Source organism: Nuphar pumila, chromosome 11 (assembly GCF_984573655.1).
Source record: "Nuphar pumila chromosome 11, dmNupPumi1.hap1.1, whole genome shotgun sequence".
NCBI classification, from domain to species: domain Eukaryota; kingdom Viridiplantae; phylum Streptophyta; class Magnoliopsida; order Nymphaeales; family Nymphaeaceae; genus Nuphar; species Nuphar pumila.
The window spans coordinates 7,786,565-8,037,696 of NC_143259.1; the positions used below are offsets into that span (position 1 = coordinate 7,786,565).

The 251,132-nt window shown below is 38.1% G+C and overlaps 7 protein-coding genes, 1 long non-coding RNA gene and 2 pseudogenes across 11 annotated transcripts; 5 read left to right on the forward strand and 5 right to left on the reverse strand.

The window, feature by feature from the left end:
- Nucleotides 1-365: 365 nt before the first annotated feature.
- On the reverse strand, nucleotides 366-19,842 carry LOC149821817 (DNA mismatch repair protein MSH1, mitochondrial-like; annotated as a pseudogene).
- A 13,640-nt stretch (nucleotides 19,843-33,482) lies between these two features.
- LOC149821818 (monothiol glutaredoxin-S10-like) lies at nucleotides 33,483-40,507 on the forward strand. 2 transcript variants are annotated; one of them, XM_089980630.1, is made up of 5 exons: nucleotides 33,483-33,851; nucleotides 34,098-34,171; nucleotides 36,002-36,076; nucleotides 39,840-39,866; nucleotides 40,182-40,507. In XM_089980630.1, the coding sequence occupies exons 1-5, from the start codon at nucleotides 33,538-33,540 to the stop codon at nucleotides 40,265-40,267; spliced, it is 576 nt and encodes a 191-aa protein (XP_089836756.1). In that variant the 5' UTR covers nucleotides 33,483-33,537; the 3' UTR covers nucleotides 40,268-40,507. The 2 variants fall into 2 exon arrangements, with proteins under 2 accessions (XP_089836756.1, XP_089836757.1); XM_089980631.1 differs by lacking the exon at nucleotides 39,840-39,866.
- Nucleotides 40,508-42,189: 1,682 nt separating this feature from the next.
- LOC149821819 (protein LOW PSII ACCUMULATION 1, chloroplastic-like) lies at nucleotides 42,190-46,003 on the forward strand. Of its 2 annotated transcripts, none has more exons than XM_089979974.1 (5): nucleotides 42,190-42,486; nucleotides 43,296-43,862; nucleotides 43,951-44,001; nucleotides 44,409-44,559; nucleotides 45,746-46,003. In XM_089979974.1, exons 1-4 carry the CDS (start codon nucleotides 42,227-42,229, stop codon nucleotides 44,545-44,547), a joined length of 1,017 nt encoding a protein of 338 aa, XP_089836100.1. In that variant the 5' UTR covers nucleotides 42,190-42,226; the 3' UTR covers nucleotides 44,548-44,559; nucleotides 45,746-46,003. The 2 variants fall into 2 exon arrangements, with proteins under 2 accessions (XP_089836100.1, XP_089836099.1); XM_089979973.1 differs by having other exon boundaries at nucleotides 42,191-42,486; nucleotides 45,741-46,003.
- A 1,622-nt stretch (nucleotides 46,004-47,625) lies between these two features.
- LOC149821820 (photosystem I reaction center subunit IV, chloroplastic-like) lies at nucleotides 47,626-50,102 on the reverse strand. The gene is made up of 3 exons (XM_089979975.1): nucleotides 49,718-50,102; nucleotides 48,649-48,714; nucleotides 47,626-47,865 (listed from the first exon to the last, which is right to left on the reverse strand). Exons 1-3 carry the CDS (start codon nucleotides 49,961-49,963, stop codon nucleotides 47,761-47,763), a joined length of 417 nt encoding a protein of 138 aa, XP_089836101.1. The 5' UTR covers nucleotides 49,964-50,102; the 3' UTR covers nucleotides 47,626-47,760.
- A 32,026-nt stretch (nucleotides 50,103-82,128) lies between these two features.
- LOC149821821 (uncharacterized) lies at nucleotides 82,129-85,422 on the forward strand. Its single transcript, XR_016425712.1, has 2 exons — nucleotides 82,129-82,694; nucleotides 85,130-85,422. It is a non-coding gene; the product is annotated as an uncharacterized LOC149821821 (long non-coding RNA).
- Nucleotides 85,423-97,930: 12,508 nt separating this feature from the next.
- PTAC3 (plastid transcriptionally active 3) lies at nucleotides 97,931-145,806 on the forward strand. 2 transcript variants are annotated; one of them, XR_016425713.1, is made up of 13 exons: nucleotides 97,931-98,367; nucleotides 99,478-99,649; nucleotides 99,762-99,979; nucleotides 101,855-101,915; nucleotides 108,877-108,949; nucleotides 111,573-111,650; nucleotides 112,077-112,234; nucleotides 118,132-118,300; nucleotides 120,686-121,151; nucleotides 123,839-124,239; nucleotides 144,775-144,978; nucleotides 145,046-145,179; nucleotides 145,282-145,806. XR_016425713.1 is itself a non-coding variant. In XM_089979976.1 (13 exons), the coding sequence occupies exons 1-13, from the start codon at nucleotides 97,987-97,989 to the stop codon at nucleotides 145,463-145,465; spliced, it is 2,676 nt and encodes an 891-aa protein (XP_089836102.1). In that variant the 5' UTR covers nucleotides 97,931-97,986; the 3' UTR covers nucleotides 145,466-145,806. The 2 variants fall into 2 exon arrangements, 1 of the variants encoding a protein (XP_089836102.1); XM_089979976.1 differs by having other exon boundaries at nucleotides 123,839-124,216.
- A 1,163-nt stretch (nucleotides 145,807-146,969) lies between these two features.
- LOC149821823 (chaperonin CPN60-2, mitochondrial-like) lies at nucleotides 146,970-154,116 on the reverse strand. Its single transcript, XM_089981511.1, has 18 exons — nucleotides 153,946-154,116; nucleotides 153,834-153,858; nucleotides 153,588-153,719; nucleotides 153,331-153,490; nucleotides 151,500-151,675; nucleotides 151,151-151,246; nucleotides 150,959-151,063; nucleotides 150,766-150,852; nucleotides 150,601-150,690; nucleotides 150,382-150,462; nucleotides 150,185-150,253; nucleotides 149,883-149,960; nucleotides 149,651-149,746; nucleotides 149,346-149,445; nucleotides 148,632-148,735; nucleotides 148,435-148,540; nucleotides 148,269-148,347; nucleotides 146,970-147,311 (listed from the first exon to the last, which is right to left on the reverse strand). Exons 1-18 carry the CDS (start codon nucleotides 153,981-153,983, stop codon nucleotides 147,203-147,205), a joined length of 1,731 nt encoding a protein of 576 aa, XP_089837637.1. The 5' UTR covers nucleotides 153,984-154,116; the 3' UTR covers nucleotides 146,970-147,202.
- A 9,020-nt stretch (nucleotides 154,117-163,136) lies between these two features.
- Nucleotides 163,137-180,792, reverse strand: LOC149821824 (CLIP-associated protein-like). Its single transcript, XM_089979977.1, has 21 exons — nucleotides 180,296-180,792; nucleotides 179,853-180,008; nucleotides 179,654-179,716; nucleotides 178,750-178,818; nucleotides 178,300-178,474; nucleotides 177,673-177,834; nucleotides 176,002-176,099; nucleotides 173,861-173,935; nucleotides 173,621-173,689; nucleotides 173,456-173,541; nucleotides 173,248-173,365; nucleotides 170,912-171,010; nucleotides 170,448-170,808; nucleotides 168,458-170,277; nucleotides 168,258-168,359; nucleotides 167,198-167,302; nucleotides 167,045-167,119; nucleotides 166,900-166,968; nucleotides 166,723-166,791; nucleotides 164,791-164,892; nucleotides 163,137-163,549 (listed from the first exon to the last, which is right to left on the reverse strand). The coding sequence occupies exons 1-21, from the start codon at nucleotides 180,626-180,628 to the stop codon at nucleotides 163,388-163,390; spliced, it is 4,368 nt and encodes a 1,455-aa protein (XP_089836103.1). The 5' UTR covers nucleotides 180,629-180,792; the 3' UTR covers nucleotides 163,137-163,387.
- A 13,183-nt stretch (nucleotides 180,793-193,975) lies between these two features.
- LOC149821825 (putative pentatricopeptide repeat-containing protein At1g17630 pseudogene) lies at nucleotides 193,976-195,963 on the reverse strand (annotated as a pseudogene).
- Nucleotides 195,964-203,017: 7,054 nt separating this feature from the next.
- Nucleotides 203,018-206,154, forward strand: LOC149821826 (GDSL esterase/lipase At5g33370-like). Its single transcript, XM_089981446.1, has 5 exons — nucleotides 203,018-203,255; nucleotides 203,426-203,553; nucleotides 203,753-203,995; nucleotides 204,669-204,921; nucleotides 205,931-206,154. The coding sequence occupies exons 1-5, from the start codon at nucleotides 203,018-203,020 to the stop codon at nucleotides 206,152-206,154; spliced, it is 1,086 nt and encodes a 361-aa protein (XP_089837572.1).
- The last annotated feature ends 44,978 nt before the right edge of the window (nucleotides 206,155-251,132 follow it).

Sequence of the window (251,132 nt, forward strand, 5' to 3'; positions counted from 1 at the left end):
AGCAAATAGTTTGATTTGTCCATATGAAATATATTTTTATTAATAATTGTAGCCATTTTTTATTTTATCTCAAAAAAAAAATTTGGGGGCCGCTGCCCCCGAACCCCTGACTATCGCACAAATAAAAAAATTTTTTGCTACACCCCTGTTTGCCTCCCCCCCCCCCCCCCTCACATGAATCCTAGCTACGCCCCTGCACAGAATATTCCAATGAATCTACAAAATTGGTGCTCCTTAGTACACCCAGCAAAAAGAGTGACTCGCTTGTACGTAATTTACACAGCATTACATCATGTTACTAACTACAAAACTGCCTCCAAGACAAAAGTGAGGAACCGCTAGAAGAACTGGAACTCCTCGATGATCTACTCACTGGCACTTGGTAATGTCTCTAAACCAAGATTAGCAGTGCCAAAGTTCCTATGCTTACCATCAGCTTTGTTGGTGAGCTGAAATCCCTGAAGTGGAAGTTGGTTGATGAGAAGAGTTTCAAGTTGGCTAGCCAAGCTCTTCCATGGGACTACAACATAAAGAATTGGTGCACTTCGCAAGCCTTCCTCTGAAAGGTGAGCACGAACTCGACCTGCGAGATCATCTCTGAAAAGCCATTCAAATTATGCAGTTTTAGTAACTCATGTATTATTAGAATGATTATTACTCTACACAACTGATGTAATTGTTTTAGAAATTTACCTGTCCAACATAGATCTTCTCATCAGGCCTGATTACTGCATATACGCTTGAAGTGCCTACTGTTGAAGGTGGGGGGAGTTCCTTAGCACCAATTGGAATGCAATCAACCTCCACAAGCTTCGACGAGCTCTTTTGCTTGTAAAGCTCAATCAACTTCTTTTGACAGATCATGTTTATTCCATACTTAACATGCTGTATTAGCCTCTTGGATTTTGCTGCAAAACAAGAAAACTTTAAAGAAGGAATACCACAGATGAAACAGCTACATTTGGAATTGGTGATCAAACAGGTAGAGGCATGGCCATCTTATCCCATCAAACTTGCCAATCAATAAAACCAAAAGCCAAAAAAGGAAAAAAATCATATATGCAAAGCATCCCAGGTAAGCTGCCTGAACTTGAAATCTCAAAGCATCCCAGGTAAGCTGCCTGAACTTGAAATCTCATCCCAAGTTCCAGAGTCCTGAGCACCGCAAGCAAGCAAGGACTTGCTGGAAAGCATCCAACAAGCAAGAGTTCCACGCCTGGGAAGGCTTATTCACCGAATTCACCCAAAAGAATTTGCTATTAAAGTAAAGAATCCAAGTTTGTAACAGCACCAATTATGGGGCTACCTATGTTATCGAAAGTGAGAAAAACAAGTGCCAGGCAAACTAGGCAAGGCAATATAGGTTTGCTACTGCGTCAGCTTAGTTAAAGTTGTGCCAGGGCCTAAATTGAGCATTTGCCTTCCTCCCCTTTACGGGTTATTTGGTTATTTTACATCTTTTTTATTTTTAGAATGTTCTGGGCACCCAGGTGTGCTGCCATTTGCTCTCCACTTTTCACTTTGGTAATACAGACAGCTATAAATAAATAAAAACAAGCAAGTTGATACAAGTGGAAATAAAACAGCATTTAGAAAACTTATGGATTTTTTTACCTGTAACACGTCTGTCAGTTATTGAAGAGAATGCTTCTTCAGTAGTACCCATGTCCATGTCTGAGAATTCTGATCTTGAAGTTGTACTGGCATCTGTTTCATAAGCAATTAATGAAGAATTTGCACCACTGTCCTCACCTCTAACTGTTGTTTTAGGTTTCCTTTTTGACAGTTCAACTGTTGCTTTGGATGACAAAGATTCAGAAGAAATGAAGGCATGATTGATGCCTGCAGACAATCTTTGAGTTTGATCAGAATTGATGCAAGAACATGAATGAAGAACAGTTTCTTCATCAACCTCAACCCTTTCTCTCCACACACACAGATAAATTTACTCAGCTCTGCTGACAATGTTGTCAGCAATCTCTTCATTTCTGGCTATCTCGAAAGCAAGTCTCTCTCTACAAATCCCATCCAACAGTTCCCATGTTGGTTTCAGCTGTCCATCCACAATCTCTGTTCCCATGGCTTTGTATGCAGTATACTTTGGACTCAAGGGCAGATCAAATAATCCATGTAAATGAGTAGAAATGATTCGAAGCAACCAACCCTGTCAAGCATCTCTACAATGCTAGCAGCAATACAAGTCCCTTTTGCAATTTCTGTTCCCCTACATATTTCATCCACAAGCACGAGGCTTCTTGAGGTTGCTGCATACAGTATGGACTGCAACTCTGACATCTCCATCTGAATTATTTGTGGCATTAGATTAAGATGAAAAAAAAAGGACACATTCTCAAAAACCTACAAAGATACAGAGAGGTTTTCAATTTTAAATCAATATACTTCCAAAAATTAAAATGTTAACTGCTTCCTAGGTATGTTTATAGATGCACAAGTGCCGGCTTACAAATTTTATTCAATACTGACAATCAGTTAAAGATGTAAGTGATGTTTATGAGCAATCCCAGGAACAGCATATGCCTCAGAACAGGGTTACCGGAAACACTATTAGCAATGGGGAAGTGCGCTTCCCCGAAACATGCTTTCAAAGCACGAAACACGGTGCTTCCGAAACGCTCTGGGAAGCACGCCTTTTAAATGCAAAGCTCGCTTCCACCTTCCACATTTATTGGGGAAGCGAGCTTCCCATCTAAGGGAAACGTGATATTTTGAGGCTTGGAGAGTTTTACCACTTAATAAACTACTTTTTACTAAAAAAAAAAGAAACAGTGTTTTTAAAAAGGCAAAATAGTCATTATAAAACTTTTGTGAAAAAAAACCTAAATCGAGAAAGGTTTGTAGTTTTCATTCCCAAATCCCAAATCCCAACTCTCTCTCTCTCTCTCTCTCTCTCTCTCTCTCTTTGTTTTTAGTTTACATTTAATTGTATGTTTTTAGTTTTTACTATTCTAAGTTTTTTGTGACAATTATCAAGATAATCTTGCGATATTATTAACAACATATTGTGAAACGTTCAAACTAGATACTTTGAAATTGTTGGGTTCTATACTTCTATTCAAGAAAATCTTAATTATTAAATGCTTGCAACAAGATGCATTTGTTAAATTATTGCACTTGCATATATGATTCAATTTTGAGATTAATAGATCAACTTTAATGTTATCTACTCATGTTTTATTTTGTCAATGATAACATAAATTTTATATTTTGGTAAATTAAGAAAAATATAATTACATTTTTGTTTCTTATTTGATTCTTATTCATTTTTCTTTTGCTTCCCACTCAAATCCAAGGTCGTTTACCTCTTCATTTCTCCTTCCAATCCTGGTTCACTTCTGGTTCAATTCCTAGGTTGATTCTGGTTCGCTTCACTTCTCGCTTACGAGATGATTCTCGATTCGCTTCTAAGTCATTTTGAGCTTCCCGCTTTCTAAAATTTTAGAAGTGTCTTGCTTCCCACTTGTCGCTTCCGCTTTCCAAATCACTTCTCGTTCCCGCTTCCTCAACTAGCAATTCTGTCCCTGAATGATGATACTTCATTATTTAAATAGGCATATCGAGTTATTGAAACAAAGGAGTAAAAGACAGTATGTCCATCATAATACTAATGGAAGCTAGTCAAATACCTTTTAGTGATATTTGTTTTGCTAATGTCCATAAAATGTGATACTAATAAAACACTTAGTTATAAAATAGCAGTGAGACCATGAAAATTACATCTTAAAAGCAAGATGGGTTTTCTGGTGTTGGCAAGGTCTTAATCCAAGATTAAAGATTACCAAGAAACAATTTAAATTATCAGATACTCATAATCTCAGATCCCGATAAATAAATAACCACAAGAAGGAACTAAAGTTTGTTTACCTGAAAGGAGCTTGTCCCATCGGCAGGACTATCATAAGATTTCATGTGAAGCATAATAGAATCAAAATGAGGGATAACATCTGATTCGGCTGGCACCATCAAGCCACATACAGCAAGTAAAGCTGCTGCACAAATTGACCAAAGCATGCTTGATTTACCACCACCATTTGGCCCAGTCAAAAGAAACATTGATGGCATTTTTATAGAGTTTTTTATGTCATTGCCTTGTGCAATGTTGAACCAAAATGGTGATAAACCAACTAGTTCCATTTTCACTGGATCACTTTCTTATTTTTTTTCCTGTTTCACATAGATGCATGAAAGTATAAGAATCATCATGATAATGGGTTCACAAAAAGTGTGAAAATAAAACAGATTATTTGTCTGCAATAAGAGTTATTAACCAAACATAAGCTGATGAGCTTACCCTAAGCTAAGATGGATACTTTTCTCGGTAGCAGAACAAAAGAAAAATAGAGTTTTCATGGATTTAATATCATTCTCAGTCAAGAGGGGAGAAAATTTTTACTTGATTATTATTTTAGGGTTGGGAGTAGTAGCACATCATTACCGTAGGGCTGCAGAACTCTGTAAGAGTTGGAAAGACCCAATTCTTCCTTCTACCTTCACTGTGAAACAGTAAATGATCAAGTCAATAAGCAGAATATACAATATATACACGCTCCAGAAGTACACTATTTTACAAAAGCTGGATAAATCTGATACATTCTGCTCTAATTTGTCCAAACAAAAAATCAATGATTATGTAGTTAAACTAAGCACTTATTTTATTCTTGTTCAAGAAGAGAAGAGATGTCCCGAACCCTAGGTAGAGAGAGAGAGAGAGAGAGAAAGGGAGAGAGAGAGAAAAGAGAGAGAGAGAGACGGCTGCAAAGAATAGAACTCGTTAACTAGGTATTAGGGCTTCTCTCTATATTAAATAGAGAGAGGCTAAAAAGAATAATTACATTTAAGCCTACTATAAAATCAAAAATTCAAATAGCCTCTAATATAAAAAGACTTAACTTAAAACCACCTATTCTCAACACACTCCCCCTCAAGCTGGAGCATAGATATCAATCATGCTCAGCTTGTCACAACATTTTGAGAAATTTGGTCTAGCAAGAGGTTTTGTAAACATATTTGCAACTTGGTCTTCAAACTTTAGGTATTTGGTAGTGATATGACCAGCTTGAACCATATCTCTTATATAGTGGCAATCAACCTCAATGTGCTTTGTTCAATCATGAAATACAAGATTGTTCACTATATATGTTGCCGCTTTATTATCGCACATCATGGTCATGGGAGAGGAAACTTTCACCTGAAGATCATTAAGAATAATACGAACCCATATCAATTCAGCAGTTGTTTGGGCCATAGCCCGATATTCTGATTCTGCACTCGACCTAGAAACAACATTTTGTTTCTTACTTCTCCAAGAAATCAAGTTGTCTCCCAGAAACACACAGAATCCTGTGGTAGATTTTCTATCCACTACAGATCCTGCATAGTCAGCATCAGAATAGGCCACTATCTCAAGAGTTCCACCTTTTCTGAACAATAACCCCTTTCCAGGAGAAGATTTTAGGTATCTGAGAATCATAATAGCTGCATTCTAGTGTACCTCAGTTGGTTTATCCATAAACTGACTAACTTTGCTTACTGCTAAAGCAATATCTGGCCTGGTCACAGTTACATACAGTAGCTTTCCTACTAGGGAGCGATAGCTTTTGCTATCAACCGGTTTTGACCCTTCTTCAAACAACTGAACTTTATGGTCCATGGGAATATTTGTTGGTTTAGCTCCCAACATTCTCGTTTCCTTTAATAAGTCAAGAACATACTTCCGTTGAGACAAAACCATCCCTACATGGCTCCTGGCAACTTCTATACCCAGAAAATACCTGAGTGAACCAAGGTCTTTTGTAACAAAGTGTTTTTGAAGATGAGCCTTTGTGGCTTCAATAGCTTTCACATCATCTCCTGTAAGAATGATGTCATCCACATGTACCACCATAACAACTATGCCAGAGCTAGTTTTCTTGATAAATAGTGTATGATCTGTTGCTGACCTGTTAAAGCCAAAGCATGACATTACTTCAAACAACTTGTGAAACCATGCTCGAGGACTCTGTTTCAAGTCATAAATCGCCTTTCTCAATCTACACACCTTCTGACACTCCCCCTCAACCTCGAAACCAGGAGGTTGGTGCATGTAAACGGTCTCAGATAGATCCCCATATAGAAAGGCATTTTTCACATCTAACTGACACAAGTTCCAACCATGTTGAACAACTACTGAGAGAACAAGACGAATGGTACCCATCCGTGCAACAGGAGAAAAAGTTTCAAAGAAATCAATACCATATGTCTGAGTATACCCTTTCGCGACTAATCTGGCCTTGTACCTTTCAATAGAACCATCAGATTTGTACTTTATTGTACATACCCATTTACATCCAACAATGTCGGCATCTGCTGGGGAATCAACTAGATCCCATGTATGCTGAGATACTATAGCATCCATTTCTTCTTGCATAGCCAGCTTCCAGCAATTATCAAGCGATGCCTGTTGATAGTTCAGAGGAATGGTTTCAGCAGATAAGGCTGAAATAAAAGACTTCATCTGATTTCCAATTCTGGCATCGGAGACAAAATGAGATATGGGATATAAGGTACATTGTCTTGTCCCCTTTCGTAGAGCAATAGGCATGTTATCATCATCCTGAAGATCACGAGTGTCAGTAGAACTGTAAAAACCCCCTCCGGCGAAGTCGTCGGAGGGGATTAACTTAAAAAAAAAACGGTTTCCCCAAAGGGGAAACCGCGTAACGAGTGGGGGTGAGGATAAACCTCACCCCCCATAATCCGCGGAAAGGGGGGGCGAGGTTATCCTCACCCCCTCACCCTGCGTGAGGGTTATAAAAACCCCCACGCAGGCCCTCCTTCCGCACCTTGCACAAAGAGAAAGAGAGTGAGAGAGAGAGAAGAAGACTTACCGGCGGCGGCGGCAGCGGCAGAGAGGTAAGCCACCCCTCTGTCTTCTTCTTCGTTCTTCTTTGTTCTTCTCTTTTAAATCTGAACTCGGGGGGGGGGGCAGCCATTGTTGCCGGCGAGTTGCAGTTATTGAAAAAAAAAATCATAAACAGAGAGTGGGGGAAAGAGAGAGTGAGGGGATCGGCCAGCCGGCCGACGCCGGTGGCCGATCTCCCTGCATTGGGGGCGGCCGGAACCGGCCACCGGCCGATGCCCTCCTGGGTACAGTGGAGAGGGTCGGCAGGTGGCCGCCCCCTCCCTGTAAACGAAAGGGGCTTTGCCCCTTTCGGTCCTTTTTAAGCAGACCGGGTCGGTCTGGGATGACCCAAACCGAACTGGGTCGGTCTGGGTCGCGCCCAGACCGAATACCTTGGAAAAAAAAATAATCTAGTTCGGCCTGGGTGCGACCCAGACCGAACCGGGTCGGTCCGGGTCGCACCCAGACCGAACCGGGTCTTGTGAGATGGGTGAACCGGTTCGGGTCGAACCGGTTCGAGTCGAACCGGTTCATATCGAACCGGTTCAAGCCAAACCGATTCGGTTATTTGTGGGTTCAGGTAGAACCGGTTCAGACCGGATCGGATCTGTACCGATCCGGTTGAACCAAGGTCCAAACAGAATCATTCGGGTCTGGACCTGGGTTTTCAGTTCAGACCCAGTTCAATCTGGACATGTCTTAGATCCAGATTAACCAAGTCCAGATCTGACTGGATCAGTCTCGGATCTGGACCCAGTCAGACAGGTCTGGACCCAGTCAGATGATCCTGGATCCAGTCAGGCAGATCTGGATCCAATCAGACTGTCCATGATCCAGTCCAGCAGGCCCCAGATCCAATCAATCTGTCCTGGATCCAGTCAGGCTATTTTGGAGATAGAACTCATCATGAAGGAAACTTCAGATCCACGCGTCCAATCCCTAATACCTTTGCAGTCATTGAGTTGTCTATAGTCACGAATCTGCCTGCAACAGCTTGGTATGAGATAAAGACAGACTTATCAGCACAAACATGCACATTAGCCCCAGTGTCAACCAGACACTCAGTCGGCTTATAAACATGATAGATTTGCGGGTTAACAGAAACATACCCAGTACTGGTCCCAACGACATCAGTCACCATATTGACTTGAGGCATTCTATCTATGGTCCCATGAGCCTTGGCCTTCTTGGAAGGACATTCCTTAGCCAAGTGCCCAACCTGTCCACAGTTCCCGCACGGTTTGTTCTTTGGCTTCTTCTGGATTTTGGCCTTAGGTTTAAATTGGTTTTTCATTGCAGATTTCAGTTTTTGTCCTTTGCCTTTAAAAGATTTGGTCATCATATTCACTTTAGGTTGTTCAGTTGGCATCACAACTTGTTTCTGACTCCTATGCTCTTCCTCGATGGTTATGGCTACCATAAGATCATCCAGGGAGATCTTTCCTCTACGGTGCTTGAGAGACATACCAAAGTCTACCCAAAACTTAGAAAATTTTTCCACGATGGTCATAACTTGAAACTTCTCCGAAAGTTTCATATCAGCCTCAGCCAAACTGAGAAGCAACAGCAGAAACTCATGTGCCTGTTCAGCGACCGACTTGCCCTCTACCATCTGATATTTCAAAAACTTGGCAACCGAGTACTTCTCAAGACCTTGGTCTTCGATATTATACTTTTATCCCATAAGGCTTTAGCAGTGGTAGACGAATAACAGTATAAATCGAACAAGGTGTTGGACAGAGCCAACAGAATGCAACCACGATATATACTGTCATTCTCTTTTCACTCTACAGTCGCATTAACCGCAGCAGGATCAGAGTCAGTCTCAGAAATCGAAAGGCATTCGAGTTCTAGAACAGATAACAGACCTATAGTCGTGAACGAGATTTTCATGCGTTGTTGCCAACGCTTGAAATTCTGACCGACAAATTTTTCAGGCATACCGAACATGTCCACTTTTGGTACAAAACTAGATGAAGTTGACATGCTTAAAATCTTCTCTAAGACTGTTGAACCAAATTTCAGATCAAATTGTTTCACAATCAACATCATGATAGAATTCAAAATGGGTATCAATACGATAATCATGATTAACAGTCGATCGAAACATAAACAGAGAACAAACATGTCAATTTCCATATTATACCAAAATCCAAACAAATGCAAATGACCAAACAGATGCATAGAACATAATAAAAACAACAGTAACATGTTAGTATTATATAACAGGCTAAGGCGTATGAAAGTACTCCCCTTAGAGAAGATTCGCCCCCACATACGATGCAAATAGGGTCTGGCGTCCTTCCCCCAGGATACAATAGCCTCGACGATCTGGATTGATGCACTCTGACGGTAGATCGTCCTTCGAAGACAACCTCTCTGAACCGTTGTTGCAGAAAACCCCTTTCTGAGAAACGTAGGAGAGCGAGAGAGAGAGATAACAGTAGGGAGAGAGAAAACGAAGTTCACGAGAGCCAGGAGACTTCGTGTATCTGTAACCCCAGCCCTAACCACGTTTTATAACCCACAAACGGTTACAAAACGTGAAAGAGACCCGTTACAGAATACGAGGGGTCATGACCCGATAACGGATCGATCTGTTATCCATTTCTCTTAACCCATTATTTAATCCAAATAAAAAACAGTAATCTGGGACAAAAAGATCATTGGACTTAGAATGGATATGGCCCTAAAGGGCCAATTACCCGAGCCCGACTCGGCTCAGCTCGACATGGCACGGCGCGCGCGTGGTAGTCATCCCACTCCCTTGTTCTTTGGAACAAGTGTAAGAATCTCGTTGTAGGTAATAAAGCCCACAACTATTTTGAAATCCTTCAATATGGACTATTCCACATCATCAAAGTCCAAACACACTCCATAAAGAAGTGGTTCCCATTGTTTTTCTTTATTTGAATTCCCTCTTCTCCTCTTCCTACACCCAACAGTGTTATGTCCATCCCATACATGCTAAGTGAAGCATCCGTGTGACTGAACTTATAGAAGACCTTTGACAAAGGTTAACACCTTCCCTTGATTATATGCATGGCAATGATCACTATGAGAACATCATGTGTAAAAACAACATACTGACAATAAAGAAATGAAATTTTACAACAAAACTATTTGATTTAATGCATGTTTCCTAGTAAATAAAACATGGCAAACACATCAACAGGGTTTGCTTGTAACTTGGACTTTCTACTAGATAGTATGGAACTGTCAATAATACCATTGGTAAGCACATACATATAGTAACACACATACGGACTTGTGATTACACACACTGGAACATCCATACCATGCAAACACCCAGTTTCTTTTTTTTCTCTCTTTTCATTCTTCGTTTTTCTTGAATTTTTTAATCTGACCATATTACAGATGTGACCCACATGTTTGGTTTTGTGGGAACAACTCTTGGATCATCCAATTACAATGTGTAAAAAATGAAAAATCACTGGCCCAGAATTTTTCTTATCTTCAAGGGTCAAAAAAGCATGTTTTCTTGGCAAAAAACACAATCCAGGTGTTAGTTCTTAGCAAATGGACCATGTCAAACACAGATATGGGTATGATCCGGCATAATTTGCATGGTACAAACATCTCTCTCTCTCTCTCTCTCTCTCTCTCTCTCTCTCTCTCTCTCTCTCTCTCTCTCTCTCTCTCGGGCATGAGTTATTTCTTTCTCTTACTTCGTGTTGATGTTTGATTTTAATAAAGCATATGATTCTGTGTACTGGCCTTTTCTTTTGTAAGTGATGAATCACATGGGATTCGGTAGTCGTTTTTTCATATGGGTGTCAAAGCTCCTTACCAATGCACAAGCCATGGTGTCCATTAATAGGGTAAAGGGTGAGCAGTTTTCATTGTGGCGCGGCCTACGGCAGGGATGTCCATTATCTTCGCTTTTGTTTAATACAGTGGCAGAAGGACTTACGGTGGTTCTTAGACGCGCGCAGATAATGAGCTTCGTACAGTCGTTGGATATCCAAGGTTTTTCTGGGCATATTATACAATATACAGATGATATGCTAGTCTTTGGAAGGGCTTCACTACGGCAGATGCTTCGCGTAAGGCTTATTCTCATATTTTTTCAGCTTTGTCTGGGTTGAGGCTCAATGAAAATAAGTGTTCGATCACGCTTCTGAATGGCGATCCGACCAGTCAAAACACGGTGGAAAAAATTTTCAATTGTGCTTTAGGGTTGTTGTCGATCAAGTACTTGGGGCTCCCCCTACAAGTCAAGTCAACCTCTAAAATTGTTGACAAGGTGTGTCTTAAGCTTCAGTCTTGGCGTGCCAGATATTTGTCTCTTGCACGCAGAATTACTTTGATCAGGCATGTTTTGTCAGCGATTCCAGAATTTTTCATGTCGGTTTGTGTCATGCCTGTCAACGTTGAGCAACAGCTTAAGCGCGTCCTGTCAAAGTTTTTGTGGTGTGGTGTAAATGGACCTTATAAGAGGCACTTGGTGGGATGGGACCCCATCGTTATGCCAAGGACTATGGCTGGCTTAGGAATTTTTGCTTTGCGTAAAAGGAAATATGGTATAATCGATTTGTTTGTTGTTCGTCGGGGGGCTCGTGGACCATACACATCACATTTGAGGAAAATGTGGTTTAGGGCATTGCGTTTGTTTCTTGATAGGAATTTGGACGTGGGGGTAGAGAGATCTTAGCTTCAATGGGTAGTCTCGAATGCAGGAGTTTTCCAAGTCCACAAGGTCTACCGTTCTCTTTTACCTCCAGGTCCGAGCTGGATCCCCAAAAATGCTTTATGGGGGAAGGGACCATCTCCGAGGACCAAGGTATTGGCTTGGTTGATTCTTCGTGACCGGATACAAACCCATAACAATATCAAGAGGATGGGGTTTCAGTTTCTCAGTTGGTGTGTGCTTTGTCAACAAGTTGAAGAAACTACACAACATCTTTTTTGGTCGTGTGAAGTGTTTCGAGAATTGATTTCTAAAACTTGGAGGGCTCCATCAGTTGTTATGCGGGAGGGCTGCTTTGTGTTAGATCTTATCCTCGGCCCTGCTATAATTAGACGTGAAAAGAAGTGGAGGACTATTTGGAGAGTTTGGTTATTTACAATGTGGTGGTTCATATGGATGGTCAGAAATGATGGTACTTTTCGGGATGTCCCGTACAACCTTAACCATTTGACTCATAGGGTCTTGGCTGATGTGTATGCTATCTTCCGCATATATCTCAAAGACCTGCCTCTGCCACCAACCGATCCCCATCTAGATGTCGATGGTCCTTGATAAGTTTTCTGTTTTGTGTTCGGGTTTTTTCAGTCTTTTGTGTAAATGGTGTTTTCATGTTTTGCTGTTGTGTTTGTGCTTGTGGGACTCAACGCTTTGTTGAGTTTCACTTTTAAGTAATGTTGATCGCTTTTCGACTCTCTCTCTCTCTCTCTCTCTCTCTCTCTCTCTCTCTCTCTCTCTCTCTCTCTCAGAAAGTGGATTTTTTCGGCATCATCTGCACAGTACAAACGTTTGTATCCTTCTCTCTCTCACATGTGCGTGCACACACACATATATGCATGTACTCTCTCACAACAACTTGGTTGGTAGACCAAGAGGTTGGGTCTCTCTCTCTCTCTCTCTCTCTCTCTCTCTCTCTCTCTCTCTCTCTCTCTCTCTCTCTCTCTCTCAGTTTTATATATATATATATATATATATATGTGCTACTGCTATTTATTTATTTGTTTCAATGATCCACATCCAAGTTTTATACACATTTACAAACTCAATATGCAAGATAATAACATAGACAAAATGAATGATGCAATCTAATGCAGCAAACAAACAGATAAACTTTAAGAAAGCACCTTTTGGACATTGAATATGTGCAAAGAGGCTCTAGCATGGAAGTTAGAGAATCAGATGCAACTTATGAGAAACAGTAACAAAATATATGCAAGAATGGAAGCTTCCCAAAAGAGCAATGACAAACAATTCATTAAACCTGACAAAGATTCCCATTAAATATAATGAAAGAGAATACTCTCATCTGATGTGATCGGGCAGACATGACATGACAAAATAATGCCTTTGCTATTACCAGCAGAGTGGATGAGTACATCAGGATGTTAATTTCCGCTTGTAGTTCACTAGAAAGACCTCTTAAAATATCCATGACCATTGACTTTGCCTCGCTGCATGGTACCTACATATCCATTTCACTTGTAAATTATTACATACACAGACTATGACACGATCTCCATTTGAAAAGGATCAAAGAAAAAGGAACTATTCTGAGTCAAATGTCGACCTTTTATCTTAGTCAAATAACAAATACCTGCATAATGCTTCTTCAACCTTTCTAGTGGTAAACCATTCCTCCCCAACCTTTTTCCCCTTTGAATCAGTAGCAGGTATAAGCCGCTTGATCTGTTCTTCACCTATGTCACAGGGATTCGGCTAGCAGGGTGCTGCACCCGCGTCGACGCGACTCGACGCGGGTGCGGGTGCGGGTGTGGCACCGGGTGCGGTCAACCCGATCCTAGGTGCGTTGACCGCACCCAGGATCATTTAGGTCCATTTTTTTTGGATTTTTTTTTTTAAATTGCCCTATGAAATGGGCTGCGGAATTTTTAAAAAAAAAATCTGCTGACAGCTGCTGCTGCTGCTGCTGCTGCTGCTCCTGCCTTTTCAATCCTGATCCTTCTTTTTCGTAAAGGATTTTCTCTTTTTCGTAAAGGATTTTCTTCTTTTTCGTTGACGCGGGTGCGGCACCCTGCTAGCCGAATCCCTGTGACATAGGTTATAGCACAAAAACCAACCATATGGATATCCTGGTGGTAAAATAGACTTCAGATTCTCAGAAGCCTCTAAAATCTTTGGAATCTGCTCAGCAATAAGTCAACTAAGACATATCATAGGCAACACATTCAGAATGCAAGGTAAAAAACCTTTAAAAATATCTACAAATATAAATAAATAGTAGAAATGCTTTATTGATAAAGTAACAATTAATAAGAAACAGAAAATTGCAAATAAATAGCAAAGCTAACATTTTTTCTTCTTCTACAGAAAATTGCAAATATAAATAGTTTTTTTTCTTTTTTCTTTTTTCTTTTTTCTTTTTTCTTTTTTCTTTTTTCTTTTTTCTTTTTTTCTTTTTCTTTGTTTCTTTCTTAATTTCTTTTTCTTTCTTCCTTTCTTCCTTCCTTTTCTTTTTTTCTTTCTTTCTTTCCTTCCTTCCATTTCTTTCTTTCTTTCTTTCTTTCTTTATTTCTTTCTTTCTTTATTTCTTTCTTTCTTTCCTTTCTTTTCTTTTCTTTCTTTCTTTCTTTCTTTTCTTTTCTTTTCTGTTTTTCCTTTTTTTTCTTTGTTGCGCTATTTACTGCACCTCAAGGGGCAGAACGCCTCACCTTGAGTGTGTTTTTGATAACTATGATTGCATAGTAACTTGGGAACTATTACTATTTACCTAATTAGTTAAATTATCTTTATGAAAACTAAAAAGATAATTAATTGGGTGCATGGGATGTTGAGAACTTGTTAATTATTACTATTTACAAATGGATTTGGGTTGAGTTGGACTAAACCCGACCCGACCCGCTTCACATTGGCCTGTTGGGCCGAGCCATGGGTTGCTCTTCAAACCCGTGTCCGTAAGGACCGGACTAAAACCTGGCCCATTAGTAAACGGGCCGGGTCATCTCCGGGTCGAGCTGTACTTGAATCCCTGTGGCCAGTCGGCCCGATGCCCACCCCTAGCTACGGGTGAGAGAGAGAAAGGAGGCCGAAGGGAGGTGGCCGGAAGTGATGGTGGTCCCGACGGTGGCGTGTGGTGGGTTCGGTGGTGGTGGTCGGCAAAGAAAAACCGAGAGGGATGAGAGGCGGTGAGAGAAAGGGGGGGCAGTGTCGACTAAAGGGGAGAGAGAAGAGGGAGAAAGGGGAGGAGGGAGGGATGTAAAGGGGAGAGAGAGAGAGAGAGAGAGGAGCTGCCACACGGTAGCACCCTATGGGGTGAGGGGTCCCTTCCTTGGGAAAGGACCCTTTTCCCCACATCTACTACTTTATTTCCTCCTTTTCATTTCTTGTTTCACAGAATACCCCTGCCCTTTGCTTTTTCTTCTTGGAATGCCCTTTTGGGCTCTGGGTTATTTGGATCTCGATCCAACCCACTACGTATCTGACCCGCTTGTCGTTAAATGGGTTTTCTGGAGTCCCGGATGATCTGAATCCAGTTTGGATCGATTCTCTGAAGTCTACACTGCTCTATCTCTAGTTTAGACCAGATTTCCTGAGTTTGGATCGCTCCCAGATCCAAAATTACGTAATCTTACGTAAATATTTTCGATTATTCACATTAAAAATTTATAGTTATTACAATAATAATTAAGTTTCTAAAGTTTTCAAAAAAGAGACAAGTGAAAAAACATTTACAAAAAGATAACACACTAAATCTTAAATCACTTTGGCAAACTTCACTTGAACAACCGACTACAGCTAATTAGAAATAAGACCAGATATCTGATGCATCCAACAGACAACAGTCATCAGTAATAAGCAACCTGTCACTTGACTGAATAATTTAAATTAACCAAAAGCAAAAAAATAATAGATGCTTCAGCTCCTAGTTTAGAATTCATAGGATGTATATTACCTACAAATGAACCAAAACAAAAAGTTTCTAGAAGATGAGCAAGAAATTGAAGTCATTAAGGCCATGTCTCCTCTAGAATGATAGTCAGTCTTCAACAAAATAAGGCAAAGAAGAAACTTAGAGATAGTAGCTAGAAACGACTGACTTAAAAAAAAAATTGGAAATAAAGAGAAAGAAGTCTTTGCTGCACACTTACGCCACAAGAAGGCCAACACAACCAGTAGGGAACAATGCATTCAATAAGCTAGGTATTCCCTCTGTAGGTAATACACCTAAAATCAAACCGAAAAAAAGTCAAGAAAGGAAGTTTGTAATTTGTACATCAACATTTTTCAATGTTGGTTTAATCAAATACACAGAAACGAAGCAGGGTAGGAACATAGTGAGAACAAACCAATTTGAGTTGCTGCTCCGAAGTATAAAGGTCTTGGGCGGTTTTCCAAAGTAATTGTAACATTCCGAAAACTTTCCTCAGTATCAAGACCATACAGTTCCCTTACCTTGGGAAAAACATGAAAACAAACAATGTTAAAAAATGTCTAACAAGTTAGACCATAAAACAAGTAAAAATAAGTTAACAATTATTCAATCTTTAATCTGAAAAGGTATTGTAAGCACTAAATCTTACATAAATTTGATATATTAATACACTATTTGAAGCATTCAGAGATAGGGGTGCAAGTGGTTCACGTAAACCATATCCAAACCAAGGAACTTCACCAATTAGGGTGCATTTGATTGCCTAAGGTTGTTAAATATATGTATATGTTTATACATATACATATATCGCGCTTTGTACATTTATATATATACCTTTAAGTAAAGAAACTGGAATATGTTTACCAACCAAATATGTTTATTGGTATGAATCAAGATTTTCATAGGTTTTTTTGCAAATTTAACCCTGCATATGCATTTGGCACGGTAAATTTGCTAGGAATCGATTGTTGGATCATCGTAATCGGATCAAAAAATGTGATTTTTTATGCTTGAATATTTATGAAAATTCTAAGCCATTGATTTTCAACCCTTAAAAGGTCCTTATACATCAAAATTGGATGAACCAAGAGTGTTTATATAAAACCAAGTGTCTAGATCACAGCCGTACGGTGAAATTTTTGAAAAAAAAACAAAAAAACATATGAAAATCTTAAATCTTGGTTCATACTAGTAAACATACTTGGTTGGTAGACATATTTCAGTTACCCCCTTTATGTATATATATTTACATGATTTTTTTATAGTTTGTATTTAGGTATTTATTGTATTAATTTTTCTGTATTTTTCAGGCCCTTTAAGTACACTTTTGTCCATTGGGAGCTAGCCATTGGGCTAGGTCTAACGGCTAGTTAACTAGCCGTTGGATAATGACAATGGCTAGTTTAGCTAGTTGTTAGAGCTAGCTGAGCTAGCAGCTAGCTCTCCCTCTCTTTTTTATGTATATATAGGGGTTCTTAACAAGTTTGGGTTTTCATTCTCCATCATTCATTTCCACATCCTTTAAATGAGGCACTTGCAGACCAAGAGGAGATGCGTCTTGGCATGACCAAGGACGGAAATGGAGTTCTTGCAGTGTATGTCGGGAACAACATGAAGACCTACAAGCCTTCACAATTTGGGAGGAAAAATTATAGAGGACCAAGAAAGATCATATGTCATTTTTGTAATGAGTCGGGGCATATCAAACCCGAGTGTCCAAAATTAAAGAAAAAAGTGGCTTCTGTTGGAGAAAAATCTATCAAAATGAGTGATGAAGAAAGCAATAAAGGTGGTGAACTTAAAGATATTTCAATCACTCAATTGGTGGAAACACTTCAACAATTTTTGAAGTCAAATACCTCAACCTCAGGTGTTGCGGTCTCATCTTCCTCTCCTTTGAGTATGTCTTCGTGGATTTTTACTCGGTTGCTTCTTTTCACATGACGCCTAATGTCATAGTTGGCAAACCCGGTGATTTGACTCGAGAATCATCCACGTCGAATCGAATCGCTCAGTAACTGGGCCACCCATCTAGCCCAAACCTGTTTTAGCCAAGTTCGAGCGTAAATCAGCTAGGAATCACCCGACTTGGCAACTCGTCGAGTCAGTCCTGAATCAGACGATTCATGACTGATACATGACCAACCGGTTCTGACCTGATTCACTAGGTTGAACCAATATTTGTACTGGTTCATTCCGAGATTAATTGCTTTTAATGTATAAAAGGAGGTCAACTAAGTTGACTCTTCTCCTCCTTCCACCACCAACCACCGATGACCACCAACGCTACTGACAACCAAGCTCTCTCTCTCTCTCTCTCTCTCTCTCTCTCTCTCTCTCTCTCTCTCTCTCTCTCTCTCTCTCTCTCTCTCTCTCTCTCTCTCTCTCTCTCTGCAATGCGAGCCAATGCTCTCTCTATCTATCTACAAGGCGAGCCTCTCAGAGGCAATGCACGATGCACATTTTTTTCCATAATGTTGGGGGAAAAGAATGGCACCATGTATACAGAGGTGCAATATGTCTGATCTAAAAAGAATAGCACCATGTAAATAAGTTAGTCCTAGCACTGAAAAATGGATGTATTAGTTGAACGACATGATCATTTATATACGGTTTTGTTAGTAGAAAATCCATTGGTAGGCCTAGTGCAAAAATGTGAACTTATTGCATCCCATGCATAATAGAATGATTAAAATGAAAATTATTATTGAATTGCAGATGTCATTTTGATAAAAAAATGATAAGAGTGCATTGTAAGCTTTTGAGCTGGTGTCTTGGCTATATGTAATTGCTACTACTTATTTTAATGTCTTTTTGTGCATTATGTTCTACAATCAACATGCAATCTATCATCTGGTCATCCCTACTTATATATAAGAATAACTATTTATGACATTTATGAGATTTCTACAGCATTTTCACTTTTTTGTGTGCAAACAGAGAGATATAAGACAAAGAATCTCCACATAAAATAAAAACAATAAAGCATGAAAAAAAGCCGACACGATTGGAAAACCGTCAAGTCCATTTTGTCCACCACATTGCCCTCACAGCCACTCACTTTGATACCAACATGAATAACTGCAATTCCCAAACATTACACACACTAGAATATAAGAACTGGAGTATGAACTAGGCATTTTCAACACTTTTTCTTTTTTTGAAAATCTGACCTTGAAGAAGTGTTAGGCACGCTCCATTTGCTAGAAATCAGCTATTGGACCATGCTTTTCGAAGAAAAAATATGATTTTAAATGCTTGAATATTTATGAAAATTTTGAAACATCGATTTTCAAGCCTTAAAATATCTGATTATGCATTATAATAAAATGATCCAAGAGCCGGTCCTAATAAAACCAAGCATACAGAACACCTGTACAATCAGATTTATGAAAAAAAAATAAAAAATAAATAAAAAACCATGAAAAATATTGCTTTAGCACTCAGTTCTCATATTCTAAGGCTACCATATATATATATATATATATATATATATATATATCAGTTCCTCCTAAGGTTCATAACTTCATATGGTGTGGACAGTATTGATTTTCAATGTTTCAAACCATGTTTGTCAAATCTGACCATACAGATGTGTTCAGCGTGTTACATTTGCTAGGAATTGAGAATTGAATCATAATTCTCGGTTAAAATGTGATTTTTATAAATGTTTCAATTTAGGAAATTTCTGAGCCGTCCATTTTTTAAGCCTTATAAAAACCTCCTCACATATCATAATCAGATTATCCAAAAGCATATTTCTACTAATCATACCATGTAGATCATGCCTACAAGACTAGATTCCAACAAAAAAAAACACAAAGTTGAAAATTAAGACTGTCTGCACCCTCCTAACGTTAGGAGGAACCACACACTCACATATATATATATATATATATATATATATATATATATATATATATATATATATATATAATTTATCTATTTATTTATTTATATAAGTGAGTCATGACAAAGTGCAACAGATGTGCCATCGCACACCACGGCTGTGACCAAAACACTTGTATGAAGTTGTATAATCACACACCATACACTCGTCCGTTCGATGACAAGGGTGTAGCGATGTTCCTCTCTCTCTCGCATATATATATATATATATATATATATATAGAGAGAGAGAGAGAGAGAGAGAGAGACACGTACTGAAACCACGAAGAATAATTGTAAATAACAACAATAATAGAGATGGAGCTTCAAATAACGTAACCATGTATCTGGCACAAAAAAATCGATAGTCTAGGCATCTGACCTCTCGTTCTTGAGAGCACTATCCAACCCAAGCAAATTGATCAATTGGCAAGAAGAAGGTTTCTTGCACTTCTCCATCCTCTGTTACACAAAAAAAACAGTCGGTGACAATAAACGAGTTTGGAAGGCCACGACCAACGGTCAGGACACAGAAAATTAAATCCCTGACGCCAGAAACAAAACGCAAATTGTTGAAAGGAAATCTCGAGTTCTTAGGAAAACACGGGTGTCTTACCTATTCACGCTTATCCATTGCTTTGGCTTATCCTTGGTATATCTTCCCTATATCATTTGGATAGAGTTACCCTCTTTATCAAGGATATCGTTGGAGACCTGTTATGATTATCTTCTTATGCCTATATAAGGCCCTGACTATGTTGTTTAGAAAGATAAGAAAATAAGTGTGTTGAATAAGAATAGCTCCCTTTGTTTTCCTGTGGATGTAGACCTTCATGGTTGAACCACGTTAATCATTGTCTTTCTTATCTTCTTGCTGTGCAAAATTCATCATGGTATCAGAGCCTCTATACATTTAAGCTTGCTGGGACCGTGAGAATCAATTAGGTTGCTTTATGGCGTCTGAAGATTCTGTGGTGCAACAAAGGATCATAGTGGAATCAGGTAATCCCAATACCAGAGTCACAAATGTTCTTTTAAATGGACTGAATTACTTGACATGGTCCAAGGCAGCCACCTTGTTCCTTAGCGGAAAATTGAAACTTGGGTATGTGTCAATGGAAGAAAACCCAAACCTGCAGTTGATGATCCAAAGTTCGAGAAGTGGGAGTCCGGGAATCACATGGTGATGTCCTGGCTCCTGAACTCTATGGAGACTAAGATTTCTGACGGCTTCATGTTTCTAGAAACTGCTGAAGAAATCTGGAATGCTGCTAGGGAACTCTACAGTGAGAAATATAGTATTGCTCGTCTATATCAGATTTCTCACAAAATTCGTGATCTCAAGAAAGGGAATATGCTATTAAGTGAATATATTGGTATTCTTAAAGGGAAATGGGATGAGATGGACTCCTATTGTCCTCTCACCACAGATTTGATTTGTATACAAAAGCAAAGAGAACAAGAACACATATTTCAAGTTTTGGCTGGTTTGGGAACAGATTATGAGCAAGCTAGAAGTCAGATTCTTATGATGTCCGATCTTCCCTCACTTGGCATCGTGTGCTCTATGCTTATGCGGGAGGAAAGTCGTAGAAAGGCTATGAATCCTGATGAATTTTTAGGTGACAAAAATACTGCTGCAACCTCAGAGAAAACTGTATTTATTGCCAATAGGGATCATGGGTCTGATCGCCCCAATCAGGGCCGATATACCAAAAACTCTTCTCGGCCATTTAAATGTACCCATTGCAAGAAAACTGGCCATACTCGTGATGGTTGTTGGCTGCTGAACGGTAAACCCAATAGAGACAATCGTAGCCGAGATGAAAATCTTAATCAACGTGAGGAGAATAACAGCAAATATGATGAATCTTCAACACAAGTTAATCTCACTAATCGTCAAGATACGGCTGCAGCCTTAGAAAAAATCACTGAGCTTCTCCAGAGTCTTCAAAGATCTACAGAAGTGGCTGCGCACACTGCTACTGTCTTAGAGCATACAAAGTCAGGTATGAAAACTGTTTCAAATATTTTGCCTTGGGTAATAGATTCAGGCGCTACCGATCATATGGTCAATCGACCTGATTATTTCTATAAGTTTCATCCCAATGATAATTTGGGACCTGTTTCAGCGGCAAATGGATCTCACATTCCATTAAAAGGATCGGGTAAAATTACCCTGCTTGACTCAAGCCGTCAGCATCATGCTCTCTATTTACCTACTTTGAGTTCAAATCTTCTTTCAGTTGCTAAGATCACTAAGGAAATGAATTGTCAAGTGGTTTTTTCTCCTACTAATGTCGTTATTCAGGATCTGAACACGAAGAAGAAGATTGGTGAAGGCTCTCTGATCAATGGCCTTTACAGGATCAATAAAAAATATAAGGCGTTGCTGGTGACTGAAGAGAAAAGTACTCAATGGCACTATCGGTTAGGCCATCCGGGAAGACGTACTTTGAATCTAATTTTTCCTCATCTACATTTTGATAATAAAGAGTGTGATATATGTCAGTTTGCTAGGTTAAGTAGACCTAAGTTTGATGAGTCTGAACATGCCTCCAATAAACGGTTTGCTCTTGTTCATACATATGTGTGGGGCCCTGCTCCTATTGAATCTAAGTCTGGTTTTCGCTATTACGTACTTTTGTGGATGATTATTCCAAGGTAACTTGGGTCTATTTCTTGAAGCATAAATATGAAGTCTTCAATAATTTTAAGATGTTTCACTCCATGATTCAAACTCAATTTAATTCTAAGATCCAAGTGTTAAGATCTGATAATGGCACCGAATATGTAAATACCTGCTTTAAAGAGTATATTGAAAAGCATGGCATTATACATCAAATCTCGTGTGTTAATACTCCTCAACAGAATGGGTCAGTTGAGCGTAAAAATCGTCACTTACTCGAGGTCGCTCGAGCTCTAATGTTCCAATCTAACGTTCCAAAATTTTTCTGGAATGAGGCCATAGCTTCAACGTGTCACTTGATCAATCGTATACCTAGTCGAAGGTTAGAAAATCTGGCACCATTGAAAATTCTTCATGGGAGAAAATTCAGTCTTGAGCACCTGCGTGTATTTGGTTGCATTGTACATGTTTGGGTTGCGCCCTTCAAGCGTGATAAACTAAGCCCAAGAGCACTCAGGTGTGTGTTTCTTGGGTACAACACTAAGAGCAAAGGATATCGTTGTTATCATCCTGAAACTGATAAATTTTATGTTTCTCGTGATGTTAATTTTAATGAAAAGACATATTTTTACAGTGAAATGTAGGGACGTGCAGGTCAGGGGGAGAATGCTCAATCAACTGCCGATATTCTTGACACATTCTTTCAAATCCGAATACATGATGATCAGTTGATCAATGACAGAATAGAAAATTTGAGATATGTTGACTTGATGATTGAGAATGAAGCCCAAGAAAATCGTGAACCTCAACCAATTCAGAATGAAGAGATCCCGGTAAGAAAATCAGGGAGAGTCCTTCATCCACCTGTTCGACTACAGAACTATGTTACTTATAATACTTTGGTCTATCCCATAGAAAAATATGTTAACTACTTACAGGTTTATCCCAAGCATGCACTCTTTGTTAAAAGTATTGATAAACATCATGAGCCAACCTCTTATAAAGAAGCCAAAGAGCTGACTCAGTGAAAAGAAGCCATGCGTGAGGAACTGGAGGCCTTGAGAAGAAATCATACGTGTGAAGTTGTTTCGCTTCCTAAGGGGCAGTGTGCAGTAGGGTGTAAATGGCACTATAAAATAAAGTTCAAAAGTAATGGTGACGTTGAGAGATACAAAGCTCGGCTGGTCGCTAAAGGATTTACGCAGACACATGGAGTGGACTATTATGAAACCTTTGCCCCTGTGGCAAAGATGAATACCTTAAGAATTGTCCTGTCTATGGCATGTAATTTCAAGTAGCCTCTCCATCAACTTGATGTCAAAAATGCTTTCTTACAAGGAGAATTGAATGAGGAGGTGTGCATGGAATTGCCTCCTGGTCATCCTGATGAAGGAAAAGGAAGTGTTTGTAGACTTAATAAGGCTATTTATGGGCTTAAGCAATCTCCAAGAGCCCGGTATGCCAAACTAAGTCAAGCTCTTGAAAGATGGTACTTCATAAGGTGCAAGTCTGACAATACTCTGTTTGTAAAGAAAAATGGTAAAGATATTACCCTTGTGCTTGTCTATGTGGATGACTTAGTTATTACAGGCAATAGTTCACATGAAACTGATAGGTTAAAAAGGCATTTACATGCCACCTTTGCTATAAAAGATCTTGGTCGTCTGAAATACTTTTTAGGTATAGAGATTGCTCAATCCAATAAAGGTCTCTACTTAAGCCAAAGGAAGTATGCTCTCGATTTGTTAAAAGAGACCGAAAAGTTGGCATCTAAACCTGTTGAAACTCCTCTTGAAGACAACTACAAAACCAATGCATCAGAAGAAAATCCTGAGGTTGACAAGGGCAGATTTCAAAGGTTAGTAGGAAAACTCATATATCTTACTGTCACTCGTCCTGACATTGCTTTTGCTATTAGCTTGGTAAACAGATACATGAATGAACCCAGGGAATCTCATTTAAGGATGGTGGATCGAATTCTCAGATATACTAAAGGTCATCCCGATCAAGGTATATGGTTTAAAAGCCATGAAAATATCAAAATTGAAGGATATTGTGATGCTGATTGGGCTGGGGATATTAGTGACAGAAGATTTATATCGGGATATTGTATATTTGTAGGAGGTAATCTTGTGGCTTGAAAAAGTAAGAAGCAGGAAGTTGTGGCTCGATCCAGTGCTGAGGCAGAGTATAGAGCAATGGCGTCTGCAGTCAGCGAATTAGTATGGACAAGGAGTGTGCTTTGCGAGTTGGGCTTTGAGACTCAAAATGCTATTAATCTTCACTACTACTTTCACGAGAGGACAAAACATATAGAGATTGATCTTCATTATGTCCGAGAAAAAGTCGCTGCTGGTGAAATCTGCACTCCTTACATCAAGAGTGATAATCAAATAGCTGATGGATTTACAAAGGGTATCTCCAGATCACAGCTTCAATCATCTCTATCCAAGTGGGGATGTCTTGATCTGTATACCCCACTTGAGGGGGAGTGTTGAAAGGAAATCTCGAGTTTTTAGGAAAACACGGGTGTCTTACCTATTCACGCTTATCCATTGCTCTGGCTTATCCTTGGTATATCTTCCCTATATCTTTTGGATAGAGTTACCCTCTTTATCAAGGATATCGTTGGAGACCTATTATGATTATCTCCTTATGCCTATATAAGGCCCTGTTGTTTAGAAAGATAAGAAAATATGTGTGCTGAATAAGAATAGCTCCCTTTGTTTTCCCGTGGATGTAGATCTTCATGGATGAACCACGTTAATCACTGTCTTTCTTATCTTCTTGTTGTGCAAAATTCATCACAAATACACAAACGACCTTAAATCCAAATACAAATAATAATAAAAACAAAAACAGAAGAAGAAGAGATGAATCCGTCGCACCTGTTGCCACCAGGTTAAGTGCGCGTGGTCGTCTCCACGCAGATGAGATCCTGAATCCTTGCTTCTCTTCGTCGTCTTGTGGACTTAATTCCCTGGCGATTTTCTGAGTCCCGATCGCATCCGCAACGCGCAGGCGCCGTCTGCACCGCCAACGGCCAAGTAACACGAAAAAAACAAAAAAAAAAAAGGACGTGAATCGACCGACGGTTAGGGTTTTCTAAGCAGCGAATGCGAAACAAATGTGGGAAAAGGTTTGCCGGAAAAAAAAACGATCAGTTTATGGTTCCCGTGACCCTCCAAGAAAGCAAAAAAGAAGAGGAAGCATCGAGCGGAAGGAAGGACGATCACCGAGGGGAGGGAGGAACGTGAAGGCGGCGCCGCGGGAAGAAGAAGAGAGGGAGCGATCTGAGACGAGGCAGAGAGAGAAGGGCTGGCTCGGACGAGGCTAGCCATTGCATGCTGGCTGGGCGCGAGGGAGGAAGACGCCATCTCTTTTTTAGCGTCTCTTCTCCCGCCGAGGGCTTGGGGGCGTTGCATGGAAGTCGTAGAATTCGTTGAATAGGGGAATGTGTTGTTTTGTTTTGTTTTCGGAGGAGATGGTAAAAGAGGCGGGATTTTGTGGGGGCAGGGTACCGTTATATTTCGGAAGGTGTCTGGAACGGAACGGAACGGAACGGACTCTGCCTGAGCCTAGGCTTCCGCAGGTGAACGTCCAACTACGCATGCGTGAATATAACGCCATATTAACGTTTATTATTAGCGCCGGACGGATTAGTCCGGATCAGGTGCAATTACATGGCACAAAATTTGTGCATTAAGCAGCTGATTGCCCTCCATCAGGCCGGGCCCCACAATTGACAGGCCCTATCTTCAAGATGGAGGGTGATCAGGTGCTTAATGCACAAATATTTGTGCAATCATATTGTACCGATCTTTTCAAACGACGGATGGTGTCGCCTTCTTCTAAAAGGGTATGATATGGAAAAAAAAAATCATACTTTCCTGAAAAAGGAAGTGGACGTCCGTGAGAAAGTGTTTTCTAGCTTTATCTAAGCTTTGCCTAAGGGGTGTGAAAGCCTTAGCCTCTCCGTCGCAAAGGATTCTATCTAGCCACAGGTTTTCTTAGGAGTAAAATGACCCCTGAGAGTCATTTTCTCATTTACATGAGAATCATAATCACAAGGGCGTCCAGCAAACTGAACGTAGTATGCTTTTGAATCTCATAGCATTTTCTCACGTTTGCTTACATGTGAGAAACGAGGCAAACGAAAGTCATGTTCTCAAGATCGAAATAATTGATGAGTAATAGGGGAAATTTATACAAAAAGACTGATAGCACTGCACTTCATATGCAGTGTTTTTTTTTTTTTTTTTGTTTAATCATGAGAAACTCTCGTCCAAGACCATGTAAACCCCAATTGGGGTCTACACTTGTGGCAAGAGAGTTTTTTTTTTTTTTAAAGGCAAGCTGGGGTTAGGCAAACCCCACTGTTTATTATTAAACATACCACTGGGGTTTGAACTTGTACCGTCCAGTGGCGGAGCCAGAAGTTTTTCGTTGGGTGGGCAGACTTCGGGTCTCGGGGACAATGCTATGGTCTTGAAGGATGATCCTGTAAAGAGTATGCACAAGTAGCAATGACAGTGGAATTAAATGTATAAAATTCTCAAACTATTTAACATGACTAGGGACTGGTTCAAGTAGTGAATTATGGAACAAAACAATTCAGCAAATTGTCTCCTAAAAGATGCCTAAACCCTGTTTAAAATGTGTGAACACTGTAGGAACTCGACCCTTAGAAAAAGACAATGGGTGGCCAAAAAAATCTGAACCAAACTGGTTCAGCTGAGTCAGTGAGCCATTTCACCAAAGAGTTGGTGTGTGTCACACACCCATACTACTAACAGCGCTTTTAGCTTAAAATCCAAGACGAAAAAAATCGTGAAACACAAACCCTGTCCTAAACCAAATTACTAACAATTCAAGCAAGCAAAAATAGAAATCAGATTTAACTCAAAAACTACATATAACAGTTGGAGTTGGTTAACACGGATAAATAGGAATAGCTAACTGCCCGACAAACGGTATTCAAATTGAATTGAATAGCGTCAAGTAGATAGGAAGATTAACAGCTAAATGCAAACAAAATAACCCACTGAAAATACGCATTCAACAGGGATGTTGGGACGTTTCACCCAGTGGCGGAGCCAGGGGTGGGCATGGCTGGGCGTCGTGTTGCAGTCGTCGTCGGCAGGTCTTTCGGTCGGCGACATGGGTCGTCTGATGCTTTGCGGTTTCTGAGAAACCGAAGGCTTCAGTTTCTTAGAAACCGCAAACAGGGTTATCGTGTTTGCCGATCGACAAGAAAAGCAAGAGAGAGGGGGTAGGGACTAGGGAGGTTACCTGAGACAGTGCGACGACCGACTGCTAGCGATGGTCGCCAGAGATTGGCGAAGGTCCGACTGACTGCGACACCGGTGCCTCGCATCGCCAGAGATTGCAGTAGAGAGGGAGAAGCTCGAAGGGGGGCACCGCCACCGCGGGTTCACCGAAGGGAGGCCGACGGCACTGCAGAGCACAGGGGTTGCCAGCGAATGGGGTTGCCGCCTTGCCTGTGACAGAAGGGGAACGCTGGAACGGAGGGGCAGAGCACGGACGATAAAGGAAAACTGGCGAGGGTTTTACCCCTCGCCTCTTTTGGCAGGCTCTAGACTCATCGAGAGCCTGGGTCCCGGTCGACTCGGCTTCACGAGTCCCAATTTGATTCGGTTTTCCGAGTCATGAGTCGACTCGGTTTCAAATTTTAGGGTGGGCGGCCGCCCACCCATGCCCACCCCTGGCTCCGCCACTGGTACCGTCTAACCACAAGGAGACTTGCACCGACAGCTCCTACCAACCACACGGAGCCCCCATTGGTTTGGCATCATGAGAGTATTGCCACAAGTCATATAATCATATTTACCTGCATTTGCACATATAGTTATTTGCAGAAGTCATTCGAGCATACACTTGCACTCACATACCAATCCATGTATATAGTTAAACATCTATTTTATTTAAGCATGCAATCATGCTCACTTGTACCACATGCATACAATTATATAGGTATCACATTTAATCCTACAAACATCTCCTAGACAAATCATATATACAATTATGCAAACATGTCATGACTTACTTAATACATAAGTATTTTTTCTTTGTTTTCATTTAACTTTCTAATTCATGTTATGCTTGCAAACATTGAATCTAAAATTTCATCGTGTTATCCTGGGGCATCACGCCTGGCCAACTACGGGTAGTCAGGTTTTCTTGTGAATGTTCATTCACATAATTTGTATTTTTTATATTTGAATTCACAAGAGAATAAGAGACTAGCATCAGAGTTCGTGACATATCATCCCTCGAACAAGAACATCGTATGTGCACTACTATTGGTGTATAATTGTAACTCAAATCCGCCACATGTATTAGAGCACAAAGTCCCTTTAAATCGACATGGTAGAACACATTTGACCTGACGGAACTGTCATTGTACACATTCGATGGGACCACAATTCTCACAGAATTGTAGACGCAAGTTCACATTTGACTCATTTGCTTGACCTCAATAGTACAAGTCAATGTTACCCCATCTTTTAAAGTGACACGTAGTGCAACTTTATTAATTTTCGATAACTTATTCTCAATGCATGTCATTTTATACAATAAATGTACATGCTAAGCAATATCCCCCTCAACAATATGAATAACAAAATTTCAATACATTAAGCAATAAGTTGGGTCAACACCTATAAATTGATGTCTTTCATCCATGCACTTCATACATCACATCATATTTAACACACTGATATCTTTCAACTTGAATGATATAAATTTTAACATACGAACAAACACTCAGGTCAATACCCATCAAACTCATGTTATTCGACCACACACCTCATACATAAATTATACTTGTTGTACTCGAAAAATTTAAAGCATAAGTCGCAGTTTCAACATACGAAACAAATATTGGGGTCAATACCTAATGCAAAACAAGTCATTTGAACATGCATTGCATTTATAACCCACCATTTGCCACATTCGCAAATATCAAATACACATCATAAGGTTTCATATTTGAAACCATTGTAAGAGGTTGATGCTCATTACGTACATGAGAATTTCAAACCATTATAGATATGTCATTCACAAATGTATATAATATATACTCTAAGCATATTCCTTATAATACATATAAACAACCCTATGCAGTTAATTTATAATGCATACATTCATGCATTTCGTCTCATTTCATATATCACCCAACGCATTATGTATAATCATAAACATGTATCATATTTATTTGTCCACATACCGATGGCATGCACACACCTCACATTACGTAAGCATTTGCATATATACCTCAACTGTGTACACACAATCATAACATAACTACATTCGTACGTATACCTCAACTGCATACATATATATCACATCGCAAGTATATTCGTATTTGCAAACCACCTCAATCGCATGTACCTCACGAATATCCCCATTCACTGAATTTTTCTTGATGGTATGAGCCTTATCCAGGATGATGCACCAACCGAACTAAGCATTATGAGCCCCACCTTAGTGCAAGCGTGAATGAATATTGGCCCACTAAGACATAATTCACGAAGGGAATGAGTCGCAGCAAAAGTTGAACATAAAAAAATGTGTTCAACAAAGATATACACCCAAGGTACAAGCACACAAACAAACATTGTCATACGTATGTCGTAATTGCATATGTATCAATTCACATCACACACATTCAATGTGTATTCTTCGAGGGCACACACTCGCACAACATACCCTTAAGGTTTAATGTTACCTATAGCCAATTAACAATATATGGTTATTTTGTCTTTCTTATATTAAGAGTTCAACTTGCAAAACAAAACACTTAAAAACGTTTTGGATCTACCATTATACATCTCATCCGCCAAATCCGATTTTAGTTACTTTAATAAAATATTCTAACAAATATACGAACCAAAAAATGATTGTCTTTAATTTTTAAAAGTATGAACAAGTAACTACTTACATACCCCTTATATAATAAAGAACCCGATAAACATAGCTACCTTGAGCCTCAATAAGGATTTAAGAATTATACCTCTAGAGACGTGTCATTCGTTTAGGGATTTCTTGAACTTCTCTAATACACACATATTTTGTTTGCAGATCGACAATGCAAGAGCATGGCACACGACAACAAAGGCAACTACGATGCAGACCATGAGGCAACATAAGCTTAGGGCGGCAATAGTGTGGTTCTTGGAGCAGCATGCAAGATTTTAAGGCATTGTGCAATGCAAATTTTGAGACAATGTGCAATTCATAAGGCAACAGCGGTACATTAGCGATAAGTCTATTGCCTAGCATTAGCAGGGCCCACGTAGCTCGATGGTGGCAATGGTGCACCCGAACATAGGGAGAGAGAAATACAAGAAAGTGGGTGGCAACCGACTGCCCCTTCCTCTTGTTTTTCTTTTCCTTTTTCCTCTCATTTTTCTTATTTTTTATCTTTTTCCTCTTTTCCTTCCTCTCTTGTTTCCCTGTTCTTCCTCTCCTTTCCCCTTCTACTCTCGTGACATAATAGAGGAGAGAGAGAGAGAGAGAGAGAGAGAGAGAGAGAGAGAGGTGTAGGCTGCTGTTAGAGGGAGAGATGGGGGGAGAGAGAGAGAGAGAGAGAGAGGTAGGCTGCTGTTAGAGGGAGAGATGGCTAGAGGTGTCAGTGATGGTCTGACGACAGGGTGGTTATGGCAGTGGTGGTGACAGTGGCTGGAAGGGTGTGGTTCGGCGGTGGTCCTCGTGCGAGAAGAGTGGGGGCCCTCGTGTGGGGCATCCTCGTAAAATTACCCCCATGCCCCTTACTTTCTTTAAACCCCTTCTCTTTTTCATTTTTTCCCAAAATGCTCATGACCTCTTTATTTCCCTCGTAAATGTCCTTTTGGGCACATATTGTTTGAATTTTGATCCAAACCACATAGTACCCAACCCACTTACCGCTAAAAGGGCTTTCTTAATTTTTGGTCGATCTAAATCTCGTACGGATCAATCCTCTGGAGTATATACCACTCCATATTTGGTTGAGACCGGATATCTCGGGTTCGGTTAGTTTCAACCCGCATATAACCCGAACTCGACGGGCTTAGGTCGCTCTAAGATCCAAACTTACATAATCTTACGTAAAAATTTTGAATTTATGTATTTAATTTTTTTTGGGTATTACAATTACGATGTTAGATGACTAACAAAGAAGGAGCTAGGTTTTTTTAGAAAACCTGAGTTACCTCTCCCTGTCTTTCCATTTCTTGTGCTTTCTTTTCTATATTTCTTGATTTTCTTGGGAATCTTTTGCTTGGGTGAGTCCACCATCCAAGCTTACTTCACAAATGCTATAAAAGAGTTTTAAGAAGTTAAAGAAAATATTTTTTCGGGTAAATATCTCAACCTTGATCATGTTATTCTCTGACATTTGGGAGTGAAGGGCATGATCTCGTACCGTTTGGGCAGATCCTGTCACCTTTTAAAGGGAAGCAAGTTTTATAACATCTTTTCTAAAACTCATTTATAAAAATATTTTACACCCTTGTTGGTGATTTTTGGCGACCATAATGAAACCCATTCTCCTTTATTGTTGAGTTGTTTTCAAGAAAGTATTTTCTTAAAAATTATTGATTCCTAAGCACCTTTCTCATACACCCTCATTGTTGGGGATCAACTTGACTCTAGATTCTATTAATTAAATTTCTCAACCCTGACAATTTCACAAATCTGTGTAAAAAACAATGTATGCTATGCGTGCTCTCTCTCTCTCTCTTGTCCGTTTTCTCTTCATGATTAGGGGCACTGTGATTTTTTTGTACAAAAGTTTTCAAACTCTCCTGTCCTAGTTTATCTCAATATCACCCTGTCACGTACTAAAAACCTTTAACTTGAGTATATCAGTAGGTGATCACGGATTGCTAGTATCCTTGATCGCACATACCATAAGCCCTTTGCTTGGGCACATCGATCACAGGAGACTTGTAAGAGAACCCTAACCCTAAAATCCTAAAGAGACTTGTTGGAATAACCCTTGATTATGACAACATGTTTGCCAAAATTGTGTGTAAGTTAATATTGTGTGACACCTTTATTGTGTCATAAGCCATGGGTAGATTTAAGAAATAGATGTGTGGCATGGATATGAAGTATGTGTTGGAATAAGAAGTTCAAGATCAAAACCCATCTGATGAGTCCTCATCACAACCCACCCAAATCTCCCTACCAACTACATCCATCAAGCCATCTGATCAATTTCTTACACTTAGTGCATACACCCTATGACCACTCGATCCCGGGTAGGTATCTTCAAACCAAAACTATACCTCTCCACTAAATACAATATACCCACAACTATTCTCATCGAGGTCTTGCAAGACAATGAGTCAACCTCTTTTGCTCAAGCAAACAAAAACAAAAGATGGTGAGCTGCCATGGAGGATGAAACCAGGGCTCTCTAAAAACATCAAACATGGGTTTTGGTGCAATGTTGAATAAAACACAAAGTGGAAGGCAATTTAGAACACTAAAAGGTTAATCTTTTAGCCACTTGGGTTTCACCAATAAGGTGTTAACTTTGACACATTCACCCTGGTAACAACCCGAGTTGTCCTCTTTGTTGCCACCACCCAAGGATAGATCCCTCACATGTATGCAAACTTCATAAAACCTTATACCTCTTCAAACAAGCATCGAGGACATGGTTCCAATAGCTTAGTTTGGCTTTGATCTCTTATGGCTTTGTTGGTTCCAAAACCGACACCTCATTGTTCATGGAGAGTACAAAAAGGGACACCATGTACGTTATTGTCCAGGTGCAATTATGACAGACATATCTCTTCTCATTTTTCACCTTAGCAGAGCATTCACTCTCAAGGATATTAGCCCTCTACATTTTTTATTGGAATAGAAGCCGCCGATCTTTCAAAAACTCTTCTTATTGCAGTGCAAAGATATAATTGATATTCTCGTGAAGACCAATATGCTTACTTCCAAGCCAATACCCTATGGCTGCACCCACAAGATTGTCTGTCCATCGTCTGATGTGATAACTTTCCGGCTGCATATCTTGTTGCAAACCCTGTTCTGCATCAACGTAGCAAGCACATCGACATTGATGTACACTTCGTCAACCTACTTGTTGTCAAGCACGTTTCCTTAAAAGATCATATTGCAGATATTCTAACTAAACCACTAATGATCAGTTTCTGTTACTTCGATACAGGCTCAACGTCAGACTTAACAGGATTTGACATAATTGGAGTTGGATTTAACTTTAGAATCAGATGTGATCACATAAAACTGAATTCAGATCCGACTAGCTCAAAATCCAATATTCACACAGATTCGTTTTTTGACGGAATCGGATTCAGACTCTGATGCAATACTCAATACTGAATCCCGATCGGAATTTGCTTACGAATCATACTAATTCGATTCGGATTCGGATGTAAAATTACATCCGACCCGTTGGCATCCTTTATATTGCGACGCTTCTGCAGAGAGAATAAGAGGGGAGCAGAGAAAAGATAGAAACGCGCACAGGACTCCTGCAGATGGCAGAGATCTCTCTTCTCCATCGTCCTCCTTTCAAGGTGATCAATACCACCTTGAGAAGCCCAATACCCATCTCGGTTTCTTCCTTCTTTCTTCCCAACAAACCTGTCTGGCACTCATCTGCTGCTGCTTCTTATTCCTCTTATTGTTCCCGTTGCTGTTTAACGGGATTAAAGAGGCACGCTGGAATCCGAACGTTTAGAGCGTCGGCCGAGTCAACGTCGTCCTCATCCTTCGGTTCTCGACTCGAAGAGACCGTCAAGAAGACCATTGCAGAGAACCCCGTCGTCATTTACTCCAAGACTTGGTGCTCGTGAGTATGGAGGGATACCCACATTGTTTTTATATCAATTTACCATTTTCCATCCGTCCTTAAATTGTATTCAGATGTGTTTCTTTTCTTTTTGGTAGTTTACCTATCGTTTTACAAGGAAAACCCATATTGGGTATCTGGAATTTATGCGTATTTAGGATTATTTGATCTAGTATTCACCTGCATAGCCACTTTATCTGATTTATGATTGCATTCCCCCCTTTTTTTTGGGTGTTTTAATCTTAGTTATTCGATGGAGGTGAAGGCCATGTTTAAGCGGCTCGCAGTGGAACCACTTGTAATCGAATTGGATGAGTTGGGTACGCCTTTTTCTTCTTATTTGCCTTCTAATTCAATTGAAGAGATGATGGGGAAACATTTCGATGAAATTTCAGACCATCTTTCATTGTATACACGTTCTGTATTCTCCTCTGATCATAATTATGCATGTGGGAGCGTTGAGATATCTCCAGAGCATTCGTGTTTCTTTGTTGCTACAGAGAAATACTCACTTTGCCAACTGCTGGTACTGAAACACTCACTAGGGGTTGGATCCACCGGACTCCAGCTTGTTTCTTGTTGCACGTCGTGTTTGAAATAGTGTTCTGGACTTAGAGAGTATGAGTGTTGCTTAGGTACCAGCCAATATATCCACTTATTTATCTATTATTGGTATGAATACTTTTGATAAAGATACATTCTCAAGACTCATGGTTCTGATCCATCAATGTCGTGGAAATACAGCAAAACATTGTCTCATAAATAAATAAATGGATGTGTATTTATAGCTATCGAAAATAGATGGCTCATATTGCACCAAAACTTGGTGAAATAGAAATCAAGTTTTCTCATCGAATCAATTCAATCCAAAGCATGATTTTTAGTGAATAAACAATGATGAACAAATGTTTAATCTTTTTAATATTTACACAGAGAACCCACCCCTAGGATCGGAGACCTAATGCTCTCCATGCCATAATTACAATCACTGTCCTGGCAGCATAAAACTCCATGGGCTTACCCCTTGCTCCCAGGGAGTCACCACGCTTCGGCTTGAGCAAGGGTTGACGCCCATTGGATTTGAACCTAGACCGCTTGCCTAGCTGCGTAGGCCCCGTCCCACTATGCCAAACCCCTTTGGGGCGAATGCTGAACACATCTGCAAGTTAGAATTAAGCAAAAAACACATACAACTATGTATTTTAGAAGCATTTAGGACATAAACTGTTTAGGAGCTACTCATCATTATATATCATAGTCACCAATATCACTGATATTTTGAAAATATCGTGATACCGTCGGCATTTTCAGCTTGGCCAATAATACCTGCAAAATATCTTGATATTGTTGCAGTATTATCCTGATATTTTGAGAATTAAAAAATTCTTATCTTTGTATATTTTAAGTGCAGTTTTTCTATTTTTGGTTTCTTTTGTATTTAAAAAACTCTAAAACTTGTTTCTTTACATTTGTTGCAAGAAAAATAATAGAAAACCTAATATTTTTCTATTTTCTTAATATTATTTATATTTTAATTTTTTTTAAAGCTTCTGAGATTTTCCCGAGAACAATCACTTTTTGAAAATATCTCCGACAAAAACCCTCGCCGAGAAATTACCTTGAGCAATACAGGTGACTATGCTATATATATTCCCTTATTTAAAGTTTAATATTGAAGTTTTCTATAATAAAATAAATCAATTTCTTGTACTTGTTGGAACCAAAGGGTAGGTTTTTTACTGGAATGATAGCTTGGCTATTCATCCTGATTTGACAGTGAATCCAAGCGTCTACATCCAGAATAATATTAACTGCTTGATTGGCTGCATTGCTGACTTGGTCTGGGAACAAGAAAATAAAACCGTCAGATTCCTAGATCAAGTTATTTTCAGTTGCATAATGACTCAACTATGTCATTCAACGCTGGGTCATTTTCTCCAGTTTGAAGCAAATCATTCAGGTTGATCTTTTCAACTCTAGAAGTCCTTGAACTAAGCAATTGGCAAATTTTCACACTAGAAGTTGACGTGGTGCTTTTGGAGCCCAAGCAAAGGGACAAACAATATTTAGCATGTCCTGCAAAACAAAAAATGTGGCATATATGTGGAATAATATTGACATTTTGTTGTTTATGAATTCTATTTCTATAGGTCCACAAGGGCCCCAGCTGCAGAAAATATTAGAACGGCTTACTGGACAGCATACAGTTCCAAATGTTTTCATCGGTAAGTGATACTTTTGAAATACGTGGATATATCATGCTCAAGAGAGTTTTATTCAAAATAATGGTTTCTTGTGCTCAACTTTCAACCCCATGAAGGCTTTCATTGTGTATGTTTTAGGTCATTTGCTATCTCTTTTTCTGGTTCAATGGAAGCACTTATGAACCTCATAGACAACCATTAGATATGACTTAGAATAGCAGAAAAAAGAAAGACAAAGATATGCGTGATAATTTCTGGTGTGTCTAACCAGCAATAGTTGAATTCTCTGAAAATGATACCATGCAAGACAGTAGTCAACAAAGGGATTTTTTGTTATGTGCATTGTTTATAAACCATAGAGTCAACAGAAATGCCTAATTGTCTCACTAAATCCAGTTCGGAACAGGTCCAACTCATTGACTTTATCTTTGTATAGTTTCTTATCTTCAAAATTGGACTGACAAAAAGGTCGAACAGGAATTCTGAGGGAATTCAATTTAAAATTCCCTATTACACACAATGTGCAGGTGAATAATTACCATTATAGACAAATGTGTAGCTGTTCGGCAGAGAATAAGGCAGAAGTGTCTCCATTAGAGGAATAGGCCACCACTAGTCCATACTTCTGGTCTTTGGGAAGTGAAAAAAAGGTGGAACTGAGCCCCTATCAAGTCATAAAGTGAGTGACTGTTTGGTCCTTCATAATGTGTACTTTCTTTGGTGAAGCTCCTCCCGAAACTTTTCTTTCTCTCCATTTGGTGTCAAGAGGGCTTACTGGAAAAGAGCACTAATCATTTTCCTTCTGGCTGGTTAAGAAGTTCTTGAGCAAGCTGGATGGAGGGTGTTGTAGGACCTGTGTTCAAATGCAGGTGATTCTGCTGTTTCTACTCTCGATTGACAGGGCCTTTTTTTGTTTTGTTTTTTGAAGAAAGTTGACAAGATCTTGCTTTTCTTGAAAGGAAGTTGACAAAATCTTGTGGATTGTATCAGATGTCACCCTTGGTCTGTACTTATGGGAAAGACCAACTGGAGTCATTTCCTTCTCTAAAAGCATACTACTGCTCCACTGGACAAAGAAACATGGTGTCCTATTCTGCTAGGGGAATGGTAGTACATTATTGCTACAATTATTTGTGTAATTGCACAATAAAGGATGAGATAAGTTCATCCATAGACAAATAAAGCGCGACTTATTCATGTAGGACCCTAATATCTAAATCGAGTAACAGTCAGCTTCTGTGTTTTTTCTTCTTCCTGGCATGGAACATTGGGAGTCTTGTGCAGTTACACTTAATAATGAAAATGGTTCTGTCCTAGTGGAGGAAGGAAGGCCTCCCTGAAAGTTCTTATCCGACCTTGTTTTGCACATCCTGTAAAGACCTCAACATGGTTAAGCATTTGAAAGATGCCCTTGTGGCTAAGCATGTGGATCTTTTATGATCATATGAGGTAGCACGAAGGCTGTCAATAGGTTGGATCTCCAGCCCCTTAGAGCCCAATCAAAACCGAACCCACCAAAATAACATGTAGTAAGGTTTGAAATATGTCGAATTGAGGAAATGGAAGCCTATACCTGAACCATATACTTTAAGTAGGGGTGACCGTCAGGCACCCAGCTCGTAACAGGTTAGGCTGGGCCTGGCCTGATTAGACAATCGGGCCTCAATTGGGGTGGGCCCTTATGTAGTTTACACAGGGCCCAACAGGACTGGCTCAAACCCGAGTATAACTGAATCTGCCTGAGCTCGAGCCAAGATATGAGTTGGGCCTGTTGGGCCCCAATCAGGCCAGGTCAGGGCCACCCCTAACTTTAAGGAGTGCTTATAACACATGGTTTTCACTAAAAAATGCTTATAAAATACTCGAGATTGGTTGGGTCGGGTTAGATATTTAGCAAAAATCATAAGTTGAACCCGACCTATATGTCATTTGGGATAGGTTGACTCAAATAACACTCGAGTTAGCATTTTTTATGCCGACACCCACACCAAAATTTTGGATTCGGGCCAGATACCTGGCACAGGTCCAACCCATTGACAGCCCTAGGTAGTGTGGTGGAAAACATAAGTTCTAGAAGCCATGCATTTAGAGATGATTGGATGTCTCTTTCTCTGTCCTTTTTATGGGACTTCAAAACTGTTTTTCTTCTTAACTGAGCTATACTTTGGTGATGTAGTTGAATTTACCATTTTACATTTGATTTGTGGCACACAGTGGAAGAACCTAAGCCATATGAATTGAATGATGATCTACCATAAATCGGCTGAGAATCTGACTTGATAATGTTTCAACATGTTACTACCGTTAAATTATCAGTTGGCTTCAGAATATAGGTCAGAATTAGGGAAACCAAGAAGAAAAACTAAGGGTGTAAGAGGAAGAAAAATGTTCCTTAGGGGCAACAGAATTTGTATAAAGTTACCTTCTCCAACAGTCGCATACAAGAGCTTGAGAGTGAAATCAAATTAGACTGTTGTCCCTCAATAAAACAAAGAAGACCTGATCCCCATGCATGCATAAGTTTTTAGCAATAGTACGATGAACCAAGCTACTGATCAGCTGCCTATGCATTGTAGAATCGTGTAATTGGTTGTCATCAGTATATGCAAGTTGCATATTAAGATCTATGCAAGCTCTTTTAGTGTCACTGGCAGGAAATATTTTAACAAAGCAATCCATTGAGATACTCATAGTCTTGACCACAATTACATAGCTATGTGAAGCTTATGTATCTAGCTTAAAGATATTTTAAAAGGTTCTGTGGTCTTTCATTTCTAGAATGATTGAAACCGCTGGGAATGAAGGATTTAGATATTGTTGTTTTCTTACTGTTGCTACAGCTGTTTCTTCTTAGGGCACCTTTTATCACAAGTGTGCTATCTTCCTCACTTAATTTAGGACACTAAAAGAACTGATGCTTCAAAGATATCACACGTGTGCTATCTTTGATTCACTGGTACAGTCTCTTTTAGGCCCCAGTATGCATAGTCAGCACCTTTTGAGTTTTATTTACTTGATAATCTCCACTTGGGTGTTGCATGTTATGTGAGCAACAGCTTTCTCAGTGCAATGGATTGCAACTTTCTGTTTGTTCGATATGTTTAAAGCACCATCAAATATATGCTCTCTCTCTCTCTCTCTCTCTCTCTCTATCTCTCTCTCTCTCTCTGCCCCCACACTTGCATGTTGCATATATTATAAAATTATGACAGCACTTATGATAGTGGTATCCAAGGCAAAGCAGTAGTGAGGTTACTAAAAATTGGACTTGTTAATGTTTAGTATATACTGTGTACATGCTACACGCACATACAATGGTGTCAAGCATTTATGCCAAACAACTAGTCCTTGCTCTGAACTCCGTGTTGAAAGCTTATTTCGCTGTTCAATAGTAGCCCAAAGAAACAAGTGAATGTAGTGAGAAAATAACAAAGTAATGTGTAAAAAGCATGGGGAGTTGCATCTGTTATTGATCCATGAATGGAAAATTAACAATACAAGGACCTATATGTAAAAGTAGTATCTATTTACACGTGAGTGATCCATTCTCATAACAGTATGTGAGTGTACATAACCCTATTTGGTTAACATGGAATAAGCTTCTAATCTGGTGGCAACAAATGCTAGGCTTTGTGTCCAGCATGTTTTCCTCTCTCTTGGGACTAACGCAATTCTTGTTCTGTTGCAAACTTTTGTGACCATCAAGCTTCCTATGTGTAGCACTTTAATATTTGCTGAAGGGAATTTTTGTGCACTCATATAATACCTGCTTTTGTGTGACCAGGTGGAAGGCACATTGGTGGCTGCACTGGTATCTTTCCGTTTGCTTTTGAAGCTACTAAATGATTGAAGAGAATTCCGGGCATCTTATATATTTTTGTTTCACGATTGAAGGGGCCTTGAATTGAGAGAATGTGACAATTAGCCTTTTTCTTGAATGTCTTAAATGTTTGCTGTTGTGGTTATTGGTCACAAATTTCTAAGACTAACAAGGGAACAAGCTTATTGGGAATTTGTGCAATTTCAGAGAAGGCTCATATCACTTTTCTCAAAATTCATGTTTTTTTCCGTTTAATCATTCTTGTTGCATAAAACTGTTAAATTTCTGATTTATTTTTCTGTGCAGATACTGTAAAGCTACACCGAAAAGGAGAACTTGCATCTTTACTGGCAGAAGCTGGCGCTGAAAGCACCCAAAGCTTGCAACCTTGAGTGGAAGTGGATAAAAACTAGTAATGGTAAAGAAGGTGAAACTAAAGGGCCAACATTTCTGGTACCTCCATTGGTCGATTCTTTGGTTCGTTCCACCCTACTCATGACCTGCTGTTGTTATATGCCTTTATTGCCAATTACTCGGTTGTTTTGAAGAGACATAATCTCTTTGATTTTCAAACTTAATATTGAAATGTTCCATACACAAAGAACTATAATGCATTAAAGTTTTCAAGAAAATTTGATCTTGTTTATGTTGATCTTATGAGAGGTACTTTTAGTACCCTCCTATCCAGGACTGCATTGTGGAATTTTTTGGATGAACAGCAGCCAACAACTCCCATAAATTTCCAATAAATTTGTATGTAATGTCCCAATGTGCATGTATGTTTGTAGGACTGAGCTATTTGGTAAATGGGAATTTGCCAACGGATTTTTGTGTTCAAATTCTGCACTAGCAGAAGAAATTTCTCTTCGAAGTTCATCCTTGACATGAAATCAACAGTGTAATGGTCTTTAAAGTCAAGCTGAGGGATGGTTCTTTGGGAATTGAAACCGAGAAGACTGTTGTTTGGTAGAAACTCCTTATCTTTTTCTCCATTGAATGGCCCATGTGTTCATTTTTTGGATAATCCAAGGGAAACCACCCTTGAGGTCCCCCCCTGCCACCGGGGGGGGGGGGGGGGGGGAGTACACCCAGCTTCGGCCATGCAGCAAGGGACGCCACCTGTGGGTTTCGAATTTGTGATGTCCCTTCAACTTGGTGACATTCAGAAGTCCCCCTACCAGATGAATAGAGCCCTTGTGGGTTGGTCCATGTGTTCATGCAGATGGAGTCTAGCATGGTCCAGGTTAGGTGGGCTGGGTTCAAGACCAACTTCTACGGTCAATGAGCAGGCTGGGCTCTAACAATTTGGCTTGTTTAGCTAATGCAGTGTGCCTGGTCAAACGTGAATCCGATGAGTTCTGTTGCAATTTCATGACTGGGCATGAGCAGACCAGACCTCAAAGATTGGCCTGACCATCCTAATTGGTAAAGCAGCCGAATGATACAGCTGGATGGTAAAGCCTCACGTTCATAACCAACAGGTCTCGGGTTTGAATTCCATAGATGCTGCCAAGTGGTTTGCAAACTTGAATCCTGTTGAAACTTGGCATCGCAGCACCAAAGTAAAACAGGCTTAAATGCGAGGGTTTTGAATCGCAAAGAATAAAAGAAGAAAGAAAGTGACTCGGATCTGATCCATGCAATCTGAATCCAATTGAATATGCCAACCCGAATCTAAATCCAGATCCACATGGCCCATGGATGATCTCAGTGGATCCCTAAAAAGAACAACACCATGCAATATGAAAGACACCTCGGAACCAAGGAACTTGAACTACAAAATATGAGGCTCTGTTTGGGGGAGTAGCTTGAGCTCGGCTCGAGACGCACACGAGCGAGCTGGCTCATATAAAAACTTTATATATATATATATATATATATATATATATATATATATATATATATATATATATATATATATATATATATATATATATATATATATATATGAGCTCCCTCCGAGCACAACACCTTGTGTTTAGGCTCGACTCGTTTAAGTAACACGAGCAACTCGTGGCTCGGCTCGGCAGCTATACGAACCGATTACAAACTTGACTCGACTCGTTTAAGTAACACGAGCAACTCGTGGCTCGGGTCGGTAGCTATATACGAGAATCACGAACGAGTTCGTTCTTTGCTTCGGCGCAAGAGTGGGTCGGGCTTTGTGGTGCAAATGGCTAGTCTTGACCTTAGAATTTAACAGCGGGTTACTCTCCCTGTTCTGTGTTGTCATGGGAGGAAAGGGCCCCACAAATCCCAATTTGAGCGGGCTTCGTTTGCCCGCGTCTCCACCGGCACCGCCTCCAAAGTCCAATCCCACCACAAGAAATTAGTCGAGGCGAGGGAAGCAGATGCAAGGTGCATCGGTCACCATGGCTACGGTACACGCTCTCTGGTTGGGGAACCCCAAAACCCACCAGAGAAACCACGCCCAACCTTCCAGTTTTCATCCATTGGCGACACCCCAGCTCGGTTTTATCAAATCGACGGCACCCCATTTCGGATTTTCTCCTATCAACGGTGGCCTTTCTCTATTCAAGAAGGGCAAGGTGGGTCTCGCCTCAAGCGTCCGTTGCTCTGCTAGCAACAGGCCGTCTTCCACTGAGATCAGGTAGAGAGAGGTTTCGTCTGTTTCCCATCCTTTTTGCTCTCTTATTTGATGTTTGTTGTTTGTTCTTCGCTCAATTGCTGCCAAGTCGTTGCACAACCGTTCATTAACTCATGCTGATATTCCAAAGAAAAATAGAACTTTTTAATCAATCATGAGATTTTTCCTCACTGAAATTTTCCCGATATTGAGATTGGTGGCATTGGTTTAAGTGCCTCAGAGTATTGAATTCGTTTTACAAGTGATGGTTTTAGATTGAATGCCGATTAATAAATCATGATAATGCTCCTCTGACCACAGTTTGCTGGTTCTGCTTTCCTGGATATGAGTCTATTTGAAGTCTATAATGCTATCCAAATGTCCAGTGAAGTAAACCACCCACGAATGTAGCATGATAACTATTACGAGCCCAACTAGACATGGTTGGATCTAAACAGACGAGCTTCATGTGGCATGTTCAAGGTGAATATTGAACATGGGTTTTGTGAATTCTGTAAAAGAAGCTTGAATGCGAGATTTATGGGTCTAAAAGGTGCAAACTCTAGTCTTTTACATGGGATCCATTGGTGTGTTACGGTTTGATGCCTGTGTTTGTTTGAGAAAAAGAGGTTTATGTCGGTTGGTTCTTTATAGAAGTGATGCAATTATGTCCTTGTTAGTTCCACATTTGACACAGAATCGAGAGCTCTCACGTTTTCAGTTTATGCATATAGCATTGCTTTATCTGTACTTAGCAAAGTTCAAATTTTTTTTCATGCTGTTGTATCGGTTACATAAGCTATTCTTTAATGGCAAATGTATTAGCATTTCAGCTCTGAAGCCAGGATCCGAAGTGAAGTCCTTTCTCCTTTTCGTTCCGTTCGGATGTTCTTCTATCTTGCTTTCATTGCAAGTGGTGCTCTTGGAGGATTGATAGCAACCACCCAACTGATTGCTGCTCTTACAAACCCATTAAGATCTGCTGAATTTCAGGACACCCTGAATGGCCTTGCTATTGACCTGGGAGCTGTCGCTCTCTTTGCATTTCTTTACTCGAGGGAGGTTAAAGCTAAAAATTTGCAGTTAGCAAGGCTTTCAAGAGAGGAGAGTCTTGCAAACCTTAAACTGCGTGGAGATGGGAAGGTAGTTCCTGTAAGTGCTCTGAGAGGAATTGCACGGCTAGTCATACTTGCAGGCCCTGCTTCATTTATCTCAGAGTCCTTCAGACTTAGTGAGCCATACACTGAGAGCCTTCTGGAGAGAGGAGTGCGGGTTGTCCCCTTGGCCACTGATGGAGTCACGCCTGAGTTTGAAATGAAAGAGGATGATGAATTAGCTCTTGTTCAGAAAAGGAAGAAGCTCTGGCAGTTACTCCCTGCAGGCACTTCCGAATGGGCAAAGTAACGCTGAACACGCTGTTAAAGCTTGCAGATTTTTTTTTGTTTCATTCATTTATTCATGTTTGGTGGTTCTTTTATGTGCCTGCAGATGGCTGGATGAACAGAAGGACCTAGCTAATGTCTCAAGAGAGTCCCCTGTGTAAGTACATGCCAACTTCAGTTCATGCACTTCGCTTTACAATTTCAGACTTTTCAATACACATCTTTTTTTAACTACAAATAGATCTTTGGTCTCTTTCACATCGCCTGTATGTGACATGTGACCTTCTCATAGGTTGTTACTTAGAAAGGGCTGCTACTGTATTCCGATAAGCTTCCAGTTTTCCAGCTTCTTTTGACATGCCTCTCATGCTATGCACATGTTTCAAAGAGAAAGTTTTACTTAGATTCATGTTAGCATTTGATCTTCACTTGTGTTCCATTAAAGGAAATGACAGGGTTTTAACAATGGAGTGTCCTTTAAGGTTCTATTACAGACATTCGTTTACTCCCCCTCCCAATCTGATGTTAGTCATCTTACAGATGTTTGATATTTTTTATCTGAAGGTATGTATCTCTACGCATGGATGGTCGTGTCCGTGGTAGTGGTGTTGGATACCCTCCTTGGAATGCTTTTGTAGCTCAGCTCCCACAAGTTAAGGGAATCTGGTCTGGTCTTCTTGATGGAATGGATGGTAGAGTCTAGCTCCTCATTAAGGTCCGTTACATATACTCAGTTTTAGATCTTTACATCTTTATTTCAGACTACATTTCTTGACTTGGTTACTTGAAGCTTTCTGAAGATCTGTCCCTTATCACCTGTTTGTCAGTCTTTATTGATCTAACTGTGAATACACTACTAGCTATGTCACATAGGTGTGGGTGCGGATGCAGCGATGCAGCACTTTAAAAAAACTTGGGTGCGGGGGTGCGGGGAGGGTATATATATATAATCTTGATCAGTTTTAAGTTAACACTACGTGTATGTGTGTGCATTTATGTATTTATATATATAATATAGATAAAACTGAACTGGGTTAGGGTTAACTGAATCTACTTTTAGATAGAAATGGACCTCAGTGTGGTTGACTTCACCTAACACAAAGGAAGCCGTGTCCAAGTATCGCACCCTCATGGGTGCGTGTGCAACGCGGGTGCAGTGCCCTGTTAGAAGAGTCCGTGTTACATAGACTACTAGGTATTATTTGTTAATTGTAGCATAGTGGTTATGAAACATTCAATAGAAATAGAAAATTGGCCTTCTAGCTATGTGGTCATGTACCTAAGAAGTTAATGAAAAAGCACGGAATTAGTATGTTATTTCTCTCTTTTGGAATGTTTTATTACTGGGATTAAATTAGAAATTGGAAAACTATATTTTTTCATAGGCACTAGCAGCTTTCATTACAACTTTGTATTGTCCTTTAAAGCCATGGTCTCCAATGATTTTCTTAAGAATTTCAGGCTTAAGATGTGTTATTTAAGCTGATTATTTATTAGTTTTTTATCTTGATTATAATTACCACTACAGTTTGTTTTTACCAACTATCCGAAAACTGCATTTTGAATTGCAGCAACAGCGTTTGGCAATAATTTGTAGTGTTGGTTCAAGGCATGGTCTTTGATGCCTTTCATGAGAATCCAGGTTTAAGATGACTTGTTTAGTTGGTTTCGTTACTTTGTAATCTTTGTTATAATTTACCACACAACTGGGCGGGTCACCAGAATGCGTAGCCTTATTCCCTATGATAACCATTGTTGGAAGTATTTCTTTTTTCTTTTCTTTGGGGGGTTCTTTACCAGATACCCAAAAAGCTCTCTCTCTCTCTCTCCCTCATTTATTTATTTAGTTGTGCCCTTTGATTTAATCATCTCATCTATATTTTTTTCATTCTTTAGCTCAGCCGTTAATGAGATCCTTCAATCAGAATTGCACTAATTCGTTGGGACAGTAGACTTCTTTTCTTGGATCCGACCAGATTTTCTCTTATTGGCATAATTGCTGTTGATATCTTTCTAACCAATTATAGTGTTCACTGTTCAGTCATTTGCTCCACTGGGAATGCGTTATTGTAGCATATTTCTTTCATTTTTTGGGGGTGTAAATTATTTCCTGCACGTTAGACATTATGAATTAAATATAGCTGCATTTTTTTCATGTATCCCAGATTCCAACTCAGATACCTACCGATAGTAACAATTTTTAAATGTCCATCGTTTGTGATCCATGTAACTTCTTGAACAACTTGGAGTTGTATATCCATGAGGATCAAAGAGTGCAAAAGATGGAAGATCTTACGAATACATGCCATGGCTGTTGAGGCTGGATCAGGTGCAATCACATTGCACTTTTTTTATGTACTGCTGCACCTGACCGCCCTTCATCTTTCCCATACGGCCTGTTAGCTGTGGGTTCCAAGTTCCAACCGCAGATGGCGGGTGTTCAAGTGCAGCAGCACATTTGAAATGTGCAACGTGATTGCACCTGATCTTTTTCAGTGGTTGTTTCTTCAGATAAAATGGCATAGAGGGGCTGTTGGAAGCAATTATTTTGATTTTTGACTACTACAAAGTTTCCCTGGCACTGAGATATGATCTAGTTCGGGATTTATCATATTAATTTGCTTTATTTAGAAATGTTTAACTTGAATAAAAAGATACCTCCTGATGATCTTAGTGCATACGAATGTTCACATATTTTCAGTGAACATGATATATACATACACTAATATTTTTTTTTGTGTGTGTGTTCATGGCCATAAGTAATAGGAATTAAACTTTAGACCTATTAAGCCAAGCTTAAGCTGATTCATTTATAAAAAAGAATACATTGTTACAAAGCTGGAAACAATGGGATTTGAATTCTAAGCTTATTGCTTGCAAGTCAAACACTTCGACTATTTGCTATTCTCTATATTATAAGATATAAGATATTTTGAAATATATCTATTATTACTTAATGAGTCTATACGAGCTGAGTTGAAACAAGCCAAGCAAAACACCTGTTCTTCTTTCTTAGTCAAGAAGTTCGAATGAGCTCTTTACAAGCCTGGCACGATCGGCGCATCCCATTTCCCCAGCTTTACATGGGAAGAATTGCTAATCAAAGTCATTCGACCCAATATGATGTTTAAAGTTTTGGGATCGGTTTTACATCTACATCGGGCAGAGAGAGAGAGAGAGAGAGAGAGAGAGAGAGAGAGAGAGAGAGAGAGAGAGAGAGAGAGAGAGTCATTCAGTGACCAAGAGTGGCTGCACTAGGGTTATTAAAAACTCCACCTACATGTGGGAAACTAGTTTCTTGAGAAACCGTTTTTGAAACCAGAAACCATATGTTTTCAAAACTTGTGGGAAACTTTTAAAATAGTATGAAAATCACGTTTTCCATTGAGTGAAACCCATTTCACATCACATGGGAAACTTACTTTATGTGGGAAACTCGTTTCCCTTGTTTGGGAAGCATGTTTCCATACATTTTTTTGCAAGATTTTCTTAAACACTTTTTTTTAATGAAAAGTTGAAATATATGAGTTATTCAGAAATTTAATTATTTATTTTAATTGTAATCAGTATAATCATATAATTTATAAAATTTTTTTATTAATTCTTACTATTATCCTAATAAAATTAAAAAGTAAAGTTTATGTAAACCTATAATATTTTTTGTCCATATTATTGACATTTGCATTTTTGACGTTTCCGTTTTCCTTCTTGGCAACTTTGGATTGTACCAAGCCACCAAGGGCCCTGCTTAGTGAAGCATTTAGCATCAGTGCACGCTTAATTGAAGATTAATAGAGGTTGTGAGAAATGAATGAGATTACAGTGCAGAGAAAACCCATATGATACAAATGAGTCACATTTGTTTCTTAGCTATTCTTGGCAACGAGGAAGGCCTCGCTTATCTCATCGAGGGGCTTCACTTGACCTCTTTAATCTCATCCAATGCGTAGTTGTTGGTCGACACGTTCGCGTAGTTGACCTTGTTGAACCGCACCACAACCGGGTAACGAGAAGCCGGGTCCTGAGATCCAAAAACTTTTGTTATTGACCCAATTTCTTGTGGCTATTTTGGTGAAAGCAATTCATCAAACTAACTAATACTAATCTGTTGAAGCAATAGTGAGTTGTGGTTGTGCTATGTTCTTCAGGTACGTGATTTATGTGTTGAATATTTTACTAATTAATTAGTTATATATGTTGTGGATATTTGGTCTTATTGGATCCGATCCACATAAGCAAAAGAGCGCAGAAGCTCTGCCGGATTTTCATGGCACGTGGGATCCACCACGTCCAACAAGTGGGACAGTGGGTATTAAAAAGCTGGGCCCAAACTCAACATAATCCAAATCCAATTGGGCAGTGCAATATATGATACATCTAATCTACTACGTACTCCCACATGCTACAAATCATGGTTGTAGGTTGTATCTTCTCAATTAAACCTTATGGATGTACTCAACATAGTTTATTTGATAGGGATCATGTTCTTTTGACATAAAAATAGAAATTTTTAAGTTATGAAATTTTGATACACTGTGAGCAGTTGATTTTGAAATGTCTTAAAAAATATGTATGTATGTTATAATCACATGATCCAAAACTTGTTTTCTACTGAATAATGCTTATAGATCATCCCTATAGGGTCTAATAAAAAAAAACTTAAGAAATTTGAAAATCTAAAGTTTTTATTAGGTGGGAGTAGGTACTCAGGGAGCACCTTATCATTACCAATAATAGCATCCCATCTCTCACAAGTACTATAAAGTTTAAGAGAAGGTTGAGAGAGAGAGAACAAAAATCAAACCTGATCTACAGCAACCACGGATCCGATGCCGTTATACCAATAGGATTCTCTTCTAAGAATCTTCACCTGTAGATATCACGAATTACGTGCATGGTCATTGGTGGTACTTTTAATAAAGTTCACGTCTGCTAGTGTAACAATTACTAGTGCCACTAAATTTTGTCCTTCAACAGTAAGCCATGACCCTACATCTCAATTTAGATCAAGATGGTGATGCCCATTCTCTGTTATAGCGACGGTATTTGGTAGGAATGATCATGAACTAAGAGCACTTTTTTTTTGTAGTTGGCTAAGGAAAAAATAAAAACTCATCCACAACACACTAACAGGACTCCGGTTGATAAAAGTCTAACTGCATTGGTACTTAGATAGTTACACCCTTAGTGTATCCTTAATCAGGCGTCCCAATACCAGATACCAATATGAAACTCATCTCATAAACCATAAAAAAAAGTATCAAACGTTTAAGAAGCTTGTCCCAATTGCTTGAGAAATGCATACCAATCTTTTATAGAAACATGTTTTTCTACATTTTAATCGAGTATCAAGCTCATTTATATTAACAATTTTGCGTATGAACAACAATTTTATTTTATAATGTAATTGTTTTATTAAGCTTTTTAAATATTATAATTTATAGAAAAATTATTATGAAACAATGATTGATTACATGTGTATTTTTAACTATTTTAATTTATAGGTATCTTTATGAAAACATATACATCGCATCAACTTTTTAGAAGCCGTATCAATGATTATTTGAAATTCGTTTCGATATTTCTCGAAATCGTATCAATATGTATTTCAAATAAAAAAACGTAACTGAAACTTTTTAAGTTAGTCTTTTGGGGCAACTATGGATAAAACCCTTTAAGTCTGCCATGGCCACTAGAGACTATATGCAGTTTCTATGTACTTTGTGGCAAGGGGATGTCCTCAGCGTGTTTTGAACCGTGGTCGTCCCATGTCAAGTGACAAACTATTGTCGCTCCTAACCCAGTAGACAAAGCCCTGCTAGGCTAAGACCAATTGATCTAGAAATTCTGTGACAGTGGTGGGGAGTTCTTACCTTTGTACCACGCTTGGGGCCTATGGGTGGTGGTGGGGGTGGCTTGGCAGCGGGTACCTCCGCTGCAGGAGGTGCAGTTGCAGGTGGGGCATCCCCCACTTCTTGAGCTCTGACCACTAGCCTTCCATGGTTGGGGTACTTCCTGGTGATCATGAGCATGGAGGGTCGAGATGAGGACGAGGGGGCGATGAGGCTCGAGCCCAGGGCGAACCCAGTGGCTGCTGATGCCATGTTGCACGTAGCCATCTAGGACCCCCTTTCTTCCCTATGCCTTACAATGGACTGCAGAAGATAACACAACTAAGCTTCAACCAGGAAGATAGAGAGGGAGTGCAAGGGGATTGGTTGATTTTCTATAATTCCATAACCTTTTTTCTCTTTTTGTGTTTATCTTGGTCTCAATGGACTGATTATCTTCTCCTCTGATTCTGGGGGAAGGGCTTTGGTCCAATGGAATTGAGCCACGTCATCACCCTATCCAATCCCTCTAGATAACGCTGCTGTACCCATAGTTTAATTAATTAGCAAAAAAATTTCAAACAAGAGCCAAACTTTTCGTCCTAATTTGTATCCCCGAAATAGTTTTCTTATTTTTCAGGTACGCTCATACTTTTTGAATTCAATCCCATTAGACTTAATTTACATATAGAAACCATAGTGACAAATATCGCAAGATTTATGAAAATCTTGGGATAATATCGCGAGAAATTGCCTGAAAGTTTAAAACGGCAATTTCTTGTCAGATTTTCAAAATATCGCAAGATTTATGAAAAAACATAAATACCGCATTTTAAATGCAATATTTGAGTTTTAAACGGCTATTTATCATGAAAAAAACATGTATTTTTATTTTTAAATATTTTTTATTAATATTTTCTTATAAAAAATATTTTTTATACTTTTAAATTTACTTTTTATTGTCGAGATTTTGCCAAAAAAATACAAGATTTATGAAAAAAATTCAAATTCTTGCGAGTTTTGAAAATTGAGATTTTGCCGTTTTTAACGTTTGTCACTATGATAGCGACTGTTTTACTCTCACATAAGTATCTTTACCATTTTATTCCAACCTTTTAACCAACCAATGTTGTTGGTATCGGTCTGCCTGATACATATTGTATAGTAGGGATGGCAGTGGACAGGGGAAAGCGAGGCCCCGCCCCACCTCGCCCTGTTTGGACCGGGGATGAAGGGTATGAAACAGGGATGGAGGCAGGGACGAAGGTTAAAATCCATCCCCGTCTGGGGGTGGAGGCGGGGATGGACGTGCACTTTTCCCCACCCTGCCCCACCCCCGTCCCCGCCACGATCCCCGCCCCGACCACTTTTTCCCGCAATATCCCTGCCCCGCCTCATCCCCGTTTGAATCGGGGATGGAGTACATGAAACGGGGATGAAGGCGGGGGTGGAGAATAAAATCCATCCCCGCCAGGGAGGCAGGGCGGGGGTGGAGGATAAAATTTTGAGGCGAGGCGGGGGTGGAGACCTTGTCCCCCGCCCCGCCCCACTGCCATCCCTATTGTATAGTAGCATGAATCGGCTAATTTTCAAAATAAATAAGAAAATAGTTGTTAATATTTTAATATTTTAATATTTTCTGACACGTGTTATTCTTTGATTAAAATTGGCTGATTCAGATGGATTCAGCTCTGAATCCATGTCTTGGGAGTAGTGGGATGGGACTTAGGCTGCTAAGCCGGTAATATAGGTTCAAATCCCATGGGCATCATTTACTTGCGCAAGCCGAAGCATGATGACTTTCTGAGGGCAAGGGTTAAGCTCATGGAGTTTTACACTGTTAAGACAACAGCGTAAGCATGGCAGACAAAGCCAGCACGCAACTTTTTGTGGATATGAACATGGTTCATAAAAATAATAGCGAACCTAAACGTTAGTCCAAAATACAACCATAACCAACTCACATTGTCTATATGTAGTATTTGCATATAATTTTTTTTTAAAGGCAAGATGGGGTTAGGCGGACCCCCCACCAGTTACTATTCAACGTACCACTGAGGTTTTGAACCTGCAACGTCCCACAAGGAGACGTGCACTGGCAGTTCCTACCAACCATGAGGAGCCCGTTATCCACCTCGTGTTTGATGGACGCGTATTAGGATCGATGAAACTCAAATTGTTTTCAGCCTAAAACCAAACGCCCATCAATGGGTTGCAACTAACCGGGTCTGATGTCTTTTATAGCGAGTCTGATGTATGTGGGTCAGATATGAACCCAACAAGGTCAGGCTGATTGGGCTAACAAGATTCAAACCTAGTCCTAATAGGACATATTTACATAGACCTTGATTAAACAGCTTTTTTTCATATAGCTGTTGGCATTTATCTCGATTCTGGACCAATTTTAAGTACATTTGGTTTTGCATATTGATCCAATTTCGGTTCAAAAATGGATATTTTTCCAAGATATAGGCCTTGGTTTAGTTCATATGTTTGATCCAAATTCTAAACTAACCTAACCATCCAAATTCAATCTTAAATATGTGGTGTTAAATTCGAGGAATTGATGTTTAGAGTCTCTCTCTCTCCTTGAATCAAACACCGGGAAGGGTCATGTCGGTGCCCGACGGGCCGACGAGGAGGCATCCCTTTGTTCGGGGGATCTCCAACAACGCACAACAAAAAGCAGAGGAAAGGCGTACCTGAGGCGACCATCGGAGAACCAGATGATGGCTGGTGGTCGGCGATGGTGGCTGTAATGGGATGAGCTTCGCTCCTCAACCGAACTGCAGTCCTCCAATGAGCGAAGACTCCTTCAGCAGTCGGTGAACAAGATCCCTCTTTCTCTCTTCAGTCGAAAAACTCAGAAATAGGTAAATTTTCGTTCTTTCTGTTTTTCTCTTGATGCTTGCTTATGCAGGGTTGCTCATGAATACCCTCTATATAGCTGCAGCAAGAGAACGGTTAGCGTAATTGTTCCCTTCCCTGTATGTTTATCGAAAGAAACATCAAAAAAGAAAGTTACCAAAACATGGGTAACTGCCACAAATAGTGGTTTATCCCAACATTCTCTCACTTGTTCCGACGATAAACCCTTAACCAAAAAACTTTATGGGAATGACTTGATGAATAGATTAGACTTTACAAATCTATTCTACAGATCCTAAGTTGAATCTCTAATCCTTATGAGATTAACAACAAACAACCATAAAGAGAATCAATAAGCTGAATGTGATTACTTTATTCATATGCATATGTCAAAAAGAGTTTAACAAGTTCATCCTTAATACATGTTCAGAATATAATTCTGGTGCTAGCCCTTTAGTAAGAGGATCAGCAAACATTTCTTTGGTACCAATATTAACAATATGCACTAGATGATTTTGTCATTTCTTTAACAACAAAATAATTTACCTTCATATGCTTACATGACGTAATACTTTTATTGTTATTCAAAAATGACACCGCAGCTTCATTATCATAGTAGACCTTCAGTGGCTTCTCAATGGAATCGACTACCTTTAATTGTGATATGAAGTTCTTCAACCATATGACCTGCAAAGTATTCCCGTACAATGTTATAAACTCTACCTCCATGGTGTGAGCAGCAGTCGTCGTCTGCTTTCCACTCCTCCAAGAAATCGCGCCCTCAGCAAGTAAGAAGACATACCCGGTAGTAGACTTTCTACTATCAAGGCATCCTACTAAGTCCGCATCTGAGTAGTGAGTGACCTCGAGATGATCAACTTTATGATACGTCAACATATAGTCTTTCGTCCCTTGCAAATACAACAACACTTTCTTAGCAGTCTTCCAATGGGATAAGACTGGATTAGACTAGAATCTACCAAGCATCCCTACTGCGAATGAAATATCTGAACATGAACAAGTCTGTGTGAATCGCAAGCTGCCAACAACTGATGCATGTGGATAAGCACTCATCTGTGCTTTGTCAATTTCGTTCTGTGGACAATCATTTATGCTCAAATTATCACCTTTTGATATAGGTGATGCACCAGGAGAACAATTATCCATCCCATATCGCTTTAATACCTTATATATGTAGGATCTTTGAGAGAGGCCTAGAAAACCTTTTGCTCTGTCTCGACAGATCTCAATGCCAAGCACATAAGCAACCTCACCCATATCTTTCATATCAAAATATGATGCAATAAATTGTTTTGTCTTTAAAAGTAACTTTATATCATTTGTTGCCAGCAAAATGTCATCCACGTACAACATCAATATAATGAACTTACTCCCACTGTCCGTAAAGTATATACATTGATCAATAATATTTTCTGTAAACCCGAAAGTCACAATGACTTGAGAAAAATTAATATACCATTGTCGGGATGCCTATTTAAGTTCATATATTGATTTGTTAAGCTTGCAAACCAAAGGCGTAGCTAGGGGGCAGGACTGGGTTGTAGCTCAGTCCTGCCATCCGAAACAGTTAAAAAAAAAATTAAAAGCCCAGTCCTAGCCCAGCCCTGATTCCATATGAAATAGATTCTTATCCATTTTTGTAGCCCAACCCTGACTGCAGCAAATAGTTTGATTCATCCATATGAAACAGATTTTTATTAATAATTATAGCCATTTTTTATTTTATCTCAAAAAAAAAATTGGGGGGGCGCTGCCCCCAAACCCCCGACTATCACACAAAAAATTTGTTTTTGCTACACCTCTGTTTGCCCCCCCCTCCCCTCACATGAATCCTAGCTACGCCACTGTTGCAAACCAAACGATCATCTTCAAAGAAACCAAAAGGTTGTTCTATGTATACCTCTTCATTCAGATCCTTGTTGAGGAACGTTGTTTTCGCATCCATTCAATGTAGCTCTAAGTCATAATGAGCTACGAGAGCCAAAATTATCCTCATTGACTCCTTAGTTGAGACAAGAGAAAATATTTCATTATAGTCAATGCCCTCCATCTAAGTGAATCATTTAGCAACCAATATTGCCTTATGTCTCTCTTTGTTACCTTTGGAGTCTTTTTTGGTCTTAAAGACTCGTTTACACCCAACGAGTTTTACTCCTTTAGGTAACTCAACAAGATTTCATACTTGATTCTTAGCCAAAGTCCAAGTCTTCTTTCATGGCTTTTATCCAATGCGAAGATTGTTTGTTTTCAATAACTTTCATAAAAGTCAACGAGTCATCATCTATATCTATGAAATCATCAGGCTCCTGAAGGTACATCACATAATCAGGATGCATGGCAGATTTCTTAACTCTTGTGGATCTCCAAATAGGTCATTATTCAAGCTCAGATTAAACCTAGTCATCCTGTTTGTGCTTTTCTGTATTGTCCACAATAGGTTCACTTTGGATTTGTGCATCAACAACCGAGTGATCAACCACATCATCATTAGAGATAATAATGTGGTATCTTTTGGTGCTTTCTTTAACAGGTAATGAGATTGGATCCTGTATTTCCTTAAAATCAAAGTTTTGAAGTGTACTTAATCCTGTTGAACCATCTTCAAAGAATTTTGCCTTATCCGTTTCAACAATCTATGGTGAATGAGATGGACAGTAAAACCTGTAATTTGTTGATCTCTCTAGATAACCAATGAAATATTCGTTGGTTGTTCTTGGATCAAAGGCTTTAATGTGAGGGTTATACAATTTAGCCTTTGCAGAACATCCCCATATGTGCATATAAGACAGTGATGGTTTCCTACATGTCCACAACTCATAGGGAGTTTTAGGCACAGATTTCATAGAAACCTTATCCAAAATATGCATAGCAGTCCTAAAGGCTTCACCCTACAACTTTATGGGAAATGTTGAATAATTCAACATGGCCCTAACCATTTCTTTAAGCGTATGATTTCTCCTTTCAACTACATCATTCTAGTAGGCACTACCAAACATGATATATTGAGGCACAATGTCTTTCTCTTTGAGAAATCGCGCTAATGGTCCCCATCTCAATTAACTTACCATAATATTTGTCACATCTATTAGACCTGACTATTTTAATAACTTTATCAGTTTGTTTCTCTACTTCTTTCTTCAATTCTTTAAACATCTGAAAAATATCAGATTTTTCGTAAATCAAGTAGAAATACATATACCGTGAATAGTCATCAATAAATGTGACAAAATATTGTTTGCCTATATAACAGAGGTAAAAGGTTCACATATATCCGTATGGACTATCTCAAATATCTCACTACTACATTTGGTACCCTTTTTATATGTGTTTGTATGCTTAGCCATTATGTAATCAACACACGGGTCATTCTCAGTAAAATCTAGAGATTTCAATATCCTTTTATTCACAAGTCTTTTTATTATCTTTTCAGACATATGACCCAACCTTCGATGCCAAAGCATGTAGGATTTATCATTAATCATGCTACATTTATTGTCAACCAATGCATATTCAAAAGTTAAAGACTCTTGAGATTGGATCTTCACATTCAATTTGTATAAACCACCATAAACTAATGCATAACCAATTTCAATAGAATTTCTGTAAATGAATAACTTGAAATTTTCAAATTTAAAGCAATATCCAAATTTATGCACTCTTGAAATTGAAATTAAGTTTCTACTATATGATAGAATATAAAAGACACCATGAAAATCCAAATCTACGCTTGTATCTAAAGTGATCCTGCAGGTCCCAACACCCTTCACACGTAAACATATCTTGTTCTTGAATAGATGTTCTTCTCATGTATTGTTAGTTTCTTTTTGTTCAGGAACGATTGTAGACAGTTGAAAATATGAACAGTAACACCAGAATCAATCAACCAGCTATTTTCAAAAATTTGTAATAAATTACATTCATGAGAAACAAATGACAAATTGTCTTTCTTTTTCAACCACTTCTTGTACTTTATGCAATTTGTCTTCTTGTGTCTCTTCTTCTTGCAAAATAAGCACTTTATGGAAGCAGAGTCGGATTGCTTGCCTTGGGATGCCTTATCCTCAGCTGACTTCTTCCTATTATTTTTCTTGAATGCATATACCCTAATGTAAATAGAACAATTTCTTTCCAATTACTAAAATTAGATCCATCAAAAAAAGGTATAAAACTTGAGTCATCTAAAATCACAGAACTAGAAACTGTATGACAAAAGACATGTATCAAAAGAAAACATAGACGAGACAAGCTTGATGAAAAAACAATAAATAAAAAGCCCTGAATATGCTTATTTTTTGACGAGTATAGAGGGTCATCGGAGTCCTACTTTGGTAAGAGCTCTGACACGCGTAATCACTATGCTTACCAACCATAGTTGATAAAACTGAGGCTCATGTGAAGCTAGACCATCAACACATGATACCTTTGGATACACATGTGCGATGTATCTTAACAAATTTGTCTCATTTTACCCTACCTAAATTCTAAATACGATAAAACTATATTTAGGTCATTTATCATTTTATGAATCTAAGTACAACAGTAATATTGGTTAAATCTATATGATAATATAAAAATTTGACAATATACATGTATTCAGTCACTTTGGTGACACGCATTCACTAAGTCATCTAGTTATCCTTGATGTCAATGTTATACATTCATTTATGCATGCATAATTATAAATAAATGCATGAACAATAACAAAATTAAAGCTTAAATGGGTAAAATCCAGGGTCCTCAAGCAGAAACTGGTCTAAAACAGCCTTAAACCGATCATTCAAGGGTTCGAATCACTTTTGAACCTTATGAATCGGTGCTAAGTATGAATACAAGTTCATAAAACCCCATAATTATATGCCAAAATTCATATATCTTCTTATATTTACTAAAACAAGGTCTTAGCATCTAACCGATGAAAAACTGGAAAGAACCGGTCAAAAACGACTCTGAACCGGTCTCAAAAAAGGGTTGAATCAGTTCTTGATTCGGTTCAGGACAAACAGTGCCTGGAACCGGATCCGGGTCGGCCTGGTATAAACATAACTCAGGTCAGACCCAATCTTTCTGGACCAGACCCATACCCAAACCCGATCCAGTTCAGTTTCACCGATAAAAAAACAAAAAATAGGGTTTCTGTTTAAAATCAGTGAAACTCAAAAGGGGGGTTTTTCCCATCCGAACTACCGACGACCGATGTCACCTGCCGATGACCCACATCACCTGTCGGTGACCCTCATGGAGCCCAACCAATGATGCTCCACCAACAATGTTTGTCTCCCAACATAGCCCCACGACTGAAAGGAACAACGCAGCGGAGTGCCTCGGATGTCGTACATCGTCGGATGGCCCATGACACTGACGAATCGATCGTTGAAGGTCGCTATTTCCCGATAACACACCCTCGTGACAACCCCCACTGCCCGACGATAGAGGAAAGTAGTAGAAAAGAGGGGGGGGACCCCTTTTCGGAGGCTAGCAAAAGATGTCGGCGTTGAAACGCGGTGACCCCGGCGACGGTTAATCACAGGTAAATTTGTATCGTACATAGGTTTTTTTTTTTACTCTATCGCCCCATGACGACAGTCACCATCTATCGACGACATCATGTTGCCCCACGATGACCTGCTGTCGACTGCCAGCAACGTCAACCCACAAGGACTCCGCTCTGTTGAAAAACATTGTTGCCCCATGACGACAATCGCCAGAAAACGTCATCTAGCCCTCACAGCCAAAGCATGGTGTGGCGCCATAACCCAATGTTGGGGGATCTCCAGCAACGCCCAACAAAAAACAAAAGAAAGGCATACCTAAGGCTATCATCGAAGAACTGAATGCTGACTGGTGGTCGGCATTGGTAGCTAAAAAGGGATCAGCTTTGCTCCTCAGTCGAACTGCAGCCTTCCAACGAGCGCAGGCTCCTTCAGCAGTAGTGAGTGAGCAGGATTCTTATTTCTCTCTATAGTAGAAAAACTCATACATAAGTAAATTTTTGTTCTCTCTTTTTGTTTTTTTATGCTCGCTTACGTAGGGTTGCTCATGAATAATCGTTCTTTCTCTGTATGTTTATACGAAGGAACACCTAGAAGGAAAGTTACCAAAATGTGGGGAACTGCCACAAACAGTGGCTTATCCCAACACCCTTTTCTCTAGGTCGCCCTGTGCTCGTCGGGGCAATCCCGAGGGCCTTCCTTTGCTGCTATTCCCCCCCGCCCCCGTCGTTCTTCACTGCCGACAGGACACCACCATTGTTCTTTCGGCTGCCTATTCTTCATCGGCAACCGGATCCCGCCGCTGCCTTCCTCAGCCGTCCTGTGATCGCCGAGCGCCCTCTTGATCATGCTTGTGGGCACCACCCTCCCGCCGGCGGCCCCAATTTCGACCCTTCCCGCAAGCCGATGTACATGGGCGCCATCGAGCACGCCGGGGCCTGCCTGTGCTGGCCGGAAGAGCAGGAAGGTCGGGACTTGTCCTTGCTTTCTTCACGACGTTGAGGAATGCCATTAACCCTTAACCCTGAACGATGCTCACCACATGGCGATCATCGTCAGTTCAGATCGACACATGACGTCGACCTGATCTGTGTCCCACCCTAATGAGTCGGATACCTGACCCGTTGATAGCCCTATGAGGGTCGGTTCATCCTGCGATGGACATCATGGAAGGTATTTGAAAGTACTGAGCCTATCATTTGACATAAGATAGTTTCCATCTTACACTCAATCCTAACCATCCAACCAATATCTGAGTTGGTTCACATTAGGAATGGCAGTGGATTCACCAAGTTTGGACCAGGGATGGAGGGCATGAAACGAGAATAAAGGTAGGCATTGAGGTTAAAATCAAAACCCATGTCAAGATGGACTTACATTTTCCTCCGCCTTGCCTCGTCCCGTCCCGTCCTCCCCCTATCCTTCATTAGGAATGTTAGGAGAAACGGAGCCCTGCCCTGTCTCGCCCAGTTTGAACCGGGGATGAAGGACATAAAACGGGAATGAAAGCAAGAATGGAGGTTAAAATAAAAACCTGTCCTGGATTGAGAGCAGGATTTTGAGACAGGGCAGGGATGGAGACCTTGTCTCCCACCCCAGTCCACTGCCATCCCTAGTTCACGAGAGGGTGGTGTATGTTCCCCCCCGATGATTCACTGAATCCCACGTCTGTGTTCGGGGTTTTGAATGAGCACCATGTATACAAGCACATGGGGCTCGTATTCCCTTGTATGTTGACATAACTTTGCATCAGACTCTGGTGTTGTTGCAAAGAATTAAGTACCATTTCTTGCTATTCTTCTCATAAAGTGATGGTTTGAGAAAATGACAAAAATGCCCTCCATCCAGAAAGTCGAAGATGATGTTGACTCTTCAAAGACTTCTTCTTCTTTCTCCGTAAAACACTATAAAACCCTCTCTCTCTAGAGAAGAAATCAAGGGAGGATTCTTGAAAAGACTTAAGTGCCCCAAAGATGATTATTTAAGACCCAGTCTTTGCACTGCAGGATTATCCGAGAAAGAAATCTCTCCTGGAGGAGGCCATGAACATCAACCCTCTGACTCTCTTCTCTTTCTGCTTCTATGCACATCCAGCAGAAGATCCTGTTACGACAATGAAGACATACATGATACTTCAAGTACAAGGTTTTGATGATGAGCAAGTGGAATCAACTGCATTTCAGCTAAGGCTATGAAGAAATTGAAGAATTCAGTGAAGAATCCTTGAAGACTAGTGTGCAAATGTTTAATTCATTAAAAGTCTTAGATTCTTGTAAGAGCCTTACTTAGAGTGCATATTTAGGTTGCATTTCATCTTAAAAGTCTTTAGAAAAACTTTTCTAAAAGAAACTCTTGAAAATCTTTCTAGAAAACTCTTTTCTTAAATTTTCATGTTTATTAGTCGACCAATAGACTTATCAGTCGACTAATCCTTTCGCGCCATATTTTCTAAAAAGTCATTCTTGTCAAATTAGTCGACCAAAGGTTTTATCAATCGACTGGACAGAATGTCTGTTTTCTGGAAAATTAGCAGCAGTCGACTAATGATTTTTCAGTCGACTGAACAGAACATGTGTTTTCTGTAAAATTTAGCAGCAGTCGACCAATGATTTTTATCAGTCGATCGAACAGAATGTTTGTTTTTTCAGAAGTTTTTAGCAGCAGTCGACTAAAAGGTTTTTCAGTCTACTGATAATATTATCAGTCGACTAACTTTTCTCCAGTCGACTAAGTTTCAAAACTTCAGATTTTCAAACGGCTCGATTAACAGATCAGTCGACCGACGATAACTGTCAGTCTACTAATAACTAACTATTAGTCGACTAACTGATGTTTCAGTCGACTAATTTTGCCGTTTTCCTGAAACTTCAAAAAGGTGTGTCTTTTCATTTTTCAAACGTTTCGATCGTTCAAAATGGACAGTTTTGACACCCTTTCATACTCTCAACGTATGGAATCTTTTAACTATAAATATGTGTGCATTTTACACTCAAAAACAACAATTCAATCGATTTGAATCTTGCTTTTCACTCTTATTCAGTCAAGTATTTGTTTTCTCACTCACGTGATATTTTTACTTCAGTTTTTGACTCAAATCACTTTGAGAGATAGTGAATTCGTGAGTAGAATGTTTCAACAACCTCAAAAGCCAATTGCATCTCATTTGCATTCAAAAGGAAGGCTCATAGGTTGTATTGTAAGTTCTTATTTCTTTTCTATAAAAAGGACTCCTTGGTGTAAAGGAGTTGTTTGCTTTCAGTTGGGTTGTCACTGAAAGTGGGACCGGTTATGGTCTGTGTGATCTTGTAGTTTACAAGGTTGATAGTGGAAAATCTCAAGCGGGTTTTGCTTGGGGACTAGATGTAGGTCGGGTTTGACCGAACCAGGATAAAATCTTGTGTTCTTTGTGTGTTTGCTTTGAGATTTGCAAAATCCTTCAATATTCCTCAAAAAGTTTTTAAAAGCACTATTCACCCCCCCTCTAGTGCTCGTTGCCTCGATCCTAGTGCACTTTCATTTGGTATCAGAGCACAGGTTTGCTATTACTTTGATTTGACCATCATCTAGCATGACAACTACAACATCTCAGCACAAAGAAGGAAGCTCCTCTGTTCGTCCTCCTCTCTTCGATGGAACAAACTATGGATACTGGAAAGTAAGAATGACAATATTCTTGCAATCCATGGATCTCGATATCTGGAGAGTTGTTTCAGAAAAGTACCAAACTCCATCAACTGATTTCAGCCGATGGACCGATGATGAAAAGAAGACGGCTTCACTGAATGCCAAAGCTATGAATGCACTGTATTATGACGTTGACAAGGTAGAGTTCAATCTCATCTCTCAATGCTCTACAGCTAATGAAATCTGGCATACTCTTCTCGTAACACACGAAGGTACGTCTAAAGTAAAGGAATCTAAAATTGCTTCTTTAGTTCATAAATTTGAATTGTTCAAAATGAAGCAAAATGAATCTATATCGGACATGGTAACTAGAATGACCGATATAACTAACACTTTGAAATCCCTTGGAAAAGAATACTCACAAGTGGATTTAGTCAGAAAAATTCTAAGATGTTTAACTCCTGAATGAGAGAGAAAAACCACTGCTATTGAAGAAGCAAATGATCTCAATACTCTCACTCTTGAAGACTTAGTTGGTAACCTAATGGCATATGAGGTCCAACTTCAAGACAGACAAGAAGAAGAGCCTAAAAAGAAATCTCTTGGTTTTAAGGCTACTTCTGACTCAGAAGATTCTGAAGAAGATGAAGATGAAGATATTGCCCTCATCACAAGGCAATTCAGAAGATTCATCAAAAAGGGAAGATTTCAAAGAAAGGCAAAGAAAGTAGATTCTTCCATTCCCAATGAAGTAAAGTGCTTTAACTGCAAAAAGGCAGGACATATCAAGAAAGATTGTCCTCTTCTCAAATCCAAGCCCAAGGACCAATTCAAGAAGAAAAAGGCATTTCAAGCCTGTTGGGATGATAGTGACTCCTCCTCCGATGAAGAATCAAATGAAGAAGTTGCCAACATGTGTTTTGTAGCACAAGAGAATTCGGTAAGTCAATTTGACTATGATGAGTTATTTGAAGCATTTAATGATTTATATGCTAAATTTAAGAGTCTTAGTTCTAAAAATAAAGAGTTAAAAACTGAAAATTTAACTCTTGACTCTCAAAATAAAGTGTTACTTCAAAAAATAGAAGATCTCAAGAAGAAAAATTCTTGCCAAGCACTTGAGATAAAAGAAATTGAAGTTAGAACCAATCTCTTACAAAAGGAAATATCTAGTCTTAAAGAAAAGTCAAATGATCTTCTTTCTATAGTGACCAAATTCACAAATGGTTAAGAGAATCTAGAAAAACTTCTTGGTTCTCAAAGATGCTCGGTTAATAAAACCGGATTGGGATATAGCTTCTTTGATACTCAAAATAGACCAAACTATGTGGTGAAAAATCAAAGACATTATTCTCAATCTTTTGTTCATAAAACTAAATTTTCTAGTTCTAATATAAATGCATCTAGAAATGATTATTCTAGAAATGATTATAGAAAGAATATTTATTATCAAAGGAAACCAAAATCCAAATGGATATGGGTTCCTAAGACTAACTCTCATGGACCCAAAAATAGAAAGGGGTCAAATGCTCTATTTTCTGATTTTATTGTAGGTACACAACATAAGGAGCAAATGGATATTGGACAGCGGTTGTTCCAAACATATGACTGGAAGGCCGAAGTTATTTTTCACCCTCCAAAATAAGGATGGAGGAACCGTCACCTTTGGTGACAATAACAAGGGAAAAGTGATAGGTATTGGTAATATTGGTAATCCAAAATTTCCCTTGATAGAAAATGTTCTTTTAGTAGATGGTTTAATGCATAATTTAATATCTATTAGTCAATTATGTGATAAAGGTTTTCATGTTTCTTTTGAAAATGATTTATGCTTAATTTCTGATTTTCAATCTAAAAAGATCATTTTTAAAGGTAAAATAAGAAACAATGTCTATGAACTATATCTAGATGAATTACCCTCTTTTAATGAAAAATGTCTTATTGTTTCAAATGAAATTCAATGGTTATGGCACAAGAGACTTGGACATGTTAATTTTAAAATTATTTCAAAATTATCCAAGAATGATCTTGTAAGAGGCCTACCTAGAATACCATATAAAAAGGATCACTTATGTGATGCTTGTCAAAGGGGTAAACAAATTAAGAGTTCTTTTAAAGCTAAAGATATAGTTTCAACAAAACGTCCTCTTGAACTTTTACATTTAGATCTTTTTGGACCATCTAGAATTCAAAGTTTGAATGGTAGCAAGTATGCTTTTGTTATAGTAGATGATTATTCTCGGTTTACATGGGTGATTTTTCTAAAAAGCAAAAATGATGCTTTTTCAGAATTTTCTAAACTTTGTAGAAGAATTACAAATGAAAAATCTACATCTATTATTAAAATTCGTAGTGATTATGGTGGTGAATTTGAAAATGAATCTTTTCTAAAGTTTTGTGATTTACATGGTGTATCTCACAACTTTGCTTTTCTTAGAGCAGCTCTACAAAATGGAGTTGTTGAAAGAAAGAATAGAACCTTGCAAGAATGTGCTAGAACCATGCTTCAAGATAAAAATTTACCAAAATATTTTTGGGCTGAAGCAATTAATACAGCATGTTATGTCTTAAATCGTATTCTTATTCGACCAATTTTACATAAAACATGTTTTGAATTGTATTATGATCGTATACCAAAGATCTCATATTTAAAATTTTTTGGTAGTAAATGTTTCTTGTTAAATACCAAAGATAATCTTGATAAGTTTGATTCAAAATCAGATGAATCAATATTTCTTGGATATTCTTCTAGAAGTAAAGCATATCGTATTTTCAATAAAAGAACAACTTGTATTGAAGAATCTTTACATGTTGCATTTGATGAGAATTGTGAGCAGGTTATACCTCTAAGCGAAGAAGGAGAAGCAATACTTCAAGAAGAACCCTTGATAGAGAGTACTTCTCAAGAAAATATTCCCCTTCAACCGGTTTGGAAAGAAATTCTTAATCATCCACATGAACAAGTTATTGGTGAAATAAAGAGTGGTGTCCAAACTAGAAGGCAGTTAGAAAAATATATTGCAAATGTTGCTTTCATATCTAAATTAGAACCAAAGAATATCAATGAGGCATGTGATGATGAATTTTGGCTTTTAGCCATGTCTGAAGAACTTAACCAATTTACTAGGAATGATGTTTGGGATCTACTTGATAGACCAAAGGATCATCCAGTAATTGGAACAAGATGGGTCTTCCGAAATAAGCTGGATGAAAATGGTGAAGTCATTCGTAACAAAGCAAGGCTAGTGGCACAAGGCTATAATCAAGAAGAAGGCATAGATTTTGATGAAACCTATGCACCAGTGGCTCGATTAGAGTCAATTCGTATGATGCTTGCTTTTGCTAGTTACATGAACTTCAAGTTATATCAAATTGATGTTAAGAGTGTATTCTTAAATGGACACATCAATGAAGAAGTTTATGTAGAGCAACCTCCAGACTTTGAAAATGAGAAATATCCAGAAAAGGTCTACAAATTGAAAAGAGCTCTGTATGGACTCAAACAAGCACCAAGAGCGTGGTATGAAAGACTACGAAATTTTCTAGAACAATCTGGTTTTTCCATTGGTCGGGTAGACTCCACTTTATTTATTAAAAATCTTAATTCAGATATTCTTATTGTGCAAATTTATGTTGATGACATAATATTTGGTTCTACTAATGATTCTCTTTGTAAAGAATTTGCTAAAGCTATGCAGGAAGAATTTGAAATGAGCTTGATGGGCGAATTAAACTACTTCCTTGGACTTCAAATAAAGCAAACTGAAGAAGGAATCTTCATCAATCAGGGTAAGTATACAAAAGAACTTCTCAAGAGATTTGGGATGGACTCATCAAAATCAAGAAGGAATCCTATGAGTACAACTACTTCTCTTGATAAAGATGAAAATGGTAAAAGTGTAGATACTAAGCTCTACAGAGGTATGATCGGATCTCTATTATACTTAACTGCTAGTCGACCTGATATTATGTTTAGTGTTTGTATGTGTGCAAGATTTCAAGCTTATCCAAAGGAATCTCATTTAACTGCAGTAAAACAAATTCTTTTATATTTGAAAGATACTTCAGATTTCGGTTTGTTTTACCCAAAATCATCTTCCTTTGATTTAGTTTCATATAGTGATGCAGATTTTGCAGAAAGTAAATCTGATCGCAAGAGTACTAGTGGAACTTGTCATTTCTTGGGAAATTCCTTAGTCTCTTGGTTTAGTAAAAAGCAAAATTCAGTATCACTCTCAACAACTGAAGTTGAATATATAGCGGCTAGTTTAGCATGTTCACAAGTACTTTGGATGAAATAGACCTTAAAAGATTTTGGTTTGAATTACTCCACAACAACTATTTATTGTGATAACACTAGTGCTATAAATCTTTCGAAAAATCCTATTCAGCACTCAAGAACTAAGCATATTGAAGTTAGACATCATTTTTTAAGAGATCATGTGTTAAAAGGAGATATTTCGTTAAATTTTATTTTCACTAAAGAACAACATGCTGATATCTTCACTAAACCTCTTAAAAATGAAGATTTTATGAGAATTAGGAGAGAACTAGGTATTTGCTCGTTTTTGGATTTATAAAAATGCTGATTTTTGAACAAAATCTCAAAATCGCAGTATATTAGTCGACCGATAAAATTCTAGTCGACTGGTGTTTTTATATTTTGGAATGTATCGCATCATATTAGTCGACCGATATAGTTCTAGTCGATTGCTGATATTTTTAGAATAAGTCGCACTTTTTTAGTCGACCGATAAAGTTTTAGTCGACTAAATTTTTTTTTTAAAAAAAAAAACTTAAATGAAGGGACCCGACACCCCTTGGATTTGTTTTAAAACCCATTTTTTTTTTTTAAAAAACAAAAGAGGCATCGTTTCACTTTGTACCTTTTCATTTTTTTTTTTTAAAAACGAAACCCTTAAACCAAAAACCCCTCTTTCTCTTTTGCCTCTCTCTCTCTCTTCCGAAAAACTCTCGGAGTGTCGTTCGACTCCATCATCGCCGGGATTTTCTTACCGTAACAGGGAGACGCCGGAATCTTGTGGCTGTAATCTTCAAACGTCGGAATCCTCTTGTAGTGACTGACGCATCTTCAAAAACACGCCGGAACTCTCTTGCCGTGACAGTGCATTGCCGGAATCCCCTTTTTTGGCCGACCTCTCCTCACTGTCAGCCACTGCATCGTCCTTTGTTTTTGAACGCCGGAAAGCTCTTTCCCCTTGCCGGGCGTTATTTGGAAGCCGACATTTTGGTAACCATGCCTCGCACGAAGTCTGCATCTGCAAAAGGTTTAGGTTCTCCTCCTCTTACACCTATTTCAAGACATGGTTTTTCACTAAGATTACTTCGCAACCCTCTTCTCTATGACACTTTTGGATCAATTTCTGCACTACCTATTTTACCAGGCCGAAATGTTCTATTTCACTTGTTTTCTCGTTACAAAATAAGAGAATTATTTCCTGGTATTTCACATCTTTTTGATGCTTGTGCAGATACACTTCACTATCCTTTTCTCATTCACTTTTTTACACAAATTTACAAATGAATCATGAAACTGGAATTTTATCTTCTCTTGTTCATGATGTTGAAATCGAGTTTGATTCGAAATTACTTGGAGAAATTCTTGCAATTCCATCTTCAGACACTCTTTTCAACACTATTAAAATGAATGATGAAAGAGTTTTTGAACAAATTCTTCTTCCAGAAGCACCTCACTGCCCTCCTTTCAAAAATACTAATCTTCAAACTCGTGCACGCATTGCTGGACGAATCCTTGCCCACAATGTTCTACCCAAAACTGGTTCTTTTGATTATTATTCCACATATCTATCTACGGCTCTTTATGTTTTATTTGGAAATATTTCTGTCAACTAGGCCAATGTGTATTTTACAAACTTGTGGAAACAAAAACCATTTCTTCCTTATGGTTGTCTTTTAACCCGTATTTTTAGACATTTTAAAGTTTCTTTAACAAATGAAAAGTACATTGAGCAAAAAGAGTTCTTTGATCAAACAATTTTTAAAAGAATGAAAATTAAATATCTGCCTCCCTTAAATGTTGATCAAACTGAACCATCTGATCCTAATGAACCATCTATTTCTGAACCTTTACCTTCTGCGACACCTTCATCTCATGCAAAAAGAAAGAAATCTTCGACAAATCAAGACCATGATGAAGTTATGCAGAGACTGAAAGCGTTGGAGCTGCATCAACACACCTTTCGTGAAGATGTGACTCAACAACTTGCTTCAATTCAGAAGGATGTAACTGCCATTAAGGATTTGCTAAACTCTCTTTTCTGATCTTTGATCTTTGAAAAACACACTTTATGGGTTGTAATATTTTAAACTTATCTCTATTTCTGCTTATGCTATTTTTGCCCTTACTCTTTTTGATTCTGACAAAGGGGGAGAAAAAGATAAAGATAGCATTACTTTTAAATTGCAAGGAGATCTTGAGAAAAAGATGATAGCAATTACATTACAAGAGATCTTGCATGAGAAATGCAAAATTGAGAGAAAAAGAAAGCTTTGAATAAATGTATTTCTAAATACATGAATACATGATGAATGGAAATGCAAACCAATCAATATGTGATATATGTGCTTTAAATGTGCTAACTTTTAATGTTTTGCAGCATATTGATAGGGGGAGTAAAATCTCCATCTATGCATCTAAATGCTTCATCTTTGATTAAGTTTGTTATCATCAAAAAGGGGGAGATTGTTACGACAATGAAGCCATAAATGATACTTCAAGTACAAGGTTTTAATGATGAGCAAGTGGAATCAACTGCATTTCAGCTAAGGCTATGAAGAAATTGAAGAATTCAGTGAAGAATCCTTGAAGACTAGTGTGCAAATGTTTAATTCATTAAAAGTCTTAGATTCTTGTAAGAGCCTTACTTAGAGTGCATATTTATGTTGCATTTCATCTTAAAAGTCTTTAGAAAAACTTTTCTAAAAGAAACTCTTTTGAAAATCTTTTTAGAAAACTCCTTTCTTAAATTTTCATGTTTATTAGTCGACCAATAGACTTATCAGTCGACAAATCCTTTCGCGCCATATTTTCTAAAAAGTCATTCTTGTCAAATTAGTCGACCGAAGGTTTTATCAGTCAACTGGACAGAATGTCTGTTTTCTGGAAAATTAGCAGCAGTCGACTAATGATTTTTCAGTCGACTGAACAGAACATGTGTTTTCTGTAAAATTTAACAGCAGTCGACTAATGCTTTTTATCAGTCGACCGAACAGAATGTTTGTTTTTTCAGAAGTTTTTAGCAGCAGTCGACTAAAAGGTTTTTCAGTCTACTGATAATATTATCAGTCGACTAACTTTTCTCCAGTCGACTAAGTTTCAAAAGTTCAGATTTTCAAACGGCTCGATTAACCGATCAGTCGACCGACAATAACTGTCAGTCTACTAATAACTAACTATTAGTCGACTAACTGATGTTTCAGTCGACTAATTTTGCCGTTTTCCTGAAACTTCAAAAAGGTGTGTCTTTTCATTTTTCAAACGTTTTGATCGTTCAAAATGGACAGTTTTGACACCCTTTCATACTCTCAACGTATGGAATCTTTTAACTATAAATATGTGTGCATTTTACACTCAAAAACAACAATTCAATCGATTTGAATCTTGCTTTTCACTCTTATTCAGTCAAGTATTTGTTTTCTCACTCACGTGATATTTTTACTTCAGTTTTTGACTCAAATCACTTTGAGAGATAGTGAATTCGTGAGTAGAATGTTTCAACAACCTCAAAAGTCAATTGCATCTCATTTGCATTCAAAAGGAGGGCTCATAGGTTGTATTGTAAGTTCTTATTTCTTTTCTGTAAAAAGGACTCCTTGGTGTAAAGGAGTTGTTTGCTTTCAGTTGGGTTGTCACTGAAAGTGGGACCGGTTATGGTCTGTGTGATCTTGTAGTTTACAAGGTTGATAGTGGAAAATCTCAAGCGGGTTTTGCTTGGGGACTGGATGTAGGTCGGGTTTGACCGAACCAGGATAAAATCTTGTGTTCTTTGTGTGTTTGCTTTAAGATTTACAAAATCCTTCAATATTCCGCAGAAAGTTTTTAAAAGCACTATTCACCCCCCCTCTAGTGCTCGTTGCCTCGATCCTAGTGGACTTTCAGATCCTACATTGCTCCATCAAGCACCGACTGACCTGCACATTGACTCTTGTGGAGCCTGATTCAGAGTTTTTACCCTTACAGGAGGAGGGTTTGGGGGCTCCTCTCAGCGTGGGTATCATCATTCAACTAAATGAGTTGTAGATCCTGATTCAGAGTTTTTACCCTTACAAGAGAGGGGTAAAACCTCATCTCACTCTCTCTCCCTTCTCTCTCTACTTCTGTGCACATCCAACAAACGATCCAACATTTCTCTATCAAACACCGACTGACCTGCAAACTAACTGTAGCATCGTTCAACTTGATGAGTTATGGAGCCTGATTTAGAGTTTTTGCCCTTACAGGAGGGGGGTTTGGGGGCTCCTCCCAGCGTGGGTAGCATCATTCAACTTGAAGAGTTGTAGAGTCCGATTCAAAGTTTTTACCCATTCATATTTTAAGGCATTAGATCTCATGTTTGAACATTCACGCATGTGCAGTTTGCTTTCATCATGTTCAGTTTCTTTCTAGATTATACTTTGAATTCTCGTGCATTTTAGATCTATCGATTTGTATATAACCATAACTCATTTTAATCTGAATTTTTTACTGCAACTTCATGCATATGTCTTCATGCTCTCCATCAAAAATCAGATCATTCTGAGTTTGTTTGACCCACTTTAAAAATCGAGATTCAAAACCTGTTATTTTGCACCGTCAGGATTTTAGCAGAATCAGGACCAACTTGCGGGAGTGATTTCTTCTTAACCAGAGATGATATTTTCGATCCGTAAAAAAGGTTGTTTTTTAAATTGAATTTAATTTGTTCATATTAAATTTCAGCGATTTCTATGGTGTTTTCATAGCAGTTTTAGGTCGAAAACCATAACCCTGTCACCCTGTGTCATTTTAATGGCTCAGATTTTGATCCATTTTGTTTGAATTTTATTTCCCTAATGGAAGATTATTTTTTCAATTCTGTAAAATGGGTTCTCTTTGTTTATGTGTCTAGTTTATCCCTGTAAATTTTCAGAATTTTTCATGGTCAATTACTATTTTATTTTGATTAAATACCAGAACCTTGTATCCAGATTTTATAAATATTTTGATTTTGGCCCCCATATCATGACTGTTGTAGTACTTCTTCAACAAATCGTTATTTGATTGACAATAATATTATTCAGCAAATTGTTGTTATGATTTTTGGGGGTCTTTAATGAATCTCTACTATGATTTATAGTATTTTTGGGTCTCCAACGAGCCTTACAATGATTTATAGTGTTGTTCGGTCTTTTAACTATGATTTATAATGCTTTGAGATCTCCAACGAGCCCCACAGCGATTTGTAGTGTTTTTCGGTCTTTTAACTATGATTTATAGTATTTTTGGGTCTCTAACGTGACCCACTGCGATTTATAGTGTTGCTTGACCTCGCTATAGCGATTTGTAGTGTTTCTCGCTAAACACTACAGCGATTTGTGATACAAATCGCTATCCGAATCAGGACCAACTTGTCAGGGTCATATCTCCGTAACTAGAGATCGGATTTCAAATCCGTAAAAAGTGGTGTCTTTGTTATGAAGTCTAGTTTATTCCTGTAAATTTTCAGTGATTTCTATGGTCATTTGATACCCCATTTGGATCTAAAACCAAACCCCTATCAGTCTGCCTTATTTGAGTGACATAGGTTTTTATTTCATTTTGTAATAGTCATATCTCCCCAACGGAAGATCATTTTCCAAATCCGTAAAAAGCGTTTTTTTACTATATGTGTCTAGTTTATCTCTGAAAAGTTTTATAATTTTTATGCTCATTTGATATTTCAAACCTGTTAAAAACCGAGAAGGGTTATAATTAACTTTCATCCACTCACTTAAAACGAAATAATAACATGTCTCGGTTATAATTTAGAAAACAATCATCAACATGATTTTAGTTAAGATCATAAATATGATCAAACTTGTTTAAATAACCCAGTATGCCAAAACACAAACCATTTAATTGTCACGCAATTTGGGACAATAAAAAAGAATTTACTTTTGTATTAAAAATATATAACTTAGATAGCTGAATAAGGTTTCCAACACATCAAAATCACTGAATTCTGATATACGGTTGCAAAGTTATGAATTCTGCAAAATGAATATATCAAATGTTATGTGATTTCAAGTATGATTTGACCCAAATATATGTAGAGGATCCAAGCATGATTTTGAATAATTAATATACATAAATTAATAAGAACATAAAAAATAGATAAAGAGAAAACACATCTTTCACCAACGAAAGCTTCCAAATTCATTTTGATTAAAAAAAAAAGGCACAAGACTAGATCAAGTTACTTTATCCTAAACCACCATCAAAATCTAATCGATCTCAAGCTTTTGTGTCCATCTTTGATTTAGGAGTACAATGAGACTTGTAATTGCTTCTTGGTTACATGGCATAAGGTTAAAAAAATTGATTTATCCATTACTCTTCCCTACGGTAAGACCCTCTATTTATAGAGCATGAAAACTCTAGTTTCCCATTAAGAAAAAAAGTCTTAGTTGATGCCAACCTCCAACCATACTTTCTTAATTAATAAAGTCATTATTTATTAGGTAATACTTGTAATTAAAATAAAACTTCAAAGTTATAAAGATTTTAAGAATATCAAAACCAAAATTAACAAACATAGTAATTATAAACATGTCTAAAAAATAAGATTTATAACAAACTTATTTGATAAATCATGAATGTGACTCGATATATCCATATTTATTAATATACATTTTCTGGGATCACATTGAAAGATGTAACAGAGGCATGACATTAATATAATGCACTCACACTAGTTACTGTTACGAGTATAAAAAAACTTTGCTCACTCAATATATAGACATATAGTACCAATATAGAACATTATGATTGTTTAAGACCAAAGTTCACGTAACCAATTTTATCTCAAAAGCTTCTAATGAGTGTGATTATTAGCCATTACCTCTCAATTTGGCAACCTGTTCTCATGCATATCAAACTGCCTAACTAACAGAGAGATAATGTTGGGTATATTGCAAGCATATGTATCGATTGCTCTACAGTTTCTACTAGGTCATTGAGTGATTTCTTTGTACTGGTGTCATGAATATATATATTGCTTGAAGGCATCATCTTCAAGAGACCGTACCACACAAAATAATAATATACATTGTATGACTACAACTCACTTAGGCTTATAACCGTGACCTGGTCTGTGAGACATAAAAGACAATGTATCCAAAGTTTTTAGGTTGTTTTTTTTTTCTTTAAATTAACATAACTTGTACAAGTTTTCAAATGAGTTCATCCTGCAACCAAAATTGGTAAAACCATTATAATATCATGCATAAGTTATACTTGCATGCAATACTAGAACAATTATTAATGAACATATATATTCACGACCATATTTGAATATCCATGGATTTCATCAAAAGTTATGCAAGGCTATATAAAATTTTCAACGGTAAATAGCTTTACACGATAATTGATGGGGATATGTATATCACAACTCTCTCGTCTTATTGTGTTTAGCATGAGCTACAAAATGCTTGCTTGTAATTTCATTTTGAGTTTGTGGGTGCAAAAATTATTCCTAAGTAATGAAATTAAATGCAAACCAACTATTTTAATTACTAAGGCGCTATTTAAAAAATATATGTCAAAAAAAGACATAGTTTAGAAGCCTTGAATCTAAGGTATGTTGTTGCTGCTTCTAGTGATCCCATGCTCTCAGTTGTTTATCAGCCCCCAACATCTTATTTCAACACCATTCGCAAGTAGATGTTTTTGGTAACTTCATACTCAACAATATATTTGGGAAAAAACTACATTTTGACAACATACAGAAATGGTATTTCCATCTCAATGCAAGGCTCCCAAGTAGAACCTAAATGTTTTTATAAAAAGAGCATATTAGGAAAATGTTTTTACTAATTGGTATGAACATTTTTTTATAATCCAAAAGGAAAACCCCTCATCACTGACCAATGAACGCACATTGACTAGCCTCCGGTTGGTAAAACCCTTGAGATCTCCAATTCCTATCAGGGAGTACACCTAACTTCAACCTTGCAATAATGGATGCCATATGTGGGTTTCAAAAGTTCACGATAACTTTTAGATATCACCAACATGTCTTTTTTAGTGAAACATTATCCAAAAAAAAACTGGCATCAAATATTTGTGTCAATATCCCTTTGCCCATATCAGTACTAGTGCATGTCTCTTACAACCATGGTTTAATGTTCAAGCAGAGACAACCTATTAGGTATCAGGTTATGTCATTTTTTTCATGAAGGATAGAGAAACTACCATTCAAATCGGAGACCTAGTGGTGCTGACTGTGTCTGTCGTACTTATAATCATCGTCTCAACGATGTAAACACGTAGTGCACCCCTCGATCCCATGGCGTCACCTTGCTTTGGCATGAGCAAGGGGGCATGATGCCCTTACCCTTTACAATGCAAGGGGATGATGCCCCTTAGGATGAAACCTTGACCACCCACCTAGCAACCAAGCTCCCTTCCACTACACCAAACCCTATTTTATTATAAATAAGTATGAAGAAGGCTTCACATTTAAAGGGGTATAAATAGTGCATACTTATTTAATCTCATTATTTGCAGCATATTTATCATGTAATGAAATGTATCACACTAACACAAACAATGCCACAAGTTTAGCATCTCAAGTTATGATTCAATGGACTATACCACAAAAACACAAATAATACCATAAAAATTTGAAAATATTGCATAGGTTTGTTTAATTTCAATTTTTGAGATAGATCGATCAGGTCAACCACTGTGTTATGGGCCAAGTTAGAATTTTGTTGTGTTTTTTTTTCTTTTTTGTTATTTCCACCCAATTGACCCAACTCCAAATCCAATTGCACAAAAAGCTTTGAATTTCAAATACAACAAGGTTGTGTTTGTGAGTCCACATGTAGGAGGCAATTAGGGGAGGAAAGAGGATCAAGTGCAATGTAATTGCACATTAGAAAGAGTTCAATTACATTGATTACCCTCCCTTGTTGCATGGGGCCCATAGTTGACAGGCAACATTCTTAGGATGCAGAGTGGGTGCAGCAGTACACAAAAAATGTGCAATCACATTGCAGCTGATCCTCCCTCCAACTAGAGCGGTTTTAGGGAATATCCATCATCATTTTTGTTTGAGAGTGAAGGAAACATAAGAAATGAGGGAAAAGGGACGACATCTCTGGTTCCTTGTTTCAGCTACTGTCTTAATGAAGTTCAGCTTCAAAATGGCATTCCAAATGGGCATAAAAGTGGAAGTGGTAGTAGGGGTGCAAACGGGTCAGATTTGGGCCAGATCTTGCTATATCCAAATCTGAAATACCAACAATAGATCTTAATCTGGTTCCAAATCTGAATTAGTTCAGAGGAGATTAGATTGAATTTGAATCTGAGATCCATTTGGTAATACTAATAGAACAAAACAAGTTGTTTACATGTAAAAAATATATTTGGGTCGGATTGTGATTTGGATCAACTCCATATCCAACTTAAAATGCTGATTCAAATTCGAAAGCAATCCAATTGAACAGATTTGAATCTAATCTGAATCCACATTCAAATTTTACTTAAAGAACCCATATCCAAAAAATTATGTCAAACTCAGATTGGATATCCTTCCATATCTGATTTGTTTGCAGCCCCAATGTGGAGCTCTACCTATGCCCCCAAATATGCACATTTGAGGATTCTATGTTTGTGTCACTAATTAGTCTATATATTTTTTTTTAAAAGGCAAGGAGAGGTTAGGCAAACCCATACCAGTTAGTTATTCTACATACCACTAGGTTTTGAACTTGCAATGTCCCACCACAAGGAGACCTGCACTGACAACTCCCACCTACCACATGGAGCCCCCGTTACACTTTGGCAAGCAATGAAAAAGTTAATTTTATACAATTATAAAAATATTGTAAGAAAAATAATCATATGATTCCTTAAAAACTTTATGATTTTTTATATTCTTTCGATATCCAAAATCGCAAATATCTTACATTGTTATGACACTTTTACCCTTCACAACTGTGAATTTATGCATTTTTTTTATAAATTTGTATAGCTTATTGAATATATCCAGCACCCACTTAAATCCAGAATTGCGGGTTTTTTATGTGAATTTAGACCTCACGAACTCACATAAATTTATTTGTGAAATCTTGATGAAACTGGCACAACCATAATCACAAATATCATACTCTTTTGTATATAATGAATATTTTTGCATTAAAATATTTGTGAAACATCACTCGCAAATAACATACTTTCGTGTATATCCTTAAATAACATAAATTAATGTGTGAAACTTTTCTTAAAGGGAACCAACAAAGTCACAAATATGTTACTTACATATTTGCAAATTTTTTATTATATGCAGATTTTCTTAATAGTTTCAATTCTGTCGAATCATATATACACTCATTTTTGTTACAGGGTTTCTTCTTCTCATTTAGTTTGCAAAGAACTTCTCTATAAAATCCTTATGATAATTCTTGCATTCCAAGGAAGTTGTGGTATCATCATTGTGATTGGCTTTCCCATCTACAGTTTCAAAAGGTGAGTTCCATACAATTATACATGTGTATATCCATGCATATTTTTTAGGAGGTTACGGTATCATCCTTGTGATCGATTTTCGTTTAGGGTTAACTATATTTATGATCTTTTTCTTACAAATATTTATTATTGTAGATGATTAATGATTGTTTGTTTGTCCTTTAATTAATATTTATTGTTCTTGTGTTGGTGTAATGGGGCTAAGGTTCACTGTGCGTAATCATTAAAATAGCTAAAGTACATTATCATTATTGTAAGTAATCAATGATGGTGTATAAAAGGATTAAAGTGCACTATTGTATGTCAAATCACTCCAAAGGAAATGAAAACACATGTGCAAACTAGTGCCAATAATCTTTATCGTAGTAATCTAAATGACATGCAACCTTATTAAGAATATGACAATGTTAGATACAAGTTATAATTTTGATGTAATTTATATTTGAGATGTATGTGTGATGATGAATGTGATATTTTGAAGGTTAGTCTTGAATGTTGAAAAATGCAAGAATGATGCATGCATGAAAGCAAATGAAGTGATGAATACAATGAATTTTGATGTAGTTGGTAAAACCAAACAATCTATTAGTGATAGCAGTGATAATGTTGACAATGCATAATGAGATAATATCGATGATGATGAGTATGCTATGTCAATAGGAGAGGGTAAAAGTGATGCACCAATGACATTGGAGAATGTGAACCCTTGGTTATCGTTCAATGGGTTCTCGTATAATAAAGATGGTTTGAAAATCATTGAAACAAAGACATCTAATTTGTATGAACAATTGCGTAATAAAATGCCTAATGATTGTGAACAATTTCAATGGCTATCAACACCCTCGAATGATCGAGAAATTTCTTTGGGCAAAAGGTTTAACGATCTCAACAAATATCATTTTTTAAATATCGTGTAATGAGGAATAAGTATAAAACAAATTTCTTAAATAGTTGCAATAACATAGTCATTGTCATATGCACGAGGAATAACATCCATATGACAGTTGATTGCCCCTAGAAGATCTATTGAAGAAAGGTACACAAAATGAGTTTTTTTTCAAGTGAAGAGGTATGATAGTGAGCATATATATGGTGGATCACTGGACAACCTTGTAGTGGATTTCAAGTGTTATTTGCAAATGCATGTACAATAACCTGAAAATAACTCAAAGAAAAATCATGAATGACATCAATCGCGAGAAATATGTAGAAGTTACTTACAAATAAACATAGCGTAGATGAGAACGCACTAAGGTTACATTATATAATTCATTCAAATAGTCCTTCAAAATATTTTCTACCCATTTGGATAATCTGATGAATGCTAAATGATGATCGTTAGGGTTTATTCGAACTGATTAGAGTGTTTGATTTAAGTACATGTGTTTATCCTTCTAGCAAAGCATTAATGAGTTTTTGAAAGAATGCGCTCCAGTTTTTATTGTAGAAGACGCATTCCTAAAAGAAAGATACACAAATATATTGTTGTCGGTCCATAGTATTGATCATTGTGGTGAGATATTTCTAGTAGCATTTGCAGTTGTTGATAAGGAGTGCAAAGATTTATTCTCATGGTTTTTAGAGGTATTAAAACACGAATTCATACACTTCGATGAGTTTATAAATAAAGGAGTATTGTCAGTTATCTCATATAGGTAACCAGGTTTAAAGTATATTGTCCTCCACACATGGCCTATATGTTATGTTAGTTTTTGCATGAACCATTTGACGAATATCTTTTTGAAAATTTTGGGTTACCACTCAGTGCACTTTGATGGAGTGTAGCTTATGCAACCACGAAACAATAATGCAATTATGTTATTGACAAAGTTAACAAACAAAGTACAGACACATACAACTATATTCTCACTTAATTGAATCTGAAACATTGAGCTGACTATCACTTTTAAGCAAAAATATATGGTTGCTTAATATATAATATAGCAAAGAGCTTCAATTTATGAATTTGTGTCATACGTAAAAAACTCTTGATTTCACTTAATGAAAAGCTTTGTCTCGTGATGATGAAGCTTTTTGAAAAAAGAGAGATTGTGAGGTGGCATATGACGGGCGTTGTGGTACCGAAGATCAAAGAAAAGCTAGAGAAACTTAAAAAAAGATACAACAAATACGTGTGCAAGTAGTGTATTGGCTCTGACAACGATATAAATCCTGAGACTGATCTTATGGTTATCATGTTGATGTTCAGAGGTACTTGTGCCTGTGTGAAGAGTGGTAACTTAGTAAGATTTCTTGTAAGCATGTGGTCACATGCATTTTGTACGAGGGTAACTTGTCAAATGATTGCTACGATAAGTGGTTCAAAGTTAAATCGTATTGAGCTGCATATAATTAATATATATTCTTTTCGATAACGAATAATATCTCACACATCGCTCCACCTACTCTTACAGTTGTTTATCCAACAAAAGTAGTTCACAAAGCTGGATCACCTAAGGTTAATAGACAGAAAACAAAGCATATGAATATTGTGCTATACAAGTGCAGTGTATATGGTGAAGTTGGCCACAACAGGCGGCACTACGAATAATAGTATGTACATATATCAATCTTGTTTAATGAATTGCTTATTTGTGTGCATAACCAATGTTTTTAAATTAATTTCTTATTTGTGTGCATATCTAGTATTTTTTAAATTAATTTCTTCTTTATGTATATATCTAGTATTTCTTAATTAATTGCATTTTATGTGTATATCCAATGTTTTTCAATTAGGTGTTTTTTTATGTGTATATCTAGGTAGTTTGAGATGTATGGTTGTAAACGTTATTACAAAAGAAATGGATTCATAGAGCTCTGTGTTTTGAAAAGAAAGGAACAACCAGTTGTAAACGAGGTATAAGCAATATTCATGTGCTTATATTTGATATTAATCATATATAATTTATTTTGTTGTTAAGAACATGCTCATGAGAAAGGAAAAACTATAGAAGAGAACACCCAAGCTGAAAAAGCACGAGTTTGACAACAGAACTCTCTTGACAAGTGACGTAAGTGTTAGTTTTGCATGTTAATTTTTTTTTTTTACGGATTTGGAAAATGATCTTCCGTTGCGTAGATATGACTCTTACAAAATGAAATAAAAACCTATCTCACTCAAATAAGGCAGACTGATACGGGTTTAGTTTTAGATCCAAATGGGTTATCAAATGACCATAGAAATCGCTAAAAATTTACAGGAGTAAACTAGACATCATAATGAAGACACCACTTTTTACGGACTTGAAATCCGATCTTTGGTTAGGGAGCTATGGCCCTGACAAGTTGGTCCTGATTCAGATAGCGATTTGTATCACAAATCGTTGTAGTGTTTAGCGAGAAACACTACAAATCGTTATAGCGAGGTCCAGCAACACTATAAATTGTTGTGGATCTCGTTAGAGACCCAAAAACACTATAAATCATAGTTAAAAGACTGAAAAACACTACAAATCGCTGTGGGGCTCGTTGGAGACCCCAAAGCACTATAAATCATAGTTAAAAGACTGAACAACATTATAAATCATTGTGAGGCTCGTTGGTGACCCAAAAATACTACAAATCATAGTAGAGACTCATTAAAGACCCAAAAAAATCATAACAATAATTTGCTGAATAATGTTGTCAATCAAATAACGATTTGTTGAAGAAGTGCTACAACAGTCATGATATGGGGGCCAAAATTAGAATATTTATAAAATCTAGATACAAGGTTCTGGTATTTAATCAAAACAAAATAGTAATTGACCATGAAAAATTTTGAAAATTTAGAGGGATGAACTAGACACATAAACGAAGAGAACCCGTTTTACAGAATTGAAAAATGATCTTCCATTAGGGAAACAAAATTCAAACAAAATGGATCAAAATCTGAGCCGTTAAAATGACACAGGGTGATAGGGTTATGGTTTTTGACCCAAAACTGGTATAAAAACACCATAGAAATCACTGAAATTTGGTATGAACAAATTAGATTCAATTTAGAAAACAACCCTTTTTACGGATCGGAAAGATCATCTCTGGTTAGGTAGAAATCACTCTCGCAAGTTGGTCCTGATTCTGCTAAAATCCTGACGGTGCAAAATAACAGGTTTTGAATCTCGATTTTTAAAGTGGGTCAAACAAACTCAGAATGATCTGATTTTTGGTGGAGAGCATGAAGACATATGCATTAAGTTGCAGTAAAAAATTCAAGTTAAAATGAGCTCTAGTTATATACAAATCGATAGATCTAAAATGCACCAGAATTCAAAGTATAATTTAGAAAGCAACTGAACATGATGAAAGCAAACTGCACATGTGTGGATGTTCAAACATGAGATCTAATGCCTTAAAATATGAATGGGTAAAAACTTTGAATCAGACTCCACAAGTCTTCAAGTTGAATGATGCTACCAACGCTGGGAGGAGCCCCCAAACCCCCCTCCTGTAAGGGCAAAAACTCTAAATCAGGCTCCACAACTCATCAAGTTTAACGATGCTACCCACGCTGGGAGGAGCCCTCAGACCCCCCTTTTCTGTAATGGTAAAAACTTTGAATCAGACTCCACAACTCTTCAAGTTGAATGATGCTACCCACGTTGGGAGGAGCCCCCAGACCCCTCTCATATAAGGGTAAAAACTCTGAATCAGGATCTACAACTCATTTAGTTGAATGATGCTACCCACGTTGGGATGAACCCCCAAACCCTCCTCCTGTAAGGGTAAAAACTCTGAATCAGACTCCACAACAGTCAATGTGCAGGTCAGCCGGTGCTTGATGGAGCAATGTAAGATCTTCTGTTGGATGTGCATAGAAGCAGAAATAGAAGGGAGAGAGTGTGTGAGAGGGTTGATGTTCATGGCCTCCTCCAGGGGAGATTTCTTTCTCAGATAATCCTGCAGTGCAGAGACTGGATCTTAAATAATCATCTTCGGGGCACTTAAGTCTTTACAACCACTCTTTTTCAAGAATCGTCATTTTTTTTGGCACCAATGGAGGAGAGGGTACTTAAGTCTTTGCAATCGCATCAAACTCCAACGCTAATTAATGCTGACAAACATGAGGATACGAGACACACATGCTTACATACGTGGTGCTCTTTAGGACCCCCGAGCATGAGATGTAGCTAACTGCCCTATTGGAGGGGGAACATATAACCTGCTTTGCTAGTTCACATTATCAGGGCCTAGCTGTCAGCTGGATGTCCAGGATCGTCGTAGGATCCTTTTTAATTATTTGAAAGGTTCTTTCCGAGCCGTTCAAGCCACATCACTCTTGCCGTCCACGTTACAAGGTGAACGGCAACAGAAAGGGCATCCCATCTATGAGTTTCTGTATGTCGTTCATCTCCGGATGATCGGTATATGGGGTCTGACCTAATGCGCCAGATATTGGTTTGCCGCCAACGACTTTTCAAAAATCTGAAGCCACCCAAATGCCGTTGATCTACACCGACCAGAGGGAATCGCTTCAATGCGTTGCCCAATCCATTCCTGCAGATGGTTGGTGGGCAGCACCCATGGGAAGAGCCAGAACCCACCCTTCGGAGGCCTTCCCTTGCACCGCTTGTGGAGCAACGATTCGATAGAAGTCGGCCTCTACGACCGTCTTTTGCTAGCCTTTAGCGACGTCGGATCCTCTTCGGGCGTCAAGCGCATTCATGGTCGGATGATTACGAGCAGTTTCATGTCCAAGTCCCTTCTAACATGCCGTCTCATCGATGGTTACTTTGCGTTCGGCGAGAATTATGATGCAGATAAACTGTTTGAACAATTGCAGAAACGAAGTCTTTACTGTTACAATTATATGCTGAAAGGTTACATGGATAGGAAAATGTATGCAGACTGTTTCAGGTTATGGGCAAGAATGATTTCGGAAGAAATCTTCCCCGACCCGCATTCTCTGAGTTTGATACTGACGGGGTGTGTAGGTTTGAAAGAAGACCAACGAGGGGAAATCATCCATGGCCATGCCATATCGCGTGGGTTTGGAGCTGATTGCTTTGTGGTCACTGCTCTTGTCGATTTGTACTTTAAATGCTGTCGTGTTAAGGATGCCCGGCTAGTGTTCGATGAAATGCCTCAAAGAGATGTGTTTGTGTGGACTGTGATGATTGATGGGTACTTGGGGGTTGGAAAGTGCAGGGAGGCTTTGGCTTTGTTTCTGACGATGGAAGATGCGGGGATAGATGCCAATGTTGTTACGTGGAATGCTTTGATTGGTGGGTTTGTTAGACAGGGGCTCATTCTGGATGCGATATTCCATTTTCGGCGGATGCAAATAGCAGGTGTCATGCCTGACAAGGTGAGCATGTGTTTAATTTTATCTGGGTGTGTTCACTCTGCAGTGTTGAAGTTGGGTAGGGAATCACATGCTTTTGTACTTAGAAAGGGGTTCAAGACTGATCAGTTTCTTGTCTCCACGTTAGTTGACATGTATGCAAAATGTGGAAGTTTGGATTTGGCGTATTACTTGTTTGATCAAGCTGAGGTGAAAGACGTGGGTTTATGGAATGCAATCCTTGCAGCTTATGGAACCCATGGGAAGTGTGAGGAAGCTCTGAGATTATTTACTCAAATGCTGAAGTCTAAAGTTAGACCAAATGAAATTACTTTCACTTCACTCTTCTATGCTTGTAGCCATGCAGGAATGGTGAATGAAGGCCTCAGATGCTTTAATATCATGATTGATGATTATCAAATCATTCCACGTGTGGAACATTATGTTTGTATGGTTGATATGTTTGGTCGATCTGGGCTTTTAGAAGCTCGTCAGTTTATTAATAACATGCCAGTTGAGCCAAGTAAATATGTTTGGGGAGCTTTGCTGAGTGCTTGCAGGGTACATCACAATGGCGAGCTTGCAGAGGTTTCAGCCCACCAAAGTTTTTCATGTAAGGATGTTGAAGATGCTCGGTATCATGTCATGATGTCAAACATTTGTGCAGAAATAGGTCGACATGGGCAAGCTGAGAACATGGATAAGAGATAAGGGGTTGAGGAAGAAGATAGGTCTCAGTTGGATTGAGGTTGAGAATTATGTCCATACTTTCTACACAGGAGATACAAAACACCCACAGTCAGGCCATGTCTATGCTGTATTATGGGCCTTAGAATCTGTAGATTCTTCAGAATCATGCATAAGTCTGCATAAAATAACTTGTTTCAGAACCCAGATGCATATCTATTTGCTATTGACAGGTGAATTTCAGAATGCTTAAGAGTACAGATAATGATGCTTGAGGTAAGTGAAATGGGTTTGGATGATAGTTGATTTTGAGCCATATAGCTGACATGGGAGAGTTTGTTACTGACTCTTTGGCCCGGGAAAATTTGAGATGATTCATCCAAGTCGGAGGCTTCATTTGCTGTCCCTGCCCAAATACCTATGATTGAACACAAACATGACTTTGATAGAATGCTGTGAATTGATAGTTACTGAGCTTCAGATAATTTTTATTTTTTAGTGAGAGGCATTGTTGTTTAGGATGATCTACAAAAGTTGTATTCTATTCTCAAATATTTTGCAGATCCCTTTTCCATCTGTAACAAGCAGTAAAATGTGAATTCATTTGTAAATTATCATTTTTTATCAAAATGAGTTGAAACTAAGAAAAGTGGAAAACCTTTACCATGTATGCTACTTATTATAGATATTTACTCTCTCTCTCTCTCTCTCTCTCTCTCTCTCTCTCTCTCTCTCTCTCTCTGCACATGCACACAAAAATAACCGTCTTTCAAGCATATTGGTATTCATGAATATGATATGGTTGTAACTTCTCGAAGCTCCTATATTAACGTGCCTGAAATTTCATTGCCATTTGCCAGAAGCTCCGTCACATGGTTGCAACTGTGGTTACAGGGATACAATCAGTTTTATGTTTTCAAAATGACTAATGTACTGGGGGCTCCGCTTGTCTGGTGGGAGCAGCTAGTGAACGTCACCTTCTGTTGGGACGTTGCAGGTTCAAAACCCAATGGTATAATTGTATAACTGGTAGGGGCCTGCCTAACCCCAGCTTGCCTTTCAAAAAAAAAAAACCGACTAGTGTACCATAAAATCCCCGACGGTAGTCAAAATAAAGTCAGTGTCACATAAACTAGAAGTATACAGAAATTAATTATTCTGTGATACCTAAAAATGTTAAATGGTACATAAACTAATAATCTTACACTTAATAAAGTTAATGCAGGGGGTAATCTGGTGCAAAATTTGCTTGCATGTTTGAAATTAAAAAGATATAAAACTTTTTGGGTTACTGCATCAGGAATATCTTGTATTAAAACAAGTTTCCAAAGGAACCTAAAAAACAACGGTTTATATTAAACCAAGACTTTTGATTAAAACAATCAAGCTATTTAATGGAAACAATTCAATACAAACCATACTTTTAGCAAATATACGATGATGAGCGCATCTACCACATAAGATTAAGCAAAAAACTCCTACAAGGCTCACTTTCGTTGATTCTGACAAAATTACATGGAACTCAGAATATGAGTTTGACTCGTGAGTTGCATGAGATTTTGTTAGAAAGAGAGGTGCAGATTTTGCCCATCATAATCCCATTTGGGTGAAAAAACATAGTCCAAGAGTTGCACTTACTCTCATATTTGCGTTGGAGAATGTTATTGTCACCCAGTAAAAGCTGCAGCAGGTGAGATTTCATGTAGCGAGTATATGTTACCTTTGTTGCAATGCGGTGGAGACTTCAGGCCAACTTTGTTTTGAAATTTCAGGTTACTGGCCTGCAGTGGCTCGGTTGTTTAGAGTGTGGTGGAGATCATGATCCAACATACAGGACGTGTTGAGAAGATGGAGTTGCATGAAGTTGCCGTGTAAAACTCTGAAGCTCAGATGCACTGTTGCTTTCCAACTAGTAGTGCAGAAATTATGTGAAATCATAAACATCATTTTTTAAGGAAAAAGCATCACGGTTAATGGAGTTGTTTCATAGACCCTCTCGAAAGATCGTGGAAGTAATATGGATATTCTGCAGATCCGAGATCACTCAATTAAGTTAAATTGACTCTGTTGGCAATCCTACTGGTTGTATTGTTATCTCAATCTGCGGTCGCTGCTCTACGAGATAGGCAGTTATAAGGTAAGCATTGAGAGATAAGTATTGGGTTTTCATCAAAACAGGATGTTTAGTGAGACAAAGGAATTCTCAAGTTAGGGAATAGGAATGTTGGATAGAGATCGTGAACAATGTTGAAGTTGCCAAGATAAAGATTGAATCATCAAGGAAGGATGTGGTTTGTGAGGTTTTGGGAGTTATGGAAGGTAGAGATGCATGTGGAGGGGTGGCAAAACCTGACACGACCCGCCAACCTGCCTCTTAGGCGGGTTCAGGTTGGGCTTAAGCCAACCCGTTTAATAAACAGATCGACCCGTGTAACCCATTTATTAAACGGGTCGGTTCGGGTTGGGGGTATGCCAACCCGCCAACCATGCTGACCCGTTTAATAAACGGGTTAGGCGGGTGGGTCAATCCGCCAACCCGTCAACCCCCCAACCCGACCTGCCAACCCGACCCGGCAACCTGACCCGCCAACCTGAGAGCCCGTTTACCCGACCCAACCCATTTATTAAATGGGTTGGCGGGTCGTGTCGGGTTACCCGTTTATTAAACGGGTCGGGTTCGTGTTTGCCACAGCTGACCCGTTTAATAAACGGGTCGGTTCGGGTTGAGGTATGCTGACCCGCCAACCCGACACGATTGCCACCCCTACATGTGGTCATGTTCCTGAGTTTGTTTGTGAAGGATTGTCTTCTTTGAAGAGATTCAAATGTGCATGGGTCCCTAAAGAATGTAATCACATTCCTATATTAGGGACCCTGACTCTGATCTACGTTGGAAGGATAACCTACCTAACTGGTGTCCTTCCAAATTATTGACTTCTTAATTGCAATATCATTGTAATTTGGTCTGGGTTTGCTTAACCTAGCTTGCTAATAAAAAATAAATAAAAAAATTCTTACACCTATAACGGTACCCATACTGAAGTAGTCTATACTCCAATTAGGGAATGGTAAACCAATCTCTCACCCTCTCTCTTTGTATGTGTTATAGGGTTCATATTTGCTACAGTCGTTTGTATGTGCAAATGACCAAGCAAATTGGGTGAGACGTGCTTGTTTCCTTTTTTCCTCACATCTAACAACATAGATGTGATCTACATGTTATGTTTTGTGAGCTTTTGGATCGCCAGAATCAATGGCTATAAAGGCATTTATTTTTTTCGTCTCATAAAAAACATGTTTTTTGTCAAAAAAAACATGACCCAAGACTTGATTCCTACTAAATAGATCATGTTGAAAACATCTTTGTGCATGGTTAGATTGTGTCAAAACAACTCTGGTTGCGAGATTCAATCTAGATTGTAGGTACAATCGATTGTACCAAGTATAAACTCATATATATAGAGAGAAAGAGACTAGTGTATCGTCAAATAGACAAAGCGTCTGATAAAAATTGGATGTTTTTCCACAGCTGATCGTGCAAGATCAGTGAATGTTGTTTTTCACTCAGACCTTTAGTGGCGGTCGTGACCACAGTTAATGGTGGTCAACACAAAAATAGTTAAATAAACAGACTTGTCAGGTGCGTCCGACGTACTTTGAATGAGAAGGGCGTTCAATGTTGCACCTCTCTCTCTCTCTCTCTCTCTCTCTCTCTCTCTCTCTATATATATATATATATATATATATATATATATATATATATAATCCAATGCAACAGTTTTGGTAAACAAACAATGATGAATGCACCTTTTGGTTTAAAATGTGCAACAAATTAAATGACTACAACTATTCATTTCAAACTAGCCCATTCCAATTCATTCATAACCAGGTTAGGATGAACAAATTATCAGTGCAATCATACGTGCATAACTCTGCTTGCCCATATAAAAGTAACTAGCCCTGGCATTGTCTCTCTCACTCATATTTGGTAATGGGAAGCTCCACTATTGTCACTCATATGCATTCTTTCTTACGTTATCGTGGACGTAACTTGTGTAATTTGTAAACGAAGTGTCCATGTAAAACTGTGCAAGAGACGGCAGTTAGAGTAGGAATTGCAAGTTTGGGTCGAAGTTTCATCAGGACTCCTTTGACAAAGGTTGTTTGGGAGAAAGGCATTAACGAGGTACTTGACAAGATAGAGGGGGCAATAGGGTTAGGAAATAGAGGCATTGGCACCTGCCACCCGATCCATCCAATTCAATAATGGCTTTCACTTCAATCTCTAATCACGTGTGTCTCCACTAGAAAACAGTGAATGTTGGAAAGCGTGATAGACATATCTACATATGTTTGCAATTAAATATAAAATTTTATCATTTTATTTTATGAAAAATAATTATTCTTTTTTATTTAAAATAATCATATTAATGCCACTAGTTATGCACTTCTATATTATCCATAAGTTAGGTCAACTTAAATATGCAAATGAAATATACATGACCAAATCAATGTTCTAAATTAGTATATTTGATCATAAATAAACAATTAAAATATCTAAGAATGTATAGATGAATTAAATTATAAATAATCTATACTTACACTTATAAACAAATATGTAATCATAATCAACAATCATCAACATGATTTTAGTTAAGATCATAAATATGATCAAACTTGTTTAAATAACCCAGTATGCCAAAACACAAACCATTTAATTGTCACGCAATTTGGGACAATAAAAAAGAATTTACTTTTGTATTAAAAATATATAACTTAGATAGCTGAATAAGGTTTCCAACACATCAAAATCACTGAATTCTGATATACGGTTGCAAAGTTATGAATTCTGCAAAATGAATATATCAAATGTTATGTGATTTCAAGTATGATTTGACCCAAATATATGTAGAGGATCCAAGCATGATTTTGAATAATTAATATACATAAATTAATAAGAACATAAAAAATAGATAAAGAGAAAACACATCTTTCACCAACGAAAGCTTCCAAATTCATTTTGATTAAAAAAAAAAGGCACAAGACTAGATCAAGTTACTTTATCCTAAACCACCATCAAAATCTAATCGAGCTCAAGCTTTTGTGTCCATCTTTGATTTAGGAGTACAATGAGACTTGTAATTGCTTCTTGGTTACATGGCATAAGGTTAAAAAAATTGATTTATCCATTACTCTTCCCTATGGTAAGACCCTCTATTTATAGAGCATGAAAACTCTAGTTTCCCATTAAGAAAAAAAGTCTTAGTTGATGCCAACCTCCAACCATACTTTCTTAATTAATAAAGTCATTATTTATTAGGTAATACTTGTAATTAAAATAAAACTTCAAAGTTATAAAGATTTTAAGAATATCAAAACCAAAATTAACAAACATAGTAATTATAAACATGTCTAAAAAATAAGATTTATAACAAACTTATTTGATAAATCATGAATGTGACTCGATATATCCATATTTATTAATATACATTTTCTGGGATCACGTTGAAAGATGTAACAGAGACATGACATTAATATAATGCACTCACACTAGTTACTGTTACGAGTATAAAAAAACTTTGCTCACTCAATATATAGACATATAGTACCAATATAGAACATTATGATTGTTTAAGACCAAAGTTCACGTAACCAATTTTATCTCAAAAGCTTCTAATGAGTGTGATTATTAGCCATTACCTCTCAATTTGGCAACCTGTTCTCATGCATATCAAACTGCCTAACTAACAGAGAGATAATGTTGGGTATATTGCAAGCATATGTATCGATTGCTCTACAGTTTCTACTAGGTCATCGAGTGATTTCTTTGTACTGGTGTCATGAATATATATATTGCTTGAAGGCATCATCTTCAAGAGACCGTACCACACAAAATAATAATATACATTGTATGACTACAACTCACTTAGGCTTATAACCGTGACCTGGTCTGTGAGACATAAAAGACAATGTATCCAAAGTTTTTAGGTTGTTTTTTTTTTCTTTAAATTAACATAACTTGTACAAGTTTTCAAATGACTTCATCCTGCAACCAAAATTGGTAAAACCATTATAATATCATGCATAAGTTATACTTGCATGCAATACTAGAACAATTATTCATGAACATATATATTCACGACCATATTTGAATATCCATGGATTTCATCAAAAGTTATGCAAGGCTATATAAAATTTTCAACAGTAAATAGATTTACACGATAATTGATGGGGATATGTATATCACAACTCTCTCGTCTTATTGTGTTTAGCATGAGCTACAAAATGCTTGCTTGTAATTTCATTTTGAGTTTGTGGGTGCAAAAATTATTCCTAAGTAATGAAATTAAATGCAATCCAACTATTTTAATTACTAAGGTGCTATTTAAAAAATATATGCCAAAAAAAGGCATAGTTTAAAAGCCTTGAATCTAAGGTATGTTGTTGTTGCTTCTTGTGATCCCATGCTCTCAGTTGTTTATCAACCCCCAACATCTTATTTTAACACCATCCGCAAGCAGATGTTTTTGGTAACTTCATACTCAACAATATATTTGGGAAAAAACTACATTTTGACAACATACAAAAATGGTATTTCCATCTCAATGCAAGGCTCCCAAGTAGAACCTAAATGTTTTTATAAAGAGAGCATATTAGGAAAATGTTTTTACTAATTGGTATGAACATTTTTTTATAATCCAAAAGGAAAACCCCTCATCACTGACCAATGAACGCACATTGACTAGCCTCCGGTTGGTAAAACCCTTGAGATCTCCAATTCCTATCAGGGAGTACACCTAACTTCAACCTTGCAATAATGGATGCCATATGTGGGTTTCAAAAGTTCACGATAACTTTTAGATATCACCGACATGTCTTTTTTAGTGAAACATTATCCAAAAAAAAACTGGCGTCAAATATTTGTGTCAATATCCCTTTGCCCATATTAGTACTAGTGCATGTCTCTTACAACCATGGTTTAATGTTCAAGCAGAGACAACCTATTAGGTATTAGGTTATGTCATTTTTTTTCATGAAGGATAGAGAAACTACCATTCGAATCGGAGACCTAGTGGTGTTGACTATGTCTGTCGTACTTACAATCATCGTCTCAACGATGTAAACCCGTAGTGCACCCCTCGATCCCATGGCGTCACCTTGCTTTGGCATGAGCAAGGGGGCATGATGCCCTTACCCTTTACAATGCAAGGGGTTGACGCCCCTTAGGATGAAACCTTGACCACCCACCTAGCAACCAAGCTCCCTTCCACTACACCAAACCCTATTTTGTTATAAATAAGTATGAAGAAGGCTTCACATTTAAAGGGGTATAAATAGTGCATACTTATTTAATCTCATTATTTGCAGCATATTTATCAACATGTAATGAAATGTATCACACTAACACAAACAATGCCACGAGTTTAGCATCTCAAGTTATGATTCAATGGACTATACCACAAAAACACAAATAATACCACAAAAATTTGTAAATATTGCATAGGTTTGTTTAATTTCAATTTTCAAGATAGATCAGTCAGGTCAACCACTGTGTTATGGGCCAAGTTAGAATTTTGTTGTGTGTTTTTTTCTTTTTTGTTATTTCCACCCAATTGACCCAACTCCAAATCCAATTGCACAAAAAGCTTTGAATTTCAAATACAACAAGGTTGTGTTTGTGAGTCCACATGTAGGAGGCAATTAGGGGAGGAAAGAGGATCAAGTGCAATGTAATTGCACATTAGAAAGAGTTCAATTACATTGATTATCCTCCCTTCTTGCATGGGGCCCATAGCTGACAGGCAACATTTTTAGGATGCAGAGTGGGTGCAGCAGTACACTAAAAATGTGCAATCACATTGCAGCTGATCCTCCCTCCAACTAGAGCGGTTTTAGGGAATATCCAACATCATTTTTGTTTGAGAGTGAAGGAAACATAAGAAATGAGGGAAAAGGGACGACATCTCTGGTTCCTTGTTTCAGATAGTGTCTTAATGGAGTTCAGCTTCAAAATGGCATTCCAAATGGGCATAAAAGTGGAAGTGGTAGAAGGGGTGCAAACGGGTCAGATTTGGGCCAGATCTTGCTATATCCAAATCTGAAATACCAATAATAGATCTTAATCTGGTTCCAAATCTGAATTAGTTCAGAGGAGATTAGATTGAATCTGAATCTAAAATCCATTTGGTAATACTAATAGAACAAAACAAGTTGTTTACATGTAAAAAATACATTTGGGTCAGATTGTGATTTGGATCAACTCCATATCCAACTTAAAATGCTGATTCAAATTCGAAAGTGATCCAATTGAACAGATTTGAATCTAATCTGAATCCACATTCAAATTTTACTTAAAGAACCCATATCCAAAAAATTATGTCAAACTTAGATTGGATATCCTTCCATATCTGATCTGTTTGCAGCCCCAATGTGGAGCTCTACCTATGCCCCCAAATTTGCACATTTGAGGATTCTATGTTTGTGTCACCAATTGGTCTATATTTTTTTTTAAAGGCAAAGAGAGGTTGGGCAAACCCATACCAGTTAGTTATTCTACATACCACTAGGTTTTGAACTTGCAATGTCCCACCACAAGGAGACCTGCACTGACAACTCCCACCTACCACATGGAGCCCCTGTTACACTTTGGCAAGCAATGAAAAATTTAATTTTATACAATTATGAAAATATTGTAAGAAAAATAATCATATGATTCCTTAAAAATTTACAATTTTTTATATTCTTTCGATATCCAAAATCGCAAATATCTTACATTGTTATGACACTTTTACCCTTCACAACTGTGAATTTATGCATTTTTTTTTTATAAATTTGCATAGCTTATTGAATATATCCAGCACCCACTTAAATCCAGAATTGCGGGTTTTTTATGTGAATTTAGACCTCACGAACTCACATAAATTTATTTGTGAAATCTTGATGAAACTGACACAACCATAATCACAAATAACATACTCTTTTGTATATAATGAATATTTTTGCATTAAAATATTTGTGAAACATCACTCGCAAATAACATACTTCCGTGTATATCCTTAAATAACATAAATTAATGTGTGAAACTCCTCTTAAAGGGAACCAACAAAGTCACAAATATGTTACTTACATATTTGCAATTTTTTTATTATATGCAATTTTTCTTAATAGTTGCAATTTTGTCGAATCATATATACACTCATTTTTGTTACAGGGTTTCTTCTTCTCATTTAGTTTGCAAAGAACTTCTCTATAAAATCCTTACGATAATTCCTGCATTCCAAGAAAGTTGTGGTATCATCATTCCAAGGAAGTTGTGGTATCATCACAGTTTCAAAAGGTGAGTTTCATACAATTATACATGTGTATATCCATGCATATTTTTTAGGAGGTTACGACATCATCCTTGTGATCGATTTTCGTTTAGGGTTAACTATATTTATGATCTTTTTTCATACAAATATTTATTATTGTAGACGATTAATGATTGTTTGTTTGTCCTTTAGTTAATATTTATTGTTCTTGTGTTGGTGTAATGGAGCTAGGGTTCATTGTGCGTAATCATTAAAATAGTTAAAGTACATTATCATTGTTGTAAGTAATCAATGATGGTGTATAAAAGGGTTAAAGTGCACTATTGTATGTCAAATCACTCCAAAGGATATGAAAACACATGTGCAAACTAGTGCCAATAATCTTTATCATAGTAATCTAAATGGCATGCAACCTTATTAAGCATATGACAATGTTAGATACAAGTTATAATTTTGATGTAATTTATAGTTGAGATGTATGTGTGATGATGAATGTGATATTTTAAAGGTTAGTCTTTAATGTTGAAAAATGCAAGAATGATGCATGCATGAAAGCAAATGAAGTGATGAATACAATAAATTTTGATGTAGTTGGTAAAACCAAGCAATCTATTAGTGATAGCAGTGATAATGTTGACAGTGCATAATGAGATAATATCGATGATGATGAGTATGATATGTCGATAGGAGAGGGTAAAAGTGATGCACCAATGACATTGGAGAATGTGAACCCTTGGTTATCGTTCAATGGGTTCTCGTATAATAAAGATGATTTGAAAATCATTGAAACAAAGACATCTAATTTGTATGAACAATTGCGTAATAAAATGCTTAATGATTATGAAAAATTTCAATGGCTATCAACACCCTCGAATGAGCGAGAAATTTCTTTGGGCAAAAGGTTTAAGGATCTCAACAAATGTCATTTTTTTAATATCGTGTAATGAGGAATAAGTATAAAACAAATTTCTTAAATAGTTGCAATAACATAGTCATTGTCATATGCACGAGGAATAACATCCATATGACAGTTGACTGCCCCTGGAAGATCTATTGAAGAAAGGGTACACAAAATGAGTTTGTTTTCAAGTGAAGAGGTATGATAGTGAGCATATATATGGTGGATCACTGAACAACCTTGTAGTGGATTTCAAGTGTTATTTACAAATGCATGTACGATAACCTGAAAATAACTCAAAGAAAAATCATGAATGACATCAATCGCGAGAAATGTGTAGAAGTTACTTACAAATAAACATAGCGTAGATGAGAACACACTAAGGTTACATTATATAATTCATTCAAATAGTCCTTTAAAATATTTTCTACCTATTTGGATAATCTGATAAATGCTAAATGATGATCGTTAGGGTATATTCGAACTGATTAGAATGATTGATTTAAGTACATGTGTTTATCCTTCTAGCAAAGCATTAATGAGTTTTTGAAAGAATGCACTCCAGTTTTTATTATAGAAGACGTATTCCTAAAAGAAAGATACACAAATATATTGTTGTCGGTCCATAGTATTGATCATTGTGGTGAGATGTTTCTAGTAGCATTTGCAGTTGTTGATAAGGAGTGCAAAGATTTATTCTCATGGTTTTTAGAGGTATTAAAACACGAATTCATACACTTCGATGAGTTTATAAATAGAGGAGTATTGTCAGTTATCTCATATAGGTAACCAGGTTTAAAGTACATTGTCCTCCACACATGGCCTATATGTTATGTTAGTTTTTGCATGAACCATTTGACGAATAACTTTTTGAAAATTTTGGGTTACCACTCAGTGCACTTTGATGGAGTGTAGCTTATGCAACCACGAAACAATAATGCAATTATGTTCTTGGCAAAGTTAACAAACAAAGTACATACACATACAACTGTATTCTCACTTAATTGAATCTGAAACATTGGGCTGACTATCACTTTTAAGCAAAAATATATGGTTGCTTAATATATAATATAGCAGAGAGCTTCGATTTATGAATTTGTGTCATACGTGAAAAGCTCTTGATTTCACTTAATGAAAAGCTTTGTCTCGTGATGATGAAGCTTTTTGAAAAAAGAAAGATTGTGAGGTGGCATATGACGGGCGTTGTGGTACCGAAGATCAAAGAAAAGCTAGAGAAACTTAAAAAAAGACACAACAAATACGTGTGCAAGTAGTGTATTGGCTCTGACAACGATATAAAGCCTGAGACTAATCTCATGGTTATCATGTTGATGTTCAGAGGTACTTGTGCCTGTGTGAAGAGTGGTAACTTAGTAAGATTTCTTGTAAGCATGTGGTCACATGCATTTTGTACGAGGGTAACTTGTCAAATGATTGCTACAATAAGTGGTTCAAAGTTAAATCGTATTGAGCTGCATATAATTAATATATATTCTTTTCAATAACAAATAATATCTCACACATCGCTCCACCTACTCTTACAGTTGTCTATCCAACAAAAGTAGTTCACAAAGCTGAATCACCTAAGGTTAATAGACAGAAAACAAAGCATATGAATGTTGTGCTATACAAGTGCAGTGTATATGGTGAAGTTGGCCATAACAGGCGGCACTACGAATAATAGTATGTACATATATCAATCTTGTTTAATAAATTGCTTATTTGTGTGCATAACCAATGTTTTAAAATTAATTTCTTATTTGTGTGCATATCTAGTATTTTTAAAATTAATTTCTTCTTTATGTATATATCTAGTATTTTTTAATTAATTGCATTTTTATGTGTATATCCAATGTTTTTCAATTTGGTGTTTCTTTATGTGTATATCTTGGTAGTTTGAGATGTATGGTTGTAAACGTTATTACAAAAGTAATGGATTCATAGAGCTTTGTGTTTTGAAAAGAAAGGAACAACCAGTTGTAAACGAGGTATAAGCAATATTCATGTGCATATATTTGATATTAATCATATATAATTTATTTTGTTGTTAAAAATATGCTCATGAGAAAGGAAAAACTATAGAAGAGAACACCCAAGCTGAAAAAACATGAGCTTGACAACGGAACTCTCTTGACAAGTGACATAAGTGTTAGTTTTGCATGTTAATTTGTTTATTTTTTTTGTTATATTTGCATATAATTTTGTTTGTTCTTTTGTCACCACACTAGATTTACTATGTAGCAGCTAATAAGATTCGTAGAAAAAATTCAAGTGGCTCACAACGAGGACAAGAAAATAGACAACTTGTTGAAGACCCTTTACCTTACATCATATTTTTTTGAGTTATAAAAATGATATTTATATTGTTTTACTATTGATTAATAAAAGCTAAGTGGTAAACCTTTTTTGTTCACAACAAATGGTGGCAACGAAAGGGCAACAAGGTGGGGCAACTGTTTGCTTAGAGAGTAACGACTTGCCGTATCATTTCCTTTATGCTGACAAAGTATGTTTTTACACAACTTTGTGTACTTACAAATAAATTTTCTTGTGCACAATGATGTTACACATAGATTTATGTTGTAACTTTTAATTCTTTTCAATTGGGGAATGAGCATTGTGTTCTTTAGAAAATAAACATGAAGGAAAAGAACTCCAGGTTGTACAATTTAATGTCGAATACATATTTAGCATGTAAAAACCTAAAACAAATGGCATACTAACATAACATACTCAATAATGCATTCGTTTTTTTGTGTATGTTTGTTATCTCGTTTTTGTACATATGTGTTGCATGTTCATATTTTTTAGCGCAATTTGGGTTTGACTGTTATAAATATTAGACGACGCAGAGTATGGAGGGTATTCCTCAACAAAAAAACAAATAATTACTTTGTATTTGTTGTTAATTTTTTCGTATATGTATATATTTTTCACTTGATATTTTCTCATTTTACAAGTACAACTGTGGTATATTTGTCATATGGTATATGCAGTGTTTGACTAAAAAATGGAGATTGAACTTCACACAAATATGCATTTATATGTCAGTTGTTCACTGGTTTGAAATGCTCGCTATAGTTAGTTATTCACCAATAAAATGTTGTTTTCAGCAAGATGTCATAAATATAAGCAATCATATGATCAAGTTAAGTATATGAAGGTAAGGGTTTTAAAGGATGTAAAATATAATAAAAAGGAAGCGACATCGGTTAGATAGGTGTTGAAAGCATTTGTCTAGCTAATTGAGTTGTAAACAATTACGTACCTTTGTAATATATCAAGTTATACTTACATTTGTAATTGGATGAATCAAGTTAAACTTTGTAATTAAATGAATCAAATTAAACTTTGACTATAACTTTTGATGAAGTTCATGTATTGAATGTTACTTTGTAATTAATAAATTTCAACTTATCTTATTTTGTGCAAACTAAGTATATTTAGTTTTATGTAATTCATATTGATTGTCTGATTATTGCAATTGTTAATGGAGAAATAGTTTTGCAAAACAGTTTGATTGTTGCTAATCAGTAGGATTTTCGCAAATATACTTCACGAGATTTCAGAACATATATGTAAATAAGTATGATATAAACAAATGAGTTAGGTTCGGTACCACTTGTTGGGAAGTAAAGACAAAAAAAACCCATAGATTATGCAAAAATATGCAGGTTGGGGATTACAACAGGTTTCTATACGATTTGAGAAATTCATAAAAAATAAGAAATATCATATATTTGTCATAGTTTCATAAATATTTAAGTATGATATTTACGATACATGAAGATTTACAAATAACTTCATGTGAGAGTGTGTAATATATGCAAAAATCTAAGCTATTTGTGAAATTTGTGGTAAGTGTTTCACATAAATTTATGTGATTCCAGAATATATGCGAAAGTATGTTATTTGTGAGAGATGATTTGCAAATATTTTTATGTAAAAACATTTATTACATGCGAAAAAATTACAAATTTATTGCAAAAAAGTATAAATTCACAGTTGTGAAGGGTAAAAATGTCCTAACTATGTTAGATATTTGCTATTTTGGTTATTGAAAGAATATTTAAAATTATAAAGTTTTTTGAAAATTGCATCAAATTAGCTGTACAGTACTATCATTTTTCGAAGATAGTAAGCGTTGTAAGGAGCTGTCCGCAAAAGCATACCCAATTAGAACCAAGCCCGAGCCATGCCCGAACCACTCGAAGCCAAACGGACCGAGTTGGGTTCGTATCTCCGAGCCATCTCTTCTTGATATTTTCTTCTTACAAATTTCCCGCTTCCTTGTCGCGCAAGATTTACGAAGAAATTACCCGTATTTATACCTTCTTGCCACTCTTCTCCCCCTCCTTATCCATTCTCGCTTCACACTCTGTTCTCTCAGAGAGAGAGAGAGAGAGAGAGAGAGAGAGAGATGTCTTCCTCTCTCCGCCCACTCAAACCTCCCCCTCACCAGTTCGCCCTCTTAGCCACCCCAAGAACGAATCCCAGCCGCTCGTTTTGCCCTCCGTCGACGGTCGTCCGCGCGACGGCGGCCTTGGAGACGAGCACGAAGAAGAAGGGGAGGAAGAAGAAGGAGGGCGCCGCGAAGGGCGACGGCGCGTCCGCCGCTTCCGACGAGCGCAGGATCAGGTTCGTCTTTATGGAGGAGCTGATGCAGCGCTCGCGAAACGCCGACACGGCTGGGGCGAACGCCGTGCTCTACGATATGATCGCGGCGGGGTTGTCTCCCGGGCCGCACTCGTTCCACGGGCTGGTGGTTTCTCAGGTTCTCTCTGGAGATGAATATGGAGCGGTAAAATTTTTTTTCAGTTGTTCTTGGTCGGAATTTTTCTTCGCTCGTTGCTTTTGTCGATGCATTGTTTTTCAGTTTCTTCCTGAAGTTAGATATTCTTTCCGGGGGATTGATCACGAATCGAACTTTAAGTTGTCGAATGATCGTCCGATTGTTGCAATTACCCCTTTTATTTCCCAATGTTCATGAGTTGTGTTGATATGGAACTGGCGTTACTGATCGATATTTTCCGACTTACACACTCACAGGCACGTACACGGAAATTAGGTTTCCGATAGAAAGGAATTGTCAGGTTGGATCATGAATTGGGGTGGTAACCTTAGCATAGGCAATTATAAATGGATTCTTTTAAAATCAAGATTATTCAGCCGCTCTTGTGCAGATTTTTTGTTTAGCTTTGTAATTGGCTTCCTTTGGAAGTATATGGTAAAAACCGTGCGATGAGAAAGACAAACCTCGACCAAGGAAAAGGAGAGCACCGTTGTTTCTTTGAGCATTCTCTAAGTAATAAACATGTTTAAATTGACGCGGTGAATCATTTTCCTGCATGTTCTCGTGGGTCTGTTTGATTTTGTTTTGGATTCTGTAGTCTGTATAGTGGATCCCATATCTCACATGCGCCTAAGACACCTGAGTCTTTTTTCTAGAAAAGATGAACTCATGTGAAGTCGGGAATGATATTTTGAATTGGTATTTTTGTGAATAGGTAGAAACTGGTGTGAATTATGTTAGGTCCTCTTTTCAAATTAAGAGCTTAATGCTTTTGTTATTGTTTTTTAAAAATTCCCTCTGGTAGAAAGGCTATTTGTTTTGAACCGCTATTTGTATTATTTTGCATCTTTTTTTTCTGTTGTGGTTTCTTTCTTCATTCAACAAAATAAAGGGTTATTTCTGTATGCTTTATTGTCTTTGTTTATGAGAGGATACAGTTTTATGAAATTTTTATAGGTGCATTGAATGGAGCTTGTTTTAGTCCTCTATATACCGTTTTCTTTCTCAGAAGGGCTTGTGCGTATTTGTTGACATTTATATGGCTTTTAACTATCAGTGTGTAATACGTGAAAGTATAAATTTTGCGTTCATGTTTTGAGAAGTAGCTTATTTCTGCAGATGCAATCGTTGAGAAGGGAGCTGAGTGCTGGCATTCGTCCTCTAAATCAAACATTTGTTGCATTGATACGCTTATTTGGTTCGAGAGGCCATGCTATCAGGGGCCAGGAAATCCTTGCTGCCATGGAGAAGTTGAACTTTGATATTTGTCAACCGTGGCTAGTTCTTGTGGGTATGAACTGTTTTTGAAGCTACTCTTGTTTGAATTTACTGGCCATTCAACTTTATGCGTTTAGAGGGGGTGCATTGACTGCAGTCTAATTGATGTTACTGTTCGAGGGCAGAGGAGCTAGTAAAAAATGGTTATCTTGAAGATGCCAACAAGGTCTTTCTGAAGGGTGCTCAAGGAGGTTTAAGATCCACAGATGAATTATATGACCTCTTAATTGAAGAGGACTGTAAAGCTGGGGACCATTCTAATGCTTTGACTATTGCCTATGAAATGGAAGCTGCAGGAAGGATGGCTACGACATTTCATTTTAATTGTCTTCTTAGTGTACAGGTATGGTGTAGTTTTTGGTCGGTGCGCTTCACTTTTGATCCATTTTTGCTTATATGCTGAAAGAATAATGCATTCGACAATTAATTAACTTTAATGTTGTTTGTTTTGGTTAATTGATCTATGGGACCTTCGTCAATTACTAAGAACTTAAAATGATGCTTATATTGGAATGCATCAGAGGCTAAGTCATTTGTGCATCTCTTATTAGCAAATGCATAGATTATGAAGTGTGGTCTGCATAGAATGTAGACACATTGAACTGCCTACTGATGTATGTGTGGAGCTGTTTTTTTCTCTTTTCTTTTTTCTCTGGAGTTTGTGGAATTGTTTTGTAATATAAAAATGTATTTGTACTTTTGTAGGCTGAGCGGTTACATCTTAAAAGCAATTTTCTCTATTTGTAGGCTGTGTTAGTAACTTAGTACATGTTAAAGCATTTTAGCTCTCATTGGATAATAAACATGTGTGCACTGAAGATCATGAAGACTTGCACAATAACCGGTCATCAGCTTATCATTAATGGACTACACTCAACTCTTCTTAGATAAAGAATTTAAGCATAACCCTTATGGTTTTATCTGATGGAAAAGATCAAGGATGGCCTTCAGTGAATACAGACTTGAGATCCCGGGTTAAGATACTGAAGCTGTTCTTAGTCCAGCGCTCGGATTTCAACCTGATGTCATTTTATCCTCAAAGTATATGCATACAGTTATTGATATTGATTTCTGTATTTTTCTCAATGAGGAAGGGGAGTTTAAGATTAGTTTTCTTTTTCTCTTCTTCCCCTTGAAAAGATCTCATTAACTTTGAGAAAAAGAAAATATTTAGAAGTGGAGAGTCTCAAGTGAATGACTTTATTAATGTTTACCACCATAATGTAGAGAACTAGAATCATTAGAAAACCAGTCTCTTATTCTAGGCCTCTGGCCTGGTAATAAAGGCAAAAACTGGTTTCAAATGTGGTGGGCCATTTAGCTGAACACAATTCCAGAAATTACACATGAATAGTGTCTGTACACTTAATATATTCAGAAGGGTGTACTGGTCTATGCAAGCATTGTGTGCCTTGATGGTAGTATTTTCCTTCTTGGTTATTTTCATGATAATAGTGCAATCTATTGAAAATGATAGAAATTTCTCAAAATGTTGCAATAAATTACATTTAGATTTAGTATTTGTTGAATTATGCAAGGGAAAATATACCACTATCGCAAGCTTAGCCACTTCCTCGTGATTAGTTAGGATTATGGTTATGGGGTAGCTCAAATCTGAGGATTGCTGTACTGCTTGATAATGCATTTTTTCAAGTAAAAGTGAAGCCTTTGGTTAAGGATGCCATGTGTATGAATTTGGGTTGTCCAACTGTAGATATCTGGATGTCCAGTGATAACTACATATGGTCAGATATAATAGACTTGCATGACTTATGCTTGGTGTAACAAGTTCACCAACCTTTATTACCCTGTCAAAGTTCAGAATGCCGTGCAATGCATTGTCTTGGATATAATTCATGAGAGACTTGTAGTTTTATGTTAAGTGTGCATGCATTTATTGAGTTGTTCATTTTGTTTAACCAAAGTGGAGTGTTCACAAGGCCATATAATTTCTTCTTTCTTTGTAATATTGCCTTAATATCTTCACTTAGAAAACAATATCATGATATTTGATTGAGTCTGCAATGGTTTTCTCTTGAGTAGTCCTTATTGTGAGCTTTATTTGAACCCTGTACTTGTTATATTTGTTGTACATATAATTTTATCTTAATTCTTTTATCAGAATGTAGTATCTGTCTATAGAGTCTTTTTCTTTTTTACCTTAATGCCCTTGTGGAAAGCATATGCTAGCTTTTCTTCCATTTGATTTATTGTGTAGGCAACTTGTGGCATTCCTGAAATAGCGTATGCAACATTTGAAAACATGGAATATGGTGAAGGTTTGGATTTCTCTCTTTATCTAGTGAAAATTGGGTTTGATATTGTGCTTGTAGCAGTTAAATAAGGGATGCTTATGATTAAATCATTCTTTACTTGCTTGCTGAAATAATTGAAGTTAAAGTTAATACAAATTTCCAAAATAAAATTCCATATGTCCAACCCTTGCTCTGCCCCCTACACCTACTGCTCGCTTGAGATTCACTCAGGTGAATAGAAATTGGAACATATAAAATCTGATTTAGTAAAAGATTTCCCCATGGCTGAAATGGTTGGATATGACAAGGATGCTAAAGATTGAGAAAGATGAGAGGAAACCATGATTGACATACTTGACTGGGCAGTAAATGCAGAAATCTTTCTAATTTGAAGAATTTTTTATCTGATATGAGAGTCAATGATTCAGCAGACCCTAGTGCTTCCAGTGTAAATGAGAAAATGCCTTAGTTGTGCTATTTTCCATATCTGATATGAAGTGAATATATAAAACATGGTAGGGCCATACACATATTATTCTATTTGAATTCTGTAAAGAAGGCAGTTAATGCTTATAGACTTTGATTAATGTGAGAAGGTGCTTATTTACCTATAACCATAGAATCATTTGAAATTTGAGGTTCATGGTTTAGATTTTAGAATCGTTAATCCTGATTTGACTTCTACTAGCAGAGTATATTCTGAACAGTGTATCTATCTTATCATTTATGTGTGCATGTTTTGGTATACTAAACATTATGTGCTTATGCACTGTATTGTTACCATTGTGTATTATAATATGTGAAATCTGGTGCGAACTTATTAATGTCCACTAAAATAGGTGGGTATCAACAAGTCCTTATATGTGTCTAATGCATATGTACCTCCACACAGACAAACACATAAATGTATTCATGTATTGTTCGTGTCCACTGGCCTTTACTAGATGTTATCAATCTCACAAAGTCCTTTTGTCCGTGATATAATTTGAAATTCCATAGTGGTGCATTATGTTACTTGTCACAATACAATGCAGCATTGAACACTCCTTATATTCCTGAAGTATAGCTAGTAACTGGAGTACTGGACTATAGATTTTGTCAAATTACTTAATTTCCCTACTGGTGGCATTTTTTGGATTAAGTTATATTGGAAATTAAATTATGGAAAGGATGATGAGAAATCACTCAAAAGAAAAGAAAATTTCCAGCTTAAGAGCGGTGGGGAAACAAATATGATGGTCACAATTGAAAGTGCAGTAGGATCGAGGCAACGAGCACTAGAGGGGGGGGGGGGGGTGAATAGTGCTTTTAAAAATTGTCTGCGGAATATAAACGTATTTTTCAATTTGAAAAGCAATCACACAAAGGAACACAAGATTTTATCCTGGTTCGGTCTTTCCCGACCTACATCCAGTCCCCAAGCAAAACTCGCTTGAGATTTCCACTATCAACCTTGTGTAATTACAAGATCATACAGACCAAATCCGGTCCTACTTCCAGTAACACTCCTACTGAAAGCAAACAACTCCTTTAAACCAATGAGTCCTTCCTTTTACAGAAAATAAGTAACAACTTACAATACAACCTATGAGCATTTCTTTTGAATGCAAATAAGATGCAATTGGCTTTTGAGGTTGTTGAAATACTCTACTCACGAATTCACTATCTCTCAAAGGAATTTGAGTGAAAAACTGAAGTGAAAATATCACGTGAGTGAGAAAATGAATATGAGTGAAAAACAAAGAGTAATTGATTCAAATTGATTGAATTGAAGTGCTTTTGAGTGTAAAATGCACTCATATTTATAGTTGAAAGTTTTCATACGTTGAGGGTATGAAAGGGTGTCAAAACAGTCCATTTTGAACGATCAAAACGTTTAAAAAACGAAAAGACACGCCTTTTTGAAGTTTCAGGAAAAACGACAAAATTAGTCGACTGGAACAGTAGTTAATCGACTAATAGTTAGTTATTGGTATACTGACAGTTATCGTCGGTCGACTGATCTGTTAATTGAGCCGTTTGAAAATCTGAACTTTTAAAACTTAGTCGACTAGAGATAAAATTAGTCGACTGATAATATCATCAGTAGACTGAAAAACCTTTCAGTCGACTGCTGCTAAAATCTTCTGAAAACATACATTCTGTCCGGTCGACTGATAAAAGCATTAGTCGACTGCTGCTAATTTTTCAGAAAACACATGTTCTGTTCAGTCGCCTGATAAAACCATTAGTCGACTGCTGCTAATTTTCCAGAAAACAGACATTCTGTCCAATCGACTGATAAAAACTTCGGTCGACTAACTTGACAAAAATGACTTTTTAGAAAATATGGCGCGAAAGTATTAGTTGACTGGTAAGTCTATTGGTCGACTAATAAACACGAAAATTTAAGAAAAGAGTTTTCTAAAAAGATTTTCAAGAGGGGTTTTTTTAGAAAAGTTTTTCTAAAGACTTTTTAGGTAAAATGCAAACTAAATATGCACTCTAAGTAAGGCTCTTACAAGAATCTAAGACTTTTAATGAATTTAACATTTGCACACTAGTCTTCAAAGATTCTTCATTGAATTCTTCATCGAATTCTTCAATGTCTTCATTGCCTTAGCTGAAATGCAGTTGATTTCACTTGCTCATCATCAAAACCTTGTACTTGAAGTATCATGTATGACTTTATTGTCGTAACAATCTCCCATTTTTTGATGATGACAAACTTAATTAAAGATGAAACATTTAGATGCATAGATGGAGATTTTACTCCCCCTATCAATATGCTGCAAAACATTAAAAGTTAGCACATTTAAAACACATATATCACATATTGATTGGTTTGCATTTCCATTCATCATTACTTCATGCATTTAAAAACTTTTTCATAAATGCAATTTCAATGCTTTCTTTTTCTCTTAATTTCGCAATTCTAATGCAAGAATAAGGGCAGAAATGCTATCTTTTATCTTTTTCTTCAAGAGTGAGAGTGTTAAGATCATTTGCCTCTTCAATAGCAGTGGTTTTTCTCTCCCATTCAGAAGTTAAACACCTTAGGATCTTTCTGACTAAATCCACTTGTGAATATTCTTTTCCAAGGGATTTCAGAGTGTTCGTTATATCGGTCATTCTTGTTACCATGTCCGATATAGATTCATTTTGCTTCATTTCAAACAATTCAAATTTATGAACTAAAGAAGCAATTTTGGATTTCTTTACCTTTGACGTACCTTCGTGAGTCACGAGAAGAGTATGCCAGATTTCATTTGCTGTAGAGCATTGAGAAATGCGATTGAACTCTACCTTGTCAACGCCACAATATAATGCATTCATCGCCTTGGCATTCAGTGAAGCGGTTTTCTTTTCTTCATCGGTCCATTGGCTGAAATCAGTTGATGGAGTTTGGTATTTCTCTGAAACAACTCTCCAAATATCGAGATCCATGGATTGCAAGAATATTGTCATTTTCACTTTCCAGTATCCATAGTTTGTTCTGTCGAAGAGAGGAGGACGAACAAAGGAGCTTCCTTCTTTGTGCTGAGATGTTGTAGTTGCCATGCTAGATGATGATCAAATAAAAAAATAGCAAACCTGCTCTGATACCAAATGAAAGTGCAGTAGGATCGAGGCAACGAGCACTAGAGGGGGGGGTGAATAGTGCTTTTAAAAATTGTCTACAACAACAACAACAACAACTACGCCTTCTTCCCAAAACAATTGGGGTCAGCGATATGAACCAAAAAGAAATTCATTTTGGGTCTTCCACATGAATCCTTTTTCTCCAATCATTTCTATCCAACGCCATGTCCTCGGTGAGGTTCAAAGCATTCATATCCTTTCCTATCATCTCCATCCAAGTCTTCCTAGGCCTACCCCGACCTCTTTTAACTAATATATTTTCCCATTTCTCCAACCTTCTAACTGGAGCATCATTAGGCCTTCGCCGAATATGTCCAAACCACCGTAAACGATTCTCTCGCATCTTATTTTCAATGGGTGCAACACTTACCTTCTTACGTATCTCTTCGTTCCGAATCTTATCTTTTATTGTATTTCCACACATCCATCTAAGCATCCGCATCTCAGCTACACTCATTTTTTGAATATGATGTCTCTTGGCAGCCCAACATTCCGTACCATATAGTAAAGCGGGTCTAATAGTCGTCCTATAAAACTTTCCCTTCAACCGCAATGGCATTCTACGATCGCACAGCACTCCAGTAGCACTTTTCCATTTCATCCACCCAACCTTTATCCTATGATTTACATCTCCATCAATTTCTCCATACTTTTGAATGATGGATCCCAAATATTTGAAATAATCATTCACCGGTATATCTTGCTCACCAAGCTTCACTACACTCCCATCACTACTTCGTTGCTTACTAAACCGACATTCCATATATTCAGTCTTACTCTTACTCAACTTAAAACCTCTAGCTTCCAATGTCTGTCTCCATAATTCTAACTTAGCATTAACCCCAGCTCTAGACTCATCAATCAAAACAATATCATCAGCAAACAATATACACCACGGTACATTTTCTTGAATTGATCTCGTAAGTTCATCCATCACTATCGCAAATAGGAAAGGGCTTAAAGCAGATCCTTGATGTAACCCAACCGTTATCGGAAAAGTCTGCGGAATATAAACGTATTTTTCAATTTGAAAAACAATCACACAAAGGAACACAAGATTTTATCCTGGTTCGGTCTTTCCCGACCTACATCCAGTCCCCAAGCAAAACCCGCTTGAGATTTCCACTATCAACCTTGTGTAACTACAAGATCATACAGACCAAATCCGGTCCTACTTCCAGTAACACTCCTACTGAAAGCAAACAACTCCTTTAAACCAATGAGTCCTTCCTTTTACAGAAAATAAGTAACAACTTACAATACAACCTATGAGCATTTCTTTTGAATGCAAATAACATGCAATTGACTTTTGCGGTTGTTGAAATACTCTACTCACGAATTCACTATCTCTCAAAGGAATTTGAGTGAAAAACTGAAGTGAAAATATCACGTGAGTGAGAAAATGAATATGAGTGAAAAACAAAGAGTAATTGATTCAAATTGATTGAATTGAAGTGCTTTTGAGTGTAAAATGCACTCATATTTATAGTTGAAAGTTTTCATACGTTGAGGGTATGAAAGGGTGTCAAAACAGTCCATTTTGAACGATCAAAACGTTTGAAAAACGAAAAGACGCGCCTTTTTGAAGTTTCAGGAAAAACGACAAAATTAGTCGACTGGAACAGTAGTTAATCGACTAATAGTTAGTTATTAGTATACTGACAGTTATCGTCGGTCGACTGAACTGTTAATCGAGCCGTTTGAAAATCTAAACTTTTGAAACTTAGTCGACTAGAGATAAAATTAGTCGACTGATAATATCATCAGTAGACTGAAAAACCTTTCAGTCGACTGCTGCTAAAATCTTCTGAAAAACATACATTCTGTCCGGTCGACTGATAAAAGCATTAGTCGACTGCTGCTAATTTTTCAGAAAACACATGTTCTGTTCAGTCGACTGATAAAACCATTAGTCGACTGCTGCTAATTTTCCAGAAAACAGACATTCTGTCCAGTCGACTGATAAAAACTTCGGTCGACTAACTTGACAAAAACGACTTTTTAAAAAATATGGCGGAAAGGATTAGTCGACTGGTGAGTCTATTGATCGACTAATAAACACGAAAATTTAAGAAAAGAGTTTTCTAAAAAGATTTTCAAGACGGGTTCTTTTAGAAAAGTTTTTTTAAAGACTTTTTATGTAAAATGTAACCTAAATATGCACTCTAAGTAACACTCTTACAAGAATCTAAGACTTTTAATGAATTTAACATTTGCACACTAGTTTTCAAAGATTCTTCATCGAATTCTTCAATGTCTTCATTGCCTTAGCTGAAATGCAGTTGATTTCACTTATCATCAAAACCTTGTACTTGAAGTATCATGCATGACTTCATTGTCGTAACAACAATTAGACAAAATGTGGTGAGAATCTTGTTCCAAGCTGGCATTATCCTACCCAGGAAAGGTCTACACTAGTCCATCTTGTGACAGCTCAAGTGTGTATCTCTTTTTGGGTACAATCATGCAAAGATAAGCAGTGATGTGACATTTATTCAGGGGGCATTAGAGTTCTCTCTCCGATCTTCCATTGAGTGGCAAGTACCAACAACTGTGAAACTTAAAGGTTAAAACATTTACATTAATTTTAAATGCCATAATCAAATCCATGACATTTCTTTGCCTCTTGACAAGTTTTACAATGCCACTTTGGCTCTTCACATTAATTTTTGATGCTATTAGTAATTTTATATAATCGACAGTAAACTACTCATGTACTAACATTCCAAAAATCTTGGATTATGCTACCCACACCTGTGTTTTGCCACACGACTATAATCATGTGATGATAATTCTTTGCCTTTAATAGTACCACCACAGATAATTAACTAACACTGCAATCTCTAAGCCTGCTGACGGTGGATTGGTTTGTAGATTCTCTATGCAGTATGTGTGCTTCAAAATACCTCATGTAGCCATGTTGATTCTGGTACTTGGTCATATATACATGTATTAATACTAATAATATATGTTGTGGAATTATCCATATTTTTATTTTTATGTTATTTTTTTAAATCTCAGTGAAGCTAATCTCCCTCTCTCATTATCTGTATGCGTCTATCTGTGTGTGTATTAGATAAATGTAATATATACGCACATTTGTATGTATATACACATGTTGCTGTACACCTGAACCCTTCACCATATCTGCATCGTGACACACTATCCAACTTACATATTCTGTAAAGGGATGTCTCCCTTTTTCTGTAAGAACCATGCATTCAATTTCATGAGTCTTCCGGAGTTGCGTATAAAGATCTAAAGTTCTCTCTTTCTTTCTCTCTCTCTCTCTATATATATATCCCACCACTACATGTGTATCTATGTTTGTATTTACATCTTAACTTCTCTTTTGATTTAGCAGACTACATGAAACCTGATACAGAGACTTACAATTTGGTAATTCAGGCATATACTAGAGCTGAGTCCTATGATAGGTATTTTTTTCTTTTCTGCTTTGTGTTATATGATACATGCTGTAGTTTCATTGCTTTTGATGCTCCTCCTTATGGAGATCGTTAAGGAGAATTGGACACATTCATTCTAGATATTGCATTTGTTATTTTTGAAGCACCTATTCTGACTACAAAATGTGCTTCTATTACTCATGGTAGCGTTCCTTAACTAATCAGTTTCATAGATAGGTATTATCTTTAAATCATAATTGCCAATGTCTGTGTTAGAACTTAGGACAATATTCACTGTGCAGTTTTTTGGGAGATTTTATAAGTAAATATTTTGGGAAAAATATCGTGAATAAAAATTTAAAAGAAAAAGAGATTATTTTGATAAATTGGAGAAAAATTAAAAGCAAAATGTACTTTCACCGAAATATAGTGAAAATATGCGACATCACCAGAATTTCAAACTGTTGATAAGTCAACTTACTAAAGATTTCCTATAAGTGAAGCTATTTCGGATTTGGTATCACAAGAAATTCAATGCATTGGTGGCTAAACTCCTAAAATGTGTATTCATATTTACAACAACAACAACTACGCCTTCATCCCAAAACAATTGGGGTCGGCGATATGAACCAACAAAGAAAATCATTCTGGGTCTTCCACATGAATCCTTCTCCTCCAATCATTTCTATCCACTGCCATGTCCTCGGTGATGTTCAAAGCATTCATATCCTTTCCTATCATCTCCATCCAAGTCTTCTTAGGCCTACTCCGACCTCTTTTAACTAATATATTTTCCCATTTCTCCATCCTTCTAACTGGAGCATCATTAGGCCTTCGCCGAATATGTCCAAACCACCGTAAACGATTCTCTCTCATCTTATTTTCAATGAGTGCAACGCCTACCTTCTTACGTATCTCCTTGTTCCGAATCTTATCTTTTATTGTATTTCCACACATCCATCTAAGCATACACATCTCAACTACACTCATTTTTTGAATATGATGTCTCTTGGCAGCCCAACATTCCGTACCATATAGTAAAGCGGGCCTAATAGTTGTCCTATAAAACTTTTCCTTTAACCGCAATGGCATTCTACGATCGCACAACACTCCAGTTGCACTTTTCCATTTCATCCACCCAACCTTTATCCTATGATTTGCATCTCTATCAATTTCTCCATACTTTTGAATGATAGATCCCAAATATTTGAAACAATCATCCACCGGTATTTCTTGCTCACCAAGCTTCACTACACTCCCATCACTACTTCGTTGCTTACTAAACCGACATTCCATTTATTCTGTCTTACTCTTACTCAACTTAAAACCTCTTGCTTCCAATGTCTGTCTCCATAATTCTAACTTAGCATTAACCCCAACTCTAGACTCATCAATCAAAACAATATCATCAGCAAACAACATACACCACGACACATTTTCTTGAATTGATCTCGTAAGTTCATCTATCACTATAGCAAATAGGAAAGGGCTTAAAGCAGATCCTTTATGTAACCCAACCGTTATAGTAAAATTGGTTGTCACCCCTCCACAAATGCCTCCTTCATACATATCTTTAATTATACTAATGTACTTGAGAGAAACACCTTTCTTCATCATTGTCCACCAGAGAACGTCCCTAGGTACTCTATCATATGCCCTCTCCAAATCAATAAAAACCATATGCAAATCTTTGTTCCTCTCTCTATTTCTCTCAATAAGTTGTCTAAGAAGATGTATAGCTTTCATAGTTGATCTTCCATGCATAAAACCAAATTGATTCTCCGATATCATGACAACCTTCCTCAACCTAGACTCAATCACCTTCTCCCAAAGTTTCATAATATGACTCATGAGTTTTATATCACGATAGTTTGTGCAATCTTGTATATCACCCTTATTCTTATATAAAGGCACCAAAGTACTCTTCCTCCACTCATTAGGCATCTTATTTGTCCTCCAAATCTTGTTAAAAAGATTTGTCAACCATTCTAAACCTTTCTCTCCCAAGCATTTCCAAGCCTCGATAAGTATACCATCTGGGCCAACTTCCCTTCTTGATTTCGTTTTCTTCAAAGCCTCTGCAATTTCTTTTTTTTGAATCTTGCGCATGAAGTCACGATTCATCTCATGAAAAGGAATGGAGAAGTCTCCGGGAATGTGTATTCATATTTATTTTATCAAATTCATTAACTGGCAACCTTTAATATGAATTTTGGATTTGATGCTCATTGTTCTTTTGCAATCTTTGTCGTCAATATAGAGAGAAGTTGGTCCAAAAATCCATTATTTGCGACACATCACCCAACATTGATTTATCATGGTGTTTTCCCAGAATTAAAAGCCTTTATCGATATTTGTTTCCCTTTTTGTGACATTCATAGAGATTTGTCAAGATTTATTTGAGTAAAATTTAGATACTACTTGATAAAGTCCCAAAGGATGATGACAAGGTTGCTATCAGGAAAACACTGGTTTTTTATCCTCCATAGACATATTCTGTTGATTCTAGGTTGCTATAGATTTATAAACAATCCATTCTGCATATGGCTAATTTAAGTTGATATGAGATTGTGTTCTTTTGCTTTGCCTTGGGATGTAAGGAATCATTGAATTTTTTGTCCTGGGAACTTAATAAATGACTGGGGATGTGTAGGGTTCAGGATGTGGCAGAGCTTCTTGGGATGATGGTTGAGGACCATAAGCGTTTGCAGCCAAATGTGAGGACATATGCGTAAGAACAGTTTCATTCCTTCGTTAATTTAATCTACTTGTTAGCCTCTTGTAATGCTCCTGAAACTTGACACCAACATTTAGTGATCTTATTGCTTTTTCTTTTTTGGGGTTGTGAGGTGGGGATTGGAATGCTTTTGTGTTTCTGTTATACTTTTATTGTATATGATTCTAGTTTTGTTATATATCATCTTTGTGCTAAATGTTGGTTGAAGTGTTCTAATTCATTCCCAGAGTATCAGTCTATGGTTTTGGTCTGATGCAAGAATAAATGAAAATTTCATGGTTTTATTGCAGAAGTGAATAATTTTATTGAAGTCTTTAAATATTTCTCTTTTCTATCAAAGAGTTAAGTTGGTTAATTAGAATTAAATCCTAAGCTTTTTCATTCAGGATCTCTTCCTTTTTCCCATAACTTTTCATTCAGGATCTTGGTGGAGTGTTTTACCAAGTATTGTGTCATAAAGGAAGCTATTCGACATTTTCGTGCACTGAAGACATTTCCTGGAGGGACAAAAGTGTTGTACAATGAAGGGAACTTTGGTGATCCACTTTCTCTTTACCTGCGAGCTTTATGCAGGGAAGGTATATTTTATTGTTATGGTTGTGCTTCTGTATAAACAAGCATTTTTAACATTCTTTTATATGATGCTGACATGCTTTCCCATGTTCCTGGTTCTTTTGGTTGTGTTATGTAAGCTGGAGTTTGGCAAAGGGCTGGGAAATGAACTGAGCAGTTCATGGTTCGGCTCAGTTTGGCTCATTCCAAGCTCATTTGTGCTTGGTTCATTTAGATGGCGAGCCGAGCAGGAGTTCGTTTGTTACAAGTAGCGGAGCTGATCACAAACAAGGGGTGTTTGTCTCAGCTCAGCTCCTATACTCTTGTTCAAGTAGCTTATACAGCATTTTATTTATCATAAGTCTTAGAAGAAGCATGATAGCTCAGCTGGTTGGATGGATGTACATGTAACCTCTCTCTCTCTCTATATATATATACCCGGTATATATATACCCGGTGTGTATATATATATATATATATATATATACCCGGATATATATATATATATATATATATATAGAGAGAGAGAGAGAGAGAGAGAGAGAGCTGGAAATATGAGAACTATTGTGTGAAAGGTGATTTTCATGGATTTTTTGTTCTTTTCTCTTGAATCTAACCGTACGGATGTGATCTACATGCTTGATTTTATAAGAACCCGCTCTTGAATCTGTTAAATTGTATCTCTATTTTTTGTATATATATATATATATATACTTTTCACATCAAGTAACCCCCAAGGGTATTTTGGTATTTTCCTCTTTTTGCGCATATTCACATTAGTGAATATGTTGTACATTTTTTTTTCTTTTTTTCTCTTCTTTTTACTTTTTCTTTTTTTTCTTTCTTTTTCCTTTTCTTCTTGTTGATTTAGTCAACTCTTGGAGGGGGTCCAACACTAGACGTTGGACCCCTCCAATGGTTAGATTTCTAAGCGTTGGAGGGGTTCCAATGTCTAGTGGGAGCCCCTCCAATGGTCCCTCTTTAGTGTAAATAAGGGTGAACCCCCCAAATAAATGTATTCAATGCTTGGAGCATTGTTCTCTAATTTGTTCAATAAAATTATTTATATTTTGGCATTTGTGTTCTTCATTTGTGCCTTGGGTACATTTTCTTCTAAGTGTTCTTGTGCTTTTGTGCACATTTTTTCGTGAAGGTGGTGCTTGTTTTTGCACATTATCTCTTTTGAGATATTTTTACATGGTATCAGAGCGAGGTTGAAGATTGAAGATCGTGTGGTTCTTCGTATTTGCAAGTAGAGTTCTAGTAGTTTCAATCATGTGACAATGCTTTCTTTCGAAAATACCATTTTGTTGAGGGGTCTTAGGACAAAATCGTTGGTGTACAATACCATGAGTTTTTAAATATGATTGAAATTCTTTTGAAAGAAACTCTCCCCCTGAGTCAGAGCGAAAGACTAAAATATTTGTTTTAAATTGGTTTTTAACAAGATTATGAAAATTTTTAAAATACAAAAGGACTTCAAATTTAAGTTTGAGGAAGTAAATTTAAGTATGTCTACTAAAATCATCTATGAATGTAACATAATATGAATATCTTCCTTTTGACATAATGGGAGTGAGACCCCATACATCCAAATGCACTAATTCAAAATTTTCATTAGATAAAGGAGGTTTTAAATACAAAACTGGTCATTTGCATTTTTTCAAGTATACACTCTTCACATACAAAATCTTTATCTTTATAAAAAAATTTAAAAAATAGAAAATGAGATAATTTGGATATACTTGGGTGTCCTCATCTTTTATACCAAAGATCTAAATTAATGTCCGAGTCGACACGCCCCGACACGGGTGTGGCTTAGGACACGACCCATACTCGGTCAACGAATCGAGGCCGAATCCGTTCTCGTTTTGGACTCGGTCAATGTTGACAGAGTCTGTATTTGTCTATTTTAGGGTGAAAAAACTAAAAGAAATGTTTTTTTTTTTTTATATTTTTTAATATATATATATATATATATATATAGAGAGAGAGAGAGAGAGAGAGAGAGACTGATGTGCACAGTCACAGTGACTGTGCTGTGCATAGTCACAGTGATTGTGCTGTGCACAGACTGTGCTGTATGCACAGTCATGATTTTTTATATATATATATATATATATATATATATATATATATATATATATATATATATATATATATATATATATATATATATATATATATATATATATATATATATATATATATATATATATATATATATATATATAGCCGAGTCCCCGTGTCCAAATTTTTTAAAATTGCGCCGCACCCGCACCCATGTGACATAGCTTTGACATTATTATAAAATGAGTTTTTGAGTAAACATAAAAAATTCATATAGTAAAGATCTCTTCTTCTATTGCCTTGCCCAATCAGCTTCCCTGACTGGAGATCCTGCACCCAACAAGCCTTAGATGAGAAGAATTCTTTACACCCATAATCGAAAATTTGAGAAATTGAAAAAAAATTTAAGTCTAATTTTGGAATAACCCTTACATTTGGAACAAAAAAGTTTTTTTAAATATTATTGAGGTTTCCTATACTTTTGACTTTTAAAGAAGTACCATCGGCGGTTAATACACATGAAAAGTATGAATTAGTGCAATCAGATAATAGATACTCATTATAAGTCATGTGAAAAGAAGCTTCCGAATCCAAAATCCAAAGAAGACTTACCCGGAGGAGAAGAGGTGGAAATGGCGGCGTCGGATGTAGAAGGAGTGACTTTAAAATCTGTGAGACGACCTCCGCTATTTGGGCAATTGTAAAATAATTGAAGTTGCCCCCTTTTTTGGTTTCTTGAGGTTCTTAACTTAAGGCGGCTACCTTTTTAAATTGTGACAATCCGGTCTTATATGTCCCGGTTTATTACAATGATGACAAATGATTTTTCCTTTGTATCCTTCTTTGTATTATCTTCCATTATGTCTTTCTCCATTGAATTTCCTCTTAAAGTGAGGTGGTTTATATGTTTTTGCAAAATTTTCAGGTCTTGCCATAGCAAGAACATCATCATTATACTTGTGCATTCCATATCTTGTTTTCTCTTGGCAAATTTGAACATGGGCCTCACTTATAGAAGGAGTTGAAGTCATATAAAGTAAAGATGACCTAACTTGCTCAATTTTCAGCTGGAGACCATAAAGGAAAGAAAAAAAATTCTTTTTTTATTTGAGATCTTCTCATTTCAATAGTCGAACCTTCCCATTTTGGTTCTAACATGACTAGTTCATCCCAAATAAGAGATAAAATACCGTAAAAGTCTCTTACACTTTTATCTCCTTGTTTTGCATTATGTACTTTATCTTGAAGATAATATAGCCTAACCATATCTTTTTTGATGAAGGTATTCTTTAAAAAGATTCATGTATCGCATGCCTTCTTCAACTTGATGATGTTGGTGGCGATTTTGAATTCCATAGTATTCATAAACCATGAGAGAATTTGAGCATTGCTCGCTTCCCAATCTTTCAATTTGTTTTGATATTCTTGCAAAGCTTTTTTTTTTCTTCTTCGGACAAAACTTTGTCTTGATCTCTTTCTTTTCTAGTCAATTTGAGTTGCGGTTCATTAGTGGTGCAACTAACGAAGCCCATAGTTTTTTTTCCTTGATATGATTCTCCCATGCCGTCGCCTACATCAAATAATTGTTCTCATTGAGCTTGTAGAAGATGACGGAGGCGGAATCTCTTTCTCCCATAATGGTTATAAATTTTTTTGAGTAGAGGAGTTGAAGGATGACCACGAGTGTGAAGAGCACCACCACAAGTAGGATCCCAAGAAAGCTTCTACTTTTCAAGAGCCTAGCTTTGATGCTATGTAATGAAATGATAGAGCACAATTACATTGCCAATGAGAGGCTACACAAGTGCACAAATATAAAAATGGTCTCTAACGGACCAACAACAATCTCACAAAAGAGACAAAAAATATCACTTTTACAATAGAACAAGGGGCACAAAGCCTAAAAGAATAAAAGGATTTATATTCTCACAAGATGCTTTAGAAAAGCATAAGATTACATATGGGGTGAGGCTCTATTTATAGGGCCTCACAAGGCATTAAGGGAGGCAGTCCAAGAGTCGTTGGACTGCCTCCAATCGAGTGCACTCCAACAACTAGTTGGACTGACACTCCAACAGTCAAAAGAGTTTACATTTAAAAAACATAAAATAAATAAACAAAAAAACAACAACAAAAAGGTTATTTCAGTCCCTAATGGACTGTACTAAAAAAACATACAAAGAAATGTCTAAAACCCCCCTGATTTATACGCAGTATTTTAACAAACTTATGGTGTTCCAGAAGATAGCCGAAGAAGAAGAGTAGACAATGAAGATTGAGGCTGTAGCTCCTTCTTGTATAATGATTCCCAATGAGGGGAAGTTGGGTAGGTCTATTCTATTATATAGAAAACATTACAAGGCTTTCCATATTTTCCTATAACACAAACTCTACAACAATGAAACCCAGCAACAATAGGAAACCTATCATAACAAGAAACCAACACCAATAGGAAACATCAGCTGTATTGGATCTGGGTTTGGATCCAGATCCATTGTTGTTATCTCTTAATATGAAGAACTGGCTTTTATATCATATGGACATGAAAAATGCATTCTTTCATGGGTGGCCCACAAGAATCATCCCCAGATCTTCGAGTCACTGGAGATTTTCTTTGTCATCCCTAATACCATAAAAGTTGGAAGAAAAATGGGAATGTGATGGATAATAGAATAGAAGAATAAGTTTAGTCACAGTTGCTTTAATAATAATGGTATATGTAATTGAACAATATGCAAATATGAGTGTCTTATATATAATGAAGAAGAACCTGTTATTCATTGTTCATAAAGAAAAATGTGTGACAATGAGAGGCAAGGGCAATATGCAATCACCGATGTCCTCATGATCTCAAATTTGAAGACAAAAGGCACAAAATTGCCATTACATGCAAAATTTTGTTAAAAGATAAGATTTACATTTTGATAGCCATAGAAGAGGTTATATCAAATTATTCTTTCAGTAAAAGTATAATTATATCATTATCATGGCAATATGTGATGACAGCTATAGATCATGTGCCGAGGCTTGTTTATTTTGTTAATACCTTTAGTTATAGTTGTATTTTCTTTTTCCATGTTTGATAATGGAATAAATAATCTGGGTGCTGGTAAAAAAATATGATTTGAAGCATGTTTGGTTTATAGTTAGACACAGTTTGACAGCCGCTATTGCAGAAATATGTCTAACTTGTTGGTGTCCATTGTGATTAAATGCTGAAATTGTAAAAATTATGCTATATGTATGTAATGACTTTCTGTGTCAAGTGTTAGTTTTGCCTTGGTTCTGGAGTTTAAGGGTTTTTGCTATGTCATAGGGACACACACTTTGGGGTCCCATGTCTAAGTGACATAAAATGAGACATGAGCATGCCACTAAACACATTATGACGCATTTTTAGTGTATTCTAATGATTTTTGCAAATTTATTTTTATTATTAATAAGGATATTTTTATATATTGTGTCCTCGTATCCTTTTTCATAAAAGTTGCGTATTTGCTCAAACCTGAATTGTATCTTTGTCCATAACTGTATCCATGTGGCTTGAGTAGAGACTTGGAAGATGCAACGATCTTTTCCTCTTTGCTTCAAAATATTTTATCAATGGACTAACCATGTCATAGGATTTTTTCAATTTTGGTTTTACTTTTTAATTTATCAGCAAATGATTTAGGTGATTATGTGAGTACTCTTATTGAAAATGGATTTCATCATATTATGGGCTATTCTGTTGAGTTTTCATTTTGTTGAGTGCTTTTTTACCTTACAATATTAAACTTATCACTTGAGTTTGTTGAATTGCTTTCTTTCGATGTTGATCTGACTTATCTCTAACTGTTTAATTTGGATTCAGGAAGGATTGTAGAGCTGCTTGAAGCTTTAGAAGCTATGGCAAAAGATGATCAACCCATTCCACCTAGAGCAATGATCTTGAGCCGAAAATATCGTACTCTAGTGAGCTCTTGGATTGAGCCACTAAATGAAGAAGCTGAACTAGGTTTTGAAGTTGATTACATTGCAAGGTCTGCCTTAATGAGCGGAGGTTTATCATCAAAGAATTCATATTCATGTGTAGCAAAATTTGTAAATTTTTGTATTCTTCATTTGTCTATTCTTACATCTGATGGATATTGATTTTTTCTGACTTTATTATTATTATTATTCAGTTTTTTATGATTTTCACATATGATTCTTATTTGATAGGTAAGTTGCTTATTTTTCCCTTTATTCATTTTGCAAATATTGGGTTGGTAAATGTTAAAAATGTATTTAATTGTTGGAAATGGGAATCACAACTGAAAAATAATTGGATAGTGATGGAAAAAACAAATATGACAAGAAAGAGAAAATTCCTTCGTACTATAATTTAAGAATATTGAAATAAAGAACAAGAACAAATGATATAGGGACCTTGCAAAAATACTGTGGCAGGGGTTGATCAGTCATGGCAAAAATGAGAAGCAAAATCAAATAGATGAACTGGATTCAAAATGATCTACCATTTATGGACACATTATGATGTTTAGTATGTGTAGGGTCTCTTCAATGAAATTATGAACAAATTCATTTCTTGTACATAACCAGCCAACTGGCAACAGGATCAAAACTACAAAATTCGCCGAGATTTGAACATTGTGGTTGGAAGTGCAGCTATGAAACACAGAATGATGATGCTGATGATCCAATGAGATGGGTGCTTTGCATCATGAGAAACTTATTGTAAACTTTAGCGTTTAGGGAAGAAGTTAGAGATGGTAAAAATTGTAGATTGGCTATATTTTGGAAATAGTTGGAAACTTCTACTTCTTGTTGCTAGTCTGTGAATATGTATAGTTTAGTTTTTCTTTTTGGTCATTCTATACTCATATTAGGGCTATTTCACTCACTGTTTATCTTTTGCCTTGTAACCCCATAAAGACGGCTTTGTGTAATATATACTCACTGTTAAAAAGGAACATTGGAGTTTGCAGTTTAACATGTTTGAAATCAAGATTGATGATGAAAAACTAAAAGTGCATTCTTTGCAGTTTTTGCTACTTGGTGTAGTATATTGTGCTTTATATGGGGTCTCCACTTATCTTTGATATTCAAAGTATGAGGTATTGCTGATGACAAGCCATCAATATCACGATAAAGCAATTGCTTGCTTCACATATAAGGGTCTCCTTGGCTCTTTGCCACTCATGGTGGGAGGTCTTGTTGACATTCTCAAGCTGGCTTTGCAATACTAATTCTTCTAGACAAAATAAAGATTAAAGAGCTTTTGGCTGTTTGCCAGGAAGTTTATTGTGCAGCGAGGTCAGTCCAGTTTTACAATGCTGGGTTTTTAAGATAAAACAAGAAACTCACTGACTGCTCACTGCAATTGTGCAAGCATTTTTGAAATATTATATTTAGGATGTTATCTGGAGACTTGAGTTCCCACGTGTGACTTGCAAAATTGAATCAAGTATCCAAGTATTTATTCTTTTGAGTTGTCTAGTTTTTTCTAAATAAATAACATTAAGTGAAGAAAAGAACAAACCAGTTAGCATTGGAAAGTAGGCTGTCACAACTTGATAAAGAATTGAACTTATTTCAGTGTTCTTGCTTCAAAGGGGGTATAAAATTTGAAGTGCCAAGCAATACAATAGTGGTCACTTTTATTCTTTCATGTGTCGCAGTCCAATTGCTGATATTCTTTTCTTCTGATATTGGTTATGCCTTGAATGTTCTTAGCTGCTGCAATAAACTATTCTGCCATTTTCTGTTTTAACTACCGATTTTATGAAACATCAGGGCTGCTAAACTTTAGTAGGAACTTATCTATTTATATTCTGGTTCATATTTCATGAATGTAGTTTTGGACTTTTTGAGGCTGGATTGCTTTATGTGCATGGAAAATTTACTAAGTTTCAAGTATGCAAAATGTGATTGTTACTTGTCTTTATTATTTGTGGATCTACTGAAACTTAGTTGTTAGTGTTCTTAAAGTTCTCGATTTTTGTAAAAGTTCACTTCTCAGACTTATCTAAAAGATTAACAATGATATGAGAAAGCTTTTATCTGGAAGTTAAGTTGCTTATTATGCATTATTGTGTATATAATTATGCCCTAAGGTTAAAGCACTCATATATGAGATATTAGGTAACACATATATGACTTGGTTAAGACATTTCATTCATTTCCATATTGGAGTTCATTAAGCACTTATTTATTGCATGCACTCTCTCTTAGTTGTGGAGAATGTGCTAAGCTACTGCCAAAACATGTGCAGAGGTAACCCTTGCATATTCAAGTGAAATTCTGTGTTTTGCTGTGTGTTAGCTAGTGGAATATTGCTTTTAGATTTTCATGAATCCACTGAACTTATGTTGGTTCTAGATGACTTGGAAAGTCTAATGTGTGATGATTGCTTCATGCCCCAGGTATATAGAAGAAGGGGGTTTGACAGGTGAACGCAAGCGGTGGGTACCACGCCGAGGAAAAACACCGTTGGATCCTGATGCTGTTGGATTTATCTATTCAAATCCAATGGAAACATCATTTAAGCAATGTTGTCTGGAAGATTGGAGGGCATACCATCGTAAGATTTTGAAGAAGTTGAGGTTTGAAGGACCTGCAGCATTGGGTGGTGATGTATCTGAGTCAGATTTGTTAAGAGTAGAAGAGAGACTAAAAAAATTCATCAAGGGTCCTGACCAAAATGCCCTAAAGCCAAAGGCTGCTAGTAAGATGATAGTCTCAGAGTTAAGAGAGGAACTAGAAGCGCAAGGTCTGCCTACTGATGGCACCAGACAAGTGCTCTACCAACGGGTGCAGAAAGCAAGGAGAATAAATCGTTCACGTGGCCGGCCTTTATGGGTACCTCCAGTGGAGGAGGAAGAAGAAGTGGTAATTGTATCAGCTTAAATTCATAATTTGAACTTCATTATGTTTACATCTTTCCATTGAATAACACCTGAAAGTTTGTTATTCTTAAACCATCTGTGGAACAACTTATATATATATATATATATATATATATTGTTAGGATTCCTATGTATTTTTCTTTTATTCTGTTTTTGTAATAGGTCATGCCCATTAGGGGCATTTTAGTATATTTTTTTAATTTTTATTTTTGTAATCCTTTCTAGCTGTTGGGCTAGTCCAACGGCTAGTTGGACCATTCCTTTTGTTCCCTTTGTTCCCTATGTATATGGGATGTCTCCCATATATTTGTTATGCTTTTCTTAAGCTTTTTAACAGTGAATAAAATATTGTTTTTATATTGTTTGTGCTGTTTTGTGTGCTATTGTGAGTAGTGTGTGTTGCCCTAGTGGTTTTGTATTTGCCCTTTGGTGGCTTGATTTTTGCATTTGTGACCTTGTGCTCAAGTACTTTCTTGTATGCTCTTAGTAGCATTGTGATTGCATTTTTGTATGTGATCTCATTACACAGCTTACCAGCGTTTTGGAATTTTCATCATCCATTTTGAGGGACTGCACCAAAATTTCTTAAAATTAACTTCCGAGTTCTACCATACAATCTCAAAATAGAAGTCTAGACCCATATCAATATTTAGGGCTGGTATGGGCAAGATTGTTTAATGCAGCAACCTATGTCACATGGGTGCGGGTGCGGGGGTGCGGCACTTTCAAAAAATTTGGGTGCGGCAAAATTTTATATATATATATATATATAAAGTCCAAAATTTGGACAGAAATGACCCTGGGTGCGTTGACTGCACCCAGGGTCAGGTTGACCGCATCGGGTGCGGGTGCGACGCGGGTGCAACGCGGGTGCGGCACCTAGTTGGAGAGTCCCTGTGACATAGGCAGCAACCCATTATTTTCTTTTTGTTGATGGTCACATGGTTTTCCTATAAAATAATAAACAACCATCCTATTTCAAAACAGCTTTGGAATTACATAATTGGTAAAGTTGACAATATAATTTGATTCTTAACTGGTGTATGTGAATCTCTCTCTCTCTCTCTCATACACACAAACATACGACACAAGATGCACTATACCACACAATACATCATCCAGCCAAATTACGTGATCCAATCTGAATTTCTCTACAAAGCCACTTAAACAGGTTTTGGTCAGTCAAATGTCTGACCCAAACCCATTTGGTTGACATTCTATTCCATAATCACCATTGTAATGAAGTAGGGAAAGATCCCACACCTCACAAGAGGCACAAATACACGCCACTAAGGGCCAAAGAAAGCACAAGAACACACTTAAAAAATAATAATTTATTAATAGTTCAAATGCACAAAGAATTCATACTTACAAAGTGGCATAGGCCACATATATATACAACCAAAGAACTAGCTGTTAGAGAGTTCTGTCAGCTAGTTCTATCCAACTAGCTAGTAGAGCTAGCCAAAAGAACATTTAAAAAATAAGTAGTACCAATGTTGTGAAAAGCGTTGAAGCATAGTGAGGCGCTCCACCAAAAACCAAAGCGAGGCGTAAGCTTCAAGGCATAAAGTGTAAGCCTCAATTTAAAAAAAAAAACTTAAAAAAAATAAAAAAGGCTAACATAAAAAAAGAATGCAAAAAAAAAAAAAAACTAGAACCAAGAGACAAGAGAGAGAGGGAGAGATAAGTCTTCTTCTTCTTACTCCTTGTGTTGGCAGAAATAAAAAAAAATGGCTAACATAAAAAAAGAATGAAAAAAAAAAAACTAGAACCAAGAGACAAGAGGGAGAGGGAGAGGGAGAGGGAGAGGGAGAGGGAGAGGGAGAGATAAGTCTTCTTCTTACTCCTTGTGTTGGCAGAAATAAAAAAAAAGTGGCTAACATAAAAAAATGCAAAACAAACAAACAAACAAAAAGATAGAGAGTACCTATGAGAGAGAGAGAGAGAGAGAGAGAGAGAGAGAGAGAGAGAGAGAGAGAGAGAGAGAGAGAGAGAGAGAACAACCTTCTTTTTGTTGTTGTTCTTCTTCCTTTCAACAGAGGGAGAGAGAGGCCCTAATTAGGGAGGGCCTCTCCCTCATACGGGTCAAATGGGGGCTTGGATCTCTTTTTACGCAATATTGATGCGCCTCGTGGCTCAAAGGGCTTCACCATAAGGTGAGGTGCGCCTTTTGTGCCGTGAGGCGTGTTTTTAATAAACATTGAGTAGTATCCTCTTGGACATAAAGAAACAAAAAAATACGGCTCATTTAAACGTCGAGTAGTACCCTCCATTTTTAATAAACATTTAGTACCCTCTAATGTTTAACAGTCATAGACACAAAGAAACACAAAAAAAAGGGAAAAACACACAAAGAACAAAAAAAAGAGGGGAAAACACACAAAGAAGAAATGCACTCTAGGGTGCATATTACCTATGCCGACATATGACATGCCTATGACACAACCAACATGGCACCTAGAGTGCACATTGTCTATGGCATAATAAACACTATGCCAGCCTATACAATAACACCAAATACAAAATTTTAACACTAACATTTTACACTCCATATATATTCCTTTTTATAATTGTGAATTTTAATTTTAAAGGTCAAACATTCACTATAATTTCCTTCACTGTTATGGTGATGTTTTCTGTAATCTAACTTAATTATCTTTGCTGAAGGTTGACATAGAAGTGGATGAACTTATTTCTCGAATCAAACTAGAAGAAGGTAACACCGAATTCTGGAAGAGGCGTTTCCTTGGAGAAGGGTTGAACCAGATTCATGGTGAAGAGAGTAACACAGAGGTTTCAGATTCATTAGATGTGTTGGATGATGTTGATGCTGCAGAAGATGGCATGAAAGAGGGGGAGGATGATGAAGCGGAGGAAGAAGAAGAGGAACCACCTGAAAACCAATTAGTAGATAGGGTGAAGGACAAGGAAGTGGAATCAAAGAAACCTCCTGCAATGATTGGAGTCCAGCTGCTGAAGGATTCTGAACAAACATCTCTTGCAACAAGCAAAACTATCAAGAAAAAGTCACAAGTACCTACAGAGGTTTGGATCAGTATTTCCTTTGTGTGAGTTTTTTTATCTTGGATGAGCTATTGTTATATATATATATATATATATATATATATATATGCTTTCTGATTCTTTCAATTGCCTTTTAAAATATAATGCTGATGATTTTGTTTTTCTTTTGCATAATGTTTGTTGCTTAAATTCGGTGTACTGCTCCACATCTTCTATCAGTCAAGCTTGGCATATTTATCACTAGCCTGTATGATATTAACTTGTTAATCACTGTGTACTACAGAAAAGAAAAGTTGATATCTAGGATTCTTCCTTGTGATTCAAATTTATGTTATTCACTGGTATATATTCCGATTGAGTCCTCTGCATCTTTGAATATGATGCTTTCTGTGTCCTCTAATGTTATTCACTCGAAATTCCTTTTTCATCCTCATAGAGTGCAAGATCTCATATATAAGAATTGTAAAGTCATGCCATATTGATGGGGCACCAGGTTTGTTCAAGAAGGAAACTTTGTTGGAAATAAATGGTTCTGTGAAGAAAAAAGAAAAGGCGGGAGAAAGACAAGTCAGATCTCTCTACTATATGATGATTTATTGGCAGAAAAGTTAGGGTTTGTCTGACTCTATTTGAAGTTGTTGAACAAATTTTCTATGTATATAAGGTGAGAGGGAAAGTTTTTGAACATTTCCATATTTCCTGAACTACCACAACTGACCCATGTGCTATCTATTAGGGGTTTACTGCCCCTTTCTATTGCTGCATGTAGAGTCAATTGTTTGGCAATTGGTTGGAGGTTGAATTGCTTTAGAAGTCAGATATGGAACGATCTTGAGCAAGTGTGATACATTTACATAAGAACTTCCTAGTTGTATGAATGAAGATTTATTTTCCAGCAGTTTGTGTTTGTGAATATTAAGGTATATATGGTCAACTTGCTAGGATCCAGTACCCTTTTAGTGATAGAGATAGGGCACATTATTGGTGCAGCCTTCACGTGTTCTTGCTGATGGCGGTGAAGGCACGACCACCTTGACGCAGTCTTCAGCCCTCACGTATCCTTGATGGTGGCTGTGAAAGGCACGAACCCACGGTCGTGCGCTAAACAGAATGGAATAACAATGCCCACCACGATGGTGAGGCTTAATTTTATTTCAATCTCAATGTCAATGAACAATGTGCTGAATATAAATGAAAAAAGACAAACACTGAACAATAATAAGAAAATGAAAAAAACGACCGGGAAAGGGAACAATGCTGAAAAGAAAAGGCTGCTGTTATTCTTCCAAAAAGTGCCTTCACGCAACCCTAGATGGATCTTTTAAAGATGACCACCGGATCCGGGTCTCGGGTCCGGATCCGGACCCGAGACAACTTCAATTTGGAACCGGATCGGTGGCGAGCCAGGCCTTCCCTCTTCTAGAGTAGGTGCGCATTACATCCCTGCATCGGGTCACCTCACCTGTGATCGGATCCTGCTGCTGGATCCGATCGTCCATTCATTGTGGTGGGTCGGGTTCCCTGGCCGTGCCAGGGTCACGCGGTACAATCTGCTCTGCATCATTCTCCCCTGGTTGGGAAGAAGTCGACTCTGACGACTTGTTGTCCCCACAGTAAGCATATAGATCAGACACATTGAAAATTGGAGAAATGTTCTAATCTTCGAGCAGTTGTAGGAGGTAGGTATTCAGACCTAGTGTTTTAAAACTCGCCGAGTCAACTCGTTGACTCGGCTGACTCGGCTCGGCTTGCCCCTCCAGCGAGTCAACCCGGCAAGGCAAACTCGGGCTTGACTCGGGCTGACTCAGCTTGACTCGGCCTGACTCGGGCGAGTTTTGTGATGTTTGAAATTTGTTTTTTGAGTTCCAAATTACAGTTTTTTGAGTTTTGGATGCCTATGGGAAGTCACATTTAGGTTTCATCATCCATTTGTTATGTGAACAAGCATTGTACATATTCAAATATTAGTAGTCTTTTTATAGTTGTGCCATTAATATATTTCGTGCACAGTTTTATACATGAGAAAATTGCTTATTTATGTTGATATTGGGCATTTTGTAAACTTTCAATATGCACATATATCCCTGTTTTACATTTATGGATTTGTTAAAGAGGGAATCAAAAACTTTTAAAACAAGCTAGCATATATGATTGGCCATTTTAGGAACCTTAGGTAGTAGCAAACTGAACTCATGGTGACCAAATCCTCTAATTCAAGTCATGAATTAGTCAAAGTGCTTATATAGATATCAAATTCAATTATTCAAGCAAACCTCTATAGCTCTTTGCAGTTGTTTTTATATTCTTATAGACATTTGGAGACTATGTTTACTCAAAAACATGGTTTTAGACAAATTATATATTGTTTTTCTTTTAAAATCAAAAGTTAACAAAACCCGGTCTGAGTCACCGAGTTGACCCGCCGAGTCACGAGTCAATAAAGAACGAGTCGAGTTCCGAGTCACGGGTTTTAAAACCTTGTTCAGACCCAATCGCCGAAGGACCTTGAATGAGCCATATTTCTTAGGGCTCAGTTTACTATAAGTACCCACTAGGAAACGCTCATGACGTAGGTAAACCCAAACTAACTTACCAACTTGAAACTGAATGTCGCGACGACCTTGGTCAACGAAAGCTTTATACGCTTCGTAACTCTCAACGAGTTTGGCTCGAACTTGCCTATGTATATCATGCATGTATTCAATGACATCAAAGGCGTCTGGGGCTGGGTCGGGGAGACTGGACATTGGAGCTAGATCTACGACATGAGTGGGCGACCGACCATAAACCCCTTGAAAAGGAGACTTGCCCGTGGACTTGTTGATGGAACCGTTATATGCAAACTCGACTTGAGGCAAGACTAGGTCCCAGGTTTTGACATTTTCCCCTACTAGACTCCATAACAAGTTCCCTAAGGTGCGGTTCACAACTTCGATTTGGCCATCGGTTTGGGGGTGGTATGCACTACTGAACTGAAGCTTGGTTTTCAATAAGGCCCATAACGATTTCCAAAAATGGCTCATAAAACGCGTGTCACGATCGAAGGTGATCGTGTGGGGGTAAACCATGGAAGTGGGTGATGTCTTTGAAGTAATAGGAAGCTACTAATGAGGCGTCGGTGGTTCGCTTACACGGGACAAAAATAGCCATTTTGGAGAATCGGTCAACAACGACTAAAATTGAATCAAAACGACGTGGGGTTTTGGGAAGACCCACGATAAAATCCATGGACACGTGCTCCCACGATCGCTCAGGGATGGGTAACAGAGTATACATACCAATATTCTGACGATGACCCTTAGACACTTGACACACATGACAACCTTGAACAAACTTGACAACATCTTTGCACATTTTGGGCCAAAAGTATCGTTCATCTAACAAAGCGAACGTCTTATCATGTCCAAAATGCTCAGCTAACTCTCCCTCATGTAATTCAAAAATCAACTGAAGCCTAAGAGAGAAATCAGGCACACATAACTTGTTCCCACGAAAGAGGTAACCATTATGAATACTAAAACGGTGATCGACGGTGCGATCTGAAGAGAGGCACCCTTCCCAGTCTTGTTGGAAATCAGGGTCAGTCGGGTATAACTCCTTGCATTGCTCGAACCCAATGACCTGCACTGACATAGTCATAAGAAGGTTGTTCTTCCTACTAAGAGCGTCAGCCACCTTGTTCAGAGTACCAGATTGATGGCGAATCGTGAAGGTGTACTCTTGCAAGAAGTTGACTCACTTGGCATGACAAGCACTTAGCTTCTTTTGACTATTCAGGTACTTCAATGTCTCATGGTCCGTGTACAAGACAAACTCCTTATAAATGAGATAATGCCTCCAATAACGAAGGGCTTGTACAACGGCATAAAACTCAACGTCATAAGTGGAATACTGGCACTGGGTTTGAGTCAGCTTCTCACTATAAAAAGCAATAGGTCGGCGGTTCTGACTCAAGATGACGCCAATTCCCACTTTAGAGGCGTCACACTCAACCTCAAAGACTGCACTGAAATCAGGAAGTGCTAAGATAGGAGCACTAGTTATTCTTTCTTTGATGATCGTAAAGGCTTTTCCTGCGGGAGGCGTTTAATGGAAACTAGTACCCTTTAGGCATTCTGTGATAGGGGCCATGAGGGTACTAAAATTTTGCACAAAACAACGACAGAAAGTGGCTAACCCGTGGAAACTACAAATCTTTCTGATAGTCTTTGGGGTAGGCTAATCTACGATCGCACGGACTTTCGCAGGATTTGCCTTAACTCCATCGAAAGACACAATAAAACCTAAGAACACGACACTGGACGTCATAAATTCACACTTTTTGGCATTGACGTACAACTTTTCGTTCCTTAAGATCTCTAGGACCTGACGCATGTGACTCAAATGGTCAGACAAAGACGAGCTATAAATTAAGATATCATCAAAATACACAACAACATACTTTCCTATAAAGGGACACAACACTTGGGTCATCATATTCATGAAAGTACTTGGGATATTAGATAACCCAAATGGCATGGCTAACCACTCATACAACCCATCACGTGTCTTGAATGCCGTCTTTCACTCATCCCCCTCTCGGATACGAATCTGGTGATACCCGCTTTTTAAATCTATTTTGGAGAAAATGGAGACACCATACAACATATCAAACATATCGTCCAAGCGAGGGATGGGAAAACAATATTTGACCGTGATGCTATTGATCGCATGACTATCAACATACATGCGCATGAACCCATCTTTCTTAGGAGTGAGCAGGGCAGGTACCGCGCAAGGGCTCACACTCTCACGAATAAAGCCCTTTTGCAGTAACTCCTGAACCTGCCTCAACAACTCGGCATGCTCGGATGAGTTCATGTGATATGTGGGGAGGTTAGGGAGACTCGATCCCGGCACAAAATCAATGGCGTGCTGGACTACCCTCATCGAAGGCAACCCATTAGGCAAGTCATCTGGCATAATGTCGCGAAACTCCTCAATAAGAGGGGCAACGTTCGCGGGAAATGACAAAGACGTACTCATCAACGCTTAGCCACCAAGGCATAACAATAACCATCTTCCTGACAATGGCTTAAGAAGGACCGATATGAGAGGCCCGCGAGCCTGGGGACTAGCTCAGGCTTATCCACAGTGGGAAAACCGGTCTCCTTGATAGGGAGAATGACTATTTTATGACCCTTAAAAAGAAAAGAATATGTGTTCTTGCGCCCATTGTGAATTGTTTTGCGATCAAACTGCCAGGGACGACCCAAAAGAATGTGACACGCTCTCATGGGGGCTATATCACACCACACCTCGTCGTGGTAATGCTCCCCCATGAAGAACCGAACTAAACAACGTTGGGTAATGGGAACTTCGTTTCCTTTCTTGAACCACACCATCTTGTATGGTTGGGACAATTTCTCGGTTTTTAGGTTCAAGGTAGATACGACACTCTCGGACACCATATTCTTATACGCACCAGTGTCGATAATAACATCACATGCATGACCCTCACAGTTGCACCGGGTTCTAAAAATATTATTCTGCAACCATTTTGCAGGGGTCGACTCACGGGGTGCGGTCAAAACATGACGGATGAACAATAAATTTTCTATGTTGTCGAACTCTACGACTTTCCTCTCATCCTCGTCCCAAACCAATGACTCACTGTCACTGTCGGATGCTGACTCCACAATACCCTCGACAAGGTGTGTGTTTTTGCTCACAGTGGGACACTTAGACGCGACATGTCCTAACTCCTGACACCTAAAACAACGGATAGTCGACTCACTAGGTTTGGCTTTGGACCTGGTATTGTATGCGGGTCCGGACGGATCAAGTTTGCTAGGGTCTGCTCGAAGGGTGGATTTTGAGTTCTCCTTCCTAGGGGTGCTTGCTCCCCTGGTTGGGAAACTCGACGTAGGACGACTGTACTGTTCACTACGGGAGGTCCTAAATTCCTGCTTCCTTTTCAACTTTTCCTCAACGTTCATGGCGCAACTGCTTGCGTGATCTAATGTCTCAACTGTGACACAACTGAAATCTTCAGAGATAGCCGGACGGAGACTAGAGATGTACCTCGTGACCTGCTGGCGACCGGTCTCCTCGATTTGCACTCGTAGAGAAAGACGATGGAACTCAGCAGCGTACTCCGCCACAGTTCGGGTTCTTTGACGCATGGTCAAGTACTCCTTGTAGGCTCGCTTGGCGTGGTCTGAAGGCACGAATTTTGACTGCATCAACCTCTGCCTCTCCTCCCACGACTGTACGCGCTCTAGTTTCTGCCGCTCTCTCGACCTCTGCAGCTCAACCCACCATGTCTGTGCTAGGACTCTCAGTCGAGTAGACGCTAGAGAGACACGACGGTGCTCAACGACAGTGTGATAGTCGAAGAAAAACTGTACGGCATAAGATCAGTCGAAGAACTGCTCCGCATTGAACCGTCCCGCGAACTCCGGAAGGTCCAGCTTCACCTCGTAGGTGGAGTGCTCTGGTGCTCTCTGTTGATGGATTTCCACTACTCCTGCAGGATACTCGTTTTAAAATGCATTTATCATCCATCATTGCTTCATCGCCCTCTTCTCGGTATTGCTCGCCTGGATGCTGATGTTGGCGAACTCCAATGGTGCGTGGTCGGTGCTCAGGTCGCGCCGGTCCCTCCTGGTTCTGTCTCGGTCTGGCTTGCCCGTGGGCGGGAGCCATCTGTGGTCGGCGTTGTGGCATCAGTATGATAGGAGGTCCTACAAAAGGTGGATGGAATTAACGGGTATCAGGCTCTAGGTGGGTAGGAATAGGACAACGTGGGTCTAGGTTATGGGTTGGATTAGGGTAGAGGTAGTGGTTCAGGTTTGATACGGGGTTCTGGATCGGGAATGGGTTAATTGGTTGGTTCAAGTGTGGGTTTTGATAAGGGTTTTGGGTCTGGTTTGGGTAGTAGTCGGTTGATTCACCCGATTGGATCTGGATCGGGGCAAGTCCTAAACTACTCGTCGGACCCAGAGTGGGATAGGTAGGATCATGGATCGAGTGGTGATGTAAGGAGGCCTGGTTCGAACTTGATCCTTGATCCATGACAGGATGAGTTTGGTTTTGACCCGGCTCAAATTCAAACTGGAGCTCCGTTCGGGTCCGATATGGGTTTGGGTCAAAATGAGATCCATTGTAGGGTTCAAAAGTAGCGGGTTGGGTCGTATTCGGAGCGAACTGCGAACCGAACCCAGTTGGGTAGGCCAGGTATTGGGCTGCTACGCCCGGACCCGCTCTCGGGAACCCAAAGGGTGGTCCTCGGTAGCCGGGTCTGGGCCCGATTAATGTGGGTTCTTGACCGGACCCCAAGGGATCAAGCCCGATCCACAGGGGATCAGTCCCCCTAGCTTGCGAGTGGGCTGCGACAGAGCTCCCGTGCACATGCGCTGGGAAGGTCGACAAACCCACCCTAGCCCGGGCTGGTGCTGGCGTGCCTGTTGCCTGATCCAGCATCACGGTCAGGCCACGCAGGCCGTGCCCGACCTGTAACCCCTGCTGCGTGGGTCGGTGTCAAGCCTGCACACCCAGGCTGCCGCTGGGAAGTCCTTCCCCCACCCGAGTGGCAGTAGCGCCAAGGGTCAACGTCGGTACTCCCTGCTGGAGCATCACGTGGCTGGCTTCCCTGCGCAGATCCCTTCCAGTGTTTTCCGGTGGCACGGTAGGCTGATGGGCTTTTTGGGCTGGGTCGAAGTCGCAGCTTCGACGAGGACGACAACATTGTCGCCCACTCCCATATCCATTCGATGTGTAGATGTCTTGTGTGGCTACGCCGGCGACTCGATCATCGCAACCTGATTTTCGACCCCATCTAGTCTTCTTGATATGCTCGCCACGTCCCGACTGATACGCAACATGTTTTCTTGCATTTTTGTCATCATTTCCATTATCCGCAACATCAGATCTTCGTTGCCAGTTTATTCCTGTTCTTTTCCAATCGCCGGATCGCTCCTCGCCTCTTGAACCATGTCGTTGACGAAAGAGAACACGCTGGGCTCTGACACCACTTTGATGCAACATTCACGTGTTGTTGATGGCGGTGAAGGCACGACCACCTTGACGCAGTCTTCAGCCCTCACGTATCCTTGATGGTGGATGTGAAAGTGACGCAGTGGTGATGCTGGCAGCGAACACCAACCGACTGATTGCACTGATCTGATTTGGGTGGTCGAACGATGTTCAGAAAGGGAGAGAAATGCCCACTGGAAATCAGTGGGCCTGCTTCTTTTTATTGAAAATAATGGATTCAATAGATAAAAGACATTAGACTGAATGAAAAAAAAGTACGTGAACTAATGCAATAAAGAATAAACAATGATAAAGAAAACAAAGACAAGGAACTGCTGAAGAATAAGGCTGCTGTCAGGGAAAACTGTAATCTGTCCCTTCGTGAAACCCTAGGAGAGGGTTTTAACCATTCAGCTGGCGGATCCGGGTCTCGGATCCAGTCATGGACCCGAGACGAGATCCGGGTCTTCTTCTTGATGGATCTGGATTCGGGTCACAGGTCTTGGACTAGGGCATGGGTCCATCCCGCCCTGCATCATTCTCCCCTGGTGGGAAAGAAGTCGGCTCTGACGACTTGTTGTCTCCACAGTAAGCATATAGATCAGACATCTTAAATGTAGGAGAAAAGTGCCAAGTTGCGGGCATCCCAAGGAGGGAAGATCGGTCAAATAGGCCCGCTAGCCGGGGCAACCTGGTCTCCTTGGTGGGAAGGAGAACTATCCTATGACCCTGAAAGACAAATGTGTACGTATTCCTACGGCCATCATGGATGGTCTTACGGTCAAACTGCCAGGGACGCCCCAATAGGATGTGACACGCACTCATGGGCGCCACATCACACCACACTTCATCGAGGTAATGCTTCCCCATAGAGAACCGAACTAGACAACGCAGGGTGATGGGCACCTCGTTGCCTTTCTTGAACCATGCCATTTTATAAGGTTGGGACAATTTTTCTGTTTTTAGGTTCAAGGTGGGCACGACACTCTCGGACACCATATTCTCGCACGCTCCAGTATCAATGATAACATCACACGCACGCCCCTCACAGTTACACCAGGTTCTAAAAATATTATTTCGTAACCATTTTGTGGGGGCCGACTCTCGGGATGTGGTCAACACATGACGGATGGTTAACAAATTTTCGATGCTGCCATCGAACTCTACGACTTTCACCTCGTCATTCCCCTCAACAAGCGACTCACCCTCGCTCTCACTATCGGACGCAGACTCAACAATGCCCTCTGCTAGGTGAGTGTTCTTATTCATGGTGGGACACTTGGACGCAATATGACCTAACTCTTGACACCTAAAACAACGAACAATGGACTCATTGGGCTTACTCTTGGATCTGGTGTGGTACGCGGGTCCAGACTGATCGGGTTTGCTAGGGTCGACTCCTTGGGTGGACTTTGAGTCTTCTTTCCTAGGGGAGCTCGCTCCCTTGGTTGGGAAAATCAACTTGGGTTGACTGGACTGATCACTACGGGATGTCCTATGTTCCTGCCTCCTTTTCAATTTCTCCTCTACATTCATAGCATAACTACTTGCCTGATCCAGTGACTCGACTGTGATACAACTGAAGTCGTCAGAAATAGCAGGATGGAGACCAGAAATATACCTTGTGACCTGCTGGCGGGCTGTCTCCTCGATCTGCACTCGTAGGGAAAGACGATGGAACTCCGCAGTGTAATCCGCCACGGTATTGGTGCCTTGACGCAGGGTCAGGTACTCCTTGTAGGCTCTCTCGACATGATCTGACGGCACGAACTTAGACTGCATCAACCGCTGCATCTCTTCCCAAGTCTGTACACGCTCCAATCCCTGTCGCTCCCTTGACCGCTGCATCTCAACCCACCATGTCTGCGCTAGGCCTCTCAATCGAGTAGAGGCTAGGGAGACACGACGGTGCTCGGCTACATCGTGGTAGTCGAAGAAGAATTGGACGACATATGACCAATCAAAGAACTGCTCTGCATCGAACCGGCCTGCGAACTCTGGAAGCTCTAACTTCACCCCATACGTGGAGGGGCGCTCTGGTGCTCTCTGCTGACGGGCCCCCACCATGCCTGCAGGGTATTCATCCCAAAAAGTATCGTCCCACACTGCTCTATCATCGCGGTTCTGCTCGCCTGGCTGCTGGTGCTGTGCGACTCCAATGACGTGTGGACGGCGCTCAGGTCGCGCCGGTCCCTGCTGAATCTGCCTCGGTCTGGCTGGCCCATGAACGGGAGCCATCTGTGTCCCACATTTGGGGACCGGTATGACAGGTGGTCCCGCGATAGGTGGAAGGGTCGGTCGGGTCTCGGGCCCTAGGTGGGTAGGAATTGGATAGTATGGGTTTGGGTTATAGGTCGGGGTAGGATAATGGTATTGGGTAGGGTATGGTATTGGGTTTTGGATATGGGTTGTGTTACCGGGTTGGTTCTGATTCGGGTATTTGGTTGGGTTGGTATTGGACTGAGATGACTCGCCCGACTGGATATGGATCGGGCCTAATCCTAGACTATTCGTCGGACCCAGATTTGGATAGGTTGGGTCAGGAATTGAGTTGTGGGGGTAAGAGGCGTGGTTTGAACTCAATCCCCGATCCATACGATTATGGGTCTGGTTTTGATCCGGCTCAAAATCAAACTGGAGCTTCGCCCGGGTCCGATACAAGTTTTGGTCGGTATAGGATCGATTTTGGGGTTCAAAAGTAACGGGTGAATCGGATTTATAGGAAATTGCGAACCGAACCCAACTGGGTAGGCTGGATAGGAGGGTGTGAGACCCGGACCCGCTCCCGAGAACCCAAAGGGTGGTCCTCGATAACCGGGTCTAGACCCAATTAACATAGGATCCAGACCGGACCCTGAGAGGTCATGCCCAGTCCAAGCAAAATCAGGCCCCCGAACCTGCGGTTGGGTTGCGACATTTCCCCCGCGCGCAGGTGCTGGGAAAGTCGACAGACCCTCCCCCGCCCGGGGTACGTCTGGTGCGATGGCTGCCTGACTGGGTAGCACAGCCGGGCCACGCGGGCCGTGCTCGCCCTGCAACCCCTGCTGCGTGGGTCCCTGCCAGGACGGCGCACCCAAACTGCGGTTGGGGAGCCCCTCTTCAATCTGGTCCGACCTTATGTTCGGGCCACGCATGCCGTGCCCGACCTGCAGCCCCTGCTGCGTGGGTCGGTGCCAGGCAGGCGCACCCACATGGCCACTGGGACCCCCCTTTTCCCCCAACCGAGTGGTTACCCCACCACAGGGCATCAGTGGTACCTTGGGGTGGGGCGACGTGAGGTCGGCGTACCTGTGCAGCCCCCTTCCTGCATTTTCTGGTGGTGCGGCAGCCTGAATAGCTGGTTGGGTTGGATCGTCAGCCACCGCTTCCACGAGGACGACCGTGCTGCCGCCCCTAACCAGATCCATTTGCTGTGTAGAAGGTGTGGGAGTCGCTGCCGGTGATTCAATCCTTGCAACCCTATCTTCGACCCCATCAAGTCGGCGTGATATTCCGGCCACGTCACGGCTGATACGCAACACGTTCTCTTGCATCTTCGTCATCACATCCATCATCCGCAGCATCGGATCTGCGTTGCCGGCATCTTCCTGCTCGATTGTCGTCGCCGGATCGCCCCTCACCTCCGAAGCCATCTTGCGTACGAGGGGAAAGGCGCTGGCTTTGATACCACTTTGACGCAGTGGTGATGCTGGCAGCGAACACCAACCGACTGATTGCACTGATCTGATTTGGGTGGTCGAACGATGTTCAGAAAGGGAGAGAAATGCCCACTGGAAATCAGTGGGCCTGCTTCTTTTTATTGAAAATAATGGATTCAATAGATAAAAGACATTAGACTGAATGAGAAAAAAGTACGTGAACTAATGCAATAAAGAATAAACAATGATAAAGAAAACAAAGACAAGGAACTGCTGAAGAATAAGGCTGCTGTCAGGGAAAACTGTAATCTGTCCCTTCGTGAAACCCTAGGAGAGGGTTTTAACCATTCAGCTGGCGGATCCGGGTCTCGGATCCAGTCATGGACCCGAGACGAGATCCGGGTCTTCTTCTTGATGGATCTGGATCCGGGTCACAGGTCTTGGAGTAGGGCCTGGGTCCATCCCGCCCTGCATCAGAAAGGCATGACCCCATGGTCGTGTAATGAAAAGAGGCAGAAGCACCAATAGAGCAAAAGCACTCTTTAAGAGTGACCACAAGAGCCAAGAACACAAACACTAAAGGTGTACACACAAAACTCACAAAAGTAGAAAATGACTTAAAGTCATAAGTTGAATATTATTGAAGAAAGAAAGAGAAGGGTGAAAACCCCATACCATTACAAGTGAGAGCCTCCTCTATTTATAGAGGAGAGCTAAAAAGGTGACCATAAAGGGGGGCTCCCTTCTAGTCGTTGGGAGCCCCAACGGTCATAAATATGATCGTTGGGGCCCCAACGACTAGATGGGTGGGGCCCCTTATGGTCCTAAAAAAAGAAAAATAAGAAAATAAAAAAGGAAAAGAAAAAAGGGAAAAAGAAAGAAAAAGGAAAAATACAAAAAGGAAAAATACATGGTAAATTACCAAAACACCCCTATCGGGTTTTTGGTTGTACAGAAAAATAAAATAAATTATGTATATATACATATATGTATATATATACTTATATATATACGAATGTATATATATAAGTATATGTATATATATATATATATATTAATATATACATACTTTAACACACCCCCTCAAACTTTACGGGGAGAAGACCGAAAGTTTGCTAAGAAGGAACATAAATCGTGGAGTTGGGAGCGCCTTAGTGAAGAAGTCAGCCAGTTGATATTCTGAAATAACATATGGTAATGTGATAGTTCCTCTGAGATATTCGTCTCGAACATAATGACAATACATTTCGATATGCTTGGTCCGCTCATGAAAAGTATGATTGCTTGCAATGTATATCGCACTTTTGTTATCACAGCAGAGCTTGGTGAGAGCGAAAATGAGGACGCCCATGTCACCAAGGAGACTTCTGAGCCATACAATTTCCATAGTTGTCATTGCCATGACCCGATATTCAGCTTCAGTGGATGATAGTGAGACCTTCTGCTGCTTCTTGCATCTCCACGAAATGAGAGATTCACCTAAAAAAATACAAAGACCCGTAATTGAGATACGATCATTGGGATTTCCTCCCCAGTCAGCATCAGTAAAAGCAGTTAACTCAAGAGATGAGGAAGATGATAAGAAGAGTCCCTTGGAGATGGTATTTTTGATGTATCGCACAATTCTCATTACGGCCGCCATATGAACCGAAGTAGGTGCATGCTGAAACTGACTTGCTGCATGAACCGCATGAGCTATATCTGGACGTGTGATGGATAGATAGGTGAGGGATCCAATTAATTGACGGAAGGGGGTTGGATCCTCAAGAAGAACACCATCCTCAAGTCTCAGTTTTGCATTGATAACTTCAGGAGTCTCAACTTTCTTTTCATCAGATATTCCTGATTTGGTGCAAATTTCTGCAGCTAATTTCATTTGAGATAGGATGTATCCTCGCGCGGAATAAGCCACTTCAATTCCTAAAAAATATCTCAAGTATCCAAGATCAGACATATCAAAAGTTTCTTTTAACATAGACTTTACATCATTTACCCTCTTTTTGTCATTCCCAGTGATGATCATATCATCAACATATAGCAGAAGCATAACAATGAAGTCACTTGTCTTCTTAATAAAAAGAGCAGTGTCACTATAGCAAGAAGTAAATCCTAAATTGATTAATACATTACTAAACTTGTCATACCAAGCTTTAGGAGCTTGCTTAAGTCCATATAAGGCCTTTTTTAATTTTAAAATTTTTTCATTAAATTCATACCTGGAGGAGGTTCCATATAAACTTCTTCATTTAAATTTTCATTCAAAAAGACATTTTTGACATCAAGTTGAAAAATTCGCCATTTTTTAACAGAGGCTATAGCAATAGGAGCTCGAACACTAGTCATTCGAGCAACTGGAGCAAAAGTTTCATCATAATCTACCCCGTACTCTTGGGCATATTCTTTGGCTATTAACCTAGTCTTATATCTTTCTAATGAACCATCACTCTTAGTTTTTACTTTTAAAACCCATCTACATCCAATGGATTTCTTGCCATAGGGTGGATCAATGATTTCCCAAATTTGTGCCCTTTTAAGAGCATTAATTTCTAGTTCCATAGCTTCATTCCAATGAGCATATTGTTTAGCATCATTGTAATGAGATGGTTCGTGAAAGGAGTGAAGAGCAAGTAGACATGCTCGAAAGTTTGGAGAAAAAGTATCATAAGATACAAATCTATTTGGTACTTTGGAAATACGAGTTGATCTTCTTTGAGAGGTTTCTTCGATCGACTCACTTTGAGAGAATTTTTCAAGGGCACAAGGTGGATTTCTTTCATTCCTTCTAGAGTAGACTTGTATTTGTCTTGAAACATTTTCTTCTAAATTTTGATCATCATTTGGATGTTCAAAATGATCTTCAATGAGAGGTTCACTAGGATCAATATGATCATCTATGATGTTTTCTTGAGGCAACAAGTCAAATAAAAAGGAATAATCAATATTTTCATTTGGTTGGTGCGAAAAACCATTTTCTTCTTCTAGGAAAGTGACATCTTTTGAGATATAAAGTTTGTTTTTTAGTATGTCAAAACATCGATAACCTTTTTGTTTTTCGCCATATCCTAAGAAAATACATTCAATAGCCCTAGGAGAAAGTTTATCATTTTTGTGAGTTAGAACAAAGCATTTACATCAAAAAATTCTTAGTATTTTATAATCGGGAGACATATTGTAAAGTTTTTTAAATGGAGAAAGATTTTTCAAAGAAGATGAAGGGGTTCTATTGATAAGGTATGTTGAGGTTAGAACCGCTTCGGACCAAAAGGATTTTGGAATATTTTTTGAAATTAATAACGTTCTTGTGGTTTCTATTATGTGTCTATGCTTTCTTTCCGCAAAACCATTTTGTTGCGGAGTGTTGGGACAAGAACGTTGATGACAAATTCCATTTTCTTTTAAATAGCTTTGAAATTCATTGGACATGTATTCGCCTCCCGAATCGGACCTAAGAATTGATAGGCTTCCCAAAAATTGATTTTTAATCATCGCATGAAATTCTTTAAAGAAGGAGAAAACTTCGGATTTGCGACTTAGGAAGTAAATCCATGTAAATCGAGTGAAGTCATCAATAAAGACCACATAGTACAAAAATCCTCCTTTAGACAAAATAGGGGAAGGTCCCCACACATCGGAATGAACAAGTTCAAAAGGCCGAGTGGTGAAATAATTTCTTTGAGGAAATGGAGTAGCTTTAGATTTCCCAAAAATGCAATCTTTACAAGTCATGTGATTGTCTTTACAAGTATTGTTCAAAAAAGGAAAAAGACACATTTTTACAAAATTTGGATGACCAAGTCTCCAATGCCAAATTCCAATACTTTTGTCCTTTACAAGATTGCAAGATGACTTAGATGGAAGAGTCAAAAGATCCATAAAATAGAGATCACCCCTTCTATGGCCTTGCCCAATCAGCTTCCCTGACTGGAGATCCTGCACGGTGCAATTTTTAGGTGAGAAAGAGACTTGGCATCCATGATCGGTGATTTAGGAAACGGAAAAAAGATTTAGATTAATTTTTGGAACGATTCTTACTTTATGAACGAAAAAGTTTTGAGAATTTTTAAAATCAAGTGTTTCAATACTTTCAATTTTCAAAGATGTTCCATCGGCCGTTGAAACATAAGAGGATATGAGTTCGGAAAAAATATTTGAAAGAGAGTTTTTATGAGATGTCATATGAAAAGAAGCACCGGAGTCTAGTATCCACATACCTGGAGGTGATGAAGAATAGGTGATGGCGGCTCCGGATGTTGAAGAGGTCTTGAGAAGATGTTGGAGAACTTCGGAGATATGATTAAGAGTTTCTTTGATATCTCACTCTTTGGCACTTTCTTCTTCCTTCTTTGGAGAATTTTCTCCAACCGCGGCTACTTTTCCCTTAAGTTTGGGACAAACCGGTCTAATGTGTCCCGGTTCATTACAATAATGACATATCACTCCCTTTTCAGGCCCATTATTTTTGTTAAAGTGAGGAGCTCTATATGCTTTTACATTTGATCCGGGCCTAGTAACGGCCAAAACTTCATCACTCTTAACGCTTAGGCCAAGTCGAGTTTCTTCTTGGCATATTTCGGCAAGGGCGTCTTCAATGGGCAAGACTTTACTTCTATGGAGAAGGAATGCCCTAACTTGTTCAAATTCAGGTCGAAGACCATGAAGAAATTGGAAAAAGTGTTCTTTTTCAATTTGTTCCCTTCTTAACTCAATATCTTCCGGAGCCACCCATTTTGGCTCAAGAAGGGCAAGTTCATCCCAAAGAGGGGTTAGAGAGCTAAAGTAGTTCCGGACACTCATATCCATTTGTTTGGTGGAACGGATTTTTTCTTGACAAAAAAATTGTTGAGCAAGATCATTTTGGGTATACATACCCTTAAGGAAAAACCATGCCTCATTGGCCCTTCTAAATTTGGCAATATTAGCACAATTTTTAAGGTCTACATTGTTCATAAACCATGCCAAAATTTTGGCATGGTTACTCTCCCAATCCTCAACTTTGGATTGATGGTCATTGATAGCTTTGATGCGCTCATCGCCATCTAAAGCTTTTTCAACCTCATTTTCGATTTTAGTGAGAACAAGAGAGGGTTTGAGAGTAGTTCCCATAACAAAACCTCAAAGTTTCTTACCTCTTAGATGATTTTCCATAGCGGAGGCCCACATAAGATAGTTTGACCCATTGAGCTTAAAAGAAAGCTCAACTTTAGAATCACGATCCATCGGCACCAAATATTCTTCCTTTCTTCAAAAGCTTGAGAGGCACACGTCCCAAGATAACAAAGAGAAGCCCAATCACCAACCGAGCTCTGATACCATGTAATGAAAAGAGACGAAAGCACCAATAGAGCAAAAGCACTCTTTAAGAGTGACCACAAGAGCCAAGAACACAAACACTAAAGGTGTACACACAAAACTCACAAAAGTAGAAAATGACTTAAAGTCATAAGTTGAATATTATTGAAGAAAGAAAGAGAAGGGTGAAAACCCCATACCATTACAAGTGAGAGCTTCCTCTATTTATAGAGGAGAGCTAAAAAAGAGACCATAAAGGGGGGCTCCCTTCTAGTCGTTGGGAGCCCCAACGGTCATAAATATGATCGTTGGGGCCCCAACGGTCATAAATATGATCGTTGGGGCCCCAACGACTAGATGGGTGGGGCCCCTTATGGTCCTACAAAAAGAAAAATAAGAAAATAAAAAAGGAAAAGAAAAAAGGGAAAAAGAAAGAAAAATGAAAAAAATACATGGTAAATTACCAAAACACCCCTATCGGGTTTTTGGTTGTACAGAAAAAGAAAATAAATTATGTATATATATATATGTATATATATACTTATATATACGAATGTATATATATAAGTATATGTATATATATATTAATATATACATAATTTAAAAGGTCGTGCGCTGAACAGAATGGAATAACAATGCCCACCACGACGGTGAGGCTTGATTTTTATTTCAATCTCAATGTCAATGAACAATGTGCTGAATATAAATGAAAAAAGACAAACACTGAACAATAATAAGAAAATGAAAAAAACGACCGGGAAAGGGAACAATGCTGAAAAGAAAAGGCTGCTGTTATTCTTCCAAAAAGTGCCTTCACGCAACCCTAGATGGATCTTTTAAAGATGACCACCGGATCTGGGTCTCGGGTCCGGATCCGGACCCGAGACAACTTCAATTTGGAACCGGATCGGTGGCGAGCCAGGCCTTCCCTCTTCTAGAGTAGGTGCGCATTACATCCCTGCATCGGGTCACCTCACCTGTGATCGGATCCTACTGCTGGATCCGATCATCCATTCCTTGTGGTGGGTCGGGTTCCCTGGCCGTGCCAGGGTCACGCGGTACAGCCTGCTCTGCATCAATTATACTTTGAAAGGAGATCAGTTTCCGTATTTTATGGATTGTTTGACATCCTGGCATTTGTTGTCATCTTCGGCAATAAATAATGCTTGATCCCATTTTGCTGGTTCTCATGGTGATGAAGATAGGATTTGTAGAAGACACGGTCAAAGAACAGAGATTACCTTATGCCAAACTGGAATGCATAAAAGCAATAGAGGAGAATAGCTATATGCCAAATTAATGGCAGACAGCCTCTGAGCCATGAAAGCTCTCTAACTGATGTGGTGCCAGTGTAGTTACACATCATAGAAACAAACAACTGTTTAGCTTGAATACATTGTTCTTGTATGAATAGCAGTCATGTAGGAAATATGGCTTCTATCGGTGCATCCATAAAGATTTTGGAGGTCTGGGTTAATCTTTAATTGATTACTGAAATTTCTCTTTTGAACAATTGTTGTCTAATGTTAGAAAGAACTGAAATATTGCATCCATTAAAATTAAATGCTTTAGAAATTAGAACAAAACGTGCACCCATTTTGGACATTTATAAATAGCTTCTTGCTATTTATAAAATAGCAACTTTTCGTGTTTAAAAGTTCTGTTTTTACCTTTTTTTAACAAGTTTTGATAAATAAAAATATAAACTGCCCCTTTTTCTAGAAAAAACGATGAGGGACCATTTTCTTTTTTCTATTTCTACTTCTTCAATTCCACAACCAGCATCAGCACCCCTTTCTTTGCTGCCATGACCACCACCACCATCTTGACTTGGAGGTCTCTTACGCTGCTTGGGTATGGACAGAGACTTCTATTCTTTCATAAAGGTATTTGTTGGATGTTGACTAGCTAATAAGCTTTAGATGTTTAGTCTGCCTGCTCCTACGTCTATATCAGAAGACACTCAGTTCTAGCCTGCTGTGCATGTGTTCTATGAACATAACATCTATGAGTAAGTTTACAATGTCTCATTTGTTGACATAATTGTATGTCTATAGTAATATGTGTTATTTCAGCATGGTTGCGTGCATGTTCTATGGCACTTGTGCCATGTCAGCATTACTCTTTATCTACTGCACTTGGACGATGCATGGTAAACCGTGCAGCAGTGTGCATGCCAGTAAAATTATGTATCGGGTTCCATGTAGACTCACTTCAACTATCATGAATATACCTGGACTTGTGGACCTCTAAAACATTACGGGCTAATTATTTTAGAAATTCCTTTTTATGGCTGCCTCCTCTATTCTACATTTGCATTGACTTGTTCAAATTCTTTTTCTTTAATAAATATGCTTTTTTGATGTAAAAAGATTTTCCAAGAGAATGGAATACGTCAATTCACAACATTTTAAATGGAGCTGATCATACAGATTCCAACTCACTGGCAGATAAGTTTTTCTTTATTGTGTTCTCAGGGATCTATAATGTGCTTCCTTTGTAAATTTGAAAATATAGTATCTTTAATGTCTTCCTTTGTAAATTTTGTAGGATGTCTTTGATGGTGATAGGTAATGTATGTGGATGTCATGGCGTTTTGTAGATTTTAAAGAGAAAAATGTGGTGAATTTGTTGAAGTTCGGTAAAGAAAGTACAAGCTTTATGTGTCACACTTGTTTATGGTTTTTTATGTACATCTATTAGTTTCTTTCTAAAGCTAAAACAATTGTTGCATTAATTAATAAAATTGACAACAAAAGAAAATAAATTCTTGGAACAATAGTAACTAATTGGAAGGAAATAATTGTCTGACTGTAAGACAGGTTGAACAAAAGTTATTGCAAGTTTGTCTTGCCACCTGTCAAGCTGCAGTACATTTTTTCTAGAAGTTCTGCGCAAAATTCTTTTTATTAGTTCCCTGACTTCCTGCTGAATGTACACAAAACTGAACTTAGATGTTTTGCCTTGATCTTTACACGTTTTCTGGAGTAAGCGTCACGCTATTCTTACTTGAAGTAAACCTGTATACAAATTCAAAACATGTTTACGCCGCATTTTGTTGGTGCTGCAGCTTTTCTGCCACAAAATTCTCATAACTCTTCTATTTATATCAAATAGTATTTCTTAATCTGCATTTAGGAATATCTTAAATAGAAACTTAGCTGCTTTAACATAAATTGTTTGAGTGGTCTTTTAAGCCAACTTTCTGGAATCGTTTATCAATTTTGTAGGAAACAAAAGTTTCTTGTGGTTTCAGATGACCCATAAGAGTGCTTGTGATAGATTTTGGCATTTTTGAGTTGCTGTTGAAACGAATTATACTGAAAGACTCTTGCGAGAAACAGAATTTGCAATTAAATATTGTTTATTTGTGTGAAATCATTGTTCTCAAAATAAAAACTAATCTCGATTATGCTAGAGGCTGTTACATGGATACTCCATTTTACCCTCTTATCTTGGAGTATGTCAATTTCATACTTGCAGCATAACACAAGCAATTAAATCGTACAGATTGTCTTAGAAAAGAGTGATGCCTTGAGTCTGATGTTTTAATCATGCACTATTCTGATTTTCATTTATTACCTAAAAGAGTGCATGGCACATTTATGATAGTTCAGTTAAATGAAATGCATGCAGGATTCTGATGATGAGGACTGGTTTCCCTTGGATCTACATGAGGCATTTAAAATGATGAGGGAGAGAAATGTGTTTGATGTGACAGACATGTATACAATTGCTGATGCTTGGGGCTGGACTTGGGAGAAGGAACTCAAAGCAAAGGTTCCCGAAAGATGGTCGCAAGAACGAGAAGTTGACTTGGCTATCAAAATAATGTTGAAGGCATGTCTTTGCTACCGTTTTTATTCTCTCTCTCTCTGGCTGATGGTGGCGCTTTTCTAAATTTCAGGTTATTGAATTGGGTGAGAAACCAACAATTGGAGATTGTGCCATGGTACTAAGAGCAGCAATACGAGCCCTGGTCCCATCTACCTTCCTCACAATCTTGCAAACGACGCATGGCCTTGGATATGTCTTTGGGAGGCAAGTCCAACTAGACTTTAAATCCTGCCTGGTTATGTTTCAGAAGCATGTATTCTGTCATACAGGCATGTGCATGTCTGTGTTAACATGTTTTCATTGCAGGCCATTGTACGACGAGGTTATCACGCTATGTCTTGAACTTGGCGAACTTGATGCAACCATTGCAATTGTGGCTGAACTGGAAACGGCTGGGATCAAGGTTCCTGATGAAACTCTTGACAAGGTCATCGCTGCCCAACAGATTGGGCCCGTCGAAACTGCAGACCTTTCCGATGATCCCTCATAATAAAATATGGATTTTATCAGCTAACTACCAGCTTGCAAAGTCAAGCTTATGAGGTGGTCAGCATCATAGTTTGTAACACTGACACTGGTTGCAGCCAAATGTGCCTGTGCTAGAATGTTTTGCCTCCATGGTCAGGAATCCTGTATTCTAACATCTCAGCTTGTTTTGTGATTCCACAGATTTTGTGCAAGAGTTTCTACAGTAATGTGGAATACGTGAGAAGCTGCCACTTTTGAACATCCACCGAATGCATGTAAAATTATCATTTATTTTTTGCTTGAATTTGCAATCCTCCCTAATTCAATATCTCAAGACAAGTCACTGACTCAATTTTTTGAAAACCTTGCATAAGATTTCTTGCCACAAGGTCGAAGCTGGCTGTACTCCCTGGTGGCCAGGGGACCTCAAGAGTTTTACCAACCAGAGGCCAACCAATGTGCAGTCAGTGATTGGTTTTTTCTTCTTTTGGCCTATCCAAAAAATAATCATGCTTTTATGTCCGTCTCTGAGAGCGAAAGTGTCGAAGTGACGGCAATAACCTTCATGGCATTAAAGGTTGAAGATTTATTGAGCCATCCATGTAATTGAACGAGCTCAAACATACCACTGATGGACCTATGGTTAAGCTGGAGTACGAATAAATAAGTAACCTTAAGCGCAGCTTTAACCAAGTCGAGCTCGGGCTACTTGGTTCGTTGTGTACACTAGATGGGTAACTGCAGTTTAGATAGAATTTCGCTAGCACCCTTGGCAACGTATAGCAAGCAGCGACATTTACAAAGTCGGTGAAACCTGCAAGGACAAATCGTCCATAATAGAGATAGATGCACCTTCAGTTTAGAAATGGGGAGAAAGTAGAATTCTGGCCAACCTTGGTAGGCAGATCAAGCAAAGGTTGTACCAATGGGGGCTCCACTTGTCTGGTAGGAGCAGCTAGTCCACGTCACCTTGTGTTGGGACGTTGCAAATTCAAATCCCAACGGTATCGTTGTATAACTGGTAGGGGCCTGTCTAACCACAGCTTGCCTTTCAAAAAAAAAATCAAGCAAAGGTTGAGGTGGGCTAAAGATCCAGGTACGGCCATGAATAGCATCAGCAAAAGAGCTAGCGTCTGCATCCGAATCATTTCTAGCCTTCCCACCTTGACAAAATAGTTGGTCTCATTTGTGATAAAAATATAGATCTCGAGAGCATTTTGGCAAAATAGTTAGTCTCATCATGCGTGTTTGTGGTATTGTTGTATAACTGGTAGGGGTTTGCCTAACCCCAGCTTGCCTTTCAAAAAACCAAAACAAAAAAATATTGATCTTGAGAGCATTTTAATTATTTTATTAAAGTAAAAAATGGTCGACATGCAGATTTTGAAGACCAGCTGTGCCTTTGAAAGAATATAAGCGTAATAACTCAAAGAACCGGTCAATGCAGAGAGAGAAAGAGAGAGAAAACGTAAAACATCGACTTCTTCACTTAATGAAGAGAAGCAAAAGAAATAAACAGAGGAATGTGAAACAAGACCGTGCCCAGATCTTTGCATTTCACAGTAGCTGAATTATTGAAACACCCAATACAGCAGAACAAAATTCCCTAGTGGCATCACTTCGTTACAATTGACAGTTCACCCTCCAAACTAAAATTGGTGAGAATGGAAAGAAACAGAAAGCCCAACAGGGTTAAAAGGACAATCTCTGAATTCACTGGACAGCAGAATGCACGAGATATTCAATTGAAAGAAGCATCTCAATAATCCAAGCCTCCCATGCCACCACCCATCTGGGGTGGCAGGGCTTTCTCATCCTTCGGGATTTCAACAACAACTGCCTCTGTGGTGGTCATCAAAGAAGATACACTGTATTGCAGAAAAGAAAAAGCATACGTCATTAAATTCAACAAAGCTTTGTTTTCGATCCTTTAGGGCAACGACAAAGTCCTAGATTAGATTTACTAGAAAATATATTCATGCATGAAAAATCATAAAATCATGATAATGCACAAGGTAATAAAAATAAACCACATGCATGTCACGATGAACTGCAATAGATTTTTCTGTCCAAATCTGTTGGACGCAATAACGCATATACCTTTTCTTTCTATCCTCTTTGACAACATAAATTTACCCAAAAAGGAAGAATGGTCCAGATCTCAGATAGTAAGAGGAAAACATCAAGCCTTTTCTTTTTTTAAGGCAACTTCAGAAATATAAACGCAGTTTTTCTCTGAATGACATCATCGATCAACCCTATTTCAGGAAACCAAAAAGCAACACCACCACACCCCACACCCCACAAAAAAAGAAAAAGAAAAAGAAAAACAAAAGGATAGAAGAAGAACCAGAGTGCAAGGATAACATTTTAGTGACTCGCATCATCAATGCAAATTAGAGTTAGGGTTTTGAAACCAACGACACTTGGCAAAATGGGAGACGAAAAAAAATGAAAACTGACATCAAACGAATTAGAAAATAGGGTTTTAAAGTTTTGAAGTTTGGCATATATGTGCTAGCCAGCCAAAGAAGGTCATCTAGTTTACGTTTCCCAATGGCCATTATGACAGAAACTATTAAGAGATTCAGGGTTAGGGTTTTAACCACAAACAATTATGCATTAAAGCAAAACTAGAAAACTGACTATACAAGATGTAAAAATATTGATAATCATGAAAAAGCCCTTGCTTATCATTTTAGTAGAGGGCAAAGTTAAAATTTACGCTATTCGATCACCTGGAGAAGGGCTAGCCAGTGGATTTTCTTTATACAATGACAGATATAGACAGTTTGGTAAATATAGCAAATGGGTAAGACATGTACCTTGCAGCATCCACTAATGCAATTCTTATTACTTTAACAGGATCAATAATCCCTGCCTTCACCATGTCAACATATTCTCCTGGTTAAAAATGGTCAACGGCATGAGCTTAATTTCATTTGGAATGCAAAGTGTGAAAGGTGTTCTTAGAACAACAAAATAGTATACCCTTCGAAGCATCATATCCAAGATCAAGATTATCTTGCTCTAGAAGCTTGCCCACAACAACAGCTCCCTCAACTCCAGCATTGGATGCAATTGTGTAAACAGGAGTCTACAATATTAGTTCAGGCATTAAGTCTCAAATATCAGACTACCGAACTATCCTGAATCAATACAAATGCAAAATCCTCAGCAAATCATACCTTCAAGGCATTCTGAATAATCTGAACTCCAACTTTCTGATCAAAGTTTGCAGTTTGAAGTTTTTCCAGCTCCCTTGATGCATAGAGAAGTGCAACACCACCACCTGCAATAGAGACAAATTGCTACTCAGAAGACTCCCAAAAAAAGTGCTGACACATGTTTGAAGTATTTAAAATCTGGCATCCAACATTCCCAACTCAGTATCCCAATGGATAAGTCTACCTGGTGAACCTACCAACTTTGATACAACTCTGCATGAAGTAGGTTGACTGGATCAAAGACTCTTAAATTCAATAGGATTATTTAGAAATATAAGGGCGCATTTGAAATTCGGGAAACCCACTTGGGGGGGCACTGCTGTTCCTGTAAGTGGGTTGTCCTGCATTTGCAACACCCCACCCGAGGGCTATGTCACATGGATACTCCATTTTGACTCCCATTCCACATCCCCTTATATATTAGTTACATTGAAAACTTCATAAAAATGGTCGTAACACTGTATCTTCAGCCGTATCCATCTCACATAGCCCAAGGGACAAAATGAGAAGCCAGAGTCAGACCCCGGAGTCCTGACAAAAGCCATCGGACAGCTTTTGTCCAGAGCATCAAATGGACCCAGTACAAGACTCAAAACCATAGCTGAGTCACCTGAGTTAAGAGTTGGCTTCATGGAAATGTCAAGCACCCACATGAACATGTAAGCACCAACTAACCTGGCACAATTCCCTCTTCAACAGCTGCTTTTGTTGAATTCAGTGCATCGGTTACCCTATCTTTCTTCTCCGCAACCTCTGCTTCACTAGCTCCTCCAACCTTCATGTAAGAAAAATATCAATAAAATCACAAACAAGAAATGCTTCAGTTATACGGCAAGTTGCACCATTTGGAACATAACAAAGCTAATAAGACCTACCAATTTAATAAAAAAATGAATATAAGAACATTGAATTCTAAAGCGAATAGGAAAACTTTAACTGAAAACAGTAAGTCCACAGAATTGCAAGCTACTGTGGCTGACCTTTAGAACAGCGACCCCTCCAGAAAGCTTTGCCAACCTCTCTTGCAACTTTTCCCGATCATAATCAGAAGTGCTTGCTTCTATTCCAGACCTCAACTGCCAAAGGCAACATACATGAGAATCAGACAGAATAATTCAGCACTACAACAAATACCAAGCTTCCTCAACCTCAAGTGAAACATCACCTCAAACTTTGATAACAAAGAACAAAGTCGAAGATATTCAAACAAACCTGATCACATCTTTCTTCGATGGCTTTTTTATCACCAGCTCCGTCTAGAATAACAGTGTCATCTTTAGATACAGTTACCTACCATGACCGGAGCAATGCAATCAACAAGATGCTTAGTAGATCAAAAAATACAATGCAGGATATCAGCCACAACACCAAAATGTTTAGTTGTCCATAAATCCAACAATACTCAGGCTATATTCACCGGGTAATTCAATAAAATCAGAAAAAACCAATGGTCAATGAAAAGAAATTCTCTCCCAGATCAGCTTGAAAAACTTGCATGAATAACACTATTCAACCTTTTTGGCACTACCCAGCATCTCCAGATCCACCTTTTCCAGATTCATTCCCAGGTCTTCAGTTACAAGCTACATTAAAATAATATTAACAGAATCTCAGAAACATAAGGTGGTGAAAAATTTAAGAAAAAGCAGGACTAAAAATCAGTGAATGACAATATCTAGAAGAGAAGCAGAATGCTAAAACATTATCAAACCTGGCCCCCAGTCAGAGTTGCTAGGTCCTGCATAGTTGCTTTCCGGTTTTCACCAAACCCAGGAGCTTTAACAGCACAAACCTGTAAAGCAAAGGGATACATACATATGTTATCAGATTAATCAAGATGCAAGAATTGAATTTACTAGAACCACAACTACTCAGAAGAACTAGAATGGGTGCAGAGAAAAGGAAAAATAACACGTAGAGAGGAAAGCACCTTTATACCAGCTCGAAGCTTATTTAAGATAAGAGTAGCTAGTGCATCACTTTCTACATCTTCAGCCACAATTACTAAAGGTCTCTGTCTCTGAATGTATGCAAACAAAAGAATGGTTAATATTCAAATCATGAACAGATGCTGATAGATTCTGAAGTGACTTACCTTTACGGCTAGCTCTAACACTTTGACAACTGCATTTATGTTGGATATTTTCTTTTCATGGATCAATATAAGAGGGTCTTCAAGTTCCTGCAATTAAACAAATACAGTACCTTCCTGAGTTCTACCTCACATTACCAGAAGCACTTATTAACTACACACGAAACATTCACTCATCATATACCAATAAACTTACACATTTCTGGGTCTTCGGGTCAGTGATGAAGTAGGGTGATATGTAACCTCTATCAAGCTTCATGCCTTCAACAACTTCCAGTTCGTTGAACAAGGTTTTACCATCCTGCATACCATGAACGCATGCAAAACTGAGATTGCTGTATATGTGAGGCTATTTTCCACATCAACTGTACAAGTCAGGCAATCTTACAGCGATAGTAATAACACCCTCTTTGCCGACTTTCTCCATAGCCTTAGCTATCAATTCACCAATCTCTCTTTCTCCGTTTGCTGATATTGTACCCACCTGCTTATACAGGGACTAGATTAATATTTCACTTTGTAAAGAACAAGTAAATCACTCAGTGCACAAAAGGATATGATGAAGTTCTCTCTTTTTTTTCGATAGAATGAAGTTCTCATTTTAAAAAGAGAGAATAAAAACTACGCTCAGATTTATTAGAATTTCATTTGAGAACCAAGTCAGAAACAGTAAATTGGTATACCAAATGATGATTGTTGGGAGGAAAAAAGACTTCATTTTCTTGTGAATCACAAACCTGAGCTATCTCCTCTGACGTACTGATCATTCGCGCTTGGCCTTTTAAGTTGGTAACAACAGCATCAACCGCCATTGAGATGCCCCTACGCAAATCCATGGCATTCATGCCAGCAGCAACAGATTTACAGCCTTCCGCAAAGATTGCTCTCGTCAAAACTGTAGCACAAGTGGTACCTGCAGCAAATTGTCCTTAAGAATTAAATATATCCACACACTCATGTTTTTGTTTAGCAACTAATAGAGACATACACAGGAAGATATAAAAAAAGGAAAAGCAGATCATCCTACTTGGGGAAAAAGAAAAAGAAGGAAAACTCATGCCATCAACGAATATTGGATAAGCAATTTCAACAAGCAAAGCAACTATAATAAAACAAAATGAAGACAGCAGCTTTGCTTCCTGCCACCTGTTATCCAACCCTACCAGTCTCCTTTGCATGAAATGCTCAGTAAGATCACGATATTTAGCATTTCAAATGTTTCACCAACTTGATTGATCTATTTTTTGCACGTCAATAATATACAAGCAGCTTATCAGTTATCACGTAGTTAGGAGTCATGATACAAATAATCCAACTCTTCACCTCAGCCAGAGTCATACATACAAATGTCCCAAAGCTTTCAGCTAGACAGGTTCTATTGAAGTTTTGCATTCGCATACACAGTTTTAGCACTAAAGCCATTATTCTATAGACTAAATCAAACCAAATATGATGCATGAACTTTCAACTGTGACATGCGCATCCCCACCCCCACCCCGCCAAACACACATGCACGTGTTTTGTAGAAGACAGTTGACCCTAAAACTTCATATTCTATCACATAATATGGTTTCCAAGTCCTTTCTTGTCCTGATTTTATACAAGAGGTACCCTGTTTTCTATAGCATCCTTCTTTGCTTCCTATTTTTATTGAATCGTAGGAAACAGGTCAGTTTCATAAACAATGAAAGACCTGCTAGCATGTTGCTTGTTAGAATATCTTCATATATTTATACAAATGGAAGCACTTGAATGTTAATGAAAAACGTAAAACAATGCATAAATGTTTAACTGAAAAGTCGCAACAATAACACCAGGTGAAAGACATGATTAATCAAGTAAAAAGGCAACACAATTGGCAAATAGGAAGTAAATCAATGTTAGGTGCTTGATGTGCTAACGCAAAAGTCTATCATTTCAACCAAGTTGTGGTATTATTTATGCATAGTAAGTAGTGACTCCTGCCAGCATTACTGTCACGGGCTTATTTGAGAAAAAAAGGTGAAAACATGGCGGGCTGGAACAACTACAATGCAGCAGCATTTAAAAAGAAAAAAACAACCAAGAGAAAAAAATATGGGTCCTATAAAGCTGCCCATTGAAGAAATGACAGTTAATATTAACATCCAGATACTTAATCGATGAAATAATGACTCATGGAACTAATCATTATCCTTTTACGGATTTCAAACTTATTTTATTCATGACCAACTGACATCTCTAGATGAAAAAAAGTGACTCCCACAACATAAGCAAAGGGAAGACAGTAAATTACAACAAAACAATGTAACGAGTAACTTGACATGGCAACAAAGTAACCAAGGAGCAAACCATAACACCAAGAGACCAAACTGAGCAGTAACCACTCCCCAAATAAGTATACTACTCCTTCGCAAGCAAAACATAAAACCATGCAGTGAAAACCTACTAAACCACATAACATCCAATCGGACCAGCAATGTTAATATTCAAACCAGCTGGAACACGACGAATTCACCACGCAACAATTCAAAGAAATGGATGTAAATGAACAAGCTAAGGATTGTAATCAATTCAATAGAAGCTCACCGTCTCCTGCAACATCATTGGTGGCATTGGCGACTTGTTTAACAAGGCTGGCACCCATGTTCTTCACTCTGTCACTGAACTCAATACTCCTCGCAACGGTAACACCATCCTTTGTCACCTTGGGCGAGCCAAAGCTTTGCTCTAATACAACATTACGGCCCTTTCGAAAGACCACAGCAAAGAAGCCAGTTCAGTTTATCCAAAATAAGAGAGAAAATAATCGAAAACCGATTCAATCTGAATCGAATCGCCGGTACCTTGGGTCCCATTGTAACCTTGACAGCATCAGCAAGATCTTCGACACCCTTAAGCATCAACGCCCGGGCTTCGACACCGAATCTGATGTCTTTCGCCGCATAGTTCCTGTTCCAACTCAATCTGCTACCGATCTGCTTCGACAAAAAAACGACAAAAATAGTAAGAATAAACGATCACCATGAAAAGGTTTCTAAATTTGCAAACTGAAAAATGGGTCCGATTAAGCATATGAAGAACATCCTTACCTGCGCACTGGTATTCCTAGCGAGCCTGCAAAAGAACAGAACACAGGAAAAACAAAGTTAAGAAAAGACCATCTTCCTAGAGAGAAAGAGAGAGAGAGAGAGAGTAATGAACCTTGCTTTCGAAGCTATGCTGGAGGCTGCCCTGTACATTTTTGCGAAGATGTTAGACGAAGCTTTTAGAGACTGAGGAGGAGCAGAGACAGAGAGCTGTCTAGAGAGAGAGGACTCCGCAGAAGGAGGGGATGGTAGTGTTATAAAGAGGGATGGAGGGGATTCTAGAAATGAAGCCAAGGGTCTAGAAGCCTCTACTAGGGTTTAGGAAGGGTTTTTCTCTCTTTTTTTTTTCCACTTCCTTCCCCTCTAATGTATCGACCCCGAGTCGTTCAACAAATCGTGGAATGAGTCGAATCGGATCGCCACCGAACCGGATTTTAGATGGGAGGATCAAGCGAGCCTTCATGATACATTTAAACCGAATCAGCACTTATGTCACAAGTACACGATGTAAATGACACGAGACACTTAGGCTTTGGTTAATGTTTCATCGAGAATATTAATATACATGGGGACACGAGTGGGAGGTAAGTTGGAGCCGCCACATCTGCATATAGGGACGGTTTGATTGGTGAAACTTAAGGCGTAACCCGATCTTGACTTGGTTCTAAAGTACGACCCAAACCTGACCCAATCTAATTTGGATTATAAAAACATATGAGTTAAACGAGTTTCGATTTTTTAGTACTGACCCAATCTTGAATATGTTCTAAAGTAAGACCCAAACCTGACCCAATCTAATTTGAATTATGAAACCATATGAGTTATTGAGTTCCTGGTTTTAGTAGACCCGTTTTGAGCTAGGTTGGGTTGGGTATGGCTATGATTGAAAAAATTAGACCATATGGGCCTACGAGTCCGGGTATGATCAGTTTGGGTTTCACCTCGGGTCTTGATATGATTGGTATTCTAAAATTAGTTACCTGTCAATAAAAAAAAACATGTAAATTACAAGAATCTACTATTCATTAAGAAAGCCACCGACGTGGGGCTTGACTTTCAAATAGGCTGAAGGCCGAGGAATGAATCCCTCTGCCACATGGGGCTTGACTTTCAAAAAAACTATTCATTAAAAAGATTATAGGCTCACAAATGAAAAGTTTATTGTTTATTTTTAATAATACTAAAATTTAAATGTAAAAAAATATTTTCATACCAACTAATATTTTTAATTTGAAATAAAAAGACATCAATTATATTCAAAATGTATCGTAAGTTTGGGTTTTGTTAGTTTTTTTTTATATAAAACAGGTATGGATACATAATCGGCTTGTGTTTGGATTAGTTCGGATACAAAAAGTGTTTGATATGGGTCGGTTCAAGAATAAAATGATTCGTGTACATAATCAGGTCGAGTTCAGGTTGGTTGAGTTTTATAATATGAAGAATCATTTGTGTCAGATATAAAAAAGCTCCAAATAAATTCGAGTTGATTGAATTTTATAATATTAAAACCCATTTAGATCAGATATAAAAAGAGGGTTGAGTCCAAACAGGTTCGGGTCTTCATTTTCAATACCCAAGATCCGATTTATTTTTATTTCGGATCTATATTTTGAACCGGACCTCTGGGTCCATTAAATTTGGATCTGGTCAGGTATAATCGGGTTGTGGTATCGGGTCGGGTGTAAATGACCGAGTCACCCCTAAGTAAAACCAAGTTTTACTGAGTTAAAAAAGGTATATACTGATAAGAAGACATCCAAACTTTGACATTTTCGAAAAAGACACCTTATCGTTCCTGCCATGTTGTGATGTCTTGACGCTGCTGTCACAATGACACGACAAAAAGACACAAGACAAACCATTCTTGAGTAATTTTTCCTGAAAAATAGTATATAAAAAAGATAGCAGGACACGAGTGTCAATTGAAGTATCCATGTGATCTTTCCTAGCAAATAATTGCTTTTTTGCCTCATGTTGATAAAACCAGTATCGTAGATCTCGTTCTTGGCAAATTCTGGCAGAAAAATCTCTACAATAAGTTAAAATTTTCTGTCAAAAATAGAAACTTAAAAAAGATATAAAAACTATACAATAGAGAATAAAAAACATATTAAAGGTAAGTTTGGTATCCTCTCATGAATGCAAATGCAACTGTGAGAATGAATCTCGTTTGCAAAACTAACCAAACAGCAGAAAATGGAAATGAGAAGTTGAATGTGATTTGAAATCACAATGGACAGAATCTCATGAGATTTCAAATCACAATGTGGATTGGCCCATTTTTTACATTGTCCGGGTCTCCAAACTACTCCAATATCCAGTTTGACGAGACAATCAGATCCATTATGAGGATTCATATCTAGATTTAGAAAGAACACTAAATATCCAATGCCGACCATATGCAAGATTGTTTCTGCAACCATAAAGCCAATCAGACTCAATTCTCAAATGGGTCATCCATATTCAATTCTGAATCCAGTCTCTCGTAGCATGAGCAACTCCGGGAATACCCACATTCCTAGTTGCAATCCTGAGTTTGGCAGGAACTCGACAGGGTCAAGTTCTTGTTTGTCAAGGACCTCAAGTCATGATCATAATCACACATTCTCATCCCCAAAATTTCGTGGAGTAAAAATCTCAAGATAACTAATTTTATTTTTGAAAAAAAAAATATTGGGAAATCTTATATTCTAAAAAAGCAAAGAAAAATACTAAATTATAAAAAAAGACAATAACATAGATCACCATCGTTTTCATTAGAAATATCATTGCTAACCACAAGTTAGAAATAGAACAAAAATGACCAATTTACTGTTTACCTGATGTTTATGCCCTTTGCCGCCTAGAAATTTAAGTGTCATTTTTCAGGCACTTGATTTTTTAAGCGACAACTACGATAACGACCCCAACTGACCCTCAAAAATAGTAAAATTATTATTTTTTAAGCATTTGCAAAAACTCTTCCAAGGATCCGAGGTACATCACAGATTTAATATTATCAAATCACAAACCATTTCATGCGTTGAATCAAGCTGAAGTAATAAATCAAACTTTATTAATTCATCAAAAGTAAAAAAGATTTAAGAATATAAAATTGATTATATATTCAATTCATGCCATATGTCAAAACCCAAAACACCATCGCAAGTCTTGTAGTCTCCCGCTAGCCAATCCACGACATCACTGAGCATCTGTATTTGTAAAACAATATTAAGAAAATGGGTAAGAACCGAAGTCTACGTACGAATTCTTCTAAAAAATCAAACAGTGAAAAAAACAACATAAATCAATTCATACATAAACTTTGGAGGAATATCAAAAGCAATAACTTACCACAATAATTTTACCATTCAATTATTTGACCAAATATCATGCAAAGTCAAATATGCAAAGATGCATGAACTAATATTGAACATTAAAATATGTATGATTCAAAGCATATATATGAATAACTTATAAAGTTATTTATCATAGTTGCTTTTACATGCATGTCCCTATTTAAATGCAAACAAATTTAACTTTTACTTTTCTTTAAATCTGTGGATACGCAAAACAGGCACAATTTTTGAAGTTTAGGTAGGTTATCAGTCATAGCTTAACACACAATTTGTATTTTATTTACTGGATTCCACACTTATTTCTCAACCGATATCAGGAATCCTTACATTCTATTAAAATATTAGAAATTTTTACCTAATGCCGGGAGATCAATAAAAATCTTTAACCATTGACGTCACTTTCTTGGTATACTAATAATTATAGCTGAGTCAACAACACAACTCCTAAACAAAGTAGTTGAAATCTTCTTAAAATCGTGGTCGGAAAGTAAACCATATCGGGTCCTGCAGCACAATTGCACACAAAGTTTTAATATCTTTACGGTCCCCCATGACCGCCATCCAACATTCTCAAACTTTGAAAGGAGCATCACGAAAGAGATTAATTATAATGTTTGGTCTTTTTTACTATTTTAAAATAATTTTAAGTTCTTTACGTAAGAACCGTTTCTTAAATTCATATGCAAAACAAACAATTTTGAGCCCTGACCGTCGTAATTTAACAGTGTAATTAAATTAAAAAAACTAATAAATTTTCAACAATTATTTTGCAATGCATAAATAAAATCAACAACCTTGGAGCAATGCATGCTCCTGACCTACACAAACCGCAGTGGTTCATATTTAATCACCAACATATCTCAAAAGTGATTTATGTAAATTACAAAATTTCAGTGAACATGCAAGACACACAAATTTTAAATATGTTCACAATGTACATTCAAAACACAAAAAGAATGTACATTAAGCCAAGTGCATACACATGTGAATACAATGCTTGCACACCACGCCATTTACGATCAATCTCATGCATATAATTAATCAAACATGCAAAAGATCACTGTCATACAAACATCAAATTATTTTCAGATTCAAATCATGTAAAAAATTTGACAAAATAGAAAACTAATCACAGCTGATCCGATTCATGTACATTATCAAAATCATGTACATGTATCGACTAGTCACAAATATCATCATTCAGGCTTATTCATAAGTTAACATATTCACTTCTAGGCTGATGCATATACATGATCAAAATCATGTACATGTATCGACTAGTCACAAATATCATCATTCAGGCTTATTCATAAGTTAACATATTCACTTCTAGGCTGATGCATATACATGATCAAAATCATGTACATGGGTTGATCAGACAAGCATAAACATGTAAACAATCAGCTGGTCTGATCCATGTACATGATCAGAATCATGTACATGGGTCGGCCAAGTTAAAATAAACATGTAAACAATATGATGGTTGATATATGTACATGATCAAACTCATGTATATGGGTCGGCCAGACCTGAAATAAACATGTATACAACATGTTGGCTGATCCATGTACATGATCAGAATCATGTACATGGGTCGGCCAAACTAAATACATATATAAACAGTAGTTGCATACATGATTCAAAATCTGTCCAAGATATAATCAATAGGTTGAAAATACATATTTATTTATTTCAATGCATGATCATGTAATCGATAACACTAAAAAGCATATATATAATTCAGAAACATGAGCAAGAAATCGGCATGTTCAGAAACACATGCATGAGCATGAAACCGATAAATTTGAATTTACATGCAGATTTTCAAATGCATGAACAATAACAATCAAACATTCAAGAATATAAGAATACCTTCATATGCATGATCACAAAAGTCAACAGATCTTAAGTATCTATGTATGTAGATATATACTCATATGCATAAACAAAAAACCCAACAAATCTGAGTATATATATATACATATGTATATATATATATATACATATGTATATATATATATACATATGTATATATATTCAATATGCATAAGCAGAAAAAATCGATAACCTGAACTACATGCATATTCAGATACAAGATCAAGAAAATCAACATGTATATATTTGGATGTATGCTTTATAAAATCGACATGTATATTTTCAAATTAGATGCACAAGGAAAATCGATAATCATATAAAACATTATATATATATATATGTAATTGACAACATATATATATATATATATATCGCTTTGAAATCAAATTTCTTCTTTTTTTCCTCTAAACCTATGCCCAAATCGGTTTATACATATTCTTTTTCCATGCGAATTAAGAGAGAAACAAGTGCGTTGAATTGAAGACCGAAAAACTAGAGAAAAATTGATAAATGTATTTTTCCTTCTTCTTCTCTTTTTCTTTTTTCTTTTTTTTCTCCTTTCTTTTTTTCTTTCTCTCTAGCCCACACGACTTTCACTCACTCACCTTTTTTTCTTCTCTCTATATATCTCTCTCTAGAACACGAGTTCTTGTGAGAAAGAGGTCTCTAGCCCCTTTTATATTTTCTCAATGACTTCTAGAGAGGGGTTGACATCTCCTTCTAGATACTCTTTCTTAGGGTTAGAGTTCTACCATGGGTAGAACTCTACACCCTTATCCTTCTAATTTTTTATTATTTATTATTTATTTTATATTCTATAAAAATATTCTAGGGGGGGGGGGACACCCCCTTATGGAAGGTCATATGGGGTAAAGTTTTACCTCCGGTAGAACTTTACCTCATCCTTATTCTAATTTAAAAAAGTTGTTTTGAAAACTTTAAATTCATTTCAATTTTGAAATTATCATGGATGGATTATGGATCCAAATTTAGATCTAGGATCCAAATTCATATTCAAATCCAATTGAATCTCAACTTAGACCAGATTCTAGTCAATATGAATCTTGGATTGAGTCTAGATCCATATTAACATGGATCAAATGGAGCGGATTCAATCCAATCCAACTTAGAAAAAGCTTCAAAAATAAAAAGTAGTTATTTTTGAAAAATTCATTTTTTGGGCCAACCGTAATCCGATTTTGAGAAAACAGATCTCGAAATATTTGTTCTGAGGCAGGTCTAACAGTAGCTTTAGCTAAATTTCGTTTTCAAATTTTGCTTGAATTTAACTTGAATTTTGCTTGAATTTAAAAGTTAAAAACAATATTTTTTAAAAATTTTAATTAACTCAATTAGCTCTTGTTAATGGGCTTTGAGCCACGGCCAGACCCAGCTGACATTAAATAATATTCAGTTATTTCTCATGATTTTATCAAATTTAAATATAAGTCTATAATTCAAAAATTATATTTTAGACTTTAAAAACCAGGAAAAAATTATTAGATATTACATACATGATATTTAATTTTTTTCAGGCCACAATTACATGGCCAAGGCGTCTATTTCATTGGGCGATCTAAGGGTAAAACTGTCAACAAAAAAATCAAGTGACATTATTTGGCATATTTTGAGTAGCGAGGGAGAAGCGAAAAGAAAAAAAAAGTAAGAAAAATAAAAAAAAATACAAAAAAATAAAAAAATAAGGAAAAACATGCTTTCTAATTTTTTTGGTGCTTCCCCATATTGTATGGCGCTTAGGGTAACTCTGGTGTAAAGCATATTTTTGCCCTTATAACATGAAATTCACTTGCGTTTTTTCGTATAGTTATAACTTGCATTGAAAAAGAAAACAATGCGACTCAATTCATGTCCTTTGTTAAGGTAGAATCTACAACCATTAGACTCCCAACAGATTGATGACTGTTGTACTTAGGAAATAATATATGCACAGTAGTTAAATGAAATTTAGCTTCACCAAACCCATCACCGATCCAATCTGTTTGATAATGATAATGACGAGTTTGAGAATTGAAAAATGAAATCATGTCAGGTATGGAATCTTTATTTTCAGCTTAGATGACTATCCGCACCTGGTTATTGTTTATTTGAGTGGATCAGAGTCGACCCTAACCCAGATCAGGCCCGTTCGCAGCCCTATCAATGGTATTCTTAAAAACCAGTCTGGATTTGGATTTTAGTCAAACTCCTATATCATATAAAGTTATGGATTTACGTAGGTTGAATCTCTTAGATCAAGACAGCTTATGTGAGTGCGTGTCTATACACACACACAAAGGGTATCATCGAACCCCCCTTTCATCGGACATGCGCTCATCGAGCATGTTTTTTTTTTTGGGGCGGAAGCCAGACCTTTAGCGCGGTCCAGGACCACCACTAAAAGGTCCATAGACGTTAAATAGTGCGCACACATCTGACCTAGTGTCGAACCCTTTGTATACGCCCTTATATATATATATATATATATATATATATATATATATATATATATATATATATATAGAGAGAGAGAGAGAGAGAGAGAGAGAGAGAGAGAGAGAGAGCATAGTGACATTTTTTTGGCAAAATCTCATTTTTCAAAAACTTGTAAGAAATTGAAAAGTTTTCATAAATCTCATGTTTTTTTTGGCAAAAACTCGGCAATAGAAAATAAATTTAAAATATAAATAAGAAAATATTGATAAAATTTATTTAAAAATAAAAATACACAGTTTTTCATGATAAATAGCCATTTAAAACATAAATATCATATTTAAATTATGGTATTTATGTTTTTTCATTAATCTCACGATATTTTGAAAATCTCACAAGAAAATGTCGTTTTAAACTTTCAGGCAATTTCTCGTGATATTATAGCAAGATTTTCATAAATCTCACTATATTTGTCACTATGATATATATATATATATATATAGAGAGAGAGAGAGTTAAAGAAGATGAGAAGTCATAGATTGGTGCATTAAATAAAGGTAGAGAATCCTAAAAACTAAGCCTTGTTATTTGGGAAAGGTGTCCAGGTAGAGTGGCCATTTTAATAAATAAATAACAGAATTTACTCGGTATCATTTGATTAGCCCCCAAGCAGAGACTTTGGCAGAAAATTGCGAACCCCCAAACTTTTGGGGTGCATATGAATTAGATTGAAAAGTTTGACAAATAATGATATCCTAAATGATCAGTTGTTAATAATTTTGTATACTTAGTGATCAACATCGGTTTCATAATATCGCAATATTATTGTTTAAATAACAATGTCGTGATTTTATCACAATAGGTAGATGCGTATCAGCTATTTCTAGGAAAAAATGGTACATTTTTATTTGTACGTATCTTTCTTTTTACATATTATTATTCAGAAATTTTCTTTATTATTTTTCTTGATAAAAACCAAAGATAAACCAAAAACTTCAAATTCTTACAAAGAACTGTCATTTCTTCCCATTTAAACTTTTGACACCATGCACATATATTAAAGGAGTACACAAACTTTATGAATTAAAAATAAAATCAGTTTAGCTTTTATTTACATAATCTCTTTACCTAACTCTTTATGTGTTGTGTCTTGCTCTACACATTTGTTCCAAGCTGATAGCTTTTCTTTTTTCGTAGGAAAGTTTATTTAAAATTTTAAACCAATGTTAATCCCTTCCGCAGGGTACATTGGGCTCTCCCCCACCCTTTGTTTACATCAGATTGATACTGAATATCACAAATCTTGTTATAAACTAAAATTTTTGTTTATTAGAAAACCTCTAAAACATATCAAATTTTACATGATTTTTTAAATTCTAAAAATATCTCAAACACAATTAAATTTAAAAGTGGTAATTCATGATAATATAAGAATAAACCCATTATCTAAAAAATAAACAATAATTTTATTGCCTCAATGTTGTCATAATTTTATCAGCCTGAATAAATCACAATATTTTCAATAGGTTGCTGATATTGATGACTATGATAGCACGTCCAATGATTTGGCCATAACAGTAGGGTTTTTCGTTTCTAATCGGATGGGAAAGGAATAAAAAGATCTCCAATCTCTTCCCCATGATGGAAAGAAAATGATGTAGCTAGAATCAACTTAAATAATTATTCACACTCAAGAAAACCATCTCGCTATAGGTACAATTTCACATTCACAATAATTCCTCCAAGGGCCACCCTCGTCACCCACCCAAATCAAAACCAAAACCACCACACAAAACCTAACACCTGCTTTCGCATGAAAATGAACAATGACTATACAAATACACAACCAACAACAGCCACCACTTCACAGTCCCAGAGTACAATGATGAACCCGCTCAACCAACCTGTCACTCACCCCTGGTTCGCATGGATCACAGCTCCCGACCTCGCCTGTGAAATGCGATTGGCGTAAATCGTCACCAACCGGAGCTGGGTGCTGCTAAGCCCTCCAAGGTACGGCAAGAAGGCTTCTCCAAGCACGATATAGATATCAACCAAACAAAAAACAACAGTCTGCAAAAACCAACAGGAAGAAATGTGCAATGGATCAACTGCCACCAAGCCACACACATGCAAGCAAATAACACTTCAGGAAAGTGAAAGAAGAGCCAAAGACAGACTGACTGTCTTTTGGCTGTTCAAGAGTAAGAGATTTTCGCAATATATATTTCAAGATGAAAGTGATAGCTCGTGATGTAGAAAACAAGGTGAACCTATCAATGTGACAGTAAGTTCAGCTACACCACCGAGGGCTCCGCTTGTCTGGTAGGAGCAGCTAGTGCATGCCACCTTGTGTTGGGACGTTGCAGGTTCAAAACCCAATGGTATAGTTGTATAACTGGTAGGGGTCTGCCTAACCCCAGCTTTTCTTTAAAAAAAAAAGACAGTAACTTCAGCAATAAGCACTTCATAGGTATTTTAGTTATAGAACAAAAGCATTGCTCGGAATATCTCCCTAAAAGAATTTGCACAATTATGACCGATCGGATGAGTATTAGAAAGGCAGAGTCTCTCAAGACTAGAGTTGCCAGTGAAGAAAGCGGGAGCGGGAAATGATTAGGGAAGCAAAAGCGGGAAGTAAGGCACTTCAAAAATTTTAGGAAGCGAGAAGCACGGGATGACTTAGAAGCGAACCGGGAATCGTCTCGGAAGTGAGAAGGGAAGCAAACCGAAAATGAAGAGGAAAGCGACCTAGGATTCGAGCAAAAAGCGAATAGGAATCGAGTTTTCCCGATATTGGGCAAAAAAAATTGTAAAAGGCTCCAAGACCCCCGAAAAACAAAAATTCACTTCATGATATAGGGAAGCGAGTAGGAAGTGATCGGGGAAGCGGGTGAGAAGGGAACCCCATAATGGGCAGGCTTCCCATTTAAAAGGATCACTTCCCCGCGTTTCGGGGAAGCGCGGTTCCTCGAGTCCTATAGCGTTTCTGGTAACCCTGCTCAAGACCCAGATAGAGTTCAAACCAAATCCGCTCCTCCATCAAGTTAGGTAATGGCCACTGCCTAAGAAACATCATTTTCATTTTCTTGCTTTTGGATCATGTTATCAAAACTAAGGTAACTAGAGACAGACTCAAATGAAGGATTGAAAATAAATCAAAGCGCAACAAATGCACACTGCATACATCTTTGAAATCAGTGTCTTTTTTAAATTTGTAAATTTGTGTTGGTGCTTTGCAAAACCTTCATTTAAATAATCATCATTCACATAAACAGGAAAGTCCATAGTGAACAGGCATCATAAAGGCTCACCTTACGAACATCTGCACTCTGATTCCCGAAAGCATAAAAAAGAGCAGGCAAGAATGAAGGTAACTGAGACATTAACTCCTCTTGTGAAAGCCGTCCAACAAGCTGAATGACAAAGGATCATTTCACAGATGGGCATATGGAAGACCAATAATCGTATCAAAATAATTCAGTTAGCAATAAAAGATTATAGAATAGAACTGATCCAGCCCTATATAGACAATGTGTATGTACAACACAATTCACATGATAATATTATCATACAATGCTAATCAGTTTGAAGTAATGTCAAACAAGTAGGAAGTGCCAAGAAACGAATGCTTTTCTCAAACAATGCATCTTCATATAAAGAAGACATTTTGTGCATCTGATCTAGCTAGGTCAATGATCACACTGAAAGGCTCCACTGTCTGAGCTCTCTAATGACCACAAACCAGCCTAAACGCATGGTCAGAAAAAAGTTAGTAAATATTAGTGTTGAACTGCCTCAGAGTTGGGACAAGTAACTCAGCAGGCAGGCCTTTCCTGCACCAAATTCCTCTCCAAATTGTGGTAAAGCGATGATACTAAAGCCCACCAAGAATGTACAAGTGATGTTTTCTGAACCTTCAAGAGAGCATGAAACTATGCATGATAGAAATGAGATGAATTCCATAAGTGATTACATGAGTTTCAGGATACAGAAACCCCACCCAAAACCAATTTTTTAAGTCAAAAGGAAATAATTACTGCAATTCAAAAAGGAGGTGCAACAAGGTCCAAACTCCAAAGTAATGCAAGAGCAAAGAAGAAAAGGGGGAAGGAAAAGAGGAAAGGAAGAAGAGGTGACGACAACAATGTAAAAGTCCAACCTTTTTCTATATAAACCAATCAAGAAGAATTAACCCCTACACACTTTGGCAAGAAGTACTACGGGCACTTTTGCTTGGCCCCAGATGTGAATTGGACTCTCACAATTGTGAGTTAGATTCACACGGTCATTTTCACATTTTTTTTTGCAACATGCAAAAGTTTGCAATGTGTAAATGATTCCACTTCACACAGATTTGATTCATTTACACATATCTGTGTGAATCAATTTCACGTGGGCAACCTTCTGAATTGGAATCATGGTCTCATTTTCAGATGTGTAAATGCACACAAGAAAAGTGCAAGCAAATGTGTAAATAACCATTAAACCAACCTGAAAGCCACTCCTTCCCTCAAATCAGTCTAACTAGTAAAAGGCATCTATAACTCGAGATCCTAGAGAGAATTCCATTTCTTCTGGTCATGCTATACCATAAAGTCATAGAAAAGGGCAATGTGATCATAATGAATAACGTTTTGCAAGATGATGACCCCTATGATGCAATTTATCAATGGTAAGTGGTCTGAAGTGGGATAGTATTCCATGGGAAGGCAGCAATCAGAAGCCTTAGGCAAAAGGCCTTTGCTAAAAATCACATTTTCTGACAAAAGATACCATGACATGCAGCCAGATTTAACTGAGAAGTATCCATCTTATTTGACATTTCCAGATGATGTTTTACCTACCTTGTTTGTGATTAAGCCAAAATCTTTCAAAATTTATTTCCTTCTCAATCAATAAATTTCTGTCCTGCAAACTAATTAACAATGGCCTCCAGGAAAACAAGGCCTGCATCACAGGTCTGCCAAAAGATCTACAAGTTTCCATTTCTGTATACTCAATATTTTTATTCAGTTCCAATACTTGGAAACTTGTGCTGGACCTTCCAATGATCAGAAGTATGCTATCCAAACAACTGATGCCCATAACAAGAAGCACTTCAAAGAGAAAAGGTCTAAAATGGTCATTGACAACCATAGAAGTTACACTTCGCAACAAGATGCAACATATACCAGATAAGAAGCAGGGACAGCAACATAGCAAGAAGCCAGGTGGAATATGAAGTAGGAGGCATAAGAAGATACCTTTGTCAAACAATTAATGCAAGCGACAAGCATCTTCTCATCTTCACTAACCAACAATGGTACTATAACCTGCAAAAGCATAAAAAATGTAAATTAGTTACGCACAAGAATCACACCTATTGTTACAACAATTCTTTCTTAGTCTCTGTAATTGAAACACACTCAAGATGCACTTACAGAAAGACATCTGTATGGATCATACTGAGATAATACAATTGACAAACAGCGGTCAGCCTCATTTGAAACCTGAATGTAAAAGGAACATTGTATTACAAGCAAAAATAAAAGGTTCAAAAATAACAAATTTTTGAAATAATAATACCTTGGCAACTGAATCCCTGGAGGCATTAAGCAATTTTTCAATGACAATTTCAACAGAATCCTCCATCAAATCTTTCTGAAAGCAATCACACAGAAGTTGGTAGACATCTTTGAAATGGCCAATAGAACATCAGTACAGATGCTAAACACCAACCTGGTAGTTAAGCATTTCAAGAATCAGAGAAAGTGCAAGCTCCCTGATGGAAGGATCAGAATCATCAATCACCTCAAGTACTGCTGTTAGAATTTGGTTAAAATACTGCAGAGACATCAGGGATGTCAGAAATATTGTAAAGAATTCCAGCCATGTCAAACTAATAGAATCATGAATCATTTGTCATCGCTCTCACATCATTATGCAAAGTACAATGAGGAAATTAATTTCATAACAATAGAACACACCAAGACTGAACCTAAATATTCAGTCTTTTGTCACTCTTTCCTGGTCAGTGTCCAACAAGATCGATGTGGGCCATTCATGGTCAGACAAGAACTGACTTGGATTGTAACAGTATTGTGGAGAACCAAATAAATAGAAAATCTCTTGTTTTCAGGTTATTCAAGAGATGGGCAATTTGCATGGTCGTTATTTTGAAAGATGTCATAAACATGGAAAAGAAAAACACAGAAAGTGTGCAATTTTATTCACAAAATTTCTTAAATTAAAAAAGATACTGTAACATTTGACAACCTTAAGTCAGAAAATAGAACAAGAACTGAAATTCTTAAAAATCAGTGTTACAAATGGGACTGCCATATTTTCCAAAGTTCCACATTCATGGTACACATACAAGGGCACACAGTTGCTTTCTGGCTGATCAGATTCGATGTCCTTTTAAGAGTTACTCACAGCACTTTTCCAGCCAGTGCCCACATTGAAACATGGTCACCACAGGCACCACGTTTGCTCAATCCTACAATTTTAAGGCTTTTTTGTCACTTCTTTCCAGATAGAAGGGCCTGTTACTACCCAGGAAAGAGCAGCAAACAGAACATTATCAGAGCCGATCTCACAGTACATAAGACTGTTACTTTCTTAACAATTACTTAAAATAGCTACATTGTAATGCTCTCCACGAGATAAAAATGATTGGCAACCAAAAAGAAAACTCATTGAATGATATTTTAACTGCCTATAGATTCCATTTCAAAAGCTATATCAAGTAATTATTTGACAATGGCACATCACACAAAAGTTACTGTATCAGTCAAACCTTGGTCCATATGGAAGGATCCCTTTCCATGGAAACATGAGCCAACTTCTGAAGTGCTTCCCTTTTTCTTTTAGTTGAATTTTCATCATTCCCATTACATATCTGCATACAATTCCATAATTGTTTCAGATATGAATTTTGATTCATGAAACACTTCAGAAAAGTTATGCCATAAATAATAAACAAATTCAAGAAAATACCTGGTGAAGAAGTTGAGGAATGCTACGACCAGAGCCCAACAAAGAGGTGTTCCAACGTACCACAGATTCATCCTGATTTACCTCTGTACCAGTATGTCCTTCGCCCTTAAGTCCTGTCCTTTGTGCCCCTTGACGTTCTGAGTTCAGGAGTCCATGAACTTCTAAACGAGGAGTTACAACAGAATTCTCAATCTCTGTATCACGACCTGCTCTATCAGGATTCAATGGGTCACTCCAGGAACCCTTGTTTTCTATAGTAGCGACAGTTTTTGAAACGTTATTGGAGGTGTTAAGATGCAATTCAGACTTCGAACCCAGTTCATAATTCCGGTAGTTCTCTTGCAGCTCATCAGAAGATGCATGACCAATAGAAGATCCCATCAACATGGATTCATGCATGGAACTCCATTTCCTCCCTCCATCACTATCAATAGAACCAGCAGAGTACCTTCCAAAGAAATGACTTTTCTTTGTTCCCGCATAACCTTCCTCAGAAGATGTTCCAACAACATCTGACTGGTCATAGAATGATTTTGACCGTGAACGCTCTTTCTTACTTTGTAGAAAGTTCATAAGATCTACCTCTATCCGAGGAGTGTACTGCTTGAGTGCTCTCCTCATTGCATTTTGTTCCTCCACAGATAAGCCAACAATAAAATTTAAGACAGCAGCAGAATCAAAATGGGTATAAACTGATATAATACCAGCTATAGCTGTCTCTTTAAGCTTCGAGTTCTTGTCATTAACCAGAGGTGCCAACTTACCAAGCCACAATTTTAATAATCCACCACCACTAGAACCATCAGGATTTGTTGCATGTGCATTGAAGGAATTAATAGCAAATTCAATTACGGCAATTTTGGCTTTTGGTGACCGCTGCTCATCCAGTGAACGAAGAAAACCAGGAAGCAATGAATCTATACCATATGTGTTACCCACTATTTCCAAGGTTGTTGAACAAGACTGCCTAACAAGCTCCTTTGGATCTATTAACCGTGAGAAAACATGAGGCAAGATCCTCTCAAGATAACTTTCAAAAGGTTTTCTGAAAGCTGGAATCATCTCGGTCAGTGTTGTAAAAGCTGCTTGAGCTACTTTATGATGTGGGTCATCTAAGTGCTGAAAAAATAGCTTCATAATTTTCTCAAAATTCTGGGTAACTTCTTGCATTCCTTTAGGACCTTGCTGTACTAAACTGTGGATAAAATTAAAAGCAGAAACCCTTACTGACCAATTGGAACTAGGACTCAGTCCCTCAGTTAGAGCTTCATTCAATGACATAGGACCATCTGAGTAGCTAGACATTTCTCCAATTTGAAGATGACTTTCCTCAAAACTATTTCTACCACTTAAAGAGACCCTTCCAGGAGTATGCTTTCTCAAAAGTGGTCTCTGGAAATTCGGGATATAATTATTCTGGAGGTCTTTGTAAGCTGGATCTTTATAAGGTGTATCCAGGTACTGCCTATCAGATTGCATATACGGAAACCTCCTGGTTGATTTAATATCAGCAATATCTTCAATGCCCTCATGTGATCGTTCAGAGGACATAGGAACCCTTTTGGCCGTGTGAGTGAGAGACAGGGTTGACAATGGATCTGTAACCATATTACTTGTATACAACAATTTACTAGCATCTTTAGAAGCTGAAACCTGAGGCATCGCAAGTTCTGGTAACATGGGTCCACCATTTCGAAGACTACCTTTAGTGATATTGGCAGCAGTTGAGCTGGACAGTGCGGAACTCTGTGCTGACATGCGATTAGATGCAGGAACAGCCAATGGAAATGGAGGATCACGAGCTGATGGAGGATCCACTCCTGCACTAGGGACAAGAAAAAAGATGGTTTAGCCGTTCATATAGCCATTCTGTATGATGACTTTCAGTAATTTTAGCAATATGAATAGTTAAGATCCCTCTTTGTAAGGGAGAGAGAGAGAGAGAGATGATGCTTGTATTCACTATTTTGTTTGGTGTTTCCTTGAATACCTGGACCAAGGCTAGCTGAGTGTGTTCTTAAGGTCTGCTTCTCCGACATATCCAAATCCTTCAACATACTTTCAATAGCCGTTACTTGCTGCTTGCTAGCCTGCAGAACACTTTCAAGACTCCTTTCTGTACCTCTTCCAACTGCCTTTGTTTGTGATAAAAGCTGACTTCCAGAGAAGAGCGATGTCCCTGAAGCCAAACCTGTGCTCCGGTCCATTGCAACAATCGATGAAGTTCCAAAACCAGGTATACTTGATTGGGCCGATGTTTGTGGTGGGCCACGTGGTTGCTGTGCACCCCGGTCACGAAGGGAGGGTGATGCATATCTTCGATGGATGCCTCCATCTTCTTCATTGATTAACTGTGCAATGTGCATGAGTTCAACCATCAGGCAACAGCTTTACAATCCCAGAACTCAGAGGAGGAAACCACTTAAAACGTATTAAAACTAGTAACAAGCTCACTCTCTGAATCACAGGATCAAAACTCAAAAACAAGCGCCGGGAACGCTCAGGCCATGTCTTGGTGAACATACGATAGCATGTTCTTGCCGTGGATCGCACCTGTACAGTCACAAGAAGACAGGAAAACATCAGATAAAGGGTCTTCCCCAGTCATTCAAACAGAACACATATACCAAACCCACTGAAATTACAAAAATTTCATTGCTGAAGTCATACTACAAGAGGCATTATTTGTATCTCCATATTAAAAAAAAAGATCCTCCAGGAGACTTGATTCAGAGCACAATAGGCAAAGAAAATTGAAAACGGACAACTCCATGTGTAAGTGCATGCACATAAACATAGTTGTGCTTGTATGTCTGCATGTGCAAGTTTGTGTGTTGGTTAAAAAATCAGTGTTGATAGAACTGTCAGTGTGAATTCTGTGCTAAAATTCAGCACGTATGGATGAAATTGATCGCCAGGGAACAAGCAGCAGAACAGTTAGCAAAAAAGTCTAACTAGCAACATAAATGCTAAATATGACCAAGAATTGCAACCTCATTATTGTATTATATACAAGAATCAACGATATAGGGCTTTTAAAGATGTACCAGCCTTGCACTTAAACGATTACAAGAACATAGGTGAAGTTTCCTATGGTCACAGCAGGCACTTGCACAGCACATAATGGAGACATTTCAATATTATTGTGGACCTTCTTTTGATTAAGATCTTTTCCAATTGAACTTTTATATAATAAGAACAAGTGGGATTTAGACTTATGATTCTACCTTCGGCTGACTTGATCTAGAAGTTCCATTCTTTAGATCAATTTCAGCATGTTTGTTCTGGTCACAGGCTATTTAGCTGTTAAAAGTCTTGTCCCTGAGAAAGTGTTTTCTGTGATTCACATTCTCATGTTTGTGTGTTGTGATTTGGGTTGTAATTCATATTCTCACATGTGATTCATGTTCTTGTGTTAGTGAAAGGTGGGGTAAGCAAAAACTTTCTCAAGCCTTGACTGGATCAAATTCAGATATACACATTCATATACTTTGGATCCAAGAGGGGCAAACCAGCAAGCCCCTCTAATGAGGGAAAAAATGTGGCTTGCCAATGAGCCCCTCAAAAGTGCAGATAGAGGGGCCCACCGCTTTGATGAGGGGGAAAAAGTGAGGCTCGCCAGAGAGCCCCTCCTGAGTGCAGAACAGAGGGGTTCACTGATGAGCCCCTCCCGACTGATGAACAGGGGCGGCTCACCAGAGAGCCACTCTGATAAGAAGAAAACACCGGGGACTCACCGGCGAGCCCCTCTTGACTGATGAATAAGGGAGCTCACTAGCGAACCCCTCTGATGAGAGGAAAATATGGGGGGCTCGCCAGCAAGCCCCTATCAAGTGCAGAACAGAGGGGCTCGCCAACAAGCCCCTCTTGACTGATGAATATGTGGGCTCACTAGTGTGCCCCTCTGATGAGAGGAAAAGAGATGAAATCACCGGCGAGCCCCTTTCTGCTGCAGTGCAGAAGGTGAGCTCGTTGGAAACCACATTCCAACGAGCTCCATACAAAAAAAAAGTGTTGTACCCACCTACGTTTCCAATGAGCTGAGGGTTTCCATGGATTCCAGTCAGCCGAGATCCAAAGCTAGAAGAGCACAGTGACGTAGGCTTCTTGAGGGAGAGGAAGAACGTATCTTGCAGGTGAGGGATGAAGGTGTGGGCTGAAGGTTTCCATCGATTCCAGTCAGCTGAGATCCAAAGCTAGAAGAGCACAGTGACGTAGGCTTCTTGAGGGTGAGGAAGAACGCGTCTTGCAAGTGAGGGATGATTGCATGGTTGGGCCATTTATGAAGGCCTAACCAATACACCCGACAGTTATAAAAGTGAGTCTTGTCAAAGCTTTTTGAGATTCTCAGTTGAGCATCTGATGCCCTGTGAAAGCTGTTCACAGGGTCAGGCCTGTGACCAACTTTGGCAGGTTACAAGGCTTCAAAAATGGAGGAAATCACTTTCACGGTTTGCATTTTCACATGTTTGCAACACCCAGTGAAAGATCTGAAATGTGAATCAGAATCACAAGAAACTTGTGAAAAATCCAAAATCACAGGCTTTGCAAACATGCCCTTCTATTTTTTTCTTTAATCCACAATTACACTACTTCATTTTGTTATTTAAGGTTTCACTCAATCAGAAAGATTATACTTTTCATCACCCACAGCACCTTCCATCTCCCAATAGATATTCATGAAATTTGAATCATTTTTTAAGGATTTTATTTGTATTCTACCGACTAGACAATTTAATTTACTAAATTTTCCAGTTAAAATCTACTGAGAGCATAAATCAATGATGTACCTCACTCATGGCATCAGCTACACAGCATTTGATAACATCCTCATAAAGATCAGCTGATCTCTGTATTTCAGGTGCATCAGCCCAGTATTCAAGAATCAACAGTGCATATTCACAACACCTAAAACACAAAAAAGGTTAAAAAAAAGTCAGCTACAAAAATAAAATTGGAACCATAATGTACACTTGTAAAGAAGAGAAAGAAGCATACCTAGCACGAAGAACTGCACTTCGGTCATTCTTTGCACAATCTGCAATACGAGGAAGCACACGAGCAACTTTACAATTGCGCAACATCTGTAAAGCCACAAATTTTTTTTAAGAAGGCATTAAAAGACAATATGAATAACACCAGGATAACACTATTCCTTCCTACCGTTTTTATGCAATTATCCGCAGATTCTGCTATAACAAGCACTGTTATCACAACCAACTTGAAAAGAACCTGCAGGAGATCAGATATGAAGGTGGAAAATCAAATGACAGCATAGAAAGAGGCAGCCCAATCAGTTGTTATCAAAAGCTGCTCAGGAAGCACATACCAGAAGTTTCCAAGGAAAACAGGACCCAAAATAAATTAATTACTAAAAAATGAAAGAAGAATCCAGGGGTCTACCGGAATAAACATCTCTGCACATGCCTCAAAATCTCCCAAAAGCTCTTTTGACAAGAAGCTTAACAAATGGCATGCCTGAGGAAAAAACTATAGTTAGCCAGTGAAATATTTGCCACAAGCAAGGTCACAGTATAAAGCAAAACTCAATGCCTGAACAGGAAAGCTTTCTTAATAAACTACTTATATAGAGAAGCACTCTGAGGATAAAGAAGAGAGAGAGAGAGGAGAGAGGCATCCTACTACAGCCTATCCTACAAACATCTCACTTTGCATGAAACCACTAGAATGATGACCCTAATAATACAAGACATGTTCATCTTAGGTGTTAAAGGTGTCAAAAAACTTGTTTCCGGTTTCTTGCTATAGGATTATGACATGGGTAATAAGAAGCCAGAACTCATTCGGAAGCATATATATATTGAACACCACTCTTTAGTAGTAACTGCATAGACTTGGCATGCCAGTAAATGTCAGACATTTAGTAGTGTTCACAAATGCTGCATCAGTATTAAACATCGCACTTCCAGAAAACATTTGACACATACTCAGAAGCCCTACAACCATCCAGCTGCAAGGCTGTATGTGCTATGATGATATCATGGCGAGAGGTACAAGATCATGATGACTTTGCAAGGAAGCAATTTCTTTTTTTATGTTAGATGCCAAAAATGTTCTTGCTGTATAAAAAATCAAAACTGATATTTTTAGTATATAGTGTTTTTTGTTGTTGCATATTGATGTAGGTCTAGTAGGATGGCCTAGCTAATGTTAGAGTGTACTTGTTAAGCAATAAGATGAGGCTACAGAGATGACAAAAAACTTAGGGTCTTTGAAAAGGTTTCCACTTTGTAGTGAGTTGGTCACCAAAAATATTCGAATTTTCTGTCTGCTATGGGCTTACAATCAGATAGGTATAATATGGGTTGAAAAGCATGGTTTTAACTTAGTTAAGTTGTAAGATGTTGCTTAGGGCTTAGGATGAGCAAAAAATGGTTCATAATTTCATCTCTAAAATAGTTTAAAAAGAAAGCACAGAATACAACAAAAAGCCTATGCTGGAATTAAATTCATAACCTGCATGCATATCTTGTAGAAAAGAGAAAAATCCATTTATCAATGAGAGAACCAGAGCAAAGGACAATGACAAAGAAACTGGAAACCTGTAACCAGGACCAGTGAGACACAAAGAAAACAAATGTGAAGATAAAGACGGGTAGAAGGAAGGGTGTCATTCAGAAAAGAAACAAAAAATGAAGAAGTGAAGCACAGGAAAGAAAGAAATCATACAACTTGTTACTAACAATAAGGGTGCATTTGAATCCCTCAGATCTTGAGGGTCTGACTGGATTATAGATCGTCGGATCTCTAGTCTAGAGATCATCTGAGGATCTCTCTCCTTCTCCCTTTATTTTAGATCCCTGAAATAAAAGGATTTCAGATCCAGCATCTCAATGCCTCAGATCTCTGGCATGGGGCCCACGCCACATCAGCCAGCCTCATGCCAGCTTAGATCCAAGGCATTCAAATTCACCCTAAGTGTCTCGTCTGTGGTTATGATTTGAAAACCAAGGAATTGCTGGACGTAAATTTGCACTCAAGTATTCTGACACTCGTGACACACAAGGTCCAAGTTTCTAGAAAGCAAAAGAATAAAATCAACAATGATAGAGAAAATAAGAAATACAAAAAATGCCTTAAGTGACTGAGCAACCAAAGGCCACCAGCAAGGGAGAGACCGATAATTGACGATCATCAGGACAAAGGGATATACCTTACATGTGTCAAAGAATCAAGTACGCCATGACTGACACATGTACCACCCATTACAGACACAAATAACACAAAGGAAAGCTGGAGAATATTTTTAGCAACTCAATAACCGTTAGCAACAACAATAGGTTACTCTGCATGACTTTTTAGCCAGTAAAACCTACGTCACACATCCAAAAGGATACTGGGCACGCTGTTTTTGAGTAATTGCTCATTAAGAGTAATAAATAGGGGAACAAGATATGTTCCTAAATTGAAGCATCCTTCTGACTTATAAACTAGAATTTATACACTAAGTTACAACAACCATTTGAATACAGTCATATATAACTGTTCCTCAAAAAGATATATCAAGAAAGGCATTATTAAACCTGTTTCACAATGCTAGAACGCCGATCAGATAGCTGAACACTCAGAGGACCAACAAGCTGCTTCAACAGAGTTGGGAATGAGGCATAGTCTGCAGCGCCTGGTGGGAGAGTGAGGTGAAAAAATTGAGAACTAGATCTAGTTTTGACAAACTTGCAGGTATGTATGCTAGTAGAAGAGATCAGATGTCATTCCAATCCAAACAGCTAATTTATCACAAAATGCAACAAAATAACATAAAGATAGATGAATTTGAGAGTCTGAAACCTCCAAGTTCAGGCAGAAGGTTGAAGTCTCCAATTTGAGGGAAGCAAACATCTCACCATTAAGCCAAAAGGTGTTACGCATGTGTACATTAAACCCCTTTATGAACATCATTTAAATCAAGGATAGATTAACAAAAGGTTGGTGCATCTCAAATTTGGCCTAAATCCTGATATATGAGCATTGATCAGTACCATAACATAAACCCTCACTGTAAAATCCTATAACTTTCTATTCTTGCTAGAGAAAAGTAGCTTTTGATTATTTGGTTTGGTTTTTCCAACTATTTTGGCCAATTTTCCCCATACAAAGGGAGTGCTATTTGCATATCCAAAACAAGAAACTAATGCTTCCATTTCTAAGGTTTCCAATGTCCTAAAAACTAAAGCCAGTTCACCCAAAATCAGTTACAAAAACGATAAGTGCTAGAAAACAGAAAGAAATGTGCGCTAAAAAATAGTAAAAGCTAGTAAAAACACATTTTTTAACAACTTCAAGGGAGCTAGAACCCTAGATTTACAAGTTCAAGAGACAAGGAAAGGGATTTTTTTATTTCTTCCACATACAAGTGAAGGAATATTTTTTAGTGTTAACCATATCTGCAAACAAGACCCTCAAATCCCTGTCTCCCATACCCCCTCCCCCCCCCCAAAGCCCACACCCTCAATGACCAACAACACTCTAAAGAAAGTAAGAGCATAGGATTTGAAAGAGTTATTATATCTTGTTTTCCCCCTGGTGGGAGGGGGTACAAGAAATCCAAAGGAGAGATCATTTATATATTTTTTCAGGAGTTGTTACAGCAATTATGCTATGAGATGTGAGGTGATACCTTCTGATGAAGCCAAAGAGATAAGAAAGCACTTTTAAGAACAAAAGAATCGCAAAGGCCTAGCTAATGGATAAAGGAAAAACTCTCGTGGCATTGATCCAATGTAATTGTAAAAGAGATAGTGAAGGTATGGAAAGTATAAACACAAATTCAGTTTGTTGAACCTTTCACCAGTTCTCGGTTTGGTCCAAAAAATAAATATATACTTTCTCACTCTTCTCTTTTCATCTCCTTATCAATTCTAAAGTCTTAAAACTAACTAAACAAGAAAACATCCCCAGACCGCCCACCCCCAACAACACCCCCCCCCCCTGCCTCTTCTCCCCCCAAGAAAAATATAACAGAGAAAAACATAAGCCATGAAACAAAATATCATGACCCTTATCCAGTCTTTTTTCTGTATTTGAGAAAAAAATCAAGACTTAAAATTTCCAAATGGTATCCCTCTAAAATTTCACAATTGTTCCTGTTGTTGCAGCAACAAACAACAGGTAACAACAATAATAACAGTAGGAGATGGAAAAAAATGCATGAGCATTCATGCAATTGTGACTCTGAGAAAAAACAAGATGCAAACCTCCAAAAACAAGGCCCTCAAGTCTTTGCATTGCAGCGATCCTAACTGGCCAATCTTGTTCTGGCACAAGTGTAGCACCAATCTTCTCAAATTCTCTAATCAACTCTTTCTCAGAGAAAACTTTAACTGGTTCAACAGGCTTCTCTGTAATATCATTTTCGCCTGTATAAATAAAAAAAAGTCATCAATTTAGCTTCAGCTTACGTAAATGTCAAGTTGCAATTGTCCCCACACAATGTCAAACAGATTACGCATGAATAATGCAACCACAAAAATTAGAATATGAAATTTTCATTCAAATGGAAACTGCAAAATGCACTTTCGTTACTTTTTCTTTTCATTTTCAAGCCAAGAAGAAATGCATTTCAGTATATTTAAAGATGAGATAAAGGTTCATCATTTCACAAGCACTCTACTGCAACAAGTAGTCTACCATAATATTTATAGTAAGTCTTCATAGCACTACCAATAGATAGGACATGTGCTATGCTAAAGCACAACCAGAAAGCTTTGCCACAGATGATGATGAATGGTGGAAAATATAAAAGCAACATTACATTTCAAAAAGTTCAAATGCTATCAATCATGGAACAGAACGACATCATGAACAAAAATAACATGACTAACCACCAAAAAGAGAAATTTCACGTGCTGAACTCTTCACTTTTGGACTGCCTTTCTTCTGGTTGAACGAAGGCACAGTTGCAGGCTTCATTTCAAGTGCACCAAAATGGGTGGTAAGTCCATCTGAAGGACGAACCTTGGGTTCAACCTTCTCAAGTCTAGCATTGATCTCCTTAACCTGTAGCATAAATTGCAATATCTTGTAAGCAAATGAAAGAAAAACAAGTTCCCAATAACATATAACTTCCAAATTTATTGGATAGAAATATCCAGTAATAATTCATCACGAAGACCTAGGTGGGGTTCAAATTTGATACCCCAAACTCCTCAGCAATTAAGAGCCTAAAGACAGCACATCTCTACTAATCCATCTAACACACTTGACATCTGAATACAGATATAAGTTCATGAATTGCAATAAATTTAACGGAAGCTTAGCCGCTAGAGTTTTACCATAGATGGGGTAAGATGATGCCGCTGCAATTCATCATGAAATTGAGATCCAGCTTGAGTATACATCTCCTGGGGTTTAAGAAAAAAAGAAAGAAATAAAGAAAAAGAGAGACATCAACTTCAGACAGAAAACAGTGATTCTTCCCTGAGTAATTTGGTTAAACCAGCATAATTAAAAAGGTGAACTCTAAAGTATTTCCATGAAAATATGCCCCAATCAATTTCACTAGTGCCCATGAAATGTGAACAGACTCCATACTCTAGGCTGCAAACCTTAAATTTTAACTAGGAAGGCAAGTCATCTTTGGATATAAGCAACTGCACTTTGTCCATGCAAACTGGTGGCTTTGTGCCTTTGTGGCGCTTTAGCTTAGTTTCCTGTTAGTTTTCTCATCATTTTTTCATTTTGTTTTAAGTAATACACAAACTTTTTCATTTTCTTTGACTTATTTTAGTACGGAAAGAACGTGATTAGTTATTGAAAATTTGAAATCCACACACATGAGAAGAAAATATTTTCAAATACAAATCCAGGCCATAAACTACTAAACATTCAATACCTCAGACTAGCAACAGACAAGTTTGCCAGAGGCATCTCCTCATTCAGAGGCATAATCTTTTTTTTTTTAACTCACCAGTTCCAATATGAATTTTCTTGCCCCAAGTTCATAAGCCATTTCCAGGGATGCATAGAAATTCTATTTTTGAAATAGGTAAAGACATCGATAGGCAATTAAAGACTAAGATATGCAGATACGTTTGATGACATACAGGAAAGACGTATAACATTAGCTCAAGTCTAGGGAAAACATGAAAGAAAAGAAGTAAAAACCTGATATTCCAGATTGACAAACAATTACAGAGCAACTGACCATGACAGCTCAGATCAAAATAGATCACTGACCTCGATGCACAATGTAGCAGCTTCTCTTACACTATTATTTGAGTCATTTAGAAGTTGCAACACCTGTAATAGACCAATAGAAAAATATTCAAGTAAAAATATCCCTTACTGTCTTTCTCCTCACCTTTTCTTTTATTGGCCCAGGAAAGTAAAACAGAAAAAAGAAAAAAGTTTATCAAACACCTCAATATTAATATACCGGAGGAAGTAGGACGCGCTGAAGGGTGAGCTCAGTGGAAGCAAACAGTCCAATTGCTGAAGAAACCGTACGGGAAAACTCTTCACGTACTCTCCAGCTCTTGTGTGTCCAAGCGTAACTGCCAGCTCTTTCAACAATTATCGTTGGCGAAGACACCTAAAAACGTATCCAGCTCTTAACTTAACTTTTGAAAAAGAGATGCAGGGTGCAGAAACATGATCCACAATTAAGAAATTCTAAACCATCATCTCTATGAAGATGTAGCTATATGATACATACCAATCATCAAAACAAAAAGCAACGACAATTATAAGAAGAAGCACAAGTCGGCGACAATCCAATCCTCAAGAAACCCTAACCCTAACCGCTACGCGCATCGAAGATAAGCACTTGCAGAGAGAGAGAGAGAGAGAGAGAGAGGAGAAGGGTGAGTGTGGCGTTACCTCCATGAGCGTGAGGAGGAGGCGGCGGGCGGCGTCGCGGACGGGCTGCTTGGCGTCGCCGAGGCGCTCGACGACGGCGGGAACGAGGGCGTTGAGGTGGAGCTTGAGGTGATCTCCGGCGAGGACGGCGGCGGAGGCGAGGGACTGGAGGGCGCCCTGGCTTACCCTGAAGTTGCCATCCCTGAGCAGATCGAGGCAGCAGTCGACGAGGGAGGTGACCTCGCCGGAGGAGAGGCTCCTCCGGCAGTCCTCGAGGTAGCCGTGGAGCCGCTCCACCCCGGCCATCCGCTCCTTCGTGTCCTTCGACTGCGCCATCTCCATCGCCTCCTCCATCTCCACAGCCCCTCCCCCCCGGGGCTACGGTTTCCTCCTATTCCTCTCCGATCCCCCTCCGGCAAACTCCCGGCCGAAAAAAAATAACAAATAATTTAAAAAAAAAATAAAAGGAGGGCGGATTGCAGAGGTAGGGGAAGGGAGAGTGAAGCAGATCTGAACTAGAGAGGGATTAAAATAAATAAATACATATATATTTATATTTAAGGCGAGGGCGTTTGGTTGGTGGTTCTTTCTGCAGACTAAGGAGGGGCAGTGGACGAGGGGAAAAAAGGCGTCCGTCCGAACCCGTCTTATTTGAGGCGGGTATGGAGGATATGAAACTGAAAATAGATCCGAAAATCAAAACCGTGTGGGAACGGAGGCGGGGTGGACTTACTCTTTTTTCTGTCCCGTCCTTATTCCTTGTTATTAAAATTATTAATATACTTTTAATATTTTATAAATAGTATTTAAATATTATATATATATATATTTATTTATTTATTTTCTAACCTTAAGTTTGTGATTTTTTCTTCTTCTTTTTTTACTAGTCTAACCCAACCCAGTAACGTAAAGAAGGCAGTGAATTAAAGAAAACCAGGGATCCGTTCAAACCTGTTCCACTTGGGACAGGAACGGAGAACATGAAATGAAGAATGAACCAAAGATGAAGGTGAAAATCAAAACCCGTACCTAAATGAAACAGGGATGAAAAGCAAAATTTTGAAGGGACAGGGCTAAGGAGCCCTTAGTAAAAAACCACAATATTTTTAATATTTTGATGTTTTTTTAACTCTCTTCCTCTATAAAAAAAAACATAATATTTTTAATATTTTGATTTCTTCTTCAACTCTCTCTCTCAATTTATACGTGATATACTTCTCAAATCATGTTATTCCAACGTGTGCAAAATTTTGCAAGAAATTAAAAAACTATACAATGTTAAAATAAATTAACATTTATAAATCATATTTTTACGTCAAAAAAATATAGTCTAAGAGTTGATTCTCACTATTTTAACCATGCTCAATGCATATATACTATTCAAAACAATCCCCCACTATAAGTTTCGATGAGAGGATGAGGGTACCAAATACTTTCCCATATAGCCGGACTTGTGGTTTTACTTTGGCGTTAGGGCAATTTGATTACGAGTGTCAACGGGTCACGTTTGGCTCGAACTCAAGTAGAATTAAACTTGAACCAGATTTTCAAGTATGGTATCGGGTCCAAACTCACATCTAATCAAGTTCACTATAAGAAAAACCATACCCAAACCCGATAAGAACTACATGAACTAAACCCGAGAGAATTCTTATTTACTGGTAAAGAGGCGAAGAAATAGATTCATCATAACATTCTAATATGATCCGAAACAGGGATCATACATGGTAAAACCATATTTTTTTATCATTTTTACGTTAAAAAATTGCGGGTCTTAATGGGAACTCGGGTAGGGTCCAATTCTGGTATAAAAATTCACAAACTATACTCCGGTCCATTTATTAATTGGACCTTCGGCTCTGGACCTGAGTCTTCTTATTTATCATACCCGATCCTGTAGGGTTTGATTCGGGTTGGGTCCGGGTAAACTTGACACCCCTAAATTTGATATCTACCATGATAGAATGAAAATTTTGCTATCAGATGAGGGTTGAAGAGACCATCTGTGCAAAGCAGTCAACCCGGTTTCGAATCCCAGGAAACTTAGGGGTGTCAATTGGGAATATAAAAAATGCATGTGATAGGTTTATTGCGTGATTTACAAATAGGCCTAGAAGATTTTACTTTTAACCCACTGAAGTTTCAAATATTTAAGATAAACTTTTTTTCCCTTTTTTTTTACGACAAAAAACCCTCACCAAAGCCAGAAAAGCTTCTATACCATCCCTCCTTACATGACCTACTTTTGGAAGATAGGGACACACTCATGCACCAGCAGGGTTTGATCCTGTGATTTCATATCAACACACTCACAAGTCACAACCACCCCCATTGGCATTTAATTTTTAAATATATATATATATATATATTTGCTATGGTTGATCGTATCTAAAGTCTAATGAAAATCTCACTATACAAGTTAAATCATGTAGATGTATTCAGCATAATCAAATTAGTGTTAATTGATTATTGAATCACTTTTTTTCAATGAAAACCCATGTTTTTTAATTGAAAAAAAAGTGATGCATTTGTAACTGCCGAAAAAAAAAAAAGATTTCCAAGTCGTTTGTACTTACAATCGAATTTAAACCATTTTTTAAATTATTTGAATAGTCACCAAAATAGCTTTATGTTCACTGATTCTAGCCAACTTTTTAAAATGTTTTTATTATTATATTTAATTCATTTTAAATTATTGAATACCTCACAAAATACCCAAAGGCAAATGTTCATTAGTTTGAGAGAGAGAGAGAGAGAGGCTCAATTAAGGGCAAAATAAATGATTTTAAAGGGCAACATCACAATTCTGTAACAACAACAAAACATAAAAAACAATCCCAACAACCAATTGAACAATTTTTAAAGAAATTAAACTTTCTCCTCAAATATTTAAAATTGAGGTGGCTAAACTAATATAAGCCTATGTAAGGGAAATGAAAACCTACCCACTAGAAAACCTATCAAATCTACCCATTAAGAAACATTTTATAGGATTTTTGGTATTTTATTTGAAATTCTGACCTTTCACATGTGATCTATGCACTTGTTTTTATAGGAATTAGTTCTTGGAGCATTTGATTAGAATGCATGGATAAGTTTTTATATATTTTTCATAAAATTTGGAGGCTTCAAATACCATTTTTTTCATCAAAAAATGCATGATTCAACTGTTATTTTTTAGTAAATCAATCATGTTGAACACATCTGTAAGGTCAGAATTTCAAAAAAAAAAAATACTGAAAATTCAATTAAATGTTTCTTGGGGGTAGGTTTGATAGGTTTTCTAGTGGGTAGTTTTTCATTCCCCACCATGTAAGTCACCTATTTTTATTTTTTTTCATATTATTTGATACGTAAATGGGAAGTAATTAACTAAGAGGATAAGCTAGTTTATTTAATGAACCCTACCCTATGGGTATCCGTACAAGTGCAAACAAATCGGAGTCATGGGTCGAGTTGAGGGTGGGATGGAGACTTAGGTACATTAACGGGTTGGATCTGGCCATCACCAAATTTGACTTAGTAAATTTTACTTAATAACATCAGGTTTCAGATGAAAAAATGACTTATTGAACCGAGATCTGATTAGCTAATTTACCCTTGTTGGATTCAGATGCTAGCTTACAATGTAAACAAGGGTGTCAACTGGTTGGGTTTACCAGGACCCGAACCAAACATTATAGGGTCCGGGTATGGTGATAAATAATAAGACCTGATTAAGACCTGCGTCCGATTAATACATGGACTCGAGTATAGTTTGTGAAATTTTATACCCCGACCCCCACAGGACCCGAGTTTCGATTAAGACCCACAAATTTTTAATGTAAAAATGATAAAAGATATGGACTTACCGGGTCTGGTTCATGTAGTTCTTATAGGGTCCGGGTATGTTTTTTCTTATAGTGGACCATATTAGACCAAGATCCAGACCCGATATCATACCCAAAAACCGGATCCAAGTCTGGTTCCACCTGGGTCCAAACCAAACCTGACCCGTTGACACCCCTACATATAAAAGGATGGGATTTTAATTGGATTCATATTCAGTTCTAGATTTGGATTTTAGTTGGCAAACCTATCAAAGTTTGCCCCAATGAGACTGGCAGATCCAACTTGCAGTCAGTCTCTGAAACTGGTTTGGCGTTTCCTATGTGGATCTGAGTCTGAAGCTGACCTGTTTCGGATGCAAGGAGTAAACAAAAGAAGTATGGTTTGAGATAGTTTGAGACTGTGTCTTGCCATCAGGAATAGATCCAGAACAAATGCCATGTATTTCTAAAGAGATCCATAGACATGCAGATCAAGACATGGGCTTAAGGGTGTCAATGGGTAGGCCTTGGTTCAGACCCAGGTGAGACCAAACCCATATCTGATTTGAGATACTGGTACTGGATTCGAACCCAGGTCCAATCAGACCTATCATAGGAGAAACCAAACCCAGATCTTATAAGGATCACCTGAACCAGATCCACCATACATGGTAAAATAAATTGTTTTATTCTTTGAACATTGAAAATTTGTGGATCTTAGTCAAAACTTGCATCGAGTCCGGGTCTGTTATGAAATTTTACAAACCATACCCAGGCTCCATATATCAATCGGACCCTTTGAGTCTGCCCTAGATTCTAATCAGGCCTTCTTATTTATCACCAAACCCTGACCCTATAGGGTTTGGTATGGGTCAGGTCCGGGCAATCCTGACCATTGACACCCCTATACATGGGCTCAACGCCTTGATTTGACCCTCACTCAAAAGAGAGGGTGTTTAAGATCAGTTTGTTTAAGCCTAGGACGAGCCCAAGTTAAACAAGTCAAGCTTGAGCCGACTCATTTTAAAAAAGTATGTATCTTTCAATATTAAAACAAATAGAGTTCAAACTCTAAATAAACTTATTTTACAAATTAAATGCATTGTTTCAAAACGATGAAGAATAGGATTTGGACTCTAAATTCAGAGATTTTTTTAGAGTAATAGATGGAACAAAAGCTCGGAGGCAAGCAACAATGACACTTTATTAAAAGCGACAGTTGCTCTAACAAGTTGAGCTCTAGCGCAATTGGGTTGAACACACCCTCGCTTCTAGTCTATATCTCTCTTGAAATACTAGCCAACCCTTGCACTAAGTAGGCTAGCCACCACAACACAGTTACCCTAACAAATTTGCAAGAAGGCAAAGAGAGAGAGAGATAGAAGAGAAAGCATAGAAAGAAGTAAACTCGCCTTGTAAATGACCTCTAGCAGTCGGGTGCATGTTACACGCTTAATTTGGCCTAACCCAATCTCGATCATGGTTTGACTTTGACCAATCTTTTTATCACTCATTTTGGATAATTTTGTACCTTATAAAATCTTTAAAAAAAACTTTTTATTTTCAAAATCGGTTTGGTCGTTGTCCAAGCACGTTGAGACCAACCGTTAAGGCTAAATGCCGTTTTTCAAGATGTTAGTTGCATCTGCTGCCCGTAACCTGATAAAGGGTGACTGTTTGGGCTTTTATGAGTGGCTGCTTGTTACACATTTAGCTCATTATGATCATCTCATGGCTACTGAGAACGAATCAAATCATATGATTGTATTTCTCAATCTTTCTGAGTTGTTCCTACGAAACCAAGGTAAAAAAGATTGAGAAAGTCAATCATTCACAACCAATGATGAAGGATTCCTCGAAAAGTTCAGGATTAGTAATTATTTTTAGAAATAGAATGAATTCTGTCTCACAATACACGTAGAAGGTAATAAAAACAAAAAGAAGAGAATTCTTTCTTTTATCACTTAGGAGTTGTGTGAGATGAAAGTCTTATGCATGGTTTTGAAGTATGAGCCAAATGTGTAACCTGCAGCCAGCCATAAAAGCCCAATCAGTCACCCTTTAATGGGTTACGGGCAGCTGATGCAACTAATGTCTTGAAAAGCAACACCCAGCCTTAACGGCTAGCCTCAACGTGCTTGGTCAACCACCAAACCGATATTAAAAATAAAAGTTTTTTTTAAAGATTTTATAAAGTACAAAATTATCTAAAATAAGTGATAAAAAGATTGGTCAAAGTCAAACCATGATCGAGATTAGACTGGTTCAAATCAAATGTGTAACACGCACCCACCCATAAAAGCCCAAACGATCAACCTTTAATGGGCTGTTATAAGTGTCACTTTTCAGTAAAGTTGCAAATGATCTTTGACTGCCTTGGTTAACTACCAAACCGTTTTTTAAAATAAAAGCTTATTTTATAGGTACAAAATTATCCAAAACAAGTGATAAAAAAAATGATCAAAGTCAAACCAAGTTCAAGTTTATTATTTAAAGTTTATTTGACAAGCCCAATATCCAAACCTTTTGAGGGCCCTTGCCCTCTAAGCCAACTCTCCACATTTTAAACTCAAAAATTTCTAAAGATCAATGTGAGACTAAAAAGTTTCATAAAGTAGGGTTTTTTTTCTCCAAAATACATTATAGAAAACCTAAGCAAAGAAGAAGATATTTTGCCAACAACTTATGTTCAAAATAGGTATAATTTTGAGCCAATTAATAACATATGTAAAATATATTTATTACTAATTGACGAGTTAATACAAACCAAGCCTAGCTAAACACTCCTTGTCGGTTTTGAACTTGCCAAGCCTATTTCATGAGTTTTATGAAGCTCTTTTACCAATCTAAGACAAGTCAAGACATAAGCAGTTCATCTCATTTTCCGGCCTTAGGGCAGTGTTTGATATACCTTACAAACACCTCTTGGGTAAAACAAGTGGCGGTATTTTTCTTTTTCTCACCAATCGCACCCCAGTGGTATGGGTGTGATTGGTGCATCCCATGATGACGCATTGAACATGTTGCATGGGACTTCGTTTATGCTGTCTGAAATAGTTGTGTTGTAGTACCCAAGCGCATCCAGCAAGTCATGCACCCCTCTAATTAAAGGTCTTGTGTAGGGATGACAGTGGATTGAGGCGGGGGTGGATGACAAGGTCTCCACCCCCTGCCAATTTCAAAATTTTGCCCTTCATTTCATTTCATTTCTGATCCAAACGGGGTGAGACGAGGCGAGACCCTATTTTTTTGGTCCTTCTGCTACTATCGTTGTTGCCTTTCGTTGTTAGAGGAAGGAGAGGCGAAAAATGAGAGCTCATGCAACTTGTTAGAGGAAGGAGTGAAGAGAGATTCGAGAAAGGGTTTTATGTTAGGTTATATATATAAGAGTATAATAATAATTTCTTTAACATGGATTAGGGGTGGGGGCAAGGACAAGAATAAGTTCATCCCCACCTCCATCCCCGCACAAGTTTTGATTTTAACTTTCATCCCCTGTCAATTCTCTGTTTCATGTCCTCCTTCCTCGGTAAAAATACCACGGGGCAAGGCATGGCAAGACCCATTTTCCCGTGGTCCACTGTCATCCTAGTCTTGTGAAAACCTGTTTCGGTTGTTTAGAAAAGGTGCAAGCAACTCAAAGCCTTCGTGGGGGTGGGTCTATACGGATAAATGGCATGGGTGAGGGTGACCTCACGGCACAAGAAGACAAAGAGGGAAAAATGTGAGCGAAGTCGATTGAGAATTCCATGCCATTACAAACTTTTTAGGTTTTTCCATTAGCTCCAATGACGAGATTCGAGAGAGAGAGAGAAGAGCTACTAGTTAGTCTGTGTCAAAGTAGACATTCAATAAGTTGGCACGTGTGTCGCACTCGTGCATAAATACATTAGAGAACAAGCAAGGATCAGAAAAACCAAGAGGGTTAAAATCGCAATAAATTGATGGGACATCATGAACTTTTTTTTAAATTTATAATTTGAAAAAAATGCACCCGGCACATAAAACTGCAAGGTTAGGACCTCTGCCCTCAATGCCTATGCTCAGCATCAGCTTGCGTAGAGGAGAGACGCTCATGAGAATTGAACATTGACCTTATGTCAATTAGCCAAGACCCCACCCCACTGGGCAACACCCCTTAGGCACAATCACGAGTTTAAATCCCATGGATGGGAAAGCCGGCAGGTTATATGTTTCCCCCAGGAACATGCATTGTAGCTACAGTGCGTGTTTTGGGGTTCCCACTGAGTGTCGCGTGGCACTAAGTAGAGACCAAGAACATGCACTGTAGCTACAGTACGTGTTCGGGGGTGCACACGCAACATCTTTGTGATGGAAAACGTAAGTTAAGTTTGATGGGCAAGGGGACCTGGGGTTTTAAGTTAGTGAACTTGACCAGTGAGGGGATTTTACTCCCAATTATTAAAAATAAAAGGCAAGGTTCTAGAAACTGTCAAAATCTTGGTATAGGGAATTTCTTTACTGGGAAAATCTCGCAACAAATTAATCATTTTTTAATGAAAAACTTGGGAAACACCAGCACATATATTTAAAGAAAAATTTAAGATGGTGTAAAAAATGAATTTAAAGATTGTGAAAATGGTGTAAATATCATATAATATACCAAAATAACTGAAAATAACCGATGGCTTAAAAAATATTATAATCTTATACATGGCGATAACATCATGATGTTTTCAAATTATTGCTCATATCTGTGACTATGCTTGGATAGTAAGTCAGAATGAAAGAAAGGCCAAGAAACAAATTGAAACAATCATGCATAAACTGAAAGTCGGTTGCAGATCCAAGATCAAACACATGATATCTTACACTGTGCATAATGGATCAGAGTCTGTCAGTCATGACCCATTTTTGCATCTCTTGAGAGGGTAGAAAGGCTGGGATTGATGCCTTCATTGAGAATCAAGAATGTTGTGAGCTAATGATCCCATATGTGTCTTCGACAATCTTTATGGCAAAGTTCTTTTTTTGAAACTAAAAGACGAGTACTGAAAAGACATATTTTCTATGATTTATTGATCACATTTGCAGAGATTCCAACTTACACCCACATATAATATTTTTTTTTGAAAGACAAGCTGGGGGTGAGGCAGACTCCACCAGTTATCATTCAATGTACCACTGAGCTTTGAACCTGCAACGTCCCACCACAAGGAGACGTGCACGCTCCTACCAACTATGCGGTGCCCCCTTTGGTACCGACAGATAAACCCATGACATAGACCCAGGATCATATCTAAGGCAAAGATCTGATCATTGCCAAGCATTGACATGACACACTGGGTGAAACACTCGATTGTACTACTCAAGCCTTTTTGTTTTTTCATAATGCTTTGCTATGGTTTGGAATATAGTTAAGAGGCCATGCATGTGTGAAGTGAAAGCCAGAAAGCAAGTGTTAAAAAGTAGTATAAAGCATGAAGTGAGATCGGTATTAGCAGCTTGTGGGAAGGGAAAAAGAAAACATGAAAGAAACAAGTGAAAACCAACAAAAACAAAAACATGAGAACCACTAAAAAAAACAAAAAAGAAATAAAGGGGAAGCTAGTGAGGTGTGAAGATGAAATGAATGGGAAATTAAAAAGGATGCTAGAGAAAATTGATTTGAGAAGCTAGTGGGAAGAACACTTCTCACAAATGGGAAACAAGTTTCCTCTATGCTTCCCCTCAAGAATGGTGCTTCCCGCTTCAAAAGTGCTACTTTACTAACCATGGTTTAGATGTTCAGTTACAGGGTAAAAAGCCTCACATTGACTATGGATTTGGTTTGGTGTTGGCGGTTTAAATCTCCTCCAATACTACCCTCTGGAGATAGTTTTTCAAAATTCTCTCTCTCTCTCTCTCTCTCTCTCTCTCTCTCTCTCTCTCTCTATATATATATATATATATATATATATATATATATATATATATATATATATATATATATATATATATATAAGGTATCAAACTCCATAATATATATGGCTGTCCCAAGAGTTGGGAAGCATCAAATTTTTAGATGTACACTAAGGTCATGTTTGGTAACGTTTCATGAGATTCAGATGAGAGAATGAATCACATTTTCACTCATTTACATGTGAACTAGGCCTTGTGTATGATCTTTTCTGTCTGCACCTGATTAGTTTAGTGGAGTTTGCTCTTTCTTCATACCTAGCTTGATTATGGTACGTTTTTTTTATTGCCAAACTGGGGGGATTAAGGCCCCCCTCATTCAATATACAGTGACTTTTATTCTTACTTTTAGGTTTGGATGGTTTTATTGACATTTCTTTTCCATTTAGATTTCTTGTCAGATACTGTTTAGTTGCATTTAGATAATAAAGCATATTGTGTTTTTTGCCATAAGGTTTTCCGTTGATAGTGTCAATGTCTAAAACTTCTCAAGCATCCTACCCTCATTGTTTGGATTTAAGATTAATTCATTGTGTCGACAATGAACTTATTTCTTAATTTGTACCCATGTAATTGTTTTCTAATTGAAACTGCTAAGTACCTGTCATTGCAATGTAGGGATATCCATGATCCGAATGGAGCGATACTTGTCATTGCAATGTAGTTGAAGGTTCCAATGATGTTACATTTCCTATTTGTGGTGCATCCATGAGGTACATAGGAAATTCAGGTATATTTATGTGTTCATTCTTACTGAGATTTATCATCTTTGCAAACCTAACTTGATCGTGTACATTGATGGGATGTCTCAGCCTCTTAGCAAATGGATGAATTCTATATTGTTAGGAGAAAGAATTAAAGTGTGGTGGTAGCATTGATCCTTCTGGTAGTAGATATTGCGCAATGGAAATTCAGAAATTTGGTAGTAGATATTATGCAATGGAAATTCAGAATATATTTCTCAAGTTTGTTACACCTTTGCTAGGTGTTCACTGACACATTATCATGGATATTCCAAAGTGTTTAATCTTCACCCCACTGTCGCAATCTACTTTGCATCATCAGATTGTTCATAGACTGTGGTCTGTTATTTGTTTTTGTTGACTGATGGAGCCTTTTCCTAATTTGGGAATTTTATCTTTGTGGAACAAATTTACTATTTACTGGTTTTGGTTTTTTATCCTCTCTTACCTGAGCATAATGTGCACACTTCCTGTTTCCTTTAACAGTTCCTTTTTTTTTGAGAGACGAGCTTGTTCATCAAATTATTATCATCCCTTGGCCCAAACCAGTTGCATCCGGGTTGCACAAAGATGGATGTTAGACCACAAGAGTTCAATGTGATTTGGCATGCAGGAGATAGTTTTTTATTCCAAAACCAAAGGGTTGTGGTTGTGTCATTGTAAACACCTCAATTTGGATGAGATTATTATAAAGTTATGCTAGTTTAAACTTTTGAACTCAAAAATGACATCCTCTAAACGTTTGTTTAAAATATCAATTAAACTAAATGATCTTATAAAGTTATGCTAGTTTAAACTTTTGAACTCAAAAATGACATCCTCTAAACTTTTGTTTAAAATATCAAACTAAATGATCTTAGCTTTTCAATAAGCTAAAAATCAGGTCAATACAATATTAGAATACCAAGTTATGACAAAAAATAATGTAACTTGTTCAATAAAAATCTTGTTTTTAGGTAGGGTCCACTTTGAGTGCATTTTTAACCATTAAAATAATTGAATTTGATTTGCACTTAAAAGATGAATTAAATTTGGGGATATTAGCTTTCCAGCACATCAAACAGTGCCTCAATCTGACATTCAGATAGAAAGTTATGATCAAAATAAGTTACCTTATTATAACAGATTTGAAGTATGACCAGATTTAAGCGTGAAGATTTGAAATTTCATTATCCAATCCATAAAAATCTCTAGAAACCTCATTTACACGTGCTATTTGGATAAAAACCACCCAAAAAGTATATCTTTATCTCTCTAATGCTAAATAAAATAAAATCCTGTCTTACCCAAAGTCCTATCTCAAGCAGAAATCTTCTTAGATGACTCTTATCCTTTCGTCAGGATAAGAACATGTTTATTTGGGTTAGATTCAAACATAAAAAAATTTATATCTATATTTCATATAGAACTCTATAAATAGAGGCTCACCCCTGGTCATTTAAAAATCATATGCCTAAGTAGAAAAAGCCTACTTAAATCCTACTCTAACTCTGTCCCAACGTCATTAAAGAATACTCATATCTACGTGGAGGTGTTAATGGAGAAAAATGAGCTTCAATGATAAAATAAACCCTCGAGTCTGAAAATTGTATTTTTTAAATCCCTAATATGCTTATTTCAATTTTATATAATCTTTTGATTGGGTGCTTATATACATTTTGTATTTGTTTGCATACCTGAATTCGTGGTGGTGCGATTTGAGCTACAAAGATAAAAAAAAACGGTTTTGACTTTACTTTTCCTTCATGACACCATTTACATATGGTGTACCCATTTATGCCTTTAACCATGATCAAGCTTGAGTTCTCATGAATTGATTGATCTGTCCTGGCCATTTCCCTATGATTAGAGAAAGAAAGCACAAAGGGAGTAGCAACTAGCTATGGAAAATGCTCTTGGTTGTATGTGTGATGGGATTGATGGTCTGTCCAATACCACATACCAAGTGAAAAGTGTTGCTCTAGGACTGGGACTACAGCCCCAAATGGCCTTTTCTTAGAATGGGGGTTAGATTTAGCTCAATGAAGGGTTTATAGCAGAAATAAACAGAAAATATCCCAAACTTGGAATAGATAAGAATTATGTAAATACATGGTCGTTCTGACTATTAACTTGATTGTTCAGTTGTCAATGAATGCTTTTCCACTTCTAGTTTTTTTTTTAACATTTTCCACTTATAGTTGCATTAGTTTTTTTCTATGACATTCTAGCTGCATTAGTTATTTTCTGGTATTTGGATTCTTTAAGATATCGGACCAGTATGATAGAAGACATTTTCATAAGGTTGAATCTATTTAATGTTAAACCTAACTGGTTTAATGATAAATTAACCTTATATATGTATAAAGTATCAATTCTTTCATTGATTAATACATAGAAGAACCAAACCAACACCACCTCTCGACAGAGGGATACATCCTTATGGTATGTATCTAAAAGAACAATTGAGCCAATCGACCATAAAGAAAGGTAATTGGCCAATACAAAATCAGAGGGCCAATGCCCAACAAAGAATCACACGCACGAGCCAAGTACATAAGTAGTCAAAGGCATCCAACTTTCAAGTCCACATGTATGATCTTGGTGCACAAGCTCTGTTGTGAGAGAAAGACCCCGATATGTTTTCAAGTTCATGCTCTCATGTGAAACTTTTGTGCGTGCAAACATGGTTCTACATCACTGCAATGCTTCTTGCCACCATACACAGTGTGGTCCCATATTCTGGGAGGTGGGGAAGAGCAGATTGAAGATGGTTCTAACCTTCTGCCTTCTGCAAGAAGTTGCAGCACTGGGATTTGAACCCATGAACTCTCACCGACAGCCCCAGCACTTTACTGTTATACCAAGCAATGGCCCTCTAATACAATGCAAGCATAGGCTTCCCTACACAGTTGCAGAGAATGCCAACTATAATGTATGCATAGGCTTCGGTACATGCAGACACATATATCCTGGACAAATGCCTTTTAATATAGTGCATGCATGTAAAACACACTAGTGCATGTGCGTACTTGTTTATACATCCCATGGTCCAGCAATACATCATCATTGCTGAACCTTACATGAACATGGTCCATCACCTAGACAGTTGCAGAAACTCCATCCTCACAAACAACTTCCTAACTCACAGTATTGGAGAAAATGAGAGTTCCCTTACGGTTTTGCTACAATCTTGCAGGCTTTACATGATCCTGTTCAGCACATCATTGTATTTTAACTCTGTAGTGCTCTCATAAGAATTTTGCTCCATAACTTGCAGAACCTAACTCTTCATTGAGCATGGAACTGTCATTTTCCATTAACAAGACCAATGTTTCTAGAATCCCATATACTTCCTCCAATCCTGGTTGTTGATTATATACGGCTGTAAACATATAAACCTTATTCTTTACCACAATCCAACTGTGGCATGAATTTTTCTTCAACCCCTTCATCCTTGTTAGCATCCTCACCTTTGCTGAATCTTCCCATCTTCCACAAGCAGCATATGTGTCTGACAGTGGCATGTAGCTCCCTGTCGTCTCTGGATCAAGCTCAAAAAGTCTTGAAGCAGTCTCATATGATACAACTGTGTTCTTATGAATCCTACACGAGTTTAGTAATGCTCCGCAAACACAAGCATTAGCTTCCAAAGGCAACTCTTTTACAAAATCACTTGCCTCTTTCACTAAGCCAGCACAGCCTAAAAGATCAATCATGCAAGCATAATGCTCCACACCAGGTGAAAGCTTATATTCTCATGTCATCCTATCAAACATCAGGCGACCCTCATCAACTAAACCAGTATGGCTGCAAGCAGACAAGATGGCGATAAAAGTAACATGATCAGGTTTGACATTTTTTTTCAGCATCTTATCAAACATGCCAAGGGCATCACTACCAAGCCCATGCATTGCATAACCAGCAATGATTGAGTTCCAAGAAATCAAATCTCTGTAGATCATTTTGTCAAAAATTCTATGCACATATCCAAGATTTCCATATTTAGCATACATGTGAACGAGACCATTGACGACAAGAGCATATGAATCAAGAAAACCTCTAATGACATGACCATGGATCTCCTTGGCAATATAAAGTGCAGTTAGCTCTGCACATGACGATAAAATAGTTGCAATTATAACAGAATTGGCAATTATGCCTGCCATCTGTATTCTCCTAAACAACTCCAGCGATTCACTGCAACACCCACAAGCTGAGAATCCACCAATGACTGCACTCCAACTAACCACATTAGGCATCAATTCTTCTTCATCATCCTTCCCTAGTTGACAGAGAAACTCAAATGCTTCATCACAACGACCAGTAGAAGCATAACATGATATCATAGAGTTCCAAGTAACTACATATCTGTGATCCACTCCTAGAAACAGCCTGTTTGCGTCCTCCACGCTGCTGCATTTCCCATAAACACAGATGCATTCCTCACAAAACAATAGCTCTCGAATCCACCCCTGACAACTAACCCATGAAACTCTTTCCCCATTTTTACACCATCCACATCTGCACAAACAAAGAGAACAACCGCCATTACTTATTCATTAGCCTTATCTCCTCCAGAATTCATCTCCCTGAACAAATTCATAACATCATACCGACGACCACACCTTGCATGAGCCGATATAAGGGAAGTCCAAGTAACCAGATTGAGCTTCAACTTCTCTGAATCCATCTCTCAAAAAAGCGCAGCGGCTCCGCTGCAATCCAAATTCATTGCCGAACCAGACATCATGGTGTTCCAAGAAACCACATTTCTTTGGGGCATTTTATCGAACAGTTGGCGCACAAAGTCCATTCTACCCAATTTCTAGTACATCCCAATCAAACCATTGGCAGCATGAGGGTGAAACTCAAAACCCAATTCCAAAACATGTTCGTGAACCTTATACAAAACCCCCACATCCCCACTTGCAGTACAAGCTCTGATCACCAATGGGAACGTGAACCCGTCGGCCCGAACTCCGCAACCACGCATCCTATCATACAATTCTAGAGTTTCTTCAAAGAACCCATGTTTCAAATGGGCTCTTATAATAGCATTCCACGACAATGAATTGGAATTGCGATCAGGAAGGCACCGAAACACCAATCTAGCATCCCCAAGAAGGTCAAATTTACTGTACATGGCGGTGAGTTTTGCACCAAGAAATGCAGATTGGTTAATTCCATAAACCATGATCTGGGCATGCACCTTCTGCCCTTGCTCTACTAATTTCATGGCGGTGCCTTCTTCCAAGAGTGAATTGAACGAATCCTCGACGATTTTCGACGTGTTTTCATGTTATAGGAGTTGGGTAACGAGGGAGTTGAGAAATTTCAGCTTGTGGAGATCGACATTAGCATCAAGAATCATCGAGTGAGACATTAGCGTCTTCTGTATAGCTCGAACACAAGCAAGTTTTCTGGAGGGAACAAAGAATTTGCGAATAGGAGACGAGAGATCTAGAAGCAATACGCGTGTTATGCTCCGGGAGCGAGAGCAGCTATGGTCATATTTTTATATAAGAGAACCGTGAGATACGTGAGATTGCGCACTTGATCAGTAGCGGAAAAAAATTTGCAAAAGGTCCTTAGCGGCGGTTGTGACCGCCAATAAAGGTAAGGCTGAAGCAAAAAAAGAAGGTTCAAGAGAGTTTATACCACATACCCACTTTAAAGTAGACAAAATTATGATTAATCAAACCTTGGTAAGTTATACTGGAATCCTACTCAATGGTTATTATATTAATTTGACCATGATTAAATGTAATTATCATTTAGGTTAGTTCATTGTGATAATCATTATATAATTCTTTTTTCGAGATCTTAATTCAACATTTATTTTATTGAGCACCCATATGTCCAAACAACCCTATGGTTTTCTATCACCTTGTATACATTTCACAAATACTGCATCGCATATCACACAATCAATTCTCATAACACATGAATCATGTAAACATGTTATTTAATAGTTATTTTATGCAGTGTCATATATTTTCAATGAATAATAATTATTATGCATCATCATCAAAATTTTTTTATGAAACAAGTTTTATATTATTGTTAAGTTATTTAGGTCACATGACTAGAGTAGCCTGAAACCGCAACAACAGAACTAAGTTTTGCCAATCACATTGCATTCAAACATTTTCCAGATTCATATTCATATTTATCGTAATTGAGAACATAATCATGTTCAATTTAACAAGAAAATAAATCCAGTCATGCTGTCATAAGTAGATTTAACTATTAACCTCAATCATTAATCGCGTAGGAGCCTATTTCGCTGAAATAAGGCATTCATACACCAAAACCATAACATATCAATTATGATTTAACTCACCATTATCTCAATCATAAATATTTACATTAGACCGGATATAATTCAAAAGTAGATTTATATAAAATTTTTAAAGAAAACACAAAAACATAATTAGAGTCACAAAACCTTACTTTTCTTATAAGAGTTCATATAAACCTTTACCGAGCAAATCTATATGACCCTGATTAATGTGTTGATTTTCAGTACATTAAATTATATTAGACCTAATTAAAACATTAATGACATAAGATTGAATTAATAAGTTTATTGCAACTAACCCATAACAAAAAACACAAACCGATTTTTTGGTAAAGGCTCCCATAAGCCCAAATTGAAAGACTCATATGTTTTTAATTATGTTTCAGTTATAATCAAGCTTATACAAGGTAAAATTCACATAATTTAATTCAGTTCATGCTACACATGCCATCAAAAATCAAACCACAACAATATGTATATTTATAACAATCAAATTCTGAGAAAAGAGCCTTAAACCCTAAACCAATTTCTAGGAAATTAGGTTTTGATTATCTCAATACAAACCATTCAATTTTCATCCTATAACGAGCATAATCACTATGTATGAAAATACAATTCTTTAGAATCAACTAAAGCAATTAAATCATATAAATAAATAAAATTTTACTGTATTTTTCAAGCATGACTTGCACAATTCGAAATCAGATCTTTCCCAATACTTGGGTCTATATTCTGGAGATGAAAAAAAAATAATGAAACAACAAAATCCATACATGTTATTGTTTAAACATATGTACAAGTAATAAAAAAAAGATCAGATCCCTATTGACTTGATCTTACAAAATTCACAAAAAAACTATAAAACACATATATAACCTTCAAATTTTTAATGGAGCTACTTCACATGTCAATAATATAACCCAATAAATGAATCTTCAAAATCATGTGTATAAACATTATAAAAATTCTGCTATTTAACCCTATTATGAAAAATTATAAACTAGATTTTGTAAACTGCAGAATTTTTCTTAGATTGAAGAAGTTTTTGGGATTTATAGAAAATCTTTTTGATAAAATCTTTTTTACATAATCTTGTATTATGTGTTGGACTTCACCCCAAATTTTTATAATTTATTTTGAGTGATTTTGCTTAGGCTTCTACACTTTTCAAAAGAGTAGGTTGAAACAATCCTGTAACTAGAGCCTAAAAATTAAGCTCTATTAAGCCCTGGATGTGTAGATTATTTCCATCTTTTTATTTAAATCTTTTAGATTGATATTCTTAGAGTTACCAAATTATTTTCAAAACTAGTCAGATTAAAAATAAAAATAACATAACGGTCATCTCAAAACTTGTAACATATCTACAATTCAAGCGTCAAGGATAATATTAAAACATGATTACCCATAACTACGGTTATTCTAAACTCATTTATAGTTATTTACATGAAATATTAAGACTAAATCATGCTAGTAACAAATACAAAAACAACTTATTCAGATGCTACCTTAAAAAATAAGAATGTTTTTTTTATGAAAACTCATAGTTCAAGCTTTAAAAAATCTCTATAATACATATCAGTCCCTAAAAACATATATGAACTGATTTTTTTTTATTAAAACCATATTTTGGGACAATATTTAATATGTATGTACATGCATATGATTTTCATTTATGTAAAACTCTCTCTCTCTCTATATATATATAATTATCACTTAAAAAGGGGTTTCTCAAAAAACGTTCTTGCCAAAAACTATCCTAAGCCCGCAAAAACTTTAAAACTTCAATAGTTTGGTTTCAACCAGATTATATAATGAGTAACCTACGAACAACACAAAAAAATATTTTATAACTAAATCTAACTTGGTCTAACAATTAAAACCTTGTTTAGATGCTCATTTCAAAAATATTTTGATGAAAAAACCCATTATTCATGTTTTTGAAAATCCAAATAACTGACATCTCTAAAAAAGTGTATATGACTGATCTGATAATGCAAATACATATATGAAATAATATACCATACACATCTGCATTCTTGGTGTATGTACACAACATAAATTACATAAATCTTATCCGAAAAAATTGATAAATCGATAAACTGAATAAAAATAAGGTGATCCAGTAGTCTCACCGCCACCACCCTGATTAAATACGTAAGGTTAATGGCTGCTTAAGCCACACACACACCGGACCTCCTAGGAATGAATAGTAGAGGAGGAAGAAAAAGAAAACAAAAAAGAAAAAAGAAGAAGAATAAGAGAACAAAGAGAGAAAGAAGAAAAAATATAGAAGGTAAGAACGGGAAGGAGTTTATATAGCCCTCTCTCCTAGGTTTCTTCATCAGCTAGATTTTCAAAAGAAATAAGACTATCCCCTCCAAAAACGTGCAGAAGGGGAAGAGTCCTAGCCTAAAGCAACTTCCCAATTCTTTCTAATTTTTTTATTTGTTTATTATATATATTTTAAACTCTTAATTAATTAGGACCCCTCTTATTTTGACTTTTTCACCATACTAACTACTAACAATTAGTTAAGTTGTTTAATATTTTAGAGGTGGGGGACATCCCACCCTCTTTGATTTTCTAATTACCTAATTAATTAATAGATTAATTAAGAATTCTAATTTCTCAAATAAAATCTTAATTAATTTTTAATTAAAACCAAATGAAATTGAGATTTAAACTATAAAGACACTTGGATCTAATTGGGGTTCACATAGGCCATCCCATATGAGGGTCCAATCCAATGGTATTGGATCCAATTAATATTTTAAATTGCACCCAATCCATTTTATTACTTAAAATTCTTATTGGATCCGAATGCTAGGATTTAGATTTAAATCCAATATCTAAAATCTAAAAATATTAAAATTGTTTAATTTTTTGTTTAGTTTACATATTTTGAGTTTCACACTTATTCTTGTAATGTTCTTAATAACTTGAGACTGAATTTCATAATAATTCAAAATCATGAAAATCAATAAAACCAAAAAATTCAATTTTTTTAAAAAAATCAACAAAATTGTACTCAAGTCATAGATACACATAAAAATTCATCATTTATTTATTTCTAATGTTGAAGAAAATTCTCGGGTTTTACAATCATACCAGTTCTATAATTTACATCTTTTCCCTCCATCCCAAATAAAAGAAAAATATATGGATTTCACGAATCCACTCTAACGCACATGAATCTACTCTAACGTCGAGATTCCAAATAGGAACCTATAGTGAATGATAAGTTCAACTTTAGCATCAATTGAATACAAAATGTTTAATTACAATCATACAAAATTGGAATGAATATATATCAAGAAAATAAATTGACCTACATTACTAGTGTATCAGGTTCATTAAGCCTAACAAGGTGAAAGGTAGCACAACAATTTGGTGATAAGTGTGGCATAAGGAGAAAGGTAACACAACGATTTGGTGATAAGTGTGGCGTTGTTGGCTGTTCACTGCTTAGTGGGCATCGTGACAAAAGTTAAAATCGGCAAAATATCGTTTTTCAAAAACTTGTGAGATTTTGAAATTTTTTCGTAAATCTCGCATTTTTTGGCAAAATCTTGGCAATAAAAACTTAATTAAAAAAATATAAAAATTATTTTTATAAGAAAATATTAATAAAAAATATTTAAAAATAAAAACACATTTTTTTCCATGATAAATAGCCATTTAAAAACATAAATATCATGTTTAAATTGCCGTATATATGTTTTTTTCATAAATCTCGTGATATTTTGAAAATCTCTCGAGAAATTGCCGTTTTAAACTTTCAGGCAATTTCTCACGGTATTTGTCACTATGTTGGTCGGCACTTTGGTAGGAGAGAAATGCTAGAGTGTTTAAGTGTGGGAGTCGGTCTGCTTCTTCGCTGCTCATCCATATCCGATCTATCTTTCTGATGTATTTCATATGGTCGCTCGCTCTTAAGTGGCTGGCAACGGATATATCTACAGTGGATTCACCCCCTTTTCCCCGGTTGCCCTTCTCTTCTTGTAAAGCTGGGAGTGGATTCCTTATCCTCATGAGCTTTATCTGATTCTTAATTTCTGACAATAAACTTTGAGTTTACTTCTCCCTCAAAAAAAAAAATATTTGGTGATAAGAGAGATGTCCAAGGACTAAAAATGGTTTCAAACACTAATTAACCTAAAGATTTGAATGAAACAGTATAGTTTTCTACACATAAAATAAGCATACCGAGAAAATCACACTAGAAATTTCATTGAAATGAGGCAGAACTAGGAACTCATTTTGGCAGATGGGCAGTTGTACTTTTTGGTAAATTCAAGGCAAGGTGGAAAATTAGAAATCTTACTGGCATGAACAGAAATTCAATGTTGGTAGGCTCAAATTTTAATTATTTGCGTACATTCTTGAATTTAATAGCCTTAAAAGTGTGTTGCAGTATTGAGTGATTTGTTAGTGAGAGACTTAGCGTTGGTTCTAGCTAGTAGCAGTTGAGTGGCACTGGGCCTCAAATTTAGAGGCACCCCTTACCTGTTTTAGGGATGAATGGTTGCAGGGTGGTTGAGAACAGGCAGTCTACTGATACTTAACATAGAATGGGTTTATTTTTTCTTTGGGTAAGGGGAGGTGGATTCTCATCTAATCTTTTTTTTTTTTGAAGAAGGTGGATTCATCTACTCATTAAAATTTCTACCCCACAAATTTATGTTCCTCACATGGGGAAAGCTTTAGCTATCCATCTTTACTGACACCATAATAAATGGAAAGTATTAAGTTATAGACATCCATGGGTCTGGCTACAAGTGCAACCAACTCCTAGTAAGTTTCTTGGTAGCAGACAGTATTCACTTAAAGGCATTCATCTTTTGCAGCTAGAACCTCAAGCCAAAAAGGGAGATCGCACACGTGTACTCACAAAAATAAAAAATAAAAAAAAGGAAAAAAAGGGAGAAGAGAAGCATGTTACATAAGCTAGAAACCATATTGCTAAAAGTTTAAAACAGAAAAAAGAAGACAGCCAAAATCTCGTGAGAAATTTACTTTTTTTTCTCGGTGTTCGTATTGACAAAATAAAAAAAAATTAAAGGAGAAACAAAAGAATATGAATCAACCCACTTAATGCATGATAGTAGCTGAAATAAACGTAAATATCGGGATAAAATTGTGTTCCTTTGATTATCTAAAAAAAATGAGAAAATTTTATCTAAAATAAGGAAAATACAGAAAATGGAGTAAATGATGAAAGGTTAAATCCAATTCTAAATTATGCATTTAATACTTAAAAAATCTAATAACAAAAGTTTCTCAAATTTATCAGAAAATATTAAAAAAGAAAAATAGGAAACCGATTCAAACAGATTTTGAGTAAATCGGTGAAGTAACAATTTGGTTCGATTTTTGACAACATTGATTAAAACTCAGGTTCAAAATTCCATTATAAGAGCACCACTTGAAAAAAAAATAAAGAAATCTCAATTCTACTCCTACCAGCAACACTGCTGCTAGGGCTATTAAGTGACTAAATGATGTATCCACTGTTATTTCTGCTATTCACTGCAACTGCAATATTTCTTGCTACTGATGGTATTACAACTAATGACGATGATGGTGACAACCAAGATGGAAGATAAACCTCTCCAGGCCAAGCAAAACTAAAAGTTGCCATAAATAAGCACCACGATATTTGCTGCTGCTATGATATATAGGGGAAGCATGGAAATGAGGAAAATGAGTTACTCACACCAACACAAGGCTTAACTGTCCCACTGCCAGCTTATCTTTTTCCTCTGTGGCCCGTCTCAAATCAAGCAAAAAGGTTGTTATTATGAGAATTGTGAGGTTACCCTTCAAGAAGAGAAGATTACAGGTTGCACAAAATATAGGGCTCGCTAGAATACTAGCTCCCATGCTGCTGCCTTTTGTATAAATGACCCCTTCTCGCCTCCACCTATGTTGGGGTGCCCAAGTTGGTGAGAGGGAACCCATCAACACCCAAGTCATCTTTGCAACCATGGCTCCTCGTCTGGCCCTCCTTGCTTCTCTTCTTCTGTGCATGGCTCTAACCAATCTGCCTGTGCTGTCGGAGGCGCGCTCACTCTTCGTCTTCGGCGACTCGCTCGTCGACAATGGCAACAATGATTTCTTGGCTACTACAGCCCGTGCCGATGCGCCGCCTTACGGCATCGACTACCCAACTCACAGGCCAACAGGCCGCTTCTCCAATGGCCTTAACATCCCTGATATTCTCAGTAAACATAACAATGACTTCATTAATTTGAACTTCTTCTATTATGAGTTACTATCTCATTAGTATGTTTGATAAATTTTCAAAAGAAAAGCGAAAAGAGCGAGCTTCTTCTGTTGTACTCTGTGTTCTGCATGCTCATACTAACAATTGCATGCATGGCACATGCAATAGGTGAGAACATGGGCATTGAATCCCCATTACCCTATCTGCACCCTTTTCTTCATGGGGAGAGGCTACTTGCGGGCGCCAACTTTGCATCTGCTGGAATCGGCATCCTCAACGACACCGGGTTCCAATTCGTAAGCGATCGCTGGATTCTCGACAAGTTAGCCAAAAAATCACTTGATCATATGTCCAAAAGTCAAATCAAGCATTTTACTGTTGTATTCATTAGTTTAATAGAATCAAACAATATGCCAAGCTTTATCGATCGTTGCCGTCTTATAATATCTGAACCAGATAAGTTTTAACCAAAAATGAGATGTCAAAAAAATGCAGCTTAACATCATAAGGATCTACAAGCAATTGAAGTACTTTCAACAATACCAACTAAGAGTGAGCGCCTTGATCGGGCCTGATGCAACACAGAGGCTGGTGAACCGAGCGATTGTGCTCATCTCACTAGGTGGGAATGATTTTGTGAACAATTACTACTTGGTGCCGTACTCTGCAAGGTCACGCCAGTTTGCACTTCCAGACTATGTTCGCTATCTCATTTTTGAGTACAGGAAAGTGCTAGCGGTAAGCTCCTCCTTTTCCTCCTCTATTTTTTCTTCTTGTTTGAGCATTTTGGCAGACTAAATTATTAGAGGCGTGGTTAGGTGATCACGATTTACGCCCAGTAGTTTACAAAGCACCCGGGCCACACAAAACACAGAAAATCGCCAACGCTTGGAGCGATTTTCTTTATAAAACACAAACACAGAAAATCGCTGTGTGTGCTGCAATTTTCTGTGTAAAACAAAAAACACAGAAAATCTCTCTGTGTTCTGTGTAGCCCGAGTATTTTGCAAAGTACTCAAGCCCGATCACTGGATCTGCTCAGAAACTATTATGTCATGATTAAGACTGATATCAGTCAGGATCAGGTGCCATCACATGGCATACTTTGAGTGTGCCTCTGCATCTGGCTGTCCTCCATCTTTGTCTGTCAGTTGTGGGCCCCAAAGCAGATAGAGAGCAGTCAGGTGCAGAGGCACACTCAAAGTGTGTCATGTGATGGCACCTGATCCAGGCTCGACTGCTATGCATAAAAAGTGCTACAGCTGCACGCACCAAGTACTGCGGCTTACACAGAGGGGTGACACCCATGAGATTTGAACCTAGACTGCCCGTCAAACGGTCTAGGCCCCATCCCAGTAAGCCAAACCCCATGGGTCTAAAGGTTTTGAATGTTGGTAACATGAAAATGCAGAGATTGTATGAGCTTGGGGCGAGAAAGGTGTTGGTAACGGGCACTGGTCCCATGGGGTGCGTGCCTGCAGAGCTAGCACTGAGAAGCAGGGATGGGAATTGTGATGTTGAGCTGCAGAGAGCATCAAACATGTACAACCCACAGCTGGTGCAGATGCTGAGCCAACTCAACTACCAAATTGGGTCGGACGTGTTCATTGCTGCCAATGCCTTCAACATGCACATGAACTTCATCTCTAACCCCAGAGCCTTTGGTAAGTTTCATGCAACTATATATCTATCTAATCATATTTTGATGACAGTTTTGCTTTGGTATATAAGTTCACTTGGGGTAGCATTCTTTACTGTGTGGTACTAAGGCCAACTTGTCAGCTCATGCATATTCTTTCTAAAGTCAAAGAGAAAACGATTCCTTGGTTAAAGTACCACACTAAACTCATTGACACGCCCCCCTTCAACTATATATGGTCAATGTTTCGTTCATTGTGGTGAAAGTGACATGAAATTGGTCTACAGTATATAGACGTATGGTACATAGTTGTCTTTTAAAATAGAGCAAAATAATTCATGGAACCTTGGTTGTCACATGATATCGTGAATGGATTTCTTTTTGAAGGGAAATTTTCTTGGGATTTTTGGAAGGATTGGTTCTTGAAATTCCTAACCTTATTGGAAAACCCTTTGTTTTTTTTCCTTTTTCAAAGTCTTCATGTATATATGAGTAAAACTATGGTGCCTAGGGAGCACCTACACCTACCTACTAGAAACCATGTGTAAGTTACATCTTCTTAATCAGACCACACATGAATGTATTCAACATTGTTTGTTGGGTGGGAATCATAACTAGAGTCATGTTTTTTGGATGTAAAAATATGATTTTTCAAATAATGAAATTTTGGCATATTATGTGCTGTTGATATTTGAAAATCGTGAAAACCTACATGCACATCATAATCACATGATAAAACTTGCTTTCTACTAAGAAATGTATGTAGATCATACTGTAGGGTTTGATCAACAAAAAGAAAAACTAAAAAAAATTATGGAGCACATACAACAGAAATATATACATGTGTGTGTGAGAGAGAGATTGATGATTTGCCAAGAAAAAAAATCGTTTCCTTCAAACTTTCATTCTGGAAAAAAATGGAAAAATAAAACTAAATCATGCTGACTGGAATGCAGGCATGTGTGCTCACAGCTGAAATATTTAATGCTATGTCATTTTAATGATTAGGTATCACTGTTCTATTTTTTTTTTAGGGTTTGTGACGTCAAAGGTTGCATGTTGTGGGCAAGGACCATTCAATGGTATAGGGCTGTGCACTCCCCTTTCAAATCTGTGCCCTAACAGGGACATCTACGCCTTTTGGGACCCTTTCCATCCAAGCGAGAGGGCATGCAGGATCATTGTCAGCCAAATCATGACTGGTTCTACACACTACATGTATCCCATGAATTTGAGCACCCTGCTTCTATTGGACTAAGACACCTTGGCTCGTGTCATTTAATTATTGCCATTTCCCATGTGAACGTGTCCCTTTGTGTCTGTGTAGTCCGGTTTCACGTGAATGATAAGTTCTTGGTGGATATGAGTTGCAATATATTGGGAGCACTGTTGAGTCTTTGGGGACCCTTTTTAATAATATTTGTCATTAATGCAATCCCATTTTATGCATGAGTAGAGATGGCAGTAGACCTGGGGAAACGGGACCCTTTTTAATAATATTTGAAGCCTTTTAAAAACTTGCCTATATATCGTAATTGGACGATCCAAAGCCTATTCCCAGTGAATAAAACCACATCTATGAGGTTAGTTTCATAAAAACAAATTAGATATAGAAAGAGACTCCTGATCAAATTTATTTCCTATGGGCACATTTGATGCAGACAAACGCTGTGTGGGCAGGACACACAGAGTTTGTCCTGAACACACCTGTCACACCCCTAGGTGTGCGACTGGCATGTCCCAGCAAATCCAACAGTACAGGATGCACTGATTCTGAGGACATCTCCTTGTTTCAGGCTGTATGTATCGTACAAGACTCATCTGAAGTTTTCTCTTATGAGAATAGATTTCGTGGATAGGAAACGAAAAGTAAAGCAAAAGCAGCAGCACTTTTGAGTGTATAGAATCTGTTCTTTCTTGATTTCCACGCTTGGTGGTCATGAGAAAGTCACTTTGTTCTCAAATCCCCATCTCACTAATTATTTTTTTGGGATAATCCAAGGGTAAAACCCTTTCATCATCAACCACACATTGGCTGGCCTCCGGTGTAAAAACCCTTGAGGGCTCGCCCCACCGAGTATTACACCCATCTTTGATCTTGCAATAAGAGACGCAACTTGTGTCGTCCCATCAACTTTGTGATATTAACAAGTCACCCCTACCAAATGATCATGGAGCCCTTGTGAAGAATGATCGATTAAATGCGAGGGTCATCAACCACTAAATGGTTCTGCTGGATGACTAGGATTGAATGTAGGATGAAACCCATCCTATTTCAAATGATGGGATCCTTTTACTGCCAAAACAGAAAAACCTCACTAACACATTATGAAAAGCATTTTCAGTTGAATAAAAGTGAACCAAGTCATTGCTTTATGTTGAAAAAGTAGGAAAATGGAATCATGAAAAGGTCTGCATATTATAAAGTTGGCATGGTATAAACTCATCTCTGATCATACCAAGAAAAAAAAGTGGCCAATACATTTGAAGTACAATTTCTATATACGAATTGGGAAAATCTTAACACTAAAAGAGACTGAGTGGAACAGACTTCTCAAGAATCATGAAAATGGCTGGTTGAATGCCCCCATTATCTAGAAAAGTGAGATATACTCTATAATGATTTCCAGCACATATATATGTCACTTTTCTAGATAATGGGTGCATTTAAACGCCTTAATAAGCAGTGGAGCATAATGGGCTGTTTTTCTTGAAGGAAATAAAATTTATTAGAAAGATAGGAGGATCATGCTGCATGTAGGAGTGCCAACAGGTTGGGTTTAATTACCCGGATCAAACCCTATAGGGTCCGGGTATGGTGAAAAATAAGAAGGCCCAGATCTGGAACCAAAGGTCCCATCAATACATGGACCCGGGTATAGTTTGTGAAATTTTATACCTGGCCCGAGTTCCGATTAAGACCCATAAGTTTTCATTGTAAAAATATAAAAAATATGATTTTAGGTTCATGTAGTTCTTATCGGGTCCGAGTATGGTTTCTCTAATAGTAGATCTGATTAGACCCGATTCTGGACCCGATACCATACCTGAAAATCTGGTCCAAGCCTGGTTTCACCTGGGTCCAAACCAAACCCGACCTGTTGACACACCCCTAGTCCAATGCCCAGAGGTTGGTAACTCCAGATTTTCGCAACTCAATGATCATTTTGCTAGGTTTTATGAAAAAAATGTAGATTAAAAAAAACTATATGTTCTTAAAAAAAAAACTATATAAAAACAAGAGCATGTTAGATAGCTTGTTTTGAGCACTACAAGAAAAATGCTAATTAGCGATGAAAATTTGTGCCATCGCAAATTTGTGATGGAGTAGCGAGAGAAAACTCTCTGTCGCTAACATTCGAAATATTTACAAAATTAGTGACGAAAAAAATTCTATCACAAATCTATCGCTAATTAGCGACAAATTCGCGACAGAAAAATTATGTCTCAAACTCCGTCGCAACTTAGCGACGAAAAGTTTTTCATCGCTATTCTTCTGTCGCTAAGTCACGATGGATTAGCGATGATATTTTTTCGTCACCAAACATTACAAGAAAAAATGCTAATTAGCGATAGAATTAGCGAGGAAATTTTTTTGTTGCTAATCAGTCACTAATTAGCAAAAAAAGAATTTCATCTCTAATCCATCCCTAATTAGCGACGAATTAGTTCTCTTGCTAATCCGTCGCTACTTTTTAATTTAAACTGACCCATCTAGGGCGCAAAATTTTCTCTCTCCCCGTGCGAAATTTAAACCGACCCAGTCGTTCAATTAAAGCGCCAGACTATGTGCTTCTCTTTTAGATTGTCCGGCTTCCACGAGAAGCCTCGTAGGTGACGACCGAAATGTGACTTCGTGGCAGAGAAACTAATGCAGTGGAGGGCACGATGAAGCCTTCACGATGTTTTGAATCTGATGGGGCTGCTCTTTGCTGTCACGTGAGAACTCCCAAACAACCACGTTAAGGGACTGCCATAGGGCAGACCTACCAACTGATGTTGTGTGGAAGGTCGACTGCGATGTTTCTGTTTACTGAGATGGTTGGCGACGTTGGTGCTCTTTGAAACAACGACGGAATGGATGTTGTCCGCTCTTGGAGCTGACGTTGAGGGCTACGAATGCAGGGAGGAAGCTGGTGTTGTCCTGTTATTGATTGATGTTGGATGATCTTCCTAATGCATGAAGTGAAATGGAAAACCACGACTAATAGCAAAGTAATGAAACTAACAAAAAGAAATGAAAATGCAGTAAGAACGTGCGGTTAAAGCAAAAGAAGCAGAGCAAGCTTTTTCCAATTCAATAGTCTGCGTACAGGGAAATAGGACACTGCAGAAAGCAAAAGGAAACTGACATGACAGAGAGTAATAAATAAAGAAATCGAAACAGAGTAATAACAATGAGCGTAATGAAGGAACCAAAAGGAAAACTGCAGGAAAGAAAACAATATCAAAACTGACAGATCTTTAAAGTAATGAAAAGGCTGACAGAAAAGTAATAAAGAAACAGAAAAGGAAGACAAAGGCTATTGCCGACTATGCGTTAAAGAAAGAAACTCAGAAAAAAAAACATAAAGGAAAAGGCTGCTGCAGTATTGATATTTTCTCCCCCTCACGCAACCCTAGAATAGGGTATTTAAAAGGTTGCTAATGGATCTGGATCTCGGGTCCAATCCTTGAACCTGAGACAAACCTGATACTGCTGACGTGCTGAAACACTGTCGAGTTGGAACATTGTTGATGTGCATGTGCATGCTTCAGACCTTCGTTCTGATGAGTCTCCACCATCCCATTGGTGTTGGCTTCGGTCATTCTTTAGAGACTGGACCCGGTTCTGCTCTGCATCATTCTCCCCTGATTGAGAAGAAGTCGGCTCTGACGACTTGTTGTCACCACGATATGCATATAAATCAGACACATTGACGATAGGCAACATGTAGCGATATTTCTGGACGACTCCAAATCAAAGCCTGTAGATTTATTTTGAAATGGATTGTTTGTAGCATCTGCTATGGCACTCTCTGGAAGCATAAGTTGAATTTTTGTCCCTCCAGCACGCGGTCTTAAGGGTTTGGCTAGAATCTCAACAATACAAACATGCTTACCAAAAATTGGACCACCTTCTGAAAACTTCACTATATCTGCCTCGAATGCATAGTGGCTCTGCTCATCGTTCATAGAGAAATCCTCGTTCAGGATCTTGTTCCCAAAAGCAAACCCAAACAGCTTCAAAATATCAATTATTGTTGAAGTGTTCAATGTTCCGTAAAGAGGCCCGCCATTCCCAATTGTCAAAACCATAATAATATTATTCACAGTAAACTCCCAACCTGTTTTGACCAATGGAAGGTCTAAGTAATCAGGTCCACCAATACGCAAATTTAAGACGTCTATATTTGTTGAAATGACATAATTAAATACATTAAGAAACCATGATAGATATGACACCACCTGCTGGATGGTCGCGCGACTGACATCCCTGCGTAGGTCCGCCTTAATGTCATCTGGTTGCATGTCGGGACCCTGTAAACACGACCCACCTTATGGCGCGAGCTCTCCAGCGCAAGGCCATGAGCTCAGACCAGGGATAGGAACTAGCGTAATGCTGTGGTCCTGCAGCTCGGGCCCAGCCTCCGATGCAGTCGCAGGGGCTCGCTGCCATTGCTGGGGTGTATTCGCACCTTGATAGTTCGGTTGGAGGGTACCTGGACATGGGTGACCCAGGGTCGTTGCTGATTCGAGATGGAGGGAAGGTACCACATGGATAGAATTGCCGCAACCTGCTTCCCTGTGCAAGGTGTCCTTAACGCTTTCTTGTCGCGCCGTGTGCTAGAGCGTCATCAGGGCTGGATCGACGACGGTAGTATCAACAAGGTTAACCGCGAGCGTGCCTAACTGGTTCAATTGCATTGCGTGCACATCCACCTTGGATTCAAGCACGTCCATCCATGCTTTGACCCCATCCATGCGCTTCGACAGACCAGCTACCTCCTTTTCTAAGTATAACATATTTTTCTGCATCTCCGTCAACTTGTTGAGCATCCGCTTCATGATCTCCTCTCGCGCATTTCCACTCATAGGACCGTTTCTTGCTTCTTGTGCCATGCCGTTAACGATGGAGGGGCTAGACTCCGATACCATTTGATGCAGTGGAGGGCACAATGAAGCCTTCAAGGTGTTTTGAATCTAATGGGGTTGCTCTTTGCTGTCACGTGAGAACTCCCAAACAACCACGTTAAGGGACTGTCACAGGGCAGACCTACCAACTGATGTTGTGTGGAAGGTCAGCTACGATGTTCCTATTTGCTGTGATGGTTGGCGACGTTGGTGCTCTTTGAAACAACGACGGAATGGATGTTGTCCACTTTTGGGGTTGACGTTGAGGGCTACGAATGCAGGGAGGAAGCTGGTGCTGTCCTGTTATTGATTGATGTTGGATGATCTTCCTAATGCATGAAGTGAAATAGAAAACCACGACTAATAGCAAAGTAATGAAACTGACGAAAGAAATGAAAATGCAGTAAGAACATGCGATTGAAGCAAAAGAAGAAGGGCAAGCTTTTTCCAATCCAATAGTCTGCGTACAGAAAAATAGGACACTGCAAAAAGCAAAAGGAAACTGACATGACACAGAGTACCAAATAAAGAAATTGAAATAGAGTAATAACAATGAGCGTAATGAAGGAACCAAAAGGAAAACTGCAGGAAAGAAAACAATATCAAAACTGACAGAACTTTAAAGTAATGAAAAGGCTGACAGGAAAGTAATAAAGAAACAGAAAAGGAAGACAAAGACTATTGTCGACTGTGCGTTAAAGAAAGAAACTCGAAAAAAAAAACATAAAGGAAAAGGCTGCTGCAGTATTGATATTTTCTCCCCCTCACGCAACCCTAGAATAGGATATTTAAAAGGTTGCTAACGGATCTGGATCTCGAGTCCAATCCTTGAACCCGAGACAAACCCGATACTGCTGACGTGCTGAAATGCTGTCGAGTTGGAACATTGTTGACGTGTGTGTGCATGCTTCAGACCTTCGTTCTGATGAGTCTCCACCATCCCATTGGAGTCAAGCGCATCCAGCCGTGCTTCGACCCCATCCATGCTCTTTGACAGACCGACTACCTCATTTTCTAGGCATAGCATATCTTCCTGCATCTCCGTCAACTTGTTGAGTAGTCGCTTCATGATCTCCTCTCACGCCTTTCCGCTCATAGGATCATCCCTCGCTTCTTGCGTCATGCCGTTGACGAAAGAGGAGAGGCTGGGCTCTGATACCATTTGATGCAACGCTCTTTGAGGTAAAAAGAATCGATGCACACGTTAATGGGTGTCGATGTGATAGCTCCTTAATCAGCGAGTGAACCAACGTTGTCACGCTATGGGTTGACGTTGATGCTTCACTGAATGGGTGTTGTGTTGACGTCCTTTGATGCAGTGAGAAATTGACGCGGATCTGCTAGTGGAACAAGCGTTGGCTGCCTCTCCCAATGTCAAAGTGTACACATTGAGGTTGACGTTGACGTTGAGGGCTACAAATACAAGGGAGGAAGCTGGTACTATCCCGTAATTGATTGATTTTGGATGATCTTCCCAATGCATGAAGTGAAATGAAAAACTACGACTAACAACAAAGTAATGAAACTGACGAAATAACTGAAAATACAGTAAGAACGTGCGGTTGAAGCAAAAGAAACAGGGCAAGTTTTTTTCCAATTCAATAGTCTGCGTACAGAGAAATAGGACACTGCAAAAAGCAAAAGACAACTGACATGACAGAGAAAATAACAAATAATGAAATAGAAACAGAGTAATAACAATGTGCGTAATAAAGGAATCCAAAGGAAAACTGTAGGAAAGAAAACAATATCGAAACAGGCTGCTGAAGCTTTAATCACGTCTCCCCCTTACACGAAACCCTAGGCAGCCTATTTAAAGGGGGGGGTTGGCTGGATCCGGGTCTCGGGTCCGGAGCCAAACAGACATGTGTTGTTGGGTATGTGACGTCTGTGACATTCCGAACCTGCTCTGCATCATTCTCCTCGCGTTGAAAAGAAGTCGGCTTTGACAACTTGTTGTCACTACAGTATGCATATAAATCAGACACATTTGTGATAGACAACATGTCTTGATATTCCTGGACGTCTCCAAATCTAAGCTTGTAGATTGGTTTGGAAATCAATCGTCCATACTATCTGTTATGACACCCATGGAGGCACAAGCTGAATTTTTGTTCCTCCAGCACGTGGTCTTAGGGGTCGTCCATAGAGAAATCCCCAGATCTTGTCCCCAAAAATAATCCCAAACAGATTCAAAAGCTCATGGTAGCAGCTAAACCGAGCAATTTCTAGTGATCTCCCAGCACAGCCAAATTTGTAAACCTTCACAAATGTTTGGTCAGGTGGGTTAAGTCCCAAATTTTGGAGAATGCCTGGTGAATCTACAAGACAACCACAACCACTTAGCATAGGATTTTGGAACCCAGAAGTTGTAAATTGCATGGCGAACATGTCAACATGGCCTCCAGCCATCGCAAGGTTTGAAACAACATTAGGGAGTATTAGTGACTGGGAATCAATGTTAGCACCAAACAAGGCATTTTGGTAGTCACGAGTGCAATTTTCTGGTTTCACTCCAGTTTCTTTACCATTTGTATATGCAAAGAGTGGCTTTTGGCATTAGGCAGACAAAAAGGATAATTATGGTTGTTGACTACTTGCAGGATGAAATGGCTCATTATCGTTTTGTAACTGTCATTGCTATTGTTCACTCAATGGTTGAAACAATTGCTGATGCAAAAGGCGACTCTCAGCCTGGTTATCAAACATTGCATGTGCCTCTTGTTGGAGCATTGTGCAATCGACATCTTTGTGCAGGCTCGCTTCGATGAACTCCGGTGGCACAACTGACAGTTGGAGGTTCGTGAGGAATGGGTCGACTGCCACCGCACTCGGAAGGCCAACAACATTGACGCCCAATCCACCACTCGCTTTCAACGTGGACGTTGGGTGCATCTCCACCTTGGAGTCAAGTGCATCCAGTCGTGCTTCGACCCCATCCATGCACTTCGACAGATCGCCTACCTCATTTTCTAGGCATAGCATATCTTCCTGCATCTCCGTCAACTTGTTGAGTAGCCGCTTTATGATCTCCTCTCAAGCCTTTCCGCTCATAGGATCGTTCCTCACTTCTTGCGTCATGCCATTGACGAAAGAGGAGGGGTTGGGCTCTGATACCATTTGATGCAGCACTCTTCGAGGAGAAAAGAATCGATGCCCACGTTAATGGGTGCCGATGTGATAGCTCCTTAATCAGCGAGTGAACCAACGTTGTCACATTTATGGGTTGACGTTGGTGCTTCACTTAATGGGTGTTGTGTTGACATCCTTTGATGCAGTGAGAAATCGACACAAATCTGCTAGTGGAACAAGCGTTGGCTGCCTATCCCAATGTCAAAGTGTACACGTTGGGGTTGACGTTGAGGGCTACAAATGCAGGGGAGGAAGCTGGTACTGTCCTGTAATGGATTGATGTTGGATGATCTTTCCAATACATGAAGTGAAATAGAAAACTACGACTAACAACAAAGTAATGAAACTGACGAAAGAACTAAAAATGCAGTAAGAACGTGCGGTTGAAGCAAAAAAAGCAGTGCAAGCTTTTTCCAATTCAATAGTCTGCATACAGGGAAATAGGACACTGCAGAAAGCAAAAGGCAACTGACATGACAGAGAAAATAACAAATAAAGAAATAGAAACAGAGTAATAACAATGAGCGTATTGAAAGAATCCAAAGGAAAACTGCAGGAAAGAAAACAATATAAAAATAGGCTGCTGAAGCTTTAATCATGTCTCCCCCTTTCGCAAAACCCTAGGCAACCTATTTCAAGGGAGGGGGGGTTGGCTGGATCCGGGTCTCGGGTCCGGACCCAGACAAACGTGTGCTGTTGGGTATGTGACGTCTGGGACGTTTCAGACCTGCTCTATATCAGGAACGCGAGGAAGAAGAGGAGTTAGAGTCACCAATGCTGGTTGGATTGAAGAGCTCGTCGTCCCCTTCCTCGTCTCTTTGCATCGATTTGTGCCCTAACCTCTTCCTCTCCAACTGAAGCCTCAGAGTCTTGGCCACGCTTTCCACTTCACCGCCCTTGTCATCCACTAGGCAGGATGAGAAATCGATCGAGAATCGGCGTAGCCTCCTCCGCTTATACTTTCCAACCGGCTATTAAACGGTCTCAGGTTGGTGATCTCAAAACCGCGGTGAGATTTGAGTGAATCACATTTCTTGGATGCTCTTTTTTTTTTTTTCCGCGTCTAGAGGTTCTCGGTTTGGTTGTCATCTACGTCTTCGTTGATTTATGTATTCAAAGTTTCTTCTGATCGCATTGTCGCGTAACTACGGTGCTTGCTTTGTTAACTGAATTTCTTTTGTTGTTTTTTGATGGAATTAGGATTACTGGGCATCGGGTGAATGTGCTATAATGCAATGCAGCAACACGTACAGAGGTAGTCGACCTCATCGAGCTTCTTTGAAAGTCTCGTTGTAAAAAGGATTATGTGCACCTCGGCTTGAGGCACGTCTCGCCTCGAGGCACGTCTTGCCTCGAGGCACGTCTCGCCTCGAGGCCTGCGCCTCAAGACGTATGAGGTGCACGCCTCATGGCTCTTTTTTTGGAAAAACTATAGGTTCTTTAAAAAAAAACTATATGGAAACAAGATCATGTTAGATAGCTTGTTTTGAGGTTAATATTTGGTGCTAAACTGCTAATGAAGGTATGGTACTATGGAATATAAAGCATCTTGTTTTCATATTTTTAATTTTTTTTAAGATCTGACCCTATGAATGCGATTTACAAGGTTTGTTTAGTTAAGAAAGAGTTTTGAATCATGTGATTGTGGAACATAAGCCGGTTTTTAAAGACCTCACATTTTTTATGACTTGAAAAAAATCATTTAAAATTTTGCTTTCTTCACCGTCACCCTTGATTTAGATCAAGGTACTGAATACAATTTAGGTAAGATTGCAAATGCATGAATGCATTCACCGTGACAGTAAATGAAGCTCACTTTTGAGAACAAAGAGAGGTCCATACATAAAGTCTACAAATTAAGTCATGCATGCAGTATGGCAGTGTGTGGGAAAGCAATTGTAAGAGCTTCCCAAACCTAGCTAGGTGAGTTGGCTTAAGGCATTTACATTGAGGAACATAGGGAGTTCGATACTCAGGGTGTGGTCTTTTGCTGCATTGTCGAAGCCAACAAAAAACTATTCCCAGTGGGCAGAGGAGAGTACTGATAGAGTTTTACACTACAAACACTGAAAATGGGATCAAAGTCAGCATGACACTCTGGACTTGTAAGACATTTGAGCCAGCTGTGGTTTCTCTTAGAGCACGTTTGGAAGTAAGAAAGAATCTCATAGGAAAAGAAAATTTTGCGTATGAGCAGTTTTGATAACAAGTAAAAAATTTGTTTATTTTGTGTGGCATGAAAAAAACAGGCTGAAAAATGTGAGAAAACTTTTGCTTGTTTGTGTATAATAAGAAAATTAGGGTCTGAATCTCTCAATCTCTCTTTAAACACACACACATAGTTGAAGATGAAATTAACCAGGAAATGTAAACAAGAAAATACAAAAAAGATCAACATATTCATTCAAGACTTGTTTATCATATCCTTGACATGGACATTCCTAAGGTTCCATATACAGTCCCAGCTATATCACCTTCTAACATGCAAATTAGTGAATATTAGCCTGCCCAAGGATGAATCAAAATTTCAATGTTTATCTCATTACTAACAGACCATTTATATATTTTTTTTTCTGCAAAAAAAAAAACACTATGTGTGTGTTAACTATATTACTAACAGACCATTTATATCCTTTTTTTCTACAGCAAAAAACACTGTGTAAGCCCCCTTCTTAGAATGGTTATGGCCAAGGTATGCTAGATTCCAAAGTGTTAACTGTATTAGAGGTGAACCCTTTCTTACAAGGTGAAGCCACTCAGCTGCTATGTGGTTGAACATGCAAGTCACTTCTTAGTGGAAGATAGGCAGTTGAATTAATGAGATGCTTTGAGAGTGAGGGGTTGTCATAATGCAAAAACAAAAAGAAAAACTTTTGATATGAAACTATCAAAAATTAGAGTTTCAGAAAAACTTTTCTTTCAGAAAATTTCTCACCTCTGGGACAAGACAGATAAAAAAGTTACGAAATTTTCTTTCTTGAACTTTTCTTGCTTCCAAGCGTGCCCTTAGTTATCAAATTAAAGAAAGAGAAATGTCAAGAAGATTTTAAAAGTTTAATCCAACTTTAATGATGGCAGCATACATAACACCGGCTCCTGCTTCAATTAAATAGCTGAATGACAGATTTTCTTTTAATATTAATAAAAAAAATTGTTTTTGTAAACTATGATGCAAAAGTTAAATTAGAACTTGTACTTTGGTTGTACTATTTATTTTAAAAGCCACCTTTTGTAAACCTATAAAAACCTCTTATTGCATTTAATTGCTATTGAATCAGCCAAATGAGAGGAGCTAGGATCAAGGGAGCAAGCCTTATTCCGATCAACCCCTCCTCCAATCTAGGACGTGTGTAGTTAGAAGTTCATTATCCATGATCTTCCATGTTACTTGTCAGATAGAATACCGTTTTGCATTATCACTAGAATTTTATCATCATGATCACCTTTAAGATCATCATCATTTATATTGTTTTCTTTTTTTGGTTCCCCTTGTTAATACTTGGTACTTCTTTCTACACGATTTTCTATTCATTGCCATCATCATCAAGAGCAATACCATTGAATTAATTTATCTAATTTTCATTTGTCATGGTCATCATCATCATAATCATCAACAACAACATTACATCAATCTTCGATCTTACTATACAACGTACATTCTATCCTTATGTCACTGTGACATGCCATTTAGAGTGTGTATCGTGGGTAGTACCAGTTGGGTAAACCATGATACTGCTGACATACAAACTCTGACACTTAAGGACACTATTTTGATGAGTTCTAAATATTTTTTATAATATTTCAATCAAAATGTATTTTTATATATCTAAAAATCAAAAGAATTTTTACTGATTAAAAAGAAAACAAATCTCCATCTGTCTTGTTTTTCTAAAAAGCTTTCGAGTTTGCATGCTTGATTGGAGTCACATGTTGAGTCATACCCATATCTTATTGACATAGCTATTGTTAATTATATATAGTCACTAGAATATGAGAACTGAAAATATGAGAATTAATGTGTGAACCACGATTTTCATGGATTTTTTGTCCTATCCTCTTGAATCTAACCGGATGTGATCTACCTTGGTTTTATAAGAACATGTTCTTGAATCATTCAATTTTGATGCATAAACTAGATTTTTTTAAGGCTTTAAAATCAATGGCTCATAATCTTCATAAATATTCAAGCATTCAAAAATCACATTTTTTTATCTAAAATACACTATCCAATGGTTGATTCCTATCAAATTCACCACGTCAAGCACGTCCACATGGTTGGATGGAAATGCCTGTATTTCTAGTTCTCATATTCTAGTAACTATATATATATATATATATATATAATATCAAGAGTGTGCAATATTTGATGTAGGGTGGGTAGCAGGAGAGATCGCTGCACCAACTCTAGTGCTGAAATTAAACCTGCAAAGAGCACTACAATGAGGATGTATTTACTGGCAGCACAGCCAAGTCACATAGCTGCTGGGTGCCTCACCCAGAGAGTGGAATGTTTGTGCCACCTGGTGCAGTAGCAGTCAAGGGTGGTGCAGAAAATGTGACCATCAGAAATGAACCTTCAGTCTCTAAGGTCTGGGTTTGAAGCACTGAGACGAAGATAAAGAATTTGGCTGTGTGAAGTGTGTGTGCTTCACGCTTTGTAGTTTAATTATAATAGACAAAAGAATGAATAAATGAGGTGATATTTAGATAGATGAAGCCACTGCTTTCCTCCATTGCTTGGCCTGTTAACAATGATCTCTCCTATGCTTTGAGCCTTGCATGGTTGACAAGCCTAACCAATATACAACACACCTTGATTTCTATGCTTCGAAAAATTATGGTTGAAATTGATCTCAAACACCCACCATGAAGTCAAGGACCACAAAACAGCTTTGTATACAAGTTTTTAACAAGTGCTCCTTTGAGTTCATTTCCACTAATCCCCTATGTCATCCCTCATCTTCGTAGCCCTCTTAAATCCTATGATTTAATTTGTTTCGATCAAGTCTGACTGTATTGATGGATTCAGTATAGACGATTTAATAAGAATCGAACCTTGGATTGTATTTTTTCAATGAAAAATATGATTTTTTAAATCACAAAAATTTGTGTTTTATTAACCGTTGATTTTTTTAATTGCCAAAAATCCTACACACTTGTTGGATATCGGCGATTTAAATTTTGATCTTTACTAAATAAATGATTTAGATCATGTCTGTGACTCTGATTTAATAAAAAAAACTTGCATCAATGAAATCTCAAAGAGGGGTATGAAGATAGGGATGACATATGAGATGAGTGGAACCTATTTGTGCTTCTTTTCCTTTTGAGTACTCTTTTTTCCTCTAAAACAAACGTTGAGTTTATGGGAGTTTTAATGGTTCATAAAGTTCATTCCCTTAAAAAAAATGGTTCATAAAGTTCGTGAATTTAAAGAATTCATTGAATTTTGGTTTAAAAGAAATTGCATAAGCGAACGTGCACTGGATTTTTATCAAAGAATTGATTGGACTTCTAAGAATTTATTGTCCAATAAGGAGATCCAAATATGCATTAAATAGACTAAGATGGGAGCAGATACAGTGATTTGCCAAGTACTTTGTGAAGGTACTAGGATACCTAACGTAGTACATGCATAAAGAGAGGCTACTCATGGGGCAGGGCTACAAATCGGTTCCACTCATCCCCTATGTCATCCCTATCTTCATACCCATCCTAAAGATTTCATTGATGCAAATTGTTTTGATCAAATCGCACTCCACAGATGTGATCTGCGCCATTCATTTAGCGAAGATTGACATTTAAATCACCAAAATCTGACTTGTGCAGGATTTTTTGGCGATTAAAACATCAGCAGTTCACAAAATAAAATGTTTTGTGATTTAAAAAAAAAAATCATATTTTTTTTTTGTAGAAAAAATAAGACTCAAGGGTAGGTCTTATTAAATCAGTGCTCAATCCATCCATAAGTCAGAGTTGATGAAAGCAACTTGCTTCATAAGATTTAAAGAGGGTATAAAGATAGATGATAACATAGGGGATAAGTGCAATGGAACTGGACATCTTTTTTAAAATGTGAAGGAACAAATTCAAGTAATCTTCTTGGAAAATGTAAGAAAGCAAGGCTGGATTTATCTGTAGCCCCACATATTAAAAACAAAACAAAACTATTAAATATGACTGGATGACCTCTCACTTGTGGGAGGGACAGCAAGAGACTGGACCAGATGTCCTCTCACAAATGAGAGGGACATAGGGATGTCAACGGGCTGGATGTTATATGATATCCAATTCGAATTGGACTCTGATTAGATAGATTCGATAACCGAAGTCAAATCCAAATAATAATCAGATTTGTATTTGGTTGATCATTTTAGTACCAATGATATTTGAATCAGTTATTTTCAGAGGCCCAATGATATTTGAATCTGATTATATACAATTAATCATATTTGATATTTATCCTTTGTTCATCTGAATCCAAATCCAAGTAACTAATATCCAATTAGTTGGATCCAGTATGTTCTACATCGGACCTAAATCCAAAGAGTTTGCACCCCTAACAGTGCGTTTGAACCTGCCCCAAGACAAATTTGTCCTTTGTTCCGTGCTTGAAATGATTCTTGATTAGGGACAAAATGGTTCCCGTGGGCCGTTTTGTCCACTATTTGTGGACACAAAAGTACATTTTGTGCTCCCAAGAAAAGCCAACGGGTGGCTTCTGTTCATGGCTGCAGTATATCATAATGTGGGGTTTCGGATTTGAATCACATCATCATAACTACATGGGTCGGATTTGAATCTCATGACAGTTATCTAATAAACTGTCTTAGAGAGAGAAAGAGACGTAATCTTACTGATAGGGCTGAATGTTCACAGTTCACTTGCATTAGGATACCCCAAGGAAGCAAAATATGACTGAAAATCCTGAGCTTCAATAAGTTGGTAGAATATTCACAATAGCAAAGATGTGGGAGAAGAGACCTAGCCGCGCTGGTTTTGCCTGCCATACTTACAGTCATTGTTCTTTCTGTCATAAAAATATGTCATACTTGCAGATTAAATTTGGTTTTTCTTCACATTTCCTAGAGCATTATAAGAAAATGAAATCTCAAACCCAGATCCATATAATTTAAGAAGTTTAATTTTCACTAAATTTGTATCTAACATACTCTAGTGAGCTGGGTTGGGTAGGTTGGATCTCTAATAGAAATGATAACCCAAACCCGACCTGCATTTTACTTTGGTTGGGTTTCGAGTCAACCCAAAATAAATTTTGGGTCAGCACTTTTATACGAAAAGTACGACAAAAATGACTTGTTTCTCAAAAAAACACTCACAATTTGTCAAAATCAGTCAATGACCAAAATCACAATTGTTGGGTGTTAAAATAACCATTTTAAGGTTGTGGTGAAGTTGGATACTCAATACAGACCCTATCCAATGACAACCCTATAGGTCATAGGTGGTCCCAACCGACCTGACCCAACCCAACCGACCTGACCCAACCCAAACGCTGATGAAAAGATAGTCGGGCTTGGGGACTTTGTATTCTGCTAACAAATCCCAACCGACCTGACCCAACCCAAAGCAACTGCCTGAACCCAAATCCGAACCCCACTATATGTTATTTGGTCGGATTTGGATACTTAAATGGGTCAACCCATTACGACACAACCACCACTAATTTACATCCCTTAGATTTAATTCAAACGGTCAAATTAAAAATCAAGCAATAAAAAATTGGCTACAAAAGCGATGGAAAATCCACCATCACTAATTTTGGCAAAAATTGTGATTATTTATTTCAAGTATCAACTCAATTAATTAATTAAAAAAATATGATTTAAGCCAAAAAAAATACTCTTTCTCGATTTAGATTTATGAATTATTTCCATGGTAATTAAATATTATTCGTTTAGCTCAATTATTTTAAAATTTGATATCTCCTTTGCCTCCATTTGAGAAACCTTTCCTAGGATCAGAGACCTAGGCGCACTAGCTGCAGTACTTACAATACCGATATTCAGTTACCCATGGTGGTGGTGGCGGTGGTCGGTGGTGGGTAGGGGTGGGGGCGGGTAAGTAGGCTAACTGGTGGGGGTCTGCCTAACCCCAGCTAAAAATAATAAAAAAATTGTGACTTGTTAAAACCATTAAAATTATTTGTAAATAATATTTTAAAAATATTTTTTTGTATTTTTTATATTTATTAAAAAATAGTTGATTAAGGTTTGCAGCATATTGATTTTCTGCCGATACAATGCATATTGGCGGATACAAGCATATAAGATATTTATCAGCCGATACAGGCCGCTACACACCGTCCTGGCAGCATAAAACTCAGTGGGCTTACTTAGGGGTGTCAATGGGTCGAGTTTGGTTAGGAGACTTGGATTAGATTTTTGGATATTGTATCAGTTCCAGACCTGGGTCTAATCCGGTCCACTATAAGAAAAACCATACCTGGACCTGATAAAAACTACATGGACCAAACCATGTAAAACCATATTTTTTTATTATTTTTACATTTTTGTCTTAATAGGACTTCCGGTTGTAACCAGGTCTGATATAAAATTTCACAAACTATACTAGGGTATATATATTAATCATAGACCTTTGGGTCCAGACTTGGGTCTTAATAAGGTCTTTTTATTTATCACCCTACCGAACCCTATAGGGTTTGGTTTGGGTCGGGTTTGGGTAAACCAGGCCCGTTGACACCCCTAGGGTTACTCTAGGCCCCAGTGAAGCTAGTCAGGTTTGTAAGTTACTCCACCAGGTATATTTGAATAAAAGAATTCCACGTCAAGTAGAAATTAGTTGGGGATGTGTAACACACGTGGCAATTTGAAACATGTCTGATGGTCGGCGCTAAAATAAAATTGTAATATGACATACATGTCCATATCAACGCTCTCTTTGTTGTCATCGCTTGGCATTATTGGAAGAAATAATCATATACTAATCCAAGAAGAATTACTTTATATCGAGCTTATTTTTAACGTTTACATTTAAAAAACTTAGAAACAGTGCTCCTTTCTAGCTTGATTTTGACTATGATATTATTTGCAAGAAAATATTATTTTTTAACTGTTAAGAGTATCGTTCTTATTAAAAGTTCTGCACAATCATAAGTTCATTAAGATATTAGAGTTATCATGCAGAGTTATGCTTTATCAGGACATCAAATACGTCCTTAGCTGCATAGAATTCAATTTTTTTGTTATAAATACTTGTATGCAGAAGCCTGTTCTATTAAGTTTCAAGTTCAATAACATATACGATTTCTCTATTATGTGTCCCTTCCCTTTTGTGAGTCAATGCTCACATGGTATCAAAGCGACATCACTAAGGCTTAGATTTCGTTATTGCGTCAACGATGCAAGAAGAATGAAGTTTGAAGGATATGTCTCTCAAGACAGAATCAGGTCAGGATACTTCTAGTCTCTTATTCATTCATCACTCTGATAATCCTGTCAATGTCTTGGATTCACAACAATTGACTGGAGATAACTATTGCACTTGAAGTAGAGCTATGATGATGGCTCTTAGTGCTAAGAATAAACTCTGTTTTATTGATAGTTCTATCACCGAACTTGAAGAAGGAACAGTCGATCAGTCATCTTGGTTTCGCTGCAATAACATGATATTATCCTGAATCCTGAATTCGATAAGTAAGGATATTGCAGATAGCGTGATTTATTTCTCCATTGCCCATGAGGTGTAGAGAGATCTACAGAAAAGGTACACTCAAAGCCTAGCACTACGGATCTATCAGATCTAAAGTTCTATTTGTTGCATGCAACAAGAAACAATGTTAGTTGCTACCAATTTTACTATAATAAAATCTTTATGGGATGAACTTAGTTAATATTCTCAAGTACCATCGTGCAAATGTGGCTCAATAAAAACATTTTCTAATCAAATACAAAGGGAAAGGGTTATTCAATTTTTGATGGGGTTAAATGATTCTTATAGTGCTATTAGAGGATAAATCCTCTTACCTGAACCTTTGCCCAATGTGACTAAAGTATATGCACTGGTGCTTCAAGAAGAAAAGCAGCGTGAAACAAGGATCTCCATGCCGATTAATGGTCAATCGAGTTCAACTTTAGCCATGCCACATGGCAATACCACTAATCATGAACCATAAAATGGGGTCAGACGAGATTCGGCAGCTTGATTTAAAAAATTCATAAATAACCGTCAAAACTGACCCGTGTGTAGCTATTGCAATGGGGTCAGTCACTTCAAAGAAAAATATTTCAAGCTGATAGGCTATCCTTCAGGTCACCAGCTTTATGACCCAAATTTCAAACCCAGCACTACTACAACATTTTTTTGCAACGATCTTCAGGCCACGTCAACGGATATACATAGCGGTACTAGTAAGGGTGATGGGTTAAGTAATGTTGCTCCCGCATTCACTATGGATGAGTATCATAAACTCCTATCATTTGTAAAAAATCAGTCCAGATCAGCTAACTTTGCAGGTATGACTTCTCTATTCACGTCTTCTAACCAAGTTTGGGTTATTGACTCTGGTGCCAGCCAACATATGGGAACCAAGTCTCTTGATTTTCATAATCTCGCTCCATGTAATATACCTATTTCGTTACCAAATGGTCAACATATTCTCGTGTTACATCAAGGTTCAATTTCCCTTCTCCAGATTAGCGTGGATCATGTTCTTTGTATTCCTTCATTCAAATTGAATTTACTATCAGTAAGTCAATTGACTAAATCTTTGAATTGTTTAATAACTTTCTATCATAATTCTTGTGTTATTCAGGACATGAAATCAAAGATAATGATTGAACAAGGTGAAGAAAGAAACGGGTTGTACTTCCTACAACCAAACAATAATATTCAAGTCTGTCTTACTACCAAAACCAATCATGAACTATGGCATAGATGATTCAGACATCCTTCATCTTCAAGAATAAAATTAGTAAAGTCACATTTAGATTTAGTTTTTGACTTTGATGATTCTCTTTTTTGTGAAAGTTGTCATAAAGCTAAACAAACCAGATTAAAATTTTTCTTAAGTGAGATTAATACAAAAATTGTTTTTGATATGATTCATTGTGATATTTGGGGACACTACTCGAAGTTCACCTTGTCCGGTGCACACTATTTTTTAAGCATAGTGGACGATTTCACCAGAACAACCTGGATTTTTCTTATGAGGCACAAGTGTGAAACTTTTGTCCTTATAAAAAATTTCTTTAGCCATGTCAAAACCCAATTTTATAAACAAATCAAGGTCTTTCGTTCTGATAATGGGTCTGAATTTTTTTCAAATGAGATTCAACTTTTTTTCAAAAATAATGGTGTAATACACCAACATAGTTGTGTTTACACTCCCCAACAGAATGGGGCAGTTGAATGTAAAAACTGACACCTTCTTGAAGTGGCCTGAGCTCTCCAATTTCAATTAAACTTGCCTATACATTTTTGGGGTGAGTATGTTCTAGTTGCATCCTATCTAATCAATCGAACACTGACACCTAAACTTGAGGAAAAAAAGCCATTTGAAAAACTATTTCATAAAAGACCAAATTATAAACATCTTCGCATTTTTGGTTCATTATGTTATGCAACTAACACCGGCCAACATAAAAGTAAATTTGACTCAAGATCCCGACATCGTATATTTCTTGGATACTCAGAAGTGCAAAAGGCATACAAAGTGTACGATTTAGAAAACCATCAAAGTTTTACCAATAGAGATGTGATTTTTTAGGAGAACATATTTCCTTATAAATCTATTGAAGAAAAAAAAGATGGAATTGTGTTGCCTAAGCTTATAGATCATGTTGAAAGCCAAGAAACCATTACCATATCACATCTATTATAGGATTTAGTACCTGAAGAGCCTACCCATGAAACTCCAGATTCTTCCACAGAGCCTCAACCTGAAACCGTGAATCAAAACCCTAATAACATTAAACCCGCGTCTTCCATACCTTCTTTCGAGAGCGGTATTATAAGATCATCTCGACCAAGAAAACCCAACACATGGCTAAAGGAATTCTATTGCTCGTTGATTTCTTCACCAAGCTCAAACACGTCTTCAACGCAATGGTCAAAGTTAAGTACTCATTTTCCATTATCAATGTTTGTCTCCTTCAAAAAAATTTAAAGTAAACATTCTTCTATTCTAGCTTCTCTTGCTTCTACTCATGAACCTGACATCTTTGAGGAAACAATTCAGTATAAAGTCAGGCAGTATGCTATCCACTCAGAAATATGTGATTTGCAAGAGAATAATACTTAGATCATCACCACTTTACCAGACAACGTGAAATTTATTGTTTGTAAGTGGGTATATAAAATAAATCGAACGGTATAAGGCGCGATTGGTCACTAAAGGGTACTCACAACAAGAGGGTCTTGACTATAATGAGACTTTTACCCATGTTGCGAAAATGGTTTCGGTAAGAACTTTACTAACGGTTGCGGCTGCTTGCAAATAAATACTTTGCCAAATGGATGTTTAGAATGCGTTCTTGTATGGAGATCTACATGAGAATGTATATATGGAGATTTCTTCAGGATATGCTTAATAGGGGAAGAATCTTGTGTGTAAATTACAGAAATCTCTGTATGGCTTGAAACAATTACCGTGAAATTGGTATCACAAACTCTCTAATGCTCATGAAAGATTCCGGTTTAAACAGTCTCATGCAAACCATTCGCTCTTTACTTATGTTGAACATCATGTCTTTGTGACGGTTTTAATCTACGTGCATGATCTAGTCATCGTAGGTAACACTTTGGGAGAACTTGATAAGTTGAAACTTCATCTCTCTCGGCTATTTCACATGAAAGATTTAGAAGTTTTAAAGTACTTTTTGGGCATTGAGGTTGCCCGCTTCGACAAAGGAATCTACTTGTCCCAACATAAGTATGCCTTGGATATCATAACCGAGATGAGCCTTCTTGGTGCCAAACCCGTCTCCTTTCCCATGGATCAAAAACCCAGACTGAGTCGACAACAAGGGGAACTCATACATAATCCTCTTAACTATCATCGTCTAGTTGGGTGATTGATATATTTGAGTATCACACGATCAGACATACAATTTGCAGTACATGTTCTAAGTCAGTCCATGCTGCAATTGAGACTCCCATATTTTCAAGCTGCTCTTCGAGTGGTTCGGTACTTAAAGTCACAACCCGGACAAGGTATATTACTGCAAAACAATAATTTTCTTCATCTTACTGGATTCTGTGACTCAGATTGGGCAGCCTGCTCACAAACTCGGTGCTTTGTAACTGGATATTGCATATTCTTGGGTCCTACCCCTATCTCTTGGAAAACAAAAAAACAAACCATGGTTTCTCGTTCGTCCGCTGAGTCAGAGTATCGTGCTATGACAAATGTTGTGTGTGAGGTTGTCTGGCTTAAATTATTGTTGAATGACCTATGTGTTGTGCACACATAGTCAGTCACTGTATTTTATGATAATCAAGCGGCTCTATATATTGTCGCAAATCCAGTATATCATGAACGCACCAAACATATTGATATTGACTTTCACATGGTGCGTGAAAAGTTGGGGCAAGGGATTATTCAGACGTGTTATATTTGCAATCAAGACCAAATAGCAGACATTTTCAACAAGGCGTTGGGGAAGGAAGCTTTTGTTCATCTTCTTGACAAACTATGTGTGTGCAATCTTCATGCACCTATTTGAGAGGGAGTGTTATCAGAAATTCTGTACAATAAAAAATTCATTAAGATATTAGAGTTCTAATATTCTTAGACCATCGAGTTTGAAGACTTATCCTGCAGAGTCATGCTTTATCAAGACACCAACATTGAAGACTTATCCTTATCCCCTTATCATGCAAAGTTATTCTTTATCAAGACATCAAAGATGTTCTTAGTTGCATATAATTCAATGTGTAGTGCTTTGTATTTTTTTGTTATAAATACTTGTATGCAGAAGCCTGTTGTATCAAGTTCCAAGTTCAATAACCTATAGGAGATAATTTTCACATCATCAAAAATACATGATTATGGTATTGATTTTCAGTAAATCGATTATACCCAACACATATAAGGGGTAGGAGTCACAACATTTAATATATATAGTGATGTGTAGCAGCACAATCCATAAGGGAGCAACTTAAAACGAGATGTTGCTGACTGTCCATCTCTCAACAATTTTTCTCGTAAAAAATGCTAAAAACAAAAACCATGCAAAAAAACCTTTGTAGCGGTGGTTTTGGAGCCGCTAAAGGTCCCTATTCTGCAGAGATCTTTAGCTGAAACCACCGGTGAGAGCATTTGCAAAAATATCGATTGCGTCATGTGTCGCGTTAGCACTACTAAAGGACACAACAAATAGAGACCTTTAGCAGCGCTTCAAAGTGCTGCTAATTTCAAAACTCACAAAATTAATTTTTTTTTTCAAGTTTTACTGTCGTTTGCCTGTGCTAGCCGTCCACCACGGGCATTGGACAGCCAGCGTGATTCTTTTCGTAGCTTCACGCCTGAGGATTGCATAGCTACAAATTTATATATAATATCTAATATTGGCTACTCTCAAGCGTACCGTACAAACCTTTTGTGACTTCGCATTTTCTAGTTTTTTGTGTGACTCAAGCCACACGAATATGACTTACATGGCTTGCTTACGTAGAAACATGTTTTAGATCCTCAAAGAGTAGAAACCATTTATTTGTTAACATTTTTTTAGTTTTTTTTTTAATCAAGCTACATGAATATCACTTATAAGATTTGCTGACTCCAAAGCATGTTTTAGATCACCCAATCATGTTGTATACGCAAATTTTTTAAAGAGCTATATTGTTCTGGACCGCCATGTTTTTCACCTTTTTGCTCTGATGTATATACTTCTTTGGCACTCTAGAGTGCCCCACAAGGCTTTACGGCCTAAGAACTCTGTGTATTCGGACCCTCTCTCCCCCTCTTGATGTACTTTGCTTTCAAGTATCTATAAAGAAGCTTTTTGCATCCTTGTCTCTTTGCTCTCTTTGTGTTTGGGCATACGCGTACGCTTGCTTTCGCTCGTGCGCGTGTGTTGTGTGTTCTTGTGCGCTCAAAAGGCCTGCCTTCGGTGTTTGTAATTGCCCGAAGCTGCGTCACGGAGGCCTTCACTTCTAAGCCCGTGACAAGTTGGTACCAGAGCCTTGTCGACATTGGTTGTGACAATGGCGCTAAAGAAGATTGCCATGACTCCTTCAAGCAGTATGGTTCCTGTTGAAGAGGACTTCATGGCCGATGATCGGGTGTCAACCATCTCGCGCGATGTGGCGGAGCTGACTGGGTCAGTGACCAACATAGAGAAGTTGGTTAATGGAACTTGTGTTGCTTTTAATGATCTCAATGCAAAGATCAAGACAACAGTAGAGGGAGTGAAAGACTCGGTGAAAAGTCTTGCCACTAAACTTAACTACTCGGTAGAGGATTTTTCCACCAAGTTTGATGATTTGTTGGGTCGGTTCAACATCATGGTTGCGGAATTGGATGTTGTTCGACGAAAGAATGAATAGTTAGAGCGGTAGTTGAGAACAGCGTCGGCTATCGGTGTTGCGACATATGTGGATAGATCACGTTACAGGCTACCTGAGCCCGCAAAGTATAAAGGCACGCGGGACTCAAAGGATCTCGAAAATTTTATCTATGAGATGGACCCATTTTTAGAAGTTGCGAGGATAGAAGAGGACGCAGATCGGCTGCGGACCGCAACAATGTACTTTACGGATGAAGCAACCCTCTGGTGGAGACGTCGCTTGGATGATGTTCGACGGGGATTAGTTGTTATAGTCTCATGGGAGGATCTCCAGAAAGAAATGCGAGACTACTTTCTACCTAAAAATCAAGAGAAAATGACCCTCAAAAGATTGTTGGCATTGAAACAGACATGGTCAGTGCATGACTATGTCAAGGCATTCTCTTCGATAATGTTGGAAGTTGAGAGAATGGATGATGAGAATCGGTTGCTTTACTTTGGCAACGGGTTGCAAGGATGGGCAAACCAAGAACTCATTCGGCATGACCCTGCAACACTAGTTGAGGTGCTTGCGGTTGCAGAGAAACTTGCTGAGCTGGATAGGAATGACCCTGCATTTCAAGACAGACATGAGGGAAATGATCGCAACAATCGAAGGGACAATCAAAGGAACGACCAAGGACAAAATGCTGGTTGGAGAAACCAGCAGAATCATGGCTGACAAGATGGCAAAAATAATAATCAGAATTGGAATAACTTTCAAGGTGGTAATTATCGTCGCCGTGACTGTCGCATCTACCATGAAGATCATTGGCAGGATACATGTCCCAATAGAAACCGCGGTAAAGGGAATGGAGATAACCGCACACCCTGAGTTGCGAATGTTGTTCAGGGTGAGGAAGAGGATCAACCTGCAGAGGCGCCAACAGTTGGCGCAATGCAGATGATGAATGCAATAAATGTCACAACCGTTGTGGAACCGACAGTTTGCAAAGAATTGATGTATTTGGAACTTCTGCTCAATGAAAGACTTACCAAGGCATTGGTAGACAATGGTGCCACGCACAACTTCATCTCGCGTGAAGAAACAAAACAGTTGGGATTACAATGGGAACAAAAAGAGAGTCGCATGAAAGCGGTTAATTCAGAGGCTAAGGCCATCTACGACGTCGCTCGGGATGTACCAGTGCGGATCCATAACTGGTCGGGAAGGATCGCGTTATCAGTCGCACCCATGGATTATTTTAAAGTCATCCTCGGGATGAAATTCTTGAGAAGCAACAAGGCAGTGTCGATGCCCCACCTCAACGTTGTCAGCTTCGAGAGTGAGAATCAGTCTTGCATGGTTATTGCGATGACAGAGAAGCCTTGTGAGCGCTTGGTGTATGCGCTCCAGTTGAAGAGAGGCATGAAAAGCGGTGAGGAGACTTTCCTTGTCACAATCCACACCACGGATGAGGCAGAAGAAGTCGCGGATGTTCTAGAGGCCTTAGCGCCAGTATTGAAGGAGTTTGGTGATGTTATGCCCGCCGAGATGCCAAAGAAACTACTTTTGAGGCGTGAGGTAGATCATCAGATTGAATTAATACCGGGTGCACTGTCACCCGCAATGGCTCCTTATCACATGGCAATTCTTGAGCTGCAAGAATTACGCAGACAATTGGATGATATGCTCGAAGCAAGAATCATCCAACCATCCAAAGCTCCCTTTGGAGCGCCCGTGCTCTTCAAGCAAAGCACGATGGGTCGAAGAGGTTGTGCGTCGACTATAGGGCACTAAACAAAATGACGGTGAAGAATAAGTACCCGCTTCCTTTGATCGCAGACTTGTTTGATCAACTTGGAAAGGCTAAGGTCTTCTTTAAGTTGGATTTAAGATCTAGCTACTGGCAAGTCAAAGTTTACAGAAGGTGATGAACCAAAAACTACTTGTGTAACACGATATGGGGCATTCAAATTCGTGGTCATGCCCTTTGGCTTGACGAACGCGCCCGCTACCTTTTTGACCTTAATGAATAAGATCTTCTATCCGCACCTTGACAAGTTTGTCGTCGTGTACTTGGATGACATAGTGGTGTATAGTGACTCAATGGAGCATCATGTTCAGCACCTTCGGATTGTGTTTCAGACTCTAAAGGACCACGAGCTATATGTCAAGCGAGAGAAGTGCCTATTCGGCCAGAAGGAAGTCCATTTTCTAGGGCATATTGTGGGAGGAGGCACTCTCAAAATGGATCATAAGAAGATTGAAGCTATTCAAGCATGGAGCCGCCTTCTAAGGTTCTCGAGTTGCGCTCCTTCTTGATGCTTGCAAATTATTACTGACGCTTCATCAAGGGATACTCGCAGATTGCGGCTGCGCTCACAGATCTGTTGAAGAAAGACAGACCATGACTATGGTCTGATGCCTGCCAGAAGGCTTTTGATGGGTTAAAACATGCCTTGACAGATGAGCCAATGTTGAAGTTGCCTGATTGTCGGCAACCATTTGAAGTGCAGACCGATGCGTCTGACTTTGCTATTGGTGGGGTGTTGCTCCAAGAAGCACATCCTATCGCATTTGAAAGCAGAAAGTTGAACGACGCTGAACGTCGATACACGGTACACGAACACGAGATGTTGGCGGTCGTGCATTGTCTCCGCACATAGAGACACTATCTTTTGGGATCACAATTTGTTGTGCGCACTGACAATGTTGCGACAAGCTACTTTCAAACTCAGAAGAAGCTGAGCCCAAGGCAAGCGCGTTGGCAGGATTTCTTGACAGAATTTGATATGGTCCTCGAGTATAAACCAGGCAGGGCCAATGTTGTGGCCGACGCCTTGAGTCGAAAGGCAAAAGTTGTAGATTTGCTCACCTGGGATGACAGTATGAGCCAACCAACAAACGATCTTCCTGAACAAGTGCACGAAGCTTCAAAAAGTGACCCAATAGCTTAACAATTGATCACATTGGTGAAGGAAGGAAAGACGTAGAGATTCTGGCTAGAGAATGGTTTGCTCCGCACTGCGGACGATCGTCTATATATTCCGCGACAAGATACCTTGAGGAGGCGCTTAATGCACGAGTGCCATGATACTACTTGGGCTGGCCACCCAGGACAACAGAGGACCTTGGCATTGTTGGAACGTGTATTCTACTGGTTGCAGATGCACGATGACGTAGATGCCTATGTGCGGACTTGCTTGATTTGCCAACAAGACAAACCCATCAATCAGAGACCCGGTGGACTACTGGAGTCCCTACCTGTTCCTAGTCGCCCGTGGGAGTGCATAACCATGGACTTCATTGTAAGCTTGCCAAAAGCACAAGGTTGCAGTTCGATTTATGTGGTTGTGGATAGGTTCTCGAAGTATGCTATCTTCGTGCCTGCCCCTGCCACCTGCTCAGCCGCGGATACTGCAAAGTTATTCGTGCGGAACGTAATTAAGCATTGGGGAATTCCAGAGAGCATCGTCAGTGATCGTGATGCACGCTTCACTTGCAAGTTTTGGCGAGAAGTGTTTCGCTTAATAGGGACGAACTTGCATTTCAACACAAGTTTTCACCCCCAAACTGACGGACAGACAGAGAGAATAAATGGCATGCTGGAGGAATACCTGCGGCACTTTGTCAGTGCCAACCAAAGGGATTAGGTTGATTTACTTGATGTGGCTCAATTCTGCTACAACCTTCAAAAGAGCGAGTCATCCGGCCATAGTCCATTTGAAGTCGCAACTGGACAACAGCCGCAGACTCCACACTCCCTTGCTGTGAGAGGACGTGGAAAAACACCTTATGCATACCAGTTTGTCAGGAACTGGCAAGATCAGACAGAGTTGGCGAAGGCATATCTAAACAAGGCAACCAAGCGCATGAAGAAATGGGCAGATAAGAAGCGCCGCCCAGCAAAATTTCGAGTTGGAGACAAAGTGTTGGCCAAGCTCTTTCCTGACCGCACAACTATCTTTCGGGGCCACCACTAAGGCCTTATTCGCAAGTATGATGGTCCCTTCACCATTATCAAACGTGTGGAAAACTTGGCGTACCGACTGGACTTGCCAGCAAACTTTCAAGTGCACCCGGTATTACATATATGCAACCTGAAGCCATTCCACGAAGATGAAGGAGATTCTCAATGGCGCATGCCTCAACGTGCCCCGATCCCGCAGCGAGCTCCTTCAACAGTTAATGTACCAGGCAGAGATCTAGATATCATCCTCAACCATTCCAACAACTATCTAGGGGAAGTCAAAAAGTACTTAGTGCAGTGGAAGGGATTGCCAGAATGTAAAGCCACCTGAGAGAAAGCCAGCAGCATGTTGCAGCATCGACAACTTGTAGAAGGCTACCATGAACAATTGGCGTCGAGGACGATGCCAACTTAGGCGGGAGAGCGTGTTCTGGACCGCCATGTTTTTCACCTTTTTGCTCTGATGTATATAGCTCTTTGGCACTCTAGAGTGCCCCACAAGGCTTTACGGCCTAAGAACTCCGTGTAATCGGACCCTCTCTTCCCCTCTTGATGTACTTTGCTTTCAAGTATCTATAAAGAAGCTTTTTGCATCCTTGTATCTTTGCTCTCTTCATGTTTGGGCATACGTGTACTCTTGCTTTCGCTCGTGCGTGTGTGTTGTGTGTTCTTGTGCGCTCAAAAGGCATGCCTTCGGTGTTTGTGATTGCCCGAAGCTGCGTCACGGGGGCCTTCGCTTCTAAGCCCGTGACATATACAATGCTTTCAAATTTCAATATTAAGACAATCATATTTTTAAATAGAAACAACCCAATCTAAAGTACATTTTGCTAGCAGATGAATTCATTTGTGAGGTCAAATTTTCGAAATAAAGCTCACACATATGGGATTTAGCTAAATAGTACCATATTCTAGAATGTAGTCAATATTTTTTCTTATATTATAATAATCAACATTATATATATAATGTTGATTGGTCACAAAATTTTATATTATAATAAGTAGTCAACATTTTCTCTTATATTATAATAATCAACATTATATATATAATGTTGATTGGTTACAAAATTTTTGATGTTCATAGATACTTGAATTTGAATAAGTGTTTGATAACTTTGATCCATGGAGAATCTTTCTAATTTCAGTACAAAACAATGACACATGGTTGCCCGCAGCTCGACATGCCAGGTTTGCATGTACTGGTTTATCTGCCAATAGGGTAGGTTGGGTCCGGGCCAAGGTCTGGCCAGCGGTAGACCGTTGACCCGTCTTAAAGTTAATCCCAATCCGATGGTCCCAGTTGAACTGGATTCCTTTGGACTTTTCCTATAGAGGACCAGTCTCATTGGCCCCACTTGGCCGAGCCGAGTATTGTAAACCTTGATTGTCAATTGGCATTGGCACATTGCTAAGTGGCATGGCGTGGCTTCTCAAAACCTGAATGTGGGGGCACAAACAAGGTCTAAATCCAGCCTAGCCTTGTTTTAGCACATTGGAGCGGCCGGATATGGATGTCAACGGGTCGGATGTAATCCAACATCTAACCTGAATTAGAATCCGATTAGTCAGATTCGGTGGCCAAATTATGATCTGATTAATAATAGGATCCGGATTTGGTATTGAGTTTTGCATCCAAATCCAGCAAAACTTGAATCCAAATATGTGTCGATATCATATTTTAATCTAGTTGGATCCAGATTCGGTTTTGTCTGATCTCATCCAACTCCAAATCTGGTTATGTCAGATCCAATTAGATCGAACTTGGTAATGGCTTAAATTCGACCTGTTTACATCCCTATGCCATAGGGGTGTCAATGGGTCTGTCTGGTTTTAGCCGGACCTGAAGGGTTTGGTGATAAATAAGAAAGCCAGAATAAAATTCGGGTGGACCAAGGGTCCGATTAATATATGGAACCAGGTATGGTCAGTGAAATTTCTTACCAGACCTGGCCTGACCCGAGTTTCCAATAAAATTTGCAATTTTTCAATGTAAAAATGATTAAAAAATATCATTATATCGGGTCTGGTTCATGCAATCGTTATAGGATTCGGGTATGGTTTCTCTTGTGGTAGGTTTGATTAGACTCGGTCTGGACCCTGTACCATCATCTCAAATCAGGTTTGGGTCTAGTTTCACCTGGGTAGGAACCAAACCCCACCCCATTGACACCCCTAGGCCAAATGAACGTGCACTATTGCATTGGAGTGGATTGGAGCTTTCCAGTTTAGGACCCAACACTGTCCACTATTCTCAAATATGTGACACGTGGTGGTCGTGCTCTTGGATTCACAATAATGGATCCACATGGCACATCCCATTTGCATGTGCATGCATTGGATTCGTTTCATTTGGAAATAATGGATCCATAAATTAAAGTTCTACTTTTGCGTCGAACATGCCAATGGAGTTAGAAACCCCTCACTGCATTTGGATCCTTCCTGATCCTAGGCAAAAATCCTTGATTTCTGGACAAGGCTGCAAATGGATCAGATGGTTCCGGATCCTTCCTGATCTGATCCAAAACAAATCGGAATGATGTGTTGTTGATCTGAATCCGAGCTCAAATACAAATACGATCCAATGATATAAGATTGAATGCCGATTTTCAAAATGTACATGGCGATGCTAGATCCAGTAAATTAAGTACGACTGAAGCCATAGTGACAAATATCGCAAGAATTATGAAAATCTCGCGATAATATTGCAAGAAATTGCCTGAAAGTTTAAACGGCAATTTCTCGCGAGATTTTCAAAATATTGTGAGATTTATGAAAAAACATAAATACAGCGATTTAAACACAATATTTATGTTTTAAACTGCTATTTATCATGAAAAGACTGTATTTTTATTTTAAATATTTTTTATTAATATTTTCTTATAAAAAATATTTTTTATTGATGAGATTTTGCCGAAAAAATGCTAGATTTATGAAAAAATTTCAATTTCTCTTGAGTTTTTGAAAAACAAGATTTTGCCGAAAAAAAAATGTTTGTCACTATGACTGAAACCATGGTTTTCATATTTAAAATGTACAAATGGATCGGATTAGAAGATGAATGTAGATCCCATATGAAATACTGATTCAATCTGAACCAAATTGAAAATTATCGGAATCCAATCTGAATACTCTTTGGATCTTCACCCGTCTGTATCAGGGAAAAAAGTGTGAGACTCTGATCTGTGATCCGAGCAAACCCGATCCATTTGCACCCTAGTTGAGTGAGAGGCAAACGCTGTATAGCAATTCAGAATCTTATTATATGAGTGCAGCTTTTGAAAATTAAAGCATATATTTCTTGTGTATACTTCTTTATCAACTCAAGATTTTCATGTTTCCTTCTAATTTTGGGTCCCACTTTTGTAGTTTCCACTGTTTGGATGGACTTCTCAAGAAATACTCAATTACCAATTTAACATCGCCAGAATCCATCATGAATAGCACAATTTCAAGGGTAAGAGATTAAACACAAAAGATTGAGAGCGCATCTGGTCAGAGGCATCTCTGATGGTATATATGGATGCCGTTCATCCATGCGATGAACGGCAGACAAAACACCATCAAGTTTGTTTTTGTTTCAACCGTTCGTTTTTTACATTGTAGATGGCGCTCATTTAAAATTTGAATAGCTCTAAAAAAAGATGTGGGACCCATATATGAAATATCAAATCTAGGGGTGCACACCAGCCTGGCTCGAGCCGAGCTGGGGCTCAAGAAGCTCGGTTCAACAGAAAAATATAATGCTCAGACTCAGCTCGAGCTCAAAATCGAGAATGAGCAGTCTTGTTCAAAGTTAGGGATGGCAGTGGACCGGGGGAAAGCGGGGCCCCGCCCCGCCTCGCCCCGTTTGGACCGGGGATGGAGGGCATGAAACGGGGATGGAGGCGGGGATGAAGGTTAAAATTCATCCCCGTGCGGGGATGGACTGGCACGTTCCCCCGCCCCATCCCCGCCCCCAACCCTTTATATTTTTCTCTTACTGTTTACTAACCCTAACTCCCTAAGTTCCTAACCCTAGAGCCGCCGAGCTGGGCCGTCACCTCTTCCCCTTCCCCATCTCATCTGCATTATCGTTGGAGTCGGGTCGTCGCCGACCACTGTTTGCCGACACCGACCACCGTTGGCCGACACCATCTCTCCCTCCTTCCATCTCTGTCGCTGCCTTGTGCCACTGCTGTGAGCCTCCTCTGTGGTGCCATTTCCTCCCTCTTTTCTTTTTCCTTTCCTGCTTTGATGATTTAAACGCTCTGCACGTTCGCCCTCTTTGCCCTATTGCAACTGTTTCATTAAGCCTTTTTGAGAAGAAGTCAGACGAGGTTGATAATCTTTCAGAGCTTTCCAATCTTGTTGGTGCTGGGTTCCGTGCTTATGAAGAATTCATTCTACAGAAGCTTAAGAAGGTTTGCACTTTCAATTGATTTCTTTTTTTATTTTTGTTTACTGTGCTTTAGGATATCTTCTTTACTCAGCATCGAACTTTTGTCCCTTGCATCCATGGGCATTGTCTTGGTCAAATTGAAAATTGTTCTTTAATAGATTGGACGGGGACGGGGGCGGGGATGGGGACAGGGACGAGGCGAGGATTAGAATGTTGAGACGGGGCGGGGGTGGAGGTCCAAAGTCTCCCTCGTCACGGGGGTGGACCGGGGATGAAGGTTACATTTTAGAGGCGGGGCGGGGGTGGAGACCTTGTCCCCCGCCCCGCCCCGGTCCACTGCCATCCCTATTCAAAGTCGGCTTGTTGTCGAGCTTGTGATAGTCGTGCTTGAGCTGAAATCGAACAACTCGGCTCATTATGGCTTGGTTGGATGTTCGAATCCAATTACATCTACACAATCAGATTTGCTCTGATTTTTTTTTCATTATCTCAATCCTAATCCAAATCAACACTAAAAACTTGGTTTGGGTTCGGTCATCACATGGGGCACTATGTTCCCTTATCCAAAAACACATTTTCTATGGTGAGGCATACTTCATTATTCGACTTACACCCCGGTTATGTCCCTTTACATCCTAATGAAAATTGCAAAATAAGGGCATAATTTGTGTCCTTTGAGCGTGTCCTTGTGACATAACTCTTCTATAATATTTAAAAGAAAAAAGAAAATAACGATTCATGAGCACCAAGGGCACATTTGAAAGTAGGAATTATACACAAAATATGAATATTCTACAAATGCTGATATTCTTTTTTTGGCAACTTAAAAAAGTGGCACATGTGGGCAGTTTGGTTGCATTCAAATGTGATTTGGAATCTCATGCAAATAAGCAAGTGAATGTGATTATAAATCACATTTGAAGTGACGATTACATGGTGAAATGTGTGATTTGAAATCATGACTTCAAATCACATTTGATTTCATCTCATAGGATTCCAAATCATATCTCATGCTACTAAATCACATGAGATGCAACCAAACCAAACATGACCAAGTTCACAAAATCCCTTTTTATATGAGAAAGGACTGCTTTCCCCATGTGGGTTAAAGAAACCATGCAAACAAAAACAAAGGAAATGTTCACCCTGTCAACTTGAATAGATTTTTAAAACAAAACCGATTCTGATTTGGAGCCAAATTGAATTGAATCGGCCAATTTTTAAAACAAAAATATCAAAATAATATTAAACAATGAATTAAACCATTCTCAAATAATATATAAAAATAAGTCAAATCAGCTTAGTTTCACATCGATTTTAGGCCACCATGATACAAGTCGACCGATTCCCAACAATACTAAGAACGTTGAGGGTGGGAAAGATGTTTCATGAGAATCACACGCAGCATGATTTGTTTTTCCAAAGGTGTGCCGTGTACACAAAAGAAAGGTTCCTTACAACATTTTAGCATGAGAAACATGACCAAAATGATGAACTAAGTGGAACATTTTTCCATTAAAACAAACTTCACGTTCAAAAAAAAAAACTTGGACTTTGTGGATGTAGGGACATAACCCATACTTGACTTTCATAAACGGTGACAACACCTTTGCTCAAGAGGACTTCCCCTAATATTATGTCAATATTGACAAACCATTGAAGCCTAATTTTTAAATTAAGAACTTAAGATTAATTATGCCCAACTTATTTACAAACACGTTGAAGTTAACCTTTTTCTTCTTCTTTTTACAGCCTTTTTTTTTTTACCTTTCGTAGAGTTTAAAAGTACCATCTTTTTATTTATTTATTTATTTTAAAAGGCAAGCCGAGATTAGGTAGACCCCTACCAGAAGGGATGGCAGTAGACCATGGAAGAGGAGGGGGACAAGGTCTTCACCCCCGCTCTGTCTCAAAATCCTAACCTTCGTCTCCGCACGAGTTTTGATTTTAACCTCCATCCTTGTTTCATGTCTTCCATCCCATGTCCAAACGGGGCGAGGCAGGGTAGGGCTCCATTTGCCATCTCTAAGGAAGGATCGGGGACAGGGTAAGGCGGGGATCGAGGACAGAGATGGGGCGGGGCGGCCGCCTCCATCCCTGCATGGCTTTTGATTTTAATCTCCATCCCTGCCTTCGTTCTCGTTTCATGTCCTTCATCCTCGATCCAAATGGGGCAAGTTTGGGCGGGGCTTCATCCCTGCCTCCATTTGCTTCTACTCATGAACCTGACACCTTTGAGGAAGTAGTTCAGTATAATGTTTGGCAGGATGCTATGCACTCAGAAATATGTGCTTTGCAAAAGAATAATACTTGGATCATCACCAATTTATCAGACAACATGAAACTCATATGTTGTAAGTGGGTATATAAAGTAAAACACAAATCTGATGGGTCAATCAAACGGTATAAGACGCGGTTGGTCGCCAAAGGGTACTCATAACAAGAGGGTCTTGACTATAATGAGACTTTTGCCCCTATTGCAAAAATGGTCTCGGTAAGAACTTTACTACTGCTTGCGGCTGCTTGCAAATGGATACTTTGCCAAATGGATGTTCATAATGCGTTTTTGCATGAAGATCTACATGAGAATGTATATATGAAGATTCCTCCAGAATATGCTTAATAGGGGGAGAATCTTGTGTGTAAATTACAGAAATCTCTGTATGGCTTGAAACAGTTACCTTGAAATTGGTATCACAAACTCTCTAATGCTCTTAAAAGCTTCGGGTTTGAACAGTCTCATGCAAACCATTCACTCTTTACTTATGTTGAACATCATGTTTTTATGACGGTTTTAATCTACGTGAATGATCTAGTCATCGTAGGTAACACTTCGGGAGAAATTGATAAGTTGAAACTTCATCTCTCTCGGCTATTTCACATGAAAGATTTAGAAGTTTTAAAGTATTTTTTGGGCATTGAGGTTGCTCGCTTCAACAAAGGAATCTACTTGTCTCAACAGAAGGATGCCTTGGATAGCATAACCGAGATGCGCCTTCTTGGTGCCAAACTCGTCTCCTTTTCCATGGATAAAAAACACAGACTGAGTCCAGAATAGGGAGACCTCATGCATAATTCTCTTCACTATCGCCGTCTAGTTGGGCGATTGATATATTTGAGTATCATACGACCGGACATACAATTTGCAGTACATGTTCTAAGTCAGTTCATGCAGCAATCGAGACTCCCACATTTTCAAGTTGTCCTTCGAGTGGTTTGGTACTTGAAGTCACAATCCAGACAAGGTATATTACTGCAAAACGATAATTTTCTTCATCTTACTCGTTCTGTAACTCAAATTGGGCAGCCTGCACACAAACTCGACACTCTGTAACCGGCTATTGCATATTCTTGGGTCCCACTGCTATCTCTTGGTAAACAAAGAAACAAACCACGGTTTCTCGTCCGTCCGCTGAGTCAGAGTATCTTGCTATGGCAAATGCTGTGTGTTAGGTTGTCTGGCTTAAATTATTGTTGAATGACCTATGTGTTGTGCACACACAGTCAGTCACTGTATTTTATGATAATCAAGCGGCTCTGCATATTACCGCAAATTCTGTATATCATGAACGCACTAAACATATTGATATTGACTTTCACGTGGTGCGTGAAAAGTTGGCACAACGGATTATTCAGACGTGCTATATTCACAGTCAAGACCAAATAGTAGACATTTTCACCAAGGCGTTGGGAAAGGAAGCTTTTGTTCATCTTCTCGACAAACTATGTGTGTGCAATCTTCATGCACCTGTTTGAGGGAGAGTGTTAAGAGTATCGCTCTTATCAAAAGTTTTGTACAATCTGAAATTCATTAAGATATTAGAGTTCTAATATTCTAAGACCATCGAGTTTGAAGACTTATCCTGCAGAGTAATGCTTTATCAAGACACCAACGTTGAAGACTTATCCTTATCTCCTTATCATGCAGAGTTATGCTTTATCAAGGCATCAAATACGTCCTATTCAACCTGTAGTGTTTTGTATTTTTTTGTTATAAATACTTGTATGCATAAGCCTGTTGTATCAAGTTCCAAGTTCAATAACATATATGATTTCTCTATTCCGCGTCTCTGCTCTTTTGTGAGTCAATTTTCACATTATCAAAAACACATGATTATGGTATTGATTTTCATTAAATCGATTATACCCAACACATATAAGGGGTTGGAATCATAACATTGGATATATATAGTGATGTGTAGCAGCGCAATCCATGAGGGAGCAACTTAAAACGGAATGTTGCTGAGTGTCCATCTCTCAGCAATTTTCCCTCAAAAAATGCTAAAAACAAACAAAACCATGCAAAAAAAACTTTGTAGGGGTGGTTTTGGAGCCACCAAAGGTCCCTGTTCTGCTGGGATCTTTAGCTGAAACCACCGGTAAGAGCATTTGCAAAACTACCGATTGTGTCATGTGTGGCATTGCTAAAGGACACAGCAGAACGAGATCTTTAGCAGCGCTTCAAAAGTGCCGCTAATTTCAAAACTCACAAAAACAACATTTTTTTTTTTGCAAGTTTTTCGTAGCTGCACACCTGAGGATTGCACAGCTACAAATTTATATATAATATCAAATATTGGCTACTCTCAAGTGTACCGTACAAACCTTTTGTTCTTTCACATTTTCCAGTTTTTTTGTGTGACTCAAGCCACAGAAATATGACTTACATGGCTTGCTTACTTAGAAACATGTTTCAGATCCTCAGATAGTAGAAACCATTTATATCTTAAACATTTTTTTCATTTTTTTTTGAATCAAGCTACATGAATATCACTTATATAATTTGCTTACTCAAAACCATGTTTGAGATCATCCAATCATGTTGTATAGGCAATTTTTTTAAAGAGCTATACAATGCTTTCAAATTTCAATATTAAGAAAATCATATTTTTAAATAGAAACAACCCAATCTAAAGTGCATTTGCTAGTAGATGAATTCATTTGTAAGGTCAAATTGTCAATAGTACCATATTCTAGAATGTAGTCAATATCTTCCCTTATATTATAATAATCAACATTATATACATAATGTTGATTGGTTACAAAATTTTATATTATAATAAGTAGTCAGTATTTCCTATTATATTATAATAATCAACATTATATATATAATGTTGATTGGTTACAAAAATTTTGATGTTCTTAGACACTTGAATTTGAATAAGTGTTTGATAACTTTGTTCAAAGGAGAATCTTTCTAATTTCAGTACAAAACAATGACACATGGTTGTACGCAGGTAGACATGCCTGGTTTGCATGTACTGGTTTATCTGCCAATAGGGTAGGTTGGGTCCGGGCCAAGGTCTGGCCAGCGGTAGACCGTGGACTGGTCTTAAAGTTAATCCCAACCCGATGGTCCCAGTTGAACTGGATTCCTTTGGACTTTTCCTATAGAGGACCAGTCTCATTGGGCCCACTTGGCCGAGCCAAGTATTGTAAACCTTGGTTGTCAATTGCGATTGGCAGATTGCGAAGTAGCATGGCTTGGCTGGTCAAAACCTGAATGTGGGGCACAAGCTTGGTCTAAATCGAGCCTAGCCTTGTTTAGCACATTGGTGCGGCCGGATATGGATGTCAACGTGTTGGATGTAATCCAACATCAAACCTGAATTAGAATCCGATTAGTCAGATTCGGTAGCCAAATTATGATCCGATTAATAATAGGATCCGGATTTGGTATTGAGTTTTGCATCCAAATCCAGCAAAACTTGAATCCGAATATGTGTCGATATCATATTTTAATCTAGTTGGATCCAGATTCGGTTTTGTCTGATCTCATCCAACTCCAAATCTGGTTATGTCAGATCTTATTAGATCGAACTTGGTAATGGCTTAAATTCGATGTGTTTACATCCCTATGCCATAGGGGTGTCAATGGGTCTGGTTTTAGCCGGACCTGAAGGGTTTGGTGATAAATAAGAAGGTCAATTAAAATCCGGGTCGACCTAAAGGGTCCGATTAATATATGGAACCCAGGTATGGTTTGTGAAATTTCATACCAGACCTGGGCCTGACAAGAGTTTCCATTAAGATCTGCAGTTGTTCAATGTAAAAATGATAAAAAAAATATTATTTTATCGGGTCTGGTTCATGCAATCCTTATAGGATTTGGGTATGGTTTGTGTCTGAACCAAACCCGACCCATTGACACCCCTAGGCCAAATGAACGTGCACTATTGCATTGGAGTGGATTGGAGCTTGCCAGTTAGTTTAGGACCCAACACCGTCCACTATTCTCATATATGTGACACGTGGTGGTCGTGCTCTTGGATGCACAATAATGGACCCACATGGCACATCCCATTTGCATGTGCATGCATTGGATTCGTTTCATTTGGAAGTAATGGGTCCATAAATTAAAGTTCTACTTTTGCGACGAACATGCCAATGGAGTTAGAAACCCCAAACTGCATTTGGATCCTTCCCGATCCGAGGCAAAAATCCTTGATTTGTGGACAAGGCTGCAAATGGATTAGATGGTTCCGGATCCTTCAATCCGAGCTCAAATCTAAATAAGATCCAATGATATAAGATTGAATGTCTATTTTCAAAATGTATATGGCGATGCTAGATCCAGTAAAGTACGACTGAAACCATAGCGACAAATATCGCAAGATTTATGAAAATCTTGCGATAATATCGCAAGAAATTGCTTGAAAGTTTAAACAGCAATTTCTCGGGAGATTTCAAAATATTGCGAGATTTATGAAAAAACATAAATACCACGATTTAAACGCAATATTTATGTTTTAAATGGATATTTATCATGAAAAGACTGTGTATTTTTATTTTTAAATAATTTTTATTAATATTTTCTTATAAAAAATATTTTATATATTATATATATAGTCTTTTATTGCTGAGATATTGCTGAGAATCCAATTACATCTACAAAATCAGATTTGCTCTGATTTTTTTTCATTATCTCAATCCGAATCCAAATCAACACTAAAAACTTGTTTGGGTTCAGTCATCACATGTGGGCAATTGGGAATTATTTCTGTGGGGCATATTTAGGGTATGTTTGGTTGCATTCAAATGTGATTTGGAATCTCATGTTACCAAACTTGTGATTTGGAATCTCATGCAAATAAGAAAGCGAATGTGATTTGAATTGACTTCAAATCACATTTAATTTCATCTCGTGGGATTCCAAATCATATCACTTGATACTAAATCACATGAGATGCAACCAAACCAAACATGGCCAAGTTCATAAAATCCATTATTTTTCAGCTATACTTTCTTTGAAACCCATTTGGGAAAAGGCCATTTTTATATGAGAAAGGACTTGCTTTCCCCATGTGGGTTAAAGAAACCATGCAAAACAAAAAGAAAGTAAATGTTCACCCTGACCAATGTTTTCAACTTGAATAGATTTTTAAAACAAAACCGATTCTGATTCTGAGACGAATTGAATTGAATCGGCTAATTTTTAAACAAAAATATCAAAATAATATTAAACAATGAATTAAACCATTCTCAAATAATATATATAAAAATAAGTCAATTCAGCTTAGTTTCACATCGATTTTTGGCCACCATGATACAAATCGACAGATTCCCAACAATACTAAGAACGTTGAGTGTGGGAAAGATGTTTCATGAGAATCACACGCAGCATGATTTGTTTTTCTAAGGGTGGGACGTGCACACAAAAGAAAGGTTCCTTGCAACATTTTAGCATGAGAAACATGAACAAAATGATGAACTAAGTGCAACATTTTTCCATTAAAACAAACTTCACGTTCAAAAACAAAAAAAACTTGGACTTTGTGGATGTAGGGACATAACCCATACTTGACTTTCATAAACGGTGACAACACCCTTGCTCAAGAGGACATCCCCTAATATTTGGTCAATATTGACAAACCATTGAAGCCTAATTTTTAAACTAAGATTATGCTCAACTTATTTACAAACAGGTTGATGTTAACCTTTTTTTTCTTCTTTTTTATAGCCTTTTTGACCTTTTATAGTATTTAAAAGTACCAACTTTTTATTTTTTTTTGAAAGGCAAACGGGGTTAGGCAGACCCCTATCAGTAGGGATGGCTGTGGACCAGGGCGGAGGCGGGACATGGTCTTCACCCCTACTATGTCTCAAAATCCTAACCTCCATCCCGGCACGGGTTTTGATTTTAACCTCCATCCTTGTTTCATGTCCTCCATCCCTGATCCAAGCGGACCGAGACGACGGGGAGAGGCTCTGCTTCTCCTTGGTCCATTGTCTTCTCTAAAGAAGGATCAAGGACGTGGCAAAGCAGAGATCGAGAACAAAGACAGGATAGAGATAAGCATAAGTCCATCTCCGCCTCCATCCCATCACGGGTTTTGATTTTAACCTCCATCCTTTCATGTCCTCCATCCCTGGTCCAAGCGGACCGAGATGGGGAGAGGCTCTGCTTCCCCTTGGTCCACTGTCATCTCTAAAGAAGGATCGAGGACGTGGCAAGGTAGAGATCGAGAACAAAGACGGGATAGAGATAAGCATAAGTCCATCTCTCCTCCTTCATCCTTCCACGGGTTTTGATTTTAACCTCCATCCCCACCTTCATTTTTGTTTAATGTTCAACCCGGATCCAAACGGGACCAGGCAGTATCAGCTATACAACTACATCATTGGACACAAGGTGACGTGACGTACACCAGCTGCTCTACTTTTTATCCGCCGCTAATAAAAAAAGTCAATAAAAAGTCGGCCACCCTTGTTTATGGGGATTTCTTTATTCCAAAAATGACAAAAAGTGGAGGCCTTTTTTTATCATATTTGGATTACAAAGATGAGGCTCACTCAGAAAGATGAAACCTCCCATCAATACACCCTCAAAAAGGATTTTCAGTACAAGACATGTGAATTAAAAAAAAAACCATACCCGGATCCTATAAGAATTAGGCAAACCTTACCGGGTCCATTCCTCGTAAAATAATACTTTTTTATTTTTTATTTGAAAACTTATGGATCTTAAACTGAGCTTTGAAGGAACTTGGGTTTGGTATGAAATTGTATAAACCATGCCTGGCTCGTATACTAATCAAACCCTATGGATCTTACTCAAATTCCTAATTGGACCTGTTTCTTTATCACCAAACCCTGACCGGTATCCGGATTAGTACTGGTTAGGTTTAGGTCAAACCTGAACCATTGACACCCCTAATCTAGGCTCCATAAAATAAGGGTCAAATCCATGAAGATTCCTTTGCATGGACCAACAATGTGTGGGACAAAAAAACAAAAAGGAAATTGAAGGATAGTCTGATCTAGGGTATGTCTAGATTCCAACTCAGGCTTGATTAGGATATGAAATGGTTTACATTCACTGGGTCCATATCTTTACTCAAATTGAGCCGGGGAATCTGATCATAGATTTCAGCCTGGGATTTGACCATGTGATGGTCCTACAAATCTCCTTTCACAAGGTGAGGTTCCTTATTACCACCAAACGTGAAATGACAAAAAATCACCTAATTGATAGGTTATTTATAATTAACTGCTTGGTTTTTTTCTCATTTTTTTTTTATATTTATAACTCGAAGAAACCACACCGGGCACAAAGACCTGGTCGTGCTGGCTTAGCCTATCATACCTATGGTCATCGTGCCGGCAGCATAAAACTCCAAGGCAAGGACCCTTGCCCCCGGGGCCTAAGTGACACATTGGCTTGTGTAGAGGAGCGACGCACATGAGAATCAAATCTTCCGTCTAGCAGCCAAGGCCCCACCCCACAAAGCCAATCTCTCTTAGGGTTTTCTTCTCGTTTAGAAGACACCCTACCCTTGATCATGGTTTAGATTAGGGGTGGCAATCGAGTCGGGTTGGCAGGTTGGCGGGTCAGCATACCTCAACCCGAACCCGATCCGTTTATTAAACGGGTCGGCTGTGGCAAACACTAACACGACCCATTTAATAAACGGGTAACCCGACATGACCCGCCAACCCGTTTAATAAATGGGTTGGGTCGGGAAAACGAGTTGGCAGGTAGTTGGCGGGTAGTGGGCGGGTTGGCGGGTTAGCATACCCCAACCCGAGCCTGACCCGTTTAATAAAAGGGTTGGCTTAAGCCCAACCCGAACCCGCCTAAGAGGCGGGTCGTGTCAGGTTTTGCCACCCCTAGTTTAGATAAAAAGATTATGAAAAATGATTTCGACATTTATTTATTTAACAAAAAAGAATGAGTTATTTTTGCCAAACAAAGATAACAAAATAAGTTCACAATTTAGGCAGGCATTTGAAATGCCTTAACAAAAAAAGATGACAGTTGAAAGTATTAACCAATGAGCTGGTACAAAGAGTGTCAATGGGTTGGGTTTGACCTCGACCTCTATAGGGTCACTGTTTGGTGATAAATAAGAAGGCCCAATTAGAGTTTGGGTTGGACAGGAAGGGTCCAACTAATATATGGAGTTGGGTATGGTTTGTGAAGTTTCATACTAGACCTAAGCCCGACCCAAGTTTCTGATTAAGATCTGCAAATTTTCAATGTAAAAATGATAACAAAATATTATTTTAAGGTGTATGGTTCGGGTCTGGTTCGTGTAATCCTTATAGGATCCAGGTATGATTTCTCTTATGGTGGGTCTGACCTGGTACCATCATCTTAAATCAGGTCTGGGACCCGTTGATACCTCTAGCTAGGACAATGTTTGTTTGCCTTGGATTTCAGATACATGGATCTTTAGCCTGACCCACTTCTCAGGCCATAGATTCATGTATTTTGAAGGCTTATGAGAATCTCATAACTAGGTTTGGGTTGGGTTTGTATCAGATACCCAACATGACCTGATCCGAACCCAAAATTTCGGGTTTGGGCATAAAATGTTTGGTCGAATCATGTACGTACCCTGCAAAAATCACAACCCAAACCCAGCCCACATATTGCTCAGGTCGGGTTCTAATCGACAAGAATAATATTTTTTCTGTTGAATAGTGAGCATATATGGGTTAGGTTTGACTTAGATGACAAGACCCATTTGCATTTGCCTTTGTCTATGCCTAGAATCTAGCTTGTTTGGGTGAAACCAAAGCGGGTGGTGGTGAGTGTAAAAATAAATTTTCTCTTGGTAGGAAACATTCCTTCACCACCTCCTATCGAGAAATGTTTCTTATCAAAAAATATACTTTTTAGTAAAACTCTCTCAAGGAAAAGGTCTCTCTCGTTTGGAAAGGTCAAAAAATCCGTAAAAATTTTTCGTTTTGCATCACTTTTCTTATATCTTTCTCTCTTCCAAACGTACCCTTAGTGTTAAGGGAAGAATTTCAGGAGCCAACTTTTCACTAAAAACCTGAAACTGTCGATTGGAGATCTCAGTTAAACTAGCTAAAACTTATAGTCAGTTATGCATAATAAAATTCATAAGCTTTCCCTATTCAGGTAAAATAATATTTTATTTCATGGATTTAAGCCTTTAAACTCACTTCACGTCTGTATTCGACAGTTTCAGTAAAAATTATGTCTTGAATTGTCTTTCTAGAAAACGTGGTATTGTTTTTGGAATATTAGGCAAAATTGGAGTCTCTTAAAATAAATGTAGGAGCCCACAAAATAATTAACATATATAAAGTTTTAAACACAATTATAAAATAAACATATGAAGAAAATGTAGACCAATGTTGTCAATATCGGCCGAGACGTAGAAGCAGAAAATTGATACTAAACTAATCTCGGTTATTTTTTAATAAATATAAAAAAATACTTAAAAATATTATTTTAATGGTTTTAACACGTGTCACATCCACGAGCGGATTTATTAAAATGTTGGGTGACATTATCAACGTCAGAGGGGTTGGATTTGTGGTTGTCAACGTTGGACGATATTGCTAATGTCACATACTAACCGATACAAAATATTTTTAATTATTTTTAACCAATTCAAAACGATTCACTTGAGAATCGGTATCGGCTGATTCACCTGAATCGTTGGCCAAACCATTCAGGGCTGATACAGATATTGACGACATTGATGTAGACATACATAATTAAAAATAACATTAATATCATGGTAAAACTGTAATGTTAAAAAAAAAAGATTTCACCCACAAAAGCTCCATTCATGTGATAGGAGGAGTAGGGGTGGCAATTTCTGACACGACCCGCCAACCCGCCTCTTAGGCGGGTTCGGGTTGGGCTTAAGCCAACCTGTTTAATAAACGGGTCGACCCGCGTAACCCATTTATTAAACAGGTCGGGTTCGGGTTGGGGGTATGCCAACCCGCCAACCCGGCAGACCCGTTTAATAAACGGGTTAGGCGGGTGGGTCAACCCGCCAACCCGTCTGCCAACCCATCAACCCGACCCGCCAACCCGTCAACCCGACCCGTCAACCCATCAACCCGACCCGTCAACCTGACCCGCGAACCTGAAAACCCGTTTACCCGACCCAACCCATTTATTAAATGGGTTGGCGGGTCATGTCGGGTTACCCGTTTATTAAACGGGTCGGGTTCGTGTTTGCCACAGCCGACCCGTTTAATAAACGGGTCGGGTTTGGGTTGAGGTATGCTGACCCGCCAACCGGTCGGGTAGACCCGCCAACCCGACACGATTGCCACCCCTAGATAGGAGCCACTTGTGAATGTCACCAAGTTGACGGGATGTCATAAATTCAAAACTCATGAGTAACATGTATTCCCGGGTGGGCAGGAAGGACGGTTTTCCCAATTGGAGGCCAGAAAATGTGTGGTTGGTGATGTGTTTTTTTTAGATTATCCAAAGAAAATAAAATTTAAAAAATATCATATATATTTTTTATTATATCAGCTTTTGCAAATTTCATGATTGATCCCATGATTGATATTTGCATGCATCATGTATTTTTTTATTATATCAGCTTTTGCAAATTTCATGATTCATCCCATGGTTGATATTTGTATGCATCATCAGAATATGACGTGAAGAGAGATCTTCCTATCCGCACAAGAATTCCAATCCGAATCCAATTGGACAGTATTTGATTATTTATGATTTATCAATGCTTACAAAGGAACTGAATCCAATCCAGCTCTCTCAAGATCAAAGTTGGTGAAAGTCTAAAATCTTAAGTCCAAACTCCAAAATCCAAAGTCCAAAGTTCAAAGTCCAAACCCCTACAAATAGGTAGCTCAGCTTGTTCATCCAACCAATTTGGAATCTTCTTAGTCAGATTCGGTAGCCAAGGTTGGTTCCCATCAA

Coding starts and splice junctions, on each gene's coding strand:
- LOC149821823 (XM_089981511.1), bottom strand. CDS start 153,983: ATGTACAGGGCAGCCTCCAGCATAGCTTCGAAAGCAAG. Junction 151,247..151,499: donor CGTCAGAGGAGATAGCTCAG/GTTTGTGATTCA, acceptor CTGTATAAGCAG/GTGGGTACAATATCAGCAAA. Junction 150,691..150,765: donor TGTTAGAGCTAGCCGTAAAG/GTAAGTCACTTC, acceptor GCATACATTCAG/AGACAGAGACCTTTAGTAAT.
- LOC149821820 (XM_089979975.1), bottom strand. CDS start 49,963: ATGGCTACGTGCAACATGGCATCAGCAGCCACTGGGTTCGCCCTGGGC. Junction 48,715..49,717: donor GCCCCAAGCGTGGTACAAAG/GTAAGAACTCCC, acceptor TGATATCTACAG/GTGAAGATTCTTAGAAGAGA. Junction 47,866..48,648: donor CCGTGGTTGCTGTAGATCAG/GTTTGATTTTTG, acceptor TTTGGATCTCAG/GACCCGGCTTCTCGTTACCC.
- LOC149821826 (XM_089981446.1), top strand. CDS start 203,018: ATGGCTCCTCGTCTGGCCCTCCTTGCTTCTCTTCTTCTGTGCATGGCT. Junction 203,996..204,668: donor AGTACAGGAAAGTGCTAGCG/GTAAGCTCCTCC, acceptor ATGAAAATGCAG/AGATTGTATGAGCTTGGGGC. Junction 204,922..205,930: donor CTCTAACCCCAGAGCCTTTG/GTAAGTTTCATG, acceptor TTTTTTTTTTAG/GGTTTGTGACGTCAAAGGTT.
- LOC149821818 (XM_089980630.1), top strand. CDS start 33,538: ATGGCAGAGATCTCTCTTCTCCATCGTCCTCCTTTCAAGGTGATCAAT. Junction 33,852..34,097: donor TACTCCAAGACTTGGTGCTC/GTGAGTATGGAG, acceptor TTTTAATCTTAG/TTATTCGATGGAGGTGAAGG. Junction 39,867..40,181: donor GCACATTGGTGGCTGCACTG/GTATCTTTCCGT, acceptor TTTTCTGTGCAG/ATACTGTAAAGCTACACCGA.
- PTAC3 (XM_089979976.1), top strand. CDS start 97,987: ATGTCTTCCTCTCTCCGCCCACTCAAACCTCCCCCTCACCAGTTCGCC. Junction 99,980..101,854: donor ATTGTCTTCTTAGTGTACAG/GTATGGTGTAGT, acceptor TTTATTGTGTAG/GCAACTTGTGGCATTCCTGA. Junction 101,916..108,876: donor AAACATGGAATATGGTGAAG/GTTTGGATTTCT, acceptor TTGATTTAGCAG/ACTACATGAAACCTGATACA.
- LOC149821824 (XM_089979977.1), bottom strand. CDS start 180,628: ATGGAGGAGGCGATGGAGATGGCGCAGTCGAAGGACACGAAGGAGCGG. Junction 179,717..179,852: donor AGCGCGTCCTACTTCCTCCG/GTATATTAATAT, acceptor GGTCTATTACAG/GTGTTGCAACTTCTAAATGA. Junction 164,893..166,722: donor GCATTAATTGTTTGACAAAG/GTATCTTCTTAT, acceptor TTTGTCATTCAG/CTTGTTGGACGGCTTTCACA.
- LOC149821819 (XM_089979974.1), top strand. CDS start 42,227: ATGCAAGGTGCATCGGTCACCATGGCTACGGTACACGCTCTCTGGTTG. Junction 42,487..43,295: donor CCGTCTTCCACTGAGATCAG/GTAGAGAGAGGT, acceptor TTAGCATTTCAG/CTCTGAAGCCAGGATCCGAA. Junction 43,863..43,950: donor GGCACTTCCGAATGGGCAAA/GTAACGCTGAAC, acceptor ATGTGCCTGCAG/ATGGCTGGATGAACAGAAGG.